Source organism: Patagioenas fasciata, chromosome 21 (genome assembly GCF_037038585.1).
Source record: "Patagioenas fasciata isolate bPatFas1 chromosome 21, bPatFas1.hap1, whole genome shotgun sequence".
Classification (NCBI taxonomy): Eukaryota; Metazoa; Chordata; class Aves; order Columbiformes; family Columbidae; genus Patagioenas; species Patagioenas fasciata.
The window spans coordinates 4,980,306-5,260,457 of record NC_092540.1 but is presented as its reverse complement, the minus strand read 5'-3'; the positions used below and the strand labels follow the sequence as shown (position 1 = coordinate 5,260,457).

The 280,152-nt window shown below is 52.2% G+C and overlaps 9 protein-coding genes across 28 annotated transcripts in view; 4 read left to right on the top strand and 5 right to left on the bottom strand.

Moving 5' to 3' along the window:
* LAD1 (ladinin 1) overlaps positions 1-7,250 on the top strand; it is an 11,252-nt gene extending 4,002 nt beyond the window's left edge. Inside the window, exons 3-10 of the mRNA XM_065854541.2 lie at positions 450-957; positions 1,372-1,515; positions 2,223-2,272; positions 3,104-3,176; positions 3,781-3,912; positions 4,305-4,394; positions 5,578-5,655; positions 6,013-7,250. Coding sequence (XP_065710613.1) covers positions 450-957; positions 1,372-1,515; positions 2,223-2,272; positions 3,104-3,176; positions 3,781-3,912; positions 4,305-4,394; positions 5,578-5,655; positions 6,013-6,018 — 1,081 coding nt within the window. The 3' untranslated portion in view covers positions 6,019-7,250. The remainder of the gene's footprint in view (positions 1-449; positions 958-1,371; positions 1,516-2,222; positions 2,273-3,103; positions 3,177-3,780; positions 3,913-4,304; positions 4,395-5,577; positions 5,656-6,012) is intronic.
* Positions 7,251-10,746: 3,496 nt separating this feature from the next.
* TNNT2 (troponin T2, cardiac type) lies at positions 10,747-20,348 on the top strand. 6 transcript variants are annotated; one of them, XM_071817812.1, is made up of 17 exons: positions 10,747-10,784; positions 11,738-11,748; positions 11,872-11,889; positions 12,947-12,976; positions 13,733-13,789; positions 14,344-14,376; positions 14,862-14,897; positions 15,181-15,202; positions 16,177-16,237; positions 16,382-16,498; positions 16,849-16,926; positions 17,067-17,177; positions 17,561-17,670; positions 18,092-18,182; positions 18,688-18,728; positions 19,442-19,447; positions 20,078-20,348. In XM_071817812.1, the coding sequence occupies exons 1-17, from the start codon at positions 10,747-10,749 to the stop codon at positions 20,124-20,126; spliced, it is 909 nt and encodes a 302-aa protein (XP_071673913.1). In that variant the 3' UTR covers positions 20,127-20,348. The 6 variants fall into 6 exon arrangements, with proteins under 6 accessions (XP_071673913.1, XP_071673911.1, XP_065710654.2 ...); XM_071817809.1 differs by lacking the exons at positions 10,747-10,784; positions 11,738-11,748 and having other exon boundaries at positions 11,848-11,889; positions 12,950-12,976; XM_071817810.1 differs by lacking the exons at positions 10,747-10,784; positions 11,738-11,748; positions 14,862-14,897 and having other exon boundaries at positions 11,774-11,889.
* Positions 20,349-38,017: 17,669 nt separating this feature from the next.
* PKP1 (plakophilin 1) lies at positions 38,018-83,175 on the bottom strand. Its single transcript, XM_065854624.2, has 14 exons — positions 82,814-83,175; positions 75,657-75,757; positions 65,172-65,596; positions 57,169-57,313; positions 54,933-55,140; positions 54,102-54,279; positions 51,805-51,919; positions 50,374-50,529; positions 50,094-50,270; positions 48,067-48,220; positions 47,376-47,562; positions 44,118-44,202; positions 42,409-42,509; positions 38,018-41,380 (listed from the first exon to the last, which is right to left on the bottom strand). Exons 1-13 carry the CDS (start codon positions 83,013-83,015, stop codon positions 42,438-42,440), a joined length of 2,205 nt encoding a protein of 734 aa, XP_065710696.1. The 5' UTR covers positions 83,016-83,175; the 3' UTR covers positions 38,018-41,380; positions 42,409-42,437.
* Positions 83,176-100,899: 17,724 nt separating this feature from the next.
* On the bottom strand, positions 100,900-165,363 carry IGFN1 (immunoglobulin like and fibronectin type III domain containing 1). 3 transcript variants are annotated; one of them, XM_071817762.1, is made up of 30 exons: positions 164,664-165,363; positions 162,893-163,056; positions 146,256-146,374; positions 143,097-143,175; positions 142,373-142,745; positions 141,383-142,297; positions 136,556-136,693; positions 131,064-131,132; positions 130,434-130,556; positions 127,388-127,527; positions 126,919-127,018; positions 126,024-126,071; positions 125,440-125,485; positions 124,689-124,863; positions 124,020-124,133; positions 123,019-123,190; positions 122,160-122,432; positions 115,788-121,274; positions 114,306-114,430; positions 112,407-112,548; positions 111,598-111,894; positions 110,695-110,994; positions 109,631-109,804; positions 108,605-108,733; positions 107,714-108,016; positions 106,610-106,698; positions 105,546-105,741; positions 103,578-103,877; positions 102,762-103,088; positions 100,900-102,015 (listed from the first exon to the last, which is right to left on the bottom strand). In XM_071817762.1, exons 8-30 carry the CDS (start codon positions 131,080-131,082, stop codon positions 102,002-102,004), a joined length of 9,093 nt encoding a protein of 3,030 aa, XP_071673863.1. In that variant the 5' UTR covers positions 131,083-131,132; positions 136,556-136,693; positions 141,383-142,297; positions 142,373-142,745; positions 143,097-143,175; positions 146,256-146,374; positions 162,893-163,056; positions 164,664-165,363; the 3' UTR covers positions 100,900-102,001. The 3 variants fall into 3 exon arrangements, with proteins under 3 accessions (XP_071673863.1, XP_071673861.1, XP_071673864.1); XM_071817760.1 differs by lacking the exon at positions 136,556-136,693; XM_071817763.1 differs by lacking the exons at positions 100,900-102,015; positions 136,556-136,693 and having other exon boundaries at positions 102,748-103,088.
* Positions 165,364-165,479: 116 nt separating this feature from the next.
* TMEM9 (transmembrane protein 9) lies at positions 165,480-170,561 on the top strand. Of its 2 annotated transcripts, none has more exons than XM_065854423.2 (6): positions 165,480-165,527; positions 167,010-167,111; positions 167,444-167,535; positions 168,454-168,562; positions 169,052-169,183; positions 169,348-170,561. In XM_065854423.2, the coding sequence occupies exons 2-6, from the start codon at positions 167,019-167,021 to the stop codon at positions 169,495-169,497; spliced, it is 576 nt and encodes a 191-aa protein (XP_065710495.1). In that variant the 5' UTR covers positions 165,480-165,527; positions 167,010-167,018; the 3' UTR covers positions 169,498-170,561. The 2 variants fall into 2 exon arrangements, with proteins under 2 accessions (XP_065710495.1, XP_065710496.1); XM_065854424.2 differs by lacking the exon at positions 165,480-165,527 and adding an exon at positions 166,300-166,455.
* Positions 170,562-172,844: 2,283 nt separating this feature from the next.
* Positions 172,845-183,914, bottom strand: LOC136110843 (alpha-1,6-mannosyl-glycoprotein 4-beta-N-acetylglucosaminyltransferase-like). 3 transcript variants are annotated; one of them, XM_071817806.1, is made up of 4 exons: positions 183,016-183,914; positions 176,824-176,954; positions 175,777-175,924; positions 172,845-175,100 (listed from the first exon to the last, which is right to left on the bottom strand). In XM_071817806.1, the coding sequence occupies exons 2-4, from the start codon at positions 176,929-176,931 to the stop codon at positions 173,956-173,958; spliced, it is 1,401 nt and encodes a 466-aa protein (XP_071673907.1). In that variant the 5' UTR covers positions 176,932-176,954; positions 183,016-183,914; the 3' UTR covers positions 172,845-173,955. The 3 variants fall into 3 exon arrangements, with proteins under 3 accessions (XP_071673907.1, XP_065710587.1, XP_065710588.1); XM_065854515.2 differs by lacking the exon at positions 183,016-183,914 and adding an exon at positions 179,811-181,586; XM_065854516.2 differs by lacking the exon at positions 183,016-183,914 and adding an exon at positions 180,747-181,586.
* A 132-nt stretch (positions 183,915-184,046) lies between these two features.
* On the bottom strand, positions 184,047-197,573 carry TMEM183A (transmembrane protein 183A). 2 transcript variants are annotated; one of them, XM_065854457.2, is made up of 8 exons: positions 197,409-197,573; positions 196,611-196,700; positions 193,095-193,250; positions 191,270-191,429; positions 189,804-189,984; positions 186,526-186,606; positions 185,612-185,767; positions 184,047-184,526 (listed from the first exon to the last, which is right to left on the bottom strand). In XM_065854457.2, exons 1-8 carry the CDS (start codon positions 197,503-197,505, stop codon positions 184,341-184,343), a joined length of 1,107 nt encoding a protein of 368 aa, XP_065710529.1. In that variant the 5' UTR covers positions 197,506-197,573; the 3' UTR covers positions 184,047-184,340. The 2 variants fall into 2 exon arrangements, with proteins under 2 accessions (XP_065710529.1, XP_071673908.1); XM_071817807.1 differs by having other exon boundaries at positions 191,270-191,426.
* A 2,757-nt stretch (positions 197,574-200,330) lies between these two features.
* PPFIA4 (PTPRF interacting protein alpha 4) lies at positions 200,331-261,318 on the top strand. Of its 9 annotated transcripts, none has more exons than XM_065854577.2 (31): positions 200,331-200,404; positions 226,343-227,153; positions 235,553-235,654; positions 236,309-236,473; positions 237,053-237,127; positions 238,460-238,555; positions 238,974-239,195; positions 239,870-240,016; positions 240,140-240,278; positions 240,901-240,980; positions 242,340-242,471; positions 244,182-244,244; positions 245,233-245,324; positions 247,219-247,360; positions 247,609-247,814; positions 248,416-248,656; positions 248,844-248,879; positions 249,425-249,558; positions 249,711-249,871; positions 250,442-250,535; positions 250,778-250,859; positions 251,362-251,562; positions 252,718-252,780; positions 253,899-253,925; positions 254,850-255,025; positions 256,323-256,420; positions 257,070-257,245; positions 257,451-257,519; positions 258,322-258,499; positions 259,569-259,660; positions 260,129-261,318. In XM_065854577.2, the coding sequence occupies exons 2-30, from the start codon at positions 226,917-226,919 to the stop codon at positions 259,625-259,627; spliced, it is 3,693 nt and encodes a 1,230-aa protein (XP_065710649.1). In that variant the 5' UTR covers positions 200,331-200,404; positions 226,343-226,916; the 3' UTR covers positions 259,628-259,660; positions 260,129-261,318. The 9 variants fall into 9 exon arrangements, with proteins under 9 accessions (XP_065710649.1, XP_065710647.1, XP_065710651.1 ...); XM_065854575.2 differs by having other exon boundaries at positions 248,844-248,954; XM_065854576.2 differs by lacking the exon at positions 200,331-200,404 and adding an exon at positions 219,873-219,893 and having other exon boundaries at positions 248,844-248,954.
* A 260-nt stretch (positions 261,319-261,578) lies between these two features.
* On the bottom strand, positions 261,579-267,802 carry MYOG (myogenin). The gene is made up of 3 exons (XM_065854465.2): positions 267,229-267,802; positions 263,478-263,559; positions 261,579-262,248 (listed from the first exon to the last, which is right to left on the bottom strand). The coding sequence occupies exons 1-3, from the start codon at positions 267,706-267,708 to the stop codon at positions 262,127-262,129; spliced, it is 684 nt and encodes a 227-aa protein (XP_065710537.1). The 5' UTR covers positions 267,709-267,802; the 3' UTR covers positions 261,579-262,126.
* Between the last annotated feature and the right edge of the window lie 12,350 nt (positions 267,803-280,152).

The following is a 280,152-nucleotide window of genomic DNA, read 5'->3' as shown; positions in this document are numbered from 1 at the left end:
AGCAGGTAAGAGCAGACAGGCACCCAGCTCTGCAGGACAGGTGAGCTGAGCATGCAGAGCCTGGCTCTCCTCCTCCTCCTGTTTCTCCCATGAACCTTGCAGTGATGTTGTGTGACCTTTGCTGTAGTGGGGAGGTGACCCAATGGCTTTCCAGGGGTGCTCCCCAAGTCCCTTGCTGCAGGGAGCTGGGACTTGGAGATGCCCTGAGATCAGGCTGCCCTTACACAACCTGTCCAACTCCCTAAATTGATCCTGGAAATGTCCAATATTCAGAAGAGTTTTGGCCACAGCAGCACTCTTGCTCTAGAGCTGTTTCTGTGTTTCAGACAGGTGGGATTTTTATGTTCCCCCAGAGCCTTTCATCTGGGTTGACCTGACACGCAGCACAAAATCCATCACTCTGGCCCTGGGGTGCTGAGGTTGACCCCCTATTTTGTCTCTGTCTCCAGACCTCAATCCTTGGTGAAGTCAGCGTCTCCAGAAGATGGAGAGGAGCGTAAGCTCTCGGAGGCACTGAAGACGCAAGAAGGGAGAAGGACAAGGGCCCCGATGTCCGTCTCTGCAAAGCTGAGGCAGGAGAAGGAGCAGCAGGAGCCAGGGGTGGGATTGAGCCGTGCGAGAACAGGGATGCAATCACGTGTGGGGCAGGAGAACACCCAGGATGGGGAGCGGGGTCAGGATGCGGCCAAGGGCAGAGGGAACCCACCAAGACACCAGCACCCGGAGCCAGCCTCGGAGAAGAAGGCAGTGGTGAGGGGACGTCTCTGGGACAAAGAGGGACAAGGTGTGGGGACACCTCGGGAGGAGCCAAGGAAGGAGGTGGAGGAGCCGCCGAAGCGGGCATCGCCGGAGCTGGGGGGCTGCCGGCTGCGTGAAGTGAAGATCCTGACCAGGCAGGGAAGCCACAGCATGGAGGAGAAGACCGCCTTGGTGGTGGCCGCATCTCAAGACCAGCAGGTGAGCAGGAACAGACAAGGCACCAGCCCTTGGGTGAGAGCTCCTGTGTGCTGGGAGGACAGCAGAGAGAGGGAGAACCCAGAATTACCAGGAGGGAAATGGGACCCGTGGGCTTTGGGGGAAGCTCTGAGAGCTGCAATCTATGAGGTGATGGGCAGGGTCCCATCACATCCTTTCCCTCCCTTGCATGTACTATTCTGATCACCTTCTCCAGCAAGCCCCTACTGATTGCCATCATGGTTTCACTGAGGAGGTGTTTGGGGCTTTGCATATCTGAGACAGCCAAGGTTTGGAGGATTTCCATCTCAAACTCCTGCCTCCAAACCTGCTGCTCACCCTGGCTGCTCTGCTCCCTGTGCCTCAGCCTCTCTGCAGGCCCTGCAGAGATGCATTGGATGTCTGCTTTTTCCTCAGCAACCACCCAGAAATCCCTCAAAGGAGGTAATCCAGCTGTCTCTCACCCGAGAAGAACCCGCAGACAAGTCAGATACTTCTCCAGCTCAGGTCACCTACAGCAGCTCCATCAGACGAACCAGCCCAAGAACTGTCTCCTTTAGGGTAAGAGCTAAAGCAAGTGTGAGAAAGACACCCATTTAGGCAGTGGAGGATGGAGGGAAGGAAGGGTTGCTTCGGTCTCCATGTTATGTGGGCAGAACCTGCTCCCAATAGTACATTCAAAATCTGGGCATTGAAGTTCTGCTTCAGCCTTTTCTCCATTTCCATGTGCTGTGCCTGACCAAAGGCCTGTGATGATGAACATGTCCATGTTCATATGCTTTGTGCTGGCATGGAAACTTGTGGGAAGTGATGAGAAAACAGGGAGCTCATTGTCCTCAGGCTTTCCAAAGACTCACAGGAATGACCATCTGCCCTCTGGCATTTCTCTGAGAGCACAGACTAAAAATAAAATCGATCCTTCTTCCTGTTCCTTTTTACATTTCTGAGAATATCTTAAATTTTAGACTGTTCAAAAAAGATCTTTGGAATAAAGTGCTTGGAGAGGCTGGGAAAACCAAGAGCTGTTTGAGATCCTCCCTGCTGCAAATCAGGGCTGACTGGCCAGGCTTAGCTGACAGCCATGATGCTTTATTGGGAATAAAACTGCTAGCACTACAACGTGTCTCTTGTCTGGAGGGCTCTGAGATATAAGTTCTGGTGTGGATGAAAATGGAGTTTGTTCGAAAACAAGGGAGACAAATCTGAGACAGTTTCTCCCATATTTATCTTTGATAACCAAAGTTGTCTTCTCTCCTTGTGTCTTCCAGGTGATCTCAAGAAAACAGAAAGAAGAAAGCCAAAGCCCTCTCTCAAGGAGGTCAGCACCTCTCTTCTTGTTACTTTGGTCTTGCTGGGCAGGATTTGTCATCCTTTGTTTTCCAAGGGAGGAGGAGGCGATGGGACCTGATACCAGCTACTGAGTGCCCTGGCACAGGTCTGCTGAACATTGGTCCCTGGAGTGCCTGGCTGATTGGGCAGGGGACAGGACAATGTCCAACGTACAGCTCGCATCTGCACAAGGTCCCCCAGCTAGCTCCTGCTGTCTCTTGGTTGATGCAGTTTCTCATTGGTGCTTGTGTCACCACAGGAGTGGTTAAGTGTTGAGCAGTGCAGCGCCACAACAGGGTGCCATCCTTGGAGATAAGAACACCCACTCTACAGGTCCATGAGCAACCTGATCTGGCTTTGGTGGCCAGATCAAGTGGTCCTCCACATCTCCATGACAAGGTTTGGACAGGTGGCGTAAAAACCCTTGAGGAACCAAGGGCTCAAGTGTGAATGCAGGGAGTGGAGAGGATGCCCTCCCTCGCCTCTGAATGTGGGGCAGGAGGCTAGGCTTGCATGTATGCATACTACAGGAGAGCTTATACTGATATCGATGAAGATGTAGTTCAGACCTGGCAGTGGTGAGGACAGGGAAAACTGAGGAGCTCAGAGCTATTTTTCAGTGTACAGTGTGGCCCCAGTAAGGTGGTGAGACCCAGAGATCTCGGTCACCAGAAGGGAATGAGCTGCCTTGATTCACTTGGCGGATGGATGCAGGAGGAGTGCCTGGGTTGGATGGGGTCTTCTCCTCCCAGGACCATGGGCTGAGTCCCAGGGCATCCTGAGGAGGCTGTGTTCAACTCCCTCTCCTCTTCTTCACCAGTGCGAGTCTCAGGATCCCAGGGAGCAGCAGCACTATTGAGGAGAAGCTGGAAAAGTACAACTCAGCTGTGCAGGTACCAAAATCCCTTGGCACAGCTGGGCTGGTGCAGAGGGATGTGTGGGGAGAGGGAGAGAGGTGACCTGGATCAGAACAGTGAAGGTAGAGAGGGACTGAGCTGCACTGAACAACCAGCGCTAGTGGGGTTGAAGAAGATTGGATCTGGGGAACAATTTCTTCCCCAAAGGGCTGTGGGGCATTGGAACAGGCTGCCCAGGGCAGTCCTGGAGTCACCATCCCTGGAGGGTTGGACAGACAGACATGAGGTTCTCAGGGACATGAGGCAGTGGTGGACTTGACAGTGTTAGTTTAATGGTTGGACTCAATGATCTTACAGATCTTTTCCAACCAAAACAATTCTATGATTCTAAGGTGGTCCCAAGGTAGAAAAAGGGATTGGCCTCGGGGTTTTAGGAGCAGGGAGAGGATGTCCATTGGAGAGGGTCGTGGGGATGTTGCATGGTCCTGCTGGGGGAAGCAATGGAGCAAGCCCATAAGCTGGTGATGGGCAGGGAGGGGTCAGACCGCAATGGGTTTGGGGCACAAGTCAGAAGCAGGACTTTGCTTTTTACCTCTTGGGGTGCAGCGCAGCCCCTGCTGATGCTCCTCTCTCCTCCCAGCGCTCGGAGGTGGTGAAATCATCCCTGACCATTCAGAAGAGCCTCTTGCTGTCCTCGGACGGGGTGGCCAGCAAACGCAACTTCTTCGAGGGAAGCGCTCCCAGCAAGGCTGAGCCGCTCGCTGTCAGGAAGGTAAGAGCTGGCCTGAGCAATGACCTTCCAGCAGGGTCTTGCGTTGGGGCAGGCACCAGCTTTTTGGGTGAATCTTGCCCTCTTTGGACACGAAAGCACAGCACAGCAAGCTGCTGCCCAGATGCAGTTTGGTGGGAGTTCAGTGCCTGTTGAGCCCAGACTGGGCTGGGCTGGGCTCAGGCAACAGCTGCCACCGAAACTCTGCTCTGGCGGTGTGTGGGTTCACGCTGATGCGCTGGTATTTAAGGAGCTGGGTTGGAGCCAAGGTGTAGGCTGGGCTCTGCCTGATGCAGGTTTGCTCAGTCTCCCCGTGCCCTGGGGACTGTCGCAGGTTATGTTGGTGCAGTGGGAGAGCTGCTGTCATAAACCTGATGTCCCTCTCTGTGCCACAGGACAACCTGAAGATCCCAGGATCAGTGACATCGCGCATTAATCTATGGATCAGCCGAGCTCAGGAGCCTGCCAAGGAGGAAAAGAGCAAGGTGCTGGCTTATCCTGACACCTCGGGCTAGAGCCCTGAGGCCAGGCAGTGCAGCAGGATGTGTCCCTGCACCTGGCTGGTGGGGCTGGAAGGGCTGATGAACCTTTGGCTGAAACCATTAAAGGGTTCGAGAGGACCTTAGACAGGGTCAAAGGTTTTGGTGCTGCAGGGCCATGATGGTGAGGTGTTGGGGCTCTGCTTGTTGCTGTGCCCTGACCCTGAGCCCAAAGTGCCCAAGGCAGCTGCTCCCAGCCCATGGTGCGGTGAGGAGGGAGCAGATAGCAGGTGGGTGTGTGTCCCAGGGGACATGCAGGGGACCTGGCCCCACCACCAGTGAGAGAGATCACCCCAGCATGATCCATCTCTACCAGTGTCTGAAGGACTAGCTCTGATCTGGAGGCCACTGGGAGATGAACCATATGCTCAGTCCTTCAGCGCTGGGCTCTGCGGGGCTTGGAGACCCGTGTGTGCACTGAGAGGTCCTGCTGCATGTCGGGTCTGGAGTGATTTGCACCTCTGTGTGTATCCCAGCCCCCAAAAGCGGGGTGTCTTGTGGCTGTGGGGTCAAAGTGCCCAGCTAAGGGGACTCGGGTGTCACTGCTTTGCCACCATAACTGCTCCAGGGACGTGGATGTGAGGGAGACAAACAGAAGACCCTTTGGCCTTAGATTATTTTACTGTACTTGGAAAGGAGAGGTTCAGCCAGACCCGTATCACTGTTTACAGCAACAAGGTGTTTTGCTGCAGCTCATAGCAGAATCTCCTGCAGCTGCCCGGGTACGGGACCAGGAGGGGCAGCTCCAGCCCAGCCCTGCAGCCGGGCAGGCAGGTCCGGGCACCCCCTGCGCTGAGCTGCGGGGATTAGCGCTGCCCAGACGTGTCTGCACCGGAGACTGCGCTGGCTCTGTCTGCCAGGAAAGGGTTCGCTCCTGGGGTCACCCCTGGGTAAAGCTTGCAGCTCCTCTATCAGTTTTTCCTGTAATAACGCCTGCTGCCCTCTGCCTCTGTGGGCTGGAGCTGCACTTGGTTTGAAGGGTTTACCAGGTGCAGCATCTGCATCTCCGGCTGCTGGTTTTACCTGGGGCATGTGTGCTCAAGGTTTGGTTAAAGTCAGAGCAAGGCAACACTGCACATGATGCATGGGAAGAACCTGCTTGTGCCACCGACAACTCTCCTGTTTGCAGGACATCAGGAAAATAAACAGCCTGACAAACCGTGATGTCTGGGTGAAGCAGCCTGGGGACACCCCTGGAGACACCAAGGTAGACACGGAGCTTCTCTGAAAGCTGGTGAATCCTCTGAGCTGCAGGCAGAGCTGGGACCTGCCCACTGGTGTGGGGCAGGTGTGGGAGAACCAGGTTATGGGGGTGAGATGGGTCGTGGGGGACATCTAGGACCCAAAGACTTGGGGGACTCAGCAGGAGGGGACAACTGGAGGCAGCTATAAGGATGGGAAGGGTGATCTGGGAGAAGAAGGCAAGTGCCACGTGGTGGGACTTAGGGGATGCCTTCCTGTCCCGTCCCCTGTTTGGGAGAAGTGTGGTCCTGGTTAAAGCAGCTGCCTTTGCGGGGTTTGCAGCCTCAGGCCCAGTCTCACTGTTACTCACTTTCTTTTCCAGTTGTAATAACATCAGTGGTAATATCAGACAATCTGGGAAAAACTGAAGATCAAAGCCCATCCCTACGGAACCGTCCAGCAGCCCACTGCCACGAGAGTCCCCGCACCACCTGTAGGTGCACCCCAGGTCGCCAGGGTCCTCTGCTCGTGGAATGGGAAGTGAGAAGGCTGGAAGGTTATTCCTGTGCCCCCAGTCCTGATTCACTGCCTGTGCAGGAGCACCCAGGCCTGGAGGCTCTTGCAGACGCTGAGTGCAGACTCTTCCCTCACTTCCTCACAACATTTTGGTGTTTTGCTCCTAATCTCTGCCCATGCCTCATAACTGTTCTAGCAAAGGGGATCAACCTGTTCATCTCCCTTGCAGCTGGATGATGGCAGTGGGGCAAGAAACTGCCTGGCCAAGGTACATTCAGCTGCGTGTCCATGGATCATTTAATAGAATTACAGACTCATAGAATTGTTTGGGTTGGAAGGGACCTTCAAACTCATCGAGTCCAACCCACCTGCCGTGAGCAGGGACATCTTCACCCAGCTCAGGTTGCTCGGAGCAGTCCCTGAGCCTGTTCATATGGGGTGAGGTGGGGCAGGCAGATGTCACTCCCCCCTCCCAAGCTGTCACTGCTGGAGGGACCCAACCAAAGGCAAACGGTGTTTGCCAAGTCACACGTGCGCTGATTCAGCTTGGAGATGCCTCATGGAAGAAAGGTGGACATGATGGTCCTGGTGCTTCCCTCCAGCATGCAGCTGAGCCAGAGCCTTGGCCTTCTCCCCCCTGCCCTTGCCATCCTCTGCCTCCTACAAGCAGTGACCCCTTTCTCTCAGTGAAACGGGAAGGGTGGCCTGGCCACAACTCTCTTTTTTAGGTTGCATGGAGGTGAGTGCCCCATTTTTGCCCCCTTCCCCAAACCATTTCCCTCTCACCCTTCCCCCTGAGCACTTTGCCTATGTAGACCCTTGATTCTGCACCCCCTGGGCTGCTGAGCCCACCCAGATGGGATGTGGGTTGCTCTCTTAAGTCCAGCTTCAGGGTGCCGTGGGCAGCCCATAAAATGATGCTCAGACACTTGTGCCGGGGCCATTCAATGGGCTAGAGCTGTGCCTTGAGCAACCATTGCGGTGTCCAAATTCGATGTGGGACTCTACTGCTGCTCCTGGATCTGATCTTGCTTGTTGGGCTTTGGAAATGACCTGGTTTTCTCTGTGTCTTTTTATTTTTCTAATAAAAGTTGCTCTATTTAAGACACTCCCAGTGACCGTCTTTGGGGCTGGGACTGGGAATGAGGTTCATTTCCTTTCTTCTAATAAGAGGAGAAAAGGCAAAAATCTGACACAAATGTGTTCTGTGTGGGTAAAAGCAGCCTGAGACTCTTCCCTTCTCATTACAGCATCTTGGACTCAATGCAGCACCTGAGCAAGCCTGGGCTGGGGGCTACAATGGAGGATCTGGTCCTTTGCTCATGGCTGCGTTCTCTTATCAGTGTCCCCAGCCCTAGAAAAGTGACAGCTGGCTGGCTTGTGTCAGCCCCACGGGTACTCACGTATCTCAGTCTGGAGGGTTTTAAATAGCAAATCTCTGAGGCCACACAATAGCTTGGGCTTATATGGGCTCCTGGGGGGGAAGGGGGAGAGGCGGAGGGGGCCGGGGCCGCGGCTGCCGAAATAGCAGCTCACAAGTGTTGCATTCCTTGCTGGGCGCCGGGCACATTCCTCCCAACGCTGCCCGCCCCGGGGTGGGCGCTGGAGCCCCCTTAAAGCCTTCTGCCCCCAAAGAGCATTTCCCAGACACCCACCAGCTTCCCCTTGGCTCCCGGGACCTCACCGGTACCCGTGCAGAGGTAAGGCTGGGCAGTGGGATGCTCAGGGCAGTTGTTACAGACCCACAAGGGATCTGGCTCAGGGTTACTGGTCCTGCACTGGGATGTATTTTTGCCATGAAGGCATTCCCATGGATAAAACATCCAGACCCTCTCCAGGGGGTTGTGTTTGCAACTTGCCCAATGTCTGTTGAACCACCCTGATGTGTGTCAAGGCATCTGAGAAGAATTTTGGCTGTCCTGATGATGGGGAAATCGCACAGATCCCCGTTCCCAGGGTGTCTGGAGGGGACAAGAGGGATGCGATGCCCATGGTGGGGGTCAGACCAAGCTGGACCTGGCCCGCTGGCAACCTGTGGGGTGGGTTAGAGCTGGGATGGGTTAGAGCTGGGGTGGGTTAGAGCTGGGACGAGTTGGAGCTGGGGTGGGTTAGAGCTGGGATGTGTTAGAGCTGGGGTGGGTTAGAGCTGGGGTGGGTTAGAGCTGGGATGGGTTGGAGTTGGGATGGGTTAGAGCTGGGATGTGTTAGAGCTGGGGTGGGTTAGAGCTGGGGTGGGTTAGAGCTGGGATGGGTTGGAGTTGGGATGGGTTAGAGCTGGGATGTGTTAGAGCTGGGGTGGGTTAGAGCTGGGGTGGGTTAGAGCTGGGATGGGTTAGAGCTGGGATGGGTTAGAGCTGGGGTGGGTTAGAGCTGGGATGGGTTAGAGCTGGGATGGGTTAGAGCTGGGGTGGGTTAGAGCTGGGGAGGGTTAGAGCTGGGGAGGGTTGGAGCTGGGATGGGATAGAGCTGGGATGGGTTAGAGCTGGGGAGGGTTGGAGCTGGGATGGGATAGAGCTGGGATGGGATAGAGCTGGGATGCTCCTGTGCATGGTCTGATGCTGCTGTGGAAGAAGTGATGTGACCCACGCGGTAGCAAATACTGGGCAACAAGAGCTCCATGACTGGGTGGTCTGGAGGAAAGTAGGGACTGCAAACCATGGAGTGTTAACTCAGCCCTAGGGGTGTGACCAACCGGACCTGAGCTGATGGACAAGGGGATTTTTAAGGAACAGGAGGGATATCTGGAGTATTTATTCCACAGCAAATAATGGGAATCTTTTTTCAATCAAAAAAAATGTGCGGTGATTCCTCTTTAACTCTGCAATACATCTGCTGGGTTTTCCTAACTCCTTCAAAACAAGGATTCAAAATGGAAAGATTTATATGTTTCTGTGCAAAGGATAGATCAATATTTCTCAGAACCTGGTACAACACCAATTTTTCTTGTATGCCCCCTTCACAGTCCTGGCTTTATTGTTATTCCTCAGCAAATGCTCTGTGGGATCTGGTGATGTGTGAGAGAGGAGGGGAAAGGAAATGTAGAAATTAACGTTCACAAATGCGTGTTTGCATTTGTCACAGCCAGGAGGGAACCTCCGCTCCTGTCGTGAGAGGTTCACATGGAGTCTTGGGTGCACGAGAGGCCACATAAATGATTTGGCCAAACTCTGGGGGTAGCAGGGCTGTGCTAAGCCTGGGGAAAAGTGCGGGCAGGAACTGATGTTCAGTGGAGAGCAGAGATCGAGGGGATGGTGCTGGACCGGGGTGCATACGGCCAAGCCCCAGTGCATCAGAGGGAATGGCAGCAGCAGAAGCAGGCGGTGAACCCAAAGCAGACGGGGCTGGGTTCTGACTTTGTCTCCAAAAAGTACCTTCTGAGTCATTGCTCAAAAGTGAGATTTGACAAACCCCCGGGAACCACAGGTATGCAGCAGCACCCCTCCTGTAACGCGCCTTTCCCGTGCTTGTGGATTCCAGTCCTCGATTCAGCATCTTGAATAAGCCACCCCAAAGCCCATCCTACCCATCCCGGGTAATAAATGCTCAACAGATGTAGCCAGGAGCAGTTGTTCCCAGACACCCGTCAGAAGAAGTGAAGCGGGGCTGTGCAGGGAACAGGTGGTTTAGCACATGGAAGTTATTTCTAGAGCTGCCTTGCGTTGTCCCGCTGCATCTTTGCTGAGGTCTGGCACGAACATGAGTGATGGATGGGCTGTGCGGGGGCTTGGGCTGATGCTCAGGGCTGCTCTGGGCTGCCCAGGGCTGGGACTGATGCTCAGGGCTGCTCTGGGATGCCCAGAGCTTGTACAGATGCTCAGGGCTGCTCTGGGATGCCCAGGGCTGGGGCTGATCATGGGGCTGGTCTGCGCAAACCTTGTGGTGGAAACTAGATGAGATGGCATGATGAATGAAGTCCTCCTGACCACGTCTGTGATGGAGATGGGTGTGCTGGGAAGATGAGCATGGATGTTTCTGCAGAGTTATTTGCCCTATTGCTAAACTAGGCTGTGAATTATTCCTTTTAGCTGACTTCAGTCTCAGGGCTGGGACAGAAATGCTCCTGATGAGCCCAGATCGCCCCTTTCCAGAAAGTGTTCTGCACTCAGAGGTCTGGGAGGTCTCACCGAGTTCTCTTGCTGTGGCCTGTGCAGGGCTGTAAATCTGAGATTACAGGCTGTCCCTGCAACTTTCTATATCCCAGCCGAGCTAAGAATAGTCAAAAAGCAAAACAAACGGAATGTTATAATTGGTTTGTTTTCCCGTCCCCTGAGCAAACACAGCCCCCTGAGATAGCTGTGTGTGCTGGACACGGCTCCTGACAGCAGTTATCGGTGTTGTGTGAGGCTCTGTCTAATCTCCTGCCTCCTATTTGGGGCAAGCTGTGATCCTGGGACGGGAGGGGGTGGGGGAGCCTTATCTCTGTTGAGATAATACTGTCACAGCCTGGCTGGGGACAACTTACAGCTCCAAGTGATTCGGAGAGACGCAGCATCTCTGCATCCGTGTCTCAGGCACTGGAGGACAGGCTGTGCTTGTCCTTATCTCAGCTCCTAACTCTCACTTTTTCCAATCTGCCTCGAATTTTGCTAGATAACCAGGCATGTCGGACTCCGAAGAGGTTGTTGAAGAATGTGAGCAGTAAGTGGTGTGTTTTTAAACGCCCTTTTCTTTCTCCTTATACCTTCCCTTCCACGGGGTCACAGAATTGCTTAGGGGTGCTGTTTGGAGGGCGCTGGCTCTTGTCATTACCCCAGCACCCAGCATGAAATGGCCTTGGGATTCCCCCACCCGCATGGTTGCTGTGGCAGTCCCGAGGCCCCCAGAAGTAGGGAGTTTTGTGTTAGGAGCTGTAACAACACGTACAGAGCAAGGGACAGGCCCTGCATTAAAATTGCTGGGGTCCAAATCAGTGCTTGGAAAACTAGATGTCATCAGTGTGCTGCTTGTGTCCTACTGCTTCATCCAGAGCATCACTCCCCAAGGCGCAGATTTGAGGACAATTTTTGCTGATGAGCGCTGCTGGACCATAAGATGGACCACAGAGACAAGGGGCTCAATATCCGAGCTGTATGGTTACAGGGATCAGTCCAAACACAGCTCCTGCTTCTCATCCACCAGCAGAAAATGCAGATCTGAATCCTCCTCTGACATTTAAATGTCACGACAGACTCGCATGTCTGGCCAGCATCCCCTGGACTCTCCCGGGGACAGAGCGTGCATCTCCCCCGAGGTCAGGAAGGACCTTTGGGACAAAGGTGGGATGCGAGATGCCCTTTTCTGGGATTGCAGGCCATGGTCACTTGATCTTCTCAGGCAGCAAAATGGTGTTGAACTCAGACCACTGTCAAAGAGTTGGTTGAGCACCTAGCTCCTGCTGTCCACAGCCTATGGGTGGTCTGGGTCTTGTCCTGTCCCCTCTGTCACCTCCCAGTGTGGCACCCAGCAGCCTGTCCAGAGATCACTGCCCATTCCCACCAAAAACAGGAGCCAACCTGGAGGAGATTTCAAATTCCCCTTTGGCCTCGCTGATAGACACATGCCCTGTTGCAGCACACCTCTCTAACTCTGCGTATTTGTGTTCTGCTTTGCAGGGAGCAGGAAGGTAAGAGGATGGGGACCATCTACCGCTGCCCTGAGGCTGAAGCTAAGGAATGACCAGAGCAGCTTCAATAACGTGTATCTTTTTCCCTTCTCTCTGTCCTGTCCGCACGTGTGCTCTGAGAAGAGGAGTACGTGGAAGAAGGTAGGTGTTTCATGCGTGGGTGCGAGGACCAAAGACAAGGGCTTTGGTATTTCAAGTGCATAGGCCTGAAATAATCAATTGCTATAGAAATTCCTATTTCTAGCTATAATAATGGAAACTATTTTTGAACCACCAAATTCTGCAAACCATAATGAGGAACTGAGTTTGCAGTTGTTGTGGTGCTTCAGAAAGCTTTAGGCAAATCTGCAGGAGTGGAAACTAAAGGTGTTGCAATGGCGATGGATTCTCCATTCCAAGCCAGTCTGGCTATACCACTTATTCTGGACTCTCTTTGGGAAGTGTTTCTTCTGTGAGAAAACCAACTCAAATTGCTCATTAGATTGAGTTATGCTAGTTTGTTAATCATCCACATATGCAAAGGAGGAAAATGTTCTCAGTTTGCATCTGGAAAAACTGAGTAATTGAGGTGTCTACTTTCAGAAGCTGTTGGGAGTGTTGGTTTCTAGTCCCTAGTTCAGCCTAGTTTTTTGAGTGGGTTATGGTATGGTTCCCTGACTGCAATGGGCAAATCATGACCAGGACAGGCAGATGAGACCATATTCTAGATTTCTCCATCTGAAACATCAGTAGGATCAAACTCAGCTTGCATTTTCTTGGGATCTATTATGTCGGAGCGATCCCTTGACTTGAAACGAATGGAAATGTTGGACTTGGGCATTGGCACAGGTGTGAACCCAGTAACTCAATGGGTGCTGGAGCCTCAGCTGAATGTAAATGAAAGATGCTCAGGCACAAACCTCCAATTGCCTCAATCCCATGAAGAAGCAAAAGCCACGATGCACACAGCTGCTCTGGGGCACAGCTGGGCTGGGTTTGGGGCTGGGTTTTGCTGAGCATCTTGCAGCTCCGGGGTGCTGCCAGGCACCTGGACTGATGCACAGCAAACTGTCCTGAATGTTAAAAGCAAAGGGAGGCACAAGGGGGAACCTACCGCAGTGCTAGAGCCCTTGTCTCATGCACACCGTAGCTGCACCCCACAGCTCTATGGCATCCAACTAACCTCTGTGCTTATTCCTTTCCCTCCTCCCTGGCTCAGAAGAGGAAGAATGGATAGAGGAAGAAGACGGTAGTTATTGTACCTTTCTTTATTTCATCTCTCCACTGCTGCTGTGAATTGTTGTGGGTCGGTGTGTCTCTTGCCTCTCCCTGGTTGGGAAATGGTTTTCTTTCATTCTTCCACTTATCTCTCTTGCTTCTTGCACTCCCCCCTTCCCACCCTGCCGTGCTGTGTGTATCTGCTCCCGTGTCTGTGGCTTCTCTCTTACATCCAGCGGCCAAATGCGCACATGGTTTGCTATCTTCTCTTTCTTTCCTTTTCTCTTGCTGTGGGACCACGAGTCTTCCCAGGACCTGTGGGCCCCAGGCGCTCTGACTCCAATGGAGGACTCTTGTGGGGATACTGCTCCCTCCAGTGGAAAAAACGCTCCAACAGTGTCATAAATGAGATCGTGAAGGTGCTGAAGGCATGTTCTCTAACACCAGCCAGGCTTGTTCTTTGCTGGTTAGAGGAGCACAATAGAAGTCACTCCCCCCATGCTGGGCTCAGAGAGTGTGGATAGCATGAGAGGGAATGAGGGACAAACCAGGAGGGGGCTATAAATCCTTTACTTTTATTTTATTTCCCCCGCCCAAGCACAGAGACCAGCACTTGGGTGAAGGTTGGAGCGAAGCCCTTTGCTTTCTGAGCCCTGGTTCTTTCTCCTGTGGCTGTGTCTCCGTGGGTCTCTCTCCTGGTTCCGTGCCACCGTTGTCCTGGTACCATGGTCCGCAGGGAGCAGCGGGTGCGGGGGCGGTTGGACTCATGCTGCACGTTATTCCACAGGTCAGGAAGAACAAGCAGAGGAGGCGGAGGAGGAGACCGAAGAAACCAAGGCAGAAGGTGTGTAGTGGCTTTGGCAGTGGGCTCTCATGGCTTGAATGGAGCCATGCTCTGTTTCGGTGGGGTCCCGGCAGGGTCTGGGATGTCCCTTCGTGGCCTGTGACAATGGGCCAGCAATACAGATGGGCAGCTCACTCAAGGATCTGTGGTTTCCAGTAAGGAGGGTGTCAAAGCTGAGCTGCCCTTTCTTGATCTACCGAGTGCTTTGGCCCTGCAAGCATGAGGATAATGTGTTTTTTTTCTGCTGGTTGCTGATCAGTTTGTGTCCAGCACTTTGAAATAATGTCAAAAACGAGTTAAGCGTGTTCCACCAAGAGGTCCCTGTAGCCTTAGAGGGGGAGTTTGCAGAGCTGGGGTCATGCTTCGTTGTGTCTCACCATCCAAAGAGCTTCATGGGGTTGCCGATGGGGTTGCCTGATGCGTGTCCCTGTGCTGTCACGGCTGGTGGAGCCAGCTCAGATCCCCGAGTCAGGGTCCTGGGACCCCTCTGTGCTGGGGGATGTGGTTGCCTTCACCCATTGATGCTCATATTCTGCCCATTGCTTTTGAAACAGAACAAGAAGATGAAACGAAAGCACCAGAAGAAGGTAAAGCGGGAATGGAGGAGGGACAGTTTTTTGCCATTTCAGTCTTGATCCCAGTCTCCCAAGGCACTGGCCCCACTGGGGTTTTTGGTGTTCAATTCATTGGCTGCTGAAGAGAGAAAATCTGTGCTAAATGGGGCAAAGTTGCCCTGACCCATTCTCCACCAGGGCTGGGGCAGCAGGAGGTCTGCAGGAGGGATGGCTTTGTGCTGCCTAGGTAAGAACATCACCCAAAATACAGACGGAGAGGGTAGTATTACTGCTTTCTCAGCCTGAGCTATTGCAAAGCTTGTCTGGGTTCCTCCTGGAGAGAATCTCCTGGTCTGTCTGCGGGTGAGGGATGTCTGTGAGGGACCCGATCTCTCCTGGTTCATCCTGGGGGGATGAAGCTGTGGTGGGGACAAACACAAGCAGAGGGGAACAGCCTGGTTGGGCAGGGGGCATGGCAGGACTGGCCTTTGGGAGCCAAAGCATCACGTTTTCCACAGGTGGAGAGGGGGATGGAGAGAAGGAGCCTGGGGAAGGTGAAGTATCCGTCCTTGTTCCTCTCTGGGGTGGGAGAGACTGCCCTTTCACCTGTGTAAGGAGGTACCAAACACCTAGCTGCTCGACCACGAGCATGAAGATGAGTCTTGGGTTTTGTCACACAGATGGACACCCCACTGGGCGACTGTTTGCTGGAGGGTGATCCCCAGAGCAGTCTGTGCTGAGCTCAGCTTAGTGCTGTGGGTTTTGGGTCAAGGTGTGAACGCAAACGCCTCTGTGACACTAACGTTGTCTTTCTCTCCTGCTCCCGGGGACCCGCAGGTGAATCGAAGCCAAAGCCCAAGTAAGTGTTGGTGCATTTTCTCTGGTGTGAGGTCTGAACTAGAAGCTGCACCAGGGCAGAGGCTTCGTGTGATGGGCTTAGCACCACGATCCACAAAGGGCACGGGGCAGGGGCCTCAAAAGCATGAAAGCAGGGTGAGGACCTGGCATGGAAAGAAAGAGGGAGAAAAACAGGCAGATAAACATAGAATATGAAGAGGATCCTAAGAATGAAGTCTTGAAGCATTTGTGTGCTCCTTGGAGGAGTCCCAGCCGTCCTGTGGCCCTGCAGCTGGTAAAAATCTGCGTGCACCCCTGCCTGGGGTGCATGGTCCATGGCACAGCCATGGTCTCACCTCTCCAGCCTGCTCCTGGCCATGGCTAGCATGGGGCAGGCATTGCGTGAGTGCCAGCATCCCCAGGACAGGAGCACCCGCCTGAAGAAAAGGGGCTGTGAACCATTTCCAGGAGGCTGCAGGTCCTCATGGAACACTGGATTGCTCCATTCCAGGAGGCAGATCTGTCCTCAGCTGTGATCTCCTCATCCCTTTGTGTCTTTATGTGCCCCTACTGAGCATCTCCTGCCCTCCCTCAAGCCCACAGAGGATGAGGATGGTTTCCAGCTCTCTGTGCAGGTCACACTGGAGCACACTGTTCCTCTGTCCTCTTTTGGGTGAGCAGGGGGTACCTGCCAGCCCCAGGGTGCCTGGCAAAGGGTCGTGGCCAAAGTTGCCTGCAGCTTGCAGAGTTATTCCAGCCATCTGGGCACCTTGGAGTGTTTCCCGGGAATACCAGAGGTCTTCCTCTGAGCCTGTCTAGCTGGCAACCTCCAGCAATTACACTTGCTTGTCCTCAAAATGTGCCCACTCTGCATCCCCGGGGGGCTCTGAGGCTCAGAGGGGAGGGCTGGGCAGATCAATGCATGGATGAAAAGCACCGGCCTGTCCCAGGGGTCTGCTGCAGGCTCACCATCCTCCTGCTCACCTTCCATTGCAGGGTCTTCATGCCAAACCTGGTGCCTCCCAAAATCCCAGATGGCGAGAGACTGGATTTTGATGTGAGTAGTGCACTCAGGGTCAACCCCCACGAGGTGATCCCCTCACATCGCCCCTCCACGCGGTGCCCAGGATCTCTGCAGCTCCTGGAGGGCTTCGCTCGTGGGTGGGAGCGCAGCCATCGGTGCTGTTCCTGTCTGGTGCAGGACATCCACCGCAAGCGCATGGAGAAGGACCTGAATGAACTGCAGGCCCTCATCGAAGCCCACTTTGAGAGCAGGAAGAAGGAGGAAGAGGAGCTCATCTCCCTCAAGGACAGGATTGTACGTCTGCAGTGCCCCCCCCCTTGCCACCATTATCACCGTCCCTGTGGGCAAACAGGATCCTTTTCTCACAGTCCCAACCACAAGATCTGAGACATCCCATGTCCCTGCAAGTCAGAGCCTGAGATTTGAGCTGGGTTTTGTACCCTGGTGCTGGGAAGCCCCTAGTCTGGCTCACTGATGAACACACACCTTCCTCTGCAGGCTCTGGTCCATGTGCTCCCCTGGGAGATGTGGGAGCAGCAGATCTGCCCTTGTGGCTCTCAGGGCTTTTGGGGCCAGGGATGTGTCCCTAGGGACAGGGAGGACGCAGACTGGGGTGTCCAGGCCAACGTCCTCTCCTCCTGCAGGAGCAGCGGCGAGCAGAGAGGGCAGAGCAGCAGCGGATCCGCAGCGAGAGGGAGAAGGAGCGCCAAGCACGCATGGCCGTGAGTCTCCCTCCGGGGCTGGGGGGCTTGGGGTGGTCTTGGGGAGCACAAGCACACAGGAGCACGAGCTGTGTGTTGCATGCAAGACAGTCCATGAGGTCTCCATCCATCCACTCCTGACCCACTCCTGATCCTGGCAGGAAGAAAGAGCTCGCAAAGAGGAAGAGGAGGCACGGAAGAGGGCTGAGGAAGAAGCACGGAAGAAGAAAGCTTTGTCCAACATGCTGCATTTTGGAGGTTACATGCAAAAGGTGTGATCCCGCCCCAGGTGGTTGCAATGAAGCCACTGGTGCTCCTGGGAAGGGCTTGACCGTGGGCTGGCCCCACAGCACTGTGCGCATTCTCAGTGCTGGTAGACTGTGGTTGCTACAAGCAGCAGAAGAAAGGCCACCAGAGCTGGGTCACAGCAGAGGTCAGAGGGCCAAAGTGAGGCCACATGCTGGGCTCATCCCTACCTCTGGGACAGGGTTGGGATGTGAGGGGTGTCTTGTCCACTATTGCCAAAATTTCTTTGAGGACCTCATGTGCTTCTGGAGTCCCAAAAGCAGAGGGTGTTGGGGGCAGAGCAAAGGACAGGAGCAGAGCAAAAGCTGGGCAGATTTCCTTCCCTCTGACAGACTGATGGTTTCCTCAGTCAGAGAAAAAGGGTGGGAAGCGGCAAACAGAGCGGGAAAAGAAGAAGAAGATCCTCAGCGAACGGCGGAAGCCCCTGAACATCGACCACCTCAGTGAAGACAAGCTGAGGTGAGCACGGGCTGCAGGAGGACAGGGGCTCTGCTTTGGGTCCCACCTCCTGGGACAGGACCCCGGGCTGGTGGGGCTTGCAGCCTGGACAAGAGGTGGTGGCACAGCTGGGAGATGGGCTGTGACACCCCACCGGGAACATGGGCTTGGTGGCTCTGCTGGGCCACCGCTGCCAGGCTGCTGCTGGCCATCAGAGGGAGCCATGCTCACATGCATGGGACATGAGTGTCCCATGTATCCCAACCTCCCGCCCATGTATTCCCTCCCCACCTGGGACTGACCAGTGCACCCCTGGGTGGGCACAGAGCCTGCAGAGACCCATCCTGGGGCAGCGGGTGGCGTCACTGCCCTGTCCCCTGCAGTGACCTCCCTGTGAGCCCCATCCACTTTCTGCACTGACACCAGCCAGCTCTTCCCACAGGGAAAAGGCCAAGGAGCTCTGGCAAACCATCCGCGACCTAGAGGCTGAGAAATTTGACCTGCAGGAAAAGTTCAAGCGGCAGAAATATGAGGTGAGCCAGGAGGTCCTCCTGTGGGTTTGCTCGCCCTCCGTGTGCCTGGCTGCTCCTTCTGCTCCCCATGTGGGACACGAGGTGTGTTGTCTGGGTGGTGATGCTGTTGCAGGAAAACTGGCTGCATCAGAAAAGGATCCCCTTGTGCGTGGGGTGGCAGACACCCGGGAGGCTCTGCACCACAAAGCCACATCTGCCTCCCTTTTGGAGATAAGCCTGGATCAAACCTATGCTCCCAGTGCTCGCCAGTTGTCCTGTGTGAGCCCACAGCTCTGAAATGCTGCAGGATGTGGCAGCTACTGAAAGGGTCCGTGTGGTGGCCCTGTGACCTCCCAGCTCCTGGGGATGTTTGCTTTGCACCACAACTGGCTTCCTGCTGCCCTGTGCATCACAGCCCTGTGCTAAACCCCACACGAGAACCCCAGGGAACAGAGATCAGTGATGCACCTTCACCCCAAGCCATGCCCCTGCCAGGCCTCACCATCCATCCATGTTTCTCTTGCAGATCAACGTCCTCCGAAACCGTGTCAGTGACCACCAGAAAGTGTAAGTCCCTGGGCAAGCTGAGCATCCTTCCTCGACGCCTCCTGCCCTTCCAGCTCCCTGCTCCCCGGGCCCCAGCTCCCTCCCTGGGTATCTCCTGCCTCTCCTGCACCCTTGCAGAGCCATCTCCTGTCCTTCCCATTCCTGTCCCTGGTCCCACTGGTACCCAGTGCTCATGGACCTGCAGGTCTGGCCCAGGGACCTTAGTCCGTGCTGCTTTGCCTCCATTGACAGACCCCTCATTGCCTCCCACCTCTATCAGCTTCCCCCTGCCCCAGAGACCCCGGTTGGGGATGGACCCTGGGATGACCCTACCTCTGCACAGGGAACCTTGTGTCCCATGGGGTCCTGCCACCCCCCAGCTGCCCCCAGCCCTGGGGGCTCTGCCCAGCATCTCAAAGAAAGTGCTGGTGATCCCAGCTTGTATGGGAGGAGAACTCCCATGGGTGGTGGCAGCTATGCAGCCCTGCAAGGACAGGGGAGCCTGCCCCTGTGCCCGTGTCCCCAGCACAGGACTGGGACACCCTTCATAGGAGGGTGGAGATGGGTGTTTAACCCTTATCCCTGAGAACACCACACTGCTCTTGCATCGCCATCCCACCCTGCCATCTCGCACAAGAGGTGCTCAGCCTGTCCTGTGTGACATTCGGCAGCACCTCCCCCCACTTACACCGAATCTTTTTTCTCTTCTGCCCCAACACGGCCTGTTCCTGCAGCAAAGGGTGAGTACAGGCATCTCCTGAGTGCCGTGTCCCCCACCGTGTGTGTGCTGCATGGACACTGGGGCTGACGTGGGGCCAGCAGAAGGGCTGGGGACGGGCAGCCAGAGCTGGGCTGGTGGCTCCTGGGATAATGTGCCAGAAATGCCCTTCACTGGCCACGCGAGCCTCCTCCTCTCTGCTCACCCGTGCCCGGAGTGGTGCCCGTTCCCCTGGTGCTGGTTGAGGAGAGCGATGTGGTGGGTGCTGCAAACAACTTGACTGGTTCTGGTTCCTGGAGAAGGATCCAGCGGCTGCCCTTATCCATCCGCAGCCAAGATTCAGCTCCGTCGTTTCTTCTCTGAAAGATCCTTGGGAGGGAGGGACATGGGAAGGGAATTTGGGCTCCTTAGAAACACCTTGCAAAATGCATGAGCTTGTTCCTGTTCAGTCCCAAAACACACAGACTATCTCAGGTCCCAGGCTTTTACCTGGGGCCACTAAAGACCTTTTTCCTCACAGGGCAGTGACCACCAACCAGAGATGGCTTGGTTCTCTTTGCAGGGCCTGATTCTCATCCAATGGCACCCATCTTCCCCCTCCTTTCACAGTCACTAATAACCTTTTGCCTGTGCTTTTCTGCTTCCCTTCCAGGGCAAAGGGTGCCCGCGGCAAGACCATGGTTGGCGGCCGGTGGAAATAGATGGCTCGGAAGGCAAAGGAGGCTCCATGTATTGCCTTTCAGTCACCCAGCTGGCTTCACCACGTCGTGGAGCCAGCACCTGCCCTCCCACTGCACAGAGCCTGCAAAGACCTTGCTGCAGGCACCGTGTGGTCTGGGGGGCAGATGCTTTGCAAGGTCCGTTCCTCATCTCCGCACCCCCAGCTGATGTTGTGTCTGTAAATAAAGAGAATGGTGAGGGGGTGTAGGTGTTGTCTCCATCCCAAATGAGCCCAGAGGGAACAGCCCCAGGACAGTCCAAGCAGAGCCCGGCTGAGCGGGTGCAGCTGCACACCCGTTCCCCGGGGTGCACAAGGACGCATCAACCACCCAGGACCTCCTGAGTAACACGTCCCCTTGCCTCACAGCATCTCACACCTGCAGTCCTTGGGAGGTTTTAGAACAGACCTTGGTTATCTGACCTGTTTCTCCTACTGCAATTTGGGGCAAGCCTGCTTATGGCCACTTTAGCTCCTGCTTTGCTGCATCAGAGCCCCCTCGCTCCTCTCTGTGCCCCCGGTGGGACAGCATGATGGGGCACAGCTTCCAAACCCCTTGGTCCATGAATTATCTGCAAGCCCTGTTCCCAAGCCACTTTAATCCCTATTCCTTTCTCTTCCTAAAGGGTCCGGATCAGCTGTGTTTGCCCCTGCATGTTTCTGACTGCAGGCAGAGATGAGTCAGTGTGGGGAGACCATTCATCTGTCCTTTCAGGGGTGCAGATCTCTCTCATCCAGCTGTTGGCACCTCTGCAGCACACTCCCACATGCAGTGCCCATGAGGGCACATCAGCTGTATAATCCCAAGTGTTCACAGTGCCTGCACTGTCAGCCAGCAGAAAACACCAGGCTGGCACGACCTGGGGCAAGATGTCCCTTGCTGTTGTTCAGCAGCATCCACGAGGCATTTCCCAGTGCAATGGTGAAGGGGATGGATGCACAGGATGGTGGATCTTCAAGGGATTCTTGTCCCTTGGCAAGACTTTTTGTCTCCCTTCTTGCCAGGGCTGCCTGTCCTCCCCATCCCAGGCCCAGTGATATGGGGGCATCCTGCAGATTTCTCCTTTGTGCTGCCTGTCAGATCACAACTTGTTTCGCTGACTTCAACAACTGCCATCAGGTTTTGGGGAGAAAGGCTCTGGGTGACTTCAGCTTAAGTGAGGCAGCAAACGGAGGGCAACCAGCCCGCATCACCTGCCTCCTCAAAAATGAGGTGTGGAAGGATGAATGTGATCCCTTATTGGGACACAAAGGGGAGAGCTGGCGAGGGTGGCAGTGCTGGGACATGAAACTCTTGGAGAGTGGCTGAACAAAGGTCTGTCAAGTGACATTTCCACCCTGCCCGATGCATGGCTCTGGGCTTGGAAAACAATATCCCCTTCTCCCGGGCTGCAAAGATCCACCCACAAAACCTTCCTGGCAGACAAGGGCCGGTGCCCGGTGCTGTGCAGAGGTGCTGCAGCCACTCTGCCCGTCCCCGCGGGGCTGGCAGCGCCCAGGGTGCGGGTTTGGGGACACTCCCTGCTTCCCACAGCGATGCCTGTCCCGGCAGCGTGCTGGCCCCTCGCCAGCCTGGCTCCCTGCGCCGGGGCCGAAACCCGCGCGCTCCCTCCCTGCCCGGCACCTCCCTCCTGCGCCCCGTGCTCGGTGGCACAGCCCTGCCGAAGAGCTGAGTCAGCACCCAGCCCTGCCACCAACCCTCCCCTGCGCCCTCTCCCACCCGTGTCTGTGGCTTTGCACTGTGAGCGGGCTGCTGCCATGCTCGGACATGGCAGGCTGCTGACGACATGGGGTACAAAGCGCCCCCCTCCTGTGCTCCAGATGAGTGTGCCAACACTCCTGCATGAGCCCAGAGCCCAGCAGACCTGTGCCCATCTCTCACAAGTATGTGCACCTCACGGTCTGTTGATACAGCCCCATGCCAGGGGCCTGTCCAGGGTACCACCATGGAATGGGTGAAGAAGAGGATGCATTTGTTACCAAGAAGGTGCTGATAAAATACTGAGCTGATGTTCTGGGCTGTGGTTGTGCTAAACCAGAGATGACTGTAAGACACTCTCATGCTCTTTGCCCAGTCAAAACCCAGGACCATGCCCAGAGGCAAAGCCAGGCTCAAATACAAATATTGTAGAGCCTGGTCTTGCCACTACAGCTACAAACAGAAGCAGCCTGCTGATGTCTTTGTTCAGGTCACGTCAGCCAGGCATGTTCTGGACAGCACAGGAGAGTCTGGGATTGCTGTCTGGATGTCCCCTGGCCAAGGTGTGTCCCAAGGAGCCAGGGTCAGGCATGTGCCCATGTTATCAGCATTATGGTCCATGATGTAGCTGCAGTGAGTGGTCCACAAGGACCAGTGGGACAATGGAGAGGCAGCTCTTGGTGCTGAAATGCTGCCAGGGCCAAGTGTGTCTCTCCAGATGGGGACGTGGAACGTCTTGCTCTCAGTTGTGACACATGATGAAGGTTGTCCTCATCCCCATCTTGAAGCTCTTGGAGTGCTGCTTCCCCCCATCAGGCACAACACTAAGTCTGAGGTGGCCCCCACAGGGGCAGGACAGGGGATTTGAGTCCTCTGGGGCTGGAGAGGGGTTGCCAGCACCAGCAGGACAACACACACACCAGGTCTGTGACAGCAGCGGATCCCGGCTGGCACGCAGAGTCCCCACTGCCCAGGCTGTGGAAAAAGGAAGCAATACAGCCTCTGATATTTTGAAGATCTAACAACAGGCTGTGTTTTAAAAGAGAGAAAAAGGATGCAAGCGTTGAATTTCGAAACACCTTGCAGACCTGGAGTTCTCGTCTTCAGAGTCCCAAGCTGTCGTGTTGCTGTGATGTCCTTCCTCAGCACACTCCTCTGCAGGGCAGGTCCAATTGTTCATGAAAGCACCTGACGTTTGCAAGTTTTTTATGATGATTTTTAAACGCCTTATAAAACTTCAAGTTTCATTTAATACCTTAGCCCTGTGAATCACTGCCTATAGCAGTTAATTCATAAGTATCAATTGATTTTAATTGGTTAAAGTCAGCCGCGGTTTATGCTGATTCCACAGATGTGTTAAATCATCGATGAAGTCTTTAATACACCACAAGCACAGTTTAGCATCTACGCAATGGCCCATGTCCATCAGACAAGTCCCGCTGACAAAGCAGGCAACAATGCTCTGGGATGGCAAGAAGAGGCTTTAGCTGCTGTCTGGAAGCAGCGTTTTATTGGCACTTAGTGGAAGGAAAATAAGCTTCCCGATGATGGCTGAATCATTGCTTTTGCATGTGCTCTCATGCCCAGGTTTCAGGTGAAGTCCCAGGTGTAATCCATTCTTTTTGGTGCATGGCAGCAACCACTGGCATGAGCACTGAGATGCTGAGACCTAAGAGGAGTTGGGATAAGCCTAGAAAGCCCTTGAGGTGCTGGAGCAAGTTGAGAGAAGGGAACAGAGCTGGTGAGGGGCTGGAGCACAAGTGTGATGGGAGCGGCTGAGGGAGCTGGGGGGTTCAGCTGGAGAACAGGAGGTTGTCCCACCAAGCTTGTACCAGCACTGGTGTGGCCAGCAGGCCCAGGGCAGTGACTATCCTGTGTGCTGGGTGCTGGGGAGGCCAAATCTCAAATCCTGAGGGCAGTTTAGGTTGGATCTTGGGAACAATTTCTTCCTCAAAGGGCTGTGGGGCATTGGAACAGGCTGCCCAGGGCAGTGCTGGAGTCACCATCCCTGGAGGGTTGGACAGACGGACATGAGGTTCTCAGGGACATGGGGCAGTGCCAGGGGTGGGGGAACGGGTGGACTCAATGATCTTGAGGGCTCCTATCAGGTAGCTGTAGAGAGTATCAGTCCCAGCTGACATGCTGTCCCGGGTCACAAGCACCCAACAGCAGAGGATGCATTTTAGGGTATCAATCATCTGTAGCGGACTGAGTCTGTGCTCTGGCAGAGGAAGCGGAGGGCTCAGGGCTGTGCTGGCCACAGGGAGCTGGACCAGAGGAGCCTGAGGGCACTGGACAAGACCCATCAGAGAAGCAGGTTGGGTGGTCTGAAGGGAAGGCAGATGCAATGTTGAGTTTCAGTTTCATTGTCTCAGATGGCAGTTCTCAGATCCTAAGTCCATGGATGGTCAAAAACACAGTCAGACATTAACACGTTTGACGAGGGATGTGATTTTGCTCACAAAGCACTGTCGCCTTGGCCAAGGCCGAGGCGCTGCACCCTGTACTCTCACTGCATGGAGCCAGCACAGGGAATGTGCTCTGTTCCATGGAAGGTCCAGTTTGGGCCTGCTGGAAATTGGAAGAGATGGAAATGCCCGCTGAAGGGTGAACTTGCAGGATTGCCTTCAGACCTGGCATGACCCGTGCCTGGGAAAATCCCCATTACACAGCGATTCTCTTTGCATGTCTTCCCACGGGAAATAAATATGCACGAAGCTGGTCTGCTGCAGATTTATTCAAGCGCATTGCCAGACCCAAAGTGCCTGACCGCTGCCCCGAGATGCCACCACCCCTGCTGATCTCTGCTCGATCTCTGCCTGATCCCTGCCCAATCCCTGCCTGATCCCTGTCCAATCCCTGCCCGATCCCTGCCTGATCCCTGTCCGATCCCTGCTTGATCCCTACCTGATCCCTGTCCGATCCCTGCCTGATCCCTGCCTGATTCCAGCCTGATTCCTGTTCCATCCCTACCCAATCCCTGCCCCATCCCTGCCTGATCCGTACCCGATCCCTACCTGATCCCTGCCTGATTCCAGCCTGATTCCTGTCCCATCCCTGCCCAATCCCTGCCCCATCCCTGCCTGATCCCTGCCCGATCCCTGCCTGATTCCTGTCTGGTTCCTGCCTGATCCCTGCCTGATCCCTGCCTGATCACTACTGGATCCCTGCCTGATCTCTGCCCAATCCCTGCCTGATCACTGCCCGATCCCTGCCTGATCCCTGCCCCATCCCTACCCGCTGTTTGCTGCGGCTGCTGGAGTTCGTGCTGGTGAAGCCTGATGCTGCTGAGCAGCTCAGCACCTGCACAGAGATGGTGGTTTTATTGCCCAGCTTGCCTCTGAGGCTGGACCTTAAACTAAAGGCACAGATGAGGAGAGAAGATCAGCAGAGGAAGACAACACATCCCTTATTAACAACTCAGAGGTTACAGCAATTGATGGTGAGGTAGAAGATTCAAGCTCCTATCTCCTGGTTTGATATGAGTACGGCTTTGAGCTCTGTTTTGTAACGTCGGCCTAGCTGCAGCATTCGAAACTCTCTTCACGTGATGCTGGTTTATAATTCCAGCACTACACACTACAACTGATGTGTTAGATTGTGACACAGTGCAATATTGAAATTACCCTATTGACAGCGCTCTCCTGGTTTCAGAAGAGTTGTGAGCCACTTGTACCTTTTATCTGCACTGGTAAACAAACATGGAGCAATAAATCTGACTTTGATATCATGACAAGGACAGGACACTTTGATCCAGGGAAACACTTTGATCTTCCACTGTGAACCAGATGCCGTTGATTAGCTGCAAAAATAGAGCAATTATCATAACTTTTCAGGTGGTGTTGTAGTGCTATGACCTGTCAGCTGTGTGCCATGGCACACCTTAAATAGACTGAACATGAATTTCTGCTAAGTTCTGTAATTATTGAATTCTGGTTATTTTTTTGACCACCATGTTTTGGAAAGGGAACATTTGGCTTTGAGATCTTTTCCATCTCAGATTTTTTGTCCAGGCCAGTGCTTCAAACACTTTGAAATCACTGCAAGCAGAATCACCCTGGAAAAGACTAAGAAGCATTTCTGGGGGGTGGAAGACATGTCTCCTCCCTCGGGCCGAGCATCTCATGCAGGTCCCATCACCTGCCTTGTTGCCCAGAGCACATCCTCTGTGGCCACCAAGTGGGGTTGGCTGTACCAAGGGCTCCATGGTGGAGCAGCCACAGCACAGAGGAGATCTCAGCATCGCTGGGCTCCAGATGCATCTGTAGGATCCCTGACGATCATCAGCTCCAGCCAGGGCTCAACTTGCTGCTCCTCCAACACACAGGGTAAATCAGGCACCGTAGGTCCAGATTCATCCCAGCGTCACTTATTAGATGAACTCATGGCCTTGATTTCAATTCCAGGTCTCTCCTGGCAGTGGGCAGAGATAAATATCTCCAGAAGGTGATTCAATGTTATGTGACCCGGCAGGGCAAAGCCAGGAGGTCCTGGATGGAACACTGTGGCAGGATGGGAACCAGCTCCTGGTTATTTGCTCAATGGGACAATTAGTCCTGCAAGCTCCCGAGCCCTGTGATTAACTGCAGCCATCCAAACTTCGTCACTGTGAAGGAAGAGTAACTAAAGGATTCTGGAAGTTGTTGGCATTTGCAGGCCCTTGGGCTAAGGGCAGGACAACCTCCCAGCACGCAAACCGGTAAACAACTCAGAAAGAAGCACTTCTCTTTCAGGAAGAGGGAAAAATGATGCAAAAGTCCCCAAAGCTTCTGCCCATGAACCAGGAGAGGAACCGAGGGGAAGAAATCACTGCCTGCTACAATTCCTGGCTGTGGTTGGCTCCATGCAGATGGGGTGCAGCATGAATAGCAATTGTGGATGCTTCACAAAGATGTGGGCTCTCATGGGCACAAAAATCCTCCGTTGATGTTTTCCCAGACCTTGGTGCACGGAGACAGAGATTTTGGAATTTGGTCCTGTGCTCTATGGAAAAGTGTTTGACAGAGAACACCTTCCTAACATATGTGAGGGTCACGGTTACAAAAAGAAGCTGTTTTAAGAAACTTGAGTCCTTTGGTGGAAGTTGCAGTTTCAAACTGAGCTTTCTGATGCCTTAGACAAAGCAGGGGGGCAGTGGGGTGGGTGTACACGGACATCCCAGCATCGCTGGGGCTCAGGTGTTGGGAGATGAGGGCTGGAATCCCCAAAGTGTGTCCTGGGATTTGGTGTCTCCATTGGACAGGCACCTCCCACAGCTGTATTTTTTCCTCCCACAGCTGTATTTTTTCCTCCCACAGCTGTATTTCTTCCTCCGCACTCCCCCACACCCTTTGGGCTGAAATTTGCTGAGGACCTGGGGGAAGCGGGTTTAATTTTGTCCATCATTTAGAGGTTCTGCCTCCGAGGCAGACCAGGGACATTTCCTGGTGGAAATGCACCCAAGTAGGTAGGAGTTTCCAAGACAAAATTCTTGGCCTGAAATGTCTAAATTCTTTTGTAGGGCTGAGTCTTTGAGCTCATTTACCCCTCGAAAGAAAACGATGTTCTCATCTCTGTTTCGCTCAAGTACATGTAACCCACATTCCCCAAAAGCCAAGGACCTGCAAGAGAAGCCACATTCTTGTGGCAGCTTAATGATTTGCCCAAAGCAAGGAAGAAGAGAGCTGGGACTCCAGCACAGTTCCTCAAGCTGGAGATGCAGCTTGAAGCCCAGGTTGGTGGCACCCAAGGGTACATTAAGGAAATTCTTCACTAACAGACCCTGGTACGGTGTATTCTTTCCGATTTGGAAAGAATACAAGTCTTTACATTGTCTTGCATATGAGGATGCACATCCACACACTCAATGCACATCCAGATGCATTGTTCATGCATCTGGAGCCCAGCGATGCTGAGATCTCCTCTGTGCTGTGGCTGCTCCACCATGGAGCCCTTGGTACAGCCAACCCCACTTGGTGGCCACAGAGAATGTACTCTGGGCAGCAAGGCAGGTGATGGGACCTCCATGAGATGCTCGGTCCAAGGGAGGAGACATGTCTTCCATCCCCCAGAAATGCTCCTTAGTCTTTTCCAGGGTGATTCTGCTTGCAGTGATTTCAAAGTGTTTGAAACACTGGTCTGGACAAAAAATCTGAGATGGAAAAGATCTCAAAGCCAAATGTTCCCTTTCCAAAAGTCTTGGAAAGAGGTTGTTTACAAATAAAACCTTCCCGAGCGGAGAGGGATGCGCCTTCATTTCGCGGTGGTTTGCAGAGGGACTGTTAGCTCAGCAGTTTCAACTCGCGCCGAGCGCGCGTACAAATTAAAAGGAGGAAGCCACACGGTTGGTTTTGGGGCATTCCTGTCGGGGTGATGCTCTTTTGAAGTCGGTGGGGCTTCTCCTGGGCTGGGTCCATCTGCGCCGCTCACGCCCCTGGAATGTGGCCAGAGATCGGTGTGACCAGTCAGGCCAGTAAACAGACCTTCCTCCAAAATGAGCTTTTACTGAAATCTGCAAAGAGCTGTTGCAAGTGCATTGACTCACATGGTTTCTCAGCTCTTAGTCATGAGCTTCTTCTCTGGACAGTTAATTAGTTTGTTCTTGTGGAGTGCTTTGAAGATGCAAAGCAGGCTGGGAAAGAGAAGTGTTATTAGCTCATTACCTGCAATCTATTTTTTGTGACAGAGCGATGAAGTCCAGGCTCAGCCTCAGATGCTTAACAGCAGTAAAAAATGAATTGTCCACACGCCCAGTTCTGTGTTTATTTCAGGACAGCTCTTTGCCAAAGCTCAGTGGTGCCTCTTTAGACCAAAGCTCCTTAAGAGCAGCCGGGCACAATAGGACGGCTCAGCATCACCACACAGGTAACAGCCAGTGACTCAGAGGTTCAGCCTTAACCTGACAGAATGCTTGAAAATTTGGAATTTGGATCGCTAATTTCAGTTTTCTTCCTGCTGGTTTCCACTTGGATGTGAAAGGGGACAATGAGGCCAGTGGATTCTTTAATGATTTACACCCTGACGTGGGTATATCAAGAGTCATGCTCAGCATCTGAGAACCTGAAACCTTTATAGAGAGGAGTAAAATTCAATAGCCTGGAAGGTTATGAATGAGATGAATTAGCAGCTGTCTATGCAAAGCAGCTCATGTGTGCCTGGTTACGTTCAAAGAGAATAAATAATATTAAAAGTATTATTTTTGTGTCTGCAAACGACACAGTGACCAGAGAGTGGATACAGAAGCTCCATCTGCACAGCTGGCCACTCGTTCTTTGTCTGGCAATTCGGGGATCATGCCAGAGGCATCTCAAAAGCTGCAATGAGCAGTGATGTGGCCTCCTGCAAGGAAATGTGCCTTCACAATTGGGTGCTTGAACTCTTTTGGCCCCGTGGCCCCATTGCAATGGCCTCACATGCAAAACAGAGCCTCTTATTGAAATCAGGACCATCCCTGAGTATAAATATCCATCTGTTTCTTAGGGAAAGACTGCACGTGGGCTGCACTGACCACCCTGCGGACCTCCAGCCTGAATCTCCACCTTGGCCTGAACGCGCTCCAGTGATATGTTTTGGAACAGCCTTTTTGGAAGGTTCTTAGGGACGTGGGTTAGTGCTAGAGTTAGGTTAGGTTGGACTGGAGTTAGGTTGCTAGAGTTGGGTTAGGTTATGGTTGGACTCAATGATCCTGAGGGTCTCTTCCAACTAAAATGATTCTATGATTCTGCATCACAAGCTCGAAGTCTGTGGGAAAAGTCCAGGTTGAGTCGCATCCCTCGGGCACGTGCATGTGCCTGCACACACACACAAGTGAGAGAAGATCTTCCATGACACAGATGTAAATTAAATACCTAACTGCTTTCGCTGGACGCTCACTTCCAAACTTCGGGTTTCATCTGATAGCATCTCCCCTGGCTGAGCAACCAGACTTCCAGCGCTCACCTTTGCAAAAATCCACGATACAAACCTTGTTTCCTTGTGTTGCTGGACACAAATGATGTAATTCATGATGTCCCTGTTTGGGGAATGAGGTGCCTTGTTTTCATTGTCTTTGCAGGCACCAGTTATACAATTTGCAACCTTCATTTTGCTGTTGGGCCGGAGCACCACCAGAAAAGGCAAGGCTGGACAGTCAGATGAAGCTTTCTTTGCCATTGAGCCTTTCTTTGCATTTCTTTGTGTTTAACCAGATACAGTGAAAGGAGCCAAAAATTGCAAAGGAAATCCAGTTAGAAGGGTTTCCATGCAAGGATGAGCAAAATGAACCAAGCTATGAACATGAGTCACAGAGCCCAGCTATTTAGGGTGAAGTCCTCTTAATGTGTTACCCTCCAGCACATGGGCAGTGCTGAGCATGTCGAGGTTTTCTCTGCAGACTTTCACTTGGAAATAAAGGAAAACAAACATCTTAGATAGCTGAATGACTGCAGGAGGTGGGTTGTTCAGAGAAGTGGTGATGGCAAGACAAGAATTGGGAATATTCTAATGGTGGGTGCCCCATGGACACAGCACAAGGCTGCAGGAGCATTGCAAAGCTTCTGTCTGGTATCACCCCCTTTGTTTCACGCTCATGTCGGAAAAATACAAGAAATGTGTTGTTTTTCATTCCATTCTGCCAGGGTAGAGCTGCTCTGACATCCTAGAAAGGTTGTCCCTTGGTAACATTAGAATGGGTGTTTCTGTGTATGTGCACTCACAAAAGATAAAGAGTGAGGTTCAGGCCACGTAGATACATCTGAGCATTGTTTATCTCGATCTGGACTTCCTTAATCAGCAATGGAAGTAGAAAATTATTAATTTGCCCCTCCATTCAACTCTGATGATGGGGTGAGTACTCCTCTCCACTAGCTATTACATGGAGGGAACCCAGAGCGACTATCTTAGGCTTCAGTGTCTAATTTTAAGCTACCCAGGTGAGGGTGGATTGATCCGAAGAGATTTCTCCTAACAGGGAGTGAGCAATACAGACCAGACTGGTAGGGAAAGTTATTTAGATGTGGTTGCTTAGTCCAGTTTATGGAGGGTTGGTGTTTGGCAGCTTTAAAAATAGAAAAAAATGCAAGCAAGCTGTCCTGCAGGCCCTGCAAAGCCATGGGGCTGAGAAAGTGGGTATCTGTGGGCAAATGATAGCTGCCCATAGCTAGAGGGAAGAGGAGGCGACGGTAGATCTTCTCCTCCCACACTGCTGGCACAGGGTACCCCTCGCTGTCACTGCTGGCAAATTCATGGTGAACAAATTACACTTGGAGACCCCCAAGATTACTTTAAAAACATGTAAGCATCACTTATCTTTCTTGAAAATCCCAGGATCCCATTAAAGCATTTCACCTTGGAACAGAGGACAACGCAAAATCACTGCTGGCTTTGGACAACATTTCCCTGGTGAGTGAAATTTAAGGCCCTGAAATTTAAGTCTGGTATTAGTCAGTGCCAAGCCTGGTGGCTCTGGCTGGGTTCAGACATGAAGGCTCAGGTTTTGGGCTCTCTCCCAGGGATGCAGCACGAGTTCTGTGCTGGAGGCAGATTCCTGATCAGTGATGTGCATCCTGGGTGCTGAGCCCTTCCAGAAGCCAGCAGGGATCTGGGGGTATCTCAGCATGCCTCAGGCGGTGCAAGGAGATTTGTGCCAGGATTTCTGAGAAAGAAAAGGCACAGCAAGCTCTAAATGAGATAAACTCACTCCTAGCTGGGCCTAAGACGCTGAAGAAGAATGTGAGGAGCTGCACATTTCATCCAGGGTGGAGCCTTAGAGAGAGACCATCATGGTGTCAGCATTGGTGTCTCTGCTTGTACCGAGCTCCTCTACTTTCTGTGACCCCAAAGGAGGGTGACGGGATGGTGACAACAGCCTAGGCAGGGGATTCTCGTATTCCTGGTCAGTATGGGACATCTGTAAGCATGGATAGAAAGAGCCACAGTGCTCTCACATGGTGACAATCTTGCCAAGTGGAACCAACTATTTTGGCCTGTCTTCTCCTCAGGGTTTGGCCTCACGTTCTGCCACACTGGTGCTCCTGTGAGGAGCAGTCCAGCTTTGAGCTGGAGGGCATGGAGGTGCACCCATTGAACCCCTGCCAGGAAGGGTCATTCCCTTTGGATAGTTCATGGAACATGTCTGCAGCTGCCACCAGGTCACACTCACAACTCTGTCCTTAGCACAACCATGGGGCTGCATGATGTTACACATGTCCATCCATCATGACTTACTCATAGAATCATAGAATCATTCTTGTTGGAAGATACCCTCAAGATCATGGAGTCCAACCATTAACTCACCCCTGGCACTGCCCCATGTCCTGAGAACCTCATGTCCGTCTGTCCAGCCCTCCAGGGATGGTGACTCCAGCACTGCCCTGGGCAGCCTGTTCCAATGCCCCACAGCCCTTTGGGGAAGAAATTGTTCCCCACATCCAACCTCAACCTCCCCTGGTGCAACTTGAGGCCGTTTCCTCTGCTCCTGGCGCTTGTTCCTGGGGAGCAGAGCCCGACCCCCCTGGCTCCAAGCTCCTTTCAGGCAGTTCAGAGATCAGAAGGTCTCCCCTCAGCTCCTGTTCTCCAGCTGAACCCCCCAGGTCCCTCAGCTGCTCCCATCACACTTGTGCTCCAGCCCCTCACCAGCTCAGTTCCCTTCTCTCAACTTGCTCCAGCACCTCAAGGGCATTTTTGGTGTGAGGGGCCCAAAACTGAACACAGGATTTGAGGTTTGGCCTCCCCAGTACCGAGTACAGTGGCACAATCACCTCTCTAGTCCTGCTGGCCACACTATTCCCAATACAAACCAGGATGCTGGTGGCCTTTTTGACCACCTGGGCACACTGCTGGCTCATATTCAGCCACTAGTGATCAACATCCCCAGATCCTGGAGGTGAAAATGGTCCATCCCTGTGCTGAACATCAGGAGGTGTGTGGACCAAAGCCCCAGCCCTGGTTTCTGGGGATGGCACAGCCCGTTCCTGCAGGGACTTGGTCCATGTCAGGAGGGTGGCAGCAAGGACACAGCCGAGAGACAGCGAGAAGATAATCCCACATCCCATGGTCTCAGGTCTTTCAGCACTGGGCTCTGTGTGACCCTTCCCAGGGCAAAGCTGCAGAATTAACTGCCTGCTCATGAGTAATGATGACTGCTCACCCCGTCCCATTCCCTCCTTGCCCCCTGGAGACCTGCCAGTCCCTGTCAGTCTTTCCTGGGTGTGTTTTGATAGCTGGAGGAAAAACTCCCCCATCCATTCTCATCATCCCACCAGCTAATTAGCCACGTTGGCTAATTCAGCACCAGGATTCACCCCTGTTTTAACCCCAGCTTTACAGGCAGCAGCACCCGGGAGTGGGGATCGGTTCCCGGGGGCCCCCGTGGGTACAAACCACCCTCTTGTCCTCTGCCTTTCTTTTGGGTGCCTCTCCGCGGGCCCTGCTTCCTGCTGTTCAAAGCAAGGTGGGGCTCTGACTCACCCGCATCTGGGTCTCGCCGTGTGCAGGACTCGCCGCGGCTCCGTTGCCTTTCCCACGGTGCCTGAGCCCTGCAGTGATGTTGCTGCTTCACCCGGGAGCTCGCGGCGGGCAGGTTCCCGGGGCAGAAAGGCGATGGGTGTGGATTTTCCTCTGTGTACCAAGGAGTCATCACTTCAAATAGCAAAAACACTCACCTGAGCCATCTCCTCCTTCTCCCCTTTCTCCTGGCTCTTTAACCCTCTGCTTCTCCACATCCTGGAGGAAATGATTTCTATGTTGCTTTTGGGTTACCCTTGGGAAAAACAAATATTTGGGATAGTCACAGACAGTTTCTCATTGCACAGAGAATGGCAGGAGTCGTTTAGGTGATGTGCTGCCCCCTGGGAAATCCAGAGTCTTACAGAATCAGAAACCGGCTGGGGTTGGCAGGGAACTCTGGACGTCACCCAGTCCAACCCCCCTGCTAAAGCAGGGTCACCACAGCAGATCGCACAGGATCGCGTCCAGGTGGGTCCTGAATGTCTCGCTGTGATCCTGTCAACAGCCCTGCTGTGACACTAAAGTGGCGCCTTACCCCCTCTGCCTATTTCTCCTGCCCTGAAATGAAACAAGAATTGGCTTTCACCATGGGTAAAACGTGCTGAAGAAAAGCTCAGGGTGGAACTCAAAGGCACTCAGATCATCTCCATTTTTTTGCTTTATATTTTTTGAGCGTTTCTTTCAGCCCTGCTGATGAGAGACTGATTTTCCTGTTCTGCCAGGACAGAGCCTTGTTGATTGAAGCAGGAGTTACCTGTACCGTGAGATAAAGAGTCTTCCTGGGGAAAGAACAGAAAATAGAAGGAAGAAAGCAATAAGATGCACAAAGCAAATCTCTGCTACACTTTATTGTGCAGCACCCAGTCTGGGTCATCTCTCAGACTGAAACTTGGCCTCGGGACACAAAAGCAGTTACAGTTATTGCCTGAGCTCAGCTCTGTTGGGTAAGATCCTGCAGCGCACTTGTGAGGCTCTTTGCGGAGTGAAGCGCCAGGGAAAGGAGGGAGGAACTGCTGTTCTCTGGGAAAGTATTTGGGTTTTGTGCTGCCAGGAACTTCCAATAGAGTTATCGCTTTTGAAAATTTCTACCTGGTTTTTTTCCCATGGTGTCGCACGCCTGCGCAATGAGGGGTTGGTCACCGCCGCACAGGCTGGGGGTACCTCGGCTCTGCAGCACAGGGCGATGTGCTGCTGTGCTGGCTGGGGGTGTTCTAACTGCTTTGCTGCTCATTTGCAGAACTGCAGACACCTCCACAGGCGGGTCAAGGGAGAAACAGGGCTCAGGAAGGGCTCCTGCAGGCTCTGTGTGTGGGTACGACAGGCTCGAGCTCCGGGGCTCATGCATTCAGCCGTGCTCAGATCTGGCCACCTCTCAACTTTAGGACATCAGAGATCTCCTCCAAGACCTGGAATACTGGCCAAAGTGTTAATCAAGACAACATCTACCACCTAAAAATTACCGCCAGCAGTTCCACCTTGCCATGCAATCCCCCTATGCCCTGCAGAGATTCCTGCAGCCTCTTCGTTGTACTGAAATATTGTCTTGCTCATCATCATCAGCTGCTGGGCTGGGGAGGTTGGGAACACCAAGGGTCTCGTTTCTGCCGCCAAGCACAGCACATTCAGCACAAAACAAGAGCGCAGGGGGTGGTAGCAGGGAGGTAATTACCCTCTCATCAAAGCCTTTCCTGCATGAGATTATCAAGTTGCAGAGGACTGTAATGAGAGCCGGAGCTGGAAGAGCACTGTGGAGGTTTGGTCGGAGGGATAACGGTCCAGGAGTGGACGTCACATCCTAACAAACTACACAGAATTTCCTAAATCTGGGAAATGTTGCTCTGGATATCACTACACCCACCCTGCCGGATGCTTAAAAGGCTCAGGTAGGGCTGCAACATTTTCCTGCATCCCAGCAGTGCAAAGCAGAGATCTCATGTTAGATAAAAGAAAGCGACGTGTTTGGCATGCCCCATGGGATTACTATTGCAACAACACATCATCAGTAGGGTAAAACCAGCCTGTCTCACAACGGTCTAAACTCAGCTCACGTTCCCTATTAGTGGGTGAACAATCCAACGCTTGGTGAATTCTGTTTCACAATGATAGGAAGAGCCCACATTGAAGGATCAAAAAGCAACGTCACTATGGACGCTTGGCCGCCACAAGCCAGTTATCCCTGTGGTAACTTTTCTGACACATCCTGCTTAAAACCCCAAAAGCCAGAAGGATCGTGAGGCCCCTCAAAAGGCTTTCCTGAGACAAAGGTGAGCTTAGAAAACACCAAGAAAGTGGCCAAGTACATCTTGAATAGGTAACAACTTCCATGCTCAGCTAGATTAGATCTGCAAGGACACATAACTGTGGGAAAGATACAAATGAGTGTTGTACGATAGAGGAGCACAAAGTCATGCACGTTATGGGGAAGGTAACGAGGGGATGAGTCACGGTGCCTCACCCTTCCTCCTGACCCAGGCCCCCAGCTCCTGCGGTGGAGATGCCCTGGGGTGCGGGTGCACGAGCGTGGTGGGGGCTCCGGGTGCCGTGATTGTGCTGAGGCTCTTCTGCACACGCCTTGCTGGTATGGGCTGCCACGTGTCCTCCAGCGCTGTGCCTTGCAAACCGGGGTGCTCTCCAGGCACCTGGCGCGGGGCCGGGATGCCGTGGCCGTGCCGCTGCTTGGGCTGATCTCATGCAGCCTGTGGGAAAGCGAGGTAGAGGAGCATCTCCAGCAGGAGATGTTGGTGCTGTGGGGTCGTTGGTGCTGTCGTGGTGTGCGGCTGGGGCTTGGTGTTTCCTAGAGGAGCGCAGTGTAGTCTCTGTGCCAACTGGGACCTGCTCTTGACTGGGAAGTGATGATCTGGGGTGTGGCCTGGGGGAGTCAGGTACTTCTGGGCATGACTTTGGGGAAGGTATCTTATGGGCTGGAGAGTGGGGTTTGCTCTGAAAATATAATGGGGAATGATAAAGGACTCAAAAGTTGCACTGTGGGATGGGAGAGGGGTCTACAATGAGGGCTGCTTTGCCGGTGGGATAAGGATTTTCTGGTGAAATCCCATGTGTTATTTGAGATTCCACAAGCTGTGTGATCTGTGAAGTTTCCAAGGACTTAGTGATTGCCCTGTTTTGGAGGAGGAGCACTCTGTGGGTACTCTGTACCCTGCAGCACCTATTTTCCTTCCCTTGGGTCCTACCGAATCACCAACGCATTGGAGCTAAATCAGTGCATCTGTCACTGCCCCACAGAGTCTCTGCCCTCTGACCCTGCCCCTAGACCGGATCCATCTTTCAGTGCATTTTAAATCATACAAAGAACACCTTGGTTGTCTTTTTCTTGCAAACTGCCCTGTGGTCTTTGTGTCTCTAAAGACTGCCTTGGCCAAAACTGGGCTTTTCTTATGGGTTCGTACAGAGGATAAAGTTCTCAAAACAACAACACATACTAGTTTCTTGGTATTCATTTTACATGCTGCAAATGGGTAGAGATGGAAGCGCATAGTCATGTATCAACCCTATTGCTGAGCAACTCAATTTCAAAATTGGAGACATGCTGAGAGTTATGATGACATGTCCTGCCCTTCTTCAGTGTCCAGAGAGCCTGCTCAAGAGCATAGAGGTAGGACTCATCTGCATTAATTTTAGACACTCTATATCTGTGCTAGACTCAGTAGAAGACAACTTGCTTTTCTAGCCTATAATTTATATGACCTTTCTTAGATGTGCCTTCAGATGTGATTTGTGCCTGAAGAAGCTGCAGAATGGACATCACCAGTGTGTATGTGATATCAACACTTAATCCTCCTGAGGACTGAGAGTGGATACGCTGCTCCTAAATGAACTTTTACAGGATAATTACTTAGGAACTACATTCAAAACCAATAGTAAATATGCCTGCTGCACTGTGGACTGAAAACAGCTTAAGTAAGGAATGATCACAGTTGCCAACGCAATTTAGGTTTTGAAGTGCTGCTGTATAGGGCCCACCCAAACTGGTTAAGACGTTTGGGTTTGGGCACTTTGCCTTTGTGTTTAATCCTTCAGTGCTTGCCAGTGCCTCAAAAATCTCAGCAGGGCAGCAGGGTTCTCCTGGAAAGGATTTCTGAGCAGTGTGAATGGGGTGATGCCCTTTTCCCATGCATGGAATCACAGGCTGTGCCAAGTCCGTCTGATAGGCTGTGGATCCTCTTTTCATAAGATAATTGTCACTGGTAAGGATTATTCCTCAGCCTGGCCTTGAATAAACGAAATAAGCTCACCTCACAGCTGAGATCACATTCCCCTTTGCTTTCTTTGAAGAACCTTCTTCTGGAGGAGTTCAAGAGGATGCTGCTTCCGTATTTCTTTGTAAGGCTGCTCCCAGTGTTTATACACCACGGTGTTCTCCAGTACTGAATACAGAGTCATCTGTGCATGCTGCATGTCAGCGGTCCCCATGTAGTCTGGACTTAAGCTACTGCAGGATGTGATGCTGAGACCGAATTCTTAGATGCTGTCGACAGCGATCTCATGGAGCAGGTTGGGAAATCCCCAAAGCAGATGCGGCCTTAAATTTGGTCCTGATTAGCACGGAAGGTCTGGCCTCAAATCTTACATAACATCAACATCTGGATCAGCAAAAGCTTGATTAACAAACCTTTCAAACACTTTCCTAACGCTGTGGCGAGACGAGCAAAATAAAACCATCCAAACCAGGAAGCTTGAAGAAATTCCAGCAATTTTTATTGATTTCAGCTTTTCCAATGAAGCAAATCCATACAGTACAGCCAAAACAAAACTCTGATATATTATTCTCACATACCTATATCTTACAGAATACACTGTATAGCTATGGACTGGTAGGCTATGTTGGTCTCGACCTGGTGTGTGCTCAGAGAGGAATCAAACTGCCTACTGCCTTCTACTCGTCCATGAGGCTTCTGAAATGCTGGGGGGGGTTGGATTGTACATACACAAAACAAACGAAGCATTGGTGAGAAAATAGACCGAAAAGCTCTGCTAAACCCAGGACAAACCAGTATGGTATTTATTTACATATTTGTGTGTCCTGCGCACAAATCAGGCCCCAACTGCTGTTATTTCTGCTGCCGGCAGAGCAAACGGTGCTGCTGGCTGTGGTCCTTCCCTCCTCAGTAATTCTCCATCACTACTACCCAGGGTATCAACTACATTCTGTAGACCTGCCCTTGCCTGTATCATCGGGGTGTGCCCCACCTTGGCTCTTAAAGAAGCAAGAAACAGCTCATCGAAGAGGATGTCACAGTTAAAACCAGGCATTTAAGAAGCAACACCTCCCTAGAATGTGGAAAAAAAAGTATGGGAGGTGAAAACAGCATCATTTACGATGGAGGGAACCTCATTGAGCTCACGAAATTGCTGGTCATGAGCAACACCAGTTACTCTGATAAGTCGGGTTTTCCTTTCCCTTCTCACAACTGGGCACTAATTCACTGACTCGGGTAGAGTCTGGAATCCAGATTTTAAAAGAGAGACTGAGAGGAAAACAGAGCTGAGCATCAGAGGATTTCCTGGGGAAGAAAGAGCAGCAGGTCAGCCCTGGGATGGCAGAGCGGTCCCAATCCCCACTGCTCTCTTGAGTTAGCGCTATGGAGAGGTATGAAAGCAATAACATACAGCATGATACAAATAAATCAGACTGGAAAGAACCAGCTCAAAGCAGGGATAACGTCAAAGGCAGAGATCGCTCAGGGCTGTGCCCACTCATGCTTTGAAGATCTCTGAGGATGGAGACATTTTATTTCTATCATTTTATTACCTTTGGAAAAACAATTTCGCTGCACTTCATAAAATTTGTGTGAAAAAAGCATCTGTCTCTTTGAGTCTAATACTTACTAATGAAATCTCCAGTGCTTGTAAATTTAATTGGGAGACGATGATCACATAGCTACAGGTCTTTGTGCCTTGTATAGTCATCCAGTAAATCACATTACTGGTGAACGCAGCAGAAGTGTTTTCAAATAAAGCCTAAATAACAGCCAATTAGAATGAATTTCCTAAATATTCCATCATTACATTTTGTAGTCAGGTTTCCCCAATTAGTTTTACAGAGAAAAAACATGAGCTCCCAGGATCTGTCAAACACGCAATCCCAGGAACAAATCCGAACGCAGAACTGCACGCGACACACTTTTCGCACCAAAACTGCACCAACGATCCTTTCTGTGGATACTGCAGCCATTGGGCACATCCGTAGTCCTGGGTCCGGCCGAAAATATTTGGAACGGCGCATGTGAGAATGTGCATCCAGCCAGGTGAGGGCTGGCAGGCACGGCCAGGACGTGCCCGCGGGCCGCGGCTCCCGCGCTGCTCCTCAAACCCTCCTGAAACCGTCCTACCGGCTCCTCCTGGTTCTACTCTCCACTTCAAAGGTGCTTTTTTATTATTATTATGATGTTTTTTCCCTCTCTCATTTGGCTGGGAGCTCTGCATGGAAAGCTCTCGACTTGAACGTGGGTGAAAGCGAGCAGATAGTTGCTTGTTTAAGTGCTTGAGATTAAGCCACCCTTTGTAGTCCAGGATTAAAACCAGCTGGGGAATGGGCTCCCTCTGCGGACACGCGGTCGAAACGGGGGATGAATGAGCGTTTCTTAGCTCTAGAGCTGTGCCAGAGCAAATCTGAACTTCATGGGTGGCTTTTTAGGAGGCACAAATCACCCCAGCCCCGCGATGTGAGTGGGGACCCGGTGATTTCCATCAACTGAGCAGACTCACACTCACAAAAAGAATGAGATTGTTTTTCCCTTTCTAGACTCAGCTCCATGATTTGTCCTTACCAAGCACCTCCTGATATTCGCACAACAGGGTCCTGTGCCCCTGCACAGCTTGACGAAGCAATAACCATGTATATGGGACAGGCAGCAAATGGATCCTCAGCCAGGCCTTTCCCTGTGGATCTGGGTTGTGGTTAGAGGATGTTTTTCTTTTAGACAGAGGAGATCAGCCTCGTTCATCACACAGTTATTGTCATAAGGAGTGAGTTGCCCTAAAATGAGCCCAGCAGTCCCCTTAGCATCCTGTCATTGAAACCACTGAGAAATGAAATACTCCCAGACCCGACTTCACACAAGTGCTTCCATTCCTTTGCATATCAATACTATTTCTTGACATTGATCAATATAAACAAAGCGTGATTAAAAAGCCCACATCCCTCACTTTTTTTCCAGTCCTGTGTGGCAGTCGGTGATCCCATGGCAAAAATGAAAGAAAGCAGAACCCACTTTGCCTGTCTCCAGCTTCTCAAGTGCCACATTTGTCCAGGTACAGTCAGGAGATCGAGTCGTTCTGGCGTTCAGAATGACTGGGACCCGGGGATATTCATGCTCTGCAGATGTGTTGTGATTGTCCCCTCACATACAGCTTCAGATAAGGGTTACTGAAACCCGGGAGAGAATTTGCAGGTGTCATTTTGCTTCTTGAGATAAAGAAGTGGCAGGAAAGAAAATACTAATAACTGTAAGTGCTCATTGGAGAGAGATTCATAAGCAGAAAAGAAGCCCATGTTGATAAACGTTAGGAATAACCAGCTTTTGTAAAGAAGAGTATTGTTGTGTGCATCTGTTTATAACGGCCATATGCAGGGGGGGAGCTCAACCTAAAATGGGCAATTTTGTATACTTGTGGGTAAAACCAGGTTTTTGGTGTGGGGGTATTTGGTGCGTGAATAAGGTGGAACTGGACAAAACTTTGCAAGGGGGTTAAACCGCACAACTCGCGTCGGCTTTCGGTGAAGACAGGGGACTAAGCCTGTAGGAAGATCCTACTTACCACGTGTGCGTGTATATGTTGCCTGCACGCACACATACACAGTGGCACATACATAGTTACACAGACACACTCTTTGCAAAACCAACAAATATTGACATCAAGAAAGTATAACCTCAATAAAAGTCCCTTCTCCCCGCTAAAAAGAAGAAAATGCTTAAAAATAGCAGTGTCATCCACATGAAATCCATATGTCATTTCGCTTTACAGTTGAGTTAAACTCAGAAACACTCTACGTCTTTAAAATCCTAAGTAATTGGGAAAGAGTTGTCTTCCTGGACGTGAACCAATTCCAGATTCTGAAATGGAGAAAAACAGAGACAAACCAAAAGACCCAGACAATTAAAGCATTCAAGAAACCTTTCCATTACTCTCAAAACCAACTTTCAATCTTTTCTCTTGTCCTGTACCCAGTTTCCGCACTGCCCATAGCTTTTCCCCCACTCTCTCAGAGTCCCAGTGGAACATCCCAGCAGAGCAAGATGTGAAATCTCTATTTGAGCAGAAGAAAGAAATGGGCTTTTGCACCATTTTGTCTGACATTAGGGCTGTGCTCAACTTGATCACAAAGAACACGTTGGGGGAGGGAGCAAATAATTCATCCTGGATAATCTCCGTCCCCATCACAGAGATATCTGATATTTGAAAAGCGCAAAACTGCTTAGAGTTTTGCCATTCGGTGGGAATTATGAATCAAAAGTGTGTTACAGATTCAATCCTAATTTCATAATGATGCCCTGAATATTCTACCTATGATTAATCTATTGGTATTTCTCAAATGTCAGCATGTAGTTCCATATTTTGACGTGAGGTTTACAGGTAGATTATCAAGTGCTCAAAACATCCCTAAGGGTGATGGTTGATGCCATAGGATGTGCTGGAATGAATTGCATGTTATGGACACTATCTGGATAAAATTACTCCAAATTCAGGAAAGAAAGTACTCTCAGAGAGATTCCTGTGAAAAGCCCCACCTGAGAGGATTTGACAAAATGCAATTAATCAGTTATCACTTGCAAAGTAATTAAGGAAGACATGTGAGGTGCAGCCAAGTCCAGCAGCTTGGCCTGTCCCGTGTCACCCGCGCTGGGCGTGTCCGAAATGCACAGCTGTGTCCTGCGGGCAACATCTGCACGAAACCCAGGAACTGCGCGACTTTGCACCAAAGTAAATGCTTTGCAGTTTGGGCTGATAAGATTGGTGACGAAAATCTCACAAGCCCACTTTAGGGGAGGGAGATTAAAACCAGCAAAGAGCTCATGGGGCTCAGGCATTGCCCCTTTGTCCCCATCCCACCTGCTCCCCACCACGGGGGGCCCGTTCTCACCTGCAGCCTGAACGTCCCTGGAGAGGCTCCTAAAATCTGGAGGAGAGGGTCCTGAAGGTTGTTCCAGCTAAAGATCCCATCATGTTCTTATCAAATCCTTGCTGCAAAGGCAGATGTATATAGAGTGCAGTGAGTGGATATTGGTTTCAAAACGGATAGCTGCCTGCTGTTGCGCGACAGAGCCTCCCGCCCCACTGTTCTCCACCTAAAAAGTGTGCTTTGTGTTCTCCAACAGCATCCTCCATCCTCCCTTTGTGTGCCTTAGATATGTGAACCTTACTAATGGATTCAATCTTCTTTGTGTTGCCTTCTATCCACCAAGTACTGGACTTCTCCAGCCTTACCCGAGGACACCTTTACTTCACTGAGTATTATTTAATCTTATTCCTCACCCTGGAAAAGTGGCAAAGAGGTATGCATGATGCATAGATCCTCACAGACTCCCATCCTGCTCGTCTGATGTGTGCCTATGTAATGAACATCTGCGTGAACACAGGAGTGACTCAGTCACACCAAAATGAGTTGGCACAGGCTCCTGAGCAGAGCTTGGCGCAAGCTACACGGGATCCTACGGAGAAAGTCCCTAACTGTAAATATGAGAATTATATTTAGGTCCTTCTCTACCTTCCTGCCCCTGGGGTAGTGCTCTTTGTGGATGGTGCTCCTTCTCTTTAATCTGGCCCTTTACTCTCTGCAGGTGCTGCTGCTGCGGAGTTGGGAAAACCCAGTTGGTTCAAAGGGAGCCATGGGGAGCTGGGAGCTGGCTCGGGGCCCCGCCTGGCTTGGCATTTTTGCAGTTTCTGTTGCAGAGAGCAAAACAAATCCTAAATCCTCCTCTTCTTGGTTTAAAAGATTACTCTGACTGTAGGGGTGTTGTAACCACAGGGTAGGGTTATGGACACAGAATAAAGTGTGGGGAGGGAGGAGAGGAGCCTTGCCAGAGATCTGTTGGGACACGCTGATCCTACACAACGGACTGCAGCGAAGGGATCTCCCAAGCTAGTTTGAAACATCCCGGTCCATTCCCAGCACAGAGCAGTGCTGCAGCACAGCAGCTGTGACCCAAGAGCATCACGGCATCATCCCCAGGGTGCAAACTGCCCGACGGACATGCTGTGATCCACTTAGTCCCTAAGATCAATCCCATAGCTCTGGTTGCGACTCACTGTCTCTGGCTCAGATTTAGGAGGGTGCTGAGAGCATCGTGGTCCTCCCAGCGCCCCGGGCTCCTCCCAGCCGCTGCCCGTACTCGCTGCTGAATCACAGCCCTTGCAAACTCACTGACTTCAGCCAGTGAGATGAGCTGCTGGGGCCCCGACGCCCAGCAAGGAGCCAGCGGGAGAAAGTCAGAGACACGTTCTTGGTCATACAAGGAGCCAAACAAAGAGAATGGGTTCATTGTCTTGAGGAAAAGCCGCAATGCGGATGACCTCACATTCAAAAAACGCTTTGAAATATTTAAGTTTTGTTGTTGTTGTTGTTTTTGTTGTTTTAGTTTTGCATTGCTGGCTTTTCTCCACAGACATCAGTATGCCAACGCCAGGTTGGACAGGGCTCTGAGCAACCTGGTCTACTGGAAGGCGTCCCTGCCCATGGCAGAGGGGTTGGAACGAGATGATCTTTAAAGTCCCTTCCAACCCAAAACATTCTCTGATTCTATATGACCAGGGTTGTTCTTATCAGCCAAAAAGCAGAAGCGTTTTCCTTACCTGCTTGAGCACGCTCTGGAGCTCCCTGTTGGACCAAAGATCTGTCAGGAGGAGGCGAGCAGCTTCAGCCGCTTTTGGACAGGAGCTGGGAAGATGAAAGCAGCCCTGGTGAATGACGACAAGCCACAGAGCAGCAGCCCACGTGCTTTACTGACAGCTTTTAGATAAGCCCATCCTAGCTGGGAGGTTGGCTAGGCTTGACAGACAGCTGTCAATAACACCATCCTTGCTCTCTCAGCGATGTGATGTGATGACAATCGCTGCGACCGGAACCAGACAAATGAAAAATTGGGCAGGATTTGAGTGGAAAAAGTGAGCTGAAGGTTTGTTTCTGGAGTGTGAAATTTGGGAGAGGGAGAGAGAAGGTGCCAACCCTTCCCTGGAGCCCGCGGGGCGCATCGCTCGGGAGGGCAGCAGAGGAATGGGCTCCATGCTGCTGGTGAGGACGGAGGAGACGAGAGCATTCGTAACAGCAACATCTGCAACCAGAAGTCCTTACTCAGCACAAGTTAATAGATACTTGCTCACGTAACACCTCCGAAACCGTGAGTCATAGCAGTACCTTTTATAATTTTGGAACATTTCATACGACAACCTAGATATAAACCTCCTCGCTGGTTCTTATCGCTGCTCCTGATCTGCTGGACCTGGTCCTGCCTGCGGGAGACTCCTGGTCTGAGTTTAGTGTGATGGCCCCAGTCTGTCTCGGAGTGAGGGACTGGTATGAAACCAGGCTCAGGACCCTCCCTGTATGATACAGCTTCACAAATCATCCTATCCTCAAAAGAGCCCTCATCAGATCGTAGGAAATGAGACGGTGGTCACCAGGAACCACCTGGGGCCTGTGAGTACCAAATTCTGAGTGTGGAAGGACAGTATTGAGTATTAAAAAACAAATGTAATATTCAATATTTTGGCAACTTGGAGTAAAAATAACAAAGAGCAAAGAAGCACCATCATCACTATGACGCCTGTGTCGTAGATGAGGTATATGTAGGAGATGGAGCCAATCGTTTAATTGGGATGCTCCAGGAAGGAGAAGAAACCACAGCTATCAGATAAACTGCTGAACCATTGCTGCCTTTCATCCAGAATCCAGCTGCAAGGAACACCCAGACAAAGCAACCTCAGCTTTGAAGAGGGCTGGTTGGCGTTTGAGAAGAAAGGAGAAGATCCATAGCTTGTCAGTAACCTGGAAGCTCCTTCTGAAACATCAATACAGAATTGTTCAAGCGTATTAAACTAATGATTTACAGCTTCAAATGCAATGAGAGGCCAGTTTAAAAAGAAATTACTAGGTAAAAACCATTTGTTTTGTGGCAGAAGCAGCACGTGCCAGACATGCCAACCAAACCAACAGCGGTGCTGGGGTGAGGGAAGTGTGTCCGCAGGGAAACTGAGGCAGATCAACAGAGAACACTCTGCAAAATGCTAACAAGGTTCACCAGGGCATGGTGTTCTCCATGGGGATGTGATCACCACTGAGACCTCCTCTGTTCCCTGTTTCTGCTGGTGAGCTAAAGGGGTGGAATGTTCCAATCAACACCAACATCAGCGTGGGGAATGCAGGGTCTGCATCCAGCCCCAAGAGGGGCGTTGGATCTGCTGGGTGAGGTTCTTTAAGATGTAGGACAGGACAAATCTCAACTTAAAATCTCATGTTTGTCTTCACAGGCTATACAGGGAAGTGGGAAAAGTTTGCTAATTTATGAACAAGCAGGTGTCCAAGTTACTAGAGGGGAGATCTCCTTCATATCTGCTATATGGGAACAGTCTGAAATGATATGGCTTAGATAAGTAAGATTAGTCCTGAGTGTAATTTGTTGTGATTTTTTCATAAGAATTGAACAACATAAAAATCTTTGGGGACAGAAATGAATAAAGGATGAAAATGTACAATTCAAGTCTTGGACATTGTAAGAACTGGGGAGTTTCTCAGAAGGAATTCATGATGAAGACAAGAGGAACACACTGAAGACATCTCCAAAACTTAGTAACTCCTCGTAGTTTAGTGAGTCATTGCAAACAAAGCTCATCACACAAAGCAGTCACAATAATTAAGATACGCACAACCCCAGTTATGCAACACTTTGCTGAAGTAGCAAATGAGCTGACGACGGGTCGGAGGGATCCAAAGCGGGACTTTAGGCAGAAGTGAACGCCATTCAAAACAACGAAGAGTTAGAAGAGGGCTGGGTTTCATGTTAATTGGGCTTATTGTAGAGTGGAAACACATAAAAGCAGCAAGCTGAATGAATTTTGTTGGCCAAGGTCCAAACTAAACAAGGAGGCCACATCTAATGACCGAGAGTCTCTGCTACCATGAAACAAGTGGTAGGTTGTGAGTGGTTTATCAAAGGATGATGGAGAAGGCATGTGAATGTCTTTTCACAGTAGAACACAGTAGGTTGCTTGTATAAGGTCTTTTAAAACAAAGAAAGAGGGTAAGAGAGGTGAAAGTCTAGGAAGGAGAATACATGGTCAAAGACCACCTAAGTTTGACACCAGTTTGGCCAGAAATGAATATCTGGTTTGACAAAACGTGAGAAGCTTTTGCATAGGGCTGTAGGGAATATGGACAGGTTTCCTACCACCAAAGCTCAAACCAAGTCCTAAAAGAAAAGGTGGTAATACACATTGGGATTGCTCAGTTGTAAATTACAGGCGAGTAGACCAAGAGAGGTACCTGCAAACAAATAAATATATATATATGTGTGTTTGTGCTTCATCAAAGCTGTGCCTTGGCCACTTGAGGTGGCTATTCCAACAGAAAGATGAACTAATCTGAATATTAAAACTAAGCACAACCCCATGATATCAGCGGTGCTTGAATCTCAGACCTGACCATCATCATGAGGTGTGCAGGGAGCTGTGGGTGGGAAATGCAGGTGCCAGGGAGTCCAGCTGCGCTCTGACATCCCCTGGATTGAAGGGCTGGCATTTTTGACAGGGTTTAAGATGTTGGCCTTTCTGTTCTTTTTAGAATTGCTTAAAATTCAGCCAGAAAATTTCCTGAGGCCCTTTCACAAATCTCACCACGATGGCTCATGCCTGTTCCCAAGAAAACAGTGCTGAGGATTTGTGTCTACCAACATGCTGGATTTTGGTTTGGCTCTCTCGATGTACACGCACAGGGAAAGAACAATGCTTTCCTATGGCTCTGAAGGGTGTTGGGAAGGCTCTAGGGGTTAATCTGGCTTTGCAGAGAGCGAATGGACTCAAAAATGTCTTTGCACAAGCTTTCTGCCCCAAACTCACCCATTTCGGCACAGGCTCACTACATTATTTAGCATGTTGCTTGTCAAGTAAGACTTTCCCAGGTGCGGGTTGGACATGATGAGGTTCCTCAGAGTGTAACAAGCTGATGTCATGATCTCGCTGTAGCTGTTGGTATTTCCAGACTGGAATGACAGGAGACGTGATACATCTGGGAGCACCTGGTGAGCTAAAGAGGTGGAATGTTCCAATCAACATTTAAATACAACTGACCACAAGTGAATGATAGTATTTGTGTTAGCACTATCCAATGCAAGAATGCAGTGTTCTCTCCAGAAGGAGGCACTAATAACGTTGGATAGTAATGACATAATAGTTGTTACTTGATTTCCAGAGCCAAAATTGGTGCTGCAGGCTTCTGGAAGGGCAATGATACTGGTCATGGGTAGTCAAGTCCAACTCAGTTCCCCAAACACTATCATCCTCATGATCCTGCAGATTTGTTGTTATCTATAAAGTATACTATGTACTTTAGAGACTTTGAGGCAGCACATGTCTCATTAATTAAGCTTGCAGATATCACCTGTAATTGTCCAGAAGAAAATGACACTGCTTTGCCCCATTTCAGAGCTTGGTTAAGTCCTGTTATGGGGCTTACAAAGTGAGGCGGGTGACAGAAGAGAGTTAGAAATCGGAAACTGTTCTGGAATCTACTGTGGGGGAAAGTACTTACCCATGGTTTTGTGCAGAACAGGATGCCGGGACATGTTGCTCAGCAAAGAAGCCCCAGACCGGACGACATCGGAGCTGTTGGACTGGAGGAGCCGTGCGATGCGAGGCAACCCCTTCTCCTTCAAACCGATCAATTGGCTCATTGCGTTGGACATCTGGGAGACAGAACAGAGACGTCCCATGACTTCTAATGCTGAGAGGGCACAACTGGAGTGATGTATGGCAAACATGACTAGACTAGAAAATCAGTATCTGTATATTATAATACCTACTTCTGCCATCACAATCCCACTTATTTTGTCCTTTACCCCTTGTCTCCACAGGCATTTGCAACATCAGCCTCTCATCCTCTGTGATATTCCAATAAACTGGAGAAGTTTTACCTCAGTGTCCACATTGCCCTTGTCCAATGCTCTTGCAACTTGCTGCCAGGCCACAAGGAATAAGAACAGCTAATAACACCTTTAAAAAACAAGCTGAAGACCAAAAGCACTCATCTTCAATCCTGATCTGCTTGCTTATGTAAATCTAGAAGATATCAGGACGCAGCCAATGCACGTGGATGTTCATGGACGTTGAAGCACGTACCCTTAGTAAATTGCCCTCTTATTGATAGAGTTAAAACTGAACTTCTCAGCTACTGCCCCACCAGAAAGGCCGCTGGAGGTTGTCACACCACCAGTGACACGTGTTCATCAACAGTGACTTTGGGATGGTGGGAACCCTCTTGCAGTGGGCTGAGACCCCGTTTGCCTCCAGAAGGCACATGTACCACATTACAGACTCACACCAGCAGGACTAGGATGGGTAAAGCTCAGTGGGAGAAGAGATTCAGAGTTCTCCTCTATAAGCTAAAGGGTTCTAGGAAGCTTCGGAAGCTTGTCCTCTTTTTCCCTTTCCTTCAAGCGGCAGCAAACCGAGCTGGAATAAGACCCTTGAAAAGAGAAGCCACATCCGCACACCCAAACAAATTCCAACCATTCCCTTCCAGGAGGCTGAAATAAGTTGCTTCAGCACTGTCAGAGCTGGTTTTTGTTTGTTTGTTTGCTTTCCCCCTGCCCAAAAGCCATTCTTGTGTAATGATCTTAATTGCTGAAAGCCTTTTCCACGTAGCTCCAGCCCCATTGCTCTGATCAGCTCTACCCATCCTGCGACAGCCTCTTTCCACCTCATCAGTGCCACTAGCTAGTTAAACTGAAAAATAAAACAGGAGGGGGGTTCCCAAAGCATTTCTCATTGAAAGACTTGTAACAAAAGCTCTCAGATTAATGCTGTCCTAGCAGCAAAGGCTCCTCTCGTGAGTCACCCCGTGTTTCTGGGTGGAACACTTCACACACGTGACACACCTTTCCTACGTATGAAATAATTATCTCTTTATCTCCCCAGCCATCTTATTTAAATAGGAATTGATGAAGTTCGACACAAACAGACAAGTCGAGGTTTGTCCATTTGAAGGCAGCCTGCGAGGACAAGTCCATGGTGGTGACGGGCACAGCTCTGCTGGTGTGATGTGGCCCTCGCCGTGCCCTGTCTCCTGCAATACCCACGGCTTCACGCAGCCCGTGTCACCTCCATACCGACGGGTTAGGACATCTGTCAGAGCTATTTTACAAGCAGCTCTGATGTGAGGACAAGTCACAATCCACAGCACAACCCACCCTGTTATTAGAGCCACCTCCCACTTAGAAAACACACACAGGTGGTGGAGCACACACATCCTTCCTCTCTCCTTTCATGACATCTGTCCACATGTGCACATCTGGGCACATCCTCGCTGGTGTCCTGGGTGGAGAGCTCCAATGCCAGCAGATGCTGGTGGCTCAACCAACCCTGTAAAGTGTCTAAATCTGGGACAGACCCTCGGGATGATGATTATAGCCCCCACGAGACTCTATTTTGGCATTAATAAATACCTCAGCCGGAGGATCCACTGTGGAAAGCCTTGCAATAGTGCTTTGAGGTTTGCAGGGGACATTTTCCTTCCTCACTACTGTGAAGCGCGGGGTGTGTGCAGACAGAAGCACTTACCAGCCCCCTGCTTGCAGTGAGGTTCTGCAGGGCTCCAGCACAAGCTTCCAGGGTGGCATCTTTCTTGCTCTGATCCATCAGGGACAGGTAGGTGCGGATGGCATCTGAGTGGTAGAGCCAGCTGGGTCCCTTGGGTTTAAAATCCTCCTCGGGAAGGGGGACACCGTACTCGTCATTCTACAAAGAGACAAGAAACTTGGAGTTCAGATCCTGCTCTTTGCTTGTAGGCCCTGCCTGGGGCTGAGTATCACATTTCCAAGCCCTTTGCAGCCCACCTTACCTCCATTTTACCGCTCCTGCTGTTGAAGCAGCCTGTGAGAGTTTTGTCCATGTAAACGCTCCGGGCCATGTGGTTGAGCTGGGTGTATCTGTTGGGAACTTCGGCATCCAGGCGGTAGGAGAGGTTGTGCAGGATGCAGATGCAGTTCTCCACAGACTGAAATCACCCCCAGAAGAAAAAAGCAAGCAACACATTAGGCAGAAAAATATGGAGCAGCACCTGCTACAGCTACAGAGAGGACATCTACCATGCCATAATTAGTTTTTTCTAGCTGTTATAGTATATAAGTTCCTGACCCTGCTTAAAGGAGCAATGGATGGAAAAGCAGAAGGAGGAAGAGAAGGATGAAGGCCACACAGCCCAAATGCTATACTGTGGATCTCAGTGATCCGACTTACTCAGTGAACCTTGGAAGGTCTCACTGCCACAGACAAGGTAAAGAGGAAAACAGAACACGGGGGCAGAAGGTGGTTATATCAAACTGCCCAACATGAAATGCCAAATCTTGAAAGTCTTCCTCTTGCCCTAGCCAACGTCCAATGATTTTGTCCAAGTCACAGCTACAGATTCAGGGACATTTTTTCACCAAGATCAGGCCTTTAAGCCTCCTCTACCTGGAACACTCAATGTCAAGAGCAAGGGAGAATTTTCACTTGATACCCATAACCAACACCAAAACATGTGGTTACATTTCCAAAGAGCTGCGTTCGGTATGTGCTGCCGAAACCTGTCTTCTTGCAAAAGTCGTCCCCAAAACAGGATTGACTCAATCCTGAGTTCATTTGAAATAATCTTTGTACTTTGCTGGGCACTGAGGACTTCAGGGCGTCTGGCTACTACGAACTCCTGAAAATGTGGCTCTGAACACTATTTTGCCCAAGGTAATGGCCATTTCTAACACATAGAGCAGTGACGGTCACAGTTAGGGGACTGAAAAACAGATGCCAGGTCCTGGCTTCTTGCTGAATGTGATGCCAGTCTGGGGTTTATATATTTGAGTCCTGCTGGATGAAGAGATGTGGTGGTGGGAAGGGGAAGGGGAAGGGGAAGGGGAAGGGAAGGGAAGGGAAGGGAAGGGAAGGGAAGGGAAGGGAAGGGAAGGGAAGGGAAGGGAAGGGAAGGGAAGGGAAGGGAAGGGAAGGGAAGGGAAGGGAAGGGAAATGAAATTGGGGGTCAGGAGCCAAAGTATTTTGCTGTGTCTCTGTGTTTGGTAAAGGGAAACTGTAAACCCCACCTCTACTTCAGGCCCAGAGCACAGAGGACTTGCAGTTCTACGACAGATCACACTGGGATGTGGGAGGAAAGAGCAGCCACAAAGAGCACGGTCCCCTCTTGTGTTTGTGTGAAAGGGATTTTGAGATATTCACAAAGCTGCAATTATGAACTACGGGGTTGAACTCTAGCAAACAGCTCAGGGTGAGCATCTGGTACCTTATCATCGGGTCGGTTAGAAGCCACGCAGTTCTGGGCGTAAGTCATGACTGAGTCGATCAAACCAGGGTAATTCCTCATGGTCTGGCGCCCCATGTCTGCAGAACTCAAGTTTCTGAAGAAAGACATTGTGAAGCATGACAGGAGAGAAAGAGGAGAGAGGATTAGTCAGGCTCACTTACTAATCTCTGTGGGCTCTGTTCTGGCTAAGGCTGTAGCTGAATTTAAGGATATTTTTTGTAGGTTCAGCAAGGCTGGTGTGCTGCTCTCATTTTGGAGGCCTTCTGTAGGACTGCAAGGGTGCATAGCATGCTTGTTGTGCTTTAGGACTGATTTAATCTAGGAAAATGTCCTATTGAGGAGCTCTGCACAGAAGACATCCTCCTAGTGAGAGTAACTGTCAGAAATGTTCTGTCTTAGGGGCTACGCATGCGACATTACACCAACCCATCACCTCCTTGGAGGTGTTTCCAAAGAGGAGACTGAGTGAAGGCCATCTGGGGTTCCTGTGAAAGTCTGTGGTTGTAAGCATGGAGCTACAGGGAGTCAACAGCAATATTTGCGTGGGAAACGGGGGCAGAGATGCTGCAGAGCAGCGATTGCTGTGACCAAAGGGACTGAGCAGTCTGCGGTGTTGTAATGCACTCCTGAGCACTGCTTGCTGCCAGGACAGGGGAGTTTTTCCACTAACAGGAAATGTTTTTTGTTGTTTTGTTGTTTTGTTTGGGGTTTTTTGTGGTTCTTTTATTTTTCTTCTTCTCCTTTTTCTTCCCTGTTTTATTGCCTTGTAGCTTGCAAATGAAAAACAAAGAGACGTTGGCAGTCGTTGTGAGATATACACTCCAGGCATTCCAGAACTGGATTTGATGTTTGCTGTGATTTGCAGCCTCCTCATTACCATGAATTCATCTGCAATCCAGAAATGCTTGAGCAGCAATGGCTGGAGCCCAGGGCGAACCCAAGGCTGTTCTCATCTCCGCACCGTGAGGTGGCAGGACAGTGAGTCAGAGCAAACCTGGAGCAGGGGCTGCAGACCCAACCCCTGTATTTCCTTACTCGGTTTGCTCCCCAGTCCTGTCCTCCCGGGGCTCTGGAGCTCCCTCGCTGACCCACATCCAATCATTCTCACTGGGGGTGTTGGATATTTCTGCCACAGACTATAATGCCCCGTTTCCCCGAAAATAAGACAGGGTGTTATACAATTTTTGCTCCAAAAGATGCTTCCTTTTTTACATGCATAGCTGCCTGCACACTATTTAAATTGCCTTTTTTTATGAACTGTAACTAGGGCTTATTTTTGGAGTAGGGTTTATATTTTAAACATCCTCAAAATTCCTGAAAAATTATGCTAGGGTTTATTTTTGGGGAAACAGGGTAAGTCTGAGGAGACAGAGCTTGCCTTGAGTTAAACCCTATTTTACAAGCTACCATCATACTCTTTGTCTCATTTTAATGGGACATTTTGTGGCATCAGCAGGTTGAGATGGTCTTAAGCGTGAAGAACCTCATCTGCGATGTCCACCACACATCCCGACATGCGACTGCGCGGGGAAGGTGCCTCCCAAGGCGGGGAAGGGAGCAGCGCCCGCTGTATTTCAGCCACGGTTCCCAGCCACAGAAGACGATAGTATCACATCTCCAAAGGGCCCCACCGTGTTCACCCATTTCGTTTCATAAGCAGATACAGCTCCTACCAGCTGCATGTCTGGTCGGGGTGTGGTTGGCGCTCTGCTCCCTCGGGGAGAGCTGCAGTTGATGAAAGTACCTAATTATACAGGGTATTTCCCCCCCCCTACTTGTTCCCAGTGAGACGAGGAGCTCGCGTCCAAGTGGAGGAGGGCGGTAGGTGAAACAGCAAGTCAGGGCGAAGATTCTCTACTAAAGGGCTTGTAATAAATAAATAGATAAATAAATAAACTACTCTGGGCTCAATCTGCGCCTCCTGTTTTGTCGCTCACCCACCTGATGAAATGAGCCAGGAAAAACTCCAGGGCAATGGGACTGCTCTGTACTAAAACAGTAAAATCAGGGTGAAAATGCTTGTTTTCCCCACACAGATAACTCTGCCTTTTTGTCACCTAAAAGCCAAACCAGTTTGTTTTCTAGCAACCAAAATTTTCTCTGGAAGCCTCAAAAATCTAGGGGCAAAAAGCATTGAGTTTCCCAGTCTGAGCTGAACACTGTGAGGTTTCAGTATTGCAGCTGTCCCATGGCAAAGCAAGTTTAGATTATTGTTAGACAGCTTCAGCTTTTGCCCACGGACACAAGCTACAGTAAGACTCTGTTTGATGACTCACCTCAAACATCCTGTAGCATTGAAGAATACTTCTGGGTCAATAATCTCTCTTGTCCTATTGCAGCTGCCATCAGACCAGCCCGAGAAGGGGATGATAACACAGTCTGTCAAGACGGGGAGGGCCTCCTGTATCAACTCTTCTTTTAATTCATCGGTGGAGGAGAGGTTCCAAAGCAGTCCTAGGGAGGAGATGGGAGACAAGGTCAGAGCGAATTCCAGCAACAAAGCCCTTTGCTCCATCCCTATTTGAACTAAGGGTGCAGAGGCTGCCCTAAACCTCATTGCTGCCCTTTCCTGTGGGTATCATGCGGAGGTGGGCATCAAAGCATCCTCCCTCCTCCTAGATTTGGTGTTCATTGCCATTATGTTGCAAAGGGAAGGAATCTCTCCAGGGGTCTTGTCAAGGCTTGCACAAGAACTTTATCACAGCTTAGGGTGACCTGTATCAACAAACTCCCATCAATCCTTCAATAAAAGGTGAGACACCAGTGAGAGAACCTGCCCAGCCATATTGGGATCCCCAGCGCCATCGGTCAGCCCTGGGGACAGCATGAGGAGCACGGGTGCAGGAAGGCATGGGAATGGCAGGGTGACCATGGCTCTGGGGGGAAACCTGGGGCAAGTGCTTGCCCAATGATGTGAAGAACCCTTAGGGGGCATCAAAGGGCCAGGACCTCCTCTGCCTTCTGTTTTAGGCTGCGACAGGAGCGTAAAACACACTCTTTGTGGTAAGGCAGCACTGTGGCTCCTGGTTCTTTTTGTGCTGGAGCAACACTGACCACAGGCAGGGAGGAGCATGGTCGTTGCTTGGGAATGAGCATCTGCTGTGTACCTGTCAGTTGCTTCTGAATCTCGGTGTTCCCTGTCCTCCGTAGGAGACCCACGCACTCCCTTATCCCATTCTGCCGCCGGGTTTCTATCTTGTTGGTTGGATTCTTGAAGACCAGATTTCGCAGGGCTCCAGCCGCCGCCCGCTGTACGTTCTGGTTTGTGCTGCGGAGCAGCTCGACGAGCTTGGCGATTCCCCCCAGCCGATAGACCTGCAGCAGGAGAGACGTGCTGCCGTCAGCATGGTGTGCAGAGCATCCCCGGGACAGGGACAGCTAGAGCTGCCATGGCAACGGAAAGGAGTCAACATGGCACATTCTCAGGGGAGCTGGAAAAGCAGACCTGGCAGTAAAGGATGGCTGGAGCTTGCAGAAGGGATGTCTGGATCACATCAGAGGTCATGAGCACAAAGGTCTTGACCTTGAGGTTGGAGCTTGAAGTAGAAGACATCTAGAGGTAGATGTCTATGAGTAATGGCCGTGGACTGAATCTTTTCCTGATGTAAACGTGCTTGCTCCCACAAACTTTCACCTACCTCCATCAGTCTGGATCAGGGGAAAATGTTGCCCTGTCTATACGTAGAGGCCATTATAGCCATATAATGACATGATGTGGTAATTTATCTGCATCCTGTAAATCACAGGCTCAGCTTAGAGGGTTGGTCATGGCATGATGTAAACAGCCTGGAGCTCAGCCAGGAGCTGCCCTGGGCTGCGCTGCAGAATCAGCAGGGGCAGCATCAGAAAGGGGGGTGCACCCCGACCTGCAGGACACCGCACACATTCCGGGGGGGCTGGAAGGCAAATTCCTCCAGCCGAGCTCTCCAAAATGATGGGGGGTCCTGCTGGGGGATGTCATCCGTACCAGGTGTCCAGGGGACAAGAGCCCACCTGGAGCCCCTCCTGGCACAGACCAACCCAGATTTGCTGACAATACAAAACCAATGAGCACCTTTTAGAAAGGAAAGCAAACAAACGTGTGCTGCGATGACTCACGTACCTGCTCTGACACATCCTTCTGGGACAGGCCAGGCACAGAGTGTTTTCAACGGTAACCAAGGGTGTGGCCACCCCACAATTAGTGACTGTAATGTGGGCTGGGGGACCTGCACTGGGTTCGGCCGCAGCGGGGGCACGGAGGTGCATCCCCACACTGCGCCAGCGCGTCCAGTTCCACTGCTCACGTGTGGAAATGGGTACAATTGTACCCAGAAGGGGACACAGCACATGGAGCTGCTCCCCTGACACCAAAACCCTTCAATCTGTACCACAGTAGCTTACGGTGATAATGTGGCCACAGTCTCTTCTACTGCATGGCAACTATTCCCCTGTGTTAAAATCTCGACCTGACAGTTGTTGAGAGAAAGTGGCCACTAATAGTTGAAAAAACTACTTAATTAATTCCCAAGTGTGACTAATGAGGTATGAGGCTCCATAATTCACATGGTGTGAATTTTAGGGTTGTCCTGAGCAGGGACAGGAATTGGACTCGATGATCCTTGTGTGTCCCTTCCAACTCCGGACAATTCTATGGCTATTGTGCCAGGAAATGGAAAGTCACCTCTGTAGGGATGGCATATGGAGAAACCCATGTTTGCAAGACTGCAAACGTCCCAGGATGGGGATAAATGATTGTGACAGTCTTGCTATGGGACATCCACCCTTGAGACTGCCTCCTCTGCTGCATCTTGGCATCAATTTCACAATCAGAGGGTAAAAAAATAAGCTGTCCTGTAAGAAGGCCATCTGCTTGAGCAGATATCTTTGTACATGATCGCTAATTAACCCACTGGCTCAGGCGGTTGAAATGGCTGAAAACAGCTGAAATGTCACTGAATGATGCACAATGAAGATCGCAGGGGAATTCAGGGCAATTTTGTGTGGCTCTGATGCTGCAGCTCTGAGATAACAAAAGATTCACTTGGACATGGGCACAGTTGCATGCAGAAGAGGACACAGCATCTGGAGCTGCTCCTGTGTCACCAAAACCCTTCAACCTGTGTCACAGCAGCTTAGAGTGATAATGTGGCCACTATTCTCCTGTGTTAAAATCTTGGCCTGACTGCCATTGAAAGTGGCCACCCACAGTCAAAAAACCTACCTAATTAATTCCCGAGTGTGACTAATGAGGTAGGAGACTCCACCGTGAAAATCAAGGGGACCTGTGGGTCCTTGGTGCTGAGGAAAACCAGTTTCATGCATCTGGTGTGTGGCAGCAGAATTCTGAAGGGGTTTGCTCACCTCCTGCTTGGCAGACTCGTCCTGGAAGCAGGTGTGCTGGAGGTAGTAAGCACCCATGGCCTGGTATTTGTCATCGGAGGAGCACAGAAGCTGTATCGCTTTCTGGATGGTCATTGTACCGCCGTCTATCTCATCGCCACATATTCTGTGTTAAAGAGAAACACAGCATTGGTTGAGTGCTCAGCCAAAAGGGCTGTGTCGATACTGGGAATTATTAGGAAGGAATCAAGTACAAAATGTAAGATACTATCACATTGCCATATAAACCACCTGGTGCATCCCTGTCTCAAAAAAAAGAGATAATAAAAGTGGAAAAGATACAGTGGAGGACTCTAAGCCTGAAAAGTTACGTATCCAGTCTATCCAGAAACAAAGGAGACAGCAAATGAAAGCTTGGTTGAGGTGCTAGATGTCTAATCGTGTTTAAGGCGGCAGGATTAAGGAACAGAGAATCAGTATTCACTGTTCCTCACATAAAAGAATCAGTGGACAAGAGTGAAAACATCCATCAGGTTATTAGGACAATCTAAAGCAGGCAGATGCTCTACCCACAGCATGTGATCCTTTGATGTGAGATGTGGTGGAAGCAAAAATGTGAGAGCAGCTGATGGTCTACATTGAGCTTATGAAATACTAATAATAGCATTGAGACATCCTGCTCCCAGGGTATGTTTACATCGGTCTCCATGCTCTTCATAAAAGTTGGCCACTGTCATCATCCCCTGTTCTAGGTAAAGAATGTGCCTACAGACTCCGGAGGAAAGCCATGAATACCTCTGGCCTGGAGTAGCACGGAAACCTTGGGAAGAACATAAACACCTGAAGATTTGTCCCCTTGTTTAGAAATACGAAGGTCCCGTGATCTTTGGGTTGTGCTTATTTAGCATCATCTGTGATTTTTCAACCGCATAAAAGCAGAAAACTGTACAAACTTTCAGACTGAAGAACGGGCTCTGAACTGCCAAGCTTCTCTGTGTTTCCATTTCTATAAGGCAGTTTAATAAAAGCTGCTATGTCCCTTTAGCATCCTGGCGTCTTCAGTTCACAGCAGCAGTGTCTGCTTTAATTTGCATTGCAGTCAATGACCATGAAAAGTTGAGGACTGAGACAAGCCAAAGCCTCAGCTCCTGCTTGGTTATTACTATCACAGCAGTGATGGGATACAAATGGGAAAGGTTTTCTTGACAGTGGATGAAACGTTGTGCCTGATGGATGTTGTCCCCTGTTCAGGTTCTTGTTGCGAGTGACGGGGAGTTTTACCTGGGGATGGGGAAATCAGTCCCTGTCTGAACCATGTTGATTTGTGTACAAGCTCTTGCTCCATCTCATACTAATGACAGTGCAGAGGGGCTGATCGTCTTCAAACAATCCAACAGACTAACAAAACAGTGTTTGCAATAAGTTCTTTAAATGAACCTATCACATTTTAGGTATTAAATATTCCTATGAGGGACTGGCTTCTTCTAGGCAGGCTCGTTTTGATTGTGCCAAAGGAATGTAAGAATAAAGGCCTAGAAAGGGTACTCAGGTGTGGTCAGCACCGCCAGCAGTTTGCAATATGATGAACTATTTTGTCCTTAAGCACCCAAAGGTTCACTGTCAGAACAGGACAGAGAAAAATATCCGCAATTCTATAGCGAATTTTATATCAAAGGTCGACAATTCTGCTGTGACAAGGGAAGACAGCATGACAGACTGTTTTGTCTCCCTTGCCCTCACTGGTATAAAGTTGGAAACAGTTTAAATTACTCATTTAAGGACCTGTGTAGTCAATGGAGAGAAATAGGTGCTTCTAAAGAACAATTTGCCTTGGTGCCTTAGACATTTTTCCTAAGACAGGACGACCTGCCCTCTGGAGATACCCGTTGGTGTTCAGGAATGACAGACAACAGTCTTGGATCGGACCTTGAGCATTCGATGTCTAAGGTTAGGTGAGCTTTATTTCACTTTAATTTCTACATGAACAACGAAATGTCAGTTCATCATATGAGTTTTCATCAGTTTGGACTTCTATCAAAATTCGGCTCCAAGAAGCTTCCATTACACTTGCAGCAAGGAAAGGCAAAACTGGAAAGACAAAGTTTAAACTAAAAATTATGGAGTCTTAGAAATCTCTGGTTTGGATCCAGGATGCTGTGATATTCTTTAAGTCCTTTTCATGCTCCTGAGACACATAACAGAGCTGAGACACTGACGGGTCCAGCATGAGTAGCACCAGCAGTGATTTCCCCTAGCTGAGAATATAACCACCCTGGCAAAGCCCATGCTAATGGAGATTGTTCATCAGCCACTCGGGGATGTTTCTAACCAGATCTACACTACGAGAACAACAAGCTGCTCCAAGACGAATTCTTGGACTGTGGCCATCTCCAACCTGGGCCAATGTGCCTGGTAGGAAGAGCTCCAAAGATTGTTCTTCTTCCACAAGAAAGAAGCAATCAGAATAGGGAGAGACCTCAATTAGAAATGATTCAACAGGAGACAAATTAGATGATCAGATTCAGGTGTGGAAGGGAAACAAATACAAGGATCAGTATCACAGAAAGGCAAATTCCCTCCTTTGATACTAATGTCTTTGGTTCACTTTCCATTAGTGGATTGGTTTGTCTTAATCAGATCTAAGTCTCCATCCTGGTTTAGGGCTACGAGTTCCAGGAGAGGAGGAAGCCAGGCAACTGTAACAAATTGCATTGTTCATTAACAAAATCAGAGTGAAGTCACTCAAAACAGAGTGTCTAGCACATCCCAGCCCAAGTCAGGCAACACCTGAGCAAACCCAACAGCTGACTTCATGCCACGCAGCCGTGTCCACCCATGGGACATTCCACCAAGGTTTTGGTGCCATTGAAAGCTTAGCAGGAGCTTCCCCTCAGGCTTCGCTTGGTGGGTAGGTATCGGGGAAGATGACACTGATCATTTATCCCAAACCAGAACAAAACAAAATGACAGTGCCTATCTTCAGATGTGGCTCTGCTTTCATTGGAGAACTTACATTTTCATGCTGATCTTTGGTTTAGCCCAAAAGAGAGGAGATCTATCAAAAAACACCCTCCGTGTTTTTCTGACTCTTTTAATAACTTGTCTATGTTTTCACTGCTTACAGTTCTTCCAGAAAGCCTGAGCTCTTGCCTGGAACTGAATGGCTATGGATACACACTTGCTGTCCCTGAGCTTCAGCCAGAGCTCACAGAGGCTGCTGCCGCTCAGCTGGGGCCGTGTGAGCATCACCATAGACAAATATGAGCACATGGAAAACGCAAAGGATTGTCTCAGCCTTTACTGCCTTCTCTGTAGCTGCCAGCCAGGGTATTCAAGGCCTCTAACAGAGTAGCACCAAAATATTACATATTTCCAGGTGCCCTGAGAGACACTTGCTTTCACACGATCTGTAATTGGGTGTTTTAGGCTCTTTCTCCTGTGTGCAGAGAACACCAAAGGGAAATCCATCCACATCTTCAAACGAGGTGCATGTGGAGTTACAGATGACAACACATACTGTAGGTGTCCGCTAATGGCTCCTGATCTATATCACCAACCCTCAAGGTGGGGAACGTCTGCAGACACCCCAGCTCACCTCTTCATCTTCACAAACGAGAATACCGCGAGTGCTTCGCAAGGGGTGAGATCGGTCTGGCCTCTCAGTGATGTCTCCAGCTCAGACACCAGGGCTTCCCCCAAAGCCCACGAAGAGACACTGACTTTGTTAAGGGGTAGATCACTGATTTCCCTCAAATTTCAGCTCCACTGGCCTCTGGCTGCATCTCCGTGTGAATAGCAGGGGTGGGCATCTCCTGGAGAAGTGATGCGCATGTAACCAGTTGAGTCCTGCACAGACTATTGCAGAGCCACAACCCCCATGGATCACGATCTCTCTGGGCCCTGGGCTGTCAGTCCTGTGTGCAGGTGGGATCTGAAGCTCCATGTGCAACATATCTGCAAGCACAACTCATCCAATGCCAGCCGGTGGGAGCCACAGTTTCCCTGAACCTCATCTTACAGCTGGGGAAAGACAGACTCAAGTTTTCTAGGATGCATTAAACATCACATCCTTTATTACCGCTTCTCCTTGTCGCTACCTGATGACCAGGAAGGATGTAGAGTCTTCTTTCCTGACCAGGTTGAACTGCAACTTGCTATTTAGCTCAAAGCTGGCTAACTCAAGGTGACACACCGTCACTTGGAGCATGTTGTGAGTACCGCCCATGGGAGAGAATGGTAAATCTGCTCAGTCTTCACCAGCTGTGAAGCCACTGTTGCTGCAGGTTTGCGGGTCTGTAGGATGTCAGGAGAGCCCAAAAAGGAGAAGGGTTTCAGGGAGAAGAGGGAGCCCTGGACGCCAAGAGGACTCGTCCATCTCCATCAGGTAGAAGGACTCACTCCAGAGAGCTGTATTGTGGCAAAATGTGAGTGTTGCTCCTTGAGAACTGCAGGCAGGAGCCGCCAGAACAACCCATGAACTTCTGAGCTCAGGACCGATAAACTGAGCTTGGAAATGTTGTTCCAGAGATGGCATGATGCTTACAAAGGCTTAAGCCCCTGAGTGGTTATAGAGAAGTGTGTCTGGAAGGGACATCAGAAGGTCCCTCTCTGCCCGCTGAGGCAGGATAATAGCGACAGGGATGGTGGAAGAGAATACATTAATATTTCAGGAGGAGATTTCTCAAAGCAAGTCAGTACTGTTTAACCTCCTGATCTGAACAAACAGTGCAAAACTCAGATTTAATCACCAGAACCAATACTACGGGGTGAGTAAAACCCTACATCATAGTTTAGTTTATCACAGAAACACAGAATGGTTTTTCCCGTAACAACATTTAGATGTTAAACCACTCAGCAGGCAGCTGGAGGAAAGGTGCTTTCATCAACTAGAGTGGCTTCTGTAAGAGGAGAGGAAGGTCTCTCCTGGGAGGTCATTATCGAAGAGATAGTTCTCACACAGCCAAAGCCAGTTCAATAAATGGAAGCAATCACACAACCAAGAATAATCCCAGAAATTAAATAACTTCGTGACCAAACGCAGAAGGACTGTTCAGTACGGATAGTTTGACAGTTCTTGCATACTCAGTATTTTGATATCTCCACAGCACTCTCACTACCTGAAATGTCCAGTGACCCCTTTTTTATCTCACATCATCCAAGGAGATCAGATCCATAGCAAGGGACACCGGAGAAGCACCACTCCTGAACCAGCACTGACGCTGTCCACAGTCACCTCATTTCAGAGCATCTTTGTGTCACAGACAGACCCAGCGGGTCCCAGGTCCCTCTGTAACCACCCTCACGGCAACGGGAGTCACCCCACTGGGTCACCTCTGAAAGCGTGGAAGCCATCTAACCCTTCCCTTGCTCACAGAGATGGTTTCTTAACCTGCAGACAACATGGCCACCTACACAGGAGATTCGTAGCATGAAAATTGAACACAAAACTACCCTTGTTACAAAGGCAAAAACTCCACCTGAAGAACTACTAGAATAGGAAGAGCAGAGCCTCAAATGCTATTATCCAGCTGAGCCTTCTTCCTGCAGAGGTTAATCATGGGATGCCTACAAGCAATCGTCTCCTAGTGCTACCCAAATGAAGATGGAGCTTTCTGAGTGCAGGATCCTCCACCAAGAAACAGCCTTACCCATCAAAAAGAGCCCAGATATGGTCCTAACCCATCTCTGAAGGCCCCTGCCCAACAAAAACACACTCCAGACCAAGGCCACCAGCAACCTGCCAGTTATTATCAGGGATAATTGCCTTCCAAATGAGTAGTTTTTTCAAAGAGGACAAATTCTTAGTATATTTCCAAAACCATAAGGACAAGCGCTGTCAACCTCATCTCCTTTGAGCCAAGAGCAGAAGTGCTTGTAGCAAGTACTCTCTGAACTAACCCAACTCTGCAGGGGCTTCACGCGGAGCCGGGGGTGTGTCCCAGCCAAATCAGACCTGCTCAGGGGACACAGCCCCACCTGGGCCAACCACGGCTCCGAGCCTTGCCGTTTCCCCATCAGAACCAGTTCTGCCAGATGAGCCATGCCCCAAGCCAGCACAAGTGGATAAACCAAGCCACTCCCTAACCCAAGGGCACCCAGCGCCCAGGAGCATTCCTCTCGCAACAGCCGCTCTCCTTCCCTTCACAAAATCCCATTATTCTTCTAGTGACCTTTCCAAAGCAGGACCAACAAGAGCTGTGCAGGCCAGGCTTGCTTTAGACGAAGCCTACCTGGGACTAACTTCTCAAAAGCAACATTTTCCCTAGACATAAACCAGCTGCAGCCCCATGTTTAAACATTACGCCATCCCTCCCACTACACTGTTATACTCTTTAGTCAGAAATTCCCTGGAACCAGTCACTTCCAGTTTATATAATGTCTTTGTTTCCCATTCCAGAGGAATTACAAAGCTTCTGAGAGCAGCAAGGCAATGCCACCGGTTGGCCAGGGCTAATTTGTGTGTGTTAAACATGAAGTAACTGGGCACATGACAACCGGTTCCATGACAACATGTTAACAGGCAAGTGACATTTCTTGGCATACGCAAGCTGGGACATATTTCTCTTACTCAATAAAAAACAAGCGGAGCAGAGAATCAGCCAGAGAGATCTGGAAATCAACGTTCAGATGTGAAAAGAGACATGGTCTGGCTCACAGCGCTGACTGTGAGGGGGGATTTTCTCTACATCCACAACATGTCTTGGGTCAAAGGCTCAACAATCTCAGGCCTTTGGTGTGAGTTACGACAAAGTCTACGAGCCCTGTTAGTCAGTCTCACACCCTGCAGTGTGCAAGTTCTCTTTCGAAGCAGGGACCAGCAGGAATGAGCTGGGGAGCTTCTGGGCTTTGTGTGACGAGGCGACACGTCTACGTGGGAGTTGTGATAACTTTTGGGTTGGTGCAGAGCAAGCTCTATGTGACAGCGATGCAGCAATAGTGCTGCAGAAACCCCTGGGAACACCTGTGAAAGATGCAGACCCTCCTTCTCCAGCCCAATAAAACATCGCAGCCTTGAACCTAAAAAACATAGTCCTCCATGCCTATAGTTTCTGCAGACCACATCCCTTCCAAGGCTATGGTTGGTGCTCCAGAGCTGGAGGCAGCACAGCCATCAGCATCAGGGCAGCTTTCAATCAACATCACTGTAATGCCATCAAAACCCCACCAATTTAGTTCAGGATTTTTTTTGTGAGAGCTCTGCTGCATCGCACAGATAAATCAGCCTGGGAGTGTCTGGGCTCATCAGTGTGTTTTACACGCCCTGTTGTTGTAGGTAATGTTCGCAATGAGGGACCTGATGCTAACTGAGACGTGAAGGACCATCCTCCACCCTTGCATAACTCCTAACCCCAACGGGGCTGGATGCTCCGGACAGGAAGGAATTGAAGACCTTCTGCTTCCTTCTCTTCCCTGGCTGGGTAAATTATTCCAGATAGGCTATTTTTTTTCCAATTTCTGGCTCACTTTTTCTGGAACCTGAACCAAATCTTTTAGGGGAATGAAGCAAGGGATGGATGGATGGATGGATGGATGGATGGATGGATGGATGGATGGATGGAAAGACAGACAGGTAAATACAATCTCTCAGCAGTTTTTTGGCTTTAATCTGCATCAGACCCCCAGTTGAGTTTTTCAAGGATTTTCTGCCAAATGAGAGCAGACTGACAGCCAGGGGAGGAACCCAGAGTCCGTTCTGCTCTTCACCTCGCCCGCCTTGCAAAGGAGCTGTTGGCCAACACCATCATAGAGACTGGGCGATCATCTTGCCCGACATCACACAGCTGCAGCAGGGATATTCAGACTGAGCCAGACTTATTGGTTTCCCTCCATGGGCCATGAAAAGAAACATGCCCTTTAAGACTGTGACTCATCTGACCCACTTAAGACTCTACTGCAGGATGCAATTAAGCACGGTGTGCACAGGTGAGCAGATCTCCTGTGGTTATAAAGCAGCTCAGGTGGACAAACCTCCACAGCACATGTCTACATTCACACACATTCAACCGGTTGCGGCAAACACTTACTTGGAGCTGGACTGGGTCTGTCCATAAACCGCGTCCTGCTTGCAGCTCGTCATGGGCTGGGCATAGACCACATCGGGCTTGTTGCTCGAGGGGCAGGAGAGGGCCCGTGTTGGCATTTTTTTACTTGTCCTGGTAGTTCCTTGCTGGGTGCTGCAGCTGCTGTAGATGCTTTGGCGGTTCAAGGTTGCCTTGTGCTCTGCCCGGCCCCCGACCTGAGTCTTCCTCAGCGTGCCCCGGGGCGGTTCGCAGTAGAGGTCGGGCTCGCTGCGGCTGCTCTTGATGTTCTGCACGAAGCAGTAGTCGCTGCCGGGCCTGGCCGGGCTGCAGACCGCCTTGCTGTAGTGCTTGCTGCCCCAGCCCTCCATCTGGCTGTACGAGCTGTAGCGCCTGTTCTCCACGTCCCGCTTCAGCGTCCCGTTGTACAGCTGCTCAACGAGAAAACAGGAGACAAAAAGGGAAGGGAATCAGGGTTGAGCTGCAGATTGACACGGCCAAGCGCACTCCGAGTGTTGTGGCTGCTGGATTCCTACGGTCCTCTTTGTGGCCCCCTCGCCTGGTCCTTGCTGCATGAGCCTGGAAGGAAGAGCGAAGCCACCTCCTTGCACTGAGACATTAAACCCCAAGCATTGCAGCAGACCTACGTGGGACCTGAGCTGAATAATTTTAGGCATCAAGCCCATGAGGAGCTGAATTGTGTCCTGCATCCCTCACTGTCCTCCAAGGTCCGTGGGTGTTTATGTGCCTGTGGCAGACATGGGACCCTAAATCACTGCCCTGTAACAGTGCCAAGCACAGAACAAGCCCACCTGCAGCCCTTCTAAAGGTGCCAAGCCCTCCTTTGATATCTGGGGACACTTAGTCAATAGGATATGGCATCCAGCAGCTTGAAATCAGAAAGACCAAACATGACCCTGCCACTAGAGCAAAATTACTTATTCTCTACCCATGGGGTCTAACCCAGTGTGTAAGTACAGGAGCCAAAATCCTTATAGCTCATGAAAATTCACACCACATCCTTTGCCATCACAGAGAACGTTGCCCCATTCTGACCTTCTGTTACTACCTGCATTCATTTGTAATTTCCTTAAGCTATTTTGTTCCCCTTCCATCCAGAAGTTCCTTAGGAAGGGAGTAAAGGGAGTGAAAAATCAGTAAGGGATTCCTGAATGTCATTGTGCCAAGAAACAAGTGGAGACAATGAATATCTGTTTATGAGTTACAAAGTGTGTAGTGTCAGCCCATATAATGGGATGTTCTGAGAACATGCAATAAGAACTGAGATTACTAAACCAGGAAGAAAAAAAAAAAAAGAATAAAATACAGTAAAAAAACACAACTGCAATTAATCAAACAAGAAAATGGGCACAAAAAGAACCAAAGAATAAATCTTCCCACCTCATTCTCCTTTGGTTTATCTTGGGAAAGCTCATCTATGGTTGGGTCAAGGCTTTTTTTCTCACCTAACTTTAAGCAGATGCATTTTGGGTGCCTCTTTCTGCAAAAGCCACCCAAGGATCCCTTGGTCTGGGAGAGAAAAGTCAGTGCTGGCACCTTATGATTTTCATGGAGGTTCAAGGCACAAGGTGTGAAAAGTCTGTGCCTGGTGCAATAGTCCATGCAATTAAAATAAATCCCTATTTCCTCATGTAGGAACCCCCAATACAGAAATTGGTATAGTCTGCAGGCTCGCCCTGAGTCCCACTGCTCTGTCCCATCATTCCTGTCTCCAACACTCCACGGAAATGTCATTATGTTAATTAATTAAGCCAAATATTTCCATTAACAAACTGATCTTCAGGAATGCAGTGAATCCTCTCTGCTGCATCCCAGAGAGCTGCACAGGTAACGGCTGAAAACTTTAGAGTTTGTTATTGAGCACACGTGCCACCTGGAGAACAAGAAACCCTTTAGTCCAGCTACGATAACCAGATTGCTCCACCATTGGAGCACCAGTCTGAAGTAGTTTTCATACTTTTATTCTGCACGTTTGCATCTAAACAGGTGAATTGCTGGAAGGGGAGAAAAGGGGAGCAAATTCTCTTTGCATTTACTCCAGAGGACACAGAAAAAACCAGTTAGTACTGCAGCACAGCAGGTAACAGGTTTGGTGCATCCTGCAGAGCTCCCAGGGGTTTGGAGGAAGAATTTGCATGTGATAAGAAGAGCAAGGACAAGGCACATGGGTAAGGGAGAGGAGTCTCAGGAGTTCCCCTGGCAGCAGGACAAGCCCATTGGAAATTCCAGGATGGCCACGCACAGAGGTGCTCTCCATCCTGGGTGTGCTTTGGGTGCAGTGACAGCAAAGTGACCTTTCATTGAGTCATAGAATCACAGAATCATTTTGGTTGGAAAGACCCTCAAGACCATGGAGTCCAGTCGTTCCCCCACCCCTGGCACTATCCTAAGTCCTGAGAACCTCATGTCCGCCTGTCCTACCCTCCAGGGATGGTGCCTCCAGCACTGCCCTGGGCAGCCTGTTCCAATGCCCCACAGCCCTTTGGGAAGAAACTGTTCCCCACATCCAACCTCAACCTCCCCTGATGCAACTTGAGGCCGTTTCCTCTGCTCCTGGCGCTTGTTCCTGGGGAGCAGAGCCCGACCCCCCTGGCTCCAAGCTCCTTTCAGGCAGTTCAGAGATCAGAAGGTCTCCCCTCAGCTCCTGTTCTCCAGCTGAACCCCCAGGTCCCTCAGCCGCTCCCATCACACTTGTGCTCCAGCCCCTCTCCAGCTCCGTACCCCTCTCTCAACTCGCTCCAGCACCTCAAGGCCTTTCTTGGTGTGAGAGGCCCAAAATTGAACACAGGATTCAAGGTTTGACCTCACCAGCACCGAGTACAGTGGCACAATCACTTCTCTAGTCCTGCAGCCTGTTCCAATGCCCAACAGCCCTTTGGGGAATAAATTATTCCCAAGATCCAACCTCAGCCTCTCCTGGTGCAACTTGAGGCTGTTTCCTCTCATCCCGACACTTCTTACTTGAAAGAAGAGCCCAGTACCCTCCATGCTACAACCTCCTTCATGATCTACCCCACTGCAGATGAGTATGTCCTTCCAAGGGTGATATCATCCTCATTTTTCCTTCATTTTCCTGGGCTCAGAAACCCTCAGTTCATTAGGGAAGCAGCAGAACATTTCAGGCTGGACTTTGCTGCTCGGTGGAGTGGGGAACACGCTCCCAGGGCTCAGTGCTGGCAGCGGCTGGAGGACGGAGCAGCAGCTTGTTAGATGTGAGTTCTGCCGTTTCGCTTTATGACTCAGTATAAACCGGGATTATATTTTGGGGCTGCCAAAAGCTTGGCAGAGCCGTGGAGCCCCTGGGCATTCGCCGAAACTAATTCAACTAACCAGGGAAGACCTAACTTGTCATTTCTCTAAAGCTATTGTTTGCTTCCCAGCATACTCACAATGGGCTCTCCGCCAGCAGAGCGGGCGAGGGAAGGCGTGAGGCCGTGTTTATAAATACAGAATTATCAATTCTGTATTTCCTGCTGTGTTTTATAGTGGCATAGAGCATTGTCCTCTTTCTTGCCAGCCCTGAGATGGGCGAAGCAAAGCGACCGCCTGTGTGGAAAGACGTCTTTCTGCAACACAGGGAGCCCTGGGCTGCAAGTCGGTGCAGGTCCTGGCAGGGCGGGGAAGCCTTTTGCAAACTCATGGGAAAATAGTTCCCGTGTGATGTGAAGCTCATTACCAAAGTCAGTGCATGACTTTTATTGCTGATTCTACCAGATGCTTGGCTGAGCCCATTTTAATCTCTTTCAAGTGGCACCGACCTAATTGGTATCTTAGAATTCCTCTTTGCAGCAGGAGCCTGATTCAAAGCCTCCAAATCGATGAGGAGTCTCCGGCCACATTTCAGCCCTGCTTGCCAAATACTCCATGAATCCTTGCACAGACATAGCTGACCCGATCGCTTCTTGATCTCGGAAAAGTGCCGTGTCCGTGTCTTAAGAGCAGCTTTCTCTGGTTACAAACTCTGTCTTCATTTCAGATGCTCACCAAGCTAAGCCGGGGACCTTCACCCTGACACCGGAGTGAACGCGGCCCAGGGAATGGGTTGTTATCTCTTGGCTGGATGCAGTGGTCAGTGGGGATGCACAGCAAGGCATTCTGCTGTCTGCAGAGAGATCGCACCTCTGAGGGTGAAGGCGATGCTGTTACGCAGCCTGTGGTTTGAACAGCCACTTGACAACACTCCTGTCACTTTTGCTCATATCATTATGCGTGTAGAGTGAGCTCTCCCTATGCAGAATAGCATTACTGAAAAGGAATAATCCATCTCTTGCCTTCAAACCTCACCTGGAACCAGTTCAGAAGAGCACAGGTTGTCACCAAGACTTCTCCCCACAGGACCTGAGGGGTTGGGACACCCTGGTAGGTCTCTGAGCCAAATGCCATCAAGCACCCACAGTCGTGTGTGCTCGTGGGATGCATAAGGATGCTCACGTGCAGCCGGGAAACAGCAACAGCCTGAGTTTTAGCCTGAACTTCTCCCCCCTACCGTGAAATGAGTCTGTATGTTTGGGGCCAACCCTTGGGAGCCGTTCATTCATATTAAAATGAGGAGGGGAGGAAAGATGAGCACTGATAGTGTGTCAGTGTTCCTATCAGGCCCAAGGACTAAGTGTTTCCCTTCCCCGGCAGCAGCAAAGACCTGTCTTTACATTAATAAGCACTTGTGGGTCACCAGTTCTCAGCCTGCAACTTGGGACCATCAGTTGGAACACCCAACAGTCACACAAGCCAGGTAAAGAAGTGTCTTTAACCTCTTATTTCAACTGGAATAAAACTGCTGTTAGAAAGTCAAAATGGCTTTAACCCAATCATCGATTGTGAGGCTTTTTCTGTCTTTTTTAATTCTATAAACCCTTTTGTTTCAAAGTCTGTGCTCCCGACGCTTTCCAGAGCGGCAGAAGCGCAGGGCCAGGCGCAGCAGCACCGGGATCGCGCTCCAATCTCAGCTCTGCCTTTCCACGTCAAGGCCCTCCCAGATAACTGGGTGTTTCTGACTTCTGCATCTAAGGACGCGATCAGTTCATTACCTGGCGCTCATTTTTTCCCTTGCAATTTGTTTGTTTCTAGAGCAGCAGACAGAAAGAAGTGAAGGGCTCCGTATAAACACGTCAGGAGCAGGTTTCTCCCAGGCTGGAGGGCAAAGCACAGGCGATGCAACCTGACAGCGTCCCACCCTGAGTGATGGGTGGGGAAAACTCTCCGTGCCGCTTGCGAAACGCTCCAGCTGCCGCCTGCTGTGCACTCCGTTGCAAAAAATGCAAAACCAGCAAATGTATTGTTTATCTATTTCTGAAATGCTCTTTCCCACCTCTCCTGGGTGCTGCCTTTCCGTACGCTGTTTCATCTGGTTCTTTACGCAGCTGAGATTTACAGCTTGATGGTTCAGTTTGTTCTGTCCAACTGGCTGCTCTAAACCATGGAGTCTCTTGCAAAATCTCACCAGGGGCTGACCAAGCAATGATGTGCAACAACTATCAACCCTTGTTTTCTTTGGTAAGGTTGCCCAAACCACTCTTTTTTTTTTTAACTTGAATGTATCATTACAGGAAATAACAAATTTTGCCCTAAAATCCTTATGGAACAAAGCTCCCACTGACAAGGAGAGGGCTTTGTCCACAGAGGCAAAGCCAGCCAGGGGCAGCAGGGACCGTTCCCATCTGTTCGAAGGGCACCAGGCTGCATGTCTCATGGCAAACACCTCTCATGCAGATAATATATTTGGGAGTGAAGGTTCTGCAACTTTCTCCCACAGAGAAAATTTGTTTAAGAATCTACATACAGTCTCTAGTGCAGAGGGATCCCCGAAGTGCATGTTTTTTCATTAGTGTCATAACAGGTATAATTACTACAGAAACTAAGCTGGGTGGCCAGTGCAGCGCGGAGCCCGAGACCTCAGTAGCAGTGCCTGAGGAGAGCAGTGGGGAGCACTGGTGGCCCAGTGGCCACTGGTCCCCAGCTCTCACATGCCAGGACCCACCTCAGTTACCTGCTTTAATGGCAGCAGCAGGAGACGTGCCCAGTACCCTTTGGTCTGGGAGCTGAGCTGCTCTTCAGAACGCTACAAGCCACAGGCTGAGATCAGCTGTGTGGGGATGATGATTTGCTCTACCTGATGGAGACAGAACATCTGGGATGTGCCTGTGACCCTATCAACACACACACAGTGTGACAAGGACCTTGTTCAGGGCAGTGCTGGGGGGCGACACGCCGCAGCTTCTACCCAAATCACGCCGATGTGTTTCCTTCTTGTGGGAGCAGCAGCACAGGGAGGTTGGGGGTGCTCCTGCATCTGGTCCTGATTCTGCATCTTTGTCCTGATTCTGCATCTTTGTCCTGATTCTGCATCTGGTCCTGATTTTGCATCTTTGTCCTGATTCTGCATCTTTGTCCTGATTCTGCGTCTGGTTCTGACTCTGCATCTTGGTCCTGATTCTGCATCTTTGTCCTGATTCTGCGTCTGGTCCTGATTCTGCATCTTTGTCCTGATTCTGTGTCTGGTTCTGATTCTGCATCTTTGTCCTGATTCTGCATCAACCCAACAGTGCCAAGACAGACATGGGACACCCCTGGCCCCTAGCAGGGCTGGACCTGCTGCGGGTGCGAATGAAGCCTCAGGGGCTCTGTGCTGGCAGCGCGTGTCCCGGCTCCGTGTGCTGCCTTCCCACGGTGTTGGGGACTTGGCTGTGCACTTGGGGTGAAGAGCAGATGTGCTGCAACCCATGGGCCATGAGGCTGTGACAGTAGCTTTGGAGCTGGACTTGATGATCCTTGTGGGTCCCTTCCAACTCAGGACATTCTGTGATTCGACAATTTAAACCCAGTGCTGGGCAGATCCCATTTTTGGGGTACCGGAATTGAGGGTGCAGCTCATGCTGAGGATTTTCCTGCCATGACTGCGCTGCTCGGGGTGCCCAGTTTAGCTTGCTCAAACCTCCCTCATGTTTGTCTGTGTAAATTGTGGCCACCACTGCACCTCCTGTGGGACCTCAGGCACTGCTCAGGACTTGCGTCAGGACACGGCGTAGCCGGCTCCTGCGGTCAGGTGACTTTGGGAACAGGTGGCCACTCACAACTCACGTTGTCAGTAGGGTGACAAATGTCCCTAAGGGTCTTCTGGGCTGAACAGCACCTGGACTGAAAGATCACCTGACACAGAGAGGTTTGTGGTCACTAATGCGGCCGTCACTGCGCCCCACCACGGTCACCGTGCAATGGGACCAAGGCCGCCATCCCTGGAGGATGAGCCACCCCTGACACGTGAGCCAAGGAAACGTCACAGCCAAGTGCAGCTCTGCCAAGGTGGGGACGTGGGGTGGCCCCACTGGGTCCGGTGTCACCTACGCTGCACATGAGCCAGCGCCCATTGCAGTGTCGGTTACAGCGATGCTACGAACAAGGCACTTCACAGTAGGAATAAGCAGAAAATAGTCTCTAAGAGAGGGTAGATAAAAGGTTTTAGTCAGAAGTGTGGACTGAGCCAGAGAGAGCTTTTTCTCCAGGTCTATAATTTCTTCCACTCTAATATTTGAACATCAGTAACCTAAATCAGGAAGAAAACTCAGAAGCAAAAAGCTTGAGGTTTCCTTCCAAGAAGACATAAAACCAGACGGACTAAGTCAGGAATAATAGCTTTTAAGAGCTGTGGGTGAGACAGGGTAAACGACATACTTTCTCGCTATGAAGATGTCATTTAGAGTCACTAGCTAAGGCAACACACCGATAAGAGCAGTGCCTAAGTTGCAGGTGCTGTGGAGCAGCAATATGGGCATGGATTGCTTGTTACACCCTTTGAACTCCAGAAGCATTCAAAGTAATTTTCCTGAATATTATACTGGGTCATTTCCCTGAAATAGCTGAATTTCCCTGTGCATCTCAAAAGACTCTGACACTTCTCAGAAACGTTCACAGCACCAGCTGAAAAGTCCAGCAATTTTGTCTTCAAAACCAGATTGGCTTTATCTTTGTTCCCATGTCTTACAACCCAGGAATGACAAGAAGGAAACGTTTTTAAAATGGTCAGAACCTGCACAGGTTTCAAATAGGTCCATAGACAAAAGTTCAAGTTAACCCAAGCTGGAGGTTGGTTGTGGATGTGTGTGAACCCTCAATAGTATTCTGGAAGAAGCAAAATGGAGGCGGTTCCTTGGGGAGCGTGATGTCTGTTAAGCTTGTTAAGCAGATTTAGGCTTGAGGTTATATGTTCCAATGTGCCAATGGCACTCGGGACTCATCGCCCCTAACTGCTGTCATCTGCCTGCTGGGTGACTGCTCCATCCAGATACCATCCAGAGGGGCTGATTCATCCTGACCTGACAGATCTCCAAGATAGGGGAGGTGAATCACCTCCTCATCCCTCTCTCTTTGTTGGCCATGGGAGGAGTCTAGACGACTTGTTAAGACTCAACGTCTGATTTTCAGATAGACACAGTTAGGTAAGACGAATTTTACTGTGAATCCTTCCTGAGTCCCTGTCCTCTTTTTCTAAAGAAGCCCAGGTCTTGAAGGTCTTTACCAAATTTTTCTAGAATGAGAGGCTTGTAAGACCCTTAAGTTTGGAGAAAGACCTTCAGTAAATGCAGAAGAGCCCTTCAGAGAAAATACATATGATCTTAAAAGTCTTTTCCAACCAAAATTATTCCCTGACTCTACAAGTCCGTGGTGAACCAGAAGTTCCTGAGCTGTTGTGTGCACAGTACCCAGTGGTGTCTGATGGAGGCCCTGACCTTCATCATCACCTTGCAAACTGTTCACCAAAGCACCATCCTCACCACTGGGCTGAAATCCCCAGCAGCCAGGGGCATTTCTAACTCCCTAACATTTGTCCAAATGTTGTAATGATTGGGAAGAAGATCAGGAATGAATAAAATTAAACAAGAAACACCAGCACCACTGGCTGCACTGGCACCTTGTCAGCATGAACGTGAGCTGGAGGGGCAACTGCAGAGCTGGGGCTTTGCTTCTTCTCTCTTTAATTAAAAAAACAGCTAGAAACTACTGGAATGGGTGCTACAGAGCAGTCTTGCTTAGACAAAGTATAGCAAACTCCATTCAGGAGTCACAACAGACCAATAGCAATACATCATCAAAACAAAACATCACAAACATTTGACTTACAAAGCCCAGAGACTCCACCCCTGGCCCAGGAGGTCCCTCAGATGCTGATTTCTGATGGCCACAAAAACACTCCAGGTTGTGTCGTTGACTGCTTACCATGGTTAGACCCTTCTGCAGGGCTCCATCACTGCCTTGGTGATGGGGATAGGATATTTGGATGGATGGACCTCTGCTCTGACCCACCCTTTTGGTCTTAGACCAGGCAGAAACACCATCTGGGATTTAACCAGCTTATCAAGGGACATAGAAACAAGTCAACAGACAGTCTGTAAATAAAAATGTCAAAGATGTGCCAACCCTTCCTGCAGGACACTCAAGAGGCAGCAAACCCAGTGATGCAAACCCAGCAAAGTGACATTATCACTGCCTTGAAGCAAGCACGCTACACCGTGGCCATTAAGAAAGGCAACCGATAAATCTTCCTGCAGCTCAGGAATGCGATTGCCACGAACAGGCAGAGGATCGAGCAACCACCAGGAAAAGCTCCAGCCATCTGTCTCTGTGCTTGAAGCCAACATAAGCAGCTTTCCCAGTTCGAGCCTTTGATGGTTGACTGGGAGACGCTTTACAGCTCCAGAGTTGTTGAAAGGAGCCCTTTCTTTCTCTCGTATTCAAACCCCAGATCTGTGAATTGCTCCTTTCTACTTCAGAGTTGACAAAAACCAAGGTCTGAGGTGGAAGGGCAACACAAGCAGCTATCCCAGTAGACGCTGGGGTGGTCAGGAGTGGTTCCCAGTGTACCAAGAGTCTATCACCAAGGACAAGACCAGGACCTCTGTGGGATGTATGAACTCAGACTGTGCAAAAACAAGCACTATCTCACCTGTGATTTTTCTGGCATTCTGTAATATTTTCTTTGGAAACCAGTGTGGGAGAAACGGACCACCTCTTTTCCAAGCTCAGAGAATATCTGAAAAGGACCTGCGCTAGCATTGAGACTGGGAACTGCAACACAGTGAGGACGCCAATCATCACCACTCAACCACATTAATGTTGTTCACAGAGAAGTTTTGGTGCATGGAAACAAGAATGGAAACGGTTCCAGGTGAGCAATGGATGTGCTCCAAACTTGAACTGAGACATAAGAGTCCCAACCCAAACCTCTAGTGCCATGGGGATATTCATCCACAAACCCAAACTAAATCTTGTTCACACTAAAATCCCCAGCCACATACATATATAGGGCCCTCAATCAACGGATCCTCTTCCACTACATCTAGTTTCTAAGATATCCACGCATAATCTCTCAGGTAATTTCTGAAGTGCCCTTGCTCCATGACTGATCCTGCTAAAGGTGCTTTCTGCACAGGTTACCTCGAGAACACACCACAGTTCCCAGATGAAAGAATATCTTACCGGGTATCCCCAGCTGCTGTTCCCCGTTTGGGTTTTGGTGTAATAGCTGCCTCGGGATGTCCCGTAGCCATAACCATCAGCTAAACCATCATACATGGAACCTGGAAATGGAAAAAGCATGGTCAATAGGAGAAAGCGGCCCAGCAGGCACCCCTTCAGACACAGCTCTTTATTTCCCAGCAACTTGAGATCCTTTCTGCTTATTACTGAAGAATAATAGAGTTAGAAACCGTAAGGAACACAGGAACACAAGCGGTAAGTCAAGCCCTTGCCATTGCAGGCAACTCATAGCTGTTTGTTTCAGTAGAGCTCTCAAAAACTCCTGCCCCCAGAACATGAGCAACAGCCTCAGGTTTTCAGCACAAAACACCAAGCGCCATAAAATCTGCAGTGGGCTGGAGCAGATGGGGTCAGAGAGTGGGGCGATACCTTAGGGCTTTGCCATGTGAGCGGAGCAGGGTGATATTTTGTGTTACGCATCCCAGAAAGTCTGAACCTGGCACATTCTGACTTGGAGGTGAATAAAATTTGCCTCATCTCTGAAGGTAAAACCCATCCCCGACCCTTTTGCCAAGCTGGTTTTCCTGCTCTGAATACTCTCAATCACGTCAACACAAGCAGCCTGAGCAACACTTGCTAAATCCAATCAATAGCAAATAACCAACAGGATGGGTGAATGATTCCAAAGTCTACTCAACACCTGGTGATCCGAAATAGTCAAACACTAAAAAACCTAATTGCACTGCCTTAAATTTCGCTTTCCGGTCTCTAAAAGATCACTCTGTGTATTCGTACTTTCTTTTCCTGAAAATGTATTAAGCTCCATTATTCTTTTTAGAGGCATTGGGGAAATATGTGAGAATACATCTCAGATATGTTCTGTAAAGACGCCAGTATCTTGGATGGCAAGGAAACCCATCAGCTGTTTCTACTGTTTCTCAGTGCTTTATTCTGAGCGTTTGGATTTACCTGTCTCAGTCTCTCTAAAAGCTCTTTCAGGTCTTTTTCAGCAGGAGCCCTTGGCAGTGCCATTTTTGGAACCCTCCTAAAAGTATTTTACTCAACGCTACATTCATCACTACAAGAACAAAATGAAGCGATTTGTTCTCTTTCCATGCTCGGATTCCCTGAACCTCCTTCAGATGATCCAAAGGAGTTTAAGGTTAAGCTTCGTTCTCAAAAGTGCTCAATAATTGCTGCATCCCAAGTTCCGTTATGAGGAAGTGCAAACTCTACACTCCCATTACCTTCCAGGGGAAGCTCTGAATGTCTAACGAAGCACAAAATCAGGACTTACCTGTCTTAAGTTATGCACCTAAACTGGTGGGTAATGTCAGAAATATCCTAATCTCTCTGTTTGATAAGACTCATCTCTTAGATAAACTGGATAAGCTCAACCACAAAGGCCCTGAAGCCACTCAGGTCTCCTACAGCCACTGATCCCTGGAATAAATCTAGTTTATTGCCTCGCCCCAGGCATCCAGAACCTGTTATGGTGATTTGGTGCGTGGCTAAAAATTCTTGCATTTTCTCAGGAAGATCATTCCCGTAGATGTGGTATTAATAATGCAATTTGCTTTCTGTTGTCAACAAGAGAGGAGCAAGACTGCATGGACGGCAGCGTCTGAAGAACATCGCTGAGTGCGGAATAAGCAGCAGTGAAGTAGTTTCACAGGCTTGTGCAGAAAACCAGAGGATCTCGTTTTCCACAGTCTAGAGACTCACTGGTCATTGTTTCCTCTAAACATCTCTCCAGCCCTGATTGCTTCATAAATATTAATTAGCACAGAACTTGCTGATAAGCCAAGGAAATGGCCCTTGACATGCAATGGGAGAAACATAGCTGTGTCCCTCCCCACCCTGAGATTGCCGATGAAACTCCAGATCAGGATGTCAGTGCTGGGCTACAGAATCCTTCTGGTTGGAAGAGACCCTCAAGGTCATCAAGTCCAACCAAGACCGTCAAGTCCAACCAGAAGCGAGCAGAAGCAAGGCAAGGGCTTGGAGCGGTGAGTTTGGGACAGGTGATTCACAGGGGGACAGAGTTACCTGCTAACAAGAGTCCTGAGCACAAAGATAAAACAACCCCGTGATAACAGTTTCCTGGGAATTGCTTCTTGCAATCGGCCTTTTGTTCCATGCAAACATGATGCAACTACAGGCACCTGGGAGCATTTTCGTGACACTGGGAGCAGTTGGAAGGGAAGGTTTTTGGGCATGATTCACAGGTTCATCTGACCAGTCCTCCCTGGGAATCATGTTTTTCCTCTCAGGGTCCATTCCTGCCATGCACAGCTCTAAAAGCTTTAAGGTTGAGCAGGGAGACACCAAAAATAAGCTACTTTAGGCATATCTCTAATTTTCTTGTGTGAATTTGCCATTACATGACCAAATTCAAGAGAGCAAGTTGTTCACGCAAGTTTATGTTCCTCAGTTGTTGAAAAAGCGCCCTTCACCTCCAAGAACTTGTATGTAAGAGTTTATAAAGATATAATTATATATAACCTCAAATGTTCAAGGCATTTGGAAGCTGCCTTGCTGGTTGGAGAGGGTGCTTCTCCTGCCACTGCACAACTGGGGTTGGTGGCTTGGAGAGCTCAGACTGAAGGCCAGGAAGAACCTGGGGACTTTGTGATGGAGGTGGCTAAAGAAAACATCCCCTTTGTTTAGCCCTGCAAGTTTAGACACTTGTGTTTCATCTGGAGAGCCAGCCTGGAGGTGCATCCCCACCCTCGGGGAGAGGAAGGATATTCCTCTTTTCAACCACCTCAAGGGTAAAGACCGTAAAAACTGGTCACAGATCCTGAGAATCTGGGATGAAAGTGGACTATTTCCTGGAAAAAAAAGCAAAACAAAGCATTTTGGCACGGGGTGTAAATGCTTTTTGTGGGAGATGCCACCCCGGTGCTTTTTCCTGGTTATGTCTGTGTGTCTGTGTTCCATTTGTTGTTACCCAAGCAGCTCTTTAGGTCTCTGGAGTGCCCTCTTGCACTTGGACAAACACAGAGTCAATTAAATTATACCCACTGTATTAGTAGCGGATAATAGATGGGACAGAGGCAGAAAACATGGATGAGGGTCGCCCAGATGAAGCACAGCCCACAATGACCATGGTGTTGGGCAGAAAATACTCCAGGGGCTGCTCAGGCGCTGGCTGTGCCACTGCAGGGACCCCTTGCGCCCAGCCCCAAATTGTTGTTCCTCCAAGGCATTTCCTTCACATCTGAAGTCTCATTTCACTTCAGTGGGACAGTTCACAAGGGCAAAAGCTGAACTACGAGAAGTACGGATCGCAAGATCGTGCACTTCACTGCTGTGAGCCCCACAACTTGCCCACCTCACCCTCATCCTCCTCTCTGCAGCTGCAGATCGTTGCAGAGCAAATCCAGACTGCCATCAAACCCAATGCGCTTGATGAATTATTTACTCTCTTCAAAGGCAACTTTGCACCCCTTGAAGCCGAGAGAGTGACGGCAAGGAGAAGAATTTCATTAAAAGTGCCATTTTCCAAGCACGACGGTGAAAGGCTTCAGCCGGACACATGAAGCTAACAGGGAGCATTGTGGAAATGGATGCATGTTAATAAATATTAATCTGTGGCAGGGAAAGGCAAGACAAGAACCAGTCACTGGTAGTGCAGGCTAGACGGGTTAAATAATCAACTATGCACGGCTTTAAAACAATAAGGATGATTAAACATAGGAAAAACGTAGTAAGAGAAGAGGGCCTGTGGGAGGCACAAAGCAAAGCCTGGATGCCTCCCAGGAGAGAAGTGTTGGTAGAATCCCAGAGGTTGAGGTTCTTGAAGGAATGACCCAACCTCACTTCTGCCTTCTGGCCTAGGAGCTAAAGGGTTTGTGTGCTTTTTTCGATCCCAGTAATCGAAGGTCTGTGGAAGGACAGATGGCTTTCACTGAACCATCTCATACTGGGGGAAGGTTAAAGTCTTCAAGGGATTTACTGCCTCTAGAATCTTCCCTTCACATAAGAGTAACAACCCCCATTAGAGCTAGGTGGGATCCCATTAGAGCTAGGTGGGATCTCATTAAAGCCAAGTGGGATTTCTCCCCTCCAGCCACAGCCCGAATAGCAAATCTCTAAATCACAGCTCAGCCATAGGACAGTTGGACACAGAGCTCCTCAGGTGGGTTTCCTCAGATCTTTGCTCCCTGCTCTGTCCCACCAACCAGTGACGAGTCACTGACCAAACTTCTCTTTGCCGACCAGAGCTGTTGGCTACAAGGAGCTGGTTCAGCTAGGCCTGGCCTTTTCTCCTGCCGTGACATGGAAATGCATTGTCCCTGGAAATGTGCTTTACTCGCAGATTCAGAAGGAGCCATCCAGTTACCGTTACCATGGAGAGAAGGGCAGATATGCCCTAGGGAAGACTCCAAAGACCCAAAACCCAAGGAGGGAAGATTCCACAGACCCAAAACCCAAATGACGGAGCCACCGTCATTTAATTAGCTGCTGTGCTGAGAAAAGGCCCCACTGTGGGTGCAGGATTGTGCAGCTTGCAACTGGTTTCTGCTCACTGCCCTACCCAGTGCACACCAGTTTGAGCCCAGGTGGATCACCTTGCCCTGCGGTGGCTTGTGCAAGTGCTGGGTGACACCAGATCTTCAGAGAGTGGCCACAACACCTCGATCTGCTGGGTTCCAAGTAACCAACTAATTATATGTATCCATCAGCTAGCAGGACGTTGAGGAAACATCTGTTGACCCCCTAAAGAAACTCCAGTTGTGGGATACAACACCACCCATCCCTGCTAAGTGCCAGGGGGGTCCGTGTCCATGCTCCCCATCCTGTGCAGACAGGGACACGTGTTCCTGAAGCCGGAGGAAGCTCTGAGCCGCGCTTCGGCTCCTGCCCAAACCACAGATCAAAATGAGCAACAGGAGCTGGACCTGGACCAACAGACACATGCAGAAAAGTGCCGGGGTGCAAAGGAAACAAAGCACTCGAACATTAATCGGGGGTTTGTGGGTTCTCCAGCTTGTGCTGCCTTCGAGGAGCATCTCTGAGGGGGATTCAGGAGCATTCAAACAGGTGGGTGTCTACGCCTGACAGCCTGTTTGTAGGAAACATTGATGCTTCTCATCAGGTCTGCTCAGCAAACCTTTGGACCTCTAGGAGTAAAAACCAATGCAACATTCCACCTTGAAAGCTTAACCTGATCCTCTCAGGCTCCAGCCCAGGGGAAAAGCCCAAGAATAACCAGCAATTTCTTGCCCATCTGGGATTCCCTCCAACAACGCACGGGGGGAGCAGCCACCGTGGTGAACCCACCAGCTGGAGCTCCGTGCCAGCCAAGCTCCCCGTGGTGGGAACGGGGCGGCCTCGGCCCCGCGTTTGGAGGCAGCTCCTGGGAGCTGGATGTGACTCAGCTTCCCTGGGACACAGAAACCAGAGCTGCCCATTTCCCCGCAGTTCCCATCCCAGAGCGGCTGGAGGAGGGGTTGAGCTGCCGCTTGCCGAGCCGAGCCGGGCAGCTCGGGAATTTGCTTTGCCCAGAGGTTTCAGCTGGGATCCCCTCCAAGCAGAATAACCCCCCTCTGCCTCCCGGCCGTCCTGCCCATGGGCAGCACTGAGGGTCATCTCTCTGCCTCTCGTCCTGCTTTGTATTTTATTTTGTCCAGTCTTGCACTGTAACACCTTAAGCAATAAACCCTCCTGAAATACAAGATTTGCATCTCCCATTGCCTTCCATTTTGGCAGTAGAAGAAAGCTCTCCTCACCCCGTCCCCAACCCGTCCCTTAGAGTCTGTGTCCACAAACATGCAAAAAAAAACAGAGAGAGCAGAAATTTGCCCCTGGCCGTGCCCATCACAGGTCACTGCAACACGACAACCATCACGAAGCTCCTCTGTTCCTTCCATCGCAGCAATCGCAATGTCAACAGCCAGGATGGCTCCTATGGGAGTTCCACCTCCAATCTCCACCCCGCAGCCAAGTGCCACCCGGCTTCTCTTGCTCAATGAGCCCAAGCCATGTGTCTGGACCACGACACTTCAGTGCTGGATTAAGCCTCATGATCCAGCGTGGAAAAGCTGCTGGGCGAAATGTAATCCCTAAAAGAGGCAGCAGAGACTGTCCCAGCTTGCCAGCAAACACCTCCCTACATGTTGCCTGCTCCAGACGTGACCGAACGGTTCAGTCCCAGCCCCAGCACCCCCTCTCCCCAAAACCTCGGGCTTTCCCCTTCCTGGTGAGCTCAGCCAGGCCACTGGGCTCGCTGCAGCTGCTCCCAAAGTGCCTGTGAGAGCCGGGAGGTTTTGCGCTGTGGCTGTCACAGCCCTCTGGGTTTGCAGCTCCCAGCTGGGGAAAGCTGGGGTTTGCCTCCAAATCAGCTTTCTCCAGACACAAGGACAGCAAAGAAAAACATTTACCAAGCCTTGATTTCACTCCAGGACTCAGCTGATTTCTTGTTTTCTATGGCACAGACTCAGGGCATGGGTTGGACCAGCTGCACAGATCCCTACACCGCTTTGGACCCATCTGCAAAATGGAAGGGGTTGCAAAGCACCCCCGCTGAAGCAAAGCAAGATAAGGGCATCTCCCCTCCTCACTCATCTCCTTCCTAACACACTGGGGTGACTCAGAGGCTCCCACACCTCTCAACCTGTAAATGGAGGGCACACTGGGAGCTTCAGAGGCAAATCCTGAGCTCAGGTGTCCTGTGTGCCAGCAGAGCTGCCCGCTCTCCACCTGCACAACGCTCAGGAGGCAGCTGAGCCCTGGCTTGGAGCAGCAACGCTGTGAGCTTGGGCCACCCCAGGAGGGGACGGGGCTGCTGGAGGATTCCAGCCACGGGGGCACTTGCAGAGGAAGGATTTGCAAAGGTTAGGCAGCTACTCCAGCTTTATAGCCAGGGAACAAATGGCTAATAGAGCCACATTGAAATGTCCGAGAGCCTCAGGGATGTGGAGCAGCGTGGGGAGATCAGCTCCAACGGGGAGTCGATGCATCCAGCTCCACGTCTTGTCCTAACTCTTCCATCCAGTGCAAGAAAACTCAGCATCCCCTGCCCGCGGTAACCCAGGAGATACACAAACCAATCTGTCCCCCACAACCAAACCCCCACAAAATGACCCCACAGCATCTGCTCTGTCCCCAGAGGGGTCCCCTTTGCTGTGGAGAGCACAGTGGGATTTTACCTCGGTTGGAGTGGCCTACGCTCGACGACACGGACGACTTTTGCTTCTGCCGCTTCACCGTCATCATCACTTGCTCCTGGACGCGCTGTTTGCCCGTGCCCTTAGTTTTCAGCTTGTGGTCCGAGGGCAGAGCCAGCGTGGAGCTGGCCTGATCCTGGAAACACTCATAGGCCAAGGCCGTTTTCAGCGGAGAGTGAAGCATGGCTGCGAGCAGAGCGGGGGCGAGGGGGCTGCGCTTCACCTGACCGCGCGCGACACGGGGCGACAGCAAAGGCGTCTGGTGCTGGGGTTAATCTCCCGAATCCCTCCTTGCCATACGTCCCCCGGCCGAGGGTGTCTCAGGGCTCCTGCTCCCGGCTCGGCTCCCCGGCGTGTGAGCAGGCACACCCTCTGCCAGACTGGATATACAGCCCTGCCTGCACACACCCACGCGCTGCCGCCGCGGCTCCGCAGCCCCCGCGCCAGCGCTGCGGGGCACAGGGCTCCCCGCGGCCCTCGCCCCAAATCTGCCGCCCCCAGCCCGCACCCGAATGGACGGGTCAAGGGGAGCACGCGGGTCCCGGTGGGACGTGGGAGGAACGAGGGGCTGGGGATGGACATCACCATCTCCTTCGCCATGGAGGGCTCATGGGTGGGGCTTGGCGGATCTGGGTAGGAAACGGTGCTCTTCGGCAGCTGGAGGATCTTCCACGCAACCTGCTCGTCTTGTATTTTGTTATTTCCCTTAATCTAAACTGGATCAAAATGGTGTCTCAGCGCCAAGAGCCTGAGGACGGCCCTGTTAGCAGAGGGCAGCATCGCACACGCCGTGGGTCAGAGCAGCAACACTGCCCACAGCGTGGGTCCTGCTGAGATGCTCCCAGGTCAACGTGTCCCCCTCCTCATTTGCAAAACCTTGCTCTGGATGCACAGGTTGCAAACCCACCCGCTGAGCCCAGGACTGCAGGAGTGGGGGCCAAGGAGGGTCCTGCTGGGCTCCTGGGGGTGACACCCCTTCCCAAAGGGGGTGACACTATTTGCAGGGACAGCCCTACACCCCAGCTCTCCTCCACTAAGAAACAGGGGCAGTCACCGGGGAAAGAACTGGGGCAATCATTGCAAGTAACTCGAGGTAGCATGGATTAAAATCAGGCTTTTAGCAAGAGGAATGGAAGATAAAATGGCTGTGCAAGAAATGACATGTCAGTTTATGACTTTGAGCAGAGAACTTTCTCTCTGCCAAGCCACACTGCAGCGACTCATTTGCAGAGAACCGCACAGCTCAGTGCTGGTGTGACCAGTTTCAGGTCACGGCAAGCGCTGGCAAAGCTCCTGCCAAGCAACGGGAGGCTGATACAGGAGAAGAGGCACAAAACCCATCAGGGGGATAACCAAGGGGGGGTGTCCAGGGCAGCAGCTCCCCAGGACCAGGTCCTGGGTGCCAACATCAGCACAGAGCCAGGAGGAGGGTGCTGTAGTGGAGAGGACTTGTGGGGTTTCTCTCTGGTGGGAACCGTCAGTTCCAAGCATGCTTTCAGCTGGGTCCCTCCTTGGAAGCAGCTTTATTTGATTTCATAAGAGCAAGAGCGGTATCAGAAAACACAGGGCGTGCTCCTGGAGTGACGAACATTGTGCACCTTCCTCTTCTGATGCTCCAGGAGGCTCCTCCAGTGAACTCCAACAGCAGAAACCCAAACTTTGGCAATGAGACAGAGGCCTAGAGCAACCAGAGGGTAATTAATTACCTCTGGTCCCCTTTTGCCAGGTTTCCCGACACCTCTGCTCCATCAGCCTGGACATTCAGACCATGGCCCAGCAAGGCCAGAGGAGTCAGTGCTGCCCAAGCCTGGGTGGCCCAGTGAGATGGAAGAGGATTTTCTGCTGCTGGGGCTAAGTCTTCCAGTCCAGGTAGGGAACAGCGAAGCAATACCTGGGTGTTGTTTTCTTCTGTCCTACTTGTTTCTCCTGAAAGCTTGTTATCGATGCCAAGCGACGTTTTCGCAAATCAATGACAGGCTGTCAGCGTCGGATGGCTTCTGCACAACAAAGTGCCCAGCTCTTGCAAACCTGTAATGTCATTTCCCCCCCCGGCGAGGAACAGCCCTCACCCTGTCCCGCACGGGAGAGCCAAGTGTTTATCACATCCCGTCATTTGCTGGCGGATAATACAAATGCTGCGCTCTGGCATCTGCGCTGTTTCATAACTCACCCAAAATGCTGAGCTGGGCTGCGGCGCTGGGGACATGGAGCTTACAGAAGCTTTCAAGAAACAATAGTTTCTTCAGGCGGGTTTGCACGGTCTAGCCCAAGGGAGGGAATCTCCCAGGTTTCTGCAACAGACTCCAAACCCATCTCTGAAAGAGCAAAAGGTACTTAAAGAAAGGAGTTTATTGCACCACTATGCAAACTGCTGTTCCTGCTCTGAATCACGGGTGCTTACTTAGCAGAGCGCGGCGAGTGTCATCCCCGCCAGCCCAGCGCGGCCCCGGCGCAGCGGCAGAGCTTGCGCCTACCAGCGCCTGGAGCAAATTCCCTGTCTGCCTCTCTGTCTGGAGCGGGCGGGCGGCAGCGGGAACGGCTGGAAGGGAAACAAAACCCGCGCCGAGCGAGGGGCGACCGGCGGAAGGCGGGAGGGTTGGAAAGCAAAACCAACTCGACGCGCAACGGGTGATTTGAGGGAGCGCGGGGCCTTCGCCGCGGTGCGGCGGCTGCGTGAGCGCGGCGAGCACCGCATGGCGATGCCGTGAATCACCGCTCCGCGCCCCACAGCGGGACACGCCTTGTGCATCTGGCCTCTTCAAAGCATTTTTGTACGAGTTCCCGGGATTCCTGCCAACGGGCTGATCACAATCAAAGGGCTCGCTGGCCCAACGCGGCTCCCAGCGCAGGGTTCGCTGTTCAAACTTGTCGGGCGCTCCTGGGCTGGAAGTGTCTAGAGATCACTGCAAAATCTGCTGGGGGAAAACAGCTGGCTCCCAAAATTAGGGACAGGGAGTCCTGCTGTGGATTTTTTTAAGCAGCTCGAGTTGTTTCTTCCCGAGGGCGGGTGGTCACTGGGGGGACAGAGCTGAGGGTGCTGGATAATGCCATTTTCTGAGCGGTGACTCAGCCTTGCCCCAGCACAACTGAGACTTCCCAGAGCCTGGCAAGGTTTGTCCAGGAGGACAGCGAGATTAGCAAAGCCGTAGTTTCACTCCCCCTCTAACGAAAGGTTTTCCTTCTTCTGTGGGACCACAAACCACCAGAGAAACGGGGCAGACGGACAGCTTGGATATAACAGGGTGACCAGGGCTCAGCTGGAAGTGAGCACGGAGCTGTCAAGGTGAGGAAAACCAGGTAGAAACCTGCTGAGACACAGGGACAGGCTGTTCCTGAGTAAAACCTTCCCTCTGCTTCTCGCACACATGTGGCACTGGGATGGTTTTGGGGTGGTGCTGTGGGAGGATGAGACGGTGACAGCGCCGGGCAGATCACGGGCTGGCCCTTGGCAGAGCAGGTAGACTCACCCAAGCCCTGGAGACGTCCTGTTGTGGGTGGGAGTTTATGTGACAAAAAGAAGGAAACCCCTGATTTCTCCATGGAAAGGAAAGACAGTTCACATAGAGCAGCTGCAAGGCTACGTGCAGCAAGACGGAAGCCTTGTGTGATGGAGATAAAGTACCTGGGAACAAAGTTGATGCATTTTTAAAGTGTGTCCTAAGAGAAATATGGAATAATTTAAATAGGAAGGGACTGACCCTCTGCCAGCTTTGCTGAACCAGATCGGAACCCAGTTGCTCCAGACCTTGTCCAGCGGGGGATGGAGATCCCACAGCCTCTCTGGTCTCTCTCGCAGTATTTGCCTACCCTCCTGGTGATTTTTTTCCAGGTATCTAAGAGGAATTTTCCATGACCCAGCTTGTTCCTGTTGCCTCTCTTCCTTTCCCCGTGCACCTCCATCTTCTCTGCATCCTCTAGTTAATTAGCAGCAGAGAGCCATGAGATCCCTCCAAATCTTCCCTGTTCCAGCCTGAACGAACCCAGCTCTCCCAGCCTTTCCTTGTGTGGCCCGCACTCCATTTCTGGCCATCATGGGCCTGGAGAGCAGGCCAAGCCCTTGCCCTCGCCAGCTGGCCCTCCATGGATTCAGGTTCCTACTTCTCTGTTTTGCTTCCCCATTTGTGGCAGATGGAACAAGTGGGACACAGCTGGGCAGGACACCTGTGGGCTGGAGACCACCCTGTGGAGGAACTTGCAGGTGCCTGGCAGAAGGTCCAGGCTCAGCGCAATCAAGGCTGAAGATACCGGTTGTCCCTTCCCTACGCTTGGACATTCCCGGTCAAACAGTCACATCGCAGGTCCCACCTTTGATGAGCAACATCACAACCCTGAACTGCTTACAGGTCAGGCTTGTCAGCAGCTAGAGGGACATGCCTTGGTCAGCAGGTCACTCTGGAATGAGGCACCAGGAGTGGCCACACAGCTGCCAGGGAAGGGCAGGAATCAGGGAGGTGCCCTGGGAGGGGAGGATGGTGATGGAGGAGGAAGGAGCAGAGTTCCTCTCCAGGGGAAGGCCATCAGGTTGGCCAATCCACCCAGTTTTCATCTCCTCGTGTCCCTATCTCACTGAAGGAGCCTCTGCAAAGCAGGTCAAAGGGCTGTTGATGTCCTACCATCTCTACCCAGTACTCTCTGCCAGGGCAATGTCCCACTCAGGGTCAGCTCAGCCCACGGTTGTCTCTTCACTCATGCTTGTGAAGATGCTCTGCAGGGGAGATGCTTCACACCACGACTCATCACGCAGGGTCCTGCTGGCAAAGCCCCTCCTTGCAGGACAAGGGCAGATCTTGAGTCTGGGATAACCAGCTCCTGCAGAGCGAGTCCCAGGAGGCTGTGTGGAGATCCCAGCTCAGGATCTCCAGGACTGCCCCTCTCCCAAGGACTGGCCTGGTGCACCTCAGTGGCAGGACAGGACACGTGCGAGGGGACGGGTGCGATGAGGGACTCCCTGTGCTCATGGCACCTTTGGTGATGTTGCAGCCTGTTCTTGGGGACAAATTACCTGGGCTGCTGGAAGAGGCTTCCATTGAAAGTGGGCAATGCTGTTGAGATAAGCATGGGAGGTTGGTTTATGTGTCTGTGTCGTGTTACCGCTCACCACATCAGCACTCGGGGCTGGGGTCTTGTGGCTGCCTGTGGGGACACATCAGCCCCCCAGCAAGGTTGTGTTCCCACTCCAGGCTGCCAAGTGACGGTGAATCCTGCTTGTCCATGCCCTGACAGCCCTCTGTGGCAGATACCTTCTCCTTAGCTTCATCTACCTGCTCCATTTCTGTAGGTCTTGAGGAGCACCCGAGGACCTGACCAGTGCCACTCCTACCTCTAGATGTTTAATGGGTTGAAGAGCCCCCCTCTCCACACCACCCCTTGTCTGGGAAGGCCAGAGGGAGGAGGCAGCATTTGAGGATTGCTGGGGTTGGATTAGCCACACTCAGACGGGCAAGAAGAGCCCACACTGCCATGAAAAAAACCCCAGAGATAACTTAAGCGTGTTTTGGAGGCCCCGTGGGGTGCATGAGTGTTACCTGGGTGGTGCCTTGTAACTGCAGTCAAGTCAGGTCCTGCCAGGTGCATCTGCTGCTTCCAGGAGCGGTTGGAGGGAGGGCAGGGCTGTGGGGCTTCATCTCCAGCGCTCTTGCTGCCAGGCCCAGGAGAACATGATTGCACTGTGTAAAAAGCCACGGAGAGGACTTGAGCCCATGCCCACCATAAGACACAGCCCAGGGACGTGACTACAACCAGAGTGACGTGACTGGTCTCCCGCAGCTGGGGACCCAGGTGGAGAAGAGGAGGTCGACAGACACCGCAACCAGGTGGACTCCTCACCTCTCTGTGCCCATTGCAACCTGGGCCAGCTCAGAAACGCTGCAGGGAAGGGAGAGCTTGTTCCCACCATGAAAGGCACAGAGGTGACAGGACAAAATTTAGAAAGGGAGCGAGAGTCTAAATGGTGCGAGGATGCCCTTGATTCCATGGCGTTGTGAAATCCCCCGCATGGCTGGTGGGGGAGGAAACCTCACGGACCAGCTTATGTAAAGATTTAGCAACATATCCCAGTGTGACCCGACTTGTTGCAGCAGCTGCTGGTGAAGGCAGGGGGAGAGGGAGGGAGGTGATCACGCCACAGTCCCCTGGGACAGACGGGGAACACGGAGTGCGACCGGGAGCGGAGGAGGGCCGCGAGCACCGCGTGGGCCGTCAACCACGTCACGGCAAACGCTGGCTGCTCCACCGGCTTACGTGTGGCCGTGTGCCCACAGCACGGCTGGCATGGCCATCGTTCCATCGCCGTGTGCTCCTGGCATCATAGAATCACAGAATCATAGAAACGTTTTGGTTGGAAAAGAGCCTCAAGACCATCGAGCCCAACCGTTAACGCAACGCTGTCACTAAACCAGGTCAACGGAGCCTTTTCGCTTCCCACCTGAGGACCGTTTCAGACAGGGTTTTATTTCTCCCGGCACCCAGTGACAGGGAGTCCCATGTGAGTTTCATCCCAGCTTAAGCACCAAGATTTGACATTGGCATGATTGTCCTCTCACAGGGAGGACCAGAGCTGCCCAAGCATTGAGATCACCAGTCTGCGGTGATGCCATCTCACTACCTGTCCTCCAAGCCTGGCCTCTTACCTACCTGAACTCCAGGAGGGTTCGTCTGCAACTGCCAATGTAGATGGGTCCTCTCCAGGTTAAAACGTTGGGCAGACCCTGTGCACGCAGTATCCCACAGCGTTAATCCCATCGGTGTCTGCACCAGCAGCACTCGGCACTGCTGCCCGCCGGGATCCATGGTGGGCGATGACGTCCTTCATCACATTGAAGCCATGTTCATCCCCTCCTTTGGAAAAGCATCTTCTGGAGGGCCCCCCCATCCTCCTTGAAGTTCTGTACTTGGGAGGACTCTAATGTCTGCACAGCACACGGATTCTTCCCTGGTGTGAGATGCACGAGGCCACGCTGATGGAGACCTTCCTCCACCTACACACAGGGCTGGGGAGGAGAAGATGATTGAGAAGAGAATCATAGAATCATTTTGGTGGAAGAGACACTCAAGATCATGGAGTCCAACCATTCCTCCAGCCCTGGCACTGCCCCATGTCCCTGAGAACCTCATCTCCGTGTCTGTTCAACCCCTCCAGGGCTGGTGACTCCACCACTGCCCTAGGCAGTCTGTTCCAGTGCTTCTCAACCCTTTCACAACCCACACCAATCTGAACCTTAACACAGACTCCCAAGTTACTCCCAAGACCAAGCAAGCAGCACCAGGGTCCCAGCAGGGAAGGCTCTGGGGTGCCACGGACTGTGGTAGAACATCTCAGCTCCACGCTGGGGATAATCACCGGGTGGGAGACACGTGGAGCAGGGCTGGCACATGGGGACCCATCCTTCCTCGCACCCCATCCTAAGGTCCTGTGGTGTCAGGGTGAAGCACAGGGAGATAGAATGGGGTGGGAGGATGAAAAAGGTACATGAACATCAAACATGGGGCAGAAGGAGCCTTCAGAGGATGTTATTTACTCACCCGGTATCCACTGTGGGGTGGGACTTGGATGACGATAATGATCCCAACCGTTAAGGGTGAGCCAGGTAACCTGGAAGCTCATTCTCTTATTCAAATAAGTTATGAAACCCTGTTAATTAAAAATTACTATGAACCAATCAATAGATTTATGTGAGTCACGCTACTAACATTATTTTTAAGGATATTGTTTGTTTTAATAGTGAATTCTAATACAAGAGATTAGAGATAATATTTGAGGCTAATCTGTGCGTCATACAGGTGTTATCTGTTTCACTCGTGTTTGCTTTTCAGGAAGAGTCCATCCTGAGTTGGGTTTTCAAGATGGACAAGTATTCACACGGTCACCTTCAGACTGAATGGGGAAACACATTTTCCAAGCTAATTTATGGCCGGGTATGGGAACAACCTTCAGGTAACAGTGCAAGAAGCTTCCTCAACATCCAAGAGGATGCTCAACCACCCAAGTCGTACCTGTGCACTCGGTGCCGACCCTTGCGTGGTTTCCAAGTGCCTTTCACCAGGCTTCTTCTTGCAAAATCCCCTCTCTATTGGAAACAGGCTCAACACCAGGCTGAATTTTCGCAGTTCTATCTATACATGCAGGGGGAATCTGAGCCTCTCCAGGAAACACAGCGTTGCCCGTCCAGCTTCCCTCCCCGTGGCACCGTGCACCGGGGAAGAAACGCGGCCACCGAGCGCTGGGGCAGCTCGACCTGGCTCCCATAGCACCCCGAGGAGCTCGGGGCAGAGGAGGAGCTCCCTCCCTTCAGCCTCGCTTTAAGATGCAATTTATTCCGCCTCCTGGCTGCTTGGCCGGGCTCCCACTCCACATCCAGCCCCAGGCACCATGCAGGGACTTGGTGACGCTGGCTGGCAAATCCAAAATGGATTTGGGGGTAGAAACAGCGCTCGGCACTGAGTTGGGGTCTGACGTCTTGGCCGTGACACGAAATCAAGGAGGACAAGAGGAGGCTGGTCCTCCAGGGTGCATCCCTCGCCTCCTGCCGTGCTGCTGGAGGACAGCACTCACCCATCTGTTTTATGATGGAAACCAAGAACCAAGCCATCCGTGCAGGATTGTCCCACACACAACATACCCTGGTACAGAGAAGGCAGGCTGAGGTTTTTGCACCAGCTTCTCCTGCCATTTTCTTGGCTGCTGAAGCCCAAGTGAGATGTATCATTATCAAGGGCAATCTCCCTTTTACAGGTCTTCTGTAGGATGCAATAAACTATCCCACGTACATCACAGCCCTTCATTAGGGGAAAACCATTGAAACACTGAGGTTGGAAATGACTTTGAGAAGTCCCGAGTCCAATATCATGTTCAAAGCAGATCTCACTGCAATGCCAGCTCAGCTTGGTCCAGTCCTTGCCCAGTTGAGTTCTGAATATCTTCAGTACAACACCCCATCCCATGGCTGCACGGCTCTCACAGGAAGAAGCTTCATCCTCAGGTACAGTTGAAATTGTCCCTGTTGCAGCTTCTGCAAGTGCCACTTGTCCTTTCTCAGGGAACCTTAGAGAAGGACCTGGTCCTTCCTGCTGTGGTGGACAAAGGCTGCTGGGTCACCTCTGCTTCTCAGGGTGAAGGTGCCATCTCCTCCAACCTCCCCACACATGCTGCGTGTGTTCCCTGACAAAGGAAGAACTCCATGGACCTACAGAGAGCTCCAGTCCACAGATGAGGGTTGATCACTGTGCAAGCAAACTGGCCAAATATATGCATTTTTAACTCCAGTGTCATTCATAACATCTGGGGGGTTGCAAACATCCTTGGGAAAGGGAAGGAATGAGTGATGTGGCAGCTAAAACACGGCCAACGAGGCTGATGGTCTGCGGTGTGAAGGTGCCAAGGCTGCAGAGTAGGTTCATCCCTTCTGTGACACCAGAAAGCGATTTCTCTGTTCTTTAAAGACACGGTAACCGCTGAGGTTGAAACACACATATAATTTCATTAAAATTAGATCATTAAGGACTCTTACCTTGCTTCTGTAGATCAAAGTGCCTCGTCTTCCTTTTGCAATAAAACCAGCTTGAAATCTTATACAAATGTTTGATCTAGAAAACCAGAGAGGATGTTCCAGTAGTTATTAAGTAGCAACTGCCCTGAATAATTCTTAACCTCCAATTTCAGTTGATTTGGCAAAATAAAATAAAATTAAGAGCCTTCTGTGCAGAAATGGGTTTTAACACACATTTTCTGGACAGTTCTATGTCATGTTCTACTTGAGGTCTCATCGCCTGGAAATATCCTGCCCTCATGGACACTGGACAGGAGTGGAATGGGCACCTTCCTGCAGCCCAGCAGGAGCTTTTTAAGGAGAGGAACCTCCTTGAGAAGGGAAACTGCTTGTCCTTGGCACAGTACATGGCATTCAAAGCATTTACACCAGCCAGGGGAAGGAAAATAGGACAAATTTGCAACTAGGACACTTTGTTGGCTTTGGGCACTAAAAAAGTCCTGTCCCCATGGCCAGGATGCAAAAGCGTTGGCCAAGAGGACTCTCGTCCAGCACAGGGGTGTCCCGAGGGTCTTCCCTGCTCCATGGCATTGGCAGCATCATCACAGCTAAGGCAAGAGGGACAAAGCCAGATCCCTGGTCCTGGGGCAGGTAGTGTAGAGACATCCCTCTTCAGAGCAGGTTGCATCCATGGATCGTGTTCTTCATCCCCACGTGGTGGCCTGTGACATAATTATTATTCTCAGAGGGACTCAAATGTCAGAAATAATTGGAAGGCGGTGGTGGGTGGGGTTTCTATAGCATGAAATCCAGGCTTTGTCCGGCAAAGAGCTGGATGGAATAACTCAAAACAAAGCTGAAGAGCGAGATGACGATGGAGGAGCCTGGGTCAGGACTGGACCCCCCTCCTTGGCAGCACATGTACCTAGACAGGTACATCCATGTGTCTCCATCATGGCACACGAGCAGACATAAACCACCAGCAGACAATCCATGAGTGCTCCAGATTTCTCTAAGGCCCCCGACAGCAATCCCAGCAATCCAAAAAGCTCAAGAGCCCCAAGAGAGCTGGTGGAACTGCATTGCTCCAGCAACAGGAGGCTGCACCCAAACCCTGAGCTGTGCTGGCTGCTGGGGGACGCTCCAGGTGAGGCTGCCCCAGCGCAGAACAGAGCGGGACAATCCCCCCCTGCCCGGCTGGCCGTGCTGTGCTGGGTGCACCGGGACACAGGTGGCCAAGGGGCTGCCAGGGCACACACACACAGAGAATCCCAGACTCCCAGGCTGGTTGGGTTGCAGGAGCTCTGCAGATCCCCAGCCCAGCCCTGCTCACGCAGGGTCACAGAGCAGATCACACAGGTGGGTCCAGGGGGTTTGAATGGCTCAGAGAAGGAGACTCCACACCCGCTCTGGGCAGCCTGGGCCAGGCTCTGGCACCCTCAAAGTAAAGAAGTTTTTCCTCATGTTCAGATGGAGCCTCCTGTGCTTCAGCCCGTAACACACACACACACACGCTCCTGCTGCCCTTCGGACCACAGCTCCCGAAGCCGTGATTTGCCTCACCGGACAAGTTTTCAAAAGCCAGCTCTCAGCTCCTTGCTCCCAAACACGTGTCCCTGTAATAGAGGCAGTTTATCCTCGGCTAGAATTGAGCAACCCAACCCTCCTCTTGCATTACCCAGCCTTTCAAGCATCATTTGATAAGCAGTATGAGCGCAGCTCCCCGGGCATTGCCACATCTTTTGGCGTGCTTTGCTCTGCCAAAACTGTGTTCCAAGTTAGCTATAAATTATGCTTCATCTTGTTCGCCATGCAACGGGTGAGAACAAAGGCCACTACGTGCCACACCAAGGCAGAAGAGCCAAGAGGCGGGTGCAGGCAGCGGCGAGGCGGGCGGCAGTCGCGGGAGGAGGCAAACCAGCCCCAGCCCGCTGCCAGCCTTGCATCAGAGATGTGGAAAGCCGGGGTGGCTGCTGCTGCCAGCAAAGGAGCTGGGGTACGGCGGGTGAGGGACGGGGGGGAAAGAGGGCAGAAAATTCTGGTTGTACCTGCATGGCACTAAGCTGGCCCAGCGGCAAGAGCAGCAGCAGCAAGAAATGCAAGGGACAGACGTTGTACCAGCAAAGAGGACTTGAAGAACACAGCTGGCTGTGCATGGACAGGGTAGGGGAGAATGGCGGAGCTGTAGGCACAGAAAATGAAATGCTGCACAAGCCAACACCTCTAGAAATGACAGGTATTCTGAGGCCACCCTAGAATCACAGAATCATTTTGGTTGGAAAGACCCTCAAGATCATGCAGTCCAACTGTTTCCCCATCCCTGGCACTGCCCCATGTCCTGAGAACCTCATGTCCGTCTGTCCAACCCTCCAGGGATGGTGACTCCAGCACTGCCCTGGGCAGCCTGTTCCAATGCCCCACAGCCCTTTGGGGAAGAAATTGTTCCCCACATCCAACCTCAACCTCCCCTGGTGCAACTTGAGGCCGTTTCCTCCGCTCCTGGCGCTTGTTCCTGGGGAGCAGAGCCCGACCCCCCTGGCTCCCAGCTCCTTTCAGGCAGTTCAGAGATCAGAAGGTCTCCCGTCAGCTCCTGTTCTCCAGCTGAACCCCCAGCTCCCTCAGCCGCTCCCATCACACTCGTGCTCCAGCCCCTCACCAGCAGGCAATGGCATTGCCCAGACCAGTGGTTCATAAAAGGTCAGAGAGCAGCTTTGCTTGCACAGGAGTAAATAGGAGGAAATGTCATTCGCAGGGTAACAGAACTTCATAGGTCAATGCCTCTGGGTCTGACATGCAAATCTGCATCTGCTGGAGAAGGTTGTGCCTGCGGAGAGTGAGGAGGAGCCGGTGTCACCAGCAGGGCTGAGGGAAACAAGCCTCGGTCAGTACAAGCACATTATGGTTTGCTACTCTGCGTAATTTTACTCCAGGTTCATTCCAACATGATCCTTTTTGGTTGAGTTCTCAGGTAGGTCTGACCCCTTGGAGGATCCCAGCCCATGGGGCAGACACCCAGCCAGGGATGGGTAGAAAAGAGTGAACTGGAGGCCTTGAAATTCCCTTTTTACAGCAGGAAGAGCGGATGAGCTGCACAGATTTTCCAACGATTTCCTTATCTTTTTACAAACACCCCAGCTCCTTGTGGCTTACCGGGATCTCTTCCATGACCCCACGTGCCTCCCGAGGCTGCTCTGGGAGTAACCGAGCACACACAGCATCACGTTTTACTGAACTGGTGCTGCCTGATGTGTCCTGGCTTCAACTAAAACTCCTTGGATAACAGTGAGCTCCCTGAGATACAGCAACGCTTGGTTCAATCACACACCTACAGCCCACAGACCGTAACACAGACGGAGATCCTGTCCATGCTGCGTTCACCTCGCCTGACTCCAGCAGCGAGCGGCTCGCAGCATCCTCGCTGCAGGGTGTTCACTTGGTCTTTCACAGGACCAGACCCAGAAGTCAGATTAAGCAGGAAATTATGGGCTGGTTGAGACCTTTGCATTCCCAGTATTACTGACAGGTCCATCGAATTGAGAAACTTGTGTGTCTCCATGTGCTGCCCCGTAGAGCTGCCTATGGACAGAAGCTGCGTGGAGGACACCGTTGCGACCAGTGCCACGGTCAGCGTGGCCGGGCAATGCCCTGCGAGCTGCAGCTCTGCACCGGCTGCCGACATCGGACAAGAGGTTCAGCTGAGATGGGCAGCTGCCGGCCTCCCGTCAGATGCTGAATCACTGCTGACACAGGCCGCAGAGGGTTTAGAAATACTCCACACTTGGCCAGTTTTACTTCTTTCGCATGGCCAATTACAGCAGAGTTTCAGCTGGGCGTCCTAAAGCATTTGGGGGTGACTAACCTGGACAATACCAGCTCTCAGTGCCTGCTCCCTCTAACTCACCAACAACTGCCCGTGCTAATGCGGACAAGAGATTACAGCTTAAAAGGTGCTGACAGCGCACGCAAGGGAATTCCAGGGCCAGGGAGACATGGGGAGGGCACTCACATGTCCACAGCATCCCAAACCCATGAGGACAAAGCATAAGGATGGGGAACCTGGTAGAAGTGGAGCTTCCTCCCTTGGAGCATCATCCCTGCACATGGAGAACCCCAGTACTCCAGGAAGGGAAGGGGCAACCAGTGCAGATCCAAGACCAAGAGAGGCAGTGGGTCCATCTTGTCTTCCTTCTAGCCCCATGTCTGTCCTCCCCTGACAGACACAGTGGAGGAACAGATCAAGTTCCTTTTACTTCCCTTGAACAAATGAAGCAAAGCTGACCCTGCAGAGTAGGTGCCTCCAGGAAGCCACGGAGCAACTCAAATCCTGTTGGGTTCCCATTCACCCTGCCCAGGAGGGGCCGCTACCCAAACCAGCATCCTCCAGCACAAAGCATCCTTCCCTGGCCACTGTCCTGCTGCAGCTGCTACAGGGTGCTCTGAAGTTGGGACTACAACCTTCAAAAGTGGGCAATGTTATGGCCAGTGTTGAGTTCATCCCTCTGATGTGGGTGAGGTGCTGTCCCAAGAATAAGTCTTACCCAAGACTGAGGAAAGGAGGGGAGCCATGGAGCCTCAGATCTAGGCTCTAGCCACTTGAACAGCCTGCCCAGTGCAGCGCTGGAGTCACCATCCCTGGAGGGTTGGACAGACAGACATGAGGTTCTCAGGACATGGGGCAGTGCCAGGGGTGGGGAACAGCTGGACTCAATGAGCTTGAGGGGCTTTTCCAACCAACGTGATTCTGCAGTTCTATAGGAGACTGAAAGCAGACCAGAGCAGTTCGGCCTCTAGTTCTCCCCCCTCAAGCAAGACACTAAGCTGGATTTAAGTGAAGGCACAACCCCATCCTGCCCACCTCATGATGCTGCCCTGGGCTGGTGACCAAGGGGTTCATGCAAACCAGAGCAGCTTGTGTGCACCCACACTCCACTCCCAGGTCTCTCCATCCTCCAGCCATGCAGCCAGAGCTGAGCAGGGTACAGAGGGGACACAGCGGGACGGGGTAACACGGCTGCGCCCTCCCATGCAGGCTGAGTTCACAGAATCACAGAATGTTAGGGATTGGAAGGGACTTGGAAAGCTCATCCAGTGCAATCCCCCCATGGAGCAGGAACACCCAGCTGAGGTTCCACAGGAAGGTGTCCAGGCGGGTTTGAATGTCTGCAGAGAAGGAGACTCCACAACCTCCCTGGGCAGCCTGGGCCAGGCTCTGACACCCTCACCAGGAACAAGTTTCTTCTCAAATTTAAGTGGAATTCCTGCTTCTGCAGCCTGTGAACCCCTCTGTGTGTGGTGTTGGTGCCTTTGTCACTTCCCCTGGGAGCTCCAGCAGCATCTCCAGACCAGCTGCACTGACCCTGCACAGGAGCAAAGGGAGGGACAGGGTTTGGAAGCGGAGATGTTGATGTTTGGATCCAGGCTACAGGAACCTATGGAAAAGCACAACACTCAAAGGTTTGCGGGAGAGGCTGCCAGGTCACCCTTGAGCACAGAGCTACGCCTGTTCTCATCTCACCATCCAGGAAGGATGTTTTAATCTCATCATCCCTCTAGCCAGGGGTTAGACACACCAACGGTAGCTCTTAAACGGAGCCTCATGGAGGGTGTTGGGGATCTAAAGTGTCTCGAGCCTCTGAGGAGCTGGAATTGCAGAGTCTCCCAGGCTGGAAAACCCTCTGCGTTGTCCCTGGGGAGAGCTGGAGGGCTCTGCAGTCCTGCAGCACCACTCCCTGGAGATGAAGGGATGGGATCGGTTACCGAGTCAGGGAGGAGCATGAACAGAGGCTGCTCCAGAGGCTCAGTGCCCTGTGAGTGCTGCACCTCCAGAGGCAACGGGGTCCCCTCCTGCAGCAGCCACATCCAGGAGATGGGTGCAGATGCTGGCAGCTGCTGCTCCAAGGGCTGCACAGGGTCAATCCATCACCGTCTTGCCCTGTCAGGAGGATGGGCTGTGAACCTCCTATAGCTGGAAAGGGTTTTTCCTTCCCAAAGGGGAAAAGACGCTAAATTCAACCCCATGGGCTGCTTGTGAACAGACATCCAGACAGTCGGACCTTCCGTGCGGAAGGATAAATCACTGCCACATCCATGGATGATCTTCACGTCAAAAGGCTTCCCAAGGACACCAGCACCCCACTCCACCTCCCGCCAGCAGCCAAACGACCGTCATCCAAACCGCCGTTAAACTCTGGGGTGCACACAGAGGCAGGACTGCAGCAGTGTCCCCTTCTAGAGGACTTCAGCCACAAAAATGAGGCCTGTGCCCCCCACCAGCGCTGTCCTGGAGAGAAGGGAGCCAGGACAAACGGCCGTACAGGGCGGACATACAGATACGGACATCTACAGCGCACAGCAGAGTGGGAACCTGCAGAGAAGACTCAAGGCCATTCTGCCCCATAATCTTGGCCACTGACTGTGATGGACAGAGAAAAGCCTTTGGACAAGCACCGCTGATTTCTGAGCAGATGCGATCGCGTTCTCCAAGTCACCAAAGATCACAGAAGTTGGAGTCCGAGCAAAAAAGTATTTTTTGCTGCAAATCAGCTGAATACACCGATCACACCTACTGCCAGGGACGGCTCCTGTGTGAGGACCTGCTTTTCACCTGAGCAGGATCCACCATCACGCACGCAAGGGCTACGAGAGGATTTTGCTCTTAAGCAGTTGGAACCTGCTCTCCAGCTTGTTCATCCCCAGCTGGGCCAGCTGCTCACCCTCTACAGTGATACCGACGTCAGAATTAGCCAGGCCCAGCCCTACCTATGAAGAAAAGTGAAGGAAATCCAAGCGCTGGCAGATGCACATTCATCAACACACCCCGCGTCCTCCACCTGGGGTGGGATTGGCAGAGGAGCTCGTGTGTCCCTCCCGGCTGGGCAGCATTGCTCTGCTCCATGCTCATCACCTGGTTTTAGAGACAAACCCCACTCATCTGGTATTGCTGCTCCCTCACCAGTTGGGAATCTGGGGGTGCGGCTCCGAGGGACGGCAGGACAGGTGCCAGCAGCCCCACTGTGCCCCTGGCGACATGAAGCCCCAGGCTGGGGCACCTGTACAATGTCGGTGGATTGTTAGAAGCAGTTCCTGGAAGGAAGAGCCATCAGACTGACCCCAACTCCACAGGTACCAGCTTCCTAAGTCAAACAGCAATGACAAAGAGTGGAAGCAAACCATGAAAAAGGGACACAGAACAGGTTATAGGCACTGATTTCTCTAAATGCCAGCAAACTGGAGTACGAGCTCAGCCACTCCCAGGGTGCTGGGAGCAGTTTGCCAGCACACAGGGACCATGGCATGAGATCCTCCTGCCAAGGCGGTGGTAAATGAGCAGCACCAGGGATGCAAGAGGGTTTATCAGCACTGCCTGAGCACAGAGCCGTGGCCTCAGTTCCCAACCGTGCTGGAAACAAGCCCAGCTCGGCCTGGGGTAGGATTAGGATCAGCTTGGAGCTGGACTGGGGAGATCTCGCAGTGTCCTTACAACTTGAGCTGGTGGCACCTGCTCCCATGGGGGCACTGGGCTGTCCATGTGGCCATGGAGAGCACAGCCAGGACCTTTGGATGCCTTCATACTTTGGTGGCTCATAGAATCACAGAATCATTTTGGTTGGAAAGACCCTCAAGATCATGGAGTCCAACCGTTCCCCCAACCCCTGGCACTGCCCCATGTCCTGAGAACCTCATGTCCGTCTGTCCAGCCCTCCAGGGATGGTGACTCCAGCACTGCCCTGGGCAGCCTGTTCCAATGCCCCACAGCCCTTTGGGGAAGAAATTGTTCCCCACATCCAACCTCAGCCTCCCCTGCTGCAACTTGAGGCCGTTTCCTCTGCTCCTGGCGCTTGTTCCTGGGGAGCAGAGCCCGACCCCCCTGGCTCCAAGCTCCTTTCAGGCAGTTCAGAGATCAGAAGGTCTGCCCTCAGCTCCTGTTCTCCAGCTGAACCCCCCAGCTCCCTCAGCCACTCATAGGGATTGTTCTCCAGCCCCCTCACCAGCTCCGTTCCCTCCTCTGACCTCTCTCCAGCACGATTCCTCTCTCGGCTGTGCTGGTGACTGGGTGATTGCTGCCAGGGAGACTCTTTGGCACCACCTAGACAAGAGACAGGGGTCACAATACAGTGGTGACAGTTAGCATGGTGTAAATAAAATGGTCCTTGCTTAACAGGCAACATCAGTATTCCCAGTATCAGCTGGTATTGTTGCTCTATGGAAGAGGTGAAATCCCTTGCCATGGGTACATCCTGATTAATAAGTTGTTGGCTTAAGCTGCCATGCACATTATTATATTTTTGAACATAATTTGCATAATTAGACCACACTACTCTGCCACCCTATCAGCATGCTTAGATATTAGTGAGAAATAAACTTCAAAAAGCCTTATATCTGCTGTTCTTCTGTTCTTCCAAGACCAAACAGCAATTTACATACACAATATAGGGTGAGGGGTTAACTCATGTGGCCATTACACATGCAATCACTGTTGCAACAGCCACAGATTGGCATCCAGGAACTGGCTGCACTTCCTGCTCCAAAATAAACACTTACTCACGGTAGGTTTTACTGAACTAGAGTTTAATTTCATCATCTACTGTTGCTATGTCTGTACAACATTGTACAAAAGACAATCCAAAAGAACATGTCAGCCCACGTAAACGTTTGACTGGCTGTCTGAGGATCCAGTGGCTCTGAGTCTTTGATCCAGATTCTCCTGTCTTCTAGATGCTGTCATCAAAGTACCTTTGGTGTAAGGTTACAGTGCTATAATCGTACATTTTTGCTTTCCAGCCTCGTCCTCCGGTCAGTGATGGAATCCCCAGCCGTGCAGAGGATCTCTGGTGGTACCTCTTTCTGCTCAAACACGACAGATTTTTAGCCTCTTTTTTTGCATTAGGCAAAAACGGTCTAGCAACATCATAAGGTAAGGGCAGTTCTGTATCAATGCTGATCCTAATGTGGTAGTTTAGGACCGACATCCTTTTTCAGCATTTTAAGTACAGCATTGATCTGCTCGCACTAATACAGCTGGTTCTAGATTCCCGTTCATTCCCATCAACGTATTTTGCACAACCCCAGGTTCGCTTAGGCTGAGAACTTATCTCTGCCCAGATAAAACCAGCAGAGACTCTTTTCAACTTAGAGGTGAAGGGAAATTATACACTTAGCTGCTACTGGTAGTGGAATACAAGCAGAACTGCTTCTACCAGAGTCCGGAATCCTGCTGAGAATTACAGGGAATCTAAAAAGATTGCTTCAGATTAGAAAACCTCATGCAAAAAGGTCATCTTCTTATATCTCTGGTGTCAAGAAATACTCTTGTTGCAGCCGGGCAGCGGGTGAGCAGTGTAGCTGAACAATCGCTCACGCCTGTGTTCTCCATGGAAAGTTCATTTTGGCCGATTAGTTCTCCTCTCATCTTCTGTGTTCCTGAAGTCTCTCATCTGTGTTTTAAAGGTCGAGTGGAAAGCCATGATCATTACCAAAAGATCCAGCTCTCTCAAAGCTTTGTTTTCCCCCGTTTAGACTACAATGCAGCATCACGGTCAAGATAGCAACTACTGGATCTGAAATTAAAGCACTCAGACTATAATGCACATCTGAAAATAAATACAGAGCTGTTGTACAGAGCCAGTTCTCAGCGACAACCTTCCCATTCACGTGGTAGTGCAGAGATGTCCTCGGGAAGGTCGCGCTACAGGGTGGAGTCTGAAAAGAAGAGAAAGAGAGAAGTCGGTTGATATTGCAACGAGGGAGACAATCCGTAAGGTGCAGTGAAATGTTACGGCGTCAAAGAGACCAAGGCCTATAAAAGGGCTACAGGGATTTAACTGACCCATTTCTCCACTCATATAATCCCTGAATTGTATTAAAAAGGAAAACAATTGACTCAAAGGAAAGGTTATTTCCTAATGAACTGAATCAAATTGCCAACGATATTTACTCGTAAGTATATCTACCGTATATCCTCAGCCAGCCGCACTGATTCTCTATTCACACCCTGTTTAACTCACACCATGTTCCTCTCTCTCCTCCCTTCTCATCACCTTTGGCCACCTAACCCCAGCTTTTTCCCCATCGCTTCACAGGACCTCACACATATCGTGGGATCTTCTAATCTAACCAAGATATTATCTTATAAATATGATATATTATAGTGTCTTATTAATATTATCTTAGTAAATGAAGATGAGATTTTGTTCCTGAAAGATTTGCTCAAGGTCAACCAAGACTTCTGGCTCAAGCAGAAATCAAGTGTTTTTCTCACCTGTGCCTTTTCATTTCTATTTGTGTTTCATACCTGATCACTAGTAGGTAAATCAAATAATATACAGTCTTATATGAGACTGCTCTTGTCAGTAAATAAAGCTGTATGGCTACCATCTTTAAGGCACTTGACAGTAACGATATATCTTGCCATCACACGACGAGGAAGAACAATTAAAGATCGCTACCTTTAATAGTGAGGAAGGCTTTGCAGAATGTACGGCCCAATTCATTGGTGGCTTCTGCCATATATTCCCCTTCGTCGTGTTTCGTGACGCCCAGGACAACCAGGGAGCAGACGCCAAAGTCGTTTGTGCAGAAATAGGTGGGGTCGTTGGACAGGTCCCTGCTGTCCTTGTACCAGGTGATCTTTGGGGGGGGACAGCCCCCGACCGCACAGCTCATCCGGCACTCGCTCCCGGTCGTCACCACGTGAGGCTTCAACGGGACGAGGAATCTGGGGGGTTGCTTGTGATTAACACCCCTGTACTGCTGCGGTTTGACTTGGAATTCAACTGTAAAAAAGCAACAAAAAACAACGGTAGACAAGCACACAGTGAGATGATGCCCCACAGCAACAGAATTAGGGTTTCAAGGGCTGGTTTTCAATCGTGACACTTGGTTGTGCACAATGTCTGAACTGCAAATTGCCAGAGATCTGTGCGCCTGTGGACTGTCATCTGTGTTTCACCTCAAATTAGCCAGAGTTTAACTTTGAAGTCAGAAACTTTGGTTTCTGCAAAACTTCAGCCTTAGATTGTGCTGGGAATTAATTTTGTGGTGAATTATGTGATATAATGGCTGGAAATCAAGGAAGTATCTGCACAAAGTCAATGGGGAAAGGACAAGCCTTCCGTGCCAGACTGGAATTTCTGAGGGTTCCTCTACACATCCTTGTTCTGGGCAACTAAATGTTCAGAGGAGGAGAAACCCATTTCAGGATGGTATGTTAGAATAAATAAAAGCAACAAAACATGACAACATGCAGATAAAAACTGGTTTACCCTTTGTTTTCTTAATCCTCCAAGGCTGCACAGTTTCAGACGGACCGCTGGCTCCCAAGTTATTTTTTGCCACGACTCTAAAGTAGTACTCCCGGCCTGGGATCAGTTTGGTGAACGTGAATTTGTTGTTGTAGATCAGGTCGCCCACCACGCGCCACACACCCTTCTGCGACTCGCGTTTCAGGACCGTGTAGTAAAGATCTCGTTCCCATTTCTCGGAGGCCGACGGCTCCCAGGCGACTGTCACTGTATTGGGCACGTTCTCGTACAGCTGAATAGGTCCAGGCGGTTGTGGGATATCTGTTAGATAAGGTAAATAATGTTAAAGATGTGGGGAAAGCGGCACAGTGCAGAACCTGAAAAGCTTTGAGTGTGTCTTGGGGCTGAGTAAACATCCTGGTGATTAGAAGGATTTGATTCCTTCTCGCGTCGCATAAGCTGATTTGCTATGAACTGAGTATCTGCACAGCTGGGCCTCCTCCCCTTCTTATGGATAAATGGACATGAGGGTTCACAGAACCCCAGAATGTCAGGGGTTGAAGGGCCCTGGAAAGCTCATCCAGTGCAATCCCCCCATGGAGCAGGAACACCCAGCTGAGGTTCCACAGGAAGGTGTCCAGGCGGGTTTGAATGTCTGCAGAGAAGGAGACTCCACAGCCTCCCTGGGCAGCCTGGGCCAGGCTCTGACACCCTCACCAGGAATAAGTTTCTTCTCACATTTAAGTGGAATCTCTTGTGTTCCAGTTTGCACCCATTGCCCCTTGTCCTATCACTGGTTGTCACCGAGAAGAGCCTGGCTCCATCCTCCTGACACTCACCCTTTATATATCTGTAAACATGAATGAGTCTCCCCTCAGTCTTCTCCAGCTCCAGAGCCCCAGCTCCCTCAGCCTTTCCTCACACGGGAGATGCTCCACTCCCTTCAGCATCTTGGTGGCTGCGCTGGACTCTCTGCAGCAGTTCCCTGTCCTTCTGGAACTGAGGGGCCACAACTGGACACAATGTTCGTACTGCTGAACTTTTTCACTTCTTAAGGACACAGCGTGTAGAGTTTTTATAGTTATGACTAACTGCCCCTGTGCCGGTTTGACTGAAAATGAGTTCATATTCTTCATGCAATTAGAAACCTTTCTTTTTCATAGCTAGCATGGTCATTGTTTGGACTCAGTTTGAGAACAAGAGATAACGCCCCGGGGCAGAGTTAACGTTTTTAATTGCTCAGGATGATCTGAGCTCTGCACACAGCTGTGAGGCATCAAGGAAGCGGATGGATGGACAGAACTTGACTGACACCCAGACTGATCAATAAGAGTATTCCAGCCCATGAGCCCCACGCTGCATATTTAAGGAGAGTCGGGATGTTTCCATCTCTCTCTCTCTCTCATGTTCTTCTCCGCTCTTTTTGTCAGAGCCCGGGGAATTCTGTTCAGGATGTTTAGTTCAGCCTTGTGCCATTTTGCACAGGTCTCTGAGCCTTTTTTCCTTTTATTGTCTCTAATGTTCGGGACCGGGTGCTGCTTCCTGGGACTGGTTGCTCGATATGAACAGAGTTCATGAGGAATTGTCTTGAGTATCTTTTATTTCTATTATACACATATATTTACTGGTGGTGCATTAGTATTTTGTTATTTTATTAAATTCTGTTTATCTCAATCCACGTTTTTCCCTTCCCTTTCAATTCTCTCCCCTATCTGGGGGGATGAGTGAGCGGTTATCACGGTTGTATTCCTAGCTTGGGTTATACCACTGCCGTCCTACAGCCCGCTCTCACTGACCTTAGACAGTTGGAAAAAGCACAAACTGCTCTCCTGGGGTTTGTACCACCCTCCCTTTTTAAGCAGAATCACCCTGGAAGCCAAGCGTCATTTTAATCAGTCTTGGGGACCTGGCCAAGTGATATCGCTAAGCGACCAGACTTGGTGTGTTGCCTACGCCTCCTCGCAGTAAATCTGTGTGTGAGGGAGTTACCTGTAACTTGAATTTGGAAGGTGAACGTTTCTCTTTTCCCCAAGCCGTTCTGGAGCTCGATGGTGTAGGTGCCGCTGTCGGGGAACTCGGCTGCTCCAATGAGCAGCTGGGTGGTACCGTTTTCGGTGTTGATCGTAGCCCGGTTTGAGAGGGAAAGCCCATCCTTTAACCAGGTCACCACTGGATCCGGAGACGCCTGTAAACAACAACATGAGTTACAGTCCGCTCGAGTGTGCCTTTACATCTTTGCCTTCATTATCCTGTCTGCAGTGCTTATATACTGTATATTAATACTTAGAAATACAGATCCAAGATGATCTAAGAGCTCTGGATAAAGGGCTTTTTCTCTGTGTCTTTTATGAATGCTGTCATAGCAAAGTGTTCAAGTTAACCACATCAAACAAGGAGTGCTCTAATAGACCAAGAACAATGGATGACATCAGGAGTTCATGCTTCCTACTTTTAAAAAGATCTGCTGGTTTTTGGAAAGAAAACAAAATCCAACACATCCTCAGAGTGTTTATTTCCATCTGTGGTCTCTGTTCTCCAAGAGATCAGGAGACAGGTCAGAAAATACACACATTTCATTGACCTCTTCTCGATATCCCAGACTTCACCTGTGTTGCTCCTATGTTCTGTTGGCGTGTGCCTATTTCTCAAATCATACATTAAGTCTTGCTTAGTAAGACAAACACAGTCAAGAGGGTGTTCCTAGAAATGCTACCTCAAGCATTTCAAGGGAGTCAGAGGGAAATTGGTTTTTAAACTCTAAGTATGACAGATTAGATCCGGATGAGGATAATATCGATATGGTTGGATGGGCCGCATTGTGGCTTGTTTGCTGCGGTTAGTGAATGGCCATAATCTCATAAAACACCAGTGCCAAGAGTGACAGCTGAATTCTTGTTCATGTTTTCCTCCTGCTGAAAGTATATTCAGGATTTGCCCAGTGGCTTGTAAACAAACACCCGTGCCAAGCAAACAGCGGCTCGGTTTTCATGTCTGTGATTGACTACGACATAAAAACGGACGGGGGATTCTTACAAACGCGTTGGAATACTTACCTCAAAGGGAATGGTAACTCGGATGGTATTCCCTGCTTTTACAACCAGGAGGTTTTTCACTGTGTCGTCTATCAGTAACCTGGGAGCAACTGGAAAAGATGGAGATTATTAGGAAAAGTTGTAAATTCTTAGAGTCAAACTGACAAACTGATATGTCTCAAGCTGACAAACTCATATGTGTGTTCAACACCCCATTCTGACAACCAGTCTGCGATAAACTCTGTGGTGCCGTGGAAAAAAAAGCTCCTTGATTCAGAACCAGAGTTCAACCCTTTCAAAATCTATTACTATTTATTTATCGCTGTGACTAAACGAGGGAAGTGACGTCAAAATACAACCCCAGCCATGTTTCTCTACGTGTGATGTCTCAATCACAGACAAATCAGCTTTTTGACACACTTTACCCACCACATGGATGATCTTTAGTGTAAAATGGCATCTGGAGAAAAGGAAATTGCAATGGACGCTTATGAAATATATGTGCAATACAGAACATCCTCAGGAAACTGGAATGAACTTCTTAAAAATAAGGACAAGGAATTACTGGAGAGAGTCCAGCAGAGGGACACAGAGATGCTGAGGGGTCTGGAGCATCTTTCTTATGAGGAGAGACTGAGAGAGCTGGGGCTGTTGAGCTGGAGAAGAGAAGCTGAGAGGGATCTGATCAATGGGATCAATATCTCAGGGTGGGTGTCAGAGGACGGACCAGACTCTGTTCAGTGGTGCCCAGCGCCAGGGTGAGGGGCAACGGGCACAGACTGAAACACAGGAGGCTCCATCTGAACATGAGCAGAAACTTCTTTGCTGGGAGGTGCCAGAGCCTGGCCCAGGCTGCCCAGAGCGGGTGTGGAGTCTCCTTCTCTGAGCCATTCAAACCCCCTGGGCCCACCTGTGTGATCTGCTCTGTGACCCTGCGTGAGCAGGGCTGGGCTGGGGATCTGCAGAGCTCCTGCAACCCAACCAGCCTGGGAGTCTGGGATCCTGTGATTCTGCTACAGTGTGGAACTTGAAAGCAGCTCCTCACAATGACCTACAGACCTCGTCTGCATCCTGTTACCTCTAGAACAACCTCGTTCATTCTGACAGCAGCCCACTTGGACTCACCTACTGGGGGAGCATCTTTAACACAAGCTTCCAGCTCTGCGGCTTCTCCTGCACCACTGTCATTGAGGGCTCTCACCCGTAGGAAGTACGTCTCCTTGGCTTGGAGGCCTTTAATCGTGTAAGTGGTCGCCTCTATGGGAAGAGCATTGCATTTGGTCCAGTTGAGGTTGTTGTATGACCGCATCTCTACCTCATAGCCTTTCACGTCAAACCCATCTTTTGATTCAGGTCTCTTCCATGTCAGGGTGATACTAGTGTTGCTACTGCTGCTCACTTTAAGGTCCTGCACTTGACCTGGAGGTTCTGAAAGAGAAATTTTATTTAAATTATTTTTCTATGATTTCTGTCCCTTCTTTTCAGTCACTTCCTGAGATTTCTCAACATTCTTGAAGTGCACCCTACTGTCCTGGCTCCACCTTGTCCTTCCTTCTCTGAGACATTCAAACCCGCCTGGAGTGACCCTGCGTGATCTGCTCTGGTGACCCTGCGTCAGGACTGGGTGATCTCCAGAGGTCCCTTCAATCACAACCGGTCTGTGTGATTGTCCCAATTCTCCACGGCTGGACACAGGTGCCTGCTCCTACCAGCCACGCAGTACAATCCGTAGCACTCCTGACCCGGTCTGCAGCCCATCCAGAACGCTGCTCCCCACTGCACACCACTCCCACGCAGGGAATCTGCCACATCTTCACATCTCACAGGAAACGCTTCCATTCCTTCCTCATGCTAAATGTGGGTTCTCAGCCACTAAACATTCCCCAACTACTTAATCTTTGTCTTCACATACTTTTAGAAGTTACTTAAGAACATCGCCTGTCCACTACCGTCACCAGTCTACGTCGGCAGCTTTACGCACCCCCAACGCAGCAGGAGGGGGGTCAGTGCACTTACTGGTGGAATCCCGTGCAAACACGGCCTGTGATGGTTCGCTGGCATCTCCCATGCCAGCGGCATTGACAGCTGCCACCCGGAATTCGTACGGCAGCCCTCGCTTGAGATTGGTCATTTTCAGCTTCCTGTCTGCAGAAGGAAAAGGAGAGTGTTGGTTCAGGTGAGTGTTCCCCAAGCAGGAACAGGGGAGGCAAAAGTGTTGTGCTTTATTCCACGTAGACCTGTGGACTGAGTAATTCACAGGGGCTGTCACCAATTCCCCTGCCCTTCCTTATCCCATCACGTGTGTCCTTCTGGGACATGTCCCTTGTATTCCCTTCCAAATCCAACAGTATCTGAGAGCTATGAAGTTAGAGAAATGATAAATACTGCTTTTCCTCAGGGGATAACCCAAACCCTTCTATACCAGATAAGAAGCCCTAGCTGGCAACTGATAGATTAATTGACAGCTATAGTCAAAACGCGTTTTAGAGCTCATACACATCACTTGCTTTTTAATCTTCCTTGCATTTTTAAATTCTTGTCTGCCAAGTTCCTGTTGTGAGGACTAAGGACAGTAGTTCTGCATGCAAAGACTTTAGTTCCAGAAATTAAAGACATTAGATTATCTGTAGAGGAGCTATGCCCCAGGATGCAACCATGAGCTTGTCTGCACTCTTCTCCAGCCATACACTTGCACACAGTCTAGAAAAAACATCATAAACCTCCTCCCAGGCATTGGGTTGTATATAAACCCAAGGCCTGGCTTTGCTATGGCACAGCTGGGGAACCTCGCTTGTGGAAAAACCTTATGAGAAAACATGTACACTAGAGCTGTGAAAGATCAAAAGGTAAAACTCCAGACAAGGGTAACATGACGAGGACAATCAGCAGCTCAAGAGGAAAAACATTGATGAGAAAAAGTATAAGATCTAAGCAGAAAGGAAGGAGTTAAAGGCAGCAGCTCCACAAAGATCAGCGTGCTGCCTCCTGAACCCAGCTGACCTTTTTCTCTCTCTCAGGTCTTCCAGGATGCGAGCTCCCTACCTGCTACAGGCGCGTTGTTGACCGGCAGCCAGGTCATGGTGCCCTTCTTGCGTTTCTGCACGATGTACCCCACAATTCGGGAACTGCCAGTCTTACGAGGCGCTTTCCAGGTTATTGTGATGGTGTCTTTGCTGGCGCTGACAATCTCCGGGGGATCCGGAGCACCAGGTGTAGCTAGAAAGAGATTAGTGCTTCATTATTCGCAGGTAGTTTTTTATTGCAAAATAATCAACTGTTCTGTGGCATTTCTTCTAGTTTCCCCAAGGTATTCATACGACTGAGACCTGAAGCTGTGTATCCTATTTCCCACACAAACAAGATGCAGCATGGACCTCTATTCCTGAATTTCCTTTTCCTGAATGATTTGCTGTCATCAGGACTGACAATTCTACTTGCAGCCTATGGAGTGTGAGGTATGTACATTCTCACATGGTAGGAAAAGTCAGTGTTATTCTTGCTTCTAATGATAGAATGGAATGGATATTCTTATCCCTCTGCACTCAAAATACAGGGCTTCTCATAAGCATGAGGAGAACATAGTAAGAAGAAAATTAGAAATAGAATAGAGCATTGCTTTCTTTCTAGTAATACATTCATGCTCATGGCAAAACTCTTCTAGTACTTCAGTTCACTTCAGGACACAGAATAGAATCCGTTGTTCGGAAATCAGGGGAAATAAATGATCACACTGAAAAATGCTGCATATACAGAGACAGCCCTTTGCCTGTAGAGTTAAGAAAAGGCCTCACGTGTTCCTTTTGTAGCCACCCCAGGAAAAATTTTCTGTGATCTTGACATATATTGCATTTCCCCCATGAAACTTGCTTTCCAGTTCAGAACGGAGCATAACCGAGAACACAACACCACCTCGCCCAGCATCACCAAAGCCCACAATAAACTTCTACTCTCATGCAGCCTCCACAGATTTGCGTGAAGACTTCACAGCCACGATCCAAGTCCAGATCTGTAGCAACACCCAAAATGCAGTGAGCTTTCTTTGATGTCAGCTTTGATAATGAACCTCCCAGATAGCTGTCAAACAACTATGAAAAGTTCCTCCTTACCTTTGCTGACGGCCTTCACTTCACCCGATTCCAGCGCATCGCTCGTTCCCTCGGCGTTCACAGCTCTCACCCTGAAGTAGTAGCTCATGTCTTGCTCCACTTTGTTAGTCGTGAAGGTGGTGCAGCTCTTGGGGGTCTCTCCCAAAGTCTCCCACTCATTCTTCCCCATCTGCTGTCTCTCCACGATGTACCTTTGTAGCGGTTTGCCCCCGTCATCCTTTGGGGGATTCCACTGAATGGTGATGTCGTTTGCAGAGCTTTCTACGATTTTGATGGGTCCGGCAGGTGGTTGGGGCTTGTCTGAAAAGACGAACGCAGAGAGACCGCGTGTTGGCTCCAGGCCCAGACGTGCTGCTGGGTTTGGAGCAGACACTGTCTCTTGCTCACCAGCTGAGACTCGGTTTCTGACGGAACACACGCACCGTTGCAGAAGGAGGGCTGGGCATTGGAATTGCCCCTTCAAAACGCCCACTCTTCCAGTTTTAGCTAGTGAAAACCAGGTCATTGCTCCAAGGGTTAATTGTTCTTATAAGCATTGCACCAATTCAGCTTGCTTGTAAGGAAGAACACCATTTCTGGTCTTCCAAAACAGCACAGACATTTCTGGTAGGGCTGAATTTGGCCTTGCAAATCTATTTTAGATTTGCTTGTTGCACACAGTGCCATCTCCCACAGTCACCCACCGTTCAGCTGCCGAGGTTGTGCAAAACCCAACTAGATTTGTGTCACTAAAGGGCAAGAAACACGTCAGCAATCTTTGCTTGTACCTCGATTTAGTGGAAAATTCATAGTTTTGGTCATCTTGGAACACCCATAGCTCCAAATAAGACCATCAGCAGCGTTAACGGGTTCCCTGCCTAAGCTTTCCAATGAAAGCCTCAGCAGATGTTACGGGGCTCTTACCTACTACCACAAGCTTTAAGTCGATCTCCACAACCCCGCTGTCGTTCTTCAGCCTGACTTTGTAATCCCCACAGTCCTTCCTGTCGCTGCTGGGGATGGACAGCATGGTAAAGGTGTCGGTTTTATCGACACGAATCCGGGCGTCATCCGCCAGCTCCATCCTGTCCTTGAGCCACGTGGCTCTGATGGGCAACCGGCCCTGGAAAGGGATCTTGATCTTGACCGGTTGTCCTGCCTTGGCCATGGTAGGAACACTCGTTAAGTTTTTGAGAAGCACTTTGTCAACCTGTGGAGGGTCTAAGCAGAAAATACAAGGTCATTAAAACCTGCAATTCAAAGAGGATAAAGCTCCCCTTGAAGGGGAGGGCTTCCCTCATGATGCTGCTGATAATGCTCAGAAGCTCACAACATCTGGACCTTCACCTTTAGTTGCATGCTCAGTGCCTCATGTACTTATATGTACTTTGCTCCAGGATAATTATCACAAATTATTTGTGGTATCACAGTGTCCTTTTCACCGGAGCAGCTTTTTCATAGGCAAAACACTAAAGAAAAGAACGAGGAATCTTGTCTAATAAAGCGCTATGTGCACCCTAAAATCTTTGAGTTAATGATACGAGTTATTGAGGAAGGCTCCTTAGTCAAATGTGTAAATACAAAATGCACCAACCTGTACAAAACTACCTCCCATTTACCTGGTAATGCCTTATTAGACAGTTGTATCAATAACCAACTATAGGTCTGAGAAAACACGTTACTTTTCAAGCACAGAGGCCAGCATGCTGCACTGGTAGTTGGAATGGACTCACCTTCCACAAAGATTGAAGCTTCAGTTTTTATATCACCACCTTCAAACCTGTATTTCCCAGCATGAATATCTTCCACTTTGTTAATAACGAGTTTGTGGACTAGCCCTTCCTTTTCAAAGACAACTCCTTCCATGCTTGTTAACTACAAGGGAAAGCAGAGACACACTCTTAAAAAGGAAGAAAACGGCAATCCAAACTATAACTGGACATACAGAAGACTTAAGAATGACAAGGATATTTCATTACAATAATATTCTGAGATTACTCAAGTAAGTACATGTTGCAAGTAAGCATGGCTAACTCCACACAGACTTGATTCTAAATCCATTAAAATAAATTTTAGTAAAATCTCCAAGCTCTCTCTTGTGTTTCTTAATGGTGAAAACTTGGGCTGATGCTCAAGTACAGCACCTCAGCACTCCTACAGTACCATCTGCATCCCACAGCTGGCATTTCTTTGGTGTTGTTTTGGACCATGGAATACAGTGTCTATGCTTGACCTTAAGCACTAATTTGGAAGAGCATCCTTTGCATTAGGCCTGCCTGAAAGATTCTTTGAAAATTCCCCTTGCTTTCTGCCTATTCCTCTCATTCGCCAAGAAAAGGATTGCATCGCTAGAAAGAGACCCACACCATCTCCTTCTGTGAAAAAGAAGGAAAACCACAAAGCCTCCTGTTGTCAGGAGAATGGAAATGGCTTTGCCACAGTTTAACACAGCAATCAAAGCTACCACAGGCACTCGCTTACTCCCCCAATCCACACCTGAAAGAATTGAAAGGGAAGGGAGAAACTCATGGATGCAGTTTAAGAAAGTAACAATATAATACTCCTAGAATCACAGAGTCATTTTGGTTGGAAAAGACCCTCAAGATCATCAAGTCCAACTGCTATCCCAACCCCATCACTACCCCATGTCCTGAGAATCTCATGTCCGTCTGTCCAGCCCTCCAGGGATGGTGACTCCAGCACTGCCCTGGGCAGCCTGTTCCAATGCCCCACAGCCCTTTGGGGAAGAAATTGTTCCCCACATCCAACCTGGTGCAACCTGAGGCCGTTTCCTCTGCTCCTGGCGCTTGTTCCTGGGGAGCAGAGACCAGCACCCACCTTGCTACCACTACTAGTAATAACATACACAAAATGGAAATAATATATAAAAGATACTCAATGCAATTCCTCACGAACTCCAGCCGCTCTGGGCAGGCGGTCCCAGAAGGAGACACCCTGGTCCTGAACAGCTGATCACAGGGAGAGAAAAAGGCCCGGAGGCCTCTGCGAAACGGTAAAATGGCAAAAAGCCGAACTAAAGGAAACTCCTGAATGAAACTCCACCGTAAAGAAGTGGAAACAGAATGGGTCTTTATCTCCCTAGCCAGAAAACTCAGCTCTCCTTAAATACGAAGCCTGACACCGATGGCACGGAATATTCTCATTGACCAGCCTGGATGTCAGCCAAGGTCTGTCCCATCCACGTCCCCTTCCCAGCCGCCCCACACCTGCGGCCAGAGAGCTCAGAAATACAACAGTAAGTCCTTACATCCCCCTTCTTCCAACTCAAAGACACTGGAATGTTACATGAAGAAAAACATTAATGATGTCTCGGGCTGTTCTCTTATTATTCCCAAACTAAATTCAAACAATGACAGCGCAAGCTGTGAAAAGGTTTCTAGCTGCATGAAGAAAGTTATAATAACTTGCCTTCAGTCAAACCAGTACGATCTTACAGAAGGAAGGGGATGATATCTTGCTGGGTTTCTATCAGTAATTTTATTACCAACAGGCTGCAGAATCCTACTCAGACTGGGAGAGGGAGGGACACCTTGATGCGACACTTGATAAGAGGTAGAGCCGGAGAACAGAGCATTGCTAACCCAAGATAACAGTAGCTAGAGGACACCTACCTTTAATCCATCTTTAAACCAGGTTCCTACCACGTCGGGTTTACTGACAGCGCAAGACAGCTCGGCCGGTTCCCCTTTCACAACTCTGATATCCAGCAGCTGCTTGTTGACGTAACAGCGCAGAGCTGGACGTGCAGAAAAGAGAAGGTGGAAAAGATGCTAACCCCGCGTTACGCTGACAGAGAAATGTACAGATTACAATGCATGTGTATGGGAGGAGAACAGAGCTTTTTCAAACATATACGCTGTAGTCATGAGAGACTTTAACACCAAAACACTGGGCCAGTGGCTGGTCTGTATATATATATTATTATATGTATATATATGTATATATACATACACACACATACATATATATACACATATATATTTTTAATATATATGTATATATACATATATATGTATATATATATGTATTATACAGCTGGTCTGTATAAAATATAGTCCTACCACCAACCAAATAGCCAATCATCATCATCAATCACATTATCTTGCTACAGATTTGACATTTTAAGTGTATGTTGTCTTGGCTCCCTCTGCAGCCAGTGTTCAAAACAGGCTACTCCAGAGCATGGATTTACTGCTATAATACAACATTTTTCTCCTCTGCCCAGCCAGTTCCCCCCAAATAGCCCCAAGCCACACTGTTCTCTACCCCCTGTATTGCCCTTTCCCTTCCTAAGTTCTTCTGCACCACCATCCTCATCCCCTCTCTAATTAACACCCCATCTCCTTCCTCATTAAATATTTATTTTTAATTTTACTTCCTTATTTATATTTATGTTTCCTTCACCTTGATAATTTCTAACTTGTCAGCAATCCCATTAGGTGAATATTCCCCTTTGGTTATATATACAGAGTTTCTCATTTCGACACTTTTCACATTATCCTCTTGCTAGCATAGCCACTCATCTTAGTCATATGGCTGCATATGCCTTACTTTCCTTTTACTATATGCAACACATTATTTCTGATGTTAAAAGAGAAAAGAGCTCTTTACATTAGGCCCGATGTGCATATTAATCCAATATAAGCAGGCACAGGTTTGTTCCCAGAACTTGGAAAAACACAGATCTTTGCACTAAAAGTTAGAAGAAATAAAGTGAAACAATAGGTTTTAAATTGGAAAAATAGCAAAGAAACATGGACATATGCCTTGAAACTATATGGGAACCAGTACGTTTGTGAACTCAAGTCTGTTCCATGTGGATCTGAATAATTTATTTGAATGAACAGATGATAACTGGTTTGGATAATTTAAACAAAGATCATTTAGACTTTTAAGGCAGTTTAATCTAAGCAAATTGTCTAAGGTCAAACAGCAAATCAGTGGTAGAATTAGGAAGGGATTGCGGTATAACTAAATTCCTACATATAGCTACATTTGTCTAAACCTTGAGATTAAATCTCTCTTCAGGATTAGGAATGTGAGTATTAAAACGCAAACACCAGTAATATAGACGTCATCAATTACACACAAACCTTTCAGATCATCCAGGCAATATCGTTTTCTTTTTTCTGTACTTTCCGGCATCTTCAATAAATCATTTGCTTTCATTTCAAAGCTGGGCTCCCCTTTTTTCTTGTTTATTGAAGGAGGTCCAGCGTAAAGGTCTGACAGCTGATCCGATGGGCCTTGACCAACACCACCTGAACTCCTCCCGCGAACAGATCTGTTATGGGATCTACTCCATGCAGAATCTTTGTCATAACGGGAGCCTAACTGTCCTGAATCTCTGCCCTCGCCCCTGGCATCTTGACCTGAAACTGAATCTCTGTCATGAGCTGCACCTTTGCGCTCTGCTCCTCTGAGATCCCTGGCAGTGCCCATCCCAGTTTCATCTCCCGGAGAAGCTTTGCCAGGACGCGAGTCCAGCCCACGTTCACCACCTCGTCCAGCAGCACCTGCCGCATCGTCTTTACCACGGACTGAATGCAACTCCCTGTCACCGCCTCCCAACCTGCCCACACCAGCCCTGGCTCCACCGGACCCGCTGTCCTTGTCATAGGGAGACCCGGCACTCCGTATGGCAGAGCCACCAACACCACCACCTTCTGAGGAAAAGCCATCTCCTCCTGCTCCACCTATGTATCCTGGACCTCTGCTCAGCATAAAATCTCTGCCAGGGTAAGATCCCATCACTCCTTCACCTCCATAAGGAATATGAGCAGCTCCTGCCACAGACCCAGCTGGGAGACCGTCCTTTCCATAGAAAGAACCAAAGCCTCTTGCACCAGCTCCACCAGCACCGGTCCCAGCTGGGAGACCATCCCTTCCATAGGGAGACCCGAGTCCCCCTGTACCAGCTCCACCAAGTCCAGCCCCAGCTGGGACACCATCCCTTCCATAGGGAGACCCGAGTCCCCCTGCACCAGCTCCACCAAGTCCAGCCCCAGCTGGGACACCATCCCTTCCATAGGGAGACCCAACTCCTCCTGCACCAGCTGCACCAGCTGCACCAGCTGCACCAGCTACACCAGCACCAGCTGGAAGACCATCCATTCCATACGGTGACCCAACTCCTCCTGCACCTGCTACACCAGCACCACCAAGACCAGCCCCAGTTGGGAGACCATCCTTGCCATAGGGAGACCCAACTCCCCCTGCACCAGCTACACCAGCTCCAGCCCCAGCCCCAGCTGGGAGACCATCCTGTCCATATGGAGACCCAACTCCTCCTGCACCAGCAACACCAGCTCCAGCTCCAGCCCCAGCTGGAAGACCATCCCTTCCATATGGAGAACCAACTCCTCCTGCAGCAGCTACACCAGCACTACCTAGACCAGCACCGGCTGGGAGACCATCCTTTCCATAGGGGGAACCAACTCCCCCTGCAGCAGCTACTCCAGCACCACCAAGACCAGCTCCAGCTGGGAGACCATCCTTTCCATATGGAGACCCAACTCCCCCTGCACCAGCTACACCAGCTAGACCAGCACTAGCCCCAGTTGGAAGGCCATCCTTTCCATATGGAGACCCAACTCCCCCTGCACCAGCACCACCAGCCCCAGCTGGGAGACCATCCTTGCCATAGGGAGACCCAACTCTCCCTGCACCAGCTGCACCAGCACCACCAACAGCAGCCCCAGCTGGGAGACCATCCTTGCCATAAGGAGCTCCAGCTCCCCCTGCGCCAGCTACACCAGCCCCAGCAATACCAGCCCCAGCTGGGAGACCATCCTTGCCATATGGAGAACCAGTTCCCCCTGCACCAGCTAGACCAGCAGCACCAACCCCAGCTGGAAGACCATCCATTCCATAGGGAGACCCAACTCCTCCTGCACCAGCTACACCAGCACCTACTCCAGCTGGGAGACCATCCTTGCCATAAGAAGCCACAGCTCCCCCTGCACCAGCTTCACCAAGTCCAGCCCCGGCTGGGAGACCATCCTTGCCATATGGAGACCCAACTCCTCCTGCACCAGCTACACCAACTCCAGCAAAGCCTGCTCCAGCTGGGAGACCATCTTTTCCATAAGGAGACCCAACTCCTCCTGCACCAGCTACACCAGCTCCAGCAAAGCCTGCTCCAGCTGGGAGACCATCTTTTCCATAAGGAGTCCCAGCTCCCCCTACACCAGCTACACCAGCACCACCAACACCAGCCCCGACTGGGAGTCCATCCTTTCCATAGGGGGAACCAACTCCCCCTGCACCAGCTCCACCAGCTCCACCAATGCCTCCTCCAGCTGGAAGACCATCCTTTCCATATGGAGACCCAAAGCCCCCTGCACCAGCTATACCAGCACCACCAATACCAGCCCCAGCTGGCAGACCATCCTTTCCATATGGAGACCCAACTCCCCCTGCACCAGCTACACCAGCCCCACCAAGACCAGCCCCAACTGGGAGACCATCCTTTCCATAGGGGAAACCAACTCCTCCTGCACCAGCTACACCAGCACCACCAAGACCAACTCCAGCTGGGAGACCATCTTTTCCATATGGAGCCCCAACTCCCCCTGCACCAGCTACACCACCAATACCAGCCCCATCTGGGAGTCCATCCTTTCCATAAGGAGCCCCAGCTGCCCCTACACCAGCACCACCAACTCCTGATGCAGCTGGGAGTCCGTCCTTTCCGTAAGGAGCCCCATATCCCCCTGCACCAGCTACACCAGCTCCACCCACTCCTGCTCCAGCTGGGACACCATCCTTTCCATAGGGAGACCCAACTCCCCCTGCACCAGCAACACCAATTCCAGCCCCGTCTGGGAGACCATCCTTGCCATATGGAAAACCAGCTCCTCCTACACCAGCTAGACCACCCCCAACTGGGAGACCATCCTTGCCATAGGGAGACCCAACTCCTCCTGCACCAGCTACACCACCAATACCAGCCCCAGCTGGGAGACCATCCTTGCCATATGGAAAACCAGCTCCTCCTACACCAGCTAGACCAGCCCCAACTGGGAGACCATCCTTGCCATAGGGAGACCCAACTCCTCCTACACCAGCTACACCACCAATACCAGCCCCAGCTGGGAGACCATCCTTACCATAAGCAGCCTCAACTCCCCCTGCACGAGCTACACCAGCACCACCAATTCCAGCCCCAGCTGGGAGACCATCCTTTCCATATGGAGACCCAACTCCCCCTGCACCAGCTCCACCAGCTAGACCAGCACCAGCCCCAGTTGGAAGGCCATCCTTTCCATATGGAGACCCAACTCCCCCTGCACCAGCTACACCAGCTCCACCAATTCCAGCCCCAGCTGGGAGACCATCCTTTCCATATGGAGACCCAACTCCCCCTGCACCAGCTACACCAGCTAGACCAGCTACACCAGCCCCAGCTGGGAGACCATCCTTGCCATATGGATACCCAACTCCTCCTGCACCAGCTACACCAGCGCCACCAATTCCAGCCCCAGCTGGGAGACCATCCTTGCCATATGGATACCCAACTCCTCCTGCACCAGCTACACCAGCTCCACCAATTCCAGCCCCAGCTGGGAGACCATCCTTTCCATATAGAGACCCAACTCCCCCTGCACCAGCTACACCAGCTAGACCAGCTACACCAGCCCCAGCTGGGAGACCATCCTTGCCATATGGATACCCAACTCCTCCTGCACCAGCTACACCAGTGCCATCAATTCCAGCCCCAGCTGGGAGACCATCCTTGCCATATGGATACCCAACTCCTCCTGCACCAGCAACACCTGCTCCAGCTGGAAGACCATCCTTTCCATAGGGAGACCCAACTCCTCCTGCACCAGCACCACCCAGACCACCCCCAGCTGGGAGACTATCTGTTCCATATGGAGATCCAAGTCCCCCTGCACCAGCTCCACCAACGCCTCCTCCAGCTGGAAGACCATCCTTTCCGTATGGAGACCCAAAGCCCCCTATACCAGCTCCACCAGCACCACCAATACCAGCCCCAGCTGGGAGACCATCTTTTCCATAAGGAGATCCAACTCCTCCTGCACCAGTTACACCAGCACCACGAACATCAGCCCCGACTGGGAGTCCATCCTTTCCATAAGGAGCCCCAAATCCCCCTGCACCAGCTACACCAGCTTCACCAATACCAGCCCCAGCTGGGAGACCATCTTTTCCATAAGGAGACCCAACTTCTCCTGCACCAGTTACACCAGCACCACCAACACCAGCCCCGACTGGGAGTCCATCCTTTCCATAAGGAGCCCCAAATCCCCCTGCACCAGCTACACCAGCTCCACCTACTCCTGTTCCAGCTGGGAGACCATCCTTGCCATAGGGAGACCCAACTCCCCCTGCACCAGCTACACCAGCACCACCAAGACCAGCCCCGACTGGGAGTCCGTCCTTTCCATAAGGAGCCCCAAATCCCCCTGCACCAGCTTTGCCAACTCCTGCTCCAGCTGGGAGACCCTCCCTGCCATAGGGAAATCCAACTCCCCCTGCTCCAGCTACATCAGCACCTCCAATGCCAGCCCCAGCTGGAAGACCATCCTTGCCATAAGGAGCTCCAAATCCCCCTACACCAGCTGCACCAGCACCACCTCCAGCTGGGAGACCATCCTTTCCATAGGCAAATCCAACTCCGCCTGTACCAGCTCCACCAATGCCAGCTCCAGCTGGGAGACCATCCCTTCCATAAGCAGCTCCAAATCCCCCTACACCAGCACCACCTCCAGCTGGGAGACCATCCTTTCCATAGGGAAATCCAACTCCCCCTGCACCAGCTCCACCAGTGCCAGCTCCAGCTGGGAGACCATCCCTTCCATAAGGAGACCCGAATCCCCCTGCCCCAGCTCCACCAAGACCAGCCCCAACTGGAAGCCCATCCTTTCCGTATGGAGACCCAGCTCCTCCTGCACCAGCTACACCAGCACCACCAATACCAGCCCCAAATGGGAGACCATCTGGGCCATACAAAGCCCCCATTTCCCCTACCAGTCTGCCTCCTGCACCATATCCATCTCCAGCTGGAAGCCCATCTGGGCCATACATCAAACCAGGCTTTCCCTCCTGATCTAGCTGAGCGGCGGCATGGGGTGCCAGGCCAGCCCTTCCCCGAGCAGCCCCTAATTGTCCTACTCTCTTGAAAGTCACTCCAACCATATCATCTCCCACCGGCAGACCATCCTTGCCATCCGCACCTGCTCTGCCTGGCACAGTGTCCTTGCCTTGGACAGGCCTTAATCCTCCTTCTAACCCAAAGATACGACCATCGCTTATCACTGCGTCTCCATCTAGGTCTGCTTCAGGAACCTGCCCAGACCCTGTCTTTTCATTCATCTCAACTCTACGTAGCCTCTCTTTTCCCAAAAATATACGGCTTTCATCAATAGAACCGGCTTGACCGTTTCTGTACCAGCCATCTTTTTCCTCATCAGTGTCCATGGGATGATCTTCATCACCATCATATTCTCTGCGTCTAATTTTCTTAGCCCTGTCTTTATCTGGCGATGTTTCTTTTACCCGCTCGGATGGCTCTTTCTCGTCTCCTCCATCCTGCCTCCTCTTTCCTTTGGCATCTGTATTGAAGATGCGGTGTTCGATTGGAGGCGATAGAATTTACAGGAAAAGAGAGAGAAAAAGAAGAACAGACAATCAATAGGTCATGTACTGCACCAACAACCAAAGAAAATGTTTTAGCATTTGTTAGCATTTCATTTCAGGACACAGAAACATAACATATTTAAATAATCTCCAATTCAATTCAAATCCTGACTTTTTCCAGTATCACATTCAGACGTAATTTTACATTTCTTAGGTAAAGGGCAAATATTTTTAGCATTAACAGCTCAATGAACCCCATGGGCAGTTTCTTAACATGTTGTACTCAACCTGCACTGTTTCTGAAAGGTCATAAACAAGGCGGTATGAGAGAGACCACCACCTGCTGCAGCAGGATCCCGAAAGAACCCAAAGCAACTGCCTTTCAGCAGCAAAAAACCATGAACCAGCTGCTTGAAACAAAAGGAGTGTTTCCTTTAAGCTTCTTCTAACATGCTTAACCTCCTATTTGGAAAGCAAAATACTCTCTAACGAGATAGCATTGAACAGTATTGGTAAGATGGAAAGCTCCTTGGTCCCCTATGTGCCGTGCAGTGTTCACACAGTGACAGCTTCATCAAAAACACATGTGATATGGAGTGTTTTTTGATAACTGATGGAGAATATGCTACTTCATAGTAGCTATAGAGTAAATTAGTGAATAGGAAAAAATTGTGTCTTCCAAAGAGGAAATAGGCTCTAACCAGACCTTCATTTTTCCAAATATCATTTAGGAACTAGAGGCTCCACAATTCATTCCTCAGCATAAAATCATCCCAATGAGCAATCAGGCAGTAAGAGGAGCATCATTTCATTTAACACACCTCAGTTCAACACCACAGGAATAACGCAGCATCACTTACACTCCACGATAAGCCAGGCGTTTGAGGAGCAGAGCCCGGTGTCCAGCGTGTACATCCCGTTGTCAGCGGGCACCACGTTTTTGATAACCAGCTTGTGGGTCAGGCCGTCGGGTGTTGCGGAGATCTGATGCCTCTCGCTGGGCTCCAGGGGGTGGGTTCTGTGCAGCCACACGGCGTCGTAGCAGGGGGTGCGCAGGATACACTCGAAAACAGCGTCTTCTTCCTCAGGACAACGTATGTCCTTGAGCGGCTTCTCAAATCGCACAGGGATGGCTGCAATGGAAAAAAACAGAAGCTACAGAAAGGAAATGGCTATTTCAGTCTTCCAGGAAAAACTTGTGGCAGTTGAAGGAAGAAAAGCAGGAACTTTGGAGCCCTGTGAGCGTTGGTGTGAGCAGAAAGAGGTAAAAGATAAAAAGGCTTCTGTGCCCAATTCTACAGGACAGAAAAGCAGATTTTTGTATTTCTTACCTTTATACTTCACATCACTGTGATGTGCTGACCCTGTCATTAATGTATTGCAGCAGCACGACGCTTGTATCAAGTTAGTAGTTATTATCCTGAGCTTACAAAAGGAAACTATCGCAAGAGGTGAGGAATTTGCTCACTGCTTTTCAGAAATCAGAGCCAAATCGGTACTTGAACCTGGTCCTTTGGACTACAAATGTGACACCCATATCACACAATCACCCTCCTGTGGTGTCATTTAAGGAGCCCTTACTCGGCAACACAAAAACAGTCTCGTGTAGTTACCAGGTTTCACCGCCGAGCTTTGCATACGCTCCTAGATACAATTTTCCATATGATAAGGATTTCTTGTTACAGTTGCACATCACATCCATCAAGCTCAATTCCTTACATTCAACATCCAGTTCGGTTGAGAACACAGGGACGTCCTCCACCCGGACTTGATAGACGCCCGCATCTTCTGGCTGCACGTCGTTGACAATGAAATTGTACTTCTTTCCAATCTGCCGCAGGCAGTGCTTTCTGTATTCATCCCCCGTTCCGTATCTGAGCCTCTCGCCATCCTAGGAAAAGAAAGAATATGTTCTTATAGGCAACGTACAGCTAGTGCAAGGCATTTTGGAGAAAGCAGGCCAAGTATGTGCTATCATCGCTTTATTGATATAAGAACAACAGAGAAGCCGACACTCCATCACTGCTTATGGACAGGGCTCATTGCAACACCATGCGCAGCAAGTCCTGCACCGGACAGAGCATCAGACTCTCAAACTAGGCAAAAGAACAGAACTTTTCTGGCTTGCAAAAGGTTTTGAAGCTTAAGTAACACCCAGTCAGCGTAACTTTGAAGATAAAGTACTTTCTTTGCTTAGATTTTCACACCCTTGCAGGCGAGGTCACCATTTTTATATCTGTAACGCACTTGGTTACCGTGTTGTAGCTGCATAGATTTCATGCCATGCATTTGAGTCAGAAGGTCATAATTAGTCTGAGCTCCCCTTTAATGAGCTCCTATTTCCCCTGTATCAAAGCCCCTAACCACAGTTTGACTGAAACGGATCTTCCGGATAAACATGACCTGGAGATCTAAGCAGAATAACTACAGAATGGGATGGGAAGTTTTAGATCCTCGAGATCTCCTTTCACAGAAGTGAATTAGAGTGGAAAAACACACCTGAGGAAGTGAATAAAATCATTCTTATAGGAGACTGCGGCATTTCCGCAGCCTGAAATGAACTGTTAGAATTTCCTGTTAGCAGAAGAGCTCTTGAAGTGAAAAGAACGTCAGTAATTGCTTTCCCTGTACTTGGATTCTGCAATGGACAGACCACTTCTCTTTCACGTGGAAGACTTCAGAGCCTGCCATGAGCTGCCCAGCTCACCTCACCCCCTCACCTTCAGCAGATAAACTTTGCTCTTGCTGTTTTTCAGGTCCATCTCCAGGCTGAATGTAGCATTTCCCTCCCTGTTGACTCTGATGTGCTCGAAGTTTTTGATGCTGTGTATTAACTGCAAAGAAAGACACAAGAACCCGGTAAATGATCAGGCTGCCATGACAAGAGTTCTTCAGCTGTTGAACTAATGCGAAATCTACTTTTCATCTGCATAGACAAGAGCTACCTCTAACTTTATGTGTATAGAAGAAGTATCTGTAAGCTTCCATAGGCAAAATATATATGCTGTGCTACCTCCTGGTCATTCACACACTATGCAACCACCTTCCATCCCGGTTTCTACGTGGCCCTGTATGTGAAGGCCAATTTTGACTCTTGGGCAGTGTGGAGTCCAAATTCTCTTCAGAGGCAACTGAATACAGATTTTAGCCACATGGTTTAATAAAAAGATTACCCACCAGTGCCTTCCAAAATTTATGAAGCGAACTTCAAACAAGCCAATAGCATTTTCATCTGCGTGAGTGTCATAAATCATTCTCTGTCATACAATCACATTTTCAGCTACAAAGCCACTTAGGAATGTTCAGCCTGTTTTCAAAAGCTATCAAGGAACTATAGGACACCGCAGTCTTTAAAAATTGGGGCTTTCAGCGGTTTCAGTTTCTTTTACCTCTCCTTGTTCGGTCTCCGTGTCCTTCCTCAACTCCTGCAGCTTTCTCAGCATCCCACGGAAGTCAACAATTCCGTATTTCAAGCAGATCTTTTCATAATCCCTTCTATCTGCATGCAGCAAGAGTTGCCAGACAGCTTCTTTGTCCAAGGGTTTTGGTTTTGGCAGCGGGGCCCTTGGAACCAGGAGAAAAACACCAAAGTTCTTGACATTTTGACAGACAACAAGACGTCTTCTTTTCCTGTACTTAACCCTCTTTCATCTCATCCTTTCTATAGTTCACTTGGCCATGTAGACAAGAAAGAACAGCGCTCTTCCAGAACAGGTTTTCTGCATTTACACAACAAAATAAGCGCTGCAAGGGAACAGTCTTGTCTTGGGCCATAGAGGGCAAGACTAATGCAGTTGTCCCCACTGTTAATAATAATAACTGATAACTTATCAGCAGAGTCACTGGCACAGTTTCCCCCAGGCCAACCTGCATTTTTGTGCTAAAAACAGGAAAGCAGAGAAACAAGGTGCTTTAAGTCAAAATCTTGTGGTGCAAAGTAGCATACACCTCAAAATTAGGCTGGTACTTTGCGCTTATCCCAGTACCACACAGTGAAACTGTTCTGCTATGTCTCTCCATATGGAGTCTCACAACGACTTTGGATATGAGAAGTGTTGCTTTGAAGATCTATGAAGCTGTCCCCTATCAGCAAGAAACACCTGGGAAGTGGAACAGTGTGGCCTTCCCAGCGGACCTTACCGCTTCTTCAGCATCCTCCTGGAGTCCTGAAGCTTCTTCTTTAGCTCTGTTAAAGGAGGAGAAACAATAAACATTCAGATACCCAACACTGTAGAAAATATCCCCAAAAAGAAGGTAAAATAGCCACTGCCAATAGGCAGAAACTCAGAGCAGTTTTCTCTGCCTTAGTCGTGTCCTTTGGGTGCCATTAAAGTTCATCACTTGCCAGGAGGTTTTCCTCTACACCCTAGAAACCCACTGTTTTCCAGACATGTCAGTGTGTTTGATTCAGCTGTATTTGACATCACAAAATCCTTTTCCAGCACTAAAAATCCCCAAATCATTAATTAGAACAGCTCAAAGCCATGTCTAAGATAGGCACTTTACCCAAAGGTAAATGGCAACCACAAAGAGATGAACATTAGAGATTGATTAACCCTTGTTTCGCTTTCTTATTTACAAGGTTGGGGTAATAATAATGTGGTAGACAGGAGGGTATTAAATACACCTCCCTCCCCGCAAAAATACATATATATATATATATATATATATAAAAATATCTATATATATATATATATATATATGTGTCTGTGTGTCTAACTTACCATCAGCAGCATGAACCGGAACATATTTCGCTTTCCTCTTAAATCCAACTGAAAGTTTGTAAGAGAAAACAGAGGAAAACAAGCCATAAGATGAACAAGATAACACTCAGACTAACACCAGTAACCCGATGAGAACCTCTGTGCCTGTTACCGATGCAAGAGGAAATCCGAGTCTCGATTTCCTTGTCAGTCTGACATGGACTCCTAGTATTCTCCATCTATAAATGCAATAATTCTACTGCGATGGGCTCTGTGCTTACTGGACACCCTACACAGTGGAGGGGACCGTTTCTGCCCCATGAAGCTCATGGTTTAAGCCGTGGTAGGAAATACCAACATCTCATTCTAGAAATGGGAGCCAAGGTGCAAAGATTATCTGGCCAAATGCAGAGAGGTGCCTTCTAAACTTCCTTACAGGCCTGCAGGTGAAATGGGCCCTTCCATAGCCCAGCTCCCACTCAAGCAGATTCCAGGAGTAAGTCGGTTGTATTTTATGCACAAAATGCCCATTTTCTCCGCTGGGAAGCAGGGGATTAGGTCAGGTGGACACCACAGACATCTGAAGTGAAGTGGGATGGATCCCTCCCAAAATACTGCCTTGTTCACCATCATAAAGAAAGGATTGAGCCAATTCAGCACTAAATCCAGAGCGTTTGATGATGGCCCAGTGTGGTGACCACAAGACCACTTTGTTCTCCCTTGCCTTACAGATCAGACTGGTCTGGAGCCACCAAAGTGGGGAATCACAGATGATCTCCAGTCCTCGGCAAGGGGGAAAACAGACTTTCACACCAAGGATACTCAGACAACCCTCTGGGCACCCACCCAAGGGGACAAGCAAAGCCACCAACTTGGGCCCACAGGACCTTTGGAGCACAGAACTCATCAATCCCACCTTGGATGATCCTGAGGCCAGCGGAGCAGGAAGCTTCCCCGTATTCATTCACAGCAAAGCAACGATACAAATCGCTGTCTTTTGTGGTGAGATTGTTTATCTTAAAAGGAAAAACATAGTAAGAGCTCAGAGATGTGCTGTTGTTCTGTTCACACGCCTTCAGCTTCTAATAAAACAGCTACTTGGTGACATCGCAGATCTTTCTTCTGCTCCCAGAACAACTCTAAAAAGCTCTGTGTGCTTATCTTTGTGTTATCTCACATCTGGTGACATCTGTATCAGCTCAGAATCAAATCACAGAATGGACTGGGTTGGAAAAGACCTCAGAGATCATCAAGTCCAACCCTTGGTCCAACTGCAGTCCCTTTACTAGATCATGGCACGAAGTGCCATGGCCAATCTCAGGACTGCAGGTTTTTCCATTGTTCTCTCTGTTCTGTGAGCCCTGGCTGAAATAGTTGAGCTTTACCTGCAGAACAAATTCCCTTGTAACACTATCGAAGAATGTTTCGTATTTGGCAGGATCATCCATTCCTCCTTGCACACGCGTCCATTTGATGGCAGGGGTTGGGACGCCTGTGACCACACCTCTGAAAACAGCATTTTTACCTTGGAAAAGAGGCAAGAAATCAATGATTTCAGACAGGCTTGAACATTAGGACTGCCACCTCAGGTCCCTTATGTTATCAATAGAGTGATCCCCAGAGTGAGCCATCTCTGTAAATAATTATATCTTCTTATTCTCTCTGTAAAAGATGCCTAAATTACCAGTTTAAGCTGCATTAAATGCCCAAACTACTGCAAGACATCTGCCATAATCTCCACTCTAACTCACCGGTTTTCAAAGAGGTTACTTGAAAACTAACGTGAAGATTCATCACTGGCACAGCTGGTCTCTGCCTGTGTTTTATTACACAGCCAAGAGAGGAACTTTTTGGCATCTTGCTTTGATTTTGAACTCCCTCAATATTTGGGCAGGGCATTTATTAGCAGTGATTAGCTCAAGTCCTGCCTTTCCTCACATCAATACTGTCCAGCTTTGTTTGTATTCAATCATAAAATACACCCAGAATCCCAGAATGTCAGGGGTTGAAGGGCCCTGGAAAGCTCATCCAGTGCAATCCCCCCATGGAGCAGGAACACCCAGCTGAGGTTCCACAGGAAGGTGTCCAGGCGGGTTTGAATGTCTGCAGAGAAGGAGACTCCACAACCTCCCTGGGCAGCCTGGGCCAGGCTCTGACACCCTCACCAGGAACAAGTTTCTTCTCACATTTAAGTGGAGCCTCCTGTGTTCCAGTTTGCACCCATTGCCCCTTGTCCTGTCACTGGTTGTCACTGGGAAGAGCCTGGCTCCATCCTCCTGACACTGCCCCTTTCCATATTGATCCCCATGAATGAGTCCCCCCTCAGTCTCCTCTTCTCCAGCTCCAGAGCCCCAGCTCCCTCAGCCTTTCCTCACACGGGAGATGCTCCACTCCCTTCAGCATCTTGGTGGCTGCGCTGGACTCTCTCCAGCAGTTCCCTGTCCTTCTGGAACTGAGGGGCCACAACTGGACACAATATTCCAGATGTGGTCTCATACCTTTAAAATGCGGTGTTAGCCCACCAGATGTAACTGCTGACATGCTTTGATCATCTCTGACATCAACTGAAATCAGCCTGGACATGCTTCTGGCAGCTTGTATGTGCTCCTTGTATCGCAGCCATGAAACACTCAAACCCATTCCCATCACACATGCATGCCCCTGCAAGTTCCCATTGCTTCTCCATTTTCAGTAAAGATCATCGGTGAACAGTTGCAGCTCCTGGTTTCTTTTTTATTTGGACAAATTTGGGTTTATTAGGAGGTGGAAACAAGAAAACAGATTCTTAACTGACAACACTGAACTGCAACTGGGAGCACCCGTGCAGTAGGTGTTTCCCCACGTCCTCCCTGTGTGTCGTCTTTCTGCAATATCTTCCTTGTCTGCTGGTCCAGCACCACCCTGAACTCCAAACACACCAGGCTGAGCCATTCCAAGAGGCAAGAAAGGGAGAAGAGTTTGGGGTTCGCCTTCGAGCTCCCTACATCTCTGCTCCCCTAAGAACCTGAGCCCAGAAATCTCCAACAGCTTGACCCTGCCTAGTTCAAACCTTTTCTTTATCTTCCAAAATGCTTCAAAGACACAGGAAACACTACGAAACAACGAATCAGAGAAGTGACTCACGTGTAGGCAAGGGGGAGTATCGCAGGGCATCAGAAATGGAGATGAGTTATCCATGGATGTAGCTCAGGGTGGAAATGGTTACTGTCTCTCTTTTGCAATAGTTTTGCTCTTCAGGTGACCAATACTGTTAAAAATTCACCCCAAGATAGTCTTGCAATATTTCCCACACCCTTCTGCAGTCACCACCAAAACACTTATTTGATGCAGCAAAGCTCCTGCCAACATTCTCATCAAAAAGCACCTTCTAACTTCTTCTGAGATTGTAGTTCTATCCATTACTAAAGTCTATTTCCAACTGATTCTACCTTTGTCAAATTTTAGCCCTTCTGGCTGCAATTTCCCATGTTTGCCATCTGCCACAGGATGGGAGCATCAGCTCATTCAAGCACCGAACGCAATGGTGCGATGACGACATAATTCGAGACACTCATCGTGTATCTGCATAAACATTTGATTCAGTTGTAAACTTAATGCCCTAAAATTTTGTACGTGAACTACGAGGAACCTACTGCAAATGAAATAACATGGAAAATGTAGACAGGGTGACCGAGCACATCCTTGGTTCATGTGTGGAACTCGCAGGTGGAAGGAAGGAGGAGGAGGAGGGATGTGCCACTAGAGGCCACCCTGCTCCTCCACGAGATCTCAAAGGCTCATGAAAATCAACAGATGGGTGTGACAACATTGAAATGCAGGGAGCTGGAAACAGTTTTGTGAGGAAAGAGAAGCTACAAGATCTCCCCAGGTCATCCCACTCAAGAATATATATTTATATCTATATCTATATATATGACTCTCTGCAAGTGCAGAGAGATTACTGGGAGGCTTCTCATTGATTTTTAGGTCTCAGCTCATTAGCTGCCTTCTCTGTACTCCATGCAAGATCCATTTTGCTTCTTGAAGAGGTGCAGCCTAAACAGCATCTGCAGGCAGCCTATTTGACTTGGAAAAGCAAGTGCTGAACACCAGTATGAGAAGTTAGCTCAACAGGAAAAAACAAAACAAAAGCTTTTTCAACATTCTTAATCTTTTGCTGCAAAACACCTACTTTGGGAGATTCCTACAGAATTTACAGGATTTGTTGCGTACATCGGGAGGCAGATTTTGATCTTGTACACTAGCGAAAACTCAGGAGACCTCTACCAGTGCTGCTGGAATTTCATCAGTGCAGCAAAGACTTTGGCCACACAACACTTTTTTCTGGTCTAGTCTCTTTAGAAACTAGCTTGATTTAATTATAATTGCTTCATGTAGCTGAGGTGAGGAGTCAAAGCCTCCATGTCTGGGGCCTGGACTGTTCAATCTCACCTTCCTGCAGTGTCAGAGTGACAGGTTTCCGCTCAAAGTCAGGTGTGCTGCATCCTTCTGGAATATCATCCACAAACTGTGTGATAAGAACTCCCGGCACAGCAGATTTCTTGAAGTTCTTTGCTAGAAAGGCAAGGAAAAATACCTTTAATTAAGATAACATGATTGTCCTTTCGAAACAATCTCTCAGTCTGCATTGTCTCTCTGTAGAACAGTAACTGTTCCTGCTCAGCTCCTCCTGGACTATAAAGGACTCGACCATTTTAGTGCCACAGACTGTAGGGGTGTCCAAAGAATTAAGGTGTGTGATTTTGCGCTGACTTGTCGCAAAGTTAGAGCCCAAGTGGGAAAATCTGCAGCCAAGATCACAACCTAGGGCCGCATCTGCTTACAGGTCTAGCGATGGTTTGGATAGAGAACGCTGTATGTAGGTTATTGTTCCAAATAAAACTTCAAAATCTGGCATGAGAAAGACACCATCGCAAAGGTCAGCAAAACCTGATGGGCCAGTTATTGGTGTCTCTCCTTGAGGTGCTGAGACAGATACAGAATTGCTGAACCAGAAAAGCAAGTCGGGCTTATTCTCAGGAGTTCCCCGGCTGGTTTCCAGGGCTGTGTGTGCTCTCTCACCTGCCTGCTGGCTCGTCATGATGCTTTGTTCAGCTGCCTATGGTCAGTACAACCGGACTACAGGTTCTCCTGCAAAGAAAAGACAAATTGTTTCATTATATACAGCTCACAAGGGAAATGAGGGACCTTAACATTGGTCACTTTTAGGATGCAGTTTGCCCTTCACAGAATCACAGAATGGATCGGGTTGGAAAAGCCCTCAGAGATGATCCAGTCCAACCTTTGGTCCAACTCCAGTCCGTTCACCAGATCATGGCACTCAGTGCCATGGCCAATCTCAGTTTAAAATCCTCCAGGGCCGGTGAGTCCAGCACCTCCCTGGGCAGCCATTCCAATGCTGACCACTCTCTCTGCACAGAATTGCTTTCTCATCTCCAGCCTCAGTTTCCCCTGGCAGAGTTGAAGCCCATGCCCCCTTGTCCTATTGCTGAGTGCCTGGGAGAAGAGCCCAATCCCCCCTGGCTAGAACTGCCCTTCAGGTCATTCTAGAGAGTGCTGAGCTCACCTCTAAGCCTCCTCTGCTCCAGACTGAACAAGTCCAGCTCCCTCAGCCTCTCCCCATAGGGCTTGTGTTCAAGTCCCTTCCCCAGTCTTGTTGCTCTTCTCTGGACCCGCTCCAGCACTTCAATCTCTTTCCTGACCTGAGGGGCCCAGAACTGAACACAATACTCCAGGTGTGGCCTCCCCAATGCAGAGTACAGGGGAAGGATCACTGCCCTTGTCCTGCTGACCACACTATTTTGGATACAGGACAGGACACCATTGGCCTTCTTGGCCACCTGGGCACACTACTGGCTCATGCTGAGCTTCCTGTCCATTAGTCCCCCCAGGTCCCTTTCTGCCTGACTGCTCTCCAGCCACTCTGTGCCAGCCTGGAGCGCTGCAGGGGTTGTTGTGGCCAAAGTGCAGGACCCGCCACTTGGCCTTGTTGAACTTCATCCCATTGGAATCGGCCCATTCTTCCAGTCTATCCAGATCCCTCTGCAGAGCCCTCCTGCCTTCCAGCAGCTCCACACTCCCTCCCAACTTGGTGTCATGGTCTCAATCCCCTCATCTAAATCATCAATAAAGATGTTAAACAGGACTGGACCCAACACTGACCCCTGGGGACACCACTAGTGACTGGCCACCAGCCAGATGCAGCCTCACTCGCCATATCCTAGCAGCCAAGTGGAGAGAGACCTGCGCACCAACATATCACAACACGTCTTTCCAAAACCCATTAAGACACAGTTTTGAACCACACCACCACGAACTGGGGCTAAAGGGAAAATGTTCACATCTAACAGCATCCCTCTGTCTCCTCTTCCATTCCCATGCCATCTGGCTCCCCCCCAAAGACCTCCTCTCGTGTTTCAGGCAAATATTACACCACATGGCACTCACGTGGTGGGTTCTGATGGATGGCGAGAGCAGTTGCTGAGAAGAAAGCCACGGAGATGGATGTCTAAACCGGGGCATGAAGCAGAAGCACATCCTGGTCTAAATTAGCGTGTCGAAATTAGCAACCGACCTGAGCGCAGACTATGAGCTACTACTGACTTTAGAAGGAAACGGCGAAGTGTGAACTTGGCGTTAACTCGTTATTGTTACGGATCACTCATGACCTCCTGCCAAAGCTGCCTCTTTCCCTGTATTTATAAACCGCACAACGTGTAATGTAACACGTCACTATCTCGCAAGCAAAACTGTGAAGGCAGATTCCTTGTCATATGAGAGATGCTCAGAAACTATAGAGTTACCGGAGCTCTGAAAGAGCAATTAGATTAGATTCCCCTGGGGGATTAATGCTGTGTCTCTATTTACCCTCTGCACTCCTTCAGTCAACACAGAGTCACTCAAGAACATGCAACTTTTCACAGTTTTAAAAGGCAGATGGACTTTGTCAGCACGCCTATGACCTTAAATACCGTCTTTCTATCAGATATTCATCCAGTCTGGTATTGCCACGCTACATCTGATGAAACCCTGGGCAGGACCTCACCGTCTCCTTGTTAAACATATAGCTCGGAGTTGTGTTATCTGCATGACACTTGGTTTCAGCTAAGGGTAAAAGATAATTAAGATAACAAAAGTCATTTGTGCTGTACATCCTATAGACAGGCCAAAGTGTAACTCACAGGTCAAATTCTGAAGCGAAAGGATAAAATTTGCTTTCCATTCATTAGCAGTTGCAAATAGGAGCACAGACATCTCTCCGCAACAAACCCCCTCTTGTCCTTAAATCTTATTTTAGGGCTCTGCACACTACACAAATCTTAAATATTTGGAATATCATTCTGTGAGGCTCAGAGACTTCAGCGGAAATGCACATAAAACAAGAGAAAAGGGAACGGTACATGGGGCTGTGCGAACAACAGCCAAGTCCCCTCCTTGTGTCACCTCCGCTCTGGCGTGGGTGGCTTTTGTTGCTCCCCACCAAAACAAGAGGTTTACATTTCATGTGTGCTGATATTTTTGCCTTATCACATAGTTACTTCTGTAAACCATCGGAAAACACTTTCAAAATGGCAAATGAAGGGAATGAACAGCTGGTGAGAGGGAAAAGGCACAAAACGGCAATGAAAACCAAGCGATCCCAGGGCAGCCTGCAGCAAAGGGCACAGATTTCCACACCCGCTTGATCACCCTCTTCTGATGGATTTAATTTGTCCTCCAAAGCACTGAACCATATTAATAGCAAACATTATAATCCCCTATTGCCTTTTGCAGCCTTGTATCTTCCTAAACATGTCACCACTCCTGGAGCTGAAGTGTCTAACGCTCCCAACTTTCAACAAACATGATTACTCGCCATTAGCTCGCAACACTATTCCCCCAAGTTCTTTTTCTGTTACGCTCACATTTATCCTTTGCTACTCCCGACTTCTTCTCTCCACACCATGCAATATCCAAAATATGAATATGGCCCAAATTCTCAGGTCCAAAGCCACCAAGAAACTTATTATGTTACCAAATGCACCCTGTCAGACAGTTGCTCTCAGTCCCGTGTGACTGGGGATATATGTTAATGTGACTTTAACCTATTGAGAGATGGTTACATTCAAATCTAGTTTAAAAAAAACCCAAACAAATACTGAGGATATTTGTACTGGTAGCAATAGGTATCATGTCGGCATCCTCTCAATGTACAATATGCACCATGTGCACTATGTGCAAACTGCTGGGCTTACACGGCCTTAAATATTGCAGAAATTCACTTGGATTAAAGATAAGCTGCTGTGAGTCCTTAAACTCCTGTGAATTCTGGTGAGACAGAAGCACGTTAATGCCACGCATTGATTGCACAGTTAAAATAACAGTGCCAGGGTATGCAAGAGAACATTCTTTCAGCGTAATTAATCCAACCACATCGCATTTTCTGGTGTCTTCGGTGTTAGGTAAGGACCAAAAAAACCCCATATCAGATGGCACAGAGTCACTGAGACCCTGTCCTCCTCACTTTTTAAATTTCTACTCCCTTGTTACATGGATAATCACGTTTTTGCTTGGATTTCAGTTCAATCCTGGAAAAAGAAATCATAGAATTTTTTAAAAGAAATGAAAGATAGCAAAAGCCTTCCAAAAATTGTCACAGCGTAAGTCACATCTTCACTCGCGGCTTGAAACGCGGGTGTCATAGAATCACAGAATCATTTTGGTTGGAAAACACCTGTAAGATCATTGAGTCCAACCATTAACCCAACGCTGCCAAGTCCCCCACTAAATATTGTTCCTAAGAACCTCATATCCATATCTTTTAGATAAGATGATCGGCAAGCTCGCTATTTATTCAACAGAGACAGACAAACGCTTCCAAAAGGCAAGTTACCCCTCCGTGGGGGAGATGCTGGTCAGCATCATTGCAAACTCTTCCATGGTTCTGAATGCAGAACAGGAGAAAGCCATTGGCTACTAACAGTATTTTTAATCTACCAAAATAAGCCAGAGCGCCTGAGGGGATGGGAGGTCTGCCCTTCATCTTATCTGTCCGTCCATCTGTCTGGCCGAGGCAGAGCGAGAGCCCGTTCCCTTTCACAGTTTGACTGGACACCAGTGGCAGGGCCATAAATCAGCGCCGCGAAGAAGCCAAACATTTGGAAGTCACAGGATTTGGAGACGCTGGTGGTGTCACAAGTCGTTATTTATGAAGTTCAGACAGTGGAACCCGGAGACAAGATGTGATGTAATTGCTGGCAGAGACCGGTGAGCAAAATTAGCCAAATTTGTCGAGAAGTGACAGGCAGCGAGTGGTTCCCGGAGGTGATGGGTGCAGAGCACGGGATGTACCACAGAGACGAGCGCAGCGAATGCGGAGAACAAAGTCATTAGCACAGACCGCAGCAGAAGACTTGACTCATCCTTATAATAAATTAATCAGCGACAGATGCAGCATTCTATTTCTCTTTGTAATTTGGAAGAATCAGGACAGTCCTGACACAGTGAATGTTGTCAGCAAAATACCAAATCATTGCACGCTCAGTATCAAATTCCAGCTGCGCTTCACGCCAGAGACCCAGATGCTCCCTGAGAAGAAAGATTTTTCACCTAAAATTTCTCTTTTAGCTTTGTATGGGCTCTCTCTGTTTATTTGTTAAGTATTATTTTGAGCTCGACTCTTCCCGTTTCCCAAGGTTTTCAAAGGAAGATCTCAAAGCCTCGGGTTAGACCCACACAACTGAAGGTCGGCAGCTGCGCAAGCGCAACTTCATGAGAACTTGCGAGCAGGTCACAGAGGGGGAACGTCACAAGCCCTCCCGTGATGAATGGAGGTCTTGTGTGGAGTGGGGAGGAATGCTCAAGGATCAGATTTTGTGTGACTTATCCCTTCGGTAAATCTATACTCGACTTGATCTTCTCTTCTGCCCCAGGGATTATGAATATAACATCAGCGATCGCTCATGCTGTCCACGATTTACGTACGCATACACCAGATACTCCATAGCTTTTTAGTTATGAAAGTGGCATTGATACAAAATGCCAAAAGGAGACACACGCCATCTATATTTTCTAAGTGAAAAAGCAATTACGCCCTAGCGGGAGTGAACGCGTCAGTTTGGTGAAGCAGGTACGGGATGACAAGATGAGAACAGATCCGTTTTGATGTCCACAACATACCCATGAAGTTTTTCATACCATAGACATGTATTTTCATATCATCAATAAATTTAAAGTATCACAGAGCAAATGCAACAACGTATTACTAAATGTCCAGAAGGGAAAATAACACATCCCTATTTACTGTTCCAAGAAACAACGCGACCAAGATTAAGAAGTTGGAAAGCGTAGTGCCACAAGTCCCACGTTAACTCCATGGGACAGTTACGGCAGATCTCCAACAGCCTGTCGTCTTACCAAGGAAATCATTGTACGCTGGAGGAGACCTCACAACCATTTTCAGACCTACTACAACACAGAGCAACGTCCACCGTACGGTGAAGGTGACACTTGGTCCTCCCAGCCCTGTGTCACCCCCACACGAATCTCAGGGGCGACGTGACCCAACTCGCTACCTTACGCACTGAGCTTCTGAGATGATCCTTGAAGTCGCTATCGCGTCTGCGGGGTCTGCAGTGGCTTTGTTCGCTGGCTCAGACCTCGGAGCAGCTCATGGCTCCTCAACAGGACTCCTGGTCACAGATATTGGTGATCTGCATGAGAGAAGCCACGCCCCTTATTAGTCTGGTGTCAACGTCACTAAATGGCAATAGCAATGACAAATTCTTGTCCCGCTCCCCTCCCTCCGCTCTCCTAGAAGCCAAATCTGTGCTCTGTGGCTGCCCAACCGGGACGTCTCTATGGTGTAGTTGTAGGGGGGTTGTTCCACAGCCTTGCTCCCTCATCACCCAGGGAGGCGACTGAACCCCCAGCCCTTGGCAAGCCCCAAATGACGCAACGAGACAGCTTGGCCAGATGTGAACATCAGTCAAGGCAACGCTGGGTTTCCAAACGCGAGCTGGGTCAGGTCTTTGCACTACAAAAAAGGACAGAGGTCTGTGCAGACTGATGGCTTGTCCAAGAAAGGGACGAGCTGTACGTCCAAGATTTGTAGGACACGCCAGACTGGTTCTCAGAGGCCACGAGTCCTTTGGAGATCCCCTAAGTCCTTAGCAGAGAAGGAAACCAGTGGATTATTGTATTTGTGTACGGGGCAACCATGCCCAGGCTTGGTCGTCAAAAGCAGAGTCTTTAATCTGAGCTGTTCAGCACAGACACCTCAATTTGATCCCATCAGCAGCTACAGGCCACATATTTCCACAGACAGGTTTACCCTAGAAGTGCAAGTCCAGTATATTGTGCCCCAAAATCTCTTGCTTTATCTGCCTTTGCAACTTGTAAACCCTCCTACCTCTACTCAAAAAGCTCCCTTAGAAGCAAAGGTACCTCTATTTAATTCCAGATGTTCGCAGAGGTGGCCAGTTTGGGACCCAATGCTATCGTATCTTCTCCCGGCAGCACTAACTGCTCAGATTGGGAGTTTGCTTTCATTCACTCCTGGCCGAGAGCGTACAATCCTTTTTTTCCTTTGCATGATGTGCCATATATTCATATTAAATCCTCACATTCAACTCTGAGACGAAGGGCTGGATGCAGAAGTTGGCAATGGAAGGTTTTTTATCGCAGTGACCGTGGACTGCACGACGTCTGGGCTGACGGAACCAGAACCTGGAGTTAAGATGTTGGCCAGGATAAGACAGAAAACCCATGCAGTGCATCATTTCCACTAGTCTGAAAACGATGATTATTCAGTGGAAAAGACACTGGTGGTAACACTATGATCCATCAGCTGGTCTGATCCCGATATCAAGAACTTCTCCTTTGCAGGGCTAGGAATCACCATTTCCATCAATAATTTAAAAGATAAATATGAAAAAGAAATTCTGGAGTCATTTTCTTCATTCGTTCTTTCTTTTTGGACAGTAATTGCTGGTGACAGTATTTATACCTTCCCAGTGTCAATAGAGGAAAATGCCATTGTTCCAACTGGTGCTTGGGTGAACATCATTCAGTTCTATATCCTCTGTTACGTTTGCAGTGATATAAAAGTAGAGGCAATTCCAAAGTCTAATTAAACAATTTGAAAGTTAATAAGCCAAGAAAATAAAACAAGGAGTTTCCAGCAGCAGCTCACTCAGTGGCAGACACTTTTCTAGCAGTGTCCTCATGGGTTTCCCTCTGTCCCCTTCTCCACCTGCTTTGGCCAACGATCATCCCAAAGATGTTTCCTTCGACATTACTGGTCCAGAGCAGTTACATTACCTTGTTGATTGGATGCTGTAGCCTCAACCTTTAATAAAACCAGCTGTTAAGTGTCTAAAGACAATAACACTTCATGGGGATGCTCCCAGAGGAAACATTTCTCAGCTTCTACCAAAACCTGAGTTCAGCTCTCATTTGTCCCTCACTGAAAAGTGCACTGCCCTAGAGATTTAGTCTCAAATGGCATTTTGCTGTTGGGGGCTGCTTGAACAACTGGGGAATTCCTAATAAGATGGTTGGGTCTAGCAAGTACCAGGAGAGCCGCGATTCTGCCCGCTCCACTAAACCCAGACCCAATCGTGCTTTGCTTTATTTCCAGCCCTGGTTTTACAGTTTTCTTGGGGGGGACGGAATGGAGATCTCTCCTACAGACAGACGGATAACTTAAAACCATCTGTGACAGAGCAAACTCCTCCAAGTGACTGACCTTCTTCCATTTCACAGCTTGTTTTCCAGCCGCCCACCCAAAAGTCCTGTTAACCCCTGCGTGCCGGTGGATACGCTACCGCATGCCACTGAAAACCTGCAAAATGTCATCACGAAGCCCGGGACATTCAGCAGCGGTCACTGCTTTCACTGCACGTTTTTGCCTGGAAGTGAGTTCATTCCCCTAACGAAGAGCGGTGAAGAAGTGTCAAGAGGCAACAGCTGCAGCTCAGTTATTCCAGAACAGGATTATAAAAGTATATTTTATCTGGAAAAGAGACTCTTCCCATTTTCTGTTTCCCTTCTTCAGTGTATCAATGTGATGTTCTGCTCCTTCTGAGAGGTGACAACTGGCCAAATTCTTCCTAGAGACGGTCAGTGGCCACCGCACGGCTCAGACAGAGCAAGAAGTGAAGAAACCAAGACCTGGGAGGTCCGAAAAGCTGACTGGATTGTCCAGCTCATGAAGAGATGACCAAGGTCAAAAGCTCGGCTTGTGCTTGAGTCATTTGGCCAAGCCACGTCCCTGCAGCATGGACGTCCCGTCGGTCACTGCACTGAAGGTCAAGGTGATGTCAGGGAGGCTTTTGGACAGAAATATTCAGAGATATGGAATGGGTTAAGATAGGCAAAGCTCAGCAGTCAGGTTCAACGTCTACTTTGACATCACAGCAACGAAAAATCACATAAACGCCATAAAAAAATAGAAGTTGCGTTCATCTAAGGGTGGGGAAGCGCAAGTAAAATGGAATAAAAGTCCAAATTCAGAGATAACTACCAGTTACCTGCGGCCCTACAACCACCCCACGTACAATATTGAATCGGGTGATTCTGACAATACCGGTGCTGCTGGTCATGTAAAGGGATGTAACTGTGGTCAGATCAGGTGGGTCACAGGCAGCATTTGGTTTGCTCCAGGGTGAGGAGCAGTCACACCACATGTGGGTGCCCCAAATGAGCCTTCTGGACTCACAATATTTGATTTTAAATAAGGGTGACGCACCAAGTATTGAAAACTTGCAGCTCCCTCTGATTCCAGTGCAAGATGCCCGTGCTCAGCCCAGTCCCTCCACACCAGATTGCCCACATCATACGCTCCAGAATAAATTCCAGAGACTATTTGAAAGCCTTAGTTATTTTATTTCCCATGCCAAGGTGCCATTGTGCCCCTTTGTCACCAGCAAGCTGAGGTCCGTCACCGCCGCTCACAAAGAGCCACAATTACACCCACCACAGCTAGCCGGACTTTTCGCGCGCTGAGATGCAGCTCGACATAAGGAGATTAGAATCGGGGTAACGAACTCAAGCAGCAGCAGCTCTCTGCTTTCATACCACGGATTAGCTCCCTCCTTCCCACGGTGTCCAGAATTCCTTCCGCTCCCTTGTTCGGGACTGATTTGACCTGTTTGCAGCCGTGACTGCCCGGCAGGTTCGTTAGCACGATCCATGATTGAGACGGAGCCCGGCTGCCTTGAAACCTGACATTCCGACTTTCCCTGTGCGATAGCCGCCCTCACAACTCCTTCTCTTGCGTGTTCCAACACCTGGGTTGACCAGCATTGGAATTTACTTATTTTCCATTCGGAAACAACAAAATACTGGCCAATATATGTTGAATATACACTCACCAAAGATACAATTAAACATCAACATATTACCAGACACACCACCCCGTTAATATTTTTCACCCCTCCTTGAGACACTGAAGGAAGCAACATTTTAACCCATCATGTGCTTGAATGAATGTAAAGAGTACAGCACCACTATATGGCCATAGGACTTTGCCCAATGTCTTCTGCTCCAGCTCAATTTAACTATATATTCAAACCATTTTTCATGTGCTGCTCCTTGGGTATGCAGAGGGTTAATAAAACTCACTGCATGCAGTACGAAAAAAGTGCTATTCAGATGCCACAAGTCATCCAAGTTATCAAATTCTAAGGGGTTTTCTCATCTCTCCCCCTCCTGTTTCAAACTAGAGCACATAGCAAATACCCCACTTCTGATTTATTTGTTTGTTGCCCCAACCTGCCAGTGGCAACAGATGAAAAAAGCCCCGTCCTCGCATGACGAGCTATTTTAATGTTTCATGCCCTAATGTGCCAGGAAGTTGGACACTGAAACAAACAGTAAGAAAAATCTCTCTGAAAACCCAAGAGGTCACAAAATGAGCCACCTTCCCACTACCTTCGCGGGCTGCCTGAATGTTATTTTCAATGCTGTTTTGTTAGTGCCCTGCATGACCTCTGCCTGCGCAAGTTAATGTCTACAGAGGTGCCAGAGGACTCTCGTTGCTGGGAATGCCGTCCCGCTCCTTCGGAGGGTTGTTCTCTGTCAAACTCTCACTTTATCCACCAATGAAATATCAGAATAAAAGAAGTTGTAAACACAGCCAGAATATTATGCCAGCGTCTAGTGGGAAAATAACAAAAATAATTACAATAGAAAGAGTGGGCATCTCTCCCCTTCTACCCCTACTTGCTCCTGGAACCCGGCGGTTTCACAGAAGCGTCACCGTTGTCCCCTTTGTGCAGGTATGAAACAAGCAGGGTCTGGCACTGCCCGCCGGTCACCTTTTCCACCTTGTGAAGGTGACCACAAGGAGCTTCACAGCAAACACAGCTACTCCTGTGAAACAGGTACAGGGCACTCACCTGCGTGTGCCACCCCCGAGTTCCCCTCCTGTCACGGCTGCTGTGGAAGCTGCAGGTCCCTGTGTCCTTTCCGCGGTCAGTGCTGAGCTGTGGGATCGGTCCTGGGTCCCTGGGATCCTTCTCAGCTGCTCCCTCTGTCTCGCCTTCCGCCTCCCCTTCTCTCACACTTAATCTCTGTCTCGCCCTCTCCGTTTGGTAGGTGCAGCTTGTCACAGGGCTCTTAGCCTGCCAGACATCCCCAGGAGGGCTTTTTTTAAGGGAACTCAATACACCTGCCTTCTATTCATTATTATTTCAGTCCACACCAGCAACGGCGCTGGGCAAATCGGAGATTAACATCATTCTTCAACATTTCACAAGTCAGTTGGAGCGGTGCTTTTGCTGCAGATTGAGTTTCCTCTTCGCAGCGACTCAAAAACTTCCATGCAGCTGAATGTTTTAAAGGAAACTGCAGCTCAATTGGCTTGAAATCAATCTCAGTATTAACTAGTGTTACTAATTGATCGGATAAACTGAACTTCACTTAAAAGTGAGCGGTCAAGCACATTTAAAGACGACGCTTCTCCAAATAGTCTCCTTTTTAAAATAACTCTTTGAAGAGTTAGCAGGATGAATATAAGAAGGTTGACAGAGCTCGCAGTGCTAATGAGAATTTCTTTGCTTGCAGCTGAAAATTTATTAGCATGTAGTTGAACAGCATGGGGCTGCGCTCCAGTTACAGGGCTGAGAGCAGGCTCTGTCACCTGTATAGCTCTGTGCACGCCTGGGAGTAAAACAGACCTCGGCAGCATTAACGGGGATTAGGAACCATTAGGTCAGGCTGGAAATGGAGATCAGAGGCACCTGCAGACGAGGTTCCGCTTGTTAGCAAAGGCTTCCTCTGGCGGGAGACATCCAGAGTCACCTGGACCTGATCTAGATAAATGTTGAGAGAAATAAGACAGAGTCCCAAAATAAAAGAGCGCAGGGCAGGGGGATAAAGAGGCTTACAGAGTTTCTGCAGCTTGCAGAGGGCACCCATGGAGCACTCAAAGCTCTCCTCGCTCCCATCTCTGCACACTGAAGATGTTTCTGGGGTTTCATTGCCCAGGTTGCTCAGCGCAGGGACAGTCGCACATCGGGGGACGATGTCAGCCACATTCAGTAATTTCAAAGGCAACCCCATGTGATACTGTGAGGGAGGGCAGATGTGAGCACGCCGATGCTTCCACAGAGCAGAGGGATGAAGTTTGGCAGCACAAGGAAGAAAAAGTGCTCGTGGGGTACGCTGTGCGTGAAGCACTTCGAGCATGGAAAGTGGGCAAACTGCACAGCCCCAACAATGAGGCCTGGCCTGGAATGGCATCACCTGCTCCAGCAACACCTGTCAGGAGAGGCAAGAATCAAAAGCAAACATCATTTCCAAAGGTTTTGCTTCTAACCACTTGGAACTAATCCCACGCACTGCAGGAAACAATGGGTCTATTGCCCCCCTGTGTAAAATTATCCCTCTGATGCACCAAGCCTTGGGAAGCAACTAATTGTAAGAAGACACAGCAAGAAGTGCAAGGATGAACTAGAAGGACAGGTTTGCCTGTATTTTTATGTACTTTGCAAGAATCCGGATAATCCAAACGGGGTAATTTTTCCCTAAGTCTTTTACTTTAGATGAAGTTTGGATTCTCAGTCCCTTGATATCACAGTGGTCAACTGAAACCCACTGAGGCTTTCCTACCTTGCCGCTCGACAGCCAAACATCCTTTGTGTCAATGACAGAGAGAGTTTGAGCTGCTGCACATTCTGCTGAGCTTATACTGCAACAGATTTAAGACATAAAGCGCAGGTGACGTATCCAAAGAATCACATTTACACATCTTTACACACACAGTCAGCAAAACATAGAAGGTTGCATTTAATGTTGTAGAAGAGCAAAAGCATCTTCTGCCTCAAAAAGCAGAGAAGTGCTAACAACCCAGGAGATGCTAAAATCAGTCCGAGAGACTCGAAAATGCAACCCGGTTACTCAGAAACCCAAAGCGCAGCCCGTGCTTCACTTAGCAAACCTCTGACACATCCCTTTCCAATAACCCACTGCAGTGATTTGTAAGCCTGGGTGTTCCCTTCCCTTTGACAGCCCTCATAAAGATTATTTCCTATCAGACGTGTGAGAGGACTCTTCTGGAAACCCCCCAACTACTACATGTGAGCTGATCTGAGGATGTCACATTCCAATTCTAATTTCATCTCAAATTAGCAAGTGGTTATTGGTTGTCTCAAAATTGGATTTGTCAGGAATGAGAATTCTTTGCCAAAATAAGCCATTTAGATTTATTTACGATGTAGACAGATTTTGTTACTCTCCCACAGAGTATTATCCTAAAACACCATCAGCGCAGCCAGCCCTGGCCCTCTCCCTGTCATGTTTGCAGCCCAGTCATTAAATTGTCTGTTAGGAGCTGTACTGAGGGCTCAAAAACCTTCTCATTTCCACACCAAACGAGGATAAAACGCAGAAACAACCCACTAGTGCATTAAGTCTGAGAACTCTGAACCTTCGTTGTGACAGACTAAGAACACAATCCACTTTTAGTTCTTCTCGAGCTTCATGGTCACGAAGCGCAAAGTCTCAAGGAAGCGGACATGGACATGAGATGCAGTTGTGCAAATTGTCACATCCCTGCCTGTTTTCAGACTCCCAGCGTGTAGGCGTGATGAGAGTGTCCTAGAGCAAGACACCACAACACTGCTGCAGATCCAAGGCACAGGCTCCATCCCTGTGCACGGCTGAGGGAGCTGGGGGTTGAGCTGGGGGTTCAGCTGGAGAACAGGAGCTGAGGGGAGACCTTCTGATCTCTGAACTGCCTGAAAGGAGCTTGGAGCCAGGGGGGTCGGGCTCTGCTCCCCAGGAACAAGCGCCAGGAGCAGAGGAAACGGCCTCAAGTTGCGCCAGGGGAGGTTGAGGTTGGATCTTGGGAACAATTTCTTCCCCAAAGGGCTGTGGGGCATTGGAACAGGCTGCCCAGGGCAGTGCTGGAGTCACCATCCCTGGAGCGTTGGACAGACGGACATGAGGTTCTCAGGGACATGGGGCAGTGCCAGGGGTGGGTTATGATTGGACTCAATGATCTTAAAGGTCTTTTCCAGCCTCAATGATTCTATGATTCTATTATTCTATGATCCTAAACCAGGATGCAGCCTGGCAGCAGAGCATCTCTCTGAGGGGCCAAAGATCTACTTTGATCTCAAGTGTCCAGCCAGAATGAGACAACATGGTTTCTTTGGGCACCCAACTCTGTACAACCCACTCTTGCTTTCAAAGGCCAGACCCCTTCAGCAACCACTGGAAGCCTCCCCTGTGGTGAGGCTGGTGTCAGGTAGCCAGCTTCTGTGGACACTCAATAATTAGCTGAATGACCTACCAGGAATGACAGCCAGAAGCTCAGTGTATGAACCTGGACATGAAGTGGAGAGAAATACTACCAGGGGAATGTTTGGGATCCCCTCCATCACCCACATGCAGTCTGTAAAGCCAAACTCCCCTCTTAGTTCATAGAATAGAATCATAGAATCATTTCAGCTGGAAGAGACCCTCGAGATCATTGAGTCCACTGTGGCACTAACCCATGTCCCTGAGAACCTCATCTATGCAGCTTTTAAACCCCTCCAGGGATGGTGACTCCTGTAGTTGTCCTACAACGTTCTGCCAAAGGGGCTGTGAGCACCTGTGCGGCAGAGAAGACAAGTTACTGAAGCATCCAAAAGCACTTGGAGCCTTCCAGGGGGTTCAGCTCCAAGACAAACTAAGGGGCATCACATCCAGAGCTTCTTTTCAACTATTGGATGTCCCCTCAGCCACCCATCCACCGGCTCAATAACTGCATCTTCAGGACAGCAGCAGGAGGACACGAGCAGGCTCTGGGTATTCAGTCACACAAAAAAAGATGGGCAAAGACCTGAACAGCAGGGATAACCAAGCCGGGTTTCTGATTCACCTCTTCCAGTCTCCTTCAAATGGAACCAGCATGTGCCCAAGGAGACTGAGCAGAGCTCACCTGACCCAGCAGCGCTGGCAGAGGAACCTGCCCTTGTGAGCTCTGATTGCCATCTGGGTAACCTGATCCACTCCTGCAAGCACAAAACAGGCCAGAGGACACCAAGCAAGACACTAAGTGCCCGGCCTACAAACGCCTTCTTGGGTCCAGGCCCAAGGCAGGTCTGATATCACCCTGTCACTCTTGGCTGACAGTGGCAGGGTGCTCGGTGGTCTTGTGCTTTTTGCACATCATGAAGGCAGCTGAGCTTTTTGCCCCCAAACACCCCGTGACAACATGTTCCCTCACTCGTTCTCCCATGTGACAGTGACCCAATGTGTGACAGACACAGGCCCTCACTACTCACTACAAGGACAGGCCAGGAAGCTTAGTGGGGAAATGCCTGTAAGAGCTGGAAGCTGCAGAGCAGGAGGAGTTGGGCTGTTCCTGATGGAAGCAGCACATGTGACTTTAGTCCTGGAAGTGTTAAATGATGAACTCTGTCAGTGCTTCAAAGCTCCTGAAGATACAAAACTTCTTTTTTTAAAGTCATCTCAGCTTGAAGTGTCCAGACCTGACTAATGGTGCCCAATGCCAGGGTGAGGGGCAACGGGCACAGACTGAAACACAGAAGGCTCCATGTGAACATGAGCAGAAACTTCTTTGCTGGGAGGTGCCAGAGCCTGGCCCAGGCTGCCCAGAGCAGGTGTGGAGTCTCCTTCTCTGAGCCATTCAAACCCCCTGGACCCACCTGTGTGATCTGCTCTGTGACCCTGCGTGAGCAGGGCTGGGCTGGGGATCTGCAGAGCTCCTGCAACCCAACCAGCCTGGGAGTCTGGGATCCTGTAATGGGCACTGAGTACCTGGAGCCTCTCCTGAAGTCACTGGGATCATCTGGATGCACTTGTCTCAGTGCCCACGTGCTGGGAAGACCGCTGGGACGTAATTATCTTGGTCCTTGTGGGTATGTGAATAGATGTACCTGAGGGAATGAAAACATTTTGTTTCAAAATAAAATCACCTTTCTCCACTTTAAGGTCTCACACGGAGTTGTGTCACCTGTTGCAACGTTACTCCCTACAACACAGCTAACTTTCCCCGGGAAAGGCAGAGCCTCTGAATAGGAACTGGATGATTGATACTGTATCTTGCAGCCCAGTTTACAACTTGGTCTCTGACAAGTCTCCAGGAATTACTTTTTATGTATCGCCTGCGGTGACACGCAGTCACCCGCGCTCTGTATTTTCCACCCCTGAGCACGTTCCGCCTGCTCGCGGCCGGGCAGACAGGCCGGCTCCTGTCTGCTGGAGCGCTGGGGGGACATAGTGAGCAGGTCACTTTTCAAGGCAGATGGATGGGTAGAGGCATCACTGAAACGGGCAGGAGAATGTCAGGGGTGCTGGTACGTCACGGCCAGACTTGGAGAAGGGAGGGAAGGAGGAGTGGGTGTCGGAGACGGATCCTGTATCACCACGAGTGATGGATGAGGCAGGATGGGCTTCTGGGAAGGGTGGCTGGGGCAGACAATACCAGTGCCAGGAGCTGAGCAGGAGGAAACAAGACCCACGCGAAGGCCCTGATTAACCCTGCGTTTGGAGCTGGTCTGTTGCTCTGAAGCAATCTGAACGGCAAGCAAATTGCTTGTGGTTTGGGCCTTCACGATGTGCAGCATGTCCTCGTCAATCTCTTTGACTGACTGACTGAGAGCCCCAGAGGTTCCAGCGCAGGACCATGACAGTGAATGGCTCATCTTCGCAGCCATTCATGTGCTTTTCAGCCAAGCAGATCTCATTTTACGCTCCCCACCAACTCCTCTCTTTTCACCCAGTGACCGTGGCTACTTTGGAGGGGTTGTAACCAGGATTTAGGTTTTATTCCTCCCGCAATGACCATACAGGGGCAGAGTGGTCTATGCAACCCACAGAGGAGAGAAGCAGAGAAACCTCACTTGTTTATCGTCCGAGAGGGCTGGCCCGCATTCCTACACCGCCACTACAGTTCTGGTTCCTCAGGGCCAGCTGGGTCATGCTGACAATTTCCCAGCCCTCGCTGGGAGCTGGAACACAGTGGTGAGATGCTCTTGGCCATCCTTACCCTTCCTTTCATGGCAATATCAAGGAGCTTGGGTTCCACCCCAAAGCGGCAGAGCGGGAGGCGGCTGATGCCAGAGGGTCAGTGTAGCACAGAGAACAAGAGTCCCAGTAACCCAGGGAGACAGACAGCAAAACTCTACAGGGCTCTAAAAAGCAGGGAGCAATCAAATAAACCATTAACTGTTGTTGCTCACTTTCTGTAAACCCATGAAGACAAAATTTCTGGGCTTTGTGTTTATTAAGACTCCACACCCATCTTTTAAATGATAATTTTAGTTCTCTGTCCCATACACTTACACTAAAAACTCAGCTTTTTCTCCCTGGTGTAGTATTTTCCTATCTATTCATCATCTTCTAAGTGGCTGTCTCAGACTCTAAGCGCCTTTCTTTTCCCTGTCCTCTCTTTATTCAGCCTGTTGTACAATTTGTATCTTCTTTGTAGCTGATGAACTTACACCTCATTGATAAGAGCACTGAGATGTGCAGTTTGTCTTCTCTGGAAGAGTTTTGGCCTCCTTCCTGGCTCTCTAGGTATGCCTGCAAAAATAGAACATGCGCATTGCTGACTTATGACCGTATCCTTGAGAAATAAACTTCCTTAAACAACAAGCCACAGCCGTCTGAGGCAGAAGCCAAGATACACTGGCCTTGCCACATGCCACAAAGGTCAAGAGACCCAAACTGCCAGATCAGACAGGACAGAATGCCAGAAGCAAAGGGCATATAAATCTAATGACTGTCAGCTTAACTATGTCAGCTGATTTCTGAGCTCAGCCAGAGGGTGAAAGGAGAAGGATGGTCCCATTTTACCTTTACAAGTCTCAATGAACTGAGGCTTCTTTCAAACACAAGTAGTTACAGCAGTTCCTTAAGTGTTTCATCCAGGAAATGTTCTTTAACGTTCAGCTACACGTCACATCAGGAAAAACCATCTCCAGGTCCAACCAGTCACAGCGAGCTGGTCAGAAGGTGGCAGGAAAGCTGTGGGGTCTGCAGTGCTCTGCTGTATTTATTAAAAAAGGATGTATTATTTGCCATGTCACATTGTCCTAACCATTGTTTCCAGAGATGCCAGATCATGGCACACACACAAGACTCAGGTGCAAGACCCAACAGCACCCCAAGCAGCATCAGCAAGATGTGAGTGTGGTCAAGCAGTGGCACAACAGCCCAGAGAGTTCGTATCTCCATCCCTGGAGAGATGAAAAACTTTCCTGGATAATGTCCTAATCAACCCGATCTTGTTTTGAAAAGGAATCCACTCTCAAAATGGGTCATTCTTTGAGAGCGAGGTCTGACTTGGAATATGGGAAGTCTAGCCAAAAAAAAGGATAAAGGCATCAGTGGGCAAAAGGATGGAGAAGGAGGAAAAATAAAGCTGAAGTTCATCAAATTTGTCAGAACAGTCATTAGAGCAAGAAGAATGGCGGTGCTAATGTTAACCAGTAAATACGAGATGGTCAAATGAAGCTTCTGTGTACAAGTACTAGGGAAAAACTAAAGGAACTTGCTTTGTTAAAAATGTGGAAAGGGCTAAAAGGAGGCAGCAAACAAGAATAACACAGAGATGAATATGAAGGCGGAGTGACAGTGCCTGACACCAAGGCACGGCCGTGAAGAAAGAAGGGCAAACACTGCAGAAAAGGGCATTTCTGAGGGTTGAAAACCATCTTGACAAACCATCCCCTGTAAGGCAGGTTGGGGTGGAAGCTTCCAAAGCTCAGCATGCCAGAGTCAGGGATTTAGGATTCCTGGCAGCATTCCTCTTCTAATGGTTTTGCTCGCTATGAATTCTGTCATTAAGGCTCTGTGAATAATTGCTGACACGCTGCAGCCTGATATCAGTGATTATTAATAACTGGGAAGCCCTAGCTTATTAAAGGAGTCAATCCGTGCATGCTCAGAGAGGAGACAAGTTGTTTTCATTCGTCCGCGGTAAAGAATAGACCTTGGGTGATCAGGTTCCTTCGACCTTGCACGCGTGGTATGAAAACACCCTTATGGCCATTGCTACACTCAGCCCTGACTCCCATGCTCAAGTCTTTGTCACGGTACAAAGTCAATCTGAAATGTAAAATAGCAGTTCAGCTATTTCAACCCTATGCTGGGGTAGATTTTCAGCTGTCTGGTCCTCAAAATCACTCACAAATTAGAGACTCAAGCGTAGGGATCTCCACATCCAACACATACATAAAATATTTGGGGTTTTTTTCTGCTATGACCTTAATCTCCTTGTGTTCTCCTTTGGCTCCTTTTCCACACCTGCAGATTCCATCAGTCTCTTTTCCTGATGAGTTTGAGAAGGGATGTTTCACTAGGTTTTTCCAACCTGGTACATTTTCAAAATCAAGATGTGTTGTGATCAAGTAGGGACTGACAAATACCAACCTACATAGGATTATACTAATTATTTAAAATCAACAGTGAAAAAATCTAGACAAAAAAAAAAAGATGAAAAGGGTTCACTCTGCAGTGTTAAAAGGAGGAGAATGTGGTGAAGGGCCTCAGTTTTAAATAATAACGATGGGGATAGTGATGAGGACAAAGATGACCCAAGAGCAAGGATTGAGAAACAGAAATTACTGAGAGCAGCGGAAGGAAAACTCCGAGTGCAATTCCAGCATCAGCTGATAAAGTATTGCTCTTAGAAAAATATCTGTGCCAGGTTTTGAGCTCAGCTTTTGGGGTCTCCATCAGAATATGGGAAACGCTGCTGTTTGTCCATATTCAAGAACGATTTGCTCGAGTGGGAAGATGTACAGAGATGGGCTGCTCAGGGCAGCGGAGGGCAAGTTGTATTAAAAAACAATGAATAAGCTTAGTTTGTTCAGCTTCAGCTCAAAGGAGAGATGGGGGTAAAGATATTAAATATCTTACAAAGGCAAATACCAAAAGGGAGGACAAGGTGACAGAAAGAAAAACGGAAATAAGTGACCATAAAGAGGAACATCGGGAGACTTTCAACCATCACATCTGGCTAACACAGCCTCCTAGCTGGAATAATAAGGTGCTAACACAGATTTACTTATCTTACAATAGGAACTCTATGACACAACCTTCTGCCACTCAACTTAAGAGGACTTTCCGAAGGTCAGGAACGAAGTCTGGGAGGACAAATGGCCAGGAGACACTGAACTCGGGAACTCTTGGCCGCAGTAAATGCCAGTTGGGAGTGACTTGCTGCACAGTTATTTTGGCAATTTGCTGTCCCTACCCTTGGGCATTCTCTTTCCATAGCCAAACTACAGTGAACTTTGTGCACTGCATGATAGGGCACCCATGCGAGGGGCCAGCAATGAAGAAAGCTTTAGGTAAGACAGAGTCATTTGAGCTAACGAGGCAGCATTACACAAGCTTTAAGCGCTACCCATGTCCCTGACAGTGGAGCCTTTAGAACACAAGGCCCAATTTTTACCTGCAAGCAAGAACTCCAGATCCTTTAGGTAGAAATCACAGACTGATATTTCACCCAGACAGAAATAGCACTTTTGTGTGACTGCCTTCTCCTCTGCCAGCTGGACATTCTGAATTGAGTTGTTACAGCTGACACTGCTTCTAAACTTTCTAAAACAAAGTGAACTTAATAGTAATGGCTTAGGATCCAAATTTCTGACTGGAAAGGTCTAGACTAGAAGAAAAGGAGACACATGGAAAAGATGAGGGGCAACGGGTACAAATGACTCCTGGGGAGATGACGGTTGGACCCAAGAGGGACGTTTATCACGATGAGAACAACCAGCCATGGGGATAATCTCCCCAGGGAAGTGGTGGATCCCCCAACATCAGACACGTTCCAGATTCAGCTGGTCAGGCTGCCAGGCCAGCTTGTCTAGACTGGGCTTTTGCCAAGAAAGGTTGGACCAGATGATCTTGAGGTCCTTTCCAACCTGGGATTCTCTGATTCTATGATTTCGCCTGTACGTGTGTGTGTGTGTACTTGTGTCTGCGTGAGAGCATTTTATCGCGGCCTACAGAGCTCTTCAGAGCCCGAGAATCACAACAGTTGTCTTAGGGTTCACGACCCCGCTGACTTGTGACCAAGAATGCGGAAAGCTGTGATCCAAAGAGAATCCACTCCACCTCCTTCGGCATCCGGCTGACAATTGAGCTGACAGCAGAGCTAATGCTCCAGCACGCTGTGTATAGTGGGCCGAAGCCACTGCTGCCGACTATAAATTACAGGCGGGCCAGCTTTAACACCTCTTGATATAGTTCTGCATAAAAGCTTTCAGTCCCAGCGGCTCTGCAAGCGGTGAGCGCATCTGCCTGCCCAAACAGGTGTCAATAATAAGGAAATAACCCCCCTGGCGATGGGAATTTTAGAAGCTGCGAGGAGAGGCGGCGGCTGCGGGGAGCACAGTGCGAACGCGGCCACGTGCAGCCGCTGACACCTCCGGGCGCTCGGCTTCAAGGGCAGGACCTCCCTGCAAATAGATCTGCTGGCAGGGGCTGTGCCAAACACGACTGCGACGACAACAACAGGACTCGTGCCACGCCGTTTGGTTAGGAACGTTTTGCTGGGCCATGAACCCCCAGACTCTTTCCTAAGGAGGCGAGAAACACAGAGCCATTGAGTGATTTGTTGAACCTGAGAAATGACCATTCCTGAGGCAACTACTAGAAAAATCTTCCTCCAGACTTCAGGACAAAAGACACAAGACCTGACAAGACCATTCTCCAGTCCACAGTCCCTTTCAGAGCTACAGAGCAGCCACGGGCTCTCTGTTTCATTTCTCCATGTTTGGTGAGATGTGCTGACTAATTTGCTTGTGAATCAAAGGAATTTTTGATTCCGAATGCAAATTCATCATGGAAACAGTAGCAAGGAAGCAAAATCAAATTAAAATCTACTCAAAATAATAAACCAGCTTTTCCTCGCCCTCCAGCATCCCTCAGAGGTGGAGATGTGTCTTGCTTTAACTGATTTGGATGAAGCAAGACAAGCAGCCGCAGGGTGGGTGCTGAGAGCCGTGTCCTGCTGTGCAGCCGGGTCAGCAGCCCCATGGCCAGAAGCCGCTGTCACCTGGCCGGTGGCCATTGCCACCCTGTGAGCATGGGCTGAGCCAAACCCATTACCTCGTGAGCTCCCAGCACACACGTGCCCGGTGAAATGATCCGGCAGAGCAGCAACTGCAGCCAGCGCCAGCACCCACCCCTTTCACGGTGACCTGCACCGCAGGGAGGTGACCTGGCTTGTGACCAGGGCTGCTGGGTCGTACGAGACCTTCAGCGTGACCACTGTTGGTCCTGAGAAGATGCCATTCCTGCTTTAGGCTTTTTGTGTCCACTGACATGGCTACAGCATACTTTCCAGATCAGAGCATCATAGAATGATTTGGGTTGAAGGGACCTTCCCAGCTCCCCCAGTGCCACCCCTGCCATGACAGGGACATCTTCACCAGCTCAGGTTGCTCAGAGCCCCGTCCAGCCTGGCCTGGGATGTCTCCAGGGATGGTTCATCCACCACCTCTCTGCCCAACCTGGGCCAGGCTCTCACCACCCTCAGGGCCAACAATTTCTTCCTCATGGCCGGCCTGAATCTCCCTCCTTTAGTTTAAAACCATCACCCCTTGTCCTATGGCAACAGCCCCTGCTCAAAAGTCTGTCCCCATCTTTCTTATGGGCCCCTTTTAAGCACTGAAATGCTGCAATAAGGTCTCCCCAGAGCTTCTCTTCTCCAGCTGAACACCCCAACTCTCTCAGCCTGTCCCCAGCAGAGCTGCTCCAGCCTCGGATCATTCCTGTGGCTCCTCTGGCCCCTCTCCAGCAGCTCCATGTGTGTCCTGTGCTGAGGACCCAGCACTGCAGGGGGGTCTCACCAGAGCGGAGCAGAGGGGCAGAATCCCCCCAAACCTGCTGCCCATGGGGCTGGGGATGCAGCCCAAGATACGACTGATCTGGGCTGTGAGCACACATGGCCGGGTCACGTCCAGTCTCCCATCCCCAGCACCCCGAGTCCTTCTCCGCAGGGCTGCTCCCCATCCCTCCATCCCCAGCCTGGACTGATACCAGGGCTGCTCCAACGCAGGTGCAGGACCTTGGCCTTGTTGAACCTCATGAGGCTGTCCAGGTCCCTCTGGATGGCATCCTGTCCCTCAGGTGTGTCACCTGCACCACTGAGTCTGGTGTCAACTTGCTGAGGGTGCACTCGATCCCACTGTCTATGTCACTGATGAAGATGCTAAACAGTACTGGTCCCAATACGGACCCCTGAGGGACACCACTTCCCACCAGTGTCCATCCGGACACTTATCATCACCTACTAAAACTGCGTAAGACAGTGCAACTCCATGTTAAAACTATTTACTTGCACCATAAAGGAAGATCTGGACCTGGGGAGCTGTGACGCCATCGCAGCTGTTGGGAACACGCCATCCAAAGAGGCCTCTGTTACTCTGCCCTACGGTCTGTGCGGTGAATAGATCCCTTGAACCATCAATTACAACACACAATTAGCTCCACTAAGCAAGCGTGTCACAGCACAGCCCTGGCAACCTTCCCTTCCTCCCACTCCTCTCTCATTAGGCTACTCCTCTCTTGCTCGATCTTTAATTAGCTTGTCATCAGCAACTTGGCCTGGATTGAATACCCTGCGTTCTCCCAAATGAAACCATATAAGACAGATGGGACACCAAAAGCAGCAAGAGAGTAGGGTGAGAAGACATGCAAAGTAATCAATACATGTCCGTGACTGCAGGGACAGGCTTGCCAGGGGCAGTAGTAAGATTTCAGCTGGCTTGGACAAACTGGGGGTGCTCACAGAATTATAGAATGGTTTGGGATGGAAGGGACCCTAAAGGTGATCTAATTCCAACCCCCCTGCCATGGGCAGGGGCACCTTCCACCAGCGCAGGCTGCTCAAAGCCCCATCCAACCTGGCCTTGAGCGCTCCCAGGGATGGGGCATCCACAGCTTCTCTGGACAACCTGTCTCAGGGCCTCACCACCCTCATGGGGAAGAATTTCTTCCTTCTATCTAATCTAAATCTAATCTCTTTCAGCTTAAAGCCATTCCCAACACAGGCTGGCTGCGCTCCAGCAACGGCATTTCAGCAAACCCACCGCAGGGCCAGCAGAAGGGAGACAAAACCCAGCAAACTCAGAAGCCTTGAGGAATAAGGCTATTTATTGTATCGTTAAAGTGAAGAGTCCAGCCATGGCCAACCTATCAATTCAGCTTGGGGCAGTTTCACACGAAAGCTTTGTTGACACCTCTCCTGACTCCCTCTCTTTCCCAAATTCAGAAGCCCACACTTGGCCTCAAATCACCTTTTCCCTGAATTCTGCGGCCGGGCCATGTCCCCCCGTCTGCCACCCACCGAGCTCAGCAGATGCCCCACGGCGCCGCCGCAAAACATCGAGCCAACAACACACGGCAGGAGGGGAGGGCAGCAAAAATGCTGGACGGGGGGGAACAGCCCATAAAATATCCACCTGTTGTCAATCAGAAGCCAAGGCTTATGTCAGCCTGCTGCAAATATTTTCCCTTCCACCTCGGTGACCTTTTCAATCACACCTCATGAGGGGACTGCTCCCATTAAGTGCCACTTGATCCTCTGCTAATGCAGCAGTTATGAAAGGAGCACAGCACTTGTCATTAGGATAAACACCTTAGCGCTGTGAGGAGGCTGCGGAGAAGGGGCTCACACCCGCTCTCCCCTCTGCTTGGAATCATTTTGGTTGGAAAAGACCCTCAAGATCAAGTCCAAATGCTCCCCCACCCCTGGCACTGCCCCATGTCCTGACAACCTCATGTCCGTCTGTCCAACCCTCCAGGGATGGTGACTCCAGCACTGCCCTGGGCAGCCTGTTCCAATGCCCCACAGCCCTTTGGGGAAGAAATTGTTCCCCACATCCAACCTCAACCTCCCCTGGCGCAACTTGAAGCTGTTTCCTCTCCTTCCTCAAGGCCCTTTATGCTTTGCTGCCCATCACCACCGTTGCAGCCCAACATTTGCACAAGGAAAGCTGAGCCTGGCTGAAGCACCAACCTCTGTCTCCGCAGGCTCAGCTGCCAGCGCCTGAACTAGCACACAAAGAAGAGAGACTGATTTTCTGAAATGCTGATTCAGAATAAAACACGAGGTGTATACTGTTCCCTCAACACCAGATAGCATAAGCTCTGTTAACTTTATGAAGATGGCTTCTACCGCAGCCATCCACCGCCCAACTCTGAGACCCCATCTGAGCTTTCAGCTTTATCACACTTGGAAATAAAGGTCTCAGGGGAAGCACAAACCCACCTTCCCTGCTGCAGCTCCACCTTCATACTGTAGCTCTGGCAGCCTGTTTGGGTGACACAGAGGGTGACCTGAACAGGATCTCCAAAGGACTGTGACCACTGCCATGCAGGACTTACCCAAGAGCTCAGAGGTCAGAGCAGCCTCCGCTCCAGGAGTGTGAAGAGCGATGGCCACCACTCTGGGTACTGGGAGAGACGAGATTTTGCAGCACATGGATCTCTGTTTTGATCTGGTGCTGTGTTTCTCTGGCCTCTTCAGAGCACAAACCAGTCCTGCCATTAACATCTTATCAACAGGCTCCTTGTCACGCTCAGACAAGTGACCGGCACCGAGGTATTTCACCAGCCCTTTGAGGAGGGTGAATAAACTCATTTCTCAGAACAGAGCTGCACACACACAGAATCTAGCTCTTCAGCCTTGAAGAGAGACCTAAGGACCCCCAAAAAGGGACTGACTTTGGAAGAAATGGCACACACAGACAAATTTATGTGAACTTAAAGGCATTCAGCACCTGCACCAAAATATTTGTCAAAGGAGAAGAAAAAGCAACAAAACAAAGCCCCTTTCTTTTCCAGCTGCCTTGTTGCTCCAGCCCTGGCTCTCTAAATTGTGGTAGATGCCTCCTGCGTCTTGAGGAGCCCCAGAACATGTTCAGCCAGTAGCAGGAGATGAATGTTGTTGGTAGCTGTGATGGAGGTGGCCCAGGGATCAGTGGTAGCACCACTTGGGGACACTTCGACTGCAGGTTGTGAGTGTTCAAGGGTTTTGTAGCTGCCTTACAATTACCTGCCTGGTGTTAAATTGCTTTTGGGCAAACAGGAGATGAAGCTGCAGGGACATTTAATTATCAGTTGCTATGGGTTTGGAATAAATCCTTTCCGGGAAAGACATCTACAGAGTGATGCTGTGCTGATCTCTGTGCAATGCTTCGAATCATGTCATAAAACACAATCACAGAAGGGAAGGGACTTCAGAAGTCTCTAGTCCAAGCCCAAACTTTTCTAGAGCTGTACCTGCTATGGTATTTTTGGCAGGCTAGAGCTAGATGTAGATAAAACAAAAGAAGGAATGGGGGCAATAATGGAAACGCTTTAAATCACCAGGGAGAGGTTTCAGCCTTCCCTCAGCTTGTGCTGTGTGCATAGAAGAGACACACGATACTGCTCTGGGAGATCAGGCTGTTGAAATATAAAGGGAGAGATGTTATCTTAGCCCTCAGGTGGTGATAACTGGCTATAATTTATTCAGGTAGAAATCCCTCTTCCCACTCTAACAATGTTTTGTTTGCTCTGTCCTAAATAACAAACCCACCAGCGCCCTGGAAATGATGACCCACAACACATGTGCAGAGCTCCTAATACTGTGCAATGACAAGAAGTTTCATCAGCTCAGATAAATATCCCTGCCTTCTCGGTGACAGTCCCTCATTCTTCAAATGTCTCACTTCCCCTACCTGCCAACATTTGAAAACTATAAATAGGGCCAACTGGGAGAGGAGCAGGGGATGTACACGGCCACCCACGAGATATGTGTGCAGCTCAGACATACCTTGGGAAGGAGGCGGTGGGGAGTAAACACCACGGCACTAGGCAGCAGAGGCCTGACCCTGCAAGGCTGGGGTGATCTGGTGGATCACTGATCAGTCCAGAGGTCCCTCTGGAGCAGGATGGTTCTGGGTGTTTCTCCAGCTCTCCTGTCACCTCAGGAGTGCAGGTCCCTGCTGGAGCATCACTACAGCAGGGACCCCACACCCCCACAGCAAGTGGGGGTTCAAGAGATGAGCAGGAGCCCCAGTGCAGCGCTTACGGACCTTGGTGTCACAGAATCCCAGGCTGGTTGGGTTGCAGGAGCTCTGCAGATCCCCAGCCCAGCCCTGCTCACGCAGGGTCACAGAGCAGATCACACAGGTGGGCCCAGGGGGTTTGAATGGCTCAGAGAAGGAGACTCCACACCTGCTCTGGGCAGCCTGGGCCAGGCTCTGGCACCTCCCAGCAAAGAAGTTTCTGCTCATGTTCAGATGGAGCCTCCTGTGTTTCAGTCTGTGTCCATCACCCCTCATCCTATCGTTGGGTATCAGAGTCTGGAAGCAGGATACCACCACCTACCTACCAGCACCTTCCAGTAAGCTACCAGTATCTTCCAGTGTTGTGCCAAACACATTCTGACCCAGCAGCCCCAGTCCTGTCACTGTACAAGGGTTTGTAGGTCCCAGAAGTGCAGATCACAGACAAAAGCAAGTACCTCCCTGTACAGACATTCTTTACTCCTACAGCCAGAGGCCGGATCTTGCTCTGCGTTACACACTGAGCCCAGAAGAGCAGGGGAGGGAAACATGATTTTTGGCTCACTCCTACTGCTCACAGAACCATTTGTCATAGAGCCAGGAGCCCAGAACAATCCAGCACAGCTCTCAGTGATGTGGGAGCATTAACCGGTTCTGTGTCACATTTTCACAGGCCGCTCCTGTCAAAAAAATACCACTCGAAAATGTCCTGATGAAGCAGAAAGCCACTGCGGCAGTGGTGCAAAGCAGCTTCTTGGCCCAGGCCCTCTTTTGTCTTCCCTTCCAAGCAGAAGGCTCTTCAACAAGTTCCAAATGGATCTTTGACAAGTACAGAATAACCTGCTTTCCAATCAGCGTCTACTTGCTGGTAAAGGCTGTTAATTGCCTCGTAGAGTCTTCTGTCAGCAACATTATCCCTCCCGTCCTGCTGAGAGCGGGACAAGGGATTGTCCTGCAGCAGGACGTGGAGAGGGAGAAGGTGAAATATAATATGAGAAATAACATCTATGGCAGCAAGCGGGGCTAACCAAAAAGATGTAAGGCAAGCAGGAATTGCTGGGGGAGGAAAAGCATGGAGTTCTCTTGACAAAGGTCCAGGATGGTTTTAAAAGGGCCAAGAAATTATTTTTTAAAATCTATTTTTAAGACAACCTACATGTGCGATGAGAGCGCTGCCTGCCACACCGCTATCTTGTTACCTCCGAGATTAGCAACAAAAAGACTAATTTAGACGGGATGAAGTATTTTCTAACAAAAGCGTCACTGCCTTCTGGGGAGCAAGTCTGACCCGAAAAGATCACGTACAAGGAAATCCCACACCACATGAGTCCCCCAGCTGGAAATACAACAGTTTGGGTTCACTTCAGCACAGCTGGGGTGACTGCCGATGGCATCGTGTGTCTGTAATATGTCACTATAATTGATCATAAATATATGTACTCCATGAGAGCTGATAACTAAAGCTGCAGAGATAGCAGTGGAGTGGGCCTGCACTCCTGCTCTCTGAGGAAAGTTCATCAAGCAGCAATTAAATACTAACAAGCCCACAGTCTATGGTTCAGGAGATTCCTAAGACACAGACAGATGGACCTACGAAGAAAACCAGGCAGTGAATCCTTGTACACGAGCACAGCTCTTGTTCCTTGCCCTACACATCACTGTTCCACAGGGAGAGAAGTGAGCTATTTGCCCAGATTCTGATGGAAATCAACATAAATGTATCTATGTACTTGTATTAAAGTGATCAGCGTAACACCACAAGTCTTCAGGAGCTTCCCACCTGCACATCACTGGTTGCTTTTCTGGCTTATGTTTCATTTCCCCCAAATGATATAGAAATAAAAGGCCTATGATCACTCCCTGTCCCTTTTCCAAGCAGACAGCCCTCTCTGATGCTGATCCACACAGAAGATGACACGCTACTATAGCTGAAACCTCTATTTCTCACCTCCTTGAGGCTCAGGAAGAGGCAAAACTCCCACCTGCATTGATAGATACATATGAATGGCCCATCTGAGGACTCCCAAATTAACAGTTGAGAAGCCGCAACACTTGGGCTGTACTGAGGTAACTTGCTCACTTAGTAACATTTTTGCATTCTCCTCTTTGCCAGGGAGACTGAGCATACACTGAAAACCATCTCCTCCAAATGCAACCAAATCATTTGTTCACAGAAATCACTTCACCCTTTCCAAACGACAGCAGCTGTTTAGCACCAGCTCAGCAGGTCAGGTCAGGAAGGAACAAATCCCAGACTTAGGATTTTTTAAGGAGACAAAACCCCAGCTGTGTAAGTTGGAAGATGGCTGAGATACCTGGTTCAATACCACTGCTCCTAAACCAGCACCAAGCAACCCTTCCAAACCCTGGGGATTTGGCTTTAAACCGCTCCCAAAGCAGTGATCTCCAGCAGGAAGGATTTCTTTGGTCTCACCTGAAGTATTTTCCCCGCTTCGAAGCAGAAGGAGTGGTCCCTAACCATCAGCCCAGCTCAATAGCTCTTAGCTGACCAAGTTCACAGCCTGAGGTGGGCTGGGATGACTGTGGCCCAGCAGGAAAGTGGCCTTAGAAGGTAAAACTGAGCCACAGCAGGTCTGGTGCCAATAGCACACTTAAGCTTAAAGGTTTCATGCCATACCATCGAAAACCTTGGAGAAACTTCTTTATGGCTGAACCAGGTGTCACAGAAAAGAACGCCAACTTCAGGGTTCTTCTGCCAAGTCAGGAGGAGACTTACAGGGAAGCTCGTGCAGTGCAGAGATGGGCACAACGCAACCAAACAGCAGAGGACGGTCCCCAGAGGCTGCAGTCCTATCCACGTCATCTACCACATGAATCCTGATGTCATTCCTTCCCTTCTTCCCCCGCATCGCACGCACATCAGCGTCAGGACAGCAGGAAGGGCGTCACTGATGCTTCATAACCATAGATACACCCAAATGTGCTGTAAGCGCTGTCCCTGCGGGCGCTGCTCTACCTGGTGTCACAGAAGATGAAACCCAGCGACGTGTCCGGCCCTGCAAGGTCTCCATCTGCCCCAACTCCATACGAGCATGTTCTCCTACCCCTTCAGACGGCAGCTCCAGCAGCCAAGGCCACTTCTCAGGCTCCTGTGTGGTTCACAGCAGGGCTGCATCACCACACAGGCTCTAGGATGGAGCATCAGCTCCTGAAAAATGCTTCTGGCCACAGAGAATTCCCTTTTCCCTCTGAGAAAGCCTCTGTTCTTTGCTTGGGAAAGCACAGCGAGCTGAAGCAGAGGGGAGCAGTGTGGAGCAGTGGCCAGAGCACTGCCCTGGGGGGAGCAGCTCTTTTCTAGTCTTCAGAGGCCTGGGTGAACTCAGACTGTCCTGTTTGTAAACTGTCAATATTTAGTCTGGAAATGGTTTTCAATCTAGGGGCAGAAGCAGCCTATGAAAAGGTTAAACACAACAAGCCAAGCCCTTTGGGACACAAACCATGTCTGGGTTGTTTGCTGCCCCAGCCACCCCACTGCAACGGGAGCCTCCTCACCATCACCCTCCAAGGTGTAAGCAAGCGATTGATGCACAGCCCTGGGCCTGGACACCCAACACTGAATCCCACAGGCCAGATTTATCCTTTTGTGGCTGTTACATCAATGGCTGGTCTCTACAGCTCACATCCTTCACAACGCCAGCCTGTCTGTGCACGACCAAAGGACACACTGACACTATATCTCCCCAGTTATCAGTGTCCAGCACACACTGACACCGTATCTCCCCAGTTACCATCATCCAGCATGCTGGGAAAATCACATCTTCTGTCCATCCCCCCCCACACCAGCTGCTCCTGCCTGTGACTGACCACATTTGTTCATTAACATACACTCTGAAATCTCTACAAGGCTTCTACGCATCTTTTGAAGATCATCAGGTTTTTCATGTGGAGATCTTAACCCATCCTCACAAGCAGTTCTTGTGACCCTCACGAGTTCTTCAGTCGCTATCACAGAACCACCACACACCGTCTGATGGAGGAAACTGAGGCACATCACCAGAAGCCACTTCCTTGGAGTTAAAAGAGCTGACAGCAAAAGAGAGAAGATTTGCTATTCCTTGATCTAACCAACCACCCCACACAGCTCAAGAAGGTCGGCCCCCAGTGCCCAAGCGCCCTTGTGTCCTCTCACCGGTTTACAATCCCAAAATCATGTTGCAAGCAAATTTCATTTCAAGCTTAACACAAAGACCAGATCATTTTGACAGAACTGAAGAATGCAATGCCTTCTCTCCGAATTACAGGCCACCTTTTATATTGGTAAGATGTATCTCCAGGGTATTTACAAGTCAATCTGTTTGTTTACCATTCAAAATAAATTGCCCTTCAAATATCTGCCAGCTGATGTGACCCCATCCTTGTGCCGGAAAAAGGTTTACAGTGCAGCCGCTAACACCCATTTCCAGAAAGAACAAGGACAAGCTGTTCTTGTGTGTCCTCGGCCGCTGGTCATGTTCACAAAAATGCCACCTGTCCTTCATGTCCATAAACATGAGTAAGGACTAATTACATCAGTAAGAGGAGAGCTCAGGGCGTTAATGCCAATGTCTGATGCATTGCTTCTCTTTTACATATTTTTCTTTGTTTCCTACACTGATCTCTGATTTCTTCTCTCTCCATGCCAGATGAAATGTGTTTGGCCTCAGTTCCCAGGACGCTGCCTCTGGAAGCTTCTCCGAGGCTCCTCTGTCACTTCCTGCCAAAGTGTAAGGTAGAAATTGGGAACCAACAGCCCCACATAGTCATCGCTAATCCTGCGCTACCCAAAGTACAAAGAAGCCTCTTGCCAGAGCACTGTGCTGGTCACAGACCTCTGCAGGCCAGTTTCAGCAGATAACATCAACCCAGTTTACCCAGAACTCCAGGCAAGGGTTCAGGACTTACTAGTGGCATTAGATTTTCAAACAGACCTGTATTCAGTACACTGAGAAATACAGGAAACACAACCACGTCTGTGGGATCTGTACAGTCATGCACCTACAAATGAGGACAAGGCTGAGCAACAGGCAGGGAGAAATAAAGCAGCAAATTCTGCTCTCTCCAGCCAAACTCCCTCTTTCTCCATCTCTTCCAGGCTTTAACGGAATGACATCCAAAAGATAACTGAGCTCGCTGCATTCATGTTACCGGAGACAGACAAAAAGGCTGCTGGGCAGGGGGACAGAGAGGAAGAAAGGGAACAGAAAATAGTCTCTTGGAGGTGTCATGTGTGAGATCCCTCCCATCACCCCAAAGGCAATGCACACACAGCTAACCCTCCCCTCCATGGAATCAGAAACCGGCCTCCTGAAAAAGGGACTTGAAACTGAAATGCAACTTTGAAGCTCATCTTGTATTTGGTGGGTGTGTGTTTGAGGCACTCACCTAAAAAACCTGATCCCCACATTTGGTGTTTCAGCTGCCTGCACCGTTTCCTTTACTCACTCCCAGGGATTGCTCAGTGTCGTCTCACCAGCTCAGGCTGCTTCCTCCAAGTGTCCATCCAGCTCACTCCAGGCCCACCAGAAGCAGTGAGATGTACCTTTGGGCTGCAAAAGAACACAGAAAACCAGACTGCTGTGACAACAGGCATGTCAGAGGAGATAAAAATACCTCCTCACCAGTCGTGCTGGGAAAGACGGTAACATGAAATCCCTGTGGTCACCTGGCTTTTAAACCTGTAAAAACTGAGTGATTTCATGTTGAGAGCATCCCACAGCCAGGCCTGAGGTTCTGCTATGAAAAGAGAGCGGCGAGTTAGCACCAAATAGGTTCTTCCGCTCAGCAGTGCTGGAGTAGGAGGAAGAAATTAGAAGCCCCTTGTGCACCTAATACCCAGGATTATTCCCATGGAATATTTCCTTAGATCAGTCCAGCTGACATAGGTCACGGGGCTATAAAAGAGTCCAGCTGAGTGAGCGGGGAACACAGCCACGGCAGGATCAGGATTTTACCCACTACCGCAATGGAAAGAAAAAATACTTTTATATCAGTAATTCCCACACCTGGGTGCACGGGACATTTTAAAGGCTGGCAGTCTCCACAGAACACACATTGTACAAACCCGAAGGCAAGCAGTCTCAACCAATTTACTCCTTCTAAGAAATTAAAACTATCTATGCCAGACAGACACTCCCCTCTGATTTACACATATTTCTGCCTGAATATATTTCTCACCTTAGTCTTCTCAATTTTATTTTCATCAAAGAAGCAAACTGTTACGACTGGAAACATCCCTGTCACAATGGGCTATGGCTCCACACAGCATTGATTACGACCTGGTTCCTTCATAGAATCATTTTGGTTGGAAAAGACCCTCAAAATCATGGAGTCCACCCAATCCCCCACCCCTGGCACTGCCCCATGTCCTGAGAACCTCATGTCCGTCTGTCCAGCCCTCCAGGGATGGTGACTCCAGCACTGCCCTGGGCAGCCTGTTCCAATGCCCCACAGCCCTTTGGGGAAGAAATTGTTCCCCACATCCAAACTCAAACTCCCCTGGCGCAACTTGAGGCCGTTTCCTTTCATTCTATCACTTGTTACTTCAGAGAAGAGACCAACACCCTCCATGCTACAAACTCCATGGAGGCAGGATGGGGCTGTGGTGCTGCACTGATCAGCCCCATCACTAGAGAGAGACACGGCTCAGAACGGTCTTTCCTGCCCTGGCTCACTCCAGGCAGGCACAGCTGCTCCATTTGCCAGGTTACAACAAGTTAAACCAGAGGTTACACAGACTCCCAGGCTGGTTGGGTTGCAGGAGCTCTGCAGATCCCCAGCCCAGCCCTGCTCACGCAGGGTCACAGAGCAGATCACACAGGTGGGTCCAGGGGGTTTGAATGGCTCAGAGAAGGAGACTCCACACCCGCTCTGGGCAGCCTGGGCCAGGCTCTGGCACCTTCCAGCAAAGAAGTTTCTGCTCATGTTCAGATGGAGCCTCCTGTGTTTCAGTCTGTGCCCGTTGCCCCTCACCCTGCCACTGGGCACCACTGAACAGAGTCTGGTCCATCCTCTGACACCCACCCTGAGATATTGATCCCATCGATCAGACCCCTCTCAGCTTCTCCAACTGAACAGCTCCAGCTCTCCCAGTCTCTCCTCATAAGAAAGTTTGAGTCTCTTTGTTTTTTCCCTTCCACTAACAGGAGCTTTTTACCTGAAAGAGATTTAGATCCCGACTTTATCCAGCGCGACAGACACAGAGCTCAGGTCAATCAGCAAAATGCTGGATTAAGCAGAGGAGCCACTTGACCTCCATTGCAGAGCAGAGCCTCCCGGGAGCTGCTGGAGCAGGGCCAAGGCTATTGCACACCTCAAGCAAAGAGCATGGCCACAGAAAATGGGGCAAAACCCAAGATACTTCTTGAGCCAGATCTTAGAAAGGTTCTCCTTGGGCAAACGCAAGGCTCCATTGCCTTGGAGAAGCAGAATATTCTTCTCAACATAATGGAGTTAATGTTGCCTGATGGCGTCTAATACAGGAGATCGATTGCAGATCCACAGCTTTTGAGCCTGGAGTATCACGAATATAACTTGTAACTATACAACAGCCATAAAACAGACACCAAGGGCACCACTGTGGCCCGGGCTTACCCCTTTGATGGGCACAGAAATACCTTTGGTGTGAATGGCACAGGGCCGGCTGAGGGGAGCAGGTTCTGCAGGCAGAGCTGGCAGCTCTGGGGGAGGACGGAGCTCTCCGAGGGCTCTGCTGGGCGACTGGGGAGCCAGGCGGGAGCTACCCTAGGCCTGGTCCGCCTAACGCGGGCCGCTGACAGGGATTCCACACGCACCTCGATACCCCCGCCCGCCACCGCGTCCCCGCAGCGATGAGGAGCTGGGGAAAGGTGAGGACGCTCTTCACAGGTCCGGCGGGGCGATCTGCCTTGCGATTGGCCGCGGCTACTGCCTGTCACATGGCGTCACCCTCCACAACCAATAGACGCGCAAGAACCTGGACAGGGGTGGGGCTTGGAGGGGGCGGGGCTGCCGAGCATCTCCGGTGGGCGCCGCGCTGCAGGTAGGGTCGGTGGAGCTGCGCCGGGGGCGGCCCTAGGGGAGCCCGGGCCGGGGCGGTTCCCTCCCCGATCCGCGTCCCCATCTGCTTCCCGTCCCCGGAGACCCGGGCTGTGAGGCGTCTTGCCCGGGGGAGGCCTGGGGCCTGTGCCTGGTGTGGGAGCGGGGGGTCGGGTGGGTGTCCGGCGTGGTCGGAGCACAGGGCCGGGGTGGGTGGGTGGGTGGGTGGGTGGTGTAGAAGGGCTGTAGGTGCTGTGAAAGGTGAAGGGGGCTTTGGGGGTGCTCCCAGGGAAAAAGGGGCTCCTTTCGGGGGCCTTCATGCCTGGGAGCTGCCACCCTCCTCAGTCACAACCTCTGAGACCCAAACCAGCCGTGAGTCCGTCTGGCGTCCACAGCACTGCTGGGGTTTGGTCCTGATGCTTTTAGACAAATAGCTGCTCTAAGCTGGGCTGATTGTCTGGACAACAGCAGCTCTAAGGCATGTGTGCAAATGCCTCTTGGAACATACGCTGTCAAACTTGGAAAGAACTGCATATAAATTATCCTTTATGCGGCCTCTGGTGTTTCACACTCGTGACGGGTGGGCTCTTGTCATTCCAAGTTTTGATTTTGTTACTGATATTTGTAGTATACTAGATCACATTTTCCACAGTTTGTATTGAAAATGATGATTTTTGAGCTGTTCACATGATCTGAATGTAGTTCAGCAGGCTAGATACGTGATTCCAGATATGCGATTCCAGATCTGTGAGTTAAAAATTCGAACGAGTAGGAGTCCAGAAACACTCCCAATGGGGAATATGCACCGTGCAGCTCAGATAAGTCATTAACCAGCATTTCTGATTGTGCCAGGGTCTCTCCAAGGAAAGAACCAGGTGTTTGTGAAATCGATGAAGAATTAATTCCGTTAATTTTTAGACTACTGACATAAGGTAAAGCAAACAGTGATAGAATATCCCAGTGATGTAAATACTAATGGGATTATGTTAGGAAATAGGGTTTAAGTACGTGGAGTTAGCTGTGGAATTACGTATGCTGTATGGAGGTGATTAATGAAGGTGTAAATTACTTGCCCTGAATAAAGCTGAGCTGAAGCGGCTGTTCAGAGCTCACCTATCAGACCAGCTCCCTGTCAGCCTTAGTACTGACTGACTTTGCTTTTTGCAGCAAAGAAAATGAAGTCAATAATCCTTTGGATTTGTGAAAACACACGTCTCTGGTATTGAAATCAGCAATATTTTTCCAGGACTGTGTAGTTTGGATGTGTGGCTCTACATGGTGGGAGAATTTTTGATAAGAGTGTTTCTTGGGATCTGTGTCAAGTGTTTCCAGGAGTTTCTGACTGACATCACCCTTGATTCAGGGACAAATTTCTACTTCCTGAGCAAAACAGGCAAGTGGGTCAGGAGAGGAAGCTCAGACTGTCTCATTTTGGCTGCATTCAGCTGACATCCTCTATCCTGGACATGAATTTCTGTTTCCTCAGGCTTCCACAATGTTTGCCCAGTGTCCCTGGCCGTGTGCAAGCCCCGTGATGCTGATCGCACTGCTGTGCTGCATCCTTTCTCCTCCAGCACAAGCCATCAAGGTGAGTGAACAGCTTCAGACACAAGCCCTGAACCATGTCTGCAGATGTGTATTTGTATTATGTAGATGTGGATGTACGTGACAGTGACCTCTGCTTTCTGCTGTGTTTTGGAGTTGGCGTTTTTAAATTTGTTTAAAAAGTACCCAGTGACTTGACTACAGGTGCTGGAGACATTTTAAAACTGAAGTTATTGATGTGAAAGAAGCAGCGCAGGGAGAAGAGACATCTCTCTCCTACCGAACGCTTTGCCTTTTCCCAGAGGTTTGGGTGATGAGGGCAGCGGAACTGCACACGTGTTCAATCACTAATGCCACCCCTTCTTGCTTCTGCAGAGCTCAGAGGACATGCGCTGCAAGTGTGTCTGTCCCCCGTACCGCAACATCACTGGGCAGATCTACAAGAAGAATGTGTCGCAGAAGGACTGGTGAGTTGTGGGGGTTGGTCCATGAATGCAAGTATTCCAAATTTCCAGCTGGTCCTAGGAAGAAATTCCCTGCCTGCGCGATAGGCACTTTTTGAACAGAGATTCAAACTTGTGCTCCAGACCCTTCATCCACCATTTCCCTTCTTTGGATGTGCTCCAGGACCACAACGTCTTTCTTGTAGTTTTGCGCTTCTCACAAAACGAAAGCCCTTGAGATGCTAGAGCGAGTTGAGAGAAGGGAACGGAGCTGGTGAGGGGCTGGAGCACAAGTGTGATGGGAGCGGCTGAGGGAGCTGGGGGGTTCAGCTGGAGAACAGGAGCTGAGGGGAGACCTTCTGATCTCTGAACTGCCTGAAAGGAGCTTGGAGCCAGGGGGGTCGGGCTCTGCTCCCCAGGAACAAGCGCCAGGAGCAGAGGAAACGGCCTCAAGTTGCTCCAGGGGAGGTTGAGGTTGGATCTGGGGAACAATTTCTTCCCCAAAGGGCTGTGGGGCATTGGAACAGGCTGCCCAGGGCAGTGCTGGAGTCACCATCCCTGGAGGGTTGGACAGACGGACATGAGGTTCTCAGGACATGGGGCAGTGCCAGGGGTGGGGGAATGGGTGGACTCAATGATCTTAGAGGTCTTTTCCAACCTAAACGTTCTGTGAATGTGGGAGTCATGATTTCTTAAGCCATGGCTCTCAGCAGATGTAGGGTGTACCCTCCAGTCCCCTTCACCTGGACTGGATCCCTGCGGAGACACTTGGACAGTCTATTCCTGGAACTTTGGACTAGCTGAGCTGTCAGAGGAACTCCTAAAACCAGATTGGCATTATCAACCAGATGGGAAAGACAGAAGAGGTCACCCCAGCGTTTTCCCAGAGAACATTGGTTTTACCGTGTCCTGCTGCTGATTTTCGGTTTCTTTGCGTTGCAGCAACTGCCTGCACGTTGTGGAGCCGATGCCGGTGCCGGGCAGTGACGTGGAGGCCTATTGCCTGCTGTGCGAGTGCAAGTACGAGGAGCGCAGCACCACCACCATCAAGGTAACTGCAGATCTCCTCCCTCCGGCTGGCTCCTCCTTGCCACCCACGCCATCCCAGGCACAGCCGCGCCTGTGGGTTCCTGGAGGAGAGCCCACAAAGGGAAAAGAAAGCTGTGGCAGCTCGTACACGGTGAGAGTGCCACGGGTGCGAGTCAGGAGGGCTCCTGGCAGCGAGGCACAGGCTGCGCAGGGTCCTTGCTGGGGGTGTGACAGTGCCAAGTACCGCTGAGCGCCAACACATCTCATTGGTCTCCTTTCACATGCAGCACGTGCCCTAAATTGGCACAGCACGGAGACCAGCGTGGTTTATGCAGTGATGGCGCTGATGTCTCCTCAGCCTCCCTGCAAACGCTAGAGACCTTCTAGTGAGCAAAATTAGAACGAGGGAAAAGATCAAACAGCAGCAGCTGCCATGAAAGGAGCTTTCTGGCCTCTGGTTCTTCTTCTCCAAGTGACTGATCCTTTTCTACTGCGCTGCCCTTAACCGCAGGTGATCATCATCATTTACTTGTCGGTGGTGGGGGCACTGCTGCTTTACATGGCATTCCTGGTGCTGGTGGACCCTCTGATCCGGAAGCCAGATGCTTATACCCAGCCCCTGCACAACGAGGAGGAGAACGAGGTGAGGCCACGCTGCAGGGGGGGACAGGCTTATGGGTGACAAGAAAACATTCCTGTGTAACCTCCTCTGGGTGTTCCTGCTCTGGTGGGGGGATTGCACTGGATGAGCTTTCAAGGTCCCTTCCAACCCCTGACATGCTGTGATTCTGTTTCTCTCCCTTGCAGGACGCTCGCTCCTTGGCCGCAGCGCCCACCCCGTCTGGCGTGAGAGCCAACACGGTGCTGGAGCGGGTGGAGGGGGCCCAGCAGCGCTGGAAGCGCCAGGTGCAGGAGCAGAGGAAGACGGTTTTCGACCGCCACAAGATGCTGAGCTAGATCCTTGCACCACTTCCCAAGAGACAGGGCAGCTCCGCCAGTCGAGACGGACGCCTGTGGTGTTTGCTGGGGAGCTCTCACCCTCTCTGATTTACCGTCTTCGTCGAGAGAAGCAGACCAAAATGCTTGCCTCTGGTTTTATCTCCTTGCCCTTCACCTCTCGGCCCAGAGGCTCCTAAACCCTCGCTCGGCTGACATCTGCACTGATTGCTCGCCCCATGGCTGCTTGTAAACGCCGGTTGGACACAGCGCTGGTGCTCAAGCGGTGGCCGCAGCTCCAGTGCGTTGTGCTCGGCCAGGCACCACGTGCTGGGACCAAAGTCACTGTCGGCCCATCCCACATCAGAGACTGGGGTCTCGGCACTGGGTGTTGGAAGCTGAGTCTTCCTGGGATAAAACAGCAGGGTAATTTTTCTGTGGGATAAATTGCCGCGCCTCCAGAAGGAAGGAGCCTCCTCCTCCCCCAGTTTGTGCCGACGTTAATTGGGCATCATGGTGCAGAGCCCAGCGTGGTGCAGCGGGAAGAGGAAGAGGTTCCCTGCTGCTGCTTGTTGGTGTAAACGGGGTGGATTCCCACTCCCTTCAGTGGAGTCCATCCAGAGTTACACCAGCATAACTGAGACTGCAGCATGTTTCTGTGTAGGTGAATACCGCAGACTGATGAGTACATTCAGGTAAAAGGTTGATTTAGATTTAGATATTTTCCTGCCTTAGCAGTGGATAAAAACATACTGGGGAGAAAGCTTCCTGTTTGTACCCATGTTGGTGACCTGTGACATACTCACCGCGCAGCCAGGAGCAATTGTGTCCAGAACTGGGGCAAAGGCTTTACTGAGGCTCTGCAAACACTTCTCTGGGTCTTGGAGCCCTGGAATGGGGACGACTGTGCTGCTCTAAACCCTCCTAGAGCTCAGACTGGACCTGGGGTGTGTGGGTGAAGCTGAAGTGATTCTGCCCTGTGTATACTGAACATTGATAATGTTAGGAAGGTGCTGAAGTTTATCATAACCCAAACTACTCTGTGATTCTATGTAGCATCTCTATTAAATGCAAACAAGGATCTATTCCAGGCCAGGCTGGTTTTCAGGGCAAAGGCCCATTGTGCCGGGTCTGGGGCTCCCAGCACCAAGCGGCTGCTCTCCAGGCTGCCAAGTAGATCACAGTATCACAGTATGTTTGGGATTGGAAGGGACCTTGAAAGATCATCCAGTCCAATCCCCCTGCTGGAGCAGGAACGCCTAGGAGAGGTCGCACAGGAAGGTGTCCAGGCGGGTTTGAATGTCTTCAGGGAAGGAGACTCCACAACCTCCCTGGGCAGCCTGGGCCAGGCTCTGCCACCCTCACTGAGAAGAAGTTTTTTCTCAAATTTAAGTGGAACCTCCTGTGTTCCAGCTTGATCCCATTACTCCTTGCCCTATCATTGTTTGCCACTGAGAAGAGCCTGGCTCCATTCTCATGGCACTTACGCTTTATATATTTATAAACATTAATAAGGTCACCCCTCAGTCTCCTCCAAACTAAAGAGACCCAGCTCCCTCAGCCTTTCTTCATAAGGGAGATGCTCCACTCCCTTAATCATCTTTGTTGCCCTACGCTGGACCCTCTCCAGCAGTTCCCTGTCCTTCTGGAACTGAGGGGCCACAACTGGACACAATATTCCAGATGGGGTCTCGCCAGGACGGAGTAGAGGGGAAGGAGACCCTCTCTCGATCTACTGACCACCCCCTTTGTAATACACCCGAGGATGCCATTGGCCTTCCTGGCCACAAGGGCCCAGTGCTGGCTCATGGTCATCCTGTTGTCCACCAGGATCCCCAGGTCCCTTTCCCCTACATTGCTCTCTAATATGTAATTTCCCATCCTATACTGGAACCTGGGGTTGTTCCTGCCCAGATGCAGGACTCTACACTTGCCCTTGTTAAATTTCATCAGGTTATTCCCTGCCCAACTCTCCAGCCTGTCCAGGTCTCTGATGGCAGCACAGCTTCCAGTGTCAGCCACTCCCAGCTTGGTGTCACCAGCAAACCTGCTGATGGTACACTCAATTCCCTCGTCCAAATCGTTAATGAATATATTGAATAATATTGGCCCTAGTACTGACCCCTGAGGCACTGCACTAGGTACTGGCTTCCAACTGGACTCCGCACCATTGACCACCACTCTCTGGCTTCTCTCCTTAAGACGGTTTGCAACCCACCTCACTACTCTATTGTCTAGACCACACCTCCTCAACTTAGCTGTGAGGATGCTGTGAGGGACTGTGTCAAAGGCTTTACTGAAGTCAAGGCAGACCACATCCACCGCTCTGCCATCATCCATCCACCTTGTTACAGTCTCATAAAAGGCTATGAGGTTGGTCAAGCATGACTTCCCCTTGGTAAAGCCATGCTGACTGTCCCTAATGACCCTCTTATCCCTGATGTGCCTTGAGATGACACCAAGGATAAGCTGTTCCATTACTTTCCCAGGGACAGAGGTGAGGCTGACCGGTCTATAGTTACCCAGGTCCCCCTTCTTGCCCTTTTTGAAGACTGGAGTGACATTTGCTTTCCTCCAGTCCTCGGGCATCTCTCCCATTTCCCAAGACTTGGCAAAAATGATGGAGAGCGGTCCAGTAATGACCTCAGCCAGCTCCCTCAGCACCCGCGGGTGCATCCCATCCGGACCCATGGATTTATGGATGTCCAGACTATTTAATTGCTCCCTAACCCAGTCCTCATTGACTAAAGCAAATTCCTCCATTGACCTGGCTTCATCCGGGGTCTCAGGGGTACAGGGCTCCCCAGGACAGCCTCCAGCAGAGTAGACAGAGACAAATAAGGCATTCAGTAATTCTGCAGGAGATCGAGCTGTGGTTACAGTACACGGGGCTTTGGCACCGCAGGTGCGTCCCCGGGTTCTGGTTTGTGCCCATCTGCGCTCGCAGGGGGACAGTCCTGCTCCAGGAGAGCTGGGCTTAAACCACACAGAATGTCAGGGGTTGAAGGGCCCTGGAAAGCTCATCCAGTGCAATCCCCCATGGAGCAGGAACACCCAGCTGAGGTTCCACAGGAAGGTGTCCAGGCGGGTTTGAATGTCTGCAGAGAAGGAGACTCCACAACCTCCCTGGGCAGCCTGGGCCAGGCTCTGACACCCTCACCAGGAACAAGTTGCTTCTCAAATTTAAGTGGAACCTCCTGTGTTCCAGTTTGCACCCATTGCCCCTTGTCCTGTCACTGGCTGTCACTGAGAAGAGCCTGGCTCCATCCTCCTGACACTCCCCCTTTAGATATCTGTAAACATGAATGAGTCCCCCCTCAGTCTCCTCCAGCTCCAGAGCCCCAGCTCCCTCAGCCTTTCCTCACACGGGAGATGCTCCACTCCCTTCAGCATCTTGGTGGCTGCGCTGGACTCTCTCCAGCAGTTCCCTGTCCTTCTGGAACTGAGGGGCCACAACTGGACACAATATTCCAGACGCATCAAACCGGAGCAGTCCCGCATGGCACAAAGTAGTGACAAACTGCTTCGAGCTGTCTCGCATACACCAAGCAGATCAGAATTCCTCGTTTGGTGAAAGCTGAGCAGTTATTGCTAAACGCCTACAGTGGGGAAGCACCGGTCACGGCCACGTGTGCTGGTGCCAACAGCTTCTGATGGGCTGATCCTGCCAAACCCCAATAGGAGCTTTTTGGGGCTTTATGCCTGTGCGTTCTTGTCGCCCTTCAGCACCTCGCCAGGCTAAAATGTACCCAGAGCTTCACATTATAGCAAAATCGCATTGTCCATTACTCATCCTTGTTCTGTGGTGCTCAATCGTTGCACTTTTCTCCCCCTTTTGGAATCCCCATCTGCCCTCTCGGTGTGAATCCCTCATGGACACCAGGTGTGATCCCTGGGAGCTGCAGCCTCCCTAGAGCTGGAAAACCTGCGCCAAGGCTCCGAATAGAGCTGATGTGATGGGTCCATCTGGTGGCCGGTGCCCTCGGAGACACCCGTGTCCACAAGCTGGGGGGGGTCCTTGCTCATTGTTACCCTTATTCTAGAGGGCGAGGGGTTGGTGAGCAGCACCCCCAAACCTGTTCCCAGGAACAGCTTAAAATAGGATGGGAGAGGGAAACAAACCTGCAGGTTAGAAACTGGGCGCTGGTGGCTTAGAAAACTCAGATGGGGAGGGGGTGCTGTGAAGAGGCTGGAAAAAAAAAAAGCCACTGCCTGGTTAATTATTTAGTTTGTTAATTAGTTCATTAGCTCTGTCTGTGCACCATCCTCCCTGAGAGGAAATGTTTGCTGCTGCCCAGCCTGAATTCCCAAGCTCCTTGCTGGAGCATCGCCCAGGCAGGCACAGCCCCATCCATGTCCCAGCGCCCTCCGGAGCCGGCGGGAGGCGATAACTTAATTCCTTATCAAAAAAGGGAGTGAGAAAAATAAAGAGCTTCTTAGTACAAAGCCCAGCCGCTTTGGCACAGCGCCCGTCGCCACTCAGCTCCCCGCCGCGGTCCAGACCTCGATGCTCTGGATGATGAGCCACTCGCTCTGGTCCTGGGTGACCCGGATCCTGACGCACTCCACGGGGCCGGGGACAACGTTCTGCAGCCCCCGCCGCTCCAGCGTCCCCTTCTCGAAGGTGCCCACCATGGTGTAGGCGCCGCAATCGTGGCCATTGGGTCCCCGCCACCGGCCCAGCTCCAGCACCCCGAAGCGCAGGAAATCGCCCTGGCGCTCCTGGGAGCCCGTGCGCACCCGCACTCGGGCGACACGGGCCGGCTGCTGGAAGATGATGGAGAAGACGCTGCCGGCTGATGGGTTTTTCCCCCAAAAATACCCTTCTGCTGTGCTATAAGCCTTGAGCGGCTCGTAGTTCTCAAAGACAGACATGCTGGTGAACAAGGTGGCCGGTGGGTTATCCGGGATGTCCAAGGCGTCGGGCTGGAACTCATCGTCCTCCAGCCGGTTGACGGTGCCTTGGAAGGAGGAGTAGAGGCCCATGTGCTGGAACAGGGAGGGCTTGAAGCGGATGACGTCCTTCTGGGTGAGCAGGAGGCGGAAATGGACCAGCAACCAGTCGCAGGGCATCTCCTGGTAGAAGAGGAGGAGGAAGCGAGCCAGGCGAGGAAGGTCGCTGGAGCGGTAGAGCTTCCCGATGTAGCCCAGCTTGGAGAACTCAAGGGTGGCCCAGTTGGAGCCTTCTCGGGAAGCCAGCGCCTTGCGGATGGCCGTCAGGAAGGACTTGGCGGACCACACGTCGTCCTCGATCATCAGGTAGTAGGAGGAGAGGTTGGCAGCAAAGGCGAGAAGGAAGGCGTAGTCCACGTTCTGCTTGGACCTGAACCTCACCCGCTCCTCCGGGTCATTGTAGTTTCTCTTAAGGCCCTGGAGCGTGGGGTAGAACTCGTGGGGAGCGTGGATGAGCAGGAGCCGGCCCAGGAGGATCTGCTGGGCAAACTTGCGGGCAATGTCAGCGGCCACACGCACGTTCCAGCTGGGGTCGGCGTCGGCCAGGTGCACCACGACCACCATCTCCTGCAGCTCCTCCTCCGTCGACTGCGTGAAGAGGGACTGGAGCGTGGCGGGCAGGTAGTAGCCACGCGGCCGCCGCACCGACGCCAATCCCACCGCCAGGAATTCTGCGAGGCAGAGGGAAGGCATCAGCAGGCTGAGGGTGAGCGGGATGCAGCTCATCTCTGTGTCTGTCCAACCCTCCAGGGATGGTGACTCCAGCACTGCCCTGGGCAGCCTGTTCCAATGCCCCACAGCCCTTTGGGGAAGAAATTGTTCCCCACATCCAACCTCAACCTCCCCTGGAGCAACTTGAGGCCGTTTCCTCTGCTCCTGGCGCTTGTTCCTGGGGAGCAGAGCCCGACCCCCCTGGCTCCAAGCTCCTTTCAGGCAGTTCAGAGATCAGAAGGTCTCCCCTCAGCTCCTGTTCTCCAGCTGAACCCCCCAGCTCCCTCAGCCGCTCCCATCACACTTGTGCTCCAGCCCCTCACCAGCTCCGTTCCCTTCTCTCCACTCGCTCCAGCACCTCAGTGTCCAGAGTTCGCCCCCCACCTCTCACACCAGGCGGTTTTCCCCGTGCTCCACCCCCCACCATCTCCACCTTCCTCACTGGAAAGCAGGAAACTCAACCCCAGTTTGATGGGGGCTCAGCCACGTTTTCCCCCGAGATCTGGGAAACCCCAAATGTCTGCAGTCACCCCGGTGCTGGGTGCAGCAGAAGCACAGACCACACTTGGAACACGCTGACCTCCTTCCACCCCCCCACCTAATGCCCAGCCTGGGGTCCTGGAGCCACCAACTCACTTTTGTGGGGGGAGTGGGAACCAGCCAGGAGGTGGTAGGAGATGTTGTGGAGCACAGAGAGGTCACCCGTGTCCCCAAGGATGCGCTGGGCTCCCTCCGGCTGCAGCAGCTGCAGGACCGTGGCCGGGGCCACATCCCCAAGTTCCACCTGGACGGGATGCAGGTCAGAGCCCAGAGCTCCAGGGACACACGGGAGCAAGGGGGGAAGACAAAGGGGGACCCAGAAATGAGGGGGAGCCCCCATCCTGCCCTCCCAGCACATGGTCAGGGGAGGCCCAGGGAGAGGAGAGGGGAGAGCTGGGTTTGTGGGGTGGGGAAGGGGCAGAGCTGGGTTTGGAGGGGCATGTGGGGCAGGGAAGGGGAAGAGCCAGGTTTGGAGGGGGATGTGGGGCGGGGAAGGGGCAGAGCTGGGTTTGGAGGGGGATGTGGGGTGGGGAAGGGGCAGAGCTGGGTTTGGAGGAGGATGTGGGGTGGGGAAGGGGCAGAGCTGGGTTTGGAGGGGGATGTGGGGTGGGGAAGGGGCAGAGCTGGGTTTGGAGGGGGATGTGGGGTGGGGAAGGGGCAGAGCTGGGTTTGGAGGAGGATGTGGGGTGGGGAAGGGGCAGAGCTGGGTTTGGAGGGGGATGTGGGGTGGGGAAGGGGCAGAGCTGGGTTTGGAGGGGGATGTGGGGTGGGGAAGGGGCAGAGCTGGGTTTGGAGGGGGATGTGGGGTGGGGAAGGGGCAGAGCTGGGTTTGGAGGGGGATGTGGGGTGGGGAAGGGGCAGAGCTGGGTTTGGAGGGGGATGTGGGGTGGGGATGGGGCAGAGCTGGGTTTGGGGAGATGTGGGATGGGGAAGGGGCAGAGCAGGGTTTGAGGGGAGATGTGGGGCAGGGAAGGGGCAGAGCTGGGTTTGGGGAGATGTGGGGCAGGGAAGGGGCAGAGCTGGGTTTGGGGGGATGTGGGGCGGGGAAGGGGCAGAGCTGGGTTTGGAGGGGTGTGGGGCAGGGAAGGGATGGAGGACGCTCCGGTGTCCCCTCCAGTGGGATGTCACCGGTGGGGGCCTCACCTCTGGGGGATCCTGTTCCTGCCGGCCGCCCCCATGGAGGATGAGGAGGAGGAGGAGGAAGGAGGCTGCGAGCGCAGCCGTGAGGAAGCGCTTTGGGGAGAATCGCATGGCAGCGGGGCCCGCGCTGAGGCCTGCGGGAGGAACGGGACATCAGGGCACAGCACGGGGAAAAACTGGATGGGACACGGGGGCAGCACCTGGAGCCACCCCCGGGGCTGCCCCCTCTGCCCGGAGCACCCACGGTGGCTGTGGGGCAGCGGGTGACACTTGAGCACCGTCCCCTTTGGGCAGGAAGGGTCAGGACACCCCGACCCTGCAGCACCCACAGCCCAGCCCGGAGCAGGAGGAACGTGGGTGACACACACAGCAGGGGAGGCCTTTGGGTCAGGGTGACACGCCAGGAGCCGTCACCCAAACCTCGGGACTCGGCACCAAGGACTCAGGGCTTGGCAGCGAGCCCTGGGAAACGCTGGGGTCTCAGCGCTGCTCCTCCAGCACGGCCGGGACGAGGCAGGTTCCGCAGCCCCTCCCGCCTCAGCCCGCCCCGGGCGCCCCCGCAGCCCGGATCCCGTCCCAGCCGCTCACCTGTTTGGCAGGACAGGAAAGTTGTCCCTGAGGGGGACAGCGTCACCCGCAAGGAATTCTTACTGCCCTTGAGATACTTTGGCTTGTAGCAGAGGTGTGGCAAAGGCTCCTGTGTTTGCCTGGGTTTTTCCATTATAAATAGCACAGAATCATGTTGGTTGGAACAGACCCTCAAGATCATGGAGTGCAACCATAACCTGTAGTGGCAGAGCCCCCCCCCGCCCCAGGGGGATGGGGTTGTCGCCAGCCTGGCTGAGAGGTGAAGCCAGAGACAAAAGAGACTAAAGGAGCACCATTAGAAGGTAACAGTGAGTGAGCAATCGCCGGACACGTGCGTGCAGAGCCTATCATGTTATTGTATGACACGAGTTACAACCAATCACGTTGTTGTAAGGCGCGTGGACAGGGCAGCTTTGCTATAAAGCCAGCCCGGTCCGACAATAAAGCGAACTCTGTGAACATCCCATTGGTGTGTCAGGTTCCGTGGCTCACATGGATAAAGCAACCATAACCCACCCCTGGCACTGCCCCGTGTCCTGAGAACCTCATGTCCGTCTGTCCAGCCCTCCAGGGATGGTGACTCCAGCACTGCCCTGGGCAGCCTGGGCCAGGCTCTGGCACCTCCCAGCAAAGAAGTTTCTGCTCATGTTCACATGGAGCCTCCTGTGTTTCAGTCTGTGCCCGTTGCCCCTCACCCTGGCGCTGGGCACCACTGAACAGAGTCTGGTCCGTCCTCTGACACCCACCCTGAGATATTGATCTATTGATCAGATCCCTCTCAGCTTCTCTTCTCCAGCTCAACAGCCCCAGCTTTCCAGTCTCTCTATAAGAAAAGTGCTCTAGGCTCCCAACCATCTTCATAGCCCATCCCCCTGGGCAACAGCCCTTGGCATCCTTATTGCACTGACCTCGCCCAGGAACGTTCTGGTTAATCAGAGACAAACAAACAAAGCAGAGCGAGCAGCTCTCCCGGGGAGGGCTGGGCTGAGCTGTGCCCATGGCAAGACCCATCTTGGTCAACAACAGCCTCCTGGAGGTGCTTAAAATCTCTGCCCAGGCCACAACAGAGAGTGGAGAGAACTGGGGGTGCTCAGGACCACAGGACCAGCTCTTCCCAAAGCCCCCAGCCATGGGGGCACAGGCAGCCAGGAGCAGCTTTAGGGACCCATCCCTGGCCATGGGGACATCCCTGAAGTCACCCTGGAATAAGATTCCTGAGCCCAGACCTCCCTGATCTGCCGTGCAGCACCGAGAGCCCCTGGGGAATGGGGGAGTCACGCACACCTCACCCCCCGGCACCGCTCTGCACCACAGGCTTAACAGAATAGAAGGTAACAAATGCTGCCCTGTAATTAGCCCCTTAATTGCGCTTTTGGGTTTTGCCTCCATGGAGAAACAAAGCAGCCCAGCTCGATGGGCACAACCAGGGGCCACATCACCAGGATGCAGCATCCTCCCAGCTCCAGGTGCCTCCGGAGCATCCCTGTCCCCAGCGCCTTCCCCACAGCTCAGCAGCTCGCTGTGGATGTCCCCAAATGCCACCCCTCCTGTGGGGCCATTGGGCCGGTGGCCAGGAGCCACCGGCTGCCAAAAGCCACTCGCTCGGAGCCAGACAAACTCTGGCGCTTCGTTAGGAGCCTCCTGGCCAAATGGGCTGTGTGACACAGCAGCCGTGACTCAGGGCAGCAAGCGGGTAAATACACGTCCCACGAGGCTGCGAGGAAGGGCCGGATGCTCCAGCTGCTTCCTCCGGCGCTGGGGACAGCGGCTGCGGGGAGGAGGGGACAGCCAGGGTCACCGTCCCACCGCCAGCAGCGCCTTTCCATGCTGGGGGAAACTGAGGCACGGAAGAGGGCTGAGCATCACGCAGCGGGGTAAGCGCCAGGTGTCCTGCTTCACAGTCCCCCTCAGCCCTCCCGGGGGTCCCTGGGATGGAGAGGGACAGGGTGTAACCAGCACCCAAAACTGCTGCTGGATGGGGCGGAGGATGTGGGAAATCGTGGCAGCACAATGTCCCGGACGGGCTGCGGGGGATGAGGTGGTCCTGGACCCCTGGGAGCCAGCCCGGGCTCTGGCCCCACAGGCTGTGGGTCTCCCCGCTCCACGGGGAAGGGAGCCAGGGGGGAAAAGCTGCGTTTCAACAGCGCAGGACTCAGGGAGCCCAAGCTTTGGGTCAGCCCAGGTCTCCCGCAGCCCCACCTGCAGGTAAAAGGACGCTGGGGTCTGATAGGTCCCCACAGCTGGCACCACGTGTACCCCCAGACCCCCACCCTGCCCTCACCCCCTGGCTCAGGACACCCCTGGCTCAGGACACCCCGTTCCCGTGCAGCCCCATCCCGTGACACCAGTGACAGCTCCTGCCCAGCGCGCCCCGGGACACCCCCCGAGGCGCAGAGACTTACGGGGTGCGCGGCAGCCCGGCGCGGGGGGCACGGCGGCGGCCTCGCCGTCTCGCCAGGGTGCTCGGTCCTGGCAACTTCCCCAGACTTGGCCGGACTCCGGTTTCTCACTCGGCAAAGCCCCACCCCGAGCGCTCGCCTGCCTCCCGCAGAGGAGGAGCATCCACCCGAGTCCCCTGCCCCACGCCCGTGAGTGCTCGGTGAACCAGTCAGGCTGTTGGGACCCCCACCAGAAGGATCAGACCCCCTCAGGGCTCTTGCCAGGTGCCAGCACCCCAAACTCGTGTCCAAACCTGTCGCTTCGGTGGCACCGGGGTGAAAACTCACCATGCGCCGAGCTGGGAGCCTGGGGACATAGAGCCATCGTGTCTTTATTTTCCAGCCCATATGTTGAGACAGCAGAAACCTCTGGGGCTGCTGCACCACAACTGCACCCCCTGCCCAGGGCAGAGTGGCTGCCGAGGTCCCCCAGATTCCCCCCATGGCAACACCGCGGCTTCCCCGCACACGCCAGCTCCTCACTGGAGCATTGGGCATCACAGCCCAGGCTGATGAAGCCCATTTCACCCCCACGGACCAACACTGGCCACACAGGACCCTTCCTCCACGCAGTTCCTCCACCCTCTGAGCCTCATTTCTTCCCCACCGCTTCCCTCCTCCACATCCCCAGCAGGAACGTGGTCCTGGAGCACCCATGAGTGACCCAGCGGCACCACTCGCACCCAGCTCAGAGCCAGATGTGCCTCCACATCTCCCGACACAGCAGCTCCCCCGCAGCTTCTGGGGTCATCAGCAAAGCTGGACTTGATTGGAATAGATGGTCTTCATGAGCAGAGGGAAAGTCCCTTCCCTTTCCCTGCCCCTCATCCTCCCCAGTTATCCGCACCAAAGTGTAGAACCCATTTCCCTCCTCTCCTCGCTGGCCCAGACCTTTCCTACCTTTGAAAAGCCCTGATGTCTCCTCCCAAGCTCTGTCTTCTACAAATCACCCCATCACCTTCCAGCCCCAGCTGCTCGCTGTGTGTTCGGACGGAATCGCTGGCGTCAGCCACATCTGCGAGGACACAGGTGGCCACGGAGAGATAAGGCGGAGCAGGAAGCAGAGGTGGCGCTGGGACGTGAGGAAGGGCCGTCTGCAGGTTGCCAGATCTGCTTTTCCCACACTGTTGGATTTTTAGGTTCTTAAATTCCCATCACAGGATGCGAGTCCCTCTGGGTTGCTCCGTGGGGATGCCCTGTCCACATCGGAGCAGGGACAGGACGGGATTTGCACCCAGGAAGACGCCGGGAGGGCTAAGGGAGCTGAGATGGTGCAGCTCAGTGGAAATTCTGTTTAATTACACGTGGGAAGGACGGGCTGCGGGGCTCGGTGGTTCACGCGAGATGTCGAAACAACCGGCAGCAGCTGCAGGATGGGGACGGTGGACGCGTCACCGCACACGCCCCATGACCCCCATGGCTGCGCAGGAAGGAACCAGCGCTTGGTCCTCATGGGAGGAAGAGGAGGGCGGGGGGACGGGGCACCCAGAGCAGCACTGGGGTTCCCAATGCTCGGGGGTGCTATGGGCAGCCCTGCCGCAGAAACACGGCTTTTGGGGAGCACACAGCATCACTATGGCAAAGCCTCCAGAAAATCCCCTCTTTGGTCCCCAAATGCCATTACCCCCGGTGAGGGCCACAGCACAACCGGGGCCCTGGTACCCAGGGCTGCTCACAAAGCGGCCTCCGGGCTGGAACGTGGCACTCATGCTTTTTGCTCCTTAAATAATAACAATAATAATAATAGTAATCATCATACATTGAATATAAATGTATTTTTATATCAATAACAAAATATAACTATAAATTCAATATAGATTTGTTATATATTATTTATTAAATTTCTGGTGATGATAATGATTATTATTATTATTTTGGCTGGGGAATAGAGAGGTGGCTTAAGTGGGGCTAAAAGGCACATTTTTGTCTCTTCAATGAAATGTTCTATTTTTGCTTGGTTTTGGTATAAATTGGGGAAGAGAGAGAAGCCCGAGGTGCAAAGGCTGTTGCAAGATGTGCGTGTGGCTGCACAGACACAAACCCAGCCCAGGAAGGACCAGTCCCCCCAGCTGGGGCTGGAGCTGAGCACTGGGGTGGGACGGGCACAAAGGGGCGTGCTGCAGGTACCGGCTGCCTCCCTGGAGCACCCAGACCCGCTCAGCTCTGTCTGACACCCGATCCCAGCGAGGAGGGCACGGACAGGCCAGGGGGTGATGGAGCCTCCACTGTCCCCTGGGGAAACCGGAGAGCTGGTCAGGATCCGCTGACAGCCCATCCATTATTCAGGAGCCTGAGCGGGACAAAGCGGAGCTGAAACAGAGCCCCGCGCAGCCAGAGAGTTGGGGCTGTGGCCACCGCGATGCTGCTCTGGGGCTCCATTTCCAAACTGGGGATTTGAGTCACCTCCCATGGGAAAGGGAACTCAAATCCTGGGGGCAGTTTTGGGCCCCTCACACCAAGAAAGGCCTTGAGGTGCTGGAGCGAGTTGAGAGAAGGGAACGGAGCTGGTGAGGGGCTAGAGCACAAGTGTGATGGGAGCGGCTGAGGGAGCTGGGGGTTCAGCTGGAGAACAGGAGCTGAGGGGAGACCTTCTGATCTCTGAACTGCCTGAAAGGAGCTTGGAGCCAGGGGGGTCGGGCTCTGCTCCCCAGGAACAAGCGCCAGGAGCAGAGGAAACGGCCTCAAGTTGCACCAGGGGAGGTTGAGGTTGGATCTGGGGAACAATTTCTTCCCGGAAAGGGAAGCAGCATCACCAGGCTCACAGTGCCGGCATCATCGTGCAAAAGAGGAGTTTTCAGCAGAAAACACCTCCTCAGAGCACCTCGGGTTCTGCAGAGAACAGGCTGCGATTGCACAGGGCTGACGGTGTTCCACTGCTGAACTCCAGTGGAAAAACTCCACTGCGTGACACCGAGGGCTTGTCATCGAGTTCAGTGGTACTTGTGGTATTTAACCCCACTGCAAAAAGGTTACACCCCAGTAGCCTCGGCACAGGTTGCACTGAACACAACCCGCAGCTCCAGCATCAGCTCTTCCCCTCCTGCCCCACAAAGGGAACCACAACCCCAACCGGGCTCCGCTATCAGGGGAAGCGGCTTCGTTATCACAGTTACAGCACTTTTTTCTTATCCTGTATCTCTGCTTGGACCCGTCCAGTTCCAAAACTTACCTGTTCCATCGATGTGTGTTCAGCAGCGGTGAAACGCGAAGCGTGAGGCAGCTTTCCCAAGCGTGAGTGTCTGAAGTGAACAGCACAGAGCCTGTAACGCAGATCCGAGGTCAGGGCAGGTGTCCTTGGTGGTGATTTACAGAGTGGCAGAGACAAGAAACTGCAGCTGAGGATCCACAGGGTACTCGCATAGTAAATTCAGAGGGGGAGAACCTCCTCTCCTTCCAGGAGCTTCACTAAACGTGGAAAATTGCAGAGTGTGAGACAAGATCTGGTGTGAAATGGGACTGAGGAGCTGCACGGGGAGCAGGACCCAGCCCAGTGTCACCAGTTCAGCTTGCACACCCTCGTCCCTCCCCTGCCAGCACCAGACCCCCTATCAGCGACACCACGTCCCCCGGTTGAGTTAAATCCCAGCTTGACCCATTCTGTACAGAACAGACCGGCCGGGCCTCTGCGTCCCTCTTCTCCACAACATCAGGGCTGCTTCTTCCTCACAAATTAACTTGTTTAGTCAAGAAGCAGAGCGCCGATTGCTTCTGGGCTCTCCCATCTCAACAGGCAGGCACCGCTCTGCTGCGCTTGGAAACGACACAAAGTCCTTCACCACCGCTCCAGTTATTGCAGTTTATCACCTCCATCTCCTCTCCCTCCCTGTTCATCTTCTCTGAAAAGAGGTTTTAAAGGTTCAGAGCTTCTTTTCAAAGAGGAAACATCAGTGTGAGAACCTGGAGTGTCTTTACATTCAAGACAGACTTTTGCCTGACAACTTCTCTTTGAAATAACTCCTTTGTTTGATCATTTATGCTTTTTTCTTTCCTTAAACTCATATTTGCCGGACTGTGAATTAACATTATTGTTGGTCACAGCTGCTTTGCTTACTGCTTCTCAGACACTGAAACATCCCACTGCGCTCCAATGCAATCCTGCTGCAGGAAAACAAACACGGATTTTGTTTGTCAATTGTTTCTGGTGGTACTAAAGCTGGAAAGGAAAACCTCCTTCTTCCCAAAAACAGACAACAGGACCACTTTCATTAGCACCAAAAAGGATTTTAAATGAACAGTTCCAGGGAGCTCCTTTCAAATCATAAAACGTGAATTTTACATAAAAGCGTGTTTACAAATAATTTCCGCTTTACACTCATCTCTGCCCATCACTGCCCAGAAGTTATATACATACAGACTGGCTCAGCAGCTTCAACCACTCGCAAGGAGACTGCAGAATTTATTTAAGAAATAAAAATAGGATTTCCTGGTTCCTAGAAATTCTCTTCAGCCTGCCAGGTTCAGTCACCCGCCGGCTGGCGCAGGCTCGGGCGAGCACTAAGCTTTTGGGGAGAAGGGATACTGGGGGTGCCACCAGTCCAGGAGCCGCACGCTGTGCACGGGGTCCAGCACGACCTGCACGCCCTGGTCCGGACGAGGCTTCTTGCCGTTGCGAACTGGGGCGTCCTGGAACACCAGGCGCACGCGGTGGTGCCTCATGTCCGTGCTCACATTGATGGTGAACTGCGGGGAGAGACAAGGAGGCGCTTCAGGAAATCAAAGTGATGAATAAATAGAGTTCTCAACAGTACGCTTTTAGATATATAAATAAGTAACATCAAAGGTAACATCACCCAGCACATACAAGAGAACCGTATGATCAGGCCCAGTCAACGTGGGTTTATGAAAGGCAGGTCCTGTTTGACCAACCTGATCTCCCACGACAAGGTGACCCAACTAGTAGATGAGGGAAAGGCTGTGGGTGTTGTGTGGTCGGACTTCAGTGAAGCCTGTGACACCGTATCCCACAGCATCTCCTGGAGAAGCTGCAGCTCATGGCCTGGACGGTGTATCTGCCATGGATAAAGAACTGGCTGGAGGGCCAGGCCCAAAGAGTTGTGGTGAACCAAGACAAATCCCATTGGTGGTCACGAGTGGTGTCCTCAGGACACAGATCTCTTCATCAATGATCTGGATGAGGGGATCGAGTGGACCCTCACTCAGTTTGCAGATGACACCAAGCCGGGTGGGAGTGTTGACCTGCTGGAGGGTGGGAAGGCCATACAGAGGGATCTGAACCGTCTGGACCGATGGGTTGAGGCCAATTGTCTGAGGTTCAACAAGGCCAAGTGCTGGGTCCTGCACTTGGGTCACAACAACCCCATGAACACTGCTTCAACAACTGCTCTTTCTCCCAGAAATCTGGGACCATAGACACCCCAAAAGAGTTTGCTCATATGTTTTTCCTCTCAGAATGTATTGCCGCAAGGTAAGGAGATATTTTATAGAGGAGGGAAGACCTTTACTTCCACATCCCCATCCCGTGTACCCTTTGGAGTTCTGACAACTCCCCTGCCCCCAGGTGCTGCACAACCACAGCTCCTTGCAGATTCTCTACATCATCTGTATTTGCTGCACCAAGGAGGGAGGAGCAGATGGAAACGCAGAAGCTCAACCTAGGAGATCCTCAGCATTTCCTCTGATCATTAAATTTAAGATTCCCAGAGCCAGTTTGGTGTGATTTACACAACACCAACGAGGTGTCACCTTCATCTCCTCACCGAAATGACACACGCCAAGCTTCCCTGGCAGGTTTCTGCAGTACTCACCAAGGTAAACGTCATACCCATGACTATTGGCACGAATATGAAGTTGAAGGTGGTGATCTGCAGCAGACAGCAATCCTGATCCGGATTTGTGTGGACTTCTTCATACTGAATCGGTGGCTGAAGACCTTTGCAACACTTGCTCTTAAATCTGGGAGACTGGAGGGAAAAAGAGACTTCTTGAGCTCAGCAGGAACCTACGATGAGATCTTGGCTTGTTCTCACTAGTGACCATCACCACATTCACACATTTGGACAGTGTTACATCCCAAGGGTGTTTAAAAGACATGGAGATGAGGTTCTTAGGGACACGTGTTAGTGCCAGGGTTGGGTTAATGGTTGGATCCGATGGTCTTTTCCAACCAAAACAATTCTATGATTCTCTAAACAACCAAAAGCCATTGCTCAGGACAGGCAACGTGCAAGCCTGTTTCTTTAGGGGGGAAAGCTGCAGAATTCCCAATGTTTCCTTAAACAACTGGCTTCTCCTGACACCCATTCCTGGTGGTTTTCATTGGCAGCGTTGGATTTTTTCACTAATGTGGGAAATTGTTCCAATGGTAAAACAAGACATTTCAGATTTTGGTCTGTATTTTTCCGCAAATATTCAGACTTTTGGTAGGAATTAGTAGCAATGACCCAAAGATCAGATTATTTACAGTAACAAATGATGCACTCTTAGAGCAGAGAAAGGATGCCAAATAAAAATTAAAAGTAAAAACACAGTATTCTAAATGTCTTGGTAACACAGTTTGAAAACTGAGTGCAGCTTCAGAATGTGCTTTAGTTTACCATGGGAGCCAGAGTTTCCATTTATTCTCTGAACGCATAAAAAGTTTCCGCCTGCATTTCTACCACCCAGAAAAACCATTACCGCTTCAAAAGAAGTCACAGCCATTCCGGTTCTTCTCTCATACCTGCTTTTTGAACTTGAAGTTGAATTCCCACATTGCTTCTTGTCTGTTCCCTTCGAGCTTTTTGCACCAGAAAAGCAGACACTGAGGTGGAAAAAATAAAAACAACACAAAAGAAACACAAAATTATGAAGGCACCACTTTAAATAAGTTTTAGCAGAGCATAAAGGCTTTCAATTGCAAACACAATTACAAAGGAGCAGTTAGGAGCTAGTTATTCAAATTATTTCTGTTCAAAGAACACACACAGAGCAGTTTAGGTCTCCCAGTTTCACATTGGCCAACTCATCGTGCAACTGGATGATACAACATGTAGCTAAACAGAAAAATCCCATTGCGCAGTTTATCCCTTTCATAAAAGGCAGAGATGAGCCACACCGATTCAACTACTTCTCCCAACCATCAAGAAACCTCACTAAACTGGACTCTGAACAAGAATAATGCGAGGAACAACCAAAAACAGAATAAGGATCAAGGAGAGAATCCAGAGACTGATACAGGAGCCGTAAGGTGACAGATGAGAAGGTTCCTGAGCCACTTTAGCGTCAAAAGATCTTGACATCACTACGCACTCACTGTCACACTTCAGAGTATAGAAACACCACCAGGTTCGTACAGTTTGATCAACCTGCCTCTGTTTTAAAAGAAAATGAGACAAGGGCCTCAAACAGCATCTCCCATGCAGACATACACCAAAAGTCTTCCAATTCAACCCGGTTATCACTGTGTGGTCCACAGGATCCATCCCAATACCTGTTCTAGAGGAGGAATCTCAGAGCACCTGTATTTAAGTACGTAGGAGGGAAATTCCCTGCCTACGAGTGAGTAGAAGCAACAAGCCCTCAACAGCCAAGAAAAGAACCTGGCCGGTCAGCCCAGGCATCACTGAACGCTCCCACACCGCAGGTGCCAGCCCACCACAGCTGGTCTTATCTTTCTACCACTGTCAGCAGGAAAAGGAAGAATTATCTGGGCAAAGAAACAGCTCCCCACAGCCCTGACACAATCTCCCCCGTGCTAAGAGAACACCTGGCTGGGTTGCTAGGTGAAGCATACATTTAATTCCAGGACAGCGTGACCCCAAACGAAACAAAGCAGCATCCACTATGGGGGCTTTGTAATTAGAGACTATGGCTGATACGAAACCCTTGACTTAACTCTGAGTCCTGTCCATAAACAAGAGTCCTTAAAGGATCTTTATCTCCAGAAACCACATGAGGTGAACAACAAAGCTACGTGGAGTCAAGCTCAGAAACATGCGCCAAGTAACCTCCACTTGAGAGGAGGTAGCCTCAGATTTTGCCAATAAAAAGACTTTTTCCAGATCTTTTTTTAACTCATGTGAGCAGCAGATGCTGCTGAGTTTAACTCCAGCATCGGTAGCGTTTGCAATACACCCGCAGAGACAGCCTGGGCTAGTGACTTGTTTGGTGATGGCAAGTAGTGAAGCACAAAACGGTCAGTACCTCCTAAGGGGCAGAGGATGTCGTCCACGGGTCAGCCGTCCTGCCCTTCAGACGCGCCGTACGGCCTGCCGCTCCACCAAAAATAATGGGGGTGTCTTTAAAGGGCAAACACTTCTGCTGACACCATAACGGCTCCAGTGTCCCACACAAGCTAGGCTAGGGAAAGAAAAAAGGAAATTAAAGAGGAAAAGCTACGTTTGAGAACACCCGGGTCTGGGGTGCCACATGCAGTTTACGGAGGCATTTGCCACTAGTTTTAACGACCCATAAAGGAATAACCGAAGCCCAATAAAGCAAGAATGTGGGGAGGCAACGTCAGACCCTCCTCTGCACCCAGTTTGCTGGGCATTTCTGTGCACAGGCGGAGCTCAGAGCCTTGTGATGCAGTAAGACAGCAAGACCAGACTCAGGATGGCTTTTTTATGCTCCGAGGGGTCGTGTCAAACCTCTACTGTTCCAACAAAGCCTTGTCGCCATTTAATTTCCTTTTAAAAAGCTGGATAATAAAAGACTGCACTTCAAGAATCTTCCTCACGCCGTTAGTACAGTAGCAGCACTAGCAGTGGGCACCAAAGCCGTTATGATGTCAATGTGAATGCTTCCAAAACGCCGACCCTGCCAGCATCACCCCAGGGTTTCCAGCTCTCACAGACCCAAAGTTAGACTCGGAAGGACTAAGGTTAAGTTGGAATTTCCCAGAAATGTTTTGCGTTTTATTTTTTTAAGAGAGATGATACTCAAACTGGGTATTCAGGAAGAGAATGAGGAGCTTTGGATGCAGAGATAAGCCTGCGCACAGAACTGCGCGTTCTTCTCCTGCTCTGCAGCACCACCTGCTTGTGTTGCTGCTCAATGCTCCCTGCGCCAAATGACATTTTTTTCCAGTAACCACCCAGGCAGAGGAAGGAAGAAAGGAGGGACAGTCACCTACAGAGAGAGAGCTTGCTCTATTTTGCACAGCAAGTACAACTCTTGAACCAAAACCTCTTCAATTTGGCTCCAAAAACCTCATTCAACTGGGTTTTTTTTACTTTGGAGGGTGTAAACTCACACTGTTGCTTAAGCTGCTCACAGAGTATCAGCCAGTTGTAAGTTAAAAACCAAACAAGAGACTCAGAGGCATTTCAGAGTTAATGATCCGCAGCAATTAAAGACAGATGGATACACCAAGCTGGGACAGGGAAGGGAATCACCTGCCCACACCAGAGACAAACCCTGTGCAGCCCCACACAACCGCAGCCCCAGACCCGAAGCAGACGTTTGCTCTGCGCAGCCAAGCTCACAACCTTGCTATGCTCCCTCACCCAGACACCAGAGACGATGGGTGACCTACAGGAACGCGGCACAAAGTGACTCCCTCTCAGAGGTTAGCAGCGTCACTTCGCATCTCTCCAGACGCCTGCTACGGAGAAAAGATGGATTCTGGCAGACAGCATCAGAATAAAGCAGAAGATATAAAAGCTGATCCTACTGCAACCTCCTTTCAGCAACAAATTTGCAACAGAGGAGGGGAGAGCTGCAAACACCCCGAGCAGGTGTGATATTCAGTGAAGCAAGTGCCTTTTTGCTGATGACAAAGCTGTTGTGGTAGGACTTAGGCAGAAGGTACCCAGAATAACAACTACAATCCTTTGCAGTAGCAACTATACAGACACCAGTCATCTGCATACTTTCAAAAATCACTATTCAGAGTTAATAATAGTCCTACACCCAAGCTTCACTGGCCAACATGTTTTTCTTCTAGAAAGAGAACACAAAAAACCCAGAAAGAGCAACACCACAGACATATTCAACCTCCTCAGTGATTCCACTTACTCTGGAATTTTTTAAAGTGCTGGGAGTACTGTCTGGAATAGCTGGATTCCTGGAGACCCGAGACGCGAAAGGCTCGTACATGTGGTACAGCGAGCGGATAACGCATGCACGGAGACAGTGCAGCTTCTCCATGGACTCCGGCCGCAGGCGGAGGGGCAGGTACGCGTCCAGACTGTAGTGCCTGAAAAAATGACAAACCCAACACGTGCTGAAGGGTCAGAATGTCAGAGACACGCAGAAGAGAGCTACGACGAGATCCACGCTCAGAGAAAACTGAACATCCGATGGACCAGAGGACCTCCTGTTAACTCTGAGCGCTTCAAGGGTGCTGGACGGCTCTCTATGGAATCACCTGAGTCTCAAAATCTTTCCCTGCATCAGGCAGGTTTCCAGCACGCACATCAGCACATCATGCTGCAATTCCCCAATAATTCCACACAGACAGTTGGCTCAGAGAGACCAGATGGTGTTTTAGCTGCAGATTCCCAGTTTCTCATGGACTCTTTTTCGCTGAGCCTGACTGCAGGCTTGCAGACGACTGCCCGCGCCCTCTGAGTGTCCACACGTGACGGTCAGATGCCAAAAGAGCCTTTGCTGGGGAACTTCACCCTAAAAAATGGGGGTGAGGATGACAACAGCTGCTGTTTGCTCTGTACACCTGCTGCTTGTGCCCCCTGAGCAACAGCTATAGAAACATAAAGAAAATGTTATGTTCTGTCCTGAAGGGAAGTCCAAGTGGCATGCAACAGGACGGAAGGATTTGTTTCAAGTTTTGACCATCTCTTTGCTCTTCTTCTCTCACTTTATTTCTAACTTACTTTTGCCACCGAGACTGCTCCAAAACACCTCAGTTTCTCTCAGGCCACCCTAATTACAGGAAGGTGGCCAGGATCAAAGCTTGAAACAGGGTGAGTCTTCTCTCAGGGATGTTTGCCCACCTTTCAGCAAGGTAATGGCATTGACCTTACTGTAAGCACCTTCAGTGATTTACACACAGAACACTGTTACTAACAGGAGTGTGTATGCCATGGCAGGCAGAAAACACACGATGTTTTGTTATATGGAACATGCAGGAATATGAAACACAAATCCATTTCTAGATCCAAAGCAGACATGCAAACATTCTAGGACCCTATTGTATAGTGAAATGGCCTCAAGTTGCGCCAGGGGAGGTTGAGGTTGGATCTGGGGAACAATTTCTTCCCCAAAGGGCTGTGGGGCATTGGACCAGGCTGCCCAGGGCAGTGCTGGAGTCACCATCCCTGGAGGGACTGAACAGATGTGGAGATGAGGTTCTCAGGGACATGGGCTAGTGTGAGATCTAGGTTATGGTTGGACTTGACGATCTTAAGGGTCTCTTCCAACCAAAATGATTCTATGAAATATTCCCTTATTTACAGCTCTGCAGAGAGCTGGTTACTGCTGAAGCCTTCTACAAATAATTTACAAATTCTCCGGAGTCTCACCTTCTGTAGAGCCTGGTCCAAAAGGCAGCAGTGCAAGTAACGGTCCAGGCTTTCTTGCAAATCAAGGAAAACCGGACAATGTCTTCAGGGCGAATGTAGGAAGCCAACAGCAGCCAGATATCAATGGGGTATTCTTCTCCGCCACCCCCATCGGGATCTTCTAAACAGAATGAAGGTTTGTTAATGTAGGAAATAACCTCCTGACCAAGTCATATCTAGAGGCTGTGCGTTACTACTGGTAGCAGCTTTACTATTTGACCCTGTTTCAACTGTTTCAATTCTTTACCCTTTTCCAGCTGAAAAACAACACTTAGGTGGAGAAATCAAAATTGGATGGTAAATACAGAGGTGACTTTATGCATAGGAAGGCCAAACTCATGCATTTTTGTCAATACTGCTCATTTAACAGGTCAGCGAAAAATGCTTGACACTAGAAGTCCCTGAATGTTGTTAAGACATTGCCAAGCTCCTTGATTCTTTGTTCAAATGCTCAAAATACTTTTCTAGAGGCTTTGCTAGGGAGGGCAGGCAATTCTCTTCTGCAGCTCTTCTAATGGCTTAATCAGTTGCTTTTCTTAAATCTCCAATTTAATTAAACCTTCTGAGATGGGAAACCTTTAATGCAATTCACAGATGAGCAGAATGGCCCGTTCTTCCTCTCGGAGGTGCCAGAACCGCTCAACCAGAACTGAAGATTCAGGAACTCCTTTCACTCCTGCGGTGTTTTTAAGATAACACCACACATTTTTCCACAGACATTGCTCCAGCTTTAGGAGCAAAACTGCTTTGAAAGGATATAAATAGCTAAACCATACCGAGCATTAGGAAAACTAAGAAAAGAGAAAGAAAACATAGAACTGCAGAGCGTAGTATCATTTTATCCATCATAACTTTTTCTTCCCTAAACACACAGCAGAAAGAAGACAGAAAATGCTCTGGTAGAACAGAATACTGTCTTTCCAGGCTTGTAATTCCCATAACTCCAGCCATGCAGATATTCCTATTTTGCCAGAAGTACCAAGGACATGTTAATAAAAGAGATTAAACTCCTATCCCAGAGGAGCACTGTGCAGCTAAGCCCACAGTGGAGGTTCATGCGTTACACAAATTAGTACCAGTATTAGTAAGTTCAGTTTTAAGTCCAGAAAACCAAGTTCAAATTTGTTTCTCAACCTGAAAGCAACTTGTTATTGGAAACTCCTGCAGGATTCCCCAGTGCAGCAGAACAGTTTGTTGCTTACGCTGCATTGCAAATGGTTTTCTATAGAGTTGCACAAAGTGTAAATGCTGAAGGATACATCTCCCTGGGATTAACTTACTTTGATGCCACTAGGGCCAAATTCACTTGTTTGTTAGGAGGAAAAAAAGAGCACTCTAAGCTCATATGTAACAAACCACAGCCTTGGAAACATCCTGAAAACACAGCATGGATTTTGTGAACAAATGCATCATAGACAGCAGCATTTTTTCCCCAGAGCAAATCTTGGTGTCACCAACAGGTGTTCAACAAAGTGACACGTCCAGTGGTAAAGTTTCACAACTCTTTCAAAGAGCAGCATTAGTTTCCCAAGGCTGAAAGAAGCTTCCCAAAAGGAATGAGCTCTTGGGCTTCGATTTCATGCCCAAGGCTCTGCCTTTGTGAAATTACAAGACCTCTGACCAAATCCCAGGAAGTTTAAAAGTGTTTTGACCCTCCTTTGTGCACATACAAGTTGCAGAACATCCCGAAGGACCCTGTGAATGACCTGTAAATCACAATCACCAACATCACACACACAGAAGGTGCCCAGACAGAGCTCCGGGAGAGGCTGGTGACCACACGTACCTTTGTGCCTTTTGCTCTTCTTCTTTCTAGACACACTTCGCCCGTTGACGCTTTCCTTCGTATCCATCTCATCGCTGCTGTCGCAAGACTCTCCCGATACGGAGAGAACTTCCTCAGCAGGAACACAAGAAGCTTCCAAACCACAGAGGGATTTTACTAGAATGACAAGCAATAACAGTTTATCAGCAGAGAGAAAAAGGTGATCCAAGTTCAGGAAACACTTCAGCGGAGCCACTGCTAAGGAACGAGGCGTTAACTGCACTAAAGTTTCCTACACAAGCAAGTACATCCTGGGCCTGAGGATTACCTTGTCAGAGAAAGATTAGCAAGGGTGAGCGAATTAGAAACATAATTATTCAGCTTCTTGTTTTAAAGAATGAACAATGTGAAGGCGATTGCCAGCACATTATGCGGATGATCCCATTGGTTTGGCTGAAGCTGTTTACAATTCTGAATAAAACAACAGGCCCTCTTTCTGCAGCGCTAACTGGTTCCCCTGCATACCAGAGCTTCCTTGCGTGACCACGTTCAGCCCGGATAGAGCCAGCACCTACTCTGTAATTGTTCTGTGAACACAGAGAAGCTACACTCCCTTTTCAGCAGGATAAAGAGATCCTGGAGCTGATGACAGACAATCCATCAGCGATAGAACTCAATGCCAAGTGTATAGGAGCTCCACTTATCTCAGAATTCAGTGGAGGAAGAGACTCTGGCCTAATGCAAGCTGTGTGGGTTTAGTTTAGGTTTGGGTTTTTTGCCTCTGGGAAGATGTTTAGACACATCCCTGTTAGGAAATAATTGGTAAATTTATTTTAAAAACTTGATCTGTAAACTGAGGGCTCGTTAGGGCAGACAAATACATGTGTGAGGTAGTAATGACAGTCTTGAGAAATAAATGTGTGGTCCTACATTACAGCTGTGTGAGGTACTGTCACAGACCAGCACTGTAAAAGCACTTTAGAAATGCTCTGCAAATAGTCTGTAAAATTCATTCAAGTTGAATTACATAGAATCATAAAATCATTTCAGTTGGAAGAGACCCTCAGGATCACTGAGTCCAACCATAACAATGTCTGTAAGAACCTCATCTAAATGCCTTTTAAACCTCTCCAGGGATGGTGACTCCACCACCAATTTCAACCTGATGTGCTTGGATTAAGAAATGGACTTTAACCAAGAGACACCTGAGCACGCCAGAGGAGGTTGCGCTGCTCCAGCTTTTCTAACCTCACACCAGCTGAAGCCCAGGAAGTGTTACAGTCCGCAGAGCCACCAAAGAGGAAGACATGCTATTTGAGATAAAGGGACAGAATGGCAGGCCATAGAACAGAAAAAACTATATCAGGAGCTGGTCATAAATAAATTTCAGATGACACGTTCTCATTTCTAACTGCAGAATGAGGTTTTTAACCAGTAATACAGCAGATGGAAAGCCAGTCCTAGGACAGAGCTTGACTGAACACACTGACTAGAGCTACTTTCAGTGCTTTGCTGAACCAGCTCTACCTTGCTTTGCACAGTTTGCTCCGTAAACTGTACATGTTCACAACAGCGGTATCACTCACTGTCGGAACGTACTGCCCTCTCTATGTGACCTTCTATAGGCAAAAAAATAGATAAATAGATGGCATCATGGATGGCAGTAAGTTATGACATCAAATATAGCCAAGCAAGAGAAGATAACAACAGACAGAGACTCAGAGAGGGGTTTGGGGGAAAAAAAAGACACATTCTGAAAAGGAAAAATCAAAACGTGAGTTGCCTGAATCACCCTGCACTGCAGTCTCGAAGGGACACCCTCTCCATCCCACAGCAGTAACCCCCACCCCAGCCCTGGGGGTCAGGGTGGGAAGAAAAGAGCTCAGGAAAATTCCACCCAGCTTTTGCTCCTTTCCCCGCTCGCTGGCAGACACACACAGTGCGACGTTTACTTGGAGCCAAGAGACAGGAGGTGAGCGAGGCCAAAGGCTGAAGCTCCCTGGGTAGCTGCTGCTGTCCCCTCCCGCTTGCCTGCTGTCCCCTCCCGCTTGCCTGCTGTCCCCACGCTGTGCCACGCTGCACAGATAAGGCTGCGGCTGCATCAGGGCTGAAGGAGATAAGGCTGTCACACAACCCTGGGGCTGGAGAGGAGAGATCCCGAGGATTCCGTGAGGGGAAAGCCCGGGTGACGCTGCACCAACAGAGGAAACGCTGCACCAACAGAGGAAACGGTCTCAAGTTGTGCCAGGGGAGATTCATATTGGACCTTGGGAACAATTGCTTCCTGGAAAGGGCTGTCGGGCATTGGAACAGGCTGCCCAGGGCAGTGCTGGAGTCACCATACCTGGAGGAGTTGAGCAGACTCAGAAACAAGGCTCTTAGAGACACGGGGTAGTGCTAGATTTAGGTTTTGGTTGGACTGGATGATCCTAAGGGTCTTTTCCAACCAAAACGATTCTATGAAAAGACCTGAGAAAGGGATGGGCAGGGAACTGCTGTGCCCTGGAGTCACCCAGACAGGGCGTGGGGAGCAAGAACGTGAGCGGCATTTGAGGAGAGCGGCTGAGCTGGACAAAACAGGGGATGCGGGACACAAGGTCTTGGGGTTTGGCAGAAACAAGGAAGACAAGAGGATTTGACAGATAAGAAGCTGAAGTGCAGCTGTCTCAGAGACAGAGAATACAGAAGGGTGGAGAGAGGGAATGAGACAACAAAAGAGGGAGGTGCCCTCATCTTAAAAGCTTGAGAAGCAGCAGCTAAAAAGGATATTAACCAGCATCACTGACCCAAACAGCTTCTCCATGACAGGCACTCACGCAAAGAGCATACTTTCTTTAAACGTGCAAGATTTGAGCAATATAACACAAGTTTCCTTATACGAAGGGTCCAGTCATCGCTGTCAGTGTAACAACATTCACCTCCAACATGTGTGATGAGCCACATTTAAGAGTCAAGGCCTAAACATTATCATTTCTCAAGCAAATAGGGCGTGTTAGTTCAGAATGTTACCAGCAGCCAAAAAACAAGGAAGTAGATAACAAAATATTGCGATACTTTTCTAGGAAACTGCTTGTTTATACAGTTCACCAAGGAAACGGCAACACCCTCAAAAGATCTCCTGCAGCACAGGGTGGGAACATGACTCCCAGAACTATCATAACCTTATTCCCTTACCAAAGAATTTTCCCTGCTAATAAAGTTGCCTACAGTTTTATATGAGGTAATAAGGTAATAAAGACTCATATCATGTTATTTCCTGCTTTGAGCAGGAGATAACACCCTACAGTCAATGGGAAAAGGCCTTTCATTTCAGACACTAACAAGGACTCAGCAATTCTTACTGGACATCCAACAGGCCTTCTGCAAAACCTCTTGTCTAAGATTCTAAACACCTGATTCTGCAGAGCAACACAGACTCATTTTCAGGCATGGAAACAGATTTTCTCAGGCCACGGAAGGGGAGTTTCACACATCACACAGAGGCCAACAAAACGAGGAGCAGCCTGGGGAAAGAGGGTCCCCCCAGTGCAGACTCACCTTCCTGCTGAACAGCATTGGCCACAGCTTTTTTCACCCGTCCTGATTTGACGACAGCTGGGTCTGAGTTGGCATAATCTGCCACCGTCACTGCAGGAGAGCCGGGAGATCGAGCGTCAGCGGGATTATGGATTACAGGGGAGGGGACAGAAGGCTGAAGAGCCGCGATCCCTCAAGGGGACACTCCCCGTAGGAATAGAGGCTGAGCAGGAGGCACAGGAGAAGGAGCCCCAGCAGCTTCCAGCCCAGTCTGTTGGTTTGCCAAGCCCAGAGGAACCTTCCCAGCCCAGGGGATCATCCCCCAGTTCAGAGAAACCCTCCCAGCCCAGGGGATCATCCCCCAGCCCAGAGGAACCCTCCCAGCCCAGAGGATCATCCCCCAGCCTGGAGGAACCCCCCCAGCCCAGGGGATCATCCCTCAGACCAGGGGATCAACCCCCAGCCCAGGGGAATCCCCCCTGCAACCCAGGTCTCCCTCCACCAACGCCAAACCCCCTTCCCTGCCTCACACACAGCCTAACTCAAGCCTGGCTTATCCTCTAGGCTCAGGCTCCTCCTGCACAGACTCAGACGGTTCAACCCCCCCCTAAATACACCAGCCCAGATTCCCCCCTCCAGCTGGAAGCAGCTCTCGTTCTCCACAAGCCCGACTGGGTCCAATTCCCCTCATCCCGGCCAACCCCTCTGGAGAGGACACTTGGTCCCTCAGGCCCCATTCTGGCCACCTTCTCCCGGTAGGCCCGAGCCCTGGCCCGGCCCTGTTCTCCCCTCAGGCCGCTCCCCCGGCCCGTTCCTCACCGCGCTCGGAGCACACGTCCTCGGCGCGGAACTTGAGGCGTTTCCGGGCGCCCCTCCTGGGCATGGCGGCGGCGGCGGGGCGGCCGCGAGGGGCCATGTCCCGCCCGGGCGGCTGCGGGGCCGCGGGGACAGCGGGGACAGCGTCGCCCCCGCCCCGCACCGTGACGTCACCCGACCGCGACTCGCCCGGCGCGCCGCTCTGACGTCACAGCGTGCCACCGTGGTGTGGCTCCCCCTCACTTCCAGTCACAGAATCACGGAATTACAGAATGTGACCTCAAAAGCTCATCCAGTGCAATCCCCGCATGGAGCAGGAACACCCAGCTGAGGTTCCACATGAAGGGGTCCAGGCGGGTTTGAATGTCTGCAGAGAAGGAGACTCCACAACCTCCCTGGGCAGCCTGGGCCAGGCTCTGACACCCTCACCAGGAAGAAGCTTCTTAAGTGGAACCTCCTGTGTTCCAGTTTGCACCCATTGCCCCTTGTCCTATCACTGGTTGTCACCAAGAAGAGCCTGGCTCCATCCTCCTGACACTCACCCTTTCCATATTGACAGACAACCCTGTACCTTCATGGTGGCCAATGTGAGAAGGCTGGACGTGAGGAAGAAATTGTTGGCCCTGAGGGTGGTGAGAGCCTGGCCCAGGTTCCCAGAGAGGTGGTGGATGAACCATCCCTGGAGAAATCCCAGGCCAGGCTGGACGGGGCTCTGAGCAACCTGAGCTGGTGAAGATGTCCCTGCTCATGGCAGGGGTGGCACTGGGGGAGCTGGGAAGGTCCTTTCAACCCAAACCATTCTAGGATTCTATGATTCTGTGACCCCTTCCCTGCAGGTGCAGTGGTGGGTGGTCACCAGCTGTAAACTGTATTTACAGTTTCTTTTAGGTTTAAATCACGTGCTCAGTGCTTGTTGGAGAAGTGGTGCCACCTCCTGCGGGAGGAATCGCTCCAAGAAGAGCCACTAAGGGAAAACAGGAGCGACAGCCCAGAGACTGATGGTGATTTTGGGGTCTGTGCCCCCCACAAATGCTCGTGCCATGCCAAAACGAGGATGTGGGCACTGCCAAGAGCAGAAGCAGGTTGGTATTCCCAGCCACGCTGTACTGGCAGGCTGGTGCGGTCCTGCTCCCCTCCTTTGGGATTTACACAACAGCAGAAGAGTCCCATCTCACTCTCCTTCCCTTGACCGGCACCAAACAGCCCCCACGTGCTGCATTTTCCACCCATGCTCCTTTCCTACAAGACCACAGGGGATGATTTGGCTCTTGGGAAGCCGGGGCTGCAGTGAAATGCTTTCAGAGCTGTGGCTTCGGCTCTTGTACCTCCCTGGAGTGAGGTAACCCACGAGGTACAGAAAAATCCACATTTCTTCTGCTTTCCAGGCATGGCCAGGAGCTAACAGTGTATATAACTCACGTTTCTGACCAGATTTATTTCTCTCATTGTTTCTTCAAATACATTAAGAGAATTTTATCAGCAAACAACATACCTTATGATTGAGAAGACTTTTGATCACCCCAGACAGGAAAAACCATTCCTTGACAGAAATGTTATTTCTAATTCATCTGATTTTAAAACAATTGATACAAATTAAAGTGGATGGTGGATCCTGGCACTGATGGCTTTACCCACCTCTTTGGTAACTGAAAATGTTTACCTTGGACTACACTATTAATCAGCATTATTTAAGAGCTATATCACACTATTATTTTAGAAAAGTAGAGGCTTTCTCAGCTTGGGAAACTCTGGCACGTGGAAAACAGATGAAATTGTATCAGAATGTGACAAAAGCAGCGTGAAGGTGGCTGTTTGCAAGTCCAGCTGGTGTTTGGATCCAGCTCACTCGCTCCTCCAGCAGTTGGGGCATTTATCAGAGACATCCCTAAATTCCTCCAGGAAAAATGCTGAGGAATGAGCTTGATGTCCCTGATAAAGCCCAGTGAGAGGAAGGAACCGCTGCTGCTTTGTTGACACCAGGGATCCCGCTGTCCCCTCTGCGTCGCTGCGAATTGCTCCTGGGTGATGGATGCCTGAGGATGCTGGTGGCTCTGTGAGGGTGGGAGCAGCATCTTAGGATTTCAAGGGCCCCAAATTAATTACTTATCTGCTGATGACACCTCCATGTGCTGGGCAGGGTGCTGGGGCGGGTTCACCCATCGGCTGCTCCCGCTGTAGTTCGTGCACGTCTCAAACCCCACTTAGTAACAAGCACCAGGACGAGAGGAAATGGCCTCAAGTTGCACCAGGGGAGGTTGAGGTTGGATGTGGGGAACAATTTCTTCCCCAAAGGGCTGTGGGGCATTGGAACAGGCTGCCCAGGGCAGTGCTGGAGTCACCATCCCTGGAGGGTTGGACAGACGGACATGAAGTTCTCAGGACATGGGGTAGTGCTGGGGGTTGGACTGGATGATCTTGAGGGTTGGACTGGATGATCTTGAGGGTCTCCTCCAACCTAAAGGATTCTGTGATTCTATTTTAGCAAGAGAACTGAGGGTGATCGGTTTTACCCAAATCAGGAGCACCAATGTGCCCCATTCCCCCAGGTCGGAGCAGGGCTTAGGTGAGGAGGGGGTGGTGACAGGACACGGGGTCTCCGCCTGCCCCCAGCTTTGCTCCCCATGTAACGGGGCGGGGAAGGGACACCCCAGGCCTTGGCTTCCCTACAGCCTGGCTCTGCTCCTGCTCCTCTACCTCTGGGGCTGGATGAGCCACCCCATGGGGGCTCCTAAACCCTGGGGGGGTCTCCTTGCATCGCCCGGGGCGGTTCCTTTCCCCGGGGATTTTCCTGCCCACCCCACGGAGGTTTCTGCCCCGCAGGAGGTCTCCTGCCCCACCCGATCCTGCTGTGCCCCCCCCGACCCCCATCCCCGTGGGGCGTGGCCACTCGGGAGGGCGTGTCCGTGGGCGTGGCCAGGCGGGGCCGGTGACGCAGGGGCGGGGCGGGGCGGGGCGGCAGCGGCGGCGGCGGCGGCGGCTTCCAGCGACTTCGGCGCTCGGTGAGTGCGGGCGGGGCCGGGCGGCCCCACGCTGCCCACGGGGGATGCTCGGCTCCCATGGCCGCCCGGTGGGGCCGGGCAGGGGGTGCTCAGCCCCCCCATGGTGCGGCTGGACGCGGGGGCTCTGCCGTTTGTGCCTCCTCCCGGGGATGCTCAGCTCGCCCCCGAGGGGATGCGCTGCTCCCCCCGGGGGGGTTTTGCTCCCGTCGCCCCCCAGGTGGGGCTGGGATGGGGATGCTCTGCCCTGCTGTGCCCCGCGGGGATGCTCTGCCCCCCGGGGGGGTGCGTTAGCCCGGGGGTGCTTTGTCTCGCAGCCCGTTACCCCTTGGAGGGGGTGTCTGAGTCAGGGGATGTGCTGAGCTCCCCCATGTCCCTTGGGTTGAGTCTGGGCTGCGGGATGTCATCCTTAACCCCGAGCTGGGTCGTGGGGGGACTTGCTCTCCCCCGACATTACCCCCCGGTGGGGCAGCTGAGCCAGGGGGCTGCTCAGTCCCCCATCCCCGCTGGGTGTGCAGACAGGAAGGGTGAAGAGGTGGACACATCCACCCCCCCGGAGGCTGCGTGGGGTGGAGGGGCAGTGATTCCTCTAATCCACGAGTGCAATGGGGGGTTCCTTGATTTTTCCCCTGCTCTCTGCCCCTGGCAGTCCCCCAATTTGCTCCCAAGCTATCCCTTTGCACCAGCCCCCATGATTCCACCTGACGCTGAGGGGGAGGGCTGGCATCCTGATAACACCGGTCCTACCACGGCCTTCTCCTGCTTCTCTGATTTCCCAGCGCCGTGTCCTGCCTCTCTCAGTACCGGCTCCAGCCAGCGAGCATCCGCCTTGTGAGCATCCACCCAGTGCTGAGCTCAGGGCTGGATCAGCCCCGCGAGCATCCACCCAGCGAGCATCCCCGCGGCACTGAGCACTGGGCTGGATCAGCCCTGGGGAGCATCTGCTTGGCACTGAGCTCCAAGCTGCATCCTGGGATGGGATTCTCGCAAGAGAGATGCTTGTGGGGCTGGTTCAGGGGTAAATGCCCACCAAACTGGTCCAGCCCGTAGCTCAGCACTGGGCAGATGCTCACCAGGCTGGTCCAGTCTGGACGTTGGCACCGAGTGGTTGCCCACTGTGCCCAGGGCTGGACCAGCCCAGTGAGCATCCAGCCAGCTTGGCCAGCTCCAGCTGTGCTCACGCTGCTTCCCGTCCTCTTTTCAGCTGGTGCCGTCTCCTCACGGCTGTGGCACGCTTCCTCCAGACATCGTGATTTTCTCCTGAATAACACCAGCCCTTAAAGGGCTTGTTTATCCCCTAAATTGCATCATTATCACAGCAATTGGCTTAGGAAGCTGGGTTTTGTTAAAGCTGTGCAAAACCTTCTGGGGACGCCTTGGTTTTGGCCAAGTCCGGGCTGGCAGAGTATTCATCTAAGCTTGTTTGCCACCATCTGCTGGTACACTGGCATGAGGTTCTCCTGGTGGGTTTGACACCACCACGATGCCACTTTACAGGCGCGAGCTGGTGCAGACGCAAAGTGTGAGCTGGAGTTTGGTACCGAGATGAATGTACATGTGTGGTTTGGGAGCTTCTTGGTTGTGGCGCTGTTCGAGGAGATGGAAAGTTGGTGTCTTCATAGTTCTGATGGTCTGGGGGTCTTGGGTGTCTGTGCCCTTGGCATCTCCAGACGTTGCTGGTTGGGAAATGGGACTGATCTGTGGGGACTTCCTTGGAGATTTGCCAGGGAGGCACCAGCACAGGGGTGCTGTCCCCCCTCAGGGACATGGATGACTGCTTGGCTTTGGTGCAGGCGCCTCCTGCATCTCATTCCCAGGAGGCACACTGGAGGTTGTCCAGGACCTGGACCACCGGCTGTAAGCCAGCGGGGAGCCCCCAAACCGGAGGTTCCTGAGACACCACTGATTGGACTGGTGGTGGGATCTGGCTTTCTGGGGTGGCCAGCTCAGCTGTGGCTGGGCAGATGTGGGATGAAATGACTTGGCTGTCTCCATGCAGCTTTCTGGCTCCATGGTGAGGGCGAGCAGGTCTTGCTCTGCACCGGTGGCTCAGTCCAGCTGTGCCGTGGCGCTCACCAGCAGCTGTAGTGAAGATGCTGGAGGATTGAACCTGCTGGAGGTTTGGCTTCCTGCACATCAATTGTCTCCAAAGGTGCCAGGAGTAAAAACCACCTTAAAAACTTCTTTGTCTGTATCTTTTGATGGCTCTTTTTGAAACCCTTGCCCTTTCACGTGGCTCCCGCTGGGGGACAGGGACAAGGATGGTGGGCAAGCATGGCGAGTGATGGTCTCAGTGTGCTGGGTGGGGAGGTTGTGGCTGTGAGTCAGTGCTGGGGAAGAGCCTGACACCCTGTTGGAGGTGGGAGTCACACTGAAGCTGGGGAAAGCAGCCCTGGAGCCTCCCCCAAACTGGGACCCAACTGGAAACGCTTCTGGAGGTCTCAGCTCTATGGGGGCAGGGAGTGACTTTGACATCTCTGCCCACTGCCTGGGCAGTGCCGTTTATGATTTTCCAGCAAAGCAGAAAGATACTGGGTTCTTTAGCAAACCTCGAAACCTCATTTTACAATTAATTTCCTCCTAAATAATGGTCTGAGGTCTCCCACATGGCTCCCAAAAGTGAGCTGGGAGGTCTCCAGGCTGTTAACCAGAGGGGAAGGACGTTGGATCTGTTGCTCAGCTTGCATCCCAGAGAGGTGTTAAATGCTATAACATACCCCCCAATTTACAGATGCTTTCTGTGAGTGTGGGGATGATGGTCCTGACCGAGCATGAGGGCTCCACAGGTGGCTCCAAGCCCTGACCAGGCTCCTGAGGGATGCGTTTGGAAGTTTTCAGCTATTAACGGGCTCCTCTATGAGCAAGCGATGCCGAAAGGCTCGGAGGTGGGTGCACGTGTGGGTGCGCTCACACGAGTTGGCATTTGGGAGGAAGGACGGGAAAATATCACATGAAACAACTGCAGCGTTGGGGGCCAGGTCTGTGTTCGGACCCATCTGGAGCAGAAGTGGCGAAAAATGATTCAAGGCTCTTTGCTAAAAAAGAGTTGCGTTGATATAATTGGGTTTTCCTTCAGTTTGTGCTGTGGTCAAGCAGGTTAAAATCCTCATGGTTGTGAAGCCCTCGGTTTGAATTGCACGGTGAGGACGCCCGAAGGAATGAAGCGGGTGTTCATCTCTCTCCCTCATTTTTGTGCAAAGCCGCTCAGCCCCTGGCAGTGCAGTGATTTCCATCCCGCAGTGGGGACGTGGAGGGATTTTGACACCGGGTGCCAAACCTTCCCCAAAATACAGGGCCAAAAGTCACCAGCCAGGAGGCGACTGACCCCGTGTCCTCCAACTTGCCCTTTCTATCCTGAATCTCCACCCTGATGTTTTAAATCAGCTCCCGGGTCACTGTTTCCAGCGCTGTAATCCTGCAGGACTGACAAGGCTGGAATTTATCTGAAATGCAGATTTTTATGTATATTTTTTTTCAGCTTCAGGTTTGCAGTTTCTACCACGCTTCTGTTAGCAAGCGCGAGGAGGTACCGGCTGGGTGGCTGCCGTTAATTGCATCCAAAAAAAGGCAGAAAACAAGTGGCAGATGAGAGCTCATTTCCCCCATCCTCCTGTCCATTGCGACCGATTTCCAGGAGAGGGCAGTTCCCAGGGTTTTTTGCTGCGTGATTTCTCTCTCTGCAGCCTCCGAGCCGACATCGGCTGCCGCTGCGTGCCGGGGGTCGGGAGGCTGTGCCGCGCTAGGAAACGCCGGGGCATGGGCCCAGCTCCTCCGGGGGAGCTGAGCCGTTGGCAGCGTGCGGCCGATTTCTTTAATTAGTGAGCGCTGTGCTGCGGGGCTGTGCGGCTGGGAAGGTGCTCTGCCCACCCAGCACTCCATCCAGCCTCCCGGAGGGCTGAGGATCCATCGCCAGGGCAGGATGGTGCAGCCGGGGAAGGGAACGCCTCCCCACATCGCTGCTCATCCCTCAGGTGCACTGATTTAAAGCTTTCGTTTCCACCCTTTCTTGGTAGAAATGAATTTTCTTCGTAATTACAGATGGGTTTTGCCTCCCAGCTTGCATCATTTGCGATGCAGCTGCTGTGCTGGGACAGAATCAGAGAATCATTTTGGTTAGAAAAGCCCCTCGAGATCATGGAGTCCAACCATTCCCCACCCCTGGCACTGCCCCATGTCTCTGAGAACCTCATGTCCGTCTGTCCAACCCTCCAGGGATGGTGACTCCAGCACTGCCCTGGGCAGCCTGTTCCAATGCCCCACAGCCCTTTGGGGAAGAAATTGTTCCTGATTTCCAACCTCAGCCTCCCCTGGTGCAACTTGAGGCCATTGGGGAAGGTGCTGCTGTGGGGCTGGGGGCTGTGCGGTGCCCTTGGGGGGGTTGAGAGGAGAAGCCTGGGCTGCAGGTGGAATGGCCGGAGCCTGGGAAGGGAGGATGCTCGGCCCCCCAGCCGGCCCAGCGCTCACCTTTCCGGGAGTCTCGTTAGCGCAGGGCATCCTCAGACAGATCCTCTGCTGCCAAGGCCTGGCCTTTCTGCCTTCCAAAATCAGGAAGGGTGTTTATAGCCATGCCGTGGCATTAACGCAGGTGTCATAAACCTGATCTCAGGCTCTTAATCATGAATTAAATAGGCTTGGTGGTGGTGCCTACTGCTGTTCCTCGTGCAGGAATTCATGGTGCCAGGGGCTACGGACAGTGAGGGGAAAGATGGGCTTGTCCAAAGTTTATAACCTCAGTAATCCAGTTAATCTGCCCTGCAATTCAGTGCCTGGCAGCTGGACTAACAAGATCTTGGCCTCTTTCTAGCATCTCCCCCCCCGCAAACTGTTTTGCAGGAAGGAGTCAAAAAAGGTCCAGAGGTTATTTTTGGCTGTGGCTGATTTATTCACACGTTGATCAGCCAGGAGAGGAAGTTATTCTGGTCCCCAACTGTCCCACATAATGCGCAAGTACCTTGTGCAAGTGCGATTTCTCCGGGCGAGGTTGCGAGATGACGTTCTCGTTTGGGGGAACGAGCTCTCAGGAAGCACCTTAATGGCTCCACGGTCTGCAAGGCCACTTGGGGGACTCAAATCAGAGCAGAGCCAGGGGACATGGGCTCTGCACCCTCCTGTCCTCGGTCGTTGGGGGACAGACCTGTGTCCCTGGGGTGGTGGAAAGCACCGTGCCTTGAAATTCCATCTCCAAAGGAGCATCCAGCTAAACTGAGGGTCTCCCTGGGTGAGACTTGGGTTTGGGGAGCGCAGGGCAGTGTTTCAAGGTCCATTTGGGCACACAGTGTCGTGCTGAGGCTCGGGAAGCGCTGCGGTGGCTTGGCTGGTGTCTCTGCAGGACGAGGTGGCTTTGGTGCTGCTGGATCTCTTGTCCCCGTGCTTGTGCTTTCCCTGGCACGCTGCAAAGCCGAGCTCCCCGCTCTCGGCAAGGGGTGGTGGGAGGAGGTGTGAGGGTGGCATGGCCAAATCCCGCTTCTCTCTTCTCTCTTTTCTCCTCTTTTTTCTTCCTTGTTTCCATGGGGCTTCCCAGTATCACCACAGCCTGTTTCTTGCCGGGGCTGGTGTGGGTCAGGCAGAATGGGTGTCACTGGAATGCGTTCCAGCTGGTGCATTTGCCATCCCATTGTGCTGGTTACGTGTTTCCTACCTCAGCTGGCGTTGCCGTCGGCTGCATCCCTGTGCAGAGGTGCTGGTTGCAACAGAGATCCTGTCCCCATGTCACCATCATAGTTACTGCGGGGCTGGGGTGTCCGTGGTGGTGATGTCTGACCATGGGTCCAGCATCAGCAAAGGGGCACCTGAAGAGAAGCTCCGGGGAGACCTTATTGTGGCCTTTCTGTACTTAAAAGGGGTCCATAAGAAAGATGGGGACAGACTTTTGAGCAGGGGCTCTTGCCATAGGACAAGGGGTGATGGTTTTAAACTAAAGGAGGGAGATTCAGGTTGGACATGAGGAAGAAATTGTTGGCCCTGAGGGTGGTGAGAGCCTGGCCCGGGTTGGCCAGAGAGGTGGTGGATGAACCATCCCTGGAGACATCCCAGGCCAGGCTGGACGGGGCTCTGAGCAACCTGAGCTGGTGAAGATGTCCCTGTCATGGCAGGGGGGGCACTGGGGGAGCTGGGAAGGTCCCTCCAACCCAAACCATTTTATGATTCTATGATTCTATGACCCATGGAAGGGCTGAGCAAACCAGATGTTGGCTGCTGCTTTGCCACTTGGAAATCCTGGCTGTGCTAGAGATCGGATGGGTGGAATTCCTGGAGATCCCCATCTGCCTGCTGAGAGTTGTTGCCCTCACTCCTTGCCAGGCAGGTGCCCATGAGCTTCATTGGGACACAGGGGACAGAGCAAGATCTCCCAGGTCACTGCCAGCATCCCAGCACCTCCCCGAACCACTCTGAGCGCTTGAGCTCTCCGATCACCATGTTCACAATAACATGCCTTGACTCATTTTAACCCATTAAGCGTTTAATTGGAGCCAGAAGGTTCATGTCTCCTGATCTGAGCTGCCTTTCCTTCTAGCCCAGATCAAGAAAGGCTTCGCTTTGCTGCCATTATCTGTCTGATATCCAGATGTGCCTCTCAGAGAGCAGCTCGTGTTTGATGGAGAGAAAAGACTTCTCTTTCCTCCTCCCCAGCATCAAAACCTGGATGATAATCACTCAACTATTGCCAACAATTTGGAGCTGCCATCTTAAAAAAAGAGCATTTCTTACCATTTTTGATCATGTGCTTCTAGTTAATTTAGTTCCCAGACTTTTGCAGGGGCCATTTTTGGAGATGGCAATCAGAGCATCTCTGCAAGCAGAAATGGCTTTCGTTCTGTGTGTCCTTTGTGTTGACATGTGTATAAAGAAATTTTGTCTCTTCAAACGAAGCCGCAATAAGCCCCAGCATTGCTGATCACTGCACGGCTCTTCGTGAGCACTGGTGTCGCTTTCAAATCACACGTCGTCAATAAATCTAATTCTAACTGCCCTGCAGCAAATGGCATCAGCCTGCACTTTGAGATCTCTCCCACACGTACTCCCGCTGCCTAAAAATACCAGCGCTTTAATTCTCAAATGACTTGGCTATTGTACAGCCACCATTTTTTATTTCAATATTGCTGCATGGCTCAGGACATCTGTTACGCTACGAAGGGTGAAATTCTGCTCTTGAGATCCGGTCTTTAAGTAACGCTGTGTCAGTCTTTGGGGTACATGAGCATTTATTACTTTTGCCCTCCGTGCTGCTCATTGGGGTGCAGCAGCATTCAGGGAAGCAGCGTCTAGGAGGTGAAACTCATCCCTGATGTGGCATCAAGCAAAATGCCCCCCAAAACTCACCTTTTCCAAGCCCCCGAGCCGTCCCTGTGGCGTGGGGACCAGAGGTGAATGCACACATCTGGCTGTTACCCACAAGGATGCTCTTGTGTCCAAATCGCTGCGTGTTTTAGGAGCTGTCGAAACCACGGTGTACTGCACTTCATCCCCATTAACCCTCCCTGTGTGTCCCACGTGGCTATTCCATCCTCTTCGCGGCACATATATAATTTACATGTCTGGCTTTGAGATGCAACATACAGGACAGAGGACTGACCGCTTTGGGTTGAGCATCTGGGCTGCTCCATAATGGGTGAACATAGAGGGCATGCTGGTGTTTCCAGTTCACACAGGGCACTGGACAGACTGGTGTGTAACTCAGAAGCAAGCAAGCTTTTCGCCCTGGCAGATTCGGTCTCTTGGCCTTGTTGGCAGGGAGAGCTGATCTACAAACAAAGTCACCATGCCTGGAGGTGTTTAAAAGCCAAATAGATGAGGTTCTTAGGGACAAGGGTTAGTGCTAGAGTTAGGTTACAGTCAGACTCTTGAGGGACTCTTCTAACCAAAATGACTCCATGATTCTGTGATTCTCTGACTTCAGCTCAGCCTCCCGGGCTGGGATGGAGCTGCCTTTGCTCTGGAGCAGCAGCCAGCGAGGCCGCAATGCTGCACGACACCACTGCAGCCCAGACACTGCCCTCCCCGCCTGTCACCACCACAGCCTGAAAAAGCCTCCGAAGGCCTGAAAAAGCCTCCAAAAACCTGAAAAGGCCAGGGCTGTGTGAAGCCGTACTTGCCCAACATGGGCACCGGCTGCTGCTGGCAGCGAAGGTTCTGCTCAGCCCTGGCTGCAGATGCTCTGGCTCAGCTCCTCTGAATCATAGAATCCCAGAGTGTCAGGGGTTGAAGGGCCCTGGAAAGCTCATCCAGTGCAATCCCCCCATGGAGCAGGAACACCCAGCTGAGGTTCCACAGGAAGGTGTCCAGGCGGGTTTGAATGTCTGCAGAGAAGGAGACTCCACAACCTCCCTGGGCAGCCTGGGCCAGGCTCTGCCACCCTCACCAGGAACAAGTTTCTTCTCACATTTAAGTGGAACCTCCTGTGTTCCAGTTCGTACCCATTGCCCCTTGTCCTATCACTGGTTGTCACTGAGAAGAGCCTGGCTCCATCCTCCTGACACTCCCCCTTTCCATATTGATCCCCATGAATGAGTCCCCCCTCAGTCTCCTCTTCTCCAGCTCCAGAGCCCCAGCTCTCTCAGCCTTTCCTCACACGGGAGATGCTCCACTCCCTTCAGCATCTTTGTGGCTGCGCTGGACTCTCTCCAGCAGTTCCCTGTCCTTCTGGAACTGAGGGGCCACAACTGGACACAATATTCCAGGTGTGGTCTCCCCAGGGCAGAGCAGAGGGGCAGGAGAACCTCTCTGACCTACTGACCACCCCCTTCTAACCCACCCCAGGAAGAAGATGGGATGGTCCCTGGGGGGGTCAGAGTGGGTGTCCACTTGCAGGGCGATGCTCATGGGGATGCCGGAGCGACTGCTCCATTTGCTTGTCCGCTCAGGATTCTGGCAGCTGAGTTGCAGAATTTGACCTGAGGAAACAACACAGCATCTGTGCTCCTCTCCTCAAGAGCCAAAGCAGGGACATGGTGACATGGCACAGTGGCATGGTGGCCCCGGAGGTGGCAGCAGAGCGGGATGAGTGGCCTCTGTAAGGATGCTTCAAAATATGGAGGCGTTTCACCACCATCCCCTGCCGCTGCTGTCACCTTCTTCACCAACATGGCCCCTCAGCACCCCAAATTTCTGCCAGGCCACCCCAAGAACACCACCAGAAATCAGCCAACTGCTGTGGTCACCAGAGCGGCTTTCATGGGTGAGTGGAGCCCTTCTCAGGTGTTCGCTCCCCATCCCGCTTGTTCTGCAGCTGTTCAACATCCCCCACTGTATCCCGGTCCTCATCAGTCATTATTTCTGTCTGGGTGAAGGCTTTTTAATAACATCTGACATTTCAGCCATTTTTGAGTCATTTCCTTTCTTCTAGTCCAATTTTCTTCCTCCTCTTCGTGACTAGGAAGCCTTTCTTTGTCCTCGGCCAGAGGGGAGGTGTCTGTTATTGCCTCTGTTATCACATTCCGGGAGGTTTGATCGGGTTAATGAAAATCCTTCTCTCTCGTGTGTCGCTTCCACTCCCATCTTCTTTAGCCTGGTTTCTTAAGGAAATGAAACTAAAGGGCTTGTGTCATCACGGCCTTTTCTCTCCCCCCTCTCGCTCTCAGACATGTTGGTCTCTCTTAGCAAATCTAATGGGCTGGAGAGCTCAAAACGCTTGAGGGCTCGTGGTGGCTGGCGGGTTGGACAGAGCCGGGCGATGCCCTGGAGGGATGTGGCGCTGGGGCTGCGGATCCCTCCGGAAACACGAGGGCCACCGGGGCCGTGTCCCCAAACCCGTTAGCTGGGATGACAAGCTGCATCACCCAGCTATTTTTGCTGCCCAGCTGATTTCTCGTGTTCAGTAGGGAAACCAGGGGAGGAGACTGTTTAACCTCACAAGCGGGGCATTATTCTGGGTTTTGAGAGACCTGGGCTGTGTTTTCAGCATCAGAATTGTGCGTGGCCGTGCTCGAGGGCTCTTCTGCAGCAGTGGGAGCTGCAGCTGGTTTGGGTGAATCTACTGGAGTGTGAACTGCAGCGGCAGAGGAGCCGGCGGACGTTTTCCGCTGCTGCCCGTGCTACAGCAGGGAGAGGCCATGGAGCTTTCCAGCTGCAGAATCTGGTTCCCTGGTAGGAAACTGGGGATTGTAGCAGTACCGGTGAGGAACGCAACGTGCAGTTGGTCGTTCAAGTGCTTCGGTGGAAAAGGAGCAAGGTTGTGTCCTTGGAGCTTGTTGACCTTTGTAATAAGAGATGGGAACCTCCTGAGCGTGTCCCCTCTTTCCCAGCCTGGCCTGGGGAGAGGGATCGTGCTGGGGAGAAGGGTTTGTCAGGACCTTGCAGTGTGGAGATGCTCAGCCCCGGCCTCACAGTGAGGAACCTGCCTGCTTGGCTCTTTAGCCAGGGACTTGGCTTTTCTATGGGTGAGTTAATGCTCCTTGGCACCGAGTCGTTTTGTCTCTCTGTGCCATGTCCTTGGCTTTGCGTGCACATCTGATATTTCTTTTGAGCAACCTATTCTGCTGTTCTCTCTCCAGCCTTCGTCTCTCGCACCTGGAGCGTTGCAGGACTTCAGTGTGTCCCACTGCTGGACGAGGAGGCTGGGCTTGTCATCAGGAGCCGTGCGTCCTCCTCTGCCTGGCCCCACCAGGCACCTGCCTTTTGCTCTGCCTCGTGGTCCTTCCCAGGGTGGGGGCTTGCGTTGGGAGTACCAACCATGGGGAGAGCACATGGGCACTTGCGGCTTCACAATGAGCAGAGTCCTCACCAGGTCCCTTCTCCTAGGGTCTCCCCCAAAGTGCACAAGTGTGATGGGAGTGGCTGAGGGAGCTGGGGGGTTCAGCTGGAGAACAGGAGCTGAGGGGAGACCTTCTGATCTCTGAACTGCCTGAAAGGAGCTTGGAGCCAGGGGGGGTCGGGCTCTGCTCCCCAGGAACAAGCGCCAGGAGCAGAGGAAACGGCCTCAAGTTGCACCAGGAGAGGTTGAGGTTGGATGTGGGGAACAATTTCTTCCCCAAAGGGCTGTGGGGCATTGGACCAGGCTGCCCAGGGCAGTGCTGGAGTCACCATCCCTGGAGGGTTGGACAGACGGACATGAGGTTCTCAGGGACATGGGGCAGTGCCAGGGGGGGGTACAGTTGGACTTGATGATCTTGAGGATCTTTTCCAACCAAATTGATTGTCTGATTCTGTGATTTTATGATTCTGTGATTCTATGAAAATGCGATCCCTTGGGGATTGTTCTCTGTCCCAGCTCATGGTGCATCCCTTTCACCTTGCTTGGCCTCTCTACCTACTCATGCTCTGCTGGGTAAGAAGTTTGATGGTGGGAAGACAAGACCAGCCTTGATGCCACTGTGGTCATGCTTGATGCAGGTGTTTGGGGTGTGTTTCAGAGCTCAACCAACTGGGAGACATGGACACCTGTAGGAGAAGGGCTTGGCAGTGGCCCCACTCAGGAGCTGGGTGCTTGCATGATTTCTCTTTCCAGGAAGCGTTTTGGTTTCCTTTGTTCCCTCCAGCCTCTCTTTTGATGGCGGTGAGATGGGCTCTGTAATTGTGGAGATCCCAGCTGAATAAACCACTGAGGAAGCTGCTAATTTGAAGACATGTCTGCAATAATTAAATCATTATCTGGAGGGAAGTAGAGAACAGATACCAAAACGGGCCTAATTAAAATCCAAACCCAGGATGACTTGGGCCCTGGGCCAGAGCACAGCATAATCTGTAGGGGATGTCTTCATGTGTAATTGCTTTTCAGAACATCAGTCCCACCAGAAAACCCATTTTTTCCTGCTCACGAGACCAAGGTTGACCCAGAAGCCCTTTTGTCTGGTCCTGTCCTGTGTTCTCCAGACCAGACCCAGCTAGAGGATGACTGGATGCTTCACAAAGGGCAGAGATGATGCTGAAACCCAATTTGGGAAGGTATTCGGTTCTTGGCCCTCAGGAGTTAGAGATTCTCTGCAAGATTTGGTCCTTATCTTCTTTCAGCCCTCAGGTTTGGCCAATGCTCTTTGGAAATCCCTTGAGATCCAGGAGCAAGGTGGGCTTGTGTCTGTGCCTCCTCCGTGCCTGAAAGGGTTTGGGCCTACAAATGTACCACAGGGAGCCAGTGCCTGGAAGGAGGGTGGCTTTGGCCATAAAGAGGGATGAGTCTTGTTCAGGTTGATGCCACATCTGGGGTTGGAGCACATTGGGAGAGGTGTTGTGCGCTGTTTCGCCCGTAAGGACGCAGCGCATCGCTGGGTGTGAGCCCAGCCCTTGTGTTATCCTGGCGTGTCAGCTCTGAGCAGCTCCAGATAAGTGGAGGTGGCTCTGCTGAGCTGGAACGTGGTGACTGGCAGGTGTGGTTGGGATGTTGGAGATGGGAAAGGGACAACACATCATGACAGTGATGGATCTGCAGGGTGGGTGTTAATGTGCACACCCAGTGCTGTGAATGCTTTGCTGGGGGCTCGTCAAACCTAATGGGCCACTGCGTCCTTTACGAGGACCAAGCCCCGTGCAAAAGATGATGCAGAAAAATCCCACCTCCTGTTTTCAGGATGCTGGCTCCAGGGTAAATGCAATCCTTTTGGGCTCCTGTGCCGGGTGGATTTCTGTATCAGGGAGGCGTTGCTGCTCTGTCTGCATAGACTGAAGGTCCTCATGTGGATGGCAGCAAGGTGAAACCCAGCAGCAAGCGTCACTTCAGACAAGCTGGCCTAAAATAGTGGGATTTTGGCAGGAATGGGCTTGTGGTTGTGCAAACCAGGCCCCTTCCAAAACTGGCTGAGATAAATTGGTGCATTTACCCAGTGGAGACCAGATCAGGGAGCTGTGTCTGCCAGATGTGCGTGTCCTGAGATTCATTCAGTGAACACCCCTGTATCTTATTGATGCTGATAAATATCTCAGGGTGGGTGTCAGAGGATGGACCAGGCTCTGTTCAGTGGTGCCCAGCGCCAGGGTGAGGGGCAACGGGCACAGACTGAAACACAGGAGGCTCCATCTGAACATGAGCAGAAACTTCTTTGCTGGGAGGTGCCAGAGCCTGGCCCAGGCTGCCCAGAGCGGGTGTGGAGTCTCCTTCTCTGAGCCATTCAAACCCCCTGGACCCACCTGTGTGATCTGCTCTGTGACCCTGCGTGAGCAGGGCTGGGCTGGGGATCTGCAGAGCTCCTGCAACCCAACCAGCCTGGGAGTCTGGGATTCCATGATTGTGTATGAGCACGGCAGGTAAAGGTCGTCTCAGGTGGGTTGGGGGTTGCAGGCAGCATCTGAGCTTGGAGAGATGGCAGGAGGACATGGCATGGGAGGACGGGCAGAGAACCACTTCTGCTCAGATGAGCATCCCACTGACCCTTGACACATTATTCATTTTCCCCTGCTTTACCCTGGAGGGACTGCAGCATTGCAGCCTCTCTGGCTCTGCGATGGTGATGTGGTGGGTCTTGGGGATGAGCTGCTTCAGGCTGACCCATCCCTAAGTCAGGGCTGGTGGAGCTGGGCAAGAGCACATGGGCTCTCTTTGGTCTGATATCTGCAGGAACAGGGCACTGCAGGATGCCCAGGGCCCAAAATCACGTCATAAAGAAGCCAGAAATTTAAAGCTGTCTGTAAAAATGGACACTAAACCATCTAAAAAATGTTGGTTCCGCTGCTGTGCGTGCGTTGGGTGTGGAAAGGGACTCCCAACCCCGTGCGTGTCCTGTTGGCTTGACAGCTGTAATACACTGCTTGCTTTTAATAGAGAGGGCGCGCGACGTTGTCATCTCAGACAGCAGATGTGTTGCCAGCACGTTGGGTTCATCCCCTTCATCCTCCCTCCATTCGTTTTAAGATTTTCTGGCCAGCCCTTTTCCCAGTGCCCCCAGGAGGGAGGGAGGGACGGAAAGATGCTCAGACAGAGGGACCGGGATGGAAACCACCGCGCCTGCTTCTCCAGCCAATCATGCACTGATGTAATTACCTACATTTAATTTCTTTAAAAGCCTGCTGAGCTGCAAACGCTCTTTCCCCGTCTCCCAGCGATGTCTTATATGGATCGGCCCAATCCTGCTCTCACCTCCTCCTCCTGGGGTGGATCGGGGGATTGTCCCTGCTGCCCGTGCTTGGTCACGAGGCCACTTGTCACAGCTCAGAGTGTCCAGGAGCCCCTCGAAGTGCTGGGGGGGGCGGGCTGCAAAGTGCTGCATCAAGGGGCTTTGTGCCAGTGGGCGTAACGGGCGTGGATGCTTCATGGACACCCTTTGGTGGTGATGGATGAAAACACAGGCCAGACTTGATGGTGGCATGGTCAGGCCCACCACGTTCGCAGTCCTTTTGGGCTGGGCATGGCTGTGGGACCTTGTGGAAAGCACAGTGGGGACAAGGACACAAGGTCCTGGGGCTGGCAGTGCCACGCGGGGCTGTGCCCGGGGTGCACCGGGTGCTGCTGGCAAGGACACGGAGCTCACTGCATTAGCTCAGCTCCACAGAACTGACATTTTAAGAGGGAATGAGTTGGAAATTGAGCTGAACTAATGCCCGGCGCTGCTTTTTGTGATGATAAAAGCTCAGATGAGAGCTCTGCTCACACAGAGAAGAGCTGCCACCCCACTGCAAACTGCGACACTCCCCACACTTTCTGGAGCAGGTTTGTGTTAGTTCCCTCAATTTGAAGCTTGCACTGTTTGTTCAGATCCCCCAAACCAGGGGAACAATGCTGGGGACTGTATTTCCTCTGGCCGGTCTCTCTGCTCATCCAGTGTGGTGCTGAGCATCCCAAGATCAGGTGAAGAGCACCAAGGCTGAAGGCAGGGCAGGGCATGCACTGTTGGGACTGTGGCAAACAGGGTGGGTGCCAGGGCCACTGAATGGGCACAGTGACAGCATGGGTACTAATAGTTGCCCTGTAGTGCCAGCACCTTTGCTGGCCTCTTTGGGGACATCTGGAGGGGACAGTGACAGAATCACAGACTCACAGAATGGTTTGGGTTGGAGGGACCTTCCCAGCTCCCCCAGTGCCACCCCTGCCATGAGCAGGGACATCTTCACCAGCTCAGGTTGCTCAGAGCCCCGTCCAGCCTGGCCTGGGATGTCTCCAGGGATGGTTCATCCACCACCTCTCTGGCCAACCTGGGTGAGAACCTTGTTTCTTGCGAGATACAAGGGTTAAAATGCGAGAGAAATGCAGGAGAAGCCTTCCTGCGGCACTGCCCCGTGTACCGAGAGAGCTTCAGCTCCAGGCTCATTTTGGGTAAGGAGGAGTCTGGGTTGAAGATGTGGACTTGCTGGATGTGGGTTAGACAGAAACAGACAGAGCTCCAGTGCCTGCACTTTGCCCCTAGCCGCCTTTTAAATGTCACTGTCCTCAGATGTCCCCGCACGGCTGCTTCTGCCATGTCATGCCATGTCCTGTCACTTGCCGTGAACCGCGGGGATGAGGCGCCGGGGGCTGACACTGGGCGGCAGTGGGTAATCCCAGCCTGGGCTGGGGGTGAATGGCAGTTTGTCCCCATCTCTGCTCCTTACTGGGACCAGTCCTGCCCTCTGTGCTCCTCTGCCGGCTTCATCCACCCCTTCCAGACCACAGCCAAGGTGCCAAAGGACCGAGACTCGACCAGGGAAGGTTGTGGTTCTCCCCAGCATGAGGATGCTTGAGAAGAAGAGCAGATTCTGACCAGGTGGGGATTACACCCCACGATCCTGTTTTGCCCTGTACGGAGCTGAGCACCACACAGCTCTGAGCCCCATTCACCCCTGTGTCCCAGGGAGGGAGGAGATGCGGGGGGGTTGTTGCAGAGTTGTCCTGGTTCTGGATCAGGCCCCATCATCTTCAGAGCCTGCCTGCAGCTGAGAATCGCGCTGGTGTCCTCCCCACCACCACTCACTGCAGCTGAGCCAAAGCTGTTTAGTAATTAGCTGCGCCATCAGCAAAGGGATTAAATAACTTGCTGAAGGTACAGAACAAAATGAAGGGAGAGCAAAAGGGGTGAGTGCAAGGCTGAACTCTCCCACATCTCTTGAGCTACCGTGGCCATCTGAGTTGTCTCTGGTTGGGGTCATTCAATGCCCAAGCCAAATGCCACCACTCTTCTGGAATAGCTGCCTGCTGTGGTGGGTATTGGTGTGCAGGTGGGGGAAGAGCGGGTGAAGCTGCCCGGCAGAAAAAGGCCTAGGGGTGTTGGTGAGAGCAGCTGAACATGAGCCAGCGTGGGCCCAAGTGGCCAAGAGGCCACCAGCATCCTGGCTGGTACCAGCACTGGTGTGGCCAGCAGGCCCAGGGCAGTGACCGTCCCTGTGCTGGGACGTGGGGAGGACAAACCGCAAATCCTGGGGACAGTTTTGGGCCCCTCACACCAAGAAAGGCCTTGAGGTGCTGGAGCGAGTGGAGAGAAGGGAATGGAGCTGGTGAGGGGCTGGAGCACAAGTGTGATGGGAGCGGCTGAGGGAGCTGGGGGTTCAGCTGGAGAACAGGAGCTGAGGGGAGACCTTCTGATCTCTGAACTGCCTGAAAGGAGCTTGGAGCCAGGGGGGTCGGGCTCTGCTCCCCAGGAACAAGCGCCAGGAGCAGAGGAAACGGCCTCAAGTTGCACCAGGGGAGGTTGAGGTTGGATGTGGGGAACAATTTCTTCCCCAAAGGGCTGTGGGGCATTGGACCAGGCTGCCCAGGGCAGTGCTGGAGTCACCATCCCTGGAGGGTAGGACAGACGGACATGAGGTTCTCAGGACATGAGGCAGTGCCAGGGGTGGGGGAACAGTTGGACTCATTGATCTTGAGGGTCTTTTCTAACCAAAATGATTCTCTGATTATAAGAACCCCCTCTGCATCTTTCCCCGGGGCTCGGGGGCGCCCATGGCACAGATTTCAGCAGCCGCCCTTCGCTGGTGACTCTTCCCCCTCGCTGAATAAATTAGCACCAGCAAGTGCTGGCGGTGTGTGACTAAAGCGGGGCAGGGGCTGGTTGGCAGCGAGGAGGAGGAGGGCTCCCGGCTCCCGGCTCCCGGCTCCCGGCTCCGGGCCGTCAGGCTCCCAGCTGAAATAACTCCTCAGCAAAAGTGTCGTGGGGGAGGGAGGGATGCACCCCTGGCAAACCTCAAGAGAAATCATGGAAAATCACCAGCTATCCCTCCAGCTCACAGCAGCCATTGACACCCTGGGCTCTCCCCTTCAGTCCCCACTGCTGAGAGCGGCTCAAAATTTCACCCTGCTCGCGGGGAAACTGAGGCACAAAGCCTCACATTCCCGAAGGTGAGGGGACTTCTGCAGCGATGCCACCCCAGTGACAAGTGCACAGTTTTCTCCCCATGGTTGCAGGCTGAATCCATGTGCCTTGTTCCCTCTTAAAAGGACTCTGCATCCCCTTTGGGCTGGAACCCAGTGCGATTGCTGGGATCCCAGTGCTCACCTTTACCTGCAGATTCATTGAGGGGCTGGTTCACCTCGATGTGCTTCTAGAAGAGCCGTGACGGCTGCATTTCCCTCTGTTACTTGTTTAAACTAAACTGGATGAAGCAGAAGTCCAAGGCTTTATCCTAACGGAGCAAAGGACACAGCGTTTAGTTGCGAAAGTACAGAAAAAAAGGATGAAACAGCCACAGAGATGGTGAGCAGAGCAGCTATTGAAAAAGGAAATCATCGTAACCAGCGTTGTGGCTTTTCTGCCTTGGGCCAGTTGCTGTTAATACCCTTCCCTGTCTCTGTGGATGGACCTGAGTGCAAACCACATCCTGGAAGAGATGTCTCGGTGTCATTCATGCATCAAGCGCATCCTCCTGCCCCCTTCCAGAGAGCCCGGCTCGCGGCACAAAGTGGTTTCCCAACCGCTCACCCATTGAAGGAATCGGTATTTCTCTGGTGTTGCCAGCAGTCCCGTCAATACAGCAATGCTGGCGGGTTTTCATGGAAATCCGCTACAAAACAATATTGTTGTGGGTGACTGGAGTGGGATTGCGGCAACAAGTTTTGGGGGATTTGGTTTGTATTTCTAATGGTTTGGGGTAACCCCTTCTGCCTACTGGGCAGCCGGGTGAGATACAGCTCATGGGGCTTGTTATGGTGACCATGGGGTCACAATGAATGCTACAGGCTCGGGGAAGAGCGGCTGGAAAGTGCCAGGAGGCCACCAGCATCCTGGCTGGTACCAGCACTGATGTGGCCAGCAGGCCCAGGACAGTGACCGTCCCTGTGCTGGGACCTGGGGAGCCCAAACCTCGAATCCTGGGGACATTTTGGGCCCCTCACACCAAGAAAGACCTTGAGGTGCTGGAGCGAGTTGAGAGAGGGGGACGGAGCTGGTGAGAGGCTGGAGCACAAGTGTGATGGGAGTGGCTGAGGGAGCTGGGGGTTCAGCTGGAGAACAGGAGCTGAGGGGAGACCTTCTGATCTCTGAACTGCCTGAAAGGAGCTTGGAGCCAGGGGGGGTCGGGCTCTGCTCCCCAGGAACAAGCGCCAGGAGCAGAGGAAACGGCCTCAAGTTGCGCCAGGGGAGGTTGAGGTTGGATGTGGGGAACAATTTCTTCCCCAAAGGGCTGTGGGGCATTGGACCAGGCTGCCCAGGGCAGTGCTGGAGTCACCATCCCTGGAGGGTTGGACAGACGGACATGAGGTTCTCAGGGACATGGGGCAGTGCCAGGGGTGGGTTATGGTTGGACTCCATGATCTTGAGGGTCTTTCCATGCACAAAGATTCTGTGATTCTATGATTTTCCCTTATTTCACCATCACACTGACTGGGCTCTCACGTGAGCTGATCACACTGGGATCCTCATGGATTTAGCAGCAACTTCAGACCTGTCGGCCTCTCTCCCCTCCGTTGTGTTTTTCCCTGTTGCAAACCCAGAGATGATGTTGGAAGGTGAGCCTGGGCTTGCAGAGTCTCTTGGCCAAGCTTTGGGATCCCACTTGTCAGAAGGATCACCCAGCTTGGAGCCCTTCCAAGGCTCATTCCCGTCTGTCATCTCACCCCAAAGCGCAAAAGCGCGCCGTCTGTGTGTTGGTGTCTTCACCCCAGCAATCCCTTCCCATGCCAGATTCCTCCTTGCAATAAACCGAGATTACTCCTTTCTCTGGGGTCAGCTGAGGACACGTAACCCATTTTGGAAGCAGGGAAACTGAGGCAGGGACCATGACATGACCAATACAACACAAAAGAGGGTGACACAGTCCTGTAAATGGGTGTACATGACCAAGTTTGGGTGCCAACCCCTATGAGGGGTGTTCACTGTCCCTTGCACCCCATATCTGTGCCAGAGGACCCGGCAGAGGTTTCGACTCGTTGTCTGACAAGCTTTTTGTTGCGGAACAATTGTGTTTCTGCACAATGGCGAGGAGCAGGTGGCTTTCTGAAAATACCCACTGGAAGTTGTGTGTAATGCCTCCCCTCCTACTGGGAACTATAAATATCAGTTGAATGCTAACGCTTACTTCTCTCTGCAAAGAAACAGCCAGATCTGGACATTTTTCCCCTCTGGTTTCTCCTCTGGCTTAGCGGCTTGGAGCGAGCAAGGGCTGAGGATGGGAACTGCTTTTTGGTTTTGGAGCAAGGCTTTGGGACAGAAGTGTGCCCATTAAGGTAAGATATTGGGAGTATCTGTCTTTTATTGCCTGCCCTGTCCTCTGTCCCCGTGCTTTAGGGGCACCTGCCTCTTCTCTGCTACCTCCGAGACAGGTTCAAAAGCTGGAGATGCTCCCCAAATGTCCTGTCTTGCCATGGTTGCATCTCCAGCAAGGGACAAGTTGGACATTGTCGTCTAGGAAGCAAAGGACACGTTGCTGCAGGTCTGGGGACCCCAGGTGACATCCCAAGCCTGGATGTGCAAGGAGGCACCGTTACATCTTTTCTCAGGTCTCCATCACAACCATAGCGCGGGTCTCTGCAGTGGTGACTCTCCTACAAATCTATCTCGCCCTTGAGTATGTGAATCTCATCCTTTGCTACTGAAAATTGGCACCTTATTTCTAGCCAGAATGCCTCATTTCCCTTATTATCCCTGGGTGTCCTGGCCACGGGCTGTCCCTGGCAGCAGCCGGGTGCCATCTGCACGGTGCCCTGTGCTCGGGAATGTGGAGGCACCATCACCATATGGGCCCTGGGGTAAACTGGATCTTCCTTGTCCCTCTCAGAGGACTGGAGGTCCCCAGAGGCCATGGTTTATTCCAGGAGTAAACGTAAGGAACTGCTGGGATGAGGCAGTATCTGGTGAATGGTTTTCTTATTGAAATGCAGCTTTTTCTCTGTGGATCAGCTCATGGGGGTTCAGCTGGAGAACGGGAGCTGAGGGGAGACCTTCTGATCTCTGAACTGCCTGAAAGGAGCTTGGAGCCAGGGGGGTCGGGCTCTGCTCCCCAGGAACAAGCGCCAGGAGCAGAGGAAACGGCCTCAAGTTGCACCAGGGGAGGTTGAGGTTGGATGTGGGGAACAATTTCTTCCCCAAAGGGCTGTGGGGCATTGGAACAGGCTGCCCAGGGCAGTGCTGGAGTCACCATCCCTGGAGGGTTGGACAGACGGACATGAGGTTCTCAGGACATGGGGCAGGGACAGGGGTGGGTTAATGATTGGACTCGATGGTCTTGAGGGTCTCTTCCAACCAACATGATTCTGTCATTCTATGATTGCCCAGGGAGCAGAGACCAGAGTGGTCAAACTTGCAGCCAAGGCTGCTCAGGGTCAGGCTTGTAAAACTGGAGGAAACCTGTGGAATACCCAGCGCAGGGTCTGTGCCCAAGCATGGGGACGGAGGGGGGAACAAAAGGATGGAGAGGGACCCTGGGGTTCTGTGGGGCTGTATAGAGGGGTGCAAGGAGCTCCTGGCACACGTGGGGCTCAGCTGGGTGTCCCCAATGAAGACAAACCCCATCCAGGCACCGTGGCAGGGCAGAAACGCCTCCGGAGGTGACATCTCAGCCCATGGCACAAGCACATGGCGGAGGTGTCTCTGAGACCTGCCAAAGTGAAGATTTCCTTTTCTAGGCTCTGCACTTGCAACAGGAGTCCCACTGTTCAGCCAGGGCGCTTCAGCGTTCTCTTTGTCTGGTGCGCAGGAATAATCTCAATTTTCTCAGCCGCTAATTGCCACATCTCCCATGAGGGTAAAATGCAAAGAGGGCTCTGTGGGTTGATGGAGATGTTGAGGATGTTCTTGCTCTGCCATCCACAAGCCCTCCCATGGCTTGGTGAGTCAGGACTGACCTTCCATGGGGCAAACACCTGGGATCGGTGGCTGGGACGTGGTTCCATCTGCGGGATGAGCTTGTGGGATATGTACGAGTACAAGTAATCGCGTTTAACGCAGCATCACAAGGAAAAGGTGCAAAAAGAAAGCGCTGCAAGGAAAAAACAACAGCAAAAGGGCATCGCCCTCCATCTCCCTCCGGAGTCTGGCTGGGCAGGGGTCAGCAGGGGACGCCGGGACCTGTCCTTGGCTGGTTCCGCGGAGGAGAAACCATCCTTGTGTCAGAGAGCTGCTGGTGTGGGCTCTGCTGCTGCTCTTTTGAGGCCGGGTTGGGCAGCTGATGAGGATTTTCCAGGAGCAGAAAAGATCAAACTGACGTTTTTATGGGATGATCAATCTCCGCGAGCTTGTTGCCTCCGAGGTGCGTGTTCAGCCCTCTTTGCCAGCTGCCTGCTGGGGCGATGATCTCGCTGACAGAGCCGTGGAGGTTTTTGTGCTTTCTCTTGTCAGGGCTGAGATGAGAGCGAAGCTGTTCAGAGAAAAACCGCCAGCCGGTCTCTGTCTCTGTGCACGGGCGGGTTCGTGCGTGGGTCAATTCGAGGTGTGCTTCTCTCCCCGGTGGAACAGGGAAAAACGGGGTGTTCCGTGGGTGCTGTACTTGGTACCACGGGCCGAGCATCCTCTGGGCACTCACACCCAGCAAATAATGAGCTCAAGGGCGAAAATAACACCCTTCACTCCCCATTAGCTGCTTTATATGTGGGCACCATCGCTGCAAAGCGGCCTCTCCAACGCGTGATTGTGCTGATTCCCATCCCAAAGAGCAGGGGATGCATCGTTTTGAGGCGGGGGGGGAAGGGATAGTAGAGCAAGCACGTTTTCACTGGCAACAAACCTGCTTCCAGCAAGTCTGTGCCTGGCAGCCCCGTGGGACTAAAAATACCCAGCAAAGGGCTGGAGCACGCAGTGGCTGTTTTCGCAGCTCGCCAGCTGTCTCCTCGCATCCTCACTCTTCTACCCAATGATTATCCCATCAGATAAGGCCCTCTAAACCCAGGCGCTAGCATTTGTGTAGTTTTACCAGATAACAGTTGAAAGGTTGGGATTCGTGGGCAGCGTTTTGCTGCTAATTGCAAGCAGGCTCAGGCTCCCCTGACACCCAGCGCTAAAGGGCGGCTTTGGTCCGTCCTCGCTGCTGCGGAGGTCAGCGGCAAAGTGTGCGATGTGTTGAGTCCATCTGCGCGCTGATGTCCCCAAGGTCCTTAGAAGTGACCGGTTGCTGGTGCAGATCCGCCTTAGGAACGCTGGGATTTGCTACGCGGGGATGGTGTCTTGTGTATGAACCACCAGCTGGGCTGCCGGGGGAAGGCGTGCGTGGGAATGGGAGATTTGCTGTTGCTTTTGCGGAATGGAGAAAATCCCAGGGTTTGAGGAGGTACGGAAATGAGGAGATGCTCATGTCGAGGGGAGCTGAACTGAGGCAGGAGCTTCCTGCACATGTGTGTCCCCCCATATGTGTGTGTCCCCATATGTGTGTGTGTCCCTGCACCCGTGCACGTCCCTATTGCTGTGCACATCGTCTGCTGGGAGGACAGGCTGAGAGAGTTGGGGTGTTCAGCTGGAGAAGAGAAGCTCGGGGGAGACCTTATTGCGGCCTTTCTGGACTTAAAAGGGGCCCATAAGAAAGATGGGGACAGACTTTTGAGCAGGGGCTGTTGTGATAGGACAAGGGGTGATGGTTTTAGAGTAAAGGAGGGAGATTCAGGCCGGACATGAGGAAGAAATTGTTGGCCCTGAGGGTGGTGACAGCCTGGCCCAGGTTGGCCAGAGAGGTGGTGGATGAACCATCCCTGGAGACATCCCAGGCCAGGCTGGACGGGGCTCTGAGCAACCTGAGCTGGTGAAGATGTCCCTGTCATGGCAGGGGGGGCACTGGGGGGGCTGGGGAGGTCCCTCCAACCCAAACCATTCTAGGATTCTATGATTCTTTGAGTCACTCAGCGTTGCCTTGTCCCGAGCACACAGTTTTATGCTGTATCGTGTCTTTGCTGAGCGTGCTCAGGAAGGCAGAGCACAGATGCTTTTGGGGAACTGCGAGGTGGGACGAGTCTGTCCTGGACCAGCATCGGTGCTGTTCAAAGTCCTTGTGACCCTGTTGTCACCGTCCCCAGGCTGTGCTCATCACCCCCAGCCTCCCTTCCCAAGCACAGCAGACAGAACAGGATACAATGTGCACAGGAACAGGTTGCAGTGAAGCGAAGTAGCACCCAAACCACCCATGCATGGGCTGAACCAAAAAGAGAATGAGCCTTTGGGTGATGCTTGGGGTAAATCTGTGCCTCCTCCTGCCCTGTGTGGGTCCAGCCCCTCGGGTTAATCCCGCAGGGACCCATGTCTGCAGAATCTCCTTGTGGTAAATGGTGAGTGAGTCTCTCCTTTGCAGCTGGGATAAATTTCCATCCCATTATTGCTCCCATCAGATTTATGTCTTGGCCATTCCCTGCAGCATCTCCCCTCCCTGAGTGCCTGCAGGGCTCTTCCCTCCGTGTCTTGATTGATATCTCTTAATTCACCTGCTAATTCATTTAATTGCTTCGTTTGGGACATGGGGACGTGGCTGATTTAACCGTTCCTGCCGTGCTCTTGGGGCCATCTGGTTTTCCGTGGCAGGGATGCGGTTTCTCCGTGCTCATCCCACAAGCAGAGGCACAGCAGCAAGATGAGGTGTAGAAATTGCCTCTTCTGGGTCTTGCACCTAAATTAACAGGGATAAACCTGATTTTTGCTCTTCTTGGCCGTGCTCGTGTGTGGGTACCACTGGGGCTGCTAATGAGGGAAAAGAGGGCTGGAAAATGTTTTACCTGCTCAGTTATTGGAATAGGGTTCATGTCCAACAGCCCAAGGGGGCTGGAGTGGTCCCTCCCTCTGTGCTTGTTGCTCCACCAGCCTCCTTTGTACAGGGATGCTGTGGGGACACGATACAAGTCACAGTTATCCTGTCATCAGTGTCACACAGCCAGGAAGGACCATGAACAAGCCTCAAAGGTTTGGGACAGCATTACGTGCTCTTAACAGGTTTCATCCTACTTGAGGAATGCGACTTCAGTTTATAAAGGAGGAGGAGGTGGGACAGACACTTGCGGGACACCCTGTCCTGTGTCCCCAGTGTGCAGGAACCGGCTTGCAGCGTAATGCACTGAGTGCACATTGAGGGGCTGGTGCTTTTTCCAGAGCTTTTCTATTTTTAGAGGGATTTTTGTGTCAAACTTCCCATCAGCTGATGAGCCAATGTCATCCAAAGAGCAGAGGTCCAGTTTCCCCGGCCCCGGCACTGTGTGTCTGCACACCTGGGTGTGCACAAAGGCATCTGCTATGCACGCTGCTTTGAACGGGAGCAGCGCCCGCTGTGCCGCCGAGCTGAGCGAGACACCAGCTTTTGTTCCAGCCCAAAGGGCCAGAACGGGCCGATCCGGCCCATGGCAGGTCCTTTTTGTCCGTGTGCGTATGGTGGTTTGAAAGGAGGGTGATATAAGGACATTCAGACTTACGGGGGTTCAGCTGGAGAACAGGAGCTGAGGGGAAACCTTCTGATCTCTGAACTGCCTGAAAGGAGCTTGGAGCCAGGGGGGTCGGGCTCTGCTCCCCAGGAACAAGCGCCAGGAGCAGAGGAAACGGCCTCAAGTTGCACCAGGGGAGGTTGAGGTTGGATGTGGGGAACAATTTCTTCCCCAAAGGGCTGTGGGGCATTGGAACAGGCTGCCCAGGGCAGTGCTGGAGTCACCATCACTGGAGGGCTGGACGGACGGACATGAGGTTCTCAGGACATGGGGCAGTGCCAGGGGTGAGTTAATGGTTGGACTCGATGATCTTGAGGGTCTCTTCCAACCAAAATGATTCTATGACTGTATCTGTTGTAAAGACTTAAAATCTTGCTAAGTTAAGTGGGACTATCCCATAACCAGTGTTAGAGCAGTGGCCCAGCTTATCCTCTCGCAGACAAAACCTGGCAAAGGTGGCTCTATGGGGTGGGCAGGTCCCCAGGGCAGCTGTGGTGACGGTGGCACATGGAGCCTCGCTGCTGGGGACCCTCATCCGGCCGCAGTGGGCTGAAGCTCACCTGAACGTCTGTGTCACCAAAAAGCCCTGTCTGGCATCTTACTCATGTCTGGGATGGGGACATCGCAGCCTCTGACACTGGTGGGTTTGGGCTGTGGAAGTGGAGCTGAGGCTGCAGGTACCAGCATCACCCCTGGGTTCAAATCCCTGGGTCCACCCATGCTTTTAAGCCAGCCTAAATCTAAGCTGCTGCCCAAGTTGGCAGCTCTGCTGCTGCCTCCATCCCCCGTGTAGAGATTTGACTGACACTGAGTGGCCGGTGCCACCACATCCGTCCCCATTGAGGCCACAGGGAGAGTGGGGATGAGCATTAATGTGACCATTCAACTCATTTGTTGCTGTAACTTCATGCCAGGTTTGGACCAAACTCAGGTTTGAGCCTGGTTTTCTGCAAAGGGAAAGTTTCTGTGGCTAGGGGACACTTGGGCCATGGGGTCCCTGGGCAATCAGGTGCTCCGCAGAGGGGACAGGATTTTGGGACGGGATCTCAGCCCCAGATATATGAATGCCAAAGGCTATTTTAGGGTTTGTGGGTCCCAGGGATGCTGTTCCCTGCAGCTCCATGCCACACTGGATGCAGTGGGGTGCCACAACGTGACACAGCCCATTCTTGGGTGCTGAGCCCACATGTGCAGCCCTCTGGGTTTTGGTGGGTGGCAAAGGGTGCTGGGCAGGTGCCCTGGGCATTTTGGGGGCAGCAAGAGGGATCTGATCTCTGTCCCCTGTCCTGTAGGTCACTGCCGTGTGTTTGAAGAGCTGTGATGCCAAACGGAGCCACGTTCCCACACCCGCAGTGACCATCTCATCCAGCCTTGGGGACAGCAGCCCATCATCACCGGGATCCTGCTCAGCATGTCCCAACAGCCCAGATATCCCCCGGATCCTCTCTGTGCTGCTACCAGCTTGGCCACCCCATTGGGACGAGTCCTCAAGGGTGGCTTTGTCCCCCTCTGAGCACCCCGTGGCTCACTGATGCTGCACCCCCTCGAAAAGGCGTCAGAGAGGTGACACAAGGAACTCTGGCAGTGACAAGCAGCCGAGCGGAGGGATTTAGGACGACGAGGGCCTTGTCAGCGCCAAGGACGTCCCTCCATCCTCGCCGGAGTGATGCCAGCTTCTGCTTAGCATCCAAGAAGAAGGGATGGGGGATCCCCCCCACCTTCACCACCCCATTGTCCCCTCCCATGCTGGCTCCCCTGACCCACGGGAGCCCATAGCGATGTGATAGGGGCCTCGCGGCTCACCAGCACCCACCGCCCGCCCCACCGGGCACCTTCAGGACCCTTGCCCACCTGTCGCGCCCCACCATGATGTGCGAGGTGATGCCCACCATCAGTGAGGGGGACCCTCTGGGTCCCCCACAGGGCTCCGAGGCGGACGCCGACTTCGAGCAGCTGATGGTGAACATGCTGGATGAGAGGGACAAGCTGCTGGACACCCTGCGGGAGACCCGTGAGACACTTTCTGTCACCCAGAGCCGCTTGCAGGAGACCCTCCGGGAGCGCGACCAGCTCCAGAGACAGCTCAACTCGGCCCTCCCGCAGGTAAGGACATGTCCCCGGGATGAGCGGGAGCCTCCGCTGGGGGACACGAGGGCCATCGGCCGCTTGGATGTCATTTTTAGCTCATCACCTGGTATGACAGCGGTGATGCTGCCAGATGTGTTGTCCCTCGTTCCAATACTAAAACCTGTGTGTACTCCCAGGCCAAGCCACAGCAGCTCAGACATCTCCCCTTCTCCTCTGTACCCTACTGGTCTGTGAGTCGATGGGGGCAGGTGTGGGACTGCAGTCCCTTCTGTTACACAGAAGAATGTGTACGGAGAAGGGGCAAAACCTCCTGAGGACATGCCAGGTCTGATCTAAACCTTCCCTGGCACAACTTGAGGCTGTTTCCTCTCTGAGGAATCCCCGCTCTGCTCTCGCAGGGGACAGCAGCTCAGGAGGAGGGCAGCCTGTGTCCCCATCCACAGAGCTGGACTTGTCCTGGTTTTGCCCGGTCTCCTAAAAGCAAAACACCCGGCAATGCTTCCCCATGGCATCTGGGGTCCCTGTGCATGAGCTGTGCCCTGTCCTACTGGGTGTAGCAGGGCCACTGCCACCTCCCGCGTCCCCTCTGCTCCGGAGAGAGCAAGCCAGGTCACCCTGAGCGCACACCACCCGCCCCGCCGCAGCGCCTCGGATTAAGGCACCGCGTGGATTTAGTCTCCGTTGCCGCTCCAATAAAGGGACCGCGGTGCCTCGGCGCGGGCGGCGTGTGGACGGAGCAAACTGGGTCAGTGCAGAGGGACTCGGTGACAGTGCCGGCACCCACCAGGCTGCCGGGTGCCCCGCGCCAACCGGAACCATCCCCAGCCCCCTGTCCTGCAGCCAGGGATGTGATCGGGGGTGACAGATGGGAGCTCCCGCTGCCCCCCGCCGCCCTGCCTGTCCCCGCATGGGCAGGGGGGCTCAGCGCACGGGCACGGCGTTCCCCGCTGCCCATCGTGCCGCTCGCCCTCGGGGGAGATGAGGGCTCGGCATGAACCTGGGGAGCAAACCTAAAGCTGCTCACCTGCCCAATGGGACTAATCCCAGCATGTGCATGTACCAGGTAAGTAGGATGCGGTGGGTCCCTTTCCCAGGGGGTTGTGCAGGGGCTTTCCATGGGCCTGTGCCATCCTTGTCCTCCTCTGTGAGCCCTTGTGCCCACGAGATTATTGTAACGTGTCAGACCCCGTTGGGATGGGATTTGAGGTGGGTTGCTTGGAGGAGTGGATTGCTTGAAACTGGTGAAGGAGCTGGAGCACAAGTGTGATGGGAGCGGCTGAGGGAGCTGGGGGTTCAGCTGGGGAACAGGAGCTGAGGGGAGACCTTCTGATCTCTGAACTGCCTGAAAGGAGCTTGGAGCCAGGGGGGTCGGGCTCTGCTGCCCAGGAACAAGCGCCAGGAGCAGAGGAAACGGCCTCAAGTTGTGCCAGGGGAGGTTGAGGTTGGATGTGGGGAACAATTTCTTCCCCAAAGGGCTGTGGGGCATTGGAACAGGCTGCCCAGGGCAGTGCTGGAGTCACCGTCCCTGGAGGGCTGGACAGACGGACATGAGGTTCTCAGGACATGGGGCAGTGCCAGGGGTGGGTTATGATTGGACTTGGTGATCTTGAGGGTCTCTTCCAACCAAAATGATTCTGTGAGTCTAAGAAACCTCCTTTTTGGGGCAGGGTTGGGCACCCAGGAGGCTGACAGCCCTTTGCTGATGTCACCAAGCCCTGGTTGTGTGGTGGCTGTGCTGCCTGGGGATGTCGGGTGGGTGCTGGCCGGGGGATGTGACACTGTGTCCTCCCAGGGCACAGCAGCTGGATGTGTCTGTGTCAGCACAGGATCTGCATTGTCAGCAGAACCATTGGTGGGGCAGGCAGGGGATGTGTGTGGGGCAAACCCCTGCGTGGGGCAGGCAGGGATGCTCCATGATGCTCCTGCCTGTAGCTCCTGTCCCCCCTTGCTCGTGCAGGGTTTGGCTGCCACGTGGCCAAGCCACCCCGCTCCAGTCCATGGGGACATCCCTCAACCCCCAAAAGGCAGAACTCCAGGGCGATTTCCCGGGGAAACTAAGCTGCCTTAATGCGTCTTACATGATTTATTTATTCATGTGGGAATGCTCAACGCGACTTAATCGGGCTGAAAGCTCTCGGCTTCAATCCCTCTGCCTGTGCAGGGGGTGTGGGGCTGAGGACCAAGTCCTGGCCAGGGTTGGGGGGCTCTCAGCAGCCCACTGGGGCTCCCAGCTCAACCCCTGCTCTCCTGGGTGTGGGTACCACCTGGGAATGTGACATGCAGGACTCCAGGTGTGTCCAGATGTGCTCCAAGAGCATGGGGTGGCACTTAGTGGGATGGCACTTCTCCCTGCCCTGCCAAGACTTGGGGGTTTGGCAGGAGTCCCTGTCCCTATTTGTGTCAGGAGAACAGCTCCCAAATCTCACAGGAGCTGCTGTGCTTGTGGCTATTGATGGCCACGAAAAACTCCTGCGATTCTTCCTTCCAGGCCCCGCTCTGCTGAGCCTTCGCTGCCTCTTGGGGCTGCCCAAGGAGCTGAGAACTGGACTTTTTGGGGTGGACAGACACCATAAGACTCCCCGATCTCCCTGGACGTCCCTCAGGAGCTGGGGAGGGTCCTGGCATGAAACAATTACCCCAAATCCCTCCCATTTAGCTTAAAAATATATCTAGTCAGCACTTGCAAAAAGCAACATGGAAATAGGAACCACAGAGGCTCCAAGCTGGAGGAAAACACTCACTGGGTGAGACCTTTGAAGTGTCTCAAGGTTTTGGGAAAGGATGGAGGGATCTGGTGGCTCAGCATTGGACCTGGTCACCCTCCCACAGACCGGGGTGCTGAGATGTTGGATTCCCACTCGCTCAGCTGCACGATGCTCCTCTCCGAGCAATCCTGGGTGAAAATACACATTGTGACCACAGGTTGAGAAGGGAGGACACCAATTCCCCATGGAAGGTCCTTGCAGAGTCACAGAGCTGTTGCAGAGCGGTCCAGGACATGTCACCGCGCTGCCCAGCGCCGGGGTGGGTGATGGTCGAAGCACTGGGTTTACCCAGCAGGATTTAATCTTCGTAATCCCATGCTACACGCTGCTGGGGTTGTGTTTATCCCTTCAACTGTGACTTAGGGCTTTCTCGTCGTTCCGTGCCGCTTCTTGGATGAGGAGAAACCGCAGCGATGGGTCTGCCGGCTCCCAGCACAGACAGACGGACGGGGCTCCATCCCTTATGTGCCGAGTCAGCAGCGCCGCTTTCCCATCACGGGCATCCCTCCCACATCACCTCCAGCACACGCCTGGCCCGTCAGGGCCAATCACTCCAATTAGGGGCTTTAAAATGCCATTAATCCCTCAGCTGGAACCGGTTCGTTGTGAGGCTCAGGTGCATTGGAGCAGCGACCACACTCCTGCCACAAATGGGGGAGTTTTGCTTGTTTTGGTGCAATGTTGCTGCATTGCTGCGGATGGCACGGGGAAAGGCAGAATCATAGAATCACAGGATGGTTTGGGTTGGAGGGACCTTCCCAGCTCCCCCAGTGCCACCCCTGCCATGACAGGGACATCTTCACCAGCTCAGGTTGCTCAGAGCCCCGTCCAGCCTGGCCTGGGATGTCTCCAGGGATGGTTCATCCACCACCTCTCTGGCCAACCTGGGCCAGGCTCTCACCACCCTCAAGCAGAAGACGGTTCTGGGCTGAGAACTTTTGCATTTCAGCTTTTTCATGCTATGAATGTCCTCCTCCTGAGCTTCCTAAACATCTCCTTGCCTTCTGTCTCCGTGTAGCTGCTTTCTAACCTCCCTCCAGCTCTTCCCCATTCATGCAGCCAAGGGGAAGATGGAGAACCCCAGGTGTGCCTGGCACTGACCAAATATCCCAGCCCTGAGCCACAACACCCTGTTTCAATACCTCATGCGGTGTCCTGGGTCTCCCTTCCTGCTCTGACAGCGCAAAGAGCATCTGCCCCCTTGCTCCCTCCTACCCTAGAGCTTGGGGCTGAGCCCAGCAGGTCCCGCTTTGGGTGGCTTGTTTTTAATCTAAATGAGCCATTTCCCAGGCTGCTGGGCTCCCCGCAGGGCTCCCAGGGCTGTGTCTCATCATCTGTGCTTTGACTGAAGATCAGGCACCTCTCCTTCACTTTGTAATCCATTTATAGGTGTCCCTGCTTAGGTTCAGAGCTTATTGGAGCCGGGGACAGGCGGCTGCATCTCCTGGGAAACTCTTGGCAGAGGAAAATCACCCAGATCCTCTTTATTACCCCTTCTCTGGGACTTACGGCAATGGCATAATGGTGGAGCGGGGTGAAAGCTGTGCTGCACAGTGTGACACTGCAGCCAGCAGCTGGGGACAGCTTGTCCCCATGTCCCCAAACTCACCTGGTGCCGCCGGTGGCCCAGAAGCCGGGTGGCAGTGCTGGGGCAGACGTCTGGCACAACCGGGGCTGATGGAGGGAGCTACAGGCGGGTGCTGGAGTGATTTATTCCTAATTTTTATTCCAAAGGCATCAAAATGAGGCTTTCAAGTGCCTCTAGCCCTGTGTGCTCAGCTGGCCCTCACTGCTGCCCAGTCTCACTGCAATGGTGTTGAGAGTCCATCTCTGCTCCCCAGGAACAAGCACCAGGAGCAGAGGAAACGGCCTCAAGTTGCACCAGGGGAGGTTGAGGTTGGATGTGGGGAACAATTTCTTCCCCAAAGGGCTGTGGGGCATTGGAACAGGCTGCCCAGGGCAGTGCTGGAGTCACCATCCCTGGAGGGTAGGACAGACGGACATGAGGTTCTCAGGACATGGGGCAGTGCCTGGGGTGGGGGAACGGTTGGACTCGATGAGCTTGAGGGTCTTTTCCAACCAAGATGATTCTATGATTTTCTTTTTGATGGTAAATACCTCTTTTTACAGCCTTTCCCCAAGGAAGAACAGTTATCGTGGTGCCTTTTATTTGCTGTGGGATGCCCCAGCCCTGCCAGCCCTGCTGGGTGCAGGGTGCAGGATCCAACCAGCCGCTCATGGGGTCCGGGGGGCTCGGAGAGGAGCACCCGCTGGGATGGGTTGGGCAGGAGCTTTGTGCTGTGCCGGGAGCGGAGCCACCACCGCGCTGACCCGCTGACCCGTGGATCGCATGGGGCTTGCAGGGTGGGGGCTGCTCGTCTCTCTCCAGTGGATTTTCTCTCTTTTAATCCCTTGCTTTGGGGATGAAAGCCTGATTGCGGGTGCAAGCTGTACAGCTCGGCCGGCCCGGGCGGGTTGTGAGGAGGGCTGAGCGCTGACCGTCACCATCCCAGCGTGGCATCACATCCCTGTTCCCTTGCTGCCCCTGCTGCCTTGTCCCATTAGTCCTGCGCTCCCCATATCGCAGGTCACCCCGGCAGGGACAGCATCCATGTCCGTGAGGCAAAGCAGGAGGTTTCCACCCTTTGCAGATCTGGGGGTTTGGATCTGCAGCGTCCCCGCTGGGACAGGGTCCACAGCCAAGGTGTCACCCGTTGTTACAGCTGGGGCTGCTGAAAGACATTCCCGGGGCCATCGCAGCTGCGAGGATGCTTTTACTGCGCTCCTTCAGCCTCACCGCCAGCCTCCTGGCGTATCGAGGGACTGGGGGGGTGACACATCCTGATGTCTGAAGCAGCCAGCGGTGCACGGGCTCCTGCTCCAGCACCTCTCGCTGCTGCTCCTGCTCCCCCACCGGCGTTCCCAGCCCCGATATAATCCCTGGGGATGCTCGCGAGCTGCTCGCTCTGGCGCAGCACTTGCATAACCCAGCGGAGCCACACGTGTGTCAGCGGCTGTGCGAGCGGTAATCCCCGCCGGCACACAACGCGGCTCCGGGAACTGCTCGACCAGCACAGCCGTCCCCAGGGAACCAGCTCTGCAGGGGGTGCAGGGGTGCTTTGGAGGGCTCTGGGATGGTGTTGGGTAGGGAGGTTTGGGGTGCTGTGAATGATTTGGGGGACAACTGATGGGGACACAGATGACCTAAGGGCTGGAGTGGTCCCTGGGGAAGCGATGGGTCTGCTCTGGTGAGGCCTCATCTGCAGAACTTGGTCCAGTTCTGGGCTCCCCAGTTTAAAAAGGACAAGGAATTACTGGGGAGAGTCCAGTGGAGTCTGCTAAGGAAAGGCTGAGAGAGCTGGGGCTGTTGAGCTGGAGAAGAGAAGCTGAGAGGGATCTGATCAATGGGATCAATATCTCAGGGTGGGTGTCAGAGGATGGACCAGACTGTTCAGTGGTGCCCAGCGCCAGGGTGAGGGGCAACGGGCATAGACTGAAACACAGGAGGCTCCATCTGAACATGAGCAGAAACTTCTTTGCTGGGAGGTGCCAGAGCCTGGCCCAGGCTGCCCAGAGCGGGTGTGGAGTCTCCTTCTCTGAGCCATTCAAACCCCCTGGACCCACCTGTGTGATCTGCTCTGTGACCCTGCGTGAGCAGGGCTGGGCTGGGGATCTGCAGAGCTCCTGCAACCCAACCAGCCTGGGAGTCTGGGATCCTGTGATTCTGTGAGTGGGGCTGGAAGGGAGCTGAGGGACTCGGTGATGCTGGGGTGAGGATGTTGGGCGGCAGCAGCGCTGAGGCCCGGGGCTGGGCAGCAAAGCAGGTGTTTGTAGGGGTGATTATGTCCTGGGCTGCTGTGATTGCTGTTTCGCTTCCTCCACATCGCAGTGTGCTCAGGTCCTGTCCCCCTGTGGGGTGACAGCATCACCAGTGACACCACCATGCCGACCAAGCACCTCAGCAGTGTGAGCAGTTTGGGGTAGGAAGGGAGAGGGAACATCCAGCTGGGACAAACGCAGATTAAGAAGCTCTTGATTCCTTGGAGGGACGTCAGCTGTTGCAGGAGGTTTCACTTTGAGCTGAGCAGAGCATTTGATTCAGCCTAAGCCTCAACGTTTTGCTTCAGTTTGAAGGGGTTTTATTTGTTTAACTTGAAAATTAAAGTGAAAGAGAATTTCATGCTGTAAAACGCCTCTGAGCCCCCAGTCGAAATTTGGTTTGTTAATGCTCAATCAAATCCTTCTCAGCTTCTTCTGAAACCCTTTTCCTTTTTAAATTCTTCTCGCCGACACTGTGAATCTGGTGTAAATTCATGAAGCGTTGCCGCATTTGCATTTTTCACCCTGAAAAATCCCAGCTGCAAAACGTTGCTTGGTCCTGGCAACACTTGGTGACTGAAAGAGCAACTGGGAGCAATGGGCAAGTGTCCCTGAGCTAATCCAGCCGCTTGGTTTTCATTTGTTAAGGGAAAATGAACTCTTCCTGTATCTGAGGAGCTTCACAGGGAGTTTTCTTTCCCCTCCGACACAGTCGCTATCACGATCACTCCTGATTCCAAGGAGCCCATCATGTCCCAGTGGATACGCTGGCTTTGCAGCTCTGCTTGGCCGTTGTTCTGTGCACGTCCCTTCCTTGGTGGCTGTCACCTCCCTGGGGGCAGCGGTGAGTGGAGCAAGGACTGGTGGCATCTGCACATCTGCTGTGCCCCATCTCTTGTGAGGGTTCAGCTGGAGAACAGGAGCTGAGGGGAGACCTTCTGATCTCTGAACTGCCTGAAAGGAGCTTGGAGCCAGGGGGGTCGGGCTCTGCTCCCCAGGAACAAGCGCCAGGAGCAGAGGAAACGGCCTCAAGTTGCACCAGGGGAGGTTGAGGTTGGATATGGGGAACAATTTCTTCCCCAAAGGGCTGTGGGGCATTGGAACAGGCTGCCCAGGGCAGTGCTGGAGTCACCATCCCTGGAGGGTTGGACAGACGGACATGAGGTTCTCAGGACATGGGGCAGTGATGGGGTTGGGGGAACGGTTGGACTCCATGATCTTGAGGGGCTCTTCCAACCAACATGATTCTGTAATTCTATGATTTGGGGTTTGGGCATGCCCCATAAGATGCTGGATGGCATCCCTCATGTACGACTGGGGCAGATCTCACTCTTTGCTTTGGAAGGAGATGTTGTCTGATGCCAGGTCCTGAGGCCATGGCAGAGGCTGGTTCAGGGCCGGAGGACCCATCCTGGCCGCTGTGGTTTGCGGTCAGTTTTAGCCTAATGGGATGCACTGAGGTGGGTGCTGTGCTGGGTTGCATCAAGGGGACTGTGAGGATAGGAGCATGCTGGTGGCCTTGATTGGGATGCTTTAAATGCCATCGAGCACCTCTGGAGCTGTAGAGCCGTATCTTGTGTCATGGACATCAAACCAAATGGAGAAATATCAAGATGCTGCATTCTTCTGTCTCCAGCGCTTGGGGAAGCCGGGAGCAAATCACCTCCTAACCTGGCTCTGCTTCTCCGCTGATTTCTCCATGTTCTCCATGGCATCCCGTCTCGCACCGATTGGGTTCGGATGGCAGACACTGGTGATCCTGGTGGTGGGGCCAGGACACCGGCTCCATCTCCGTGCTCTCTGCTCACGTCTTGCCCTGATTTCCTGCAGGAGTTTGCGACGCTGACGCGGGAGCTCAGCGCCTGCCGGGAGCAGCTCCTGGAGAGGGAAGAGGAGATCTCTGAGCTGAAAGCCGAGCGCAATAACACCCGGGTAAGCACGGAAAACTCACTGCCTGGCTTTTGATCCCCCTCTACTCTGCTCTGGGGAGACCACACCTGGAATATTGTGTCCAGTTGTGGCCCCTCAGTTCCAGAAGGACAGGGAACTGCTGGAGAGAGTCCAGCGCAGCCACCAAGATGCTGAAGGGAGTGGAGCATCTCCCGTGTGAGGAAAGGCTGAGGGAGCTGGGGCTCTGGAGCTGGAGGAGAGGAGACTGAGGGGGGACTCATTCATGTTAACAGATACATAAAGGGTGAGTGTCAGGAGGATGGAGCCAGGCTCTTCTTGGTGACAACCAGTGATAGGATAAGGGGCAATGGGTGTAAACTGGAACACAGGAGGTTTCACTTGAATACAAGAAGAAACTTGTTCCTGGTGAGGGTGTCAGAGCCTGGCCCAGGCTGCCCAGGGAGGTTGTGGAGTCTCCTTCTCTGCAGACATTCAAACCCGCCTGGACCCCTTCCTGTGGAACCTCAGCTGGGTGTTCCTGCTCCATGGGGGATTGCACTGGATGAGCTTTCCAGGGCCCTTCCAACCCCTGACATTCTGGGATTCTGTGAAATATGGGACATCGCAGACTGCTGGTCCGATATCGGTGTCACCAGCCCTTGGGGTGGTGACAGTCTCATCCTTGTCCCCTTGCAGCTCTTGCTGGAGCACCTGGAGTGCCTGGTGTCGAGGCACGAGCGGTCCCTGAGGATGACCGTGGTCAAGCGCCAGGCCCAGTCGCCATCCGGGGTTTCCAGTGAGGTCGAGGTGCTCAAGGCGCTGAAGTCACTCTTTGAGCATCACAAGGCACTGGATGAAAAGGTGAGACAGGTTACTGGACCCGTCCTGTCTCTCTCTGAGCATCCCCTGCTCAGAGCCGACCTCCCAGCTCTCCTCCTCCCTCCCACTGTGGCAATTTTGTTAAGCTGGGTGGTGACATGGGCTCCCTCATGATGTCCAAATGCCACAGCACCCTTGTTTTAGGAGCTGGTGGGGCTGCCAAGCGGCTCCTGTGGGTCTGAGGCTGTTGGGGACAGGGATCTTGCTTCCCCACCTCACTCACGTGGTGGTGGTGAGCACTGGCATTTGGCCACTCTGCTTCAGTCTTACGATTCCTCCTGATTCATTTACCTCAAACAACTCCTTGCTCTGTTAAAAAACATCCTGAAGCTGCCCTGACCATGGGTCTCCTGCAAGAATCAGTTTGGTCCAGGCTGTTCCTCTCCAACGTGCTTTCGCTCTCCCAAGTAATGGGCTGGGGCATCAGAGCCTGTGCTGTGGAGGTGGATCCACCTGAGCTGGGCTGTCAGCCAGACAAACGGGCCTGGGAGGTTGCCTAGACCCTGGGCACCCTTGTCACGGATAAATAATGATCTTTCCTCTTGTCTTTCACAATTGCAGGTTCGGGAACGCTTGCGAGCAGCCTTAGAGCGAGTGGCGACCTTGGAGGAGCAGCTCGTGGACGCCCATCGGCAGGTAAGAGGTGTTTGGGCAGCCTGGGCTGGTTACATTGGTGAAGTCTTCCTGAATTTGCTGAAATACCACCCCCAAATGATAGTTCACATCAGAGAAATGGCTTTGGGGCATTTTTAATGTAAAGCTTTTATTCTATTTACATGAAGGATTGTCTGTATTTAAGGAAACCTTGTAAATATTCTGAAAACTTTTCTCTCGCAGGTAAGGTTTCCTCTGTCATTTTGCTGTTTGCTGTTCATTTTGCTGACAAAACCAACCTGAACTTGAATCATTTTGAGGACTGAGAGTGAACTGGGATTTTCCCTGCATCAGCAGGCACCCAAACCTCGCTTCTCCCTGGCATGGGGACTTCGCTGTCCCCAACATCCAGCCCTTTTCATCTTGGAGAGTTATTACCCCTGTTTTCCTTCCTGAAGTTTGTGTCCAGCCAAAAGGAAGGAGCCATCCTAAGACCCTCTGCCTGGCCAAATTTTGCTCTTCTGTCCAGTTCCCGGGATGTGCCTCTTGGCACTACCCCAGGCTTGGGGGAGGCAGTGCCTGGCTTCTGACCACCCCATGTCCCCATCCTCCTGTGGCAGAACAGGGTGCAATGATGGTGTTTATCCCCTGCTTCTGACGGCCACATCTGCACCAGGTTTGGAGTCTGTCTGGCTGCAAAACAATGAAATAAATTGGGAGGAAGTCCTGGGATGTGGAGGTCGGAGCTCAGCCCCTCACCAGGAAATCCTGGAGGGTTGGAGGGTGTTGGTCTCTTTTCCCAAGGAAAAAGTGCCAGGAGCAGAGGAAACGGCCTCAAGTTGCACCAGGGGAGGTTGAGGTTGGATGTGGGGAACAATTTCTTCCCCAAAGGGCTGTGGGGCATTGGAACAGGCTGCCCAGGGCAGTGTTGGAGTCACCATCCCTGGAGGGTTGGACAGACGGACATGAGGTTCTCAGGACATGGGGCAGTGCCAGGGGTGGGTTATGGTTGGAGTCAATGATCTTGAGGATCTTTTCCAACCTAAATGATTCTATAATTCTATAATTCTTTAATTCTAGAACCTGACTGCTGGAGCTCAGGCTCTTTGTGTGCCTGTAGTAAGCACCGCTCTGTCCATGCGAGACGGACGCGTTTCATCCTCCATCAGTGTTGAGCCTTCATCTCTGCCTTCCCCTCTCTTCCTCACTGTGTCCCTCCAGCTCCTCCCCAGCCACAGTCACTACCTGGATATGACACTGGAGGAACCCAATGGGGAGCCGGTTGCAGACCTGGGCACACCAGGACTTGCCTCACAGCCAGACCAGCCGGTCCCATCTGCTTTCTCTCATTAATTAATCCCCGTTGTCATGCAGGTGGCGGCTCTGCAGCAAGGCGCCGCGCGGGAGGGCCCGGCGGGTGAGCGGGATGAGAGGGAGCCCAAGGAGCCGGTGCAGAAGCTTCCCTGGAAGGTGAGAACCCCAGGAACCCCTCTGACCACACTCACCGAGGCCATCGGTTCTCCATCCCCCTCCTTGCTGGCTCCAGGGTGCTGAAAACCTTTTCCCCCCGCTCCCCTGAGTCCAGCCCCTGGGAAATTCCCTGATGTCCCAATACAGGCTGTTTCTGAGTGCAGATGTTCCTGGGGTCTCTACTTCCCAGAGATGTGCTGGGAAACCCTCAGACATCCCTGTTCCGTTGTGCCTGTGAGAAGCCACATCCCTGTCTAACAGAGATACTTGACAGAGGGTCCCAGAGCCCCATGTCCCCATTGTTCCCCACCTCCCCGGGTCCCTGCGGGGCCACATTCCCCCATCGCACACTTGCAGGTGATGCCAGCCCGTGCATTGGGGCAGCCCAGCATCTGCCTCCCTCTCTGCTGCCTTGCAGCGCCTCTCCAACGGCTCCGTCCACCCGGACGATGAGGCTGGGCGGGTGGTGGAGCTGCAGGAGCTCCTGGAGAAGCAGAATTTCGAAGTGGTCCAGGCCAAGGAGCGCATCTCTGCCTTGGCTGCCAGTGTCGCCGAGCTGGAGGAGGATCTGGGCACCGCCAGGAAGGATCTGATCAAATCGGAGGAGATGAGCAGCAAGTACCAGAGGGACCTCCGAGAGGTTAGACACTGCCCTCTCGCACGGCCAAGCCCGTTGCAGTGACATTCACAGCAGCTTTCAAAGCTTCTGGGCTGGGAAGAGATTGTAATCCCTGTTGTATGCGGGGTGAGGACAGTGTTCCCCAAAAGAGGCCACTGGCTTTGGGAGATTGTCGCCAAGTCCATCAGCAGGACTTCTCTGAGGTCATGAGCAGACACCGAGATACCCGGGTGTGCTGCAGACATGGGGCAGGGAGTTGTGTCCATGCTGGAAGGTGTTTTTAGGACAAGAAGAAATGACCTCAGGTTGCACCAGGGGAGGTTGAGGTTGGATGTGGGGAACAATTTCTTCCCCAAAGGGCTGTGGGGCATTGGACCAGGCTGCCCAGGGCAGTGCTGGAGTCACCATCCCTGGAGGGTTGGACAGACGGACATGAGGTTCTCAGGACATGGGGCAGTGCCAGGGGTGGGGGAGCAGTTGGACTCGATGATCTTGAAGGTCTCTTCCAACCAAAATGATTCTGTGATTGTCTGACTCTCCCTTTGTTGCTCTCCCACTCTCGTTCCTGTGCAGAGCAGGGTTTTCATTGCATGCTTGGACTTTAAGGTGTCCCACGTTAGCAGGAGCTGGATGGGCCAGTTATTCCCAAATTGTTGGTCACAGATGAGGATTTGACAGCCCTGTCGCTTCCCCAGGCCCTGGCTCAGAAAGAGGACATGGAGGAGAGGATCACCACGCTGGAGAAACGCTACCTGGCAGCCCAGCGAGAAGCCACCTCCATCCATGACCTGAATGACAAGCTGGAAAGCGAGTTGGCCAACAAGGAGTCCCTGCACCGCCAGGTACCGAAGCTGGAACCAATGTCTCCCCATCATCCTGGGGACTTGGGAGGGAAAGGTGGGCCCTGGGGATGGGACAAGTGAGCAAGCTGTGGTGCCGGGCACCCATCGCGTCCTGTCCCGCAGTGTGAGGAGAAAGCCCGGCATCTGCAGGAGCTGCTGGAGCTGGCGGAGCAGAAGCTGCAGCAGACGATGCGCAAGGCGGAGACGCTGCCCGAGGTGGAAGCGGAGCTGGCCCAGCGCATCGCTGCGCTCACCAAGGCAAGTGTGCGGGGTGCTCAGAGACGGCTGGGGCAGCAGAGAGTGCAGGAACCAGGGGGAGTTTCTCTGAGGAAGAGGAAGAGGCAGGTTTGGCCAATGTCTCCAGTGCTGGAGGCCCTGGCAGCCCCAAGACACCCTGCTGTCATTCCCAGGCTCTGAGCTTTGGTGTCCTCTGCCTCTCCCGTGGCTGCAGGGACAATGCAGGGGTTTTAAAGCTTTCAATATACTCTGCACACACAAGGATTTCTCCCTTCCCTCAGCTCCTTTCTCCAAGAGAGAAATGGCCTTGGTGGGAGTGGGACCACTCTGGATTGAGGAGGAAGAGGAAGGACACAGGCTGGATCTGGGAGGGTGCATGGCTGGAGGGAGGTGTGAATCTGGCTGGTCCTGCCCTTCCCAGGCGCTAGAACGGATGCCAGTTGCTCACAGAGCACGTCTGTCTCCCATCACCTCGCTGGCAGGGCTGGTTTGGGCTCCCAGCACACCGTGAGCCCGGCGGGGATGTGGGAGGGAGCACTGCGTCCCGGGGAAGGATGTGGATGCAGGGATGGAAATAGGGATGCAGGACAACCTGTGTGGTTTTGGGGAGCATCATCCGAGAGGGCTGCTCTGCTTTTCCCAGGCAGAAGAGAGGCACGGGAGCATCGAGGAGCACCTCCGGCAGCTGGAGAGTCAGCTGGAGGAGAAGAACCAGGAGCTGGCCAGGGTAAGCACTGCTCAGCCTGGGCCGGGGGGCCCTTGCGGGTCCTGATCTGGCCTTGGCTCCCCCTTTCCACAGTGCCTGGGTACCTGGACACACCACAAAGGGCTGGTGTCTCTGAAACAGGGTGGGGAGAGGAGCTTGGTTAGTCCTTTCCCATCCAGGATCTCCTAAACTAGAGCCACCCAGGAGCTCATGACACTGGGATTTGCCCCTCTCCCAGGCACCCAAATCTTGATGCGAGTGTGCCACATGCACTCCTCTCCCAGCATCACCTTCTGGGGCAAGCTGGGACCTGCAATGCAGTATGGAGAGGAGGCTTCAGCTGCTCTTCCCCCAACCCTGGCTCAGCAACAGAGCGAGATCGTGGGCACTGGAAGCAAAGGTGCTGTCCTCAGGGACAGGAGGCTGTGTCGAGGTGTTGTAGGATGCAGTCTGTGCTGTGCTGCTCAGGGCTGGGCTGTCCACACAGGAGGTTGTGATACACATTTCTGGGGTCACCCAGGTGGCATTACAGCCTGTGCCTTTTGGCAGTCCCAGGCTGGTTGGGTTGCAGGAGCTCTGCAGATCCCCAGCCCAGCCCTGCTCACGCAGGGTCACAGAGCAGATCACACAGGTGGGTCCAGGGGGTTTGAATGGCTCAGAGAAGGAGACTCCACACCCGCTCTGGGCAGCCTGGGCCAGGCTCTGGCACCTCCCAGCAAAGAAGCTTCTGCTCATGTTCAGATGGAGCCTCCTGTGTTTCAGTCTGTGCCCGTTGCCCCTCACCCTGGCGCTGGGCACCACTGAACAGAGTCTGCTCCATCCTCTGACACCCACCCTGAGATATTGATCCCATTGATCAGATCCCTCTCAGCTTCTCTTCTCCAGCTCAACAGCCCCAGCTCTCTCAGCCTTTCCTCATCACAAAGACACTCCAGACCCCTCAGCATCTTTGTGTCCCTCTGCTGGACTCTCCAGTAATTCCTTGTCCTTCTTAAACTGGGGAGCCCAGAACTGGACACAATCAGGGAAGTCCCTGGTTATTTTGGCCCAGAGCTGAGATTTGGAGAGACCTTTGCAAATCCAGAGGGACCCATGGGGATCTGGAAAGTGTCCCTAGTGCGGCTGTCCCTGCCAGATGCACAGGTAAGGCTTTTTTGAGGGGCAGGCAGGCAGGATCTCTTTGAGTCCCATCCTCTCTCCTCCTCATCCCTGGCTGGGGAATGGCAGAGACCAGCAAAGCCCCAGCCGTGGGTCCGATCTGTGCTGTAAGGGGTGGCTTTGTCTCCACAAGCGGGACCCAGGGGATCAGCTCTGACATGGGATGGCAGGAGGAGCAGATCTGCTGGATCTGATGGGGCATGATGCTGTTTGCCATTGCAGGCCCGCCAGCGGGAGAAGATGAACGAGGAGCACAACAAGCGACTCTCGGACACCGTGGACCGTCTGCTGAGCGAGTCCAACGAGCGGCTGCAGCTGCACCTCAAGGAGAGGATGGCGGCCTTGGAGGAGAAGGTAGTGACGGGGCACAGGGCGTCCTGGGGGGGCTGGTGGGGGTTGAGGGGTCAGCAGCCCATCCGGCACGAACCCTCAACCAGCCGAACCCCAGGGTTGAAAGTACGTGCTCGAGGATGGAGAAATGGTCACATGCAGGACGCCAGCCGGGCGCTGAGGCCGGTGGGAGCGCAGGGAATCACATTCTGCATCGCACCCCAACCTCCGGCCGGCCCTCGCTCGGCAAGACCCGCTCCCCACCGCCTTCTGTTCAGCAGTGGGATTTGTCCGGCTCCATTCCCCATGTCTCTTCTGGTGCAGCCCTGACTGCAGCCTGTGCTCGGCTGTTGGAGTGAAACTCCACTGCATTTTGCAGGAGAAAATGCAGTGTTCATCCTCTCCCACCTGCCCATCCCCTCCACATGCTGCCTCAAAACCTTCCTGTCCCCCAGGCTGGATGGATCTGTTTTCTCCAAGCCAGGGCAGGGTCTATGAGCAGCCTCCCAGCTCCCACCCCGCTCCTCCTGGGGAACTGGGCTTTGAGGAGCTGGCTGGAGCTGCTGCTGCCCCAGTGTGAATGCAAGGAGCTGGGAGAGCACGGGGCTTGGAGCGAGGATTAAGCTCACGATGAGGGTGGTGAGAGCCTGGCCCAGGTACCCAGAGAGGTGGTGGATAAACCATCCCTGGAGACATCCCAGGCCAGGCTGGACGGGACTCTGAGCAACCTGAGCTGGTGAAGATGTCCCTGTCATGGCAGGGGTGGCACTGGGGAGCTGCGAAGGTCCTTCCCACCCAAACCATTCTGTGATTCTATGATTTGATGATTCTAATGCCCATGGGAGCCCAGCCCTGGATAAATCCCCTCTCTCTGGGTTCCTGCAGGGACCAGATCCCCCTTAGCAAGTCAGAGCCCAGAGGGACTGAATCCTCCAGCTGATCCCTCCAGGACCAGCTCCGTCTCCCTGCTGTTCTGCACCTCCTGTCCCCAACCAGACCCGTTTGTGGCACCGTGTCCAGTCGTTCAGCAGATGCCTGCATGGCACTGGATAAAAAGCAGGTCCCAGCACATGGGACTGAACCCAAATTCCCAACCCAGCAAGCAACAGGGAGCCGAATGGTAGCACCTTGTGAAGGAGCATTGTCTGCTCCCCAGCCTGCACCCAGCACTGCCTCATCCAGAGTCTCTGCAGGTTTGCCATGGGCAAAGATGATGCTGTTTGGCCACCAGCACCTCCCAAAAAAGAGCACTAGGTCAGGCTGTTGCAAACATATCTTCTTTTCCCCCTGCCTGGAGCCAGGGGGGGTCGGGCTCTGCTCCCCAGGAACAAGCGCCGGGAGCAGAGGAAACGGCCTCAAGTTGCACCAGGGGAGGTTGAGGTTGGATGTGGGGAACAATTTCTTCCCCAAAGGGCTGTGGGGCATTGGAACAGGCTGCCCAGGGCAGTGCTGGAGTCACCATCCCTGGAGGGCTGGACAGACAGACATGAGGTTCTCAGGACATGGGGCAGTGCCAGGGGTGGGGGAACGGTTGGACTCGATGATCTTGAGGGTCTTTTCCAACTGAAATGATTCTGTGATTCTGTGATCACTCCTGCCAGGCGTCCATCACACCATCCACACAGCGATTCCACGCTGCCCATTCCCGGGAGGCCATGCGGCCGTTTTCTAAACGGTCTCTCTTTTTCTTTCCTGTTTTTGTTCCCTTCTGTTTCGTTATTTTTTTTTTCCAAGAACACATTGTTACAAGAGCTGGAAAATACCCAAAAGCAGATAGAGGAACACCAGCACGACAAGGTAAATGCCGCCGCAGGGAGCCTGCCCTAATGCCTGCGCTTGCTTCCTCCTCACTTCCTCACTCACAGGCTTCACCTGTGTCTCTAGAGGAGGGTTTACCCCTGTGCTCGTTGGTGCAGCCTGGCTCCAAGGGACAGCCGTGTCCCCTTCACCCCCCAGGCTTTCTAAACCCATCACTCGATGCGGGGAGGATCTGCTCCATGTCCAGCTTGCAGAGGGACCCGTAGATCTTCACACCTCCCCTGCACTCAGATACAGCATCTCCGTAGGGTCTGCAACACGAGCCCGCATTGGCCTGTGCTGGAAAGCTGGAGGGTCCCAGCTTTTTGAAGCAACAGGAGGATCGAGGGGCTGCATTCCCCCTTGCTCTCCCAGATGCTCCCTGCTTGTGACAAGGACATGCGGGACTGCTCACGCTTCCCACCACGGCTGCTCAGCTCGGAGACTCGCATGACGCTGCATGTTGCCCACCCTGGTTCATCCCGTTTGCTCTCAGGACAGGATCCAGCCATGCCTGGAGGATCCTGGCTCCTTGCAGCCCCTGGGGGCAGCACAGCCACAGCACAGGGACAGGTTCCCCATGGGGACAGGGCTGGCAGCAGGAGGGACACGGCCAGCGTTATATTTGGCTATAGGTTCCCTCGCTGCCGGCCCTTTGCCAAGGCAAACACACAGTCTGGAGCAAAACCAGAGCATCCCCCTGGGACCGATTTCCTTCATCTCCCAAACCAGCATCGCTTCGAGCACCCGTGTGTCTGTCTGGCCTGTGATCACCCCCTCCCTTTGCAGCATCTCCCCAGTGTCATCATTCACCGTTACCTGCATGAGCTGTTTCTTTAATGATGTGCCCAAGGTGCTTTAAATCTGGGATGGAGATTTTTAAAGGCAACACAAACCTGGAAATAGCTAAGGATACGGATTGCCCCAAACCTGGCTGCTCTCCAGAGCAAACCCAACCCCTGCGTGTCTCTTGTCTCACCCTGAACAGCGACGGTTGTCCGACGAGATCGACAAACTGAGGCTGGAGGTCGATCAGCTCAAGACCAGAAGTGGGACGTTTGTGGAGAGCGTGCACACAAGGTAAGGGCCACCTGCCAACCCCCCAGCCTGTGCGCACCCCACTTGCCTCCTGCACCCATTGCTTTGGGGGCATTTTGCTTTTAAAGCCCCAAAATGCCGTTGGCATCAGGTGTTTCCTCCAGTGCAGGGTGGTTCATCACAGCAGGGTCGGCTCTGGCTGTGCTGTCCTCACCGTGGATTTGTCCTGGGGTGGGACATAGATTGTTGGGAATAACCCAACCCAACCAAATGGCCCTAAATTTGCTCTTCTAAGGGAATGAAAAAGCCACTGGACATAATTTCTTCTTTCTGCAGTTTTCTATGAAAACTGAATGTTCACTGAATACCTTTCCCTCTGTGGTGTGCTGGGGATGGGCTGGTGGAGAAGGGGGAATCTCTTTTGAGGTGTTGCAGGTAAAGGAGAATAGACCCCCCCCAATTTGTTCCCCTCTTCTCTGCAATGCTCCCCCCACACCCTTTCCTTTAAAGCCAGCTGGGAGATGGGGAGGTCCCAGCCCAGAGCATCAGAAGGAGAGGTGAGTCCATGGGGTCTCAGCCTCTGGCACTGACCGGGGTACCCAGCACAGCTGCAAAAACCACATCCTGTAAGAATCCTGGAGGAAAAAATCAGCAGAAAGCTTGAGTTACAGAGGCCAGAATAATCCCCCAGCTGAAATGTCAGCTTTTGTCTAAGGCTCCTTTATCTGTTTTTAGCTCTGGAACTGCTTGTCAGCGGCTCCACAGCTTAAATCCCCTTGAAACTTGGGCTGTGCCTTCGTCTGCAAACACGGAGCTGACGCCAAGCCAAGCTGCCCGGGTTAGCGGTTTCGTCTGCGTTCGGTAGGGTGCAGATCTGGGTCTGCACTGGAAACCAGACCCACCGTGGTGGAAAAACACTGATCTGCCTTGGACAACTGCGTTAGTCATCTTAAATCAAAAAAACGTCATGGCTCCCATGGCAATGCGTACAGGGAGTGGTGACCCTGTGCTCTGGGAAGGCACTTGGCTGTGTCGTTTGGTCTTCATAGAACTGGAGAATTGTTTTGGCTGGACAAGACCCTCAAGATCGTTGAATCCAACCGTTAACCCAACCTTGGCACTAACCCATGTCCCTGAGAATCTCATCGTGGGGAATGAGAGATTGGCCATGACCCGACCATGCGTGTTTGCAGCCCAGAAATCCAACCATATCTTGGGCTGCATCCCCAGCCCCATGGGCAGCAGGTTTGGGGGGATTCTGTCCCTCTGCTCCGCTCTGGTGAGACCCCCCTGCAGTGCTGGGTCCTCAGCACAGGACACACATGGAGCTGCTGAGAGGGGCCAGAGGAGCCACAGGAACGATCCGAGGCTGGAACAGCTCTGCTGGGGACAGGCTGAGAGAGTTGGGGTGTTCAGCTGGAGAAGAGAAGCTCCAGGGAGACCTTATTGCAGCATTTCAGTGCTTAAAAGGGGCTGATAAGAAAGATGGGGACAGACTTTAGAACAGGGGCTGTTGCAACAGGACCAGGGTTGATGGTTTTAAACTAAAGGAGGGAGATTCAGGCCGGACATGAGGAAGAAATTATTGGCCCTGAGGGTGGTGAGAGCCTGGCCCAGGTTGGGCAGAGAGGTGGTGGATGAACCATCCCTGGAGACATCCCAGGCCAGGCTGGACGGGGCTCTGAGCAACCTGAGCTGGTGAAGATGTCCCTGCTCATGGCAGGGGTGGCACTGGGGAAGCTTGGAATGTCCTTTCCAACCCAAACTATTCTGTGATTCTATGATTATTTCATGCGGGGCAGGCCGGCATCGCTGGGGTGAACATCCCACAGTGGCCTCATCCTCCTCCTCTGTCCAGTGAGCCTGGGCTGCAAGACGAGCATCCTTGCACATCCTTGCATGGAGCAATGTCCAAAACAGAGCTCTTTATCCCCAGGTCACACATGGGCAGCGCCACAGACCTGCGCTTCCCGCTGGGTGCTGTGGTCCATGCCCCCGCTGAGCCCTTTGGGACAGCCCCAGGGCTGCCTCGGGCACAGAAGGGCCGATTTGCCACCCGGCGAGAGGAACCAGCCAAGGTAACCCATCTTTGTTCCATCACGGGGTCATGCTTGGGTTGGTGTCTCCTCCTCCTTTGAATGCTGGTCTCATGTGTCCTCGATTTGGGGCCATGGGGCGGTTTCCTTCACCCGGTGCCTGGGGTGATGGGATAGGAAGGTTTTCCCCCCTGGGATTACATTGAGGTGTGACTGGTGTATGGAGGTCTCCAGTTTGGCTTTTGGAGACATGGGGATGTCGTGTAGAACCAGCGGACTTTGTTCCCCAGGACTGGGAGCAGGCCCAGGCAGGCAGTGTCCTGGCCACGGGGCCTCACGCCTTCGACAGCGACCCCGACATCTCCGATGTGGACGAAGACGACCGCGAAACGCTCTTCAGCTCCATGGATGTGCTCTCTCCTGGTGGGCACTCGGACGCCCAGACATTGGCCATGATGCTCCAGGAGCAGCTGGATGCCATCAACGAAGAGATCAGGTAGCAGCCATGGCCAAAACCTCCCATGCCTTGCTCTGAAATTGCTCGGGGTGGGGGAGAAATTAATCTTCCAGGCTCTTGTGCCCTAAAATTGAGGTCTTGGTCCAGATTCAGCCAGGAATCATAGAATCATTCTGGTTGGAAAAGACCCTCAAGATCATGGAGTCCACCTGTTCCCCCACCCCTGGCACTGCCCCATGTCCCTGAGAACCTCATGTCTGTCTGTCCAGCCCTCCAGGGATGGTGACTCCAGCACTGCCCTGGGCAGCCTGTTCCAATGCCCCACAGCCCTTTGGGGAAGAAATGTTTCCTAACATCCAAAGGAAACTCAGCCCTTCCTGCATGCAGCTCCCTGTCTCTCAGCTGCACCTGTGCTGGCTCACGGAAAGTATCAGAATTAAAGAAAAAAAAGCCTCCCCATGAATATTAAAAGAAATCAGAGTCCCTGTCAGCTCTGGTTGATATGGATCCTGATGGATCTTGCTGCCATTCCTGAAGATGTGGGGTTCGAGTCACAGCACCCAAGGTGCATTTCCACGGGGGAGGGAAGTCCTGCAGCGGGGGGTGTGAGACGAGTCCCTGAGCCCCACCGCTCCCCCAGGATGATCCAGGAGGAGAAGGAATCCACCGAGCTGCGTGCGGAGGAGCTGGAGACGCGCGTGACGAGCGGCAGCATGGAGGGCCTCAACCTCACCCAGCTCTGCAAACGGGCGTCCATCCCCACCTCGCTGACCGCCCTGTCCCTGGCCAGCTCGTCCCCCCCGCTCAGCGGCCGCTCCACCCCCAAGCTCTCGTCCCGCAGCGCCGCTCAGGACCTCGACCGCATGGGCATCATGACGTTGGTGAGGAGGTGGCAGCGATGGGGAGGTTGGATGGGGGGTGTGTGGGTACCTGGGATGGGAGTGATGCCCCGACATCTGCAGGGGGGTGACGTGGAATGGGGGTGCCCGTGTTTGCCTGCTCTGCGGGGGTGTTCTCCATTAACTGCCCCCCTTTCTGTGTCTCTCTCGCTTTCCCCCTTGCAATCAGCCCAGCGACTTGAGGAAGCACCGGAGGAAACTGCTAGTGAGTGGCTCCCATCCCGTTGGGTTTTGTCCAACCCTCCCTTTTCCAGCCTGCTCCTGGCTTTGTCCACACCAGGTCAGGGTGCAGCAGGCGCGGGATGGAGCTGGGGGATCCTGTAAGGTGCTTGGAGCCTGGGGGGCCTGGCAGGACATGGGGAGGTTCAGAAAGCCACTGGGTCCTCAAACCTTGTGCGTCCCCTCCGGCGACAGGGTGGCTTTGGGACATTCCCATCTGTGCTCCTCAGAGCCCTCTGCTGAGGGCCAGCAGCTTCTGTCCCCACCCTCTGACCTGGACCATGGGGCTGCGTCCTCTCTCCTCCTTGTTCCCAGGATCTTGGCCATACGGCCGCATCCTCCCCATCTGCTTGGGCATCTCGAGCCATTGCCAGAGCTCTAGTTCAGGCCAGTCCTGGAGCGTGGCAAAGCCTCAGGGCCCTGGTGGCTCTTTTGGCCATGTCTCCATGGAGCAAGAGAGAGGCAGGCAGCAGGGCAAGGATGGAGCTGGGCTTTGGCCACCCAGCCTCATGGCTTCCCTTGCTTGTTCAGTCGCCTGGAGCTCGGGATGAAAGCCGAGAGGATAAAACCACCATCAAATGCGAGACATCCCCCCCGTCCTCACCCAGGACGTTGCGGCTGGAGAAACTGGGCCACCCTGCGCTAAGTCAGGAGGATGGGAAGAGGTATGTGGAGCATCTTTGGCTCTCACGCCAGTGCCTGCTCTGGTGGTTTGGGGATTTGTGTGGGGCGGTGGGATGGTCTGGGGTTTGCCATGGCTTGCGCGCTGCTCAGGAATAACCTCAAGGCTTTGCTGTTCCTCTCCCTCCGTCCCCAGCTCTCTGGAGGAGCAGACCAGCAACGCCAGCAGCACCAGCCAGGACTCCCTGCACAAGGGCTCCAAGAGGAAGGGGATCAAATCCTCCATCGGGCGCTTGTTCGGGAAAAAAGAGAAGGGTCGCTTGATCCAGCTGAGCAGAGAAGGGGCCACAGGGCAGGGTCCGTGGGCAGCCCCGTTCCTGTGCGCGCCGGGCGGGTGAACCCTGTGGCTGGGCTCTCGGCACTGCCTGCCTTTGGGGTGCTGTTGGGGTGATGGGTGGAGGAGCGGGGACACCCCTGCTGCTTTAGGGGTGTTGAGGCCACTGGCTCTGGGCTCCCTGTGGCTCCAGGGCAGTTGGATCCTGGTCCTTGCAGCCCTTTCTGACCCGAGCATGGTGTCACTCCTAATGCTCTGTGAGAGCTACAGTGACACCCAACACTATGTCCTATATTTAATGTCCCCAAATCTGCTTCCCTCCCCTTCTCAGCTTTGCACAGCCCTTTGGTGGGAGCTGCTCTTTGACCCCTAAATCCATTACTGCTTCAATGTTGAGCATCATGAAACAGGAGGGGGGCAGGCAGGTGTCCCCTTGGGCTTCCCAGGGATGCAGAGGACCCATGGGTTGGAAATGGAGACTGTCACCTCCTGTGCTGCCACTGTGCGTCCCCAACACCCTGGCATGGGATCGGTGCCCACGCTGACCCCGGGGGATGTCACAGTGACATGGGGGTGTCTTCCTTGACCCGCAGTGGTGCTGACCGATGTGGAGGTGGGCATGCAGGACCCTCTGGGACTTGGCAAGCTGGGCGCTCAGGCCGAGAAGGATCGGCGGCTGCGGAAAAAGTGAGTGAACCTCCTTCACTGCCCCAGGAAGAAAATGCCCTGCCGGATGGCCAAGAAGCCATGGCGTGGAACTGGGAAGTGCTGGAGAGACTTCTCATCTTCACCCTCTCTTGAGCCCTGTTGGCTCCTTCATTGCTTTGCTGCCAGCTGGTTCTTACTGCCCAGGGTCTATTCCCCTTCCAGAGCTGTTCCCTTCCCCACAAGCCCCCGATAAATCACTTTTCTGCTTCTGTTCCCTCCAGGCACGAACTCCTGGAAGAGGCTCGGAGGAAAGGATTGCCCTTTGCGCACTGGGATGGCCCCACCGTTGTGTCCTGGCTGGAGGTGAGGCAGAGCGCACCTGTGCATCATCCCAGTGCACTGTCCCCATGCATCGTCCCCGTGCAGTGTCCCTGTGCATCGTCCCAGTTCACCGTCCCTGTGCATCCTCCCCGTGCATCGTCCCCGTGCATCATGCCCATGCACCAAGGGCTTTGCAGTCACCGCTGGTCTGTAGTGTGCTCCACCAGCAGCTGCACAGCACCCTGCAGTCCCACTGTGCACATGGTTCGTGGTTGTAAGGTCCAGGGGAGCAGAGCAGATCCCTCAGATATTCTGTAGAGCTGCAGTTTGAGTAGAGCTTTGAGCTGAAAGGCTTGATGGGTGCATCCATCAGATAGAGGGGTGCTGAGCTGCCCGCAGACTCTGTGCAAGGTGCAAAGAGAAATGGAACCCCATATGGGTGTCCAACTTTGATATTGAGCTTCAAACAGGGTGGCCTTGCTCCTGCCAGAGGAGGATAGGGAAAGTCAACCGGGTATTCACGGGCTTTGCCCTGTTTTGGCAGCTCTGGGTGGGGATGCCGGCCTGGTACGTTGCTGCTTGCCGAGCCAACGTGAAGAGCGGAGCCATCATGTCAGCCCTGTCCGACACTGAGATCCAGCGGGAGATCGGCATCAGCAACGCGCTGCATCGCCTGAAGCTGCGTCTGGCCATCCAGGAGATGGTCTCGCTCACCAGCCCCTCGGCACCACCCACATCACGGACGGTACGTCCCACAAATCCCCTCTTCCCCCAGACAGACCCTCCGTGGGCAGGGGACACATCTTTCCCCCCTTTCCCCGACTCCTTGGGACCACAGTGCTCCATCGGCCACCAGGGATGTGACACAGGCAAGCGAAGCTGTGGAGGGGGTGACATTCGCTCCAACCCATCAAAGCACCAGACACTCGTCCTCAGGCACAAAGATCATTTACAGCCATTGAGTGTGAAGCACTTTCCCATCTTGAGGAACCAGGAAATGCTCTTGGCCCCACACCCAATGGTGTCAGCAAGAGGTGACCCAGCTGAGCAGCCGGCAAAGAGCAAAGCTCAGGGACTGGCTGCCCTGGAGAAGATAAAATCCCACCCAGACAGCACAGGTGTGATTTACAGGACCAGCTCGGTTGTGTACAACCAGTTTGTCCATCATTTCAATACAAACCTTTTCCTGGGACCACATGAAATTCCTGGGGCAAGTCAAAGCAGCTGCAGATCCCAGCTGTGGCCTGGGCCGGGCATGAAATGGACGAAAGGATCATGTCTTGTGCTGGTCCTCAAACCCCCTGAGGGGTTAATGGTGCCCCAGTAATGCCAAGATACATCTGTAGAAATGCAGACAGCAGAAGGAAAGGCCCCAAAGTGTCATGTGTCCCCTCAGATGCCTATCTGGGGTCACAGCTGTCACAGACGAGCCTGCAGGCTCCATGAGACGAAAGGAAATGGCCTCAAGTTTCTCCAGGGGAGGTTGAGGTTGGATCTTGGGAACCATTTCTTCCCCAAAGGGCTGTGGGGCATTGGAACAGGCTGCCCAGGGCAGTGCTGGAGTCACCATCCCTGGAGGGCTGGACAGACGGACATGAGGTTCTCAGGACATGGGACAGGGACAGGGGTGGGTTAATGGTTGGACTCAATGTTCTTGAGGGTCTTTTCCAACCAAAATGATTCTGTGATTCTGTGAGCATAACACCAAAGTATAAAGGCAGACAGAGGTCCTTGCCATGCTCTCCGTGGCCACACAGACAGCCCAGTGTCCCCATGGGAGCAGGTGCCACCAGTCCAAGTTGTAAGGACACTGCGAGATATCCCCAGTCCAGCTCCAAGCTGATCCTAATCCTGCCCTCTGTGCTGGTTCACCCTGACCGCCCTGCTCTTTTCCCTGCAGTCCTCTGGAAACGTCTGGGTCACCCACGAGGAGATGGAGAACATGGCGACTTCCACCAAGACGGTGAGGCTGGCGGGCCCCACCGCACAGCGTATCAGTTACCGAGCTGAGCTCCGGGCGTGCATTAACACACTAAAGCCCGGGAGGGAAGGGGATCTTTGCTGCATCTCATGTGTCAGCTCTTGGCCAGCACCGTGCACCTGTTTAGAAACCATCTTTCAGCCTTTAATATCCCAACAATTTCTAAAAGTGGTTTGAAAACCATCAGATGTGTTTTCCTTTTTCAAACCCCCCTGGGTTTTGCTGGGTTTCTGGAGCAGCTTGTCTGTTGGTTGTGCGTTAGAGGAAAGAAAGGGAAGACAAAACCCAAGAGTGATCTCAGGTAGCTGCATGAGGCTGAGTCCCATGTTGGTTATCCTACACCCAAAGAACCACCATCTCATCTCCCGTTGACCTTAGCGCACACAAATATTGTCCCTAGTATCTGTCCCCACCACTCTGGCTTGGGGTCCCCTGGAGGGATACAGCCCTGCTACCCAAAGCTCTTGCTCCTTTGGAGAGGTGTAGGACCAGCATTTTGGATTTATTGTGTGAATTAGGCATTTTATTGAAGCTTTTTGTCTGCTGGTTAAGTGGCACAGACCTGTAACCAGCACTTGTACCAGGTGGGTGGCTTTGAGGGACAGAGCTCAGCGTTACCACAGGGACGTGACGCTTTCCCTCGGCAGGTTCTGTGAAGTTGAACAAAACCAGCACAGGTTGACAAGGGGAGAAGCAGCTACAAACTGGGCAGATTGGGTTGGGCAGCCCCTCTGGGGGCTGTGACCCACGAGCTGAGGCTTCGGTTTCTCTCTGCACCCGCCTGTCTTTGGGGGACCCAAAAACTACCTGTATTTCCCAGGAAAGACGTACAAGCCCCCGTGTCTACGCCATCTTCAGCCCATGAGAAAAGCCTCAACCTGTATCCTCCTTACTTGACTGAGAGCTGGGGTGAAACCCAGGGCCCAGTGGGGCTGGGGTGTCCCCAGCACCCCGTTAACAAGGCTGAGGTCCCCGAGCCATGGGATGACCCCCAAAGGGTCCAGTGCTTAGCACACATGGCACACGTGTCCACGGTGTGGGGCCGCCGGTACTGACTTTCCCTGTCCTTTCTGTTGACATGCTGCGTGTGTCATGCTTAGGACACAGAGGAGGGCAGCTGGGCACAGGTGAGGTCCCCGTGTCACCCTTTTCCGCGGGCGGTACATGGGGTGGTTGTGGGAGGGAGAGCTGGACATCGCGGGGCGCTGGGACATGAGCTTGGGGCATCAGTGTTCACCGAGTCCTTGTTGGAGCCTGAACCTGCTCTTCTGGGCATCTTTTGAGTACGGGCTGGTCCTCCTGGGACCTTGCACCAAGCAGTGTCCTGCTCTGCTTCAGGCAGAGTGACTTGGTCTGAGATCTCCTCTCCAAGATACAGATCCTGTGGTAAAAACCCCATGAAAGTCCGACCAGCCACCCTTCATGGGACGCGGGTTTCTGGCTGCACACACATTCCATTTTTGCCTCTTTTTTAGCCCCAAGTTCAGGATCTATACCATGAACTGAAAAGGTGGGAGGGAAGAGTCCTGCTTGGATCCATCTCTTGTGATTTTATCACTCTCAAATGTTTTACTTTTCTTCTGGTGGGTTTTATTTCAGTTTTGGACCCACAATCAGCTTGCGGTGAAACTGAATGGATATTTTTCTACCCAAAACTGACCTTTTCATTTCAAAGTCATGAAGCAGATCTTTTGGTGATTTCTAAGCTTCTTAAAAGTCAGTTGGGAAGGCACCAAAACCTATTTCTTCATTTCAGCTTTCATGAATGTGCTTTTCCCAGAAGAAGCTGGTCATAAAGTTGAGCCATCCCATATGCATTTTGGCTAGTGCCTTGTCTCCTTGGGGACATCAGTAGGACGCAGATCATGGCCAACAGGACTCTTCCCTCCAGCTCCTTCAGTACAAACTAGGGTTAAACCTCTCTGGCCCAGTCTTGGTCCTCAGGACAGTGACCCCTGGGCTGCAGCACTGAGCTGTCATCGGTCTCCTGGGAGCCTGCAGCTCCACCAAGCCCTGGTTTCTCCCCAGCTTCTCCATTTGCTTCTCCACAGACACTGGCCTATGGGGACATGAACCATGAGTGGATCGGGAACGAGTGGCTGCCCAGCTTGGGTCTCCCGCAGTATCGCAGCTACTTCATGGAGTGTCTCGTTGATGCACGGATGCTGGACCACCTCACCAAGAAAGATCTCAGAGTGCACTTGAAGATGGTGGACAGCTTCCACCGGTGAGTCCTGTCCTTCGGGAGGTCCCTGGGGTGAAGGTCTGCACATGGAGCAAAGGATGTGGCAATTTGTGGGATTCTCCCCTGTCTTGACCAGTTCTGGTGCTGGAGGATGGCTTTTCTAGGCTCAACTCAGCCACCTGATCTGAGGCAGCTTGTATGGGCAAATGTTCTCCTTCAGCACACTCCCTGCAGAGGAACAAGTCTTCTCCTGGCTGTGGAACAAACCACAGGCAGAAAAAGAGAAATAGGCTTGTTGCAACTGGTCCCCCATGGGCAGGCAGAGCAGATCTGCCAGCAGCCCAGCCTGGAGAAGGCTTGTGCCATCCCAACCACCTTGCCCAAACACCAGCGTCCTCCTCTGCTGCCCACCAGTACTCAGCTCAGCTCAGGAATGGTTGTGGTGGGAATCATGGGCTCATTCCTCTCTCCGGCATGCAGACAGGGAGGGATGCACGGGGAGCAGGTCCTGGCCTGTCTGTTGAGCGGGCAGAGCAGCACCCCAGCCCGTGGGGTTCCACCAGCTACCCCAAACCATGGGGATGGGTCTGTGGTTCCTCCCATCAGCGTGGAGCAGCTCCTGTGGGCTGGTTCCCCCCAGCCACTGAGCTCAAAGTGTCATTGCTTGGATCCCTGTACCCTCGAGCAGGTGGAACAGCATAAAACACAGCTCAGGCTGAGAGAGTTGGGGTGTTCAGCTGGAGAAGAGAAGCTCCAGGGAGACCTTATTGTGGTCTTTCAGTGCTTAAAAGGGGCCCATAAGAAAGATGGGGACAGACTTTTGAGCAGGACCTGTTGTGACAGGGCAAGGAGTGATGATTTTAAACTAAAGGAGGAGACATTCAGGCTGGATATAAGAAATTGTTGGCCCTGAGGGTGGTGAGAGCCTGGCCCAGGTTGGCCAGAGAGGTGGTGGATGAACCATCCCTGGAGACATCCCAGGCCAGGCTGGACGGGGCTCTGAGCAACCTGAGCTGGTGAAGATGTCCCTGTCATGGCAGGGGGGGCACTGGGGGACCTGCGAGGGTCCTTCCAACTCAAACCATTCTGTGGTTCTATGATTCCATGATTCTAAAACTGATGGAGTGGGGAATTACTATGAAAGGGAGGGATGTTCCCTGTTTTCCAGCCAAGATCTCCCCTTTGGGTTGTGTCTGTGCTGACCCAACCCTGCACCAACTCATCCTTTGGGCACATTTGAGCAAGCAGGGAAGTGGGTCCTTCCATGGGTCCCTCCAAGCCACCTGCCCCGCGATGCTGAGCCCTCCAGAGGGTTGGGTGACATCTCGTGTCCTTGCAGCACCAGCCTGCAGTATGGCATCATGTGCCTGAAGAGGCTCAACTACGACCGCAAAGAGCTCGAGAGGAGGCGAGAAGAGACCCAGCACGAAATCAAAGGTCAGCAGCTGCATCCACCATCCAGCTCTGGAAAAGGAGACGAGGAACCTCCCAAGAGATGCCTGGTGATGGTCTCTCTCCTGTCCCTTATTTTTAGCACAGCATTTGCCTGGGGACAAGGATTATTTCTGAGCAACCGTGTCCACAGGGCTGTTCTCCATGGGGAACCTCCTGCAGTATTTCCCCAACAAATTTCTCCAAGTGGCTTTATGCAGCTCACCCCAGCCAGGCATGAGGAGGGAGGATGTCAAGACAGGAGAGATCCCGTCTGAGCATCAGATCATCTTCTCCTGCCCATTTCAGATGCTCAGGACACCCCCCAGCTGGCTCAGCCTTTCTCATTGCCTGTCCTGAGGTTCCCTGCACATCTGACTGCTGCTTAGATTACATCTCATTATTGATAATGCCCCTAATTACACCAGCAGCCGTGGGCTCTTAGGATTAATTTCCACAGTTGTTTTCTGCCTGTTATTTCAGCATTAAGTTTGGTAAATTGAAGTGAGCTGTTCCTGGCGCTTGAGCACTCTGGAAGGAGCATCCCAGGTTCATCCTGGGGCTGTGCAAAAGGGCTTCAGGACATGGTCAGGTCCCCATGCAACCAAGAGCACGGTCTGAGCTGGCTCTGAGACATCCCCTCGCTCTGTTGCAGACGTGTTGGTGTGGACCAACGACCAGGTCATTCACTGGATCCAGTCCATCGGGCTCCGCGAGTACGCGAACAACCTGGTGGAGAGCGGGGTGCACGGGGCACTCCTGGCCCTCGACGAAAACTTCGACCACAACAGCCTGGCGCTCGTCTTGCAAATCCCCACGCAGAACACGCAGGTAAGAGCCGCAGCTCTGGGGATTTTAGAGAGTGGGCAGCGTGGGACACGGCTGCAGTGTGGCCACACCAGCTCAGCTCTGCCTTTCCACACAGAGCACCTAGATGGCTCCTGGGCTTTTTCTCTGGTATTCTCAGGGTTCCCTGGGACGGGGGTTTATGCTGGGAACTTCCCACCAACAGGGAGTGCTCATTTGCTGTTTTCAGGCTCGACAAGTGCTGGAGAGGGAGTTCAACAACCTGCTGGCCTTGGGCACAGATCGGAGGCTGGATGATGTGAGTACCAAACCTCTCCCATGTCCAGATCATGCTGAGCACCTGCTCTTGTGCAAGAAATGGCAGAGATGGGACCTCTGCCCTCTCCCTGCTTGTCCAGGGAGTCAGGTAGTGCCTCACAGACTCTTTAGAGCAGTCAGATGAGCAGTATCAGTGGAATAGGCTAAAACTATTAGACAAGACCCTGAGGAATGTGCTACCAGGCTGTGGAGGCAGGTGAGGTAGAGTCTTGTGCACCATTTCTGCTCCTTGCCAGCTGCCTTCTTATTGTCTTGTAGAGTCACAGATGTTCTGGGCATGATGTATCTGTGGCAGGTGAAGCAGGTGGGTTAGAGATGCCCCATTAAGCAGCCAGAAAGCTGTTTGTATTGAGTCACTAAAGGTGGGAATTCACCTAAATATCTCCTACATATGGCTTTGATCCATGAGATACGATAGCAGAAGTCACCAGGGCTCTCTTCAGGGCACAGAGAGAAGGAGACGCCTCCAGATGCTGTTACCTGGCCAAGGTCAGATGCATCCCTTGGGGTCCTTAGTGGGACTTGTGTGTTGATGTCCCAAGGCATCTGTGCAGGCTGGAGAGAAGAGATAGGTAAGCTGAAAAGGATAAAGCCTGTGTTGGGGGATCCGGAGAAGCCTCCTATGTCCTTGGCCCAGTTTGGTCACACACTTCTGCACTATTGGAGTTGGTCTCTGCGTACGAGCATGCCCTTGGTAGGGTGGAAGCAGTGCTGGCATCTCACAGGAGTAGAAGGTCCTGCAGCCACCGCAGCCAGGCCCGTAACCTGCTCTTCCCTCGCAGGGCGATGACAAGACGTTCCGTCGCACCCCGTCCTGGAGAAAGCGCTTCCGCCCGCGCGACGTTCACAGCATCAACATGCTCAGCGGCTCGGCCGAGACGCTGCCCGCCGGCTTCCGCGTCACCAGCCTGGTGCCCCTGCCCCCTCCGTCCGCCCCCGCCAAGAAGATGCCCCCAGAAGGTGGGTCACAGCCTCGTCCCCAGGGTCCCCTCGCAGTCCTGCTCAGGCCTCCTGGTGTGTATGGGGAATGATGTGCCAGCAGGAGAAGGAGAGTCTTGTTGATCGTGATGCTGAATCCCAGAATGTGAGGGATTGGAAGGGCCCTGGAAAGCCCATCCAGTGCAATCCCCCCATGGAGCAGGAACACCCAGCTGAGGTTCCACAGGAAGGGGTCCAGGCGGGTTTGAATGGCTGCAGAGAAGGAGACTCCACAACCTCCCTGGGCAGCCTGGGCCAGGCTCTGCCACCCTCACCAGGAACAAGTTTATTCTCGTATTTAAGTGGAACCTCCTGTGTTCCAGTTTGTACCCATTGCCCCTTGTCCTGTCACTGGTTGTCACCGAGAAGAGCCTGGCTCCATCCTCCTGACACTCCTCCTTTCCATATTGATCCCCAGGAATGAGTCCCCCCTCAGTCTCCTCTTCTCCAGCTCCAGAGCCCCAGCTCCCTCAGCCTTTCCTCACACGGCAGATGCTCCACTCCCTTCAGCATCTTTGTTCCCCTGCCTGGACTCTCCCCAGCAGTTCCAGGATTCCATGGGATCCTTGAGCTCTTGTCTGCTGTAAATGTTTTTTTCAGGAGGGTATTTCAGACTCTGGTTTGGTGCGTGATTTCTCCCAAATAACAAGTGATAGGATGAGAGGAAACGGCCTCAAGTTGCGCCAGGGGAGGTTGAGGTTGGATCTGGGGAACAATTTCTTCCCCAAAGGGCTGTGGGGCATTGGAACAGGCTGCCCAGGGCAGTGCTGGAGTCACCATCCCTGGAGGGGTTTGAAAGTTCTCCAGAAGTGGCCTCCCCAGGGCAGAGCAGAGAGAGAGGAACAACCTCCCACAAACTGCTGCCCACACTCTTCCTCACATCCCCCAGGTACCATTAGCCCCTTGGCAACGTGAGCACATTGCTGGCTCGTGGCCAACCTGTCATGTGGCTTCGGTGCACAGATGCTGCCTACTGAATGGTCTGGTGGGAAGCTGAGGGTTAATTGGCACAGCCACTAATCGCACACTCTACTCTTTGCCTCATTTCCAGTTGGTGCCTCTGGGTCGCCAAGGCTGGAGACCTCCACGGTCCGGACGTACTCCTGCTGAGGGTCAGTGTGACGGGACCCAGCCCGGCCCTGGGTAAGCGTGAGGACCGAGGTCACGGAGCTGGGTGGGGACCCAGAGCAGAGCACAAGGCCCAGTGTCCTCTACCCAGTGTCCCCCAGGCGGGGTGGCTGCTGTCACCGAGGTTTGCCATGGAGACCTCAGTGGTGGGGGAACATCCTGCTGCTGCCTGGGGCTCACAGGACCCTGAGGTGACACAAGAGGGATGCTCAGCATCCCAACCGTGCACGGTTGGTCCAGCCCCTGGACAGACAGCTCCATTGCGGACCCCAGGATGCCATCCTGGGCAAGGGGTCTCACTGGGGTGAGGGGAGGAGAGTCAAGCACTTCAGGGAGGCTCCCGGGACCCTGCTGTACCCCTGGTCACAGCTCCCCTGTGCCAGGAGGATTCGTTACCAACTCCTTCTGGGTTTGTCGGCTTGCGGGCACATGGGCAGATGAGAGCCCCCATCCTCACATGGACTTTCCCGCTTTGTTTCCCAGCACATCCCTGCTGTCCATCCAGGACAAGAGCCCGCCCAGCGCCAGTTCCTCGGCCCAAACCAACAGACGCTGCTGTGGACCGAAAAGGACACTGTCCCTTCTGCTTGTGCACCCACCGCTTCCCCCAGCTCCCCACAGCTCCCCCCTCTGGCTCGTCTCTCACCTCTCCCCGTGCTGGCCGGGCTATGAATGCGCTCGCTGGGTGTCCCCATGCTGGCAGAAGTGAGGTACAACCCCACGGAGCAGCGCAGACACCCCATAAGTGGGCTGCGATATTTGGAAACCTTCCTCCTGCCTGGTTCACGTCGCCAATGGGGCTGCTGTGCTGACTCGCCCAAGCCCCGGGCATCAGGGACACCACTGCCCGCAGGACGCGGAGCCCAGGAACATTCAGGCTCATGAACATCTTCACGCTGGGGCAAGCCGGGCGAGGAGCTGCCCCCAGGAGGGGCCACGGCCAGTGGTTGGTGCTGCACGGGATGGAGCGGGGACCGGCCACCGTGGGGGCGAGGAGAGCGGCTACCTGCCGAGGGCGCTGCGTTTTGTGGTGCTGCGTTTCGGGGTGCCGCGTTTTGGGGTGCTGCCAGATGCCACGCTGTGGGGAGGCTGCGCCTGCACGGCGGCTCCACGAAGGGCTGGAACCACCTCATACGGTTCAACAGCCAGGACGGTACCTGGCGCCCACGGGACAGGGGACCCTCGTTGGGCGCCCGGGGAGACACGGCGGGGACACCCAGCAGCCCGGGATGTCCCCGTCCCTTCCCTGCGGGTGCAGGGGAGCTGCTCTCCCCTCCTGCCACCGAGCCGCGGGCAGGGATCCATCCAGGAGGCTCTGAACTCTCCCCGTTTCTTCCCCGTAGGGTAGGATCTCCTCGTCTCCTCATGCCACGTTTGCCTTGTGTGGCCCCTATTTCTGATGTGATATTTATTGATGGCTGGAATGACCTTATACTTATCATGTGCTGTCTGGAAGTGCAATATCTGAGAGGCTATACAGTCACGATGTCTTTTCGGTGTATTATTTGCCTAATACAGTATTAAATATTTTTTTAATTTGAAGAGTCAGTGAGCCCTTTATATCGATGCCCTATTTCTTTCGTCATATTATTGGTACTGCATGGACTCCAAACCCTGAATCGGGTCAGGAAAGGATGTATGTGTGTTCCAATAAACAGGATTTTAAAACAGTGCTGGCTTGACCCTTCTTTCTAGAGCCCAAATTAAAAATATAATTAATCTTTAGCTTCCCCAAGAGTTTTTGGGGTACAGGACTGAGCCCTAGTGAAGTCACTGATCTCTGCAGGGCGGATTGAAGTGTGGGACGTCATTTCCCAATGCTGAGTGATGATGGTGCTGAGGTCCAGCTGGATTTTCTGATATGGAGAAATCCCCAACTTGGGAATTAGGAGAAACCTGCACAAAGGGGGACGGCAGGGAAGGGAGCCCCGAGCAGCTCAAACAAATGCCTTTATTTAAAAAAACACAATCCAAATAAGTTAGCAAAAATAATAATTAAGAAAAACAAAAACAAACGGCAACTCCACACAGAGATCAGTGGAAAAGACGGCGCGCAGCCTCCGCGGGGCTCGGCACCCGCGGGACACCAGCCGGAGAGACACGTTGGTCAAAGAGCATCTTGGAAAGGAAAATCAGCAAGCGAACCCAGCACACACATTGGCCCCCAAAAACCGATCGCCCCACACGGGGTGCAGAGCCCGACACTGCGCAGCTGCCCTCGTGGGAACCGGGGCCGCAGCACCCCAAGATCCCACGGCACCCCAAGATCCCACAGCACCCCAAGATCCCACCTCTCCCCATCGGCGTTTCCCAGCTGGGTGAGCGGGAGCGTTTCGCGAGGAGTGGGAATGGAGGTGAGTGGTTCCAGCAGTGTGGTCCACGACGCTGGAGGGGTAAATACGATTTCCAGCGGCTGCACCCTTCCAGCATCTTATTCCCACCCCATCACCAGCTCGAAGAGCTGCCGGGCATTGTGCCGTCTCAGTTTTGAACCCGCTCGTCCTGGAACGTCACGGCCACGTCCTCCACGGCGATGTTCTCCACGATGGAGGAGAGCGAGTGGAGGTTGCGGTCCTCTGCGGCGTCATCGGCCAGGAGGTGATCTGCAGAGAGCAAGGGCATGATGGTCCTGCTGGGGACAGGGACCATGTGCTGGGGACAGGGACCATGTGCTGGAGATGGTGACCATGTACTGGGGACAGGGACCATGTACTGGGGACAGGGACCATGTGCTGGGGATGGTGACCATGTACTGGGGATAGGGACCATGTGCTGGGGACAGGGACCATGTACTGGGGACAGGGACCATGTGCTGGGGATGGTGACCATGTACTGGGGACAGGGACCATGTGCTGGGGATGGGGACCATGTACTGGGGATGGGGACCATGTACTGGGGACAGGGATCATGTAATGGGGACAGGGATCTTGTAATGGAGACAGGGACCATTTACTGGGGATGGGGACCATGTGCTGGGGATGGGGACCATGTACTGGGGACAGGGACCATGTGCTGGGGATGGGGACCATGTGCTGGGCACAGGGATCATGTAATGGAGACAGGCACCATTTACTGGGGGCGGGGACCATGTACTGGGCATGGGGACCATGTGCTGGGGACAGGGACTTTGTGCTAAGCACAGGGAGCATGTGCTGGGGACAGCTTCTGACTCCACGCAGAAGAGACCCCACAATCCCACCACATGGCTGGAGAGACCTGGGGACTCACTCCTGCTCCTGCCCTGAGGGGCTGAGACCTTCGCCTGGAGAGGGCAATGGGGACTGAGACTTTTTGGATGTTTTTTACGTTTCATTCTCTGTTGGCAAATGAGGTTTAAGTTTCTATCTCTGGGGGAAAAAACAGGTGGATTTGGGTTGGAGTGACTGCAATAATGGAAAAAAAACAATCAGCAGCTGCAAAGGCGGCATGGGGAACCCGGGGCAGCGATGGATCGCGATGCTCAGTGATGCTCAGCACCGCTGCGGGCAAAGCCAAGCCAAGGGACAGTGAGGGACAAACCCTTGATGGGGACCAAGCTGCTGCAGACCAGTTCCAGGGCTCATGGAGAACAGATACCACGGGAAAATCAGGCAGCAGGAGAAGCCTGAAGTCCCTGAGCATCCAGCCAAGGAGACACTGGAGGATTTATGAGCTCGTTTCTCTGCAACAGCGGGGTGGGGAGAGGAGGACAAGGCTCCTTTTGTCCTCTACTCTGAGCATCTCCTGCTTGGGGGAGGTTGGCTCAGCGATGCTCTGCCCCAGGACTGCGGTGTCCCCACAGCTGTGTCCCCCCAGAGCCCAGCGAGGGTGCAGAACATGGGGGTGACCTCACCTGCGGGGTTGGTGCCAAACTCCAGCTGGCTGCTCCACTCGGGGCTGCAGGACGAGCTGCCGGACCCGCACTCACCGGCCGCCTGCAAGGAGCCGAGATACGGACTGTGGGTCTCACAGCCCCCAGCCCCACCAAACCCCACCGGCCACCACAGAAACACCCCAGGGGGCCCATCCCCACACCACAATCCCTCTGCAGATGTAGGAACATCCATCCCTATCCACAAAGCTGACAGCATTTGGGGTCCCCATCACACATCAGGAGCAGATGCTTCGTTAACCAGTTTAGCAGGGGCTGTTGTGATGGGACAAGGGGTGATGGTTTTAAGCTAAAGGAGGGAGATTCAGGCTGGACATGAGGAAGAAATTGTTGGCCCTGAGGGTGGTGAGAGCCTGGCCCAGATACCCAGAGAGGTGGTGGGTGAACCATCCCTGGAGACATCCCAGGCCAGGCTGGACGGGGCTCTGAGCAACCTGAGCTGGTGAAGATGTCCCTGCTCATGGCAGGGGGGGCACTGGGGGAGCTGGGAAGGCCCCTCCAACCCCAACTATTCTGTGATTCTATGAACCATAAAGGCTGAAAAAAATCTCAGTTTGGGGCTCTGGACACAGGAGAAACGAAACTGTCCACCCACTGCAGGTAAAAAAACCGCTCAGTGACTCTGAAAAAGGGCCAGAGACAAACAAACGTACATTGGCAGAACAGCTTTTTGTTGAAAATCACCTACTCGGGCTCACAAAACACAACCCAGGGGCTGGACACCCCAGGTCGTCCCAAGGGGATTTCTGGGGAAGCTCTTTTGGCAGTTTGATTTGTGGATTTGGGGCTGAACGGCTATTTCAGAGAAAGGAGCTGACAGCCTGAAAAATGAGAGCGTTACTCAACAAAGCTCAGAATCAACTTCTTTTTGGTCTGTGTATCTTTATTTGGTAAGTGGATGCCAGCCCACATTAAACCCAAAATATGATTTATAGCAGCAACCTCAAGGACCCAGCTATTTGTAGCAGCCTAGAAATGGCACCTTGGGTCTACAAACTTGTAGCTTCACAAGCTAATGCACTAAGAGTTGGATTTATTTCCCACTGAAGTATGGAATTCTTGCAGATAGGATGTTTTTTTTCCCAAAAAATATTGGATTTCGCACTCCATATGTGAACCCCACGGAGAAGGGACAACTCGGAGCAGAAGTGACACAGGAGCTGCCCTGCAATGTTTTGGGCACAGTTGCAGCGACAGCCAACAAATCAGACCTAATCAAACCCAAGTGGATATATTGGATTTACGCCAGGAAGTCCGAAGTCTATATAGGATGGAGTTTAAAAGTCTTTTCAGTCCTTTATTCATGTTGGGCTACAAGAGTATTTTCTGGTTTGGTCCTTCAATCCTTTAGTCTGAAAGGGACTGGTGAATTCCACTTTTCTGTGTCTCTTTTAAAGTCCTTATATCTATATCTATATCTATATCTATATCTATATCTATATCTGTATCTGTATCTGTATCTGTATCTATATCTATATCTATATCTATATCTATATCTATATCTATATCTATATCTATATCTAATCTATATCTATATCTATATCTATATCTATATCTATATCTATATCTATATCTATATCTATATCTATATATCTGTATATCTCTATCTCTATCTCTATCTCTATATCATCTCTACCTCTATTATCTGTATCTATCTCTATCTATCTATCTATCTATCTATCTATCTATCTATCTATCTAGCTCTAGCTCTAGCTCTAGCTCTAGCTCTAGCTCTAGCTCTAGCTCTAGCTCTAGCTCTATCTCTATCATCTCTATCTCTATCTCTATATCTGTCTCGTCTCTACATCATCTATATCATCTATATCATCAGCTATATCTACATCTATGTATATAACCATATAAATATCCACATACATATCCATACCTATATTATCTATATCTACCTGTATGTATCTATATCCATAGACATACCACCTGTATCTACTTCTACACCTACATCTATCTGTATAACCTGTGTCTATATCTGCACCTATACCATCAAGAGCTATACATATACCTACCTCTACATCTGCATCTGTTTGTATCATCTATATCATCTGTATCGATACCATCTATACCAACACCAGCACGTATATCTATACCATATCTATCTATACATTTTGATATCCAAATCATCAGAGCGGCAGGGAAGCGCTTGCCCAGACACTCCCGTGGTGACCTCCCCAATGGTGTTTGCTCAGGGGCTTTGTGGGTTGTGCCACTTTGCAGGGAGAAGCCAGGACTGTGCGTGTCTGTGAGCGGGGGGATTTAATTTTATTTTATATTTTATTCATGTAATCTCCTTATTTTAACTTATTTTTTAAACATAATTTTATGGGGGGGTTTTTTGTTTGTTTTTATCTTGGTTTTGCCCTTATCATCCTTCTCAAGCCTGAGCACACGTGCTGCGCTCACTGCATTTCCAGCACTGGACCACACAGCTCTCACTGCATCCATACATAAATCTATAGATGTATACACAGGGAAAGACGGCTACTGGCCCTGCAGAGCATCACCCCCATAGGGTGTCACCCCCCTAGGGTGCTGCCCCCATAGAGTATCACCCTTATAGGTTATCACTCCCATAGAGCATCACCCCTATAGAATGTCACCCCCACAGGGCATCACCCCCAAAGGGTATCACCCCCATTAGGTATAACCCACATAAAGCATCGCCCCCCATAGGCCATCACCTAGGGCATCACCCCTAGAGACTGTGACCCCCATAAAGCATCATCCCCACAGAGTATCACCCCCCTAAAGCATCACCCCTATAGAGCATCACCCCCAAAGTGCATCACACCCCTATAGAGTGTCACCCCCAAAGGTCATCACCCCCATAGACCATCACCCCCATAGAACATCACCTCCATAGGGCATCACCCTTATAGAGTGTCCCCCCCATAAAGTATCACCCCCAAAGGACATCACCCCCATAGACCACCAGCCCCATAGAGCATCACCCCCAAAGCGCATCACCCCCATAAGGCATCACCCCCAGAAAGTATCACTCCCATAGTGTTTCACCCCTATAGAGCATCACCCCCAAAGCACATCAACCCCATAGACCACCACCCCCATAGGGCATCACCCTTATAAAGTGTCACCCCCATAAAGTATCACCCCAAAAGTCATCATCCCCATGGACCACCACCCCCACAGAACACCACTCCCATAGAGCATCACCCCCATAGACCATCACCTCCATAGGGCACCACCCTTATAGGGTGTCACCCCCATAAAGTATCACCCTCAAGAGTCATCACCCACATAGAGAATCACCCCCATAGACCATCACCCCCATAGGGCACTATCCTTATAAAGTGTCACCCCTATAAAGTATCACCCCAAAAGTCAGCATCCCCATAGACCATCACCCCCACAGACCACCACCCCCATAGAGCATCACCCCCATAGACTATCACCTCCATAGGGCACCACCCTTACAGGGTGTCACCCCCATAAAGTGTCACCCCCATAAACTATCACCGCCAAAAGTCATCACCCCCATAGAGAATCACCCCCATAGACCATCACCCCCACAGGTCACCATCCCCACAGGGCACCACCCTTATAGGGTGTCACCCCCATAAGGTATCACACCCAAAAGTCGAGAATCACTCCCATAGACCATCATCCCCACAGGTCACCATCCCCATGCTGGTGCCCAGCCCAGACTTGGGGACCCCGGGGAACACTTGGGGACACTCACCCCGGGCTGGGGGGCGGTGGGACGAAAGCGCAGGTCCCTCTGCTCCCGCTCCTGCTGGTTGAGGCTGCTGAGCAGGCTCTGCAGGCGCTCGATGTACTGGATGGCGCTGCGCAGGATCTCCACCTTGGGCAGCCGCTGGTTGGGGTTCAGCAGGGTGCTGCGCTTCAGCGCCTCGAAGGCTTCGTTCACCTTCTTCAACCTGCGCTTCTCCCGCAGCGTGGCCGCCCGGCGCCGGTCGATGGACACCGTCTTGCGCTTGCAAACCTTGCACGCCCACGGCAGACACTGCCCGGGACAGTGCTCGGCCAGGGCTGAGTCCTTCTCCTCCAAAGCCACCCTGCCCTCGGGACACAGGGCCACCTCGGGCCGCTCGGGGAACGCCGATGGCTCGTAGCCTTGCAAACGGGAGCCCAGGAAATTTTCCCCATCGTAAAACCGCTGGTCCGGGAAAAAATACGGGTTGGTCTCAAAGAGCTCCATGGGCGCTTGGGCGGCTCGGGGACGTGTGCGCGGCTCGGGGATGGCTGCTCCTTCTCCCCACGCCAACTGTTTGGTGCCATTTAAACCCCGGCGCTGGCATTAAATCACGGAGATAAATATAGAAAACCTAAAGGAAACCTGAGCCCAGCCTAAGCTGCTGCCTCACATCAAAACTTGTCCATCTGATTTCATGTGCTCTCCCCGCGGGGATTACGCTGCCCCAGACCGCGGCCACGCCGGGGGGGTCCGGGGGAGCTGGCACGGTGGGGAGGGCAGCTCGGCCGCCCCGCGAACAAGGGCTTTGTTCGAGCCCAGGGGTGCCAGCGGGGATGGTGGGTGGCTGTCAGTTACCCCCCGCATTCCTGCATCATCTGGTCCCTTCAGTTACAGGCTGGTTGGGGGGAGCCCACACTGGCCTCGTCACTTTGTCACTTTGTGGCTGCTGCCCTTAGACCCTTGCACCCCTGCGCCCTGTTGCCTGATTTTCCTCCACCATGGGCTTCCTGAAGGTCCTTGGTCGAGTCTCTTAACCCAGAGCAGCGCCTTTGGCACAAAATCCACATTTGTAGCATCTCCCCTGCACCAAACCCAAGGGACACCTTCTCCCACGTGTCCCCACTGTTGTCCCACCCCAGCTCATCTCTACTCCGTCTGTACTTGCAGATAAACCAAAGCCCCAACGCTGTCCCGCCGCACGCCTCTCCCAACAAAGACACATCAGTCACCCCTTCCCAATGGGGAAACTGAGGCACAATCACAGGCCGGCATGAGCAGCAGCATGGACGAGACTTTAACCCACCCCAGCCCTTCCCTCCAGACTCCAACTGCTCGACTATGTTACTCCAGCTTTGTCTTTTCTGAAGGGATTATTTCTTTTTCTTTTTTCTATCGGGAATGTCAGAAACCATCTCCCCTCTCCTCCTATTCCTGCTCCAGGCCAGATTCCAGCCGAGGGATCGGTCAGTGGAAAGAATGTCGGCCAAGCGCAAAGCCAACCCTGCCGGGATTTTCCTTCCCCAAATCCCCCCACCCCAGCACATTCCCTGCACCCGCTGCCAGCTCCCTTCCCCACTTTGGGTTGATTTCTAGCCTTTTTGGCACCCACCACCATGCTCTTCTCTCTTTGCCGTGATTTCTTTGGAGCTAAGAGCTTTATAGGGCATCCTCACTCTGATTCCAGCTCTCCCCGGGTCTCAGTCCTGGGATTTGCTCTCTCCACAGTTTTAGAATCTATAAAAAGTCTGCAGTAAGAAAAGCAGGACCCATGGCCCCAGGGTTCACCCTTGGCACAGCCTCTGCGCTCACCAGGGTTAATCAAACCCCCAAAATATGCAAGAAGGAAAGCAATCAGAACACCGCTCGGCCCCTGTGTTAGGTGGAAGCACTAAAAGAGCGAGGAAGAAGCAAGATTTGTCCCTGAGAACTGCCAGCTTCAGGTGTGAAGCCGTTAGGAGGGGATAACCTGAACCCAAGGGCTCCACATCCACTTCACGTCATCACATCCAGCAGTTTGACTCACTCGTGGGGACCTTTCTCGGTGACACTTGCTTGTGGACATGACCCTGGTGAGCCCGAGGTGCAGCCAGGTCCCTGGGCAAGTGATGCCCTGCAGGACCATACAAATGTTTTTTTTTTAACTGCAAGAGGGTGTTTGGAGGATGAGGAACCTGGTGGTGACATAACTGGCTCCACGGGCCATGTGGCAGACCCTGACGAGAGACCGGTCAAACATTTAGCACTTCATAAAACACGGGCAGCATCGTTAGAGCAAGTGGCGGCCGCCCCGGTGGCCTCTCCCTGGGTCGAGGCAGCCCCGATGGGCCACGAAGGCCACTGTGTCCCTGTGGCTGAGCTGGCAGTGGAAGCAGCTCATGGGAACAGGGAGGGAAGGTCACCCAGGACCAGTGCAGGATGGGGACTGGGGAAAGATCCCGCACTGGGGTGGCAGCTCCAGCACTTACATTCACCCCAGTGCTTTTTGGGTGTCCCATCCAGGCTGTCCACACTGTCACCAACACGGGGAGATGAATAATGCTGTGCCAGCCCAGCTGCAGCTCTGCTGCTCCATCAGACCCTCTGCACCGAGGGGCTGACCCCAATCTCAGACACAGTGGGGCGACAGGAGCAGAGGAAACGGCCTCAAGTTGCGCCAGGGGAGGTTGAGGTTGGATGTGGGGAACAATTTCTTCCCCAAAGGGCTGTGGGCATTGGAACAGGCTGCCCAGGGCAGTGCTGGAGTCACCATCCCTGGAGGGGTGGACAGACGGAGATCAGGTTCTCAGGACATGGGGCAGTGCCAGTGGTGGGGAAATGGTTGGACTCGATGATCTTGAGGGTCTTTTCCAACCAAAATGATTCTGTGATTCTATGACACACTCGGGTCCGTGGGTCCATCCTGGCAGGTATCAAATCAGGGATAATGGTAACCACCGCGCAAGCAGCCGTCACTGAGGGATGCCAGTGTCTGGAGAACCAAGGGGCTCCCATCACACCCCGCACTCCTCTGAGCACCCCACTAAGCCGGCTGCTGGGGGACGGCCGAGCAGGGTGGCTTTTCCCGGGTCCCCTGGGTGCCCGCGGCGGCTGCAGGCTGCGCCCCGGGTAATTCGGAGCCGGTGGGGGATTAGGGCTCTGCTGCCGGCTGTCAGGTTAGCGGTGATGGATGGGGGCGGCTGGGAGGAACACAAAGGGACGCTGTGTGAGCGCCGGGCAGAACGTGCTGCGATCCGTCATGGGGTGACCTTCTGGGCTGGCGGAGGCCTCGCGGGGACGGCTCACCCCGTCACAGCCGGCGGGGACGGGCAGCCACGAGGGCCGAGCTAAAAATACCCGTCCATTGAGAAAATCCCAGCCAGGAGGCTTTGTCCTTGCTCCTCTGGGGCAGCTTCCCAAGCTGGTGGCCACATCCACAGTACAGGGTCACGGAGAGGTGCCCTAGGGGCTGCTCCGAATGTTTTGCATTCCCACTCTGGATGATGGTCTTGATTTGCTGAGTTTCAGGGAAGTACATAAGGAGGTTGCAGCCCAGTGCACATCCCCGTCTGGTGCATGAAGCTGCACACACCCAGAGCACGTCCCTGCTCAGTGCTCAGAGCTGCGCACACCCTGTGCGCATCCTTGCTTGGTGCGTGGAGCTGCAAACACGCAGTTCAGATCCCTGCCTGGTGCACAGAGCTGCACTACACGCTGTGCATGTCCCTGCTTGGTACATGGAGCTGCACACACCCCATGCACATGCCTGCTCAGTGCTCAGAGCTGCACACACCTGATGCACATCCCTGTCTGGTGCACAGAGCTGCACACACCCTGTGCACGTCCCTGCTCTGTGCTCAGAGCGGCACACATCCTGTGCACATCCCTGTCTGGTGCACAGAGCTGCACACACCCAGTGCACATCCCTGCTCTGTGCTCAGAGCGGCACACATCCTGTGCACATCCCTGTCTGGTGCACAGAGCTGCACACACCCAGTGCACATCCCTGCTCTGTGCTCAGAGCGGCACACATCCTGTGCACATCCCTGTCTGGTGCACAGAGCTGCACACACCCAGTGCACATCCCTGCTCTGTGCTCAGAGCGGCACACATCCTGTGCACATCCCTGTCTCCTGTGCGGAGCTGCACACACCCTGTGCACGTCCCTGCTCTGTGCTCAGAGCGGCACAGTCCACACTCTGGAGCAGCGATGGCAGGGGTGGTGTCAGCTGGCTCCTTCATTGGAAAGGGCAGAAAAAGCAGCAGGTTTTAGGGGCTGGTGATGCAAGCTGCGTGGTGGAGGCAGCATCTACAGCCTCAGCGTACAGCACCATCCCACTGATGGGGAGAGATCAGGGGTGGCCAGGATCCAGTAGAGCCCATTCTGCTGCGATTTCAGTGAAAGGAGTCCCACCAAAATGCCATTTCCAATGGGACCCACCTTCCCGTCCCCCGCAGGCACCCCACCACCCCACATCCCCTCTGGCTCTCCAGGCTGGCCGACATCCCTTCCTGCCGCCGTGACAAGTCGTAACATATTTAGGAGCAGCTGCAGGCGGTGGGGAGATGCTTGGCCCTCTCCCCGCTCCCGGCCCAGGAATGCAGAGCAGAGCTCTCCTCCGACACCCGGGATTTCCGACGTGCCTGCTCAATGGAGATTTGGGATGGCGACAGCTGCTTGGCTGCGATGGGGCCATGGCAGAACCTGCCCCTTCAACCCCATCCACACTAGTAAGTACCTCACACAGCCACCTCTCAGCCTGCTGGGGATTGGAACTGGTTTTAGGTCCAGCAATGGGGACGGTGTCCTGCTGTCTGTCCCTGGCTGGACAGGAGCAGATGTGGCTGGACCAGCTGACAGCACCTTCCTCACCCAAATGTGCCAGCTCTCCCAGTTTGGGTTCATTGGTGGGTTGGGAGGGTGTTGGGATGGGGCTGCTCATGCCCCTGCAGCACTGTGTCCCCATGGGGCTCAGCATCCTTGGTCCCCACCTTGCCTCTCATCCACACAACCCCAGGTTTGACCTTAGTTTCCCTCATCAGGAAACCAGGCATAATGATGGCGGTATAATGTCCTGCTGGACAAAGGTTGTATTTTGATATTAACTATATTTACAAGGATGAGCATCAACAGGTTAAGCTGGTGGTTGAGCAGCCCCCAGTTCGCTGGGTCTCAGTGTAAGGACAATAGTGGGCGTCCCAACACACCAATCCGCCACATCCCGGTTCAAGCATATTAACGGCACCCTGACCCACAGGCTATTGCCACCACCATGTGTGCCGTGACACACCATGTACCGGGACCCCAGTCTGGGGACCAAACCAGGTGCCCCAACACACCAGCCTGCTGGCTCCCAGTCTGGGGACCATACTGGGTGCCATGACCCCCCTGCTTGCCTACAGTCATTGCGGGATGCTCTGCCAGCACTAAACCTCATTTCTCCCCCACTGTGACCTCCCTCACCCCATGACCCAGACATGGCCCTTCCCCTTCCCTCCACAGCCCCAAACTGCAGCTGGAGGAGGGACTGACCCAGCAGGACCCTCACCAGCAAACCCCACAGGGGACTCCCCCATTCGGAGTCCCCCCATGCCAGGGACATCCTCGACACTCCATCCCCTGCACAGTGGCATCGGCCAGGCTGTCCCCACATGTGTCACAGAGGGACCGGGGCAGACTCGGGTTGTCAACAAGGGTCTGTTTTCCCTGGGATGGGAGAGTCTGGCTGGGGTGAGCGAGGGGACAGGTGGGTGTTTGGAGGAAGCCCCATGGATGCCAGGGATTCTGCAGTGACATATGGTGGCTATCCGACCCCCTGAGACGGACAGCTGGCTGGGCCAGAGGGATGGCGCAAGGCCCAGGGATGGGACCTGGGGACAGCAGAGTCCCTTGGCAGGGGACAGCCCTGAGATGGGACCCCTGGAGCCACATGGGGATGGTGGAAGGGCCAGGAGGGAGTGAGTGGCTGCAAGCTGGGGGTGACCATCGTCTTGTCCCTATGGTGGGCATGGTCCCGCTGCACCCCATGGCCCAAGCCAGGGCTGGTGCTTTGGGATGAGGTTCTGGTGAACAGAAGGAAAAAGGAGCTGGTGACGCTGCCGTGGGGCTTTCAGGGCAGAAACTGGTGACTCCTGCATTTTTCTGTCCCCGCCCCATGGGACAGCAAATGTTGGGACAAGAAAGGGTGACCCCCCTACGTAAGACATGCTGTGGTAGGGAGGGTCGTGGAGATTTTGTGGCTTTGGGGTGGGATGCCCAAGGAGAGGAGGGACAGCAGACCCTCCCTGTGACATACCAGCAGTGTCCCCAAGGAGGGACACCCAGCCCATCCGGAGGGGCCTCACCCTGCAGATTCCCAGCGCAAGGAGCGGCTGTGGGCTCAGCCCAGGCTGGGTTTCCCCATTGCTGGGGTGTTCAGCCCGATGTGGGGGTCGTGCTTCAGCAACGCCCGACTCCCACTCACATGCTCAGCTGTCGGTCGCTCTGGCACGTGCTGTCGGGACCGGTCGAGTGGCTGGAGGACAATCCTGACCCCGCAGCGGTGACACCAGGGTCCGGGTGCTGCACCCATGGGGGTCCCTGGGCCACCCACTGTGGGGGTGTCCTGCACCCCAGGAGCTGATGGAGCTGGACCACAGCTGGGGGAGGTGAGAGTTGGGAGGATGAGGAAGGGCTGGCAGCGGTGAGGAAGGCTGGTGCGTTTTGGTGTAGGGAGCAAAAGTGGGGCAGATGTTTTTGGGGTGCTCCCCACAACCCATCGGGGGGACCGAGCTCCTTCCAGCCCCTGTCAACCACTGAACTGCCTACGAGGAAAAATGCCTTGAAATGCAAATCTTTGGAGCCGTGAGCTTGTGACCGAGGATAACCCCCCCATTCCTTGGCCAGGTCACCCGAGGGTCCCGAGGGGACTGAGGCCAGGGGCTCCTTGCCAGGAGGATGGAGAAACCATCATCCCTCCAGCCGCTGCGGCCGTGCGGTGCGGCCGACGGGAGGGGGCACCAGCAGCCCGGGTATCCGCACATGGAGTCCCGATTCAGGGCTGCACGCCCCAACTCAGAGCCCAAAAGCAGCTCAGATCCCTTCAACCCTTCTTTTTGGGGGTGTAGGAAGGAACCCCATCTGCGGTGCAGACCCGGGGCTGATCTGGACCTGGAACCCCTCGGAGTGACCCCCCCCCCAGTATCCAGCCCTGATTCCCCGTCAGGAATAGCCCGGCTATTCATTTCCCACCCCCTGGGGAGAAAATCTTGAGATTTGTTTTTTCCCGCGGTGTAATGACCCCAGCAGGTGCTTTTCCTGCCCGAGGGCCGAAAATAGCTCCCGGGGTTTGGCTTCCTCTGGTTCCTGCCCCCCTCCCAGGCCCCTGGTCAACTTTTGGGCCAAAACATCCCAAACCAGGGAGGGGAGGCTCCAGGGAAGTGGGGGAACTTCCCGGAAACCCTTTCCTTTGCATTTTTGTGCTCGGCTGGAGGTGGAATCATCCTGGTGAAGGAAATTTGGCCCCAGCTCTGGCAGCACCACTTGCCCTCGAGTCTCTCCTGGGGGGCAGCTCAGCTTTCACCCCATTGGGAGGGACGGGAATGTGCCTTGAAGGTTTTTCCCTCCCTTTCTATTCCTCCCACAGGAGCTGCGTCCTCTGTCACTCACAGGATGCTCTTGCTCAGTGCCTGTGTCACATCTGGTCCCTTTGGCCCCATGGATTTAATCACTTTTGGGGAGTAAAATGACTGGGGGGACCTAAACCCCTTGGCCACCAACATATTTGGGTTGGTCTCTGCCTTATCAAGAGCTTTTACTTAGGAGGTTGAAATCTGGAGCCCCTGTTGCCCCTGGGGTTGGGCATGTCCCTTGTCCCCAAGAGGGGACCCTGGGGTGCACCTGGGGCTGTACCTGGATTTTTCTCTCCCAGGGCTGGGTCCCAGCTCCTCTCTAAACCTGGGAGATACACAGAGAAACAGCACCCCAGCTCCTGGCCCCCACGATATTTCAGGAAGGCCAAGCAGGGGTGAGATGAGGTGTCACCCTCTTTTATCCCCACAGGAGAACACATGGGATGGGGACACAGAGCGGGGACTGTCCATCCCCTGCCCCATCCCTGCATCTCCACCTTGTGTGGAGGAGATGGACACGGATGGCAAACACCGCTTTGGCCGGGGCTTTCTGTGGGAAAGGGCTGATCCTGGGGGAGCAGAGAGGAGATTTGGGGTTACACACCCAGCTGCCTGTTGGAGCTCTCTGCCCTCCAACCCAGTGTTGTCCCAGCCCATCCCGCCTCCCACGGTGACACCCGCATACCCCTGGGGCTGGGTGAGCCCCGGGCTGGGTCCTGCACCCCAAATCCTCCCCACCCAGGGGAGCCAGGGGATGAACAGCAGGAGAAGCAGCCGAGCCTCCCTGTCCCGTGTCCCCCGAGGCTGACATCGACCCCAGGCTGGTGGCAGGGGACTTGTCCCCGAGGAAAGCAGCCGGCTGTGGGAACATCACCACCGACCCGCTCGGGGTTGCTGTGTGCAATTGCAAAATGTCACATGTGCCGCGGCAGCGTCACCGTCCCGCAGAAGCCGTCCCCCGGGGCGTGATGTTTGTGCTGCTCCGGGTGATGTTTGTGCTGCTCCGGGCCCATGGCGAAAGGATCCCAGCGGGAAGAGGAGAAGGGGAAAGGGGCAGGAGCTGGATCCCCTCTGCTGATAAAGAACATTCCATGTCTCCGATAGGGATCTGCAGGTTTAAGCACGTGGGAAGAGTTTAAACTGCATTTTCCTACAATACACAGGCTCTGCTCAGTGAATTTCTGCCCTGACTTAATTTCTGTAGATAAAATATCCATAGATGAGTTGGGAGAAAATATTCTCAGATGGGTTTGGCTCGGAGGCTGCAGGAGTCAGATGGAAGCAGAGCTTTTGCTTTGGAGGGTGGTGATGTGGTTATGGTTTGTAAGTGTCTGGGGAAAAAAATCCCGGTTACCAAAATGGAGAGCTGCCCAGAAAGCTGAGAAAGATGCAGCAAGTGACAGCTGGAAGCTAAAAGTGGAGAATTGTGGCATAGAAACACGGGACATGTTTCAAAAGCAAGAAATACAAAATTTGGGGAACAGCAGCCGCAGGGACGTGGTTTTGCTTTATGTCCCGTGCAATGGGGCTCTGCTCCATCCCCACACCAGGGATACTGAACCAGCTCAGCCGCTTCCCTCTGTCATTGTCACTCCTTTGTCCCCTGCTTTGTCCTTCACCCCACATCATCCATCACCTCTATGGGGTGTGGGGGATAAGAGCCTATGTCCCCAGGCCACCACAGCCCCAGGTCTGGGACCAGCCCTGGGGTCTCCCAGGCACAGTTGTTCAACCCCACCCCAACATTTCCGCCCAAATCAATCAGAAAATTTTACCATCTCGGACATCCATCAAGGGAAGAAGTTCCCCTTATTCATCTCTCGCAGCAAACCAGGACTTGCAGAAGCCACATTTTTCCTTTTACATTTCCCTCCCCCTTTTCTTTTCCTTTGCTGGGAAGTCGCTGTTTCACACGAGTCTTTGCCCCAGAAGGATCTGTCATCACCGCCACGCGCTCGGGAGCGCTCACACCACCCTCATCATCACCGACACCCGTCCCTCCTCCTCCCCATGGACACGGCTCGGTGGAGGTAACAGCTCTGTCCTGTCTTCCACTGGCCATTTCAAATAAAAAGAGAGCCTAAAAAAGCGCTTGGTTTGTTTAGGGGTAGCCATGGAGTGGGGGCAATGAGCTTTAACCATCCTGTAACCTGATTCGCAGGGGTGAAAAGGTTTAACCCCCTCCTGCGCTGCCGAGGCCGCTGGAAGCGCTGGGCAGGAATAGCTCTTGGCCGGCAGCCGGGCTTGATAAAGCTGCCGGGGCTCCCTTGGGATTAAAATAAACCCAGCGCATGGTGAGGAAGATCCAGCGAGGAGGCAAAGGGCCGGGATGGGGCGCGGGGCCGGACCTCTGCTCTACCCGCCGCCGTGCCAAGGGCGGCGTTGGCGGAGAGTGCGTCGGGCTCTGGACTCGGTTTCTCTTCCATCGAGCGATGTCTCAGCAGTTCCTCCCTGCCAGCAAAGCGCAAAAGCTCCGTTAGCATCCGGCTGTGCCAAGGCGCACGGCTTGGCCGGGGCCCAGCTGCCCGCAGGCAACATCTGGCTGACATCTGGCAGGGCACCCGGTGGGGCTTGTCCTCTTCAACCAGTGCACAGGAGCCTCGTGAACATGGGGGAATAGGGGACGTGGGGCACGTCCTCATGCTGCTACCCATTTGTGAATGGCCACAGACACCCCCCCCCGTGACTCAGTTTCTCCCTCGGGCATTGGTAGCGCTGCCAACGCGCGGTAAAACCTGCTCTGAGCTGAAACGCGCTTGGTGGAAAGGGTCAGTCTGCGGGGAAGCAGCTGTTTCACCGGCCGCCCTCCGGGATTTGCTGGTTTAAATTATCTCCCGGGAATCTTTTTCGATGCTGTGTCATTGCTGCTGAGTATCTGCGGCAAAGCCCGGACGGGGATGCATCACCCTGCAAAAGCGTGGTGCTCCTCACTCCCAAAATCACGTCCTAAGGGCCATGTATCCTGTTAAATGGGACACAAACTGGGCACAAGTCGTGGAGTAGCCCCGTATCCCCAGTAAAGTCCAACCGGGGCTCTGTGTCACCGTGTCACAGGACCAGTGGCCCCAGGGCTGGTGTTGCTGGGTGAGTATCTCCCCGCAGCATCTGAGCATCCTTGGAAAAGCTCCAGGTTTTCGCTTTGTTTGCTCCTTTTTCACCTTGTGCCATCTTGTCTGGACCCACCGGACTGTGGCGTTTGGGGGGTCACTCATCCTAATTAATATCTTGCAGAGACGTCAGCCCTCTGAGCACACAGCCCTGTGCTGCTGGCACCAGCTGCACTCCTAATTAACTTTCCTAATTAAGAGGCCCCTTTCCATGACCAAAAGGGCTGTGAGATGGCTCCCGTGATGGTGAAGAAACCCTCAACTTCTTCTACCCCGAGCACTAGGGATGGCAGCATGGAGCTGCTCTTCATGTAGGTAAACTGAGGCAGGAGGGGGAAAGCTCAAACCCCCAAGAAAGGCTGAAGAAGAGGCGGGTGGAAATGAGCTGCCCTCGCCCCAACTTGCCTCTTTGGAAGAGCTTTTTCTGGCTGCTGCCGAGCCCTGGGGGTGTTCAGTCGGGATTTGGTGTTGTCAGCAGGGCGGGCTGGCTCAGCCGGCCCCGACACGCCAAACCCTCGGGTGCATCGCACTGGCACGGAGCCCCACACGAACCGTTCCTTAGGTTGGGTCCTGTCCCCGTCTCACAGGAGGTGCCGAGGTAGGAAAGCTGATGCAGGAACACTGAAACCACCCCGTGTCCCTCTCTGCCCTCCATCGTCCCACCTCTCCCGTGAGTATTTGCCTGTAGAATCATAGAATCAGTTCAGTTGGAAGAGACTCTCAGGATCATCGAGTTCAACCACAACACAGCCCAACTCTGGAACTAAACCATGTCCTTAAGAAACTCATCTACACGCCTTTTAAACCTTTCCAGGGATGGTGACTCCAGCACTGCCCTGGGCAGCCTGTTCCAATGCCCCACAGCCCTTTGGGGAAGAAATTGTTCCCTAAGATCCAACCTCAACCTCCCCTGGTTCAACTTGAAGCCATTAAGCAGCATCATCCAACACCTCTTTGGGGTCATCATGACCCATGGCACCTCTCTGGCCATTTTCTCCTTCCAAACCCCAGCAAGAGCCCGGGAGACCTGAACAACCTTCTGGGTGCTTGATGTTCACCAGAAAAATTACCTTTCATGGGTTTTTAAGGAATCTCCACCACTCAACGACAACCTGGTGTCCACGAGGGTGAGCAGATGATGCCATGTTCATCTGGAACGGGCTCTGTGCCACCACCTGCAACAACATTTGCTCATTCAACCTTCGCAACCTTTGCCAAAGCGCTGGGACAGTTTGCTGTGTGCTCGGGCACACTCCCAGCCAGGCAGCTCATTTTTGGCACGGCATGGGGTTTTTTTAGAGGTGCTGCTAAAATTAAGTACGCTGGGCCATGAGTCCAGGGAGGGGGAACAAACTGCAAATCCACTAAGGAACAGGAGTGGTTTTTTAATCACTGTGTTTAGGAGATTTGCATACAATTAGGCCAGGACCTGCCCGTGTTCGCTTCCGCATTGCTCTCCCATGATGAACCTGCCGGTTTTCCTGCTCTGCTCCCAGCCAGAAGTTGATTGCGGGGACGCTCACCCTGGGAAGCTGCTGGGTGAGGGGTTTTGGGGCTCTCTGGGGGTGCCCTTTGTGCCCCCACCCCACGCACTGCCACAGCTTTAGGGCTCCAGCTCTATAGCGGGGTAACATCTTCCTCCCTGCAGTGGAGGATGTGCGAGGAGATGCGCCACGAGATGCTCCAGCAAACACCTCCCAGAAATAGCACGGTGTTTACGTGCACCCGCCATCCTCCGTTTATATTTCTGTTTGCAGAGCAAACCGATCGTTGAAATCCAAGTCAGGTCCCCTCATCCTGCTGCTGGCACAGCCAAGTGGCCCAGGTGGCATGTTGCCACTGTCCCTGGCTGCTCTCAGATGCTTGAGCCCCCAGCCCCGTGCTGACCACTTGGCCAAGGTGGTGATAGGGAAGCCCACAGGCCACCAGCTGATGGAGGAGACCAGCACTGGGGTTGTGCTGGTCCCACAGCTGTTCCCATGCCTGCCCTGGGGAGTGCAGGCTGGGAGGAAGGAGGGCGCTGAGGGTCTGGCCCAAGGGGCAGATCTGGGTGTTGGGACATCTCTGATCGAGGCAGAGGAGACAGCTCCAGCCCCAAGCCCCACCAAAGGAGGGAGAAAGGATGCGAAGAGGAGCTGATGGGGCTTGGGAGAGACCCAAATCTGAGGTCGGGGCTGGTCCTGGCCCCTGAAGCACTTGGATAAATCAGCCCTGCTCCTGGGCAGGAGGAGTTTTGCAGGTGCCTGGTCCATAC

Excerpts from the sequence above, each read along its gene's own strand:
- PPFIA4 (XM_065854575.2), top strand. The coding sequence starts at position 226,917 with ATGATGTGCGAGGTGATGCCCACCATCAGTGAGGGGGACCCTCTGGGT. Across the intron at positions 239,196-239,869 it reads ACCAGAGGGACCTCCGAGAG|GCCCTGGCTCAGAAAGAGGA; the intron begins GTTAGACACTGC and ends TCGCTTCCCCAG. Across the intron at positions 257,246-257,450 it reads TCCCCACGCAGAACACGCAG|GCTCGACAAGTGCTGGAGAG; the intron begins GTAAGAGCCGCA and ends TGCTGTTTTCAG.
- IGFN1 (XM_071817762.1), bottom strand. Across the intron at positions 125,486-126,023 it reads TCCGGTTCATGCTGCTGATG|AGCTAAAGAAGAAGCTTCAG; the intron begins GTAAGTTAGACA and ends CTCCTTTAACAG. Across the intron at positions 124,134-124,688 it reads CGGAGACCGAACAAGGAGAG|TTAATACACAGCATCAAAAA; the intron begins GTAAAAGAAACT and ends CTTTCTTTGCAG.
- MYOG (XM_065854465.2), bottom strand. The coding sequence starts at position 267,708 with ATGGAGCTCTTTGAGACCAACCCGTATTTTTTCCCGGACCAGCGGTTT. Across the intron at positions 263,560-267,228 it reads CCACCGCCCCCCAGCCCGGG|GCGGCCGGTGAGTGCGGGTC; the intron begins GTGAGTGTCCCC and ends GGCTCCTTGCAG. Across the intron at positions 262,249-263,477 it reads GTTTGGCACCAACCCCGCAG|ATCACCTCCTGGCCGATGAC; the intron begins GTGAGGTCACCC and ends TGCTCTCTGCAG.
- TNNT2 (XM_071817812.1), top strand. The coding sequence starts at position 10,747 with ATGTCGGACTCCGAAGAGGTTGTTGAAGAATGTGAGCA. Across the intron at positions 17,178-17,560 it reads TTGGAGGTTACATGCAAAAG|TCAGAGAAAAAGGGTGGGAA; the intron begins GTGTGATCCCGC and ends TGGTTTCCTCAG. Across the intron at positions 18,183-18,687 it reads TCAAGCGGCAGAAATATGAG|ATCAACGTCCTCCGAAACCG; the intron begins GTGAGCCAGGAG and ends TTTCTCTTGCAG.
- TMEM9 (XM_065854423.2), top strand. The coding sequence starts at position 167,019 with ATGTTTGCCCAGTGTCCCTGGCCGTGTGCAAGCCCCGTGATGCTGATC. Across the intron at positions 167,112-167,443 it reads CTCCAGCACAAGCCATCAAG|AGCTCAGAGGACATGCGCTG; the intron begins GTGAGTGAACAG and ends TTGCTTCTGCAG. Across the intron at positions 168,563-169,051 it reads GCAGCACCACCACCATCAAG|GTGATCATCATCATTTACTT; the intron begins GTAACTGCAGAT and ends CCTTAACCGCAG.
- LOC136110843 (XM_065854515.2), bottom strand. The coding sequence starts at position 179,970 with ATGCTCCTCCTCTGCGGGAGGCAGGCGAGCGCTCGGGGTGGGGCTTTG. Across the intron at positions 176,955-179,810 it reads GCCGGGCTGCCGCGCACCCC|GCCTCAGCGCGGGCCCCGCT; the intron begins GTAAGTCTCTGC and ends TTCCTCCCGCAG. Across the intron at positions 175,101-175,776 it reads TTCCCACTCCCCCCACAAAA|AATTCCTGGCGGTGGGATTG; the intron begins GTGAGTTGGTGG and ends TCTGCCTCGCAG.
- TMEM183A (XM_065854457.2), bottom strand. The coding sequence starts at position 197,505 with ATGGCCCCTCGCGGCCGCCCCGCCGCCGCCGCCATGCCCAGGAGGGGC. Across the intron at positions 193,251-196,610 it reads CAATGCTGTTCAGCAGGAAG|TAAAATCCCTCTGTGGTTTG; the intron begins GTGAGTCTGCAC and ends TTGTCATTCTAG. Across the intron at positions 191,430-193,094 it reads GAAGAGCAAAAGGCACAAAG|AAGATCCCGATGGGGGTGGC; the intron begins GTACGTGTGGTC and ends CATTCTGTTTAG.
- PKP1 (XM_065854624.2), bottom strand. The coding sequence starts at position 83,015 with ATGCTTCACTCTCCGCTGAAAACGGCCTTGGCCTATGAGTGTTTCCAG. Across the intron at positions 50,271-50,373 it reads GCAGGAGCGGTAAAATGGAG|AATGACGAGTACGGTGTCCC; the intron begins GTAAGGTGGGCT and ends GTCTCTTTGTAG. Across the intron at positions 47,563-48,066 it reads TGTTCTGCACAAAACCATGG|CTCACCAGGTGCTCCCAGAT; the intron begins GTAAGTACTTTC and ends CCACCTCTTTAG.